Source organism: Canis lupus, chromosome 2 (genome assembly GCF_003254725.2).
Source record: "Canis lupus dingo isolate Sandy chromosome 2, ASM325472v2, whole genome shotgun sequence".
NCBI classification, from domain to species: domain Eukaryota; kingdom Metazoa; phylum Chordata; class Mammalia; order Carnivora; family Canidae; genus Canis; species Canis lupus.
In genome coordinates this window covers 72,630,727-72,842,853 of record NC_064244.1, presented here as the reverse complement: position 1 = coordinate 72,842,853, position 212,127 = coordinate 72,630,727, and the positions used below count along the sequence as shown (strand labels likewise).

The following is a 212,127-nucleotide window of genomic DNA, read 5'->3' as shown; positions in this document are numbered from 1 at the left end:
AATCTGAATCTACCCTCCCACCTACCTCTACACACACACTCCTACTCCTGCCCTAAATCATTCAGTGATGTTACCTGTCATTCCCCCCATCACTCTCTCTACTCTAGACATACTGGCTTTTCTGTTCTCAAAGCACCGTGTTCCTTCCACCCCAGGGCCTTTGCACATGTTGTCCCCATCAGCCATGTATTCTTACCACCCCTCATTGCTTATGTCACTCTGTTCAGCCTGAGGGGAAGTCTTCCCTGACCACTTTTAACCCAAACTCAGTCTAGACCAGATTCATTGTTCCACATTCCTCCTGCAGCATTTCTCTCTTTGCTCACTGTCATCTCAGCCTCTGTACATATTTGTGGAGATTGCTTATTTGTTGAAACTTCTCTTCCCCTTGAGACTGTAAGCTCCACAAATGAGAACAATGTGTCTATTTTTGCTCACCATTATATCCCTAAAGCCTTGTATATTGCCTGGAACATAGCAGGCACTTTATAGGTACTTGTTGAATGATGTAATGAGCTCATGCAATCCTCCCAACAAGCTTGTGAGAATTTCACCTGAGGCCAGTGCTCTGCTCTGATCCCCTACAGCACCTGCTATCATGGCATTATAAGATGGAGAGCAATAGACTTGAAAGACAAAGTGTTCTGGAGCCATCTGATAGGGTTCAAATCCTCCCTCTGCCACTTCTCAGATGTGGGACACTGAGCAAATTCTTTAATTTCTGTCCTTCGTTTTCCTCTTCTGTAGAATGTCAGTAATAATAGTACCTGTCTCGTGGAGTGGTTGTAAGGATCAAATAAGTGAGCTTCTATAACATGCTATTATAAGGGCTTGGTGCATAACGAGTGTCTCATTAATCTTAGTTATTATTAATATTATTAACAGAAGGAGCATAGATTCTGGGAGTAGATGGATTCTGGCTTTCTGTCATATTTGCAAATCATTTCCTGTGTGGCTTTGGAGAAGTCCTGCCACACCCCTGAGCCTCGGTTTCTCCATCTGTTAAACTCGGATTTCAAAGCCTACTTCAGAGAGAGCCATCAGGAGGGTCTGATAGAATGGGACATGAAGCAAGTAGACCAGTGACCTGTGGTCCTCCCTGACAGGCTAAATTGGTCCCTGTTGGCTTTTAGACAAGAAGTTTCCTGAAGATAGGCTTCACATCTGCCTTATTTAGGGCCGTTATCCCCAGCCCCTCTGTACTTGGTAACTGTAGATGCTCAAGAAATAGTTCTTTTTTTTTTTTTTGAAAAAAGATCTTATTTATTTGAGAGAGAGACAGAGAGAGCTTGCAAGTCGAGGAAGGGGCAGAAGGAGAAGCAAACTCCCCACCGAGCAGGGAGCCTGACGTGGGACTTGATCCCAGGACCTGGGATCCTGATCTGAGCTAGAGGCAGACACTTAACCACCCAGGTTAAGTGGGTGGTTGAGCCACCCAGGCGCCCCTCAATAAATAGTTCTTTAGGGATCCCTGGGTGGCGCAGCGGTTTAGCGCCTGCCTCTGGCCCAGGGCGCGATCCTGGAAACCCGGGATCGAATCCCACGTCAGGCTCCCGGTGCATGGAGCCTGCTTCTCCCTCTGCCTATGTCTCTGCCTCTCTCTCTCTCTCTCTCTCTGTGTGACTATCATGAATAATAAAAAAAAAAAATTTAAAAAAAAAATAAATAAATAGTTCTTTACTGAAAGAGTGAATCAAGAATGGCAAGGACCATGCTTTGTTTGTCTTGTGTCCAACCTGAGACTAGTGAAATACCTAGCATCTAATTTCAACAAATGTTTGTTGACAGAATAGATTTTTTAAATGGCTATTCATTTTTGTCCCTTGGCTCATTTGAGTTTTTAAATTAAACTGAGAAAGATACTGGTTAATTTATCCTACATCTCTCTAGCCTTAGTCTTCTTATCTATAAAATGAGTCTATTAATAAAATCCACCACATAAGAGTGTTCTAAAGAGTAAACGAAGCAATGTGTATTTGGCACACAAAAAATGTTAGTTCATCATTATCCCTTTCCCTGAGCTTCGATTGCCTCATCCGTGAAATGGGCATCCACTCACTCATGTATTCATTGGTTGTTCAACAAACACAGCGCCCTTGTGCAAGGCATTGTAATTAAGACCTAGGGCAGTTTGAGAGGTGAACAAGCCACGGTCCCTGCCATGAGGAAGTGTCTGCTGTAGAACAGCATATGAATAGCAAAACCCAGTGATAAAAGAGCCATGCTATATGTGAGGTCTACAGAAGCTGGGATGAAACCTGCAGGGTTTCAGTGAGCACTCTAGGGAGACTGTAAAAGGTCACCAACTCAGTGTAGCCACCGACAAGATATCAGTCTGAAATGCAGTTGTTCTCTCTGGGCTCTGGTTTTTATAGCTGGGTCTGTGGAATGCGCCAGTTTTGTTGCAGCCCCACTTTCCACCCTGGCTCACCAGCATATGGGAGTCTGATCTGGGTGTCACAATCCCACTGAGCATCCCATTCAAAGAGGCACATCCTTCTAACACTCAGCCTTGCCTTCCTCCCCTTCCCTGGATCCTACCTTCTCAGGGGACTGAACAGTAATTCCTTTACCCTTTCAACGTAGAGCAATCTGGGGTGCCTCTAACGAATGCTGGGTTCCTGGTTCTCCAAAGACAAGCCTGCCTCTTCCTGGGGTGGGATCCAGCAAGGGGATACTTGGGCAGTGAGGACGGGAATAGGCCAGGCCAGGTACGGTATCTGGGCTCCTGCATCTCAGTGGGTCTCTGATGTTTGTAGCTGGTTCCAGGGAACTGACTCCTGCCAATCAAACTCATAAGAGATTGAAACATTTGAATTAGAATTTTATATTTAAGCTGGGTGCAACTTGTGGGAATGGGAGGGACGATTCATCTCCAGTGACCAACATATTTGCACCTGTTACCCAGAGCAGTCTTTTACTTTCAAGTGGAAGAAGTTTACATGCCAAGGGTATTTAAATATCAGGGGAGGGTCTGCCGTCTGCGGCCAGCCAGAGGTAGAAGGATGTCTGAGTCCCAGTGGCCCATCCTAGCAGGCCGCAGGGAAGAAGCAAGATTTATGAGGTGAGAGCCCGCCTGGGCGGCTTTTTCTATCCGTAAAGGCCTCCCTGCAGTATTTTCTGTCTTGTCAACGCTGCATTTCATTTTAAATTGCAGCTGAAAGCAGATATTTTCCCTCTTGCCTATTACACCTCTTAATTTGTCTCTCCCTCTGCTGTTATTTGTCTCTATAAAGTGTTTTGCATGAAAGACCCACACAGCACAATGTTGCTTTGCCCTGGGTTAGGTTTAATAGGAAAGGAAGGCACGGAGAGACTTAAGTCCGAAGAGGAAGGCGCGAGGGAGGGAGGACCTTGGGGGTAGAGACCCACACGTGTCTGGGAATATATATACTTGTGCATGTTTTGGGACCTGTTGTGGGGCAGTGGGTATGTGCGTGCACATGTCAATATTTGTACTGATGTGTATAGCAGGTGTCCGTACGCTCTGGTATAATCACTTGGTGGGCATACCTAAATTAAGCGTAAGTGTGCAAGTACTCACTCACATGCAATCTCTGAGCACGGATGTATCTATGCACAGGAGCACACTTACGAACACACACAGGCATCTAGGTACGCATGTCACATGAGGTATGTGGTCTGTACACAAGACCAGGGTTCTCTCTTCTCTGTCCTCACCTCGCATCTCCCCCCCCCCCGCCCCCCCGGCACCTTCGGGGCCCCTAGCCTGGTTTGCGGCTGTGGGAAAAGGAAGGCAGAGCAGTGGTCGGTGGGGCTCCAGTGGAAACACTGCCTTAGCCTGGTCCAACCGCAGCCGCAGGTCCGCGGCTTGGCTCCAGCCAGCCACCTCCCGGCCCGCAGCCTGCCCCAGCTGCACCACCACGGCCCCCTCCCGGGGAAGCTCTGCGGACCCCTGGGCCGGCGCGGAGGGGTGACAGAGGTTACCGAACAATGGCCAGAGCCCTTCAGGCTGGCCGAGCCTCCGGCCCCACCCGGGGGCGGCCAGGGGGGCGCTCTCGGTCGCTCCCAGGCCGGCGAACGCGGGCCGCTAACCAATGGGCGACTGCAGCCCAGCGGGGATCCCTCTCCGAGGCAGCCAATGACCTGGCTCCGCTCTGCACCCCGCCCCCGCCCACTCCGCGCAGCTGGACCAGTGGCGCCGGCGGGATGGGGGCGGGATGGGGGCAGTGCGCGGCGCCGGCCGCCGGGGGGGCGTGGCTTGGAGTCCCGTCGCCTCTGCCCACCCGCGCTCGGCTCCCGCGCTCCCTGCCCACGGACGCGGGGCCATTGGCTCGGCCGCGGCGCCGCGGCGGAGGAGGCCCGCGGGGCGCGCGCAGTGGGCGTGGCCCGAGGGCGTGGCCCGGGAGGCGGGGCCGCGGGCGCCGTCTCAGTGAAAGCCGGAGCTGCGGCGGCGGCGGCGGCGGCGTCCGGGCGGTGCGCGCGGGTGTGGGGCGCAGGCTCGGCGGCGGCGGAGGAGCCTGCGGCGGCGGCGGCGGCCCGTCTGGAGCGGCCGCCGCGAGGACGCGCGGGCTGCGGCGAGAGCGGTGCAGCCGGGGCTGCGCGCCCCGCGGGGCCGGCGGGGGCCGGGAACAGGTGATCGCAGCGGGGCGCCGAGCCCTCCCGAGTTGGCGGGGCGGGAGCCCGCACTCCCGGGCGCAGCTGCGGCCGCCCCGCCGCGGCTGGTCGCGGACGGCGTCCGGCTCCGGACCGCGGCTCGCGCATCCCTCGGCCCCCGGGGGCCCGGCAGGCGCAGAAGTGCCGGCTCCCGCGGCGGCCCCCGCTCCGCGGCCGCGCAAAGTTGTGGACGTGTCCCGGGGCCGGCCGGGCGCTGTCGCGACCCCCGCCGGTGTGCGCGCTCCGGCCGCGCCGACCCGCCCGCCCGCCCGCCGCCGCCCGGCGCCCCGAGCCCGCGCGCCCTGCAACCGCTCTTGAGGCCGAAACTTTGGGTCGAGGGGCTGCGGGGGGCTGGGCGCGGGGGCGAGGCCTCCTGGGCGGCGCGGACGGCATGTGACGGCGGCGGCCGCGGCGCGGGAAGGCGCGGGCCCCGCGGGCTCCGGCCGCTGCCGGGAGGGGCTGCGCGGCGCCGGGGCGGAGGCGGGGGCGCACGGCCGGCCGTTGTGGGCCCGGGCCCCGCCGACGCCGTTGCGCCCCCGCCTCGGCGCGGGGGACACTCGCCCCCAAGTCCCTGAACTTCAGGGGCATCCCCCGAAGCGGCCAAACTCTGCGGGACCCTCGCCGCGGCGGCGCCCGCCGACGACCTCCGCGCGCCCGAGCGCCTGCTGGCCGGGGCCTGCCCTCCGAGGGCCCCGGGGCTCGGCCGCAGCTGACCGGCCCCGGCCCCGGCCCCGGCCCCGGCCCCGGCCCCGCGCCAGGCCACGATGCTCGTCAGGAAAGTGCCTGTCTTCGTCCCGGCCTCCCCGTGGGGGCTGCGGCTGCCGCAGAAGTTCGTCTTCCTTCTCTTCCTCTCGGGCCTCGTCACCCTGTGCTTCGGGGCCCTCTTCCTGCTGCCCAACTCCTCCCGCCTCAAGCGCCTCTTCCTGGCCCCCCGGACCCAGCAGCCCGGCCTGGAGGTGGTGGCCGAAGTCGCCGGCCACCCGCGGGCGCGCGAGCCGGAGTCGCCTCCCAACCCGGCCCCCGCCGCGCCCGCCCCGGGCGACGCCGACGCCAGCAGCCAGGCCAGTCCCCGCCGCCGGAAAGCGTGGCCGCGGCGCACCCACCCCACCGGGGCTCGGGAGGCGGCCACGGCGGCCCGGAGCGGCGGCAGCGCGGCCCTCGGGCCCCAGGAGGGGGGCGTCCCGTTTAGCTTTGACTTCAGCGCGTTCCGGAGCCGCCTGCGCCACCCGGTCCTGGGGACGAGGGTGGACGAGAGCAAGGAGCCCCAGAGCCTGGTTCGGGCCCGGCGGGAGAAAATCAAGGAGGTAAGGACTCCCCCCTCCCCAAAAGGGAAAGACCCTCGGTGCTTCTCTCCGTTGCCCCGGGCCCCAGTCGCTTCTGGTTCCTGCACTGCTGCTCTAGGCCCTCCGGGCACGCTGCACCCTCCTCCCTCCTCTCAAACTTTCCACCTTCTCCGTGGGCTCCTTCCCGCTGTTGGGTTCAGTGCATCATTCCCCACCCCTGACAGATGGTAGCTGAACCACCGGATCCATTCTCCCGCACCGCACCCCCAGACCCTGGTCTTTTCGGTCAAGTCTCCGACCCAGGTGGGCTGCATGCTGTCCCTTTGTGGAGTTGCTAGGTAGGGTCCTTAATGGACACCCTCTCTGCTTGCACAGGGCCAAGGGCCACATTCTTTCTCGCTGTGTGTTCTTAGGTCCTCGCTTCCTCTGAACCCCTGTAGGGTCTGCTATCTGGAAATCCAGGATTTGGGGGCGTGGAGAGAGGGTGGTATTTGGTGTCCTGCAAGTATTTTGTCATCTAGAAGCTTGCAACCTACAAGCCAGGGGGTGTTGTGCATTCTTGCTAACTATTTCTGTTGAGGTCTGGAACAATTGTACGGGATCACATGTGATGCAGGAAAGAGTAATCAATAAGGCAGTGGTCATGTTACAGAAGCTCCGAGGTTATTGGTTTAATGAAGCAGGTCTTTGACTTGCTCCCTGTAGGGACTGTAAGGGAGGGGGTGTGTGTTTAGAAGGATCACTTTGAGTGTGGATCTTGGTCTTAGTTTAAGAAACCAAAAGCAAATGCAGCCTCACCATGGCTTGAAGACTGTTGCCAAGCGGCCACCGGTAACTAAATATTCTGCTCTACCACTGTTAGAGGTTTTTGCCCAGCAATGCAGAGGGGGCTGCAGTGACACCCTCGGGCCACGAGGGGGCTATGGGCAAGCAGTGGGCCAGGGTCTCCTCCCTAGAAATGAGAGGATGCTCGCCCCACTCCCCCGCGGACCCAGAAGGAAAGGGCTGTTTCTGTCTGGACTTTTTGGCTTGCTGCAAAGGAGTCGCAGGTCTGATTTCCAAGGGGAGGAGGCAGCAAGGGTCAGCAGCTGCCCTGCCCGGATCTACTCAGAGCCAGTGGAGAGCTTAGCTGTCCCTCTCCTTGTCTGGACTGTCCTCCATCCCAGGGTCTACCTCTGCCCCACTTCTTACCTCTGCTGATACTCAGTCCTTCTACCATAAACCCTGTTGGGAGATGCTATCTTCACTAGCAATCACAGGACATTTTGTGACGTCAAGATAGGAAGCCACAAAGATGCATCTTTGTTTTTTGTGTGTGTGCATGTGTGTGCTCTCAGTTTCCAAATTCTTGTTGAAATCTCAAAGGTTAATTAAAGGCTGGAACTTGCAGTAGCTAAGGAAGGGACATCATTTCTCCCTTTTTGGTTAAGAACTGTGTTTTTTACTACTTACCTGAACCACCCACAGCTCCCTTTCTCAAAGCTGGCTCTGGGCACATTAGCCTTTTCCGTCTTTTTATACCTAACCGGAGAGCAGTAAAGCCCAGTGGAGTTATATATAAACTACATGCATGCAATTTTTCATGAAGCGTCCAGAGCTGCCATCAGATCTTCAAAAGGATCCCCCAAACAATTAAGAATTAACTACTGTCCTCTTCAGAAGAGGTGCTTTCTGCATTTGTATCTAGATAAGTAACCTATTTCTGAAAGCTTGGGATTGGGAATCAGGGTAAGAAGGGTGGGCTGGCTAGTGGGGACTTGGTTCTGCCCCTCTATACATAGACAGGCTCCCTTGCTGGCTGAGGCCGCAGGCTGCAGCAACCTGGGGGTGGTGGGAGGTGTGGAGACTTCTGCTCTGCAGGTGGGTGTAGAATAACATGATGGGTGAAGGTCTGTGTTGGTTGCTAGATGTCTGGATCATTCAGTCTGGCATCTCTGAGCACCCCTGGTAGTAGCTGGAGGCCTGCTTGCATGTACCTGCAGTTGGTGTTCAATGAACCCTCTCTTACTATCTTGGGGACCTTAAGCTCTTCAGAATGAAGGCGGCTGAACTATATACACGATTATATTTTGAAGCCTGTTGTCTCTTTAGGTTTCTTGAGTTTGGACCCCTGCCTCTCCAAACAACCTGAAAAATGTGAGGCAGAGTTTTTGGTCTAGCTGTTAACACAGAGCTACCTTCCCTGGTGTCCTGCCTGATAAGGAATGCATAGGACTATGGCTGGAGGATGTCTTTATTTCCTTCTCATTTAAATTTCTATCTGTGCCATGCCCAGGGGTAGATCATTTTAGAAAGGTGCCTGTTTTCATAAAAGGGACTGTTGCTTCCCTCTCTGGCTTGTTTATTTCCAGACATGGATTGATTAGACCCCAGGAGCAGAGGGGGAGCTAGCATCAGATAAAAAGGGCTCTGTTCTTATAAGATGAGGTTTTTAAAGTGAAAGTAAACGTCAAGAGAGACCCAGAGAGGGTGATAAATGGGAGTGAATGAAGACTGGACACCCAGTCTCTCTAGATCAATGAAGTATATTTATAAACATTCTGGTTTGAGAGATGAACATGGGCATGAGGTCTGTGCTGATAAGGTGGGTTGAAGCGGCAGGTTTTGGTGTACAAGCATCAGGAAACAACCTATCAGTAGAACCAACTATTTTTCTTCATTCTGTAGCCTTAGAACCTTGGAGGAGGCAATGTGGTGGAAAGGGGAAAGCCGGAGACTGTGGGTTCAAGTCTCAGTTCAACGATCAACTGTCTGACTTTGAGCAAGCCACCTGCTTTCCCTCCCGGACCTTATTTTTCCTTCTGTGAAATGGAGTGAGGGAGGGGTGAATATACTGGTCACGTACATTCTTGCTTCCAGACCTGGCCCCTGAGCAGGCCAGGGACTCCTTATTGGACTTTGCCCAGCTCTGTATTCAATTTGTGAATTCCGTGAAGTCAGAGACAATGGTGTGTTGTAGTTGACAGTGGTGGTGGTATTCACTGTTGTATCCCCGGCACTTAATCAAGAGTAGATAGTCATAGAGTTGATTAAGTTAATTACGCCCATCACCTATATGGAACTTTAAAGATGGAATTGAACAATGACAGATCCTCAGGTTGGGATCATGAACAATAAAGGAGTCGGCGAGAATGTAAAACACCTTGCTAGCAGCTTTCCCTTTCAGATCTGATGATAATATAGGAAATTATTGTCATAATTGTTAATTATAGGGGACTTCACCATTGGTGGATTTCTTACAAATTCAAGTTCAACAGACCTTTCTCACTCATGACAAGAGCTTGTCAGGGTTACATCCCAGTGAAAGCATTTAAACTTTTCTGGGTTCTGCTGATGGTGGTTGGTTGTTGATCGGGGGAACCCCAGTTGTCCTTTCCAGTGAAGGGGGCTTTTATCAAAGGGAATTGGGCAGTCTGGGATAGTGAGAATATAGTACTGGAATGAGACTCACCCTGGCCCATATACAGAACATGGATTGAATTTCATCCCTGTCCGCTCTGCCCAGACCCCTATGCAGCACTGTATGTGGCAGTCCCGCTAAGAACCCAACCTGGGTTCGAGTCCTAGCCACACCATTAACTCTGACCTCAAAGAAAAAAAATCCTATCATTGGGACTGTTTTTGTGGTAAAACAAAGGGACTAACATTTAGGGGACTCTTCTCTTTCCCTCACTCCTGCCTCTTTACTGGTTTATTTATGGATCTGCCCAGGCACCTACGATAGGGTCTGATACCTAGTTGGAGCTCAGTGGCTTGAGTGAGTGCCTACAATAAAGATCTGTAAACTAACAGTTAAGGTTGCTGGTGACAGAGGCTGGCTCTTCTTCCTCAGAGTATCTGGAATTCTCAGAGTGTCAGAGGAGGGTCCATAGCAAGGTTGGGGACTCAGCAACTCCGTGACCCGAGAGGCCTTTTAGAAGTTGCAGTATTTTTCCAATTGTGAGTCTACCTTGAAGAGAGTGGGGAGGTGGCAGTCGTGAATAAAATCTTTTCATGCCTGGATAGCAGGCATTTGGAGCATGCCCGAGTCGCTCTGGAGTGCCCGAGACTTGGCAGGGAGTGCCCCAGCTCTTGCTTTCTATGCCTGCTGCGTTAAGTCTCCAGGATATTGCTGGTTATGATATGTGGCTATGTCTGAATAAGTCATCTTGGCAAATGATCTTTGCTCGCCATTAATGGGCTGGTTCGTTAGTCATGTGTGGTTTCTCTGTATATTTGATTTATCACCACTAGTGCCATGGATAGGTAGGAAAATTAAAAGGCTTTGTGTTCTTTGTAGCATGTGAATCTGAGGCTGTGAGATGTTCAGGATAATTAATATTAGGAACACCTTAGATTTAAATAGCTTTCCTTTGAAGAGCTCTAAGTTGCCGATTCATCGAAGATCTTTTTCTCCCCCTGTCCTTCAGTTTCACTCTTGTCCTGCTCTATGATACATTTAATGTGGATAGGAAGACTGGCCTGTCATAACTGAATAGGTCCCTTGGGAGACCCATACCTCCCTTGGGGAGATCCTAAGCCCAGCCACACTTCATCCTTCCTCCTTGAACTGAGTCCTGCGTGTAAAGCTTAGAACTTGTCCCCTACAGCTTAACACCTGTAGGTTGGGTAGATCTCTTTCATTTTGAGTTGTACTATCATTTTGGGGAATTAGATGCAGACATTCCAGGAGCAATTGCTTTTTGGGCCTCACATCCTTAACTCTATTGTTAGTATTAGGTCTAGAAACAGTGACTTTTAAAAGTCAGCTGTTTATTTCACACTGTAGTTAGCAGAGGGGTAAGAATATAGATTCCCCTGAGGTTTTCAGAGTGACTGATTTACATCTGAGCTCAAGAAATGCTTTTTCTCTAGCTTTCCCCGAAGACTGATCCATTACTCTACCAAAAATAAATATTGTGATATATATCAGGCATACTTTGCTTAAAGGGACTTACATCTTTTCTCTTATTGAAAAAAATAAATCAGCCTCACAAATTGGAAAGGCCCATTCAGGGAAGCAGTTTGATTATCTCAGTGGGCACCAGGTCTTGTGGGTACTGCTTCTGGTCTTCCTGTATCCTAAGTTGAGTCTGTGTTAAGGGAGATGGTGAGAGCTTTAGGAAATTCTCTCCCTGCCTTGCTTTCCATTCCCTTAGTAAGGGAATGATGGGCAAGATTCACGAGAGTGGTTGCTTCAGGTGAATTCATGGGTATTTATTATACTACTAAGGGACCAGGAGCACCTGGGTGGCTCAGTCGGTTAAATGTCCGACTCTTTATTTCAGCTTAGGTCGTGATCTCAGGGTTGTGAGATGCAGCCCCACATCAGTCTCCGCACTGGGCATGAAGCCTGCTTGGAGTTCTCTCTCTCTCTATCTCTCCCTCTCTCTCTCTCTCTCACCCACCCTCTCTCTCTCTCCCTCCCTCCCTCCCTCTCCCCTCTCCCTTTCCCTCCCTCTCCTCCTCTCTCCCTCTCTCCTCCCCCTAACCCCCAAAAAATAAAATAAAAGAGAGACCATGCATGGAGTAGGGATGAATGCCATGAATCAAAGATTATTATTATTATTATTATTCCAGTCTGTATATCTGCAGGCCAGAAAGAGTAAGCTCATTCAAAGAGCAAACCCTGGTTCTTGACTTCCAACTACTTCCCCTCCCCCACCAGGGCCAAGAACTTACACACACAAGTGTTTGCATGATTTGGAGAAAAGAAACAACAGACTTTCTTAGCTCTGTATTCTCATAGCAGATGATGACAAGACCCCAAATTTGAGATCCCTCAAAAGAATTCTGAAAGTCAAGAGTCTAAATCCCTCTTCTTTCCCCCCATTCAGCTCTAGGGGCTAGTTAATAGCTAAGGCAGCATAGTTTTGGTTCTTTTATTCTTTTATTTTTGTTTTTTTAAGTAGGCTCCACACCCAGTGTGGGGCTTGAACTCAGGACTCTGAGATCAAAAGTCACATGCTTCTCCGACTGACCCAGCCAGGTGCCCCAGTTTTGGTTCTTTTAAATGCAGAGTTGATGTGGCTGAGATCACTGGAAGTTAGTCCTGCTTTTTGGCACTTCCACCCCCAGAGGGAACAGAAGCTGTGGAGACCACAGCTATAGGCTGTGGGCTCAGTGTGTGTGTGGGGGCCCAGCTATAGGCGTTTTCTTCCCTGAAAAGGGTGTTTTCTTTTTTTTTTAATAATAAATTTATTTTTTTATTGGTGTTCAATTTGCCAACATACAGAATAACACCCAGTGCTCATCCCGTCAAGTGCCCACCTCAGTGCCCGCCACCCAGTCACCCCCCACCCCCCGCCCTCCTCCCCTTCCACCACCCCTAGTTTGTTTCCCAGAGTTAAGAGTCTTCCATGTTCTGTCTCCCTTTCTGATATTTCCCACTTATTTTTTCTCCTTTCCCCTTTATTCGAAAAGGGTGTTTTCTAAGATTTGGGCTGAGAGCTCCCCAAACTTGGCAGGCAGGCAGGCAGGCAGAATAGCTCTTACTCACAAGGAGGTCTGAGTATGTCTCTTAACTCTGCATTTTCATTAATTAAAGGCTAAAACCAGGGCAGTTGTCCACATGTTTTAGGACAATGCTGTTAGCAGTAACTTATGAGAAGAAACTTTGGCATACTGGTTAGTGTTCTCCTTAGTCGATGAGCAATAATTGTGCTTTTATCTAGTGTGCTCTGCTCTGGGTGTCAGCTGCTCCATAGGTGAACCTTACAGGCAAGTAGTTTTCACGAAATAGCAACCATTTTCAGGGGCTGAATAGTAGGAGATTTCTCTCTCCTCCTTCCACGTCCCCTCCTTCCCCTCCTGCCACCTCCCCTCCTTTTGGTGATCACCAGAAAATCCACTGTGCAGTACAGCAGTGGTTTAGCTATTATAGATCTTTGCATTTCTGCATACATTTAAGAACAAGATTGTCAGTTTCTGTGAAAAATCCTGTGAGCTGTGGAAGTTGGATTGGGTTTGCTTTGAATCTGTAAGGCCTACTGAGTTGTATAGATAAGTCTATTGGCCTCTCAATGCCTCTCCCTTGTGTTCTTGTCTTTTTTTTTTTTTTTAATTTATTTTTATTTTTTTAGCCCCTTCCCCCCGCAGCCGTTGTCTTTTTTTTTTTTTTTTACAACAATCCTGCTATACAGGAACTGCCTACTTATTTAAGTATAGTTTACATATAGAAAACACAGAGATCTTAAATATACAGTTTGCCACATTTTAACAAATGCAGAAAACCATGTAAAGCACAAATAGGTATGGGACATTTCCATCACCTCAGAAAGATCCCTCTGCTCCTTCCCAGGCATTCTCCCATCATCCACCTCCCATCTACTATTTTAGTTGATCACTAGAAATGCGTTTTGCCTATTGTTCTGGAACCTCAAAGTAGTATGAAATATGCCCTTTTGTGCAAGGCTTCTTTCACCAAGGATGTTTTTGGAGTTCATCCATTTGTATATTCATACTTCATTCCTTTTTATTGTTAAGACATATTCTGTTGCATAAATATGCTACAATATGTTTATCTATCACCTGTTGTGGACTTTTTGGTTGTTTCCAGTGTTTGGCTATTATGAGTAAAGCTGCTATAAATATTTTACAAATAAGTCTTTGTATAGACATGTTTCCATTTTACGTAAATACATGGGAGTAGAATTGCTGGTTCATAGAGTAGACATATGTTTAACTTTATAAAAAAACTGGAAACACTTTCCCCAAGTAGTTAAGGCCATTTGATACTTCCATCAGCAACGTGCAAGAATTCTGCATTTTTGTCAACACTTGCTGTTGTCCACCTTAAGTTTAGCCATTCTGTGTAACATGTAGTAATATTTCGTTTTTTCAATTTTTGATTCCCTACTAACTGTTGATATTGAACATCTTTTCATGTGTTTCTTTACTGTTTCTGTATCTTCCTTTAAGTGTCTGTTCAAATCTTATGCCCCTTTTTAATTAGTGGGGCTGTTTATATCATCTTGAATATAGAAATGCTTTATATATTCTGGATATAAGTCAGATATACATTTTTTAAATATTTGCTCCCAGTCTGTGGTTTGTCCTTGCATTTTCTTGTGGTATTATTCAAAGAGCAGAAGTTTAAAATTTTGATGGTCAGTGTTTTAATATTTTCTTTTATGGTTAGTGCTTTCTGTGTCTACTTAGAAAAAAAAAAACTTTTGCCTTCCCCATGGTCCTGAAAATACTCTCCTTTTAAATCAAGAAGCTTTATCATTTAAATTTTTACATTGAGGTCTCCCATCTACTTCAAATGAGTTTTTGTGTGTGGTGTGAGGTAGGAATAAAGAGTCATTATTTTACATTTAGTCGAGTTCCTTAGTACTTCTTGTTAAAAAGTCTTTCCTTTACCTATTGAATTGCTTTAATGCCATATTAGATTAATCAGCCAAATATATATATATATATATGGTTCTGTTTATATATATTGTTATATATATTTATATATATATTCTGTGTATATATATATGGTCCTGTTTATATATATATATGGTTCTGTTTCTGGACTCTTTTATGATTTATCTTTATGCCAATTCATACTATCTTGATGGTGTACCCTTGTAATAAGTCTTAAAAGCAGATCCTCTATCTTTGAACTTTATTTTTCAAAACTGGTTATTATAGATCCTTTGCATTTCTGCATACATTTGAGAACAAGATTGTCAGTTTCTGTGAAAAATCCTGTGAGCTGTGGGAGTTGGATTGGGTTTGCTTTGAATATGTAAGTCAAATTGGAGAGAACTTATACCTTAATGGTATTGAGTCTTTATTCCTGAATGTGGTATCTCTTTCCATTTATTTAGATTTTCTTTAATTTCTCCAAACAGTGTTTTGTAGTTTTCAATGTAGAGGACTTGAACATCTTTTAACTGTATTTCTAAATATTTTATAATTTTTATGCTGTTGTAAATGATAATCTTAAAATTTTTAAAGTTTTTATTGCTAGTACATAGAAATACAAGAGATTTTAGCATATAGACTTTATATCATGTGACCTTATTGAATTCATTTATTAATTTTTCTTAAGATTTTATTTATTTATTCATGAGAGACACAGAGAGAGGCAGAGAGAGAGGAAGAGGGAGAAGCAGGCTCCCTACAGGGAGCCCGATGTGGGACTCAATCCTGGAGTCCAGGATCATGCCCTGAGCCAAAGGCAGATGCTCAACCACTAAGCCACCCAGGTGTCCTCATTTATTAATTTTTTTTGTAGACTCTTTAGGACCTGTTAGGTATGTAGTCATGTTGTGTTTAAGTCAAGACAGTTTTACTTCTTCCTTTCCAGTGTTTATGCTTTTTATTTCTTTGTCTTCCTTCATTGCACTGCCTAAGACTTCTAGTTCAAGGTTAAATAGAAGTGGTGAGAACTGATATCTTTGTGCTTGATCTCAAGGGCGGAGCATTCGGTCTTTTACATTAAGTATGATGTTAGGTGTAGGTGTTGGTAGATGCTTTTTATCAGGTTGAAGTTACCTTCCATTCCTATTTGCTGAGAATTTTTACCAGAAATAGGATTGAATTTTGTCAGATACTTTTTCTGCATCCGTGGGGATGATGATATTATTTTTCTAATACTGTTAATATGGTGAATTGTATTTTATTTTAAACTTGCATTTTATTTTCTAGTATTTTGTTAATAATTTTTGCATCTGTGTTCATGAGGTATGTTGGTGTGTAGTTTTCTTATAAGGGCTTTGTCTGGTTATTGGTACAGCATTATATTACTTAATAAAATGAACCGAAATGTTCTATTTTCTGAACAAGTTTGTGGAACACTACTATTATGCCTTCTTAAGTGTTTCATAGAATTCACCAAAGCCATCTAGGCTTGGAGGGTTTGTGTGTGTGTGTGTGTGTGTGTGTGAGAGAGAGAGAGAGAGAAGGGGGGAAGGGGGAGGGAAGTTTTAAATTATTAGTTCAATTACAGATATAGGGCTATTCAGAATTTCTGTTTCTTGTGTTGGTTTTGTCAGTTTTGCTTTCAAGAAATTTATCTATTTCATCCGAGTTGTAGAATTTATTGAAATAAAATTGTTCCTAGGATTCTGACTTTCTCTTTAACATTTGTAGGACCTGTAGTGGTGCTCCCTCTTTCATTCCTGATATCAGTAGTTGCTTTTTCTGTTTCATTCTTAAAAATAGTTTTGCTAGGGGAGGCGCCTGTGTGGCTTAGTGGATTAAGTGTCTGCCTTTGGCTCAGGTTCTGATTCTGGGATTGAGCCCTGCATCGGGCTCCCTGCTCAGTGGGGAATCTGTCTTCCCTTTCCCTCTGTCCTGCCAAACCCCGGCACTTGTGCTTTCTCTCTCTTTCTTTTTTTTTAAAAAATATTTTATTTATTTATTCATGAGAGACACAGAGAGAGAGAGGCAAAGACAGGCAGAGGGAGAAGCAGGCTCCATGCAGGGAGCCCGATGTGGGACTCGATCCCAGGTCTTCAGGATCACACCCTGGGCTGAAGTCGGTGCTAAACCACTGAGCCACCCAGGCTGCCCTCTTTCTCTCTTTCAAATAAATAAATAAAATCATTGAAAAAATGGTTTAGTTAATATTTTATCAATTTTACTGATCTTTTCCTGGAACTAACTTTTGGGCTTTTTAAAAAATATATATTAAAATTGTTTTTTTAGGGGATCCCTGGGTGGCTCAGTGGTTTAGCCCCTGCCTTTGGCCTAGGGCGCGATCTTGGAGTCCCGGGATCAAGTCCCGCGTCGGGCTCCTGGCATGGAGCCTGCTTCTCCCTCCTCCTGTGTCTCTGCCCCTCTCTCTCTCTCTATGTCTATCATAAATAATAAATAAAAAAATAAATAAATATTAAAAAAAGAATTAAAATTGTTTTTTTATATTTACAGTTGTCTTTATTTCCTTCCTTCTGTTTATTTTGCACTGAATTAACTATCTTATAATTTCTTCAGCTAGTCTGACAGTCTTATGTCTACTTACCCTCTTTCAGTCTTCATTCTGTTGTTCTGTCGTAGTTTGCTTCCACATATATCAGAAATCTCATAATACCTTAGTAATTTTTTTGCTTCAGTTTTCTTTTTCCTTTTTAAAAGATTTTATTTATTTATTCATGAGAGACACAGAGAGACAGAGACATAGAGACACAGGCAGAGGGAGAAGCAGGCTCCATGCAGGGAGCCCGAAGTGGAAGTCGATCCTAGGACCCCAGGATCACGCCCTGGGCGGAAGGCAGGTGCTAAACCACTGAGCCACCCAGGGATCCCCCTTCAGTCAGTTTTCTTAAATAAATTAATAGAGTCTTTTAAATCATGCACATACTTACCATTTATAGTGTTTTTCATTCCTTCTTGCATGTCTGAGTTTCTTCTGGTACCATTTCACCTTCAGCCTGAAAAATCATTCTTAATATTTCTTGTAGTGTAGGTTTGCTGATCACAAATTCTCACAGCTTTAGTCTCTATTTTGCCTTCATTTTAAAAGGATATTTTGGGGGCAGCCCCAGTGGCTTAGCAGTTTAGCGCTGCCTTCAGCCCAGGGTGTGATCCTGGAGTCCCGAGATCGAGTCCTATGTCGGGCTCCCTGCACGGAGCCTGCTTCTCCTTCTGCCTGTGTCTCTGCCTCTCTCTCTCTCTCTCTCTAATAAATAAATAAAATCTTTTAAAAAAATAAAAGGATATTTTTGCTGGATATAAAATTTTAAGTGGACTTTTATTTCTCCTTAATGAAAGACCCATTGTCTTGTAGCTTTCATTGTTTCTTTTTTTTTTTTTTTGCTTTCATTGTTTCTGATGAAAGGTTAGAGTATATTCCTCTGTGTATGTCTTTCTCTTCCTTTTGCATGCTACTAAGATGTTATCTTTCTTTTTAAAAAAAGACCCCTCTTTTTTTTTTAAGATTTTGTTTATTTATTCATAGAGACACACACACACACACACACAGAGAGAGAGAGAGAGAGAGACAGAGACAGAGACACAGGCAGAGGGAGAAGCAGGCTCCATGCAGGAAGACCGAGGCGGGACTCGATCCCAGGTCTCCAGGATCACACCCCAGGCTGCAGGGCTAAACCGCTGTGCCACCGGGGCTGCCCAGATGTTATCTTTCATTTTCAGCAATTTAACTATGATGTGCCTAGATATGGATGTCATTGTTATTTTTCTTAGGGTTTGTTAAGCTTCTTGTGTCTGTGGGTTGATATTTTTTCATCAGGTTTGGAAAATTTGGGGCTCATATTTCTTCAGTATTTTTTTCTGCCCCAATCTTTTGGGGAAGTTTCTTTTAGAACTCCAGTTATATATGAGTTAGATTGCTTGCTATTTTTTTTTTACAGGTCATTGAACCTCTTCATTTTCTTTTCAGTCTTTCTCTCTGTGCTTTGATATAGTTTATATGAACATATCCTCAAGTTTGCTGAGCTTTTCTGTAGTGTCCAATCAGTTGTTAAGCCTACCTAGTAAATTTTTTGTTTTGGGTATTTTTTTTACTTCTAGAATTTCCATCTGGACCTTTTCCATTGTTTTTGTTTCTGTGATATTTCCCATCTTTTCATTTATTGTTTCCATATTTTTCTTTAAATTGTAAGGCATATTTATAATAGTTCTTCAAAAGGTCTTTTTTGCTATTTCCAAAATCTTTGTTATCTTTGGGCCTTTATTTATTGACTGTTTTATCTCCCAGTTCACATTTTTTTAACATCTTCATGTATCTACTCATTTTTTAAAATTCTGTACTAAACATTGTGAATCTTACTTTTTTAAGATTCTTGCTTCCTCTGCTTTTATGCAGTTTTTCTTCTCTCTGTTAAGCTGTCATTTCTTGTAGCTGTCAGGATATCTGCACTGGCTGCTTTATTTTCTGCTCTTCCTATTTTGTGATTTTCTTACCTGTACTTGACCAGGAAACCATTCAATCTGGCTTCTGTAAATTAGCATTATATGTAAGGTACAAATGAACCACTTTGAGTAGGTTTCTAAAGACTCCTGAACCAAGTGTGTGAACTCTAATATACATATTTTAGTGTAGTTTAGATATTTAAAGATTCTTATTTATTTTTTGTAATTGTCATAGGGTACATGAAACATAATTTTGTATTGGATCTATATTCTAAGTAAAGACCACAATTCTCAAAGGGCTCCTGATTTTTGGTTGATATGATCTTCAATTATTTGTGCATTTTTTGCTCCTCTCTTTTCAGATGTTAGAAGAAATATTTGTCAGTATCTGCAGGGTTCAAGCAGCTTCCATTTGTGTCACTTTCTTCCAGGATTTTTAACCTGTTAAATATTTTCTCTGGGCTCCTTACCTTAAGTCTAATGACTAATTTTTAAACCTTATTTTATAAATGCTCACGTTAAAAACAAAACTGTTCACACAGACCACATTACTGAATTGCTAATCAGAATAAAGCTAAATACACATGGTTGAAGGATTTCCGAGGTGCATTCTGTGAGATCTGACCTCTTACTCCCTCTTATTCAAGAAAGCTCAATGTGGAATAAGGATAGTACCTATGGCAAAGGCTACTTTTAACTTTATCTCCTTTGGAATGAGTGGGGCATTGAATAAAAGTCACAAATCACTTATTTAAGATCCCTCTCCTCCATTTTCACTCCTGGAGTGAGCTTTTCAGAGGTTAAGCGTAAACTTTGCCAAGTAAATGCTGATCTCCTGGGAAGACATTTCAGCACCATTTTTGTTTTTTCTGTACTTGTGTTCTTGACCTGAATCAGCAAATCTTTCTCCTTTCCAGCTCTCCCAGAAGCCATTCTCCATGTCTATCACATACCTTACAGAGCTCTGGAGTAGTCTTGGTTTTTAATTACAAGAATCAGTGGGGGAAGGAAGACTGGTTTCTTGGTTTCAGAACTGGACCTTTTAGAGAGCACTCTGTAAAATGTAACCAGCACTGATATTTTGCAGTATAAGGAGACCCTTTATAGAGAAAGCTTCATCTTTAGCACGAAAAATCTGTCTAGAGACTTCGCTAGTGGTTTCAGATACAGGTCTTCTTGGATGTATAATTATGTGTAAGGGACAGAGACTTCACATTGATGTGCTTTCAGAGGTGGTATTGTAGAATAACTGCCTTATCATCATGCTAGGAGGTCTGTCTGGTTATTGATCCTTGAGCAGCTAAGAATGGTACCAGAGTAGTATCAGCCCAGATGGGGCTGAGGGTGACAAACAATATTAGATATTTCCTGTGATGAGGCACTGAATTAAAGTGTAATAAGATTCTCTGTGCTCTGAGTAAAGTGCTCTTAAATTTGGCACCAGTGGGAGCAGAATTCCAGGTTGCCAACCCTGGTATTTGAAGTCTTTGTGCATGTTATAAAAAGGTTTTCTGACACTCTGGCCTCTGTACCACCTACTGGCATCTAAATCCCCAGGGAGAATCTCCAGGGGGTCTGTTTTGGAGGGGAGTGGGTTAGGGCTGAGATGATTCCCACCTCCTCCTGGAGAGATGAGATAAAAAAACTCCTGTGTGTGGTATTTTTAGTAGAGCCCTAGCATCCCATTAAGAGTTTAGCTGATCCCCAGCACAGCCTGTGGCATACGGGGCATGGACTATAATCCCATTTTATAGCTGAGAGAATGGAGACACTGAAAAGGCAATCACCACCTCTAGACCCTGCCAGTTTAAACACTGATACATGGTATAAACCTCCTCTCCTGCCACTTTGGTTGACATTCATTCTATTACATCATTTAAAGGCTTGTGGGTGATAATTTAGAGGAAGATCTTTCACTTTGGGGTGGAATAAAGTAGAAATTGTCAGTCTTGGTAGGTATCAAAAGAATTGGCCTGGTGAATCTTTAGAACAGGGATTCTAACCTTTATTATAGTCTGGAATCCCATCAGGGATTTTAGTAAATACTGACATCCAAGTTCCTCCTCCAGAGAGTTTGATTTAATTGGCCTGGGTGGGGTGTAGCCTGAGCATTGGGATTTTTAAAAACTTCCAGGTGGTTCTAACGTGCAGCCATGCTTTAGAACACACCTATGACAATTTTGTCTTCATGTAGGCTGTGTCTCCTTTCTGGCTTTATTTCCCTTTTACCCACATATGGAAGAGGTTGGAAATTTTCTATATTTATGCAGTCTTAGGCCAGGATTGGATAAGGGAAGAATGAGCTGGAGAAACGACTCAATTAAAACTGAGTTTTCCAGGGTGAGGAGCATATACTGTTAACATGACCAAGAGAAGCCATGAATTTATTAAAACTTTAAGGAAAAGCATTGAAAACACCAACTATCTATTTAGCTGCAGTTATATACTGAAGCCTATATGAGCTGAAAGAAAGGCAAAGATGAAGCTCTGGCTTGAAGGAATTTTATAGTGTAATATTGTCACGTGTCTGAATCACCTCCCACCATAGATAGATGCATAGAAGGAGGGAAACATTGCCTAGCTGCATAATATTTGCCCATCCCTCCAAAATCCTTTTTGGGGAAGCAGGTAGGGCATAAACATCTGGTATGAAAATATGTGCTTGTCCAGAAGTAGATTTCCCAAAAGACTACCACCCTCCTGCAAACAGCTGCTCTGCTGCTTGCCAGTTAACAGCAACCTTTTCACATTGCTATTTGAGCCTTAAAATCAAGTATCAGATGCTTAGGAAAAAGAAGGTATCGAAGGAGTGAAAAGCTGAACCAGCCCCCAGTGTTCAGACTCCCAGCAGCCGGGTCTGCAGTTCCGGACCATTGCTGCTCTGCCAGGTGCTAGATGTGACTTAACCTGAGAATTGCTGTCCTGGGTTATCAGATCAGCTCTACTCAGGCCTCCTCTGGTGGAAGCTGCACAAGGTGAGAATAGCTACAAATCAGTGTGAGCGTCCTCCCAGTGGCTTCCTGACAGTCCTCTTGAGAGCTCTGTTTCCATGCAAGAAACCTTAGAATTCTCCACCTGTGCCAGATTGCCCTCTTTCTTCAATCTGTCCCAACTATTTCTAGCAAATTCTTTGGCTGAAGCAGCATATAAAGCAAGTCCTATTTGTCCCAAACTTATTTCATTCCAGCTTCCAGGGGTGGGCATTTGAGCATAGGAGCATTAATGGAGACACAGACTTCAGAGAAGACATTTCCTTCTGTTGTTAGATCTTATATTAAACCATGCTTACTCAGAGGCCTCTGGCTGCAGGAAGTGGTGACGGGGATGGAACTTGGCAGATGGCTGTGGCTGCGGCTTCGCGGAGGCCTGTGTGGGGACATGATTGTTTGTATATTGGTTTTCATTTATGTATTGGTCTTATTTTCATCTTCTGAGGTACCCAGATGCTATGGTGATAGATTGGTTGGAAACGACTCATTTGTCAGGGTTCCGTGGGGGACGTAGGTTTCCTTCTCGTGTGCGGTGGAGTCTAAAATGTTTAATTAGATGCTGAGGCATTTTTGCACAGGTCCATCTCTGCCAGTTCTCCTGGGTGAATGCCATTCCTAGGTTGGAGAGGGACTGGGCATTTCAGGGCCCGACCTCCCCTCCTCTCTTGATGCAATTCTCAATCCTCCCTTTTTATTAGCTGCTAGGTTTTTCCCCCCATATCTTTTTTGTTCTAGAAACTGCCTTTATGTGACTGCCAGAATTTGCAGAGCTGATTCGTGTTGGAAATCTAGTTGTCAAACAGGTCCAACCCAGACTTTATGAAATAATGTAGTTGAACTGATATGCAGTGAGAGGAATATTAACTACCTGCTGCTGATCTGTTTTGTTCAGTGCAACTCTTTCAGAGAACTTACCTTGTTCTTACCACACGCCAGGCAGTGCCTAGGATGCTGAGGGTGCAGAGATGCAGCTCTACCCTCAGGAGTAGAGCATCTAGCAGGGATGCAGTGGATGTGTATACAGTTGTAGCACCATGGAGGTGCCCAAGTAAAAGGGGTGAACAAAGGACTGGGGAGTCCCATTAATTTGACATCAGCTTGGGGGAAAGGACAGCATTTCAGGCAAATGTGGAGAATACCAGGAGTAGTGGGCTTGTGGGATAGCAGGCTGCTCCACATGCTGGATCTGGGGAGGGGTCAGAGGTGTGGATGTAGGAGGTGAAATTTGGAATACCCAAAGTTTCTATCGAGGGTAGATGGGGATGTAGGAGACAGTGAGAAAACCTGGGAGGGGAGAGGAGTTGAACTTCAGGCATGATAAAATGATAGGCTTGTGAATTAAGAGGTGGACACACCCAGTAGGTGGTTGGAAATATGAGTGTGGGACTGGGGGTGATGGCACAGGAGATGCCGATGTAGAAGTCACAGTGTGGCATGACAGGGGTTGAAAGCTGGAGTGCAAAGCCATTCAAGGAAAACTTCAGGAGCACCAGTGTTGAAGAAACCGAGATTTGGGGAGAAGGTAGAGTCGGTGGCAGAGGGACCAAGAGAGCCACATCCAGCCTCCTTTTTCCAGCTGGTTCTCTGCCACACCTGCCTGCCCACCAAGCCCTGGGAGCTGCTCCCAGGCTCAGGCAGGCTTGCTGCGCCGTGTCCTCTCCTGAGGGGCCTGCCCTTCGTTTCCTCTTCTCCTCACCCCTGCCACCCCTTCTGTGGCACCCCTGCCCAGCCACAGAGCATTGACTTCACTGGCCACAGATGCTTCAGTTGGCCTTCCTTGGTGGCATCAAGGATTAGAGTCTGTTTGTCCCCTTTGTTTTCCTGATGGTTTATCAGGACTCACCTTCAGACCTCTGCTAGGAGCTGGGTGCTCTGCGTGGACTCTTCTGGCCTGGTGCTGAGCGACCTTAGCCTTGTAGCTTACTCCTTGTCTCAGCAGAGCATGTAGACCCATTCCTCTACCTCCTTTCTGGAAATAGGGTGTGTGCACCTGAAGATTCTCAGGCCAGCTCATCAGTATGAGGAGGCCACGTGTGGAGGGAGAAGGCATAGTTTAATCTTCATTGCTGTCCAGGAAAGGAAGATACTGGAATAGTGAAGACATATTTTGTCTTTTCCCACTGCCCACAAGCAGGCAGTGGCCAAAGAGATACCAGCACATTCTTCTCAGCCTGTGGCTAGAACCCTCCACTTCAGGGGAAGGATTCTCTTGAAACCAAGCCACTGACCATAGAATGGTGAGGATCCCTAATGGGACTGCCTTCTCTCACCCTGGACACCCTTCAGGATTTTCTTATGAAATGTGAACTGCAGAAGCTGCCCTGCTTTCTGGCCCCAGCTCAGGATTGAAAACAGGCTCCTCAGCTGGACTGTGTCTAGAAGAAATCCTGGAGGCTCTTGTGCCAGAGCAGTCCCTGCCTTGAGACAATGAGGTAGTCTCAGCTTTTTCTATCTTGCCAGGATTGCTCTAAGTTTTCCTGTAGTGGTATGAACATCTTGAAGTAGGAATATTTGGGTCCGTTTGTTCCCCTGGGATAACAGGTGATACGTGGCCAGTGCTAGTCCATTCCAGTTTATCATTGCAGGACTGAGATGCCTGTGGTGTCTCTCCCCTGTGTCCCTGTATTTTCAACAACAGCCTGTGTTGGGTTGCTCAGTCTCCTCAGGGAGGAGACAAAAGCTTAAATGAGTTCTTGTTCTTTCATCCCTGCTTGTTCTTACAGGGTTTATTGATGTTGGCAGAGGACCTTGGAGCAGCCCCACCAGCTATGTTGAAAAGCATCCAACTTCCTGACTCTGTACATCTGTGCAGTGCCACCCCCCTATTGGGCCTGGACCTTCTGCCCCAAGCCAGCACCCCATTCCAGTCCCACAGCCAGCTCTGGAGACTACAAAGCCTTAGATTAGCAAGGCTACAGAGGTGCCTGGGTGGTACCATGGAACTGCACAGATGGTTATGAGGTGACTTTAAAAAAAATTGTGGGTAAAATACACATAACATAAAACATTGTTTTAATCACATTAAACGCTACAATTCGGTAGCATGAAGTACATTCACAATGTTACGTGATTATCACCACTGGCTAGTTCCAGAAGTTTTTCATCACTCCCAAGTGGAAACTCTAAACCCTTTGAGCAGCCCTTCCCCATTTCCTCCCCAACCTCAGTCCCTGGAAACCATTAACCTGCTTTCTGTCTGTACGGATTTTTCTATTCAGGATAGTTTATGTAAGTGTAATCATACACTGTGCAGCCTTATGATGTCAGGGTTCATCCATGTGGTGGCATGCATCCGTTTCATTTCTTTTATTCGTTTCTGAATAATCTTTCCTCGTATGAGCACACCGTATTTTGTTTATCCATTCACCTGTCGATGGACATTGAGATAATTCTGCCTTTTGGCTCTTATGCTATGAACCTCTGTGTACATGTTTTTGGGGTGAACTTAGGTCTTCAGATCTTTTGGGTACATACCTAGGAGTAGAATTCCTGGGTCACATGATAATTCTATGTTTAATGTACTGAGGAACTTCCACAAACTTACACTGTGGCTATACCGTCTTATGTTCTTGTCGGCAGTGTGAGGGGAGGGAGTGATTTTTGGAGCCCAGTGTGCCAGCCCCGCTGGCATAAACCAAAAATGTTATGTGGGGTGAGCTTCAGTGCAGAGCAGTTGGGACCAGTGGCATCAGGAGGGAGCAGGGAAGGGACGCAGGGCCTGGGGAACTTGGACATAGTTCATAGCATACCTGGGTAGTTTAGGGGCCAACCTTCAGGGGTGGTCCAGCCTCTCTAGTTTGGTGGCAGTGTGTGACAGGAAGTGCAAGGGGCAGTGACTTGGGCAGGGAAGGGCCCCGTGGTCAGCTTGGGAGGGCTGATCTGGGTCGTGTTTGTGGGTGTGAGATGTTAGACACTGAGCCTGGGATGGTGGCAGAGGATGGCCTCACCCTGGAGAATCTGGTTAGTGATCTAGGCCTAGCCCATGGATCAGGGGTAGGAGTGTGTGATGGGGGATGGGGGCATTTCACTGGGTTCCAGTGTGGAGGGACCAGGTTTTACTCTAAAGCAATGCCCCTTTCCTGAGGCAGAGGCAGCTGGTTGCCCTCTGGTTGGGGTTAGTTCTGAATCAAACATGTGAGATGACAGGAGGTCAAAAGTATCCTTGAAAATCTCTCATAGCCAAGACCCTGGCCCTTGGAAGCTCACAAGCCAAAATTTAGCTTCTTTTATTTGCTCTCCAGTGGTGGCTTCTCTTTCCTAGGGGCAGTGGAGGTCAAAGTCTAGTTTGCTTGAGAAAAGAGTAATACGGAAAATAAAGAGATTGGAGGTGGCAGATAGGTAGAACCAAATATTTGTGAGTTAAATGTATATATGATGCAATGCCCGGGCCTTCTGGCTGCTGTACTGATTGGCTTAGGACCGAGTAGGTGTGGTGGGACTGGGGAGGACCGGAAAAGACAATAGCAGCCTCTGGGTTGGGGCAGGTGCCACGGGGCTGTCCTTTTACCCCTTACTGTGCCAGCCTTTGGGAAGTCCAGGGGCCAGGCCACCACAAACCTACAGCAACCCAGCTCAGCACAGACAGGGTTAAGGTGGCCCCTTCACCATACCCAAGCTCTGGGAGCCCAGATTGCATGTTGCAGAGGCCTCTTTTGGCATATAAGGGCCAAGTCAGTGCCACCTTAAAAACAGCGTTATGATTTATCAGTGTTACAGTTTCCTAGCGATGCTTCTACATTCACTGCCTCCTGGAAGCATCTGGTAATCGGGAAGCTTATTCCCAGTTTACAGATTGAGGCTTAGAAAAAGAATGGCTTTCAGAGTTCCATGATTAGTAAGAGGCAGAACTAGGACACACACCTGGGACTTCTGGCTGGAGATTCAGCATTCTTTTTCTTGTGTTCCACTTCTTGAGGGGAACGATCTGATATTGGTGCTCATCTTTTCCAACGTGCTCTTTGTTAGAACAGATGATAGTCTTGGGGTCACGAGGTGCTGAGAACCTGGGAAAGGATCAGGGTCATGTCTGTTTCTTATACACATAGCTTTCTTTCTCCCCAGGCTCTGGTCAGACGTGAGATAGATCTGTTTTTTCCGTCTTTGCCAAGGCCATCTTGGCCCCCGGCTGTGCCCCCATCTGCCTGAGCCCCTTTCTGGGCAGCAGCCTCCCAAAGAGACAGCCCTCAGCTCAAGTCAGCTGAGATTTTTGGGTCGAGCTTCAATTCTGATGAGGCAGAGAGTTAGCATCTCCTGCTGCAGCCCCAGCTTTCAGCAAATGGTAAACTCTTCTTGAGGGCAACATTCAATTATGAAAATCTATTTCTCTTGCCACATTCAAAAAGTCTCCTAATGTGCCTTTGTGCACATACAAATTTAGTGACACATCACTAAATGTGTATGAGGTTGCCATGGAAATGTCTCTCTTCTAACATGGCATTCCAAGAGCAAAGAGAAGGGAAGTTTTCTTTGTAAAGAGAAGCAGAGCAGAACTTGGCTAATTGTCATCACATGAATCCCCAAACTGTCATTCTTCCCTGACTACCTGTCTCCTACTTCCTGTCAACAACCTAATGCTGGAAGCCAAATCAGCACGCTGCATTTCCTCAGGAATTCCACAAGCGTTAACCTCTATGCCAGGCACATCCCAGGAAGGGTGCCAGGACTCCTGATTGGAGTTTTCACCTAGCTTAGAAAGTGCACCTTCCTGGACCGTCTAGCACATGCCATTCAAGAGCACTCAAGTCTCAGAGGAGCTCTTGGCACCAGTTTCTTTGTAGAACGTGCAGGCTGAGTGGGTCTACGTTTTCCACCAGAGTCCTGAGCTTCGGTTTTTGTCTTTGTGACAAATGTACCATATGACAGCATGCAGAGCGTGCTAGTACTAAGGTACCTTTTGAATGTCAGAAATCCAAATATTTTCCTAGTACTGATGTGAATCCACAGAGTGAGGGAAAGATAGAGAAGAAGCCTAAGACCCTAAGTCTGATGGAATGTCTTCCTGTCTCTGCCTCATCTTGCCCTGTTTTAATCTCTGTCCTGTAGTCTTTCTTCATCGATCCTGTCTATGAACAAAGAAGTCATTGTATTTCTGGACTTTGCTGGCAATTTCTGAGGTTATCCTTGATCTATATTGACTGGCCCTTTGACTAGGTCATGGGGTTCACTGGCTTTCCCAGTTTTGGAGCTGGAGAGCTATTCTTATTGGTTCTGAAGTTGAAACTGATGGGTCTTTTTGCTACTGTAGTTCACCAGTGGCAAGCTCTAAGTGGAGACCTGCATACTAGGAACCTGTCATTTCTATTCTCAGTAGCTCTGGGTTTCTCTGCAGGGTTCTTTGGCCTGTGAGGCTTTGCTATCATTTCACAGGTAAGATTTTCAGGGCTCTGAGGCCAGTTCACCAGTATGCATGTTTCTGTTCCTGGCATTGAACATACATGTGGCTCTTGGGCTAGAGGCTCCCAGAATGCTGGACTGAGAACCCAAGAAGTCCCCCTTGGGTTCTAAGAGCCTGCTTGTTGCCCTTCTCCAGCTGTCTTGCATCTGATAGAAACATCTGGTTCCTGTCCAAAATAGTAAGGTGAACTGCAGAGGTTGAACATATTCCAGCCTTGTTGCTTTTATTTATTTATTTTTAAAGATTTAATTTATTTAATTATGAGAGACACAGAGAGAGAGAGAGGCAGAGACACAGGCAGAAAGAGAAGCAGGCTCCATGCAAGGAGCCCAACGTGGGACTCTATCCGGGTCTCCAGAATCACGCCCTGGGCTGAAGGCAGCGCTAAACTGCTGAGCCACCCGGGCTGCCCCAGCCTTATTGCTTTTAATGTTGAAAATCCTAGGATGCCCCATCTTGCTCATGGCTGTACCAGCTCCCAAAAGACCTTTTGCTACTAGCAAGCCAAGTTGCCAAAGTGGTGGGATAGAACCAGTTTCTGACTTAGAAAGCTGAGGGTATGGATGCTACCAACCCCCAAGCACTCAAATCTGCATTCCTGATGAGAGCCTATTGTGTCTCTACTTACCTTGGGTGTGAAGCAGGTTTTTCCTGCCATGAGACAGATTGTTCTTCTTGCTTTTATAAATGAGGTTCTCAGCCTTGTTTCTTACCCAGCATTTATTTCTCCTGCTGTCAAGGGTTGGATGAAGAGTCCGTTGGCTCCTTGCTGACCATGACCTTGTTAATCATATGTAAGCCTGAACCAAGAGCTGAGGGGGATCCAGCCAGAAACTCTGTAGGAGTTCAGAGCCTTTTGTTACCAAGTCAGTGCCCAGTGCTTGTGCGGGGACCTCTAAGAAACCTGTCTACCTCTGCAGGCAACCACTGCTCCAGGCTACTTCTGTAGTTGCTTCTGAGCTTGTTCTGAGCCTATTTTGGGGTCTGTTTTGGGAGCTCATGATCTCCTCCTAGAGAGACCAGGTCAGACATTGCCTGCTTAACCCTGTGGCTTAACCAAATCTCCCCTCCAGCAAGGGACAGGAACTTTTAACAGTAGAAGACTCTATTTGGGGCAATATAGAAGTTATCTCTGACATTGAATATTCCAAACTTTCCTTCTGCCATTTTAGACTCTGATAAATCTGCCATACTTGAATGTGTAAATGTCTGTTAGGAGAGCTCACTGCCCCTTTTTGCTCTTGGCATATGCAAGTAAATATCAATTTAGTTCTTATAGAAGAAAACTAAGGAGACTTGGTTGTTTCCCTAATCCACAAACCCTGTAATTCTCACCTGGAAAATCTGGCTCTCCTATTTCAAATCAGTTCTAATGGCAAAGGCTAAAGGGAAGATTTATTGCTCTTATCCAAGCTTATTTCTAAACTTCTTTTACAACTTGTTCTTTTAGTAAATAAGAACCCCCTCAGAAGAGAACTGGAGGTGATTAGATTAGGGGAAAGGGAGAAAGTGATGATGACCACGGGAAGCGTTGAGGAGGGAAGCTTGGTTCTGGGCACTCAGAGTAGAGTCCACCAACTAATGAGCAAACATGCTAGAAATCAGCGATGCCAAGAACCAGGGGCCTGGCCACTGCTGAGTCTTCTAGAGTGTCCCAGAGGAAAGCACAGACTAGCCCTTGCGAGACACATCCATTGGTAACTGGGCCCAGCTGGCCAGAAGGACAAACTGCCAAGGTGGAGAGGTGACAGGGTTCTTGGTTTTTCCAGGCCTAGACCTTGAGCACGCTTGACTATTCAGCTGTACTTTAAGCTTCTCTCCAAGCTCATGCCTTCCTGGGGCCAGCAGGGTTGCTCCAGGCTGCTTGTTGCCCTACAAATCGTCTGAGTTGGACAGATTCCTATGTCTGTTCTGCCTTGTCACTTGTGAGCAGCCTCCCAATGGGTGGAAAGGGCAGTGCGTGCCCAGCACTGTGGACAATGCTCCCGAAGGCAGTGCCTGACCCTTCTGTGTCCGTGGGGCTGTGACCCAGGGCAAAATTCCGTATCTTCAAGTAAGATGCTCTCAGCAAGGAGAGGCTACCGTGTGTTCTCTGGCTCTCGTCCCTGAGTAGGTTGCCCAGAATTAGCACACTCACCCTTTAACCACAGGCTGATCCTTCTGGTGTGGTAGAGTGCACTCTAATTCACCCTTGCTGGGGTCTGAGGTCAGCTGTCAGTGAAAGAGAGATGTTCCTTGGGGGAAAATCTGTGTATTGGGAGCAATATCCAGTTTATTTCAGGCGTTTCCTCAGGCTACTAGATTGTGGGATTTAGAAAAGCAGTGAAGTCCTGTTTCATCTGAGACATGTTAGCACTGTGGTCCCCCATCAGTGCTGGGGTAGGTCCTGAGGGGGAGGAAGACACTGCTGCCTGCCTGCTTGTGGCCTGAGACTGGCCTGAGCAGGCATTGCTGAGTAGTTTGGGGACCTGGAGGGTGCACCCTGCTTCCCGGCAATGGCTACCCAAACCCAAGTGCTTCATCTTTCCAATTTGGCCCTTTAGCAGCTCCTGAAGCCTGAGTCTGAGTGGCTGACCCCAGGGCCTCCAGGCGCTTCCCAAGGACACTGGTGGACACTCTTCCGCCCACAGAGCCAAGGAGTCTTCGCTCCACATGTCAGGGCTGAAAGGCCTGTGTGGCCCCTGGCAAGAGGTTTGGGCAGTGCCAAGGACTCCTGCCGCAGGACAGCTGCTGCCTTCCTGGTGGCTGTTGGGAAACAAATGGCTTCTCTAAGTGACACTGGGACTCTTGCAAGTACTACTTGCTGCCAAAGAAGTCTGTTCAGTGTGGCGCGCTCTCCTGGGAAGTGAGACTCTGCTAATGTGTTCTCAAGTTCTGTTCCAGCTGGCGTCCGCCTTTCCTGCCCCACAGGCTGGAAGGCCCCCAGCACCCGCGCCGGCACGGGCCTGGATTGCCGGCAGCACTTGGCGGGTGGCCGTTCAGCAAAGACAGGAGCTGCTGCCTGCCTTGAGCCGTGCCATCTTTGCCCCTGCCTTGGTGGGTCTCATGAGCCAGGGCCAGAGCCTCATGAGGCGCTGCCATGAAGCAGAGCTTGGGCGTGTCCTCCCATAGATATGCAAGGGCCACAGGACACATCAAGGAAGTCATTTAACTGCTGCCTCAGTTTCTTTGTCCTCATGAGTGTTCATGCCCTTGAGGTTGGAATGTGCATAAAGTGCTTAGCTTAGCAGAGTGCCTGGCACATAGTAGGTGTTTAATCAATATTACCTTCCATTGTAACTTCTCTGCTGAGATCCCTGAAAATTTCCCAGCGCTGCTGGTTATGACCTAACTCTCTAAGAGGCCTATTTAGGAAACCTTATTCTTTGCGTGTTGATGTGACTACTGTCTTTCCTTTAAATGCCTTCTAATCAATGTCCTGTCCCCTGCCCTGGATGCAGTCTTCTGTCTTCTAAGGTGGGAGCTCTACAGATGCCCTAATTTTTCTGAACTCTCTTGCACCCAACAGCTATCAGAGTGTCCTGGGCTAGGGGCCATGTTGGAGGGGGTATTGGTGCTAAACTGCTTTCCCTAGAACTAGGCGCTCTGACTGGCCTATTTCCCTTAAGTCTGGCTCCAGTAGGAAATTTGCTGAGTGGCCCAGCTCTTGCTTGGGGGCCAAGGGATGAGGTGTATCTGGGAGGACAGTGTAGGGATTGCCCCTGAAACTCGCTATCTTATCTATTTTAGTTGTTCTCAACTGGGGTGATTGTACCACATGCTACCCCAAGCCCCAACCACAGGTGACATTTGGCAATGTCTGGAGATATTTTTGATTGTCACAACTAAGGATGGCTTTGCAGTGGGTAGAGGCCAGGGATATTGCAAAACATTGACAATGCACAGGACAGTCCCCCGTTATCCACTTTGGGCTGGATAATGAAGAATTATTAATGAAGGGCCACAGGACACACATAATGAGAATTATCCAGCCCAAAGTGTCAGTAGTGCTGAGGTTGAGAAACCCTGCTCGATTCTCAGCTGGATGAGGAGACAAAAATTGTAGGGAGCAGCCTCACTCAGATCAGCCTGAATCCTTTATCGTTTCCTGTCCGCCAGCCCGAGAACCTAGGATCATTTATCTCTTATTGATGTGCTGTGCAACTGTGGACACATTAGCCCCTCTGAACCTTAGTTTTCATTCCTTGTGCTCAGGGATACTAGAGATTGCCTTTCCAGATGAGGACCTATCTAAGACTTCCAGGTCTAATGCAGAGATTGTTATCTTAAGGGATCCCAAGCTGTGTCATACTGATTCATGAGGCACCTGATTCCTTCCAGAGGGTAAGGCTTTGTAAAAAGAAAATGACTCTGACTTTTATTTTGGGGGGACCATTGAGCTGGATCTAGACTCTGCATTAAGGAAGTTCTGTCCCATGGGGTGGGTGGATACTCACTCCCAAGTTCTCCCAAGTCCCAGGACCTAACCACTGCTGCAGCAGCTTTTCTCGCCTCTAAATAATTGTCCTTTCTTTATGCGTAGCAAGCTTTTAATCTGTGTGTGGCTGCATTGGGAAGCCTGACTTTATGGCAGATGCTGTGGAACGTAATCTGCTCACGTTTAGGCTGTAAATTTTCTGTGGTTCCAAAGTGCTGCGGAGTTCACCAGAACACATGCTGTCCTCTGATAATTGAAGTGGCTTAAAACAAAACCAGGCCTTATTGGTTTGAAATAAACCGTCTTGTTGAGCTACGCTATTTTAAAAAGAAAACAAAGCTTAAAGCATATCTTTCTGATTGAGGGCTCCAACCTCCTTCATCGCCAGAGGTCATGGGTTAAGGAATTAATTCACTCTGTGATCTTGGGCAAGTTCTGTAACTTCTCTGGTCTGAGTTTCATCTATAAAATGTGGGGCCCAAACTAGATCCCCAGGTCTCCCTCCTACTGCACCCTCGCGCTCAGCTCCTGTGTTTCGTGGAACATAGGGAGGGAACCTAATGCTGCTCTTCCAGGGCAAATACCACTCCTGAAAGGTGTGGGCAAGCTGAGGAAATGACCCTATCCTCCCCTCCATAATTAAGTTCTCGGATCCTCTCAAAATACCAAATGACTAGTTTTACTCGGAGCTGACTGCTAATCATAGTTAAAATCTCTTTTCTTGACTTCAAGGGAGTGAGCTGAGTTTGACAAATACAAATGGAAAACTATGCTCTGGCTCTTTCCCCTGACCCTTGGGAACAGAAGATGATCAATGTATGGGGCAGAGCATCGCTGGTTAAAAAGTGGTCTTTTCTTCTTCTCACATCCTTTTTCAACTCCTGGGTTTGTCTCCTTGGGTCTGTTGTCGGCCTCAGATCAGGAGTACTGACTTCCAAGTCTGTCAGTTGAAATCTTTGCCTTTTTATTTTTATCTTATATTTTTTTAAGATTTTATTTATTTTGTAAGAGACACAGAGAGAGACATAGGCAGAGGGAGAAGCAGGCTTCTTTTGGGGAGCCCAGTGTAGGATTTGATCCCAGGACCCCGGGATCATGCCCTGAGCCAAAGGCAGACACTCAGCCACTGAGCCACCCAGGCGTCCCTAAATCTTTGCCTTTTTAAAACCCTCTGGAAAATGCCAGTTTTCTATCAGGGATTTGTGCTAGTGGTTAATAGGACAATGTAAAGACATTCACTCTTAACCTGAAATCTCAATTTCTCCTATTGCAGTTTGACTTAAAAACAAACACAACAAAACTTATCCTTGAGCCTGTGGTGTGACTACCATGTGCGTTTCCTTTAAATGCCTTCTGATCAGGTGTCCTATCCCCTACCCTGGAGCTGGAGGTAGGAGAGCAAGCCTGGGGCCTAGACTGGGGGTCCTCCTGAGTGGCTTCATCTTCCCGAGGGGACAGGGTGGTGGGGTGTGTCTCCAAAGAATCGTCTGCAAAGCTGATGTGGGTCTTAGGTAGGGATCATCATGTCCTTCTAAAAGATATCATTTCATAATATAGCCACAGGTATGTTTGGCACCTTTTCTGGGTCTAGAGACTCGCCAGTTTAAGATTGCTTCTTCAAAGTGTTAGCTGAAATACTTACCCAGTATTATAGGGTCAGCTTCGTATTTGGAATAAATAAACCTGAGTGTTGAATTTTTTCTGGGTCTCTGCTCTCTGCAGGTGATTCCATGTATATTTCTCTGCTGAATGTCAGGCTGTGCTTCTGTCTGCTTAATTGTAGTGGTTCCTTTGAAGGTGCTGCTAGAAGTGGAAAATGGAAGTAGAAGACACTTGTTTGGTCATGCCCATGCTGATGTCTTGCTCTTCAGATTCATTGATCAGGAAAGAGTCAAAGAGCAGGTAGAGAGAGGGGGATCGAGAAGCCAACTTGGGTCTTAACCAAGCAGAGGAAAGGTCTTGTGCATGGATCCAGATGGACAGTGGATCCCAGGGCCCTCACTCAGCCTTCTAAGTGAAAGCCTGGCATGGTCCTGGGTATCATGACCTAGCTGGACAGTTCTGTGTCCTGAAAGCCTGGCATGGTCCTGGGTATCATTACTTAGCTGGACAGTTCTGTGTCCTTTTCTACGAGTGAGGGACCATTCAGACGGAGAAGGCCACCCTCCACATGTACCTTTTTCCAGAGGTTGGGGAGAAGGAGGAGCAGTGGTTCTCAGGGCAGGGGTCAGGATGGGTGGGGGGCTGCTCAGAGCATAGGAACAAAGTGATGAAGCAAGGCCCCAAGGCTTGACGAGGTGGCACCTTCCGTTTTTGGTTGGAGGTGCTTACCTTCCTGTGAATCATCCATACACAAAGAAATTTATGGTCTTCATTATTCTTCAGCAAGAAATAATTTCCTACTCATCTGTCAGCTTAAGGCTAAGGGCCTTACATTCCCGGTGCTGAGAATATAGTAGCTCGTTGTACATCTGTTCTATTTATGTCCCATTCGGGGACTTGGGGGCTGCCCTTTGACAAACACACAGAAAAGAAGTTGATGTAGTAAAAGCCATAGAAAAACAAGGCGGGACCAGGGAGCTTGGTAACCTTCTTATTGTTACTCGTGGGGGCTTTGGCCTCAGTAAGTTATCACCGGCTACCACTGCCTTTTATACATCATCCTTACTAGAATAAAAATACCCATATAACTTGCATGAAGAACCATCCATCCTGTAGTGTGATCAGGGAAATGAGCTCTAGGCTGTGGATAACCATGGAGCCTGACCCACCAACTGGACATCTGCCCGCTTTGAGGGCTCACCCTCTTAGGGAGCATTTATAGCTAGGCCCCTGCTGTGTTCCTCCCTGTTCTCTGTGCCCACTTCCCGGTCCCGCAGGCCTTGAATGGTCTAAGTGAGACCATACCCCTGCTCTCTAAGAACACCTGGTCTCCCTCTGGGTGGCCTGGTAAGTGTTAGACATCTAAAGCCACAACTCAGTGACTAGTACCAGAGTGTATGTGTGAGGGGAGGGCTACCTTTCCTTAGGTGACTCATCTTCACGATGGTTCTAGGGAATAGAGGTAATAGTTCTCCTTGTGTTACAGTTGAGGAAGCTGAGGCCCAGGGGTGTGAAGCCACATGCCCAGAGTTACACAGTCAGGAAGTGACAGAGCCAGAATGTGAATCTAGATTGGGACCCTTGGTTACCCCATCCTGCCCTTAATCATAGGATGCACAAACTATAGGCTGTAAGGGCTGCATGAGTGGGGAGGGGCCCCTGCTGGAGGTTTCATGGAACTGAAGGAGATTGGCCTAGGGGATGGAGTGAGCCCAGTAGAGACACCTGCTGCTCCTCCAGACCTGCCTCTGAAAGTTCTTCCTCTTCTGAGATCCCTCCCATCGACTCAGCCCATTACAGCTTCTGTAGCCCATTCTCTTTCTCTCCTTTGATCTTTGAAATCATTCTCACAGTTGCCGTCTTTCCTGGATGAGGAACCCGAGGCCCACAAGAAGGGCTTGTGCAAGATGGTGTGGTAAACAGAAGAGTTAGCAGGACTTGGGGTCCTGGGTTGTGCTCTCTACTTTCTGTGCCAGCACCAGCCCTGCCCTTCCCACATGCCAGTGTCCCTAGGGAAGGATGCTGGGCTGGGCCCTCTGAGTCCCTCCCCAGACCCTTGCAGCCCCTCTTTTCCCTGGCTCACCCCCAGTCTACCCATTCCATCAGACTGAATCTCTACAGACTGTAAGAAGTGGAGAGGAGCCATACTGCTTCCAACGTCACCTACAGTCTGCATCTTCCAGGCTTGGCCAGCAGCATCACCGACCATGCTGACCCTGTCTGCCTCTCCCTTGCATGCATTGTTCCTGAGCCCACTGTCCAGGGGAGAAATGTCAGGAAGAGCAGGAGGCCATTGTAAGGCCCAGGGTGCTCACTCCCAGCACCTGACAAAGGACTTGAGCTGTGAAGTCGCTCACTTGTCTGGATGGTCCCTGGTTTCATTACAGCCGCTACCAGCTAGAGCTCAGATGTGATTCAGGAAGTTGGGGTGGAGGTGGGGGGTTCTTATTGTCTTAGCCTTCAAAGTCAGGATCATTTTGTTCCAGAGCCCTTGTCTTCTGTGACCTTCCCCACTCCCCAAGCCCCAGGGAGTCAACAAAGCTTATGGTTCTACTTCTTCAGCACTCCCAGCCCTGCCCTCCCACCCCTGCCTCAGACATAGAATTACCTGTCCTCTGGCTGACCTGCCAGAGCTTCTGCTTGATCCTCAGGCCACAGTTTTCTATAATCGGCACTTCACTATCTAAAAAGCAGAGTACCAGCTACATCTTTTTTGAGCTCTCCAAGAGGCGGCACCCTTCCCTCTGAGGAAGTGAGTAGGCCTGGGGTAGGGCTGCAGCATACTTTTTAGAAACCCTAAATCCAGAGGGATTAGCAGGTCCAAAGTATAATTCAAAAGAATTTTTTTATGACAAAACTGACATGTTATATAAACATGATAGCAGAGTCTTGGGTAAGTCTATTGCAGCTAAATCTCCTATGATCCCAAAGCAGGGTTTGGTCTTTCTGTAGGATGTATTCAGTGATGTGCCAGAGATGAATCAAGGGAGCCATTGTTAAATTTTCAGAAATTTTGGGAGCTAATTGTTAAAAACATCCATTACTTAAAATTAATTATATAAATTTACAATCAAAGTATATTAACAAAAGTAGCCAATTTTCAAATTCCTCACTTCCTAATTAATTTACATTATTTATCCATCTTGAGGTTATATGGATCTACTCTATCTGTATGTGATGGTGCTTTGCTGCACATCTCTTCCTAGTATCATGTTGGTAGCTTGAAATAGGCCGTGGTAGAAATGTTCATGCCACAGAAACTAGCAAAAACTGTAAATCAGGACTTGATTTATTGTTCTGATGATTGTCTAGACTTAGGAAAGTGGTGGAGAAAATTTTAATAATGCAGAGTAAACTTAATGTGTATCATTTTAAGTAGCACAAAGGATTGAAAATAACAGTTTTCCAGTTTTCAAAAACTGCCACCAAATTCAACAAAGAATCTGCTGCTGTCATTGACAAACAAATGGAATTCTGGTCTGTTTTTTGTTACTTCATTTTTGTCTTACTTTTAAAGGTAAATGAAAATACCAGCCAGAGCTCCTGTGGGAATGACACATTTGCCACATTGTACACCATTGTAAAGCTCTGCCTCATGTCCTGTGTATTTTGCCACCTGCCTGCCTTTGACGGGCATGTCCAAGTTCCCTTTCATTCACTGGTTCATTTAGCAAATAAATATTGAGTGCACACCATGCGCCAGAAGTGAACAAAACAGACAAACAAAATAAATGTCAACTCAATAGTATGCATTTTCAAACTCTTCCCTGCTTTGAGGCACAAGTTCCCCATCCTCTGTGTCCTGATCTTCCCCATGGAGGGTGAGCTCTGCCTTTTTAACCTTTCACTGATGGGGATGAGCCTCAGCTCCAGGACAGAGTGTGAGGAGAGTCATGTGTGAACAGCTTGGAACTTGAATGAGGGCCCAGGATTGGATACTGAAGTAGCTTTGTGGGAGAAAGCCAATAAGAGGGAAGCAAAATCCATTTCTTAAGTGTTTGTGAAATGGGATGTATCCTCCAAGTTGGATGCTTTTTTAGCTATTGTCTGTGCTGTGGGCTTGAAGGAGATCTCAGATTAGACCTGTGTACCTGAAAGGTCTGAAAAATATTTAATATAAAAACACAGGATAGCCTGCTGATTCACTCATCTGTTTGTTCAGCAAATACATGTACTACCCAGTGCCAGGTGCAAACTCAGTGAGCTGTCGTGCCAGATGATCCATGGTCTTTCCCCTTGAGGATTTTCAAACTTGTGGGGCAGTTTATAATCCAGATTGCTGGCCAGTGAACATAGAAACCTTGCCCATCTCTCTGAAATCAGGCCCCCACAGAGAGCCATTCTCTTTCTCTGTTCCCCCCCTACTTAGCATTGATCTTAGTTTGTAATGATATATCTCTGTTTGATGTCTTTCTTACAAGAATGTCAGCCCCAGGAGGGCAGGGACCCAGCTCTGTCTTGCTCACAGGGCCTGGCATAAGTAGGTGCTTGGGAGAAACTTGATGAGTAAGTGGATGAAGGGAGGAACAAGCATAGAGGAGGGAGATTGGTGTGGGGGAGGGAGGAAGAGAGGCTTGAGCTGGAAGGATGCAGCCTTCCTTCTTTGACTCTAGGCAGGTGAAGCCAAGCCCTTGCATTTTCCAAGACCTTACCCAAACATCACCTCCGTTGCATAGCCTATCCTTACCCCTTCTCTGAGGGTGGATTTTGGTGATAGAACACAGCAGTTTGCATTGTAGCTTTTCTGTGATCCTTAACCTGTATTGAGTCACAGACCCCTATGCTTATCTGATAAAAAGCATAAACCCTCCCCCCAACAGAATAATGTGAATGGTATGTGCAGACATGCACAAAAAAAGCTTTATGTATAGTTTCAAGGGGTTCATAGATTCCAATTCCATCCATAAACCCCAACTCAAGAACCTGCTTTAAAAAATTATTTGCCGGGCAGCCCCGGTGGTGCAGCGGTTTAGTGCCACCTGCAGCCCTGGATGTGATCCTGGAGACCCTGGATCGAGTCCCACGTCAGGCTCTCTGCATGGAGCCTGCTTCTCCCTCTGCCTGTGTCTCTATCTCTCATTCTCTCTCTGTGTCTCTATGAATAAATAAATACAATCTTTAAAAAAAAATAAAAAATTATTTGCCATAGTAGACACTTACCCTATTCCTTTGAGCCCCCATTATCTAGTATGGTTCTTAGCATAGAGACTGTACTTGATGTGGAATATTGTGTAGGTGAATGGTTATGTTAAAAAGTATCCTGATTTGCCATGGCCTGTTTAGAGTTGAACTAATAATTCCATTGAAGGCCTCAGCGGGAGAAGGGTCAGCTTGAGCAGAGAATGGTAGCACTCTCAACACCATTGCTCTGTCCTGGCCCTATGAATGTGGTTCTGTCCACACCTGGAAGCCCACCAACTCTGTAAAACCATTTTCCAAATAAAAACTTAGAACATGGTGTCTGACACATTGTCTGATAATGGGACAGAATATTTGAAATTGGGTCTGTCTCAGAGAATCAGAGATGGTGTGATTCTAAAGGAACATAACCTAATCCTGAGGCTGATTGGATTGTTCTTGGAGCTTCTTTAACCCACGGAAAGGGATGGTCAGGGACTAGGCTGCACTCCCCATAGAGTCTAAGTTAGTCTTCCAGTTCTGGGTAGAGGGGCCCCACGTGGCAGGCTATCCTCCACATTCTTCTCCTTAGTCAACTGTGTTAAGTAACTAGGTGATCCCTAGTGTTGCCTCTAAATGCTGCCCATATTCTGCTCATTATTGTCTCCCTCCACCCACCTATCCACCCACCCACCTACCCGTATACAAAAAGTGGTGTGAATCCCTGGCCTTTAAAATGTTCAGCTCTAGAGGCTTATTTATTTGTTTTTTTTGCTTCTGTTTTGATCCCTATTTTTCACATTAGGGCGTTTGACAATGTTGATTTTTAGACACCAGAATATTTCAAAACCATGGGAAAAAAAACCCTACAGTACTAACATTTGCTTGGAAAACAGTTGTCAAGGAAATGGATTTTACAAAAACACTTCCTCCCAGGAGAGCTCTCTCTTTCCATGTATCCCCACATTGAACATTATTCTCTCATGCAATAGTGGTAGGCAAAGGTACCATTGGCAGGTAATTTGTCTAGCCAACATCTAATTATGAATTAAAGCCCTTGCTGGCAAGTTCTCAGGTCGGCAGCCGATGGTGGACGAAGTTCAAGTTCAGTTTATAGAGCATCTGAAACGTTCTTGGACTTACAGGAATGACGGAAGATTTCTTGGCTCTGGCTATAGACTTGGGAATAGGATTCTGTAAACCCTATTAGCAGACAATGGAAGTACCTGATAGATGGAGCTGAAATTGCAAAACGTGGTTCGATTAAAAGAAAAGGTGAAGGCTCATGGGGCAGGGGCTGTGACTCAAGGCACTCACATAAGGAGATACTTATCTCATGATTAGAGTGCTGGCAGCCCAGGCACCAGCCAGCGGTTCTTTGAGAATCCATCACTGTTAGACATGCCAACATATGTATGTACTGCTCAGTTGTGATCAGACCCCACAAGCAAGGCTGGCGGATTTCATTATCACTTGTAAGAACTTAGTGAAGAAAGTTCTGGCCTGGTTAGAGTTATGGCCACCAACAATGGCAGGTGGTTAATTAACAGACTTCGCCCATTCCATGGATGCGTAGGGTCCACATGTAGACCAGAGGACAGTTGCTCACAAAGAGGCAGAGAGATGGCCGTGTTTCCTTATTCCCATTGTGTTAGAATCTATTGTACTTGGAGTAATCTTTAATTATAAAAGCTATTACTATGGGATTGATTATCAATGTTATTCATTTCTGTCACGTTGCCTGGTAACATCCCTTTGTGCCCAAGACACACGTTTCTGTAGTTACAGGTTGAAGAAGTGAAACCTTCCTCTTTCTTAGCCACTTTGCCATCACCATATTATAAAAAGCTATTTTGAGAGATAGTGGAGCCCAGTATCTGGCAAGAAAAAATGGACCTGGTCTGATGACAGCCTGGATCTTCGAAAAGACTCCATTTTAACCGGAGTAGTTCTTTATGATGCAGTGTTCCTCAGTAGCAAGACAGAAAAACATTTCTAAACAGTTAACTGCATTCTGTTCTCCTCTTTCAGATAACGTTCTGTCCCATTACAGACCAATCTCTACTGCGGGACCCATTTTGCACATCCCTATGGACTGTGTGAGATGTGAGATGTTGTGAATCTTTAAGTTTTTGATGATTTCCAACCCAAGAAATGATCACTGATGGAGAAAATAGGGCATTAGATGTTGCAGGTAGTCTGTTTGCACCTCTGTGAAGTCAGGCTATCTCCATCACCCTGCTGGTTTTGAAAATGCCCCATTAGGGGGAGAAACAGTGGCAGAGTTATCACCAGAAGTACTCAAAATCCTTCTCCCTAAAGGTCACACTGGTGGGATTTTCAGATAACACTTGGCATTGCTATTTTTTTTTTTTTTTTAAGTGGGAAAGCAGCTGTTCTGGGCTTGGGGAGAGGTCATGTGTTGGGTTTCAGATCTCCAGTTAAGGCTGTAACCCCACAAAAGTGGTTATCGCTTAAAGATAATTACATTCCACGTTGTTTCTGCTAAACTCTTGAGATGGACTGATTGGCATATTTAAATCTCATCTCCCAGGCATTTGCTAATTATCATAGCCTCGTGAAAAAAAACCTAATCAAATAGCTGTTTAGAGATGCTTTGCATTTTAAAATTTTTCTGGGTTTATCAAGAGAGAAAATGTGCCTCTGATTTCCTCTGGTTCTTTCCCTGACCTCAAGAGGGTTTAAACTCTTAATGGCTTAAATAGCCACAGCTAATCACTCAAAAAGCATTTTTGCACTGATGTTCTCTCTTTTGCATCACTTCCATCCCTGGCCCGCTTCTGTCTTCCTGTCCTCGAATGAAGCTTTCTCACTTAGCGACTTCTATCTGTGAGGGGGCCCTTGGATTCCAAATAATGAAGCTCATCCTTGTAATTCATTTTAAGCAGTACCAACCAGGCCCAGAGTCAGATCTGAGAGTGAACAGTTAAATCTTTCTCAGGTGCACAAATAGAACATCAAGTCCACAGTGAAAATAAGAGGAATTTCTTCCTCTTGCCTGGAAAGAGACACAAAAAGAGCAGCTTCTCGGCCAGCAGGTTGAGTAGAAGCCACCCTCCTTAGAAAAGGCACCCAAGACTTGTTATTTTATTAATAGCAGCTGCAGAAGACCCCTCCCCCGCCCTACGCCCCCACTCCCACCCCACCCCTGCCTCTGTCTGCTGAACTGATACCGTTTTATGCAACGCTTTTTTCTTTTTTTCCCAGCCACTGGGCTCAGAATTGGGAAAACATGATAGTTTTTCCTTTTTTACAGAATACATGGCTGTCAGTGACAGAAATCTCACCAAGGCCTTTCTTTTGTAGGGAATGTCTGAAAGGGCCTGTCTTTGAGATTTATGAAAGAGCTCAGTGAGCCACCATCACCCAGAGTTGCACCTCCAAAGCAAATACAGGGAAGAGGAATTTTGTGAAGGTTTCATCAAATCACCTGTCACGGGCCATCAGTCTGCTTGTCTTCCTCCTGTGAAAGGGTCTGTTTTGCCTGCTCTGCAGGAGCTACCACCTTCGGGCAGCAGGTTTACAGGCCCCAGCAGGAAGTCCAGATCGGGAGGCAGCTTAGGCAAGAGAAAATCCTGCTCCTGTTAGAAGCCAGAGCAGCAGAGCAGGGCAGGTGCATCCAGTTATTTGGTATGTGTGGATTTAAGGGCAGAGAAAGCTACAAATCCAGCTAGCTGAAGGCCTATGGTGAGCTTTGATTCTGATCGTTCAAACAATTCAAGAATTTGTGGAACTCAAAGATCTGCGTTTTCTCTCTCAATCCTAGTCTGTCCCATTAGCTCATCAAAATTAGCATGTTTTTGGTTTTCTTAGTTAATTCTTTGGTATTCTATTTCAGGGTTTTGAAATCAAATTGCTTGAAATCAAATCACTGTATCCCGTGTGATTAGGTTATCTTTTATAATAGGACTGCAATAATCCTTTCAAGAACACAGCATTTCAGATCTGCGCTGTCAAGGAAAATGTCCTGTGTCCTATGAATTTCAGTCTTGTAGGAGTGAGAAAACACCACCAACCCCCTTATTATGCATCCAGAAGTACCACCCAACGTCATCCATCATCACAGACCTAGAGAAATGAAAAGAAAACCTATGTTGAGCTGTCTGATTAATGCACACTCAGAGAGCTTATGGGGTGGCAGCTACTTGGCTTGGTAGGATGAATGAGCTCCAAGACCTGAGTCATCTTCTACTGTGTTTATAAGGTTGAGCAGGTCTGTTTACTGCTTTGGAATTCTGTCTCCTGGGCTGAGCAGGTAACCTTATCAGTAGGTTTTACAAGCCTTTCTTAGCCAAATATGTACTTTGGAATCTGCTGATGGAGACCTAGGAGGAATAAAGAGAAAAGTCAAGTGCATTTCTCAGGCTACACATGGAAAACAGGAGAAGCTTTGTTTTTCAGATAGTAATTAAGATCTCAGCTCAGTTACCATCTTGGGAGGCTTCCTCTGTCCTCCCTGCCCTTTCAGTCACCCTCTCTTCCCTCCCCTTCTTGGTTTTTTCATAGTCTTTAGTGCCATTTAGAACTACCCAGCTTGTTTGTTTCTCTCTTATTGTCTATTTCCCCACATGGGGGTATGAGCCATCATGGAAGGAACACAGAGGACATAGTAGTGGCTCTATACATATTTTCTGAGTGGTGTCAGGAGAGGGGAGGTTGAGGAAAGAACAGGAAGAGGCAAAGGTTGGAATCAGACCTGGGTTTGACCAATAACTATGGAACCTCAGTTTCCTGTCTATCAAATGGGCATAATACCTGCTTCCCAGAGTAGCCATGGAGGATTAAATGAGATAAAGCATATGATAATATCCAGTGCAGAGACTGGTATGTGGAAGTGCATAGTAAATACTGGCTCACTCTCCAGGCCTTGATTGAAACCATTTTATTGGACAGGAAACAAGGCTCTTCACTGTCTGTGTCTAGTGGTTCTCCTTCTTGAGTCTAGGATTGGGATCTCCAAGGAGAACAGTACTGATCCTCTATGGGCTCCAAGGAGAATCACCTGAGAATGTAGGCAGTTCCATGTGGTTCTACATGGATGAGTTAAGGAGAGGGCCCCAGGGATTCTATACCCAAAGCTTGTCCTCAAGTGGGGCATCAACAACTAGAAAACAAGACTCCTGTCCTCATGGAGCTTTTGTTGTCCTCAGATGTGGGCCTGCCTCTGAACCCCAAAGTTCCTGCAATAGGTCACTTGGACTCCTTGCTGTCACTGAGGTGCCACTAGCAGTCTTTACAAAGTGGTTATCAAGGCCAAACCTCCAGATTTCAGATAGTGTCACCTTCCCAGGAGACCTGGTGATGGGATTACTTCTCTGCCTGCTCCACTCAAGATCTGTGCAGTTCTCACTTCAGCATTTTCCTTAAATCTGTTTTTCTTTCTTTTTACAAAACTCTTAACATTTAGGCAAAAGAACTGGTTCTGCCTCTTTCATGTTTCCAGAGGCTCTAGCCTCTGCTGGAGCAGCTTTAAAGCAGGTCATCCATTTCTTCTAGCAGCCTGAGCCTTCAGGAACTGGGAATGTGAATGTTTCTTGTTTTCAAAGAGAAACAGACCTTAGGATGGGCTATTCAGCCCAGGCATGAGGCAGCAGGCTGGTCCTCGTTTTGATTCTCTATATGCCACATGCCGTCCAGAGGTGCTGGGTTGATGTTTTGTTCATTCACTCATTAGACAGTGGAGCAGCCTGGTGAGATGGAAGGGACACACGGTCTTTTGAATCAGCCAGGCCCCACTTCAAACACCACCTCTGCCACTCTACATAGTCCCAGATGCTGGGAAAAGGAAACGTTGATCTCATCTGGAAGGGTTGTTGGGTGGGAAGCGGTGTGCTGTTTGGTTAACAGTGCAGGCTTCTGGGTTGTCCTGTTGCATCCACGGCCTGGCTCTGCCAGTGTTTGTTCTGTGTCCTTAGGCAAGTTAGCTAACTCCCAGGACTTATCCTGTAAAGTAGGGTTAATAATGATAGCCCACCTTGCAGGGTTGGTATCGGATGAAATGCTCGTGAAGGACCTAGCCCAGTGCTTAGCACACAGTAAACGCTCAGCACATGTCCGTTACTGGATAACAGAGGTAACGCATACAGCCATTATTATTACTGACATGCTGTTTGACTTCCTCTGTTTGGCCAGCCTCTGTGCTGGGTGTTGAGGATGTTTTGATGAATAGGTCACAGAGCTTAAGGGCAGGGGAGACAGACTTGAAAGAAATTGTGACCCTGCTGAATTGTTAAGTATTGTCATTGAAGGGTAACAAAGGACTGAAGGAGAATAGTGAATTCCAGAATGCTGGAAGAACCTATCTATGCTCCAGAATATCAGAAGTCCTTATTGCAGAAAAAGGGCTATGGTAAAGTGGAAAACGCATTTGGAGATTTGGCGGTTTGCTCATTCAGTTTTTTCAGTGGGAAATGCAAAGGCCCTGAGGTAGTGATTAGTTTCCTATACAGTACCAAATCACACAAACTCAGGGACTTGAAACAATACAAATTTATTTGCTTATAGTTTGGAGGTCAGAAGTTCAAAATGTGTCTCATTGGGTTAAAACCAAAGTGTTGATCAGGCTACAGTCCTTTCTGGAGGCTCTGGGGGAGAATCCGCCCCCTTGCCTTTTCCAGCTTCCAGGAGGCACCTAAATTCTGTGGCTTGTGGCATCTTCTGCTGTCTTCAAAGCCAGCAAAGGCCAGTAGAGTCTTTTTCATATTTCACTGCTTGGACAGTGACTCTCCTAGCTCCCTCCTTTAATTCTGAGGACCCTTGTGAGTACGTTAACCCACCTGGATAATCCAGGCTAATCTCCCCATCTCAAGGTCAGCTGATCAGCAATTTTAGTTTCATCGGAACCCTTGATTCCATTCTATCACACATACTCAGGCTCTGGGGACTAGGACATGGTACCTCTGGAGGCCATTATCTGCCTACCCGAGGCAGGAAAGGGCTGTATGCATCTGAATATTATCCAGAGGCCCCTGTGGCAGACACACAGAGATTGAGAAGGGGTCTGAGGAGAGGCCAGAGCAGGCCTTTCAGGCATGGAGCCTTGAGAGACTCTCCAAGGCACTTACCCAGAAGAGTGGCATTTAATGGTTTACATTTGTAAAGGATCAGCTCCAGCAGTTGGAGAAAGGTTCGGGGAAGTGGGGCAAGAGAGGAAGCAGGGAGACTGGCTGACATTCAGTGACAGTGGACTGGGAAGAGAGGTGGGGAAGGAGGTGAATTACAGGTGTGTGTCAGAGATGTCAGCGACAAACTTACCGGACGGACGTGCGGTGTGGGGAAGACGACTCTGCACTTTCAGGAGGACGGGGGTCCCGCTTCCTGATGGTAGGAAAATGATGCACGTGGAACCCACAGCAGGCAATCACAAGTGCTCATGCTTACCAGGAGTTTTCTCTGTGCCAGGCACTATGCTGAGTGCCTCGTGTCGTAATTAACTCTTGGGGCACCCATGCAAGGCAGTGATGCAATTGAGGACTCCATTCTATGAGAAGCGGTGGAGTACTGTGGCCAAGAGCACAGATGGCCTGGGTTTGAAACCTAGCTCTGCCATTGACTTGCTGTGACACTTGGTCATGTGCCTCAGTTTCCTTAGAATGGGAGCAATGATACACTAAGATTAGCATGAAGATTAAATGAATTGACATATACATGAATCACTGGTGACTCATGGAAAACATTGGATAAGCATAACAGTATCATTTTTAAACAGATGAGATCATCGAGGCACAGAGAGGTTAAGTACCTTGTCTAAGGACACACAGCTTTGGGGAGAGCTGGGATCCAAAGCCAGGCTCTTAGCTCCTGTACCTTGCTACCTCCTCGAAAGTGCCTTTCAGAGCCGTGGTGAAAACTGCACATGCTAAGATATACAAAAGCCCTCCTCATTGCCTGGCACATGGCATATGTTCCATAAATGTATGTATGCAGAAGTGCAGTTTCTTTCTTTGTAAAGTGGGGGTGATGACACCCACCCTGCCTCGCTCACAGGTGACTGTAAGGCTCAGATGAAGAAGGGAACGCACTTTGGAGATAGCAGAACCACCTGCGTATAGGAGGGTGGTTTTATGCTAAAATCCTTCAGAGGGCCTTGAAAAATTTCCCTCTGGAAGTTCACTCACAGATGAGCTGAGATCTTCCTTGTTGTCATTCATCTCTGTTCTCCATGCCCCATCTCCCTGTCCCTCCCCACCATACCCAGCTTCTGACAGAATAGGGAAGTGGGGAGGAGCCTTCATTTTTCAGGCCGAGAGCCAATCTCAGTGCAGTGGCAGAGCTCAGATTCGCTTGTGATCTTATCCATCAGCTCCTTTTGTCCGACTGCTGACTCTATACCAAGATCATAAAGGTATCTCGTAAGAAGGTGTCTTGCCCATTCTTGCTATCCCTTGTGGCCTCCCAGTTGGAGCTCTTCCCTTGTTGGGCCTTTGGTAAATCCTTGCTGGGTCAAAGCCACTGGGCAGTCAACGTTCCTGTCTCGGCATTGCCTTTTCTGCACGGTCTTTATGACATGAGCAGCCCAGGGAGCTCCCCCTGTGTTGTCATCATCCTTAGACATTTCTTCAACATGTATTTACAGAGGGCCTCTATGTGCGGGCCACTCTGCTAGGGGCTAGGGAGCTATAGTGAGCAATGGAGCCTGTGTTCTGGTGGAAAGAAATAGATGCAAATTAATCACTCATACAATTAATGTAAAAGTCTGACTTTGATGATCTTTTATAATAGGGGAATCTGACTTGGTCCAGTAGGCTAGGATACCCTAGGACTGAGATCTAAAAGATGAGTGGAATTTGCTATGCATAAAGAAGAGAGTGGCCCAAGGACAGGTGCTGTCGTGTGCAAAGACCCTGTGGCAGGAAGAGGTGTGATTCTTTGAGGAACTGAGAGGGGAAGCAGGTATGGCTAGGCCAGTGATAGGGAGGATAAGCTGAGGCTGGAGGCCTGAGTGGGTGGGACTCCACAGGGCTTGATGGGCCTTATTGAGTTTGATCGTTATACCTGATAGACGTGTTCTAAGTGTGTGTTGGGGGTGGGGTAGAGATAGGAGTATATTTGCATTTTGAATGATCAACCTGGCTGCAGAGTGGACAATGGTGTAGGAGGCAAGAGAGAACTCCTATAGGCCAGTTGGGAGCCACTTCAGGAATCCCATGGAGAGATGAGGAGTAGTTTGGTTTAGAGTGGTGGTGCAGGGAAAAAAGAATGGAGGGATATTTAGTAGGTAAATTAATAGGGTAGTGATGAGCACTTTTTTTATTGAGCACATATTTAGCTGCTGTGCTAAACACTTTACATAGGTTATCTTATTTACTCTCAGGGTTATTATAAGGATTAAATATTCCTGTCCTTATTTTATAGATGAGGAAACTGAGGCCCAGAGAGGTTAAGGTACTCACTCAAGGCCCCATAGCCATTCAGTAGCAGAGCCCTGTAGCAACTTCTCAAACTTTAATGTGCAATTGGATCACCTGGGGATCTTGTTAAAATGCTGGTTCTGATTCAGCAAGTCTGGGGTAGAGCCCAGGATGCTGCATTCCTAACATGCTCCGTGGGTAAGCCCAGCTTCTGGTCCCTGGACCACACTTTGAGCAGCAAGAGTTTGTCTGCTTCCAGGGCCCACACTGTCAACCATGGTGCCTTAGAACAGCTACAGATGAGGTAGGATTTCCGAGACTGCTCAGGTTTGCATCCCCATGGGCAGGATGTGGGAGAGTTGTCTGGACCTCAGATAGGTGGGGAGTGATACCACATTTTCATTTCCTACATTTGCCTTTCAAAATCTCAAACCCAAAAGTGAAAGGGTTGGAGGCAGCAACTCCCCTTCTATTCCCCACTCCACTCCTTGATCCCTCCACCCCTTAGCACAACCAAATCCCACCTATATCCAGCTTCTGAACTAGACCAGAGGCTGTGTGTATTCGTGGATGTCTCATTAACAGTCCCCAATCAGATCATGCTGTGGGGCTCTGATAGATGGGGATAGATTGAGGAATCCAGTATGGATGGTTTTTAGGGACCAAGCTGTCAGCTGTTTGCCTGGACTGTGCTGGAAGGGAAGGAAAAAAAAAATCAACCCAGCATTCTCATCTCCTTATTTGTGTGGGTCATTAGATCCCAGGATCATTAGAGACCAAATCCTTTCCCACTCAGCCCCTGCCGATGGGGCCAGGTGTCACTGCTGGGAGTCGCCAATAAGGCTGAGAGTCATGGTGTGAGAGCACTTGTCTTTAATGACTGGGAAAATCCATTTCCCTTCTTGGCAGCCTTGAGAAGTTGTGACGACGGTTCTGGGTCACTGCCAGGCCTGATCGTTTGTGTGTGGGTTTTCTTTAAAAATGGGAATGTCACACCATTTCAGTGATTACTCCATCCTCCTCTGTTGCCCCCCGAAAGAACTTTCTAACACAAACTTTCTCTTAGTTTTCTACTCTAGAGGCAGACTGCCAGTTACTCCCATTTCCTCCCGTCCTCAAATACATCCTTTCTCTCTTGGGTCCATTGTTCTGGGGCTCTTGAGCCAGGCTGGGCATCTATGGGTAATAGATTTCAGTCACTTTTCTCAGGAGAGAATTCTAGAGCTCTGAGACAGGTAGAAAGAACATCTTAAACAAAATAATAATGTCTATTCCAGACTAGTAAATATTTTTCATTTTAAGATTTCATGTCATTATAATTTGTTCAGGTGGACAAGAATGTCTTTTGTCTGAGAAGGAACTGAAGGGATGTCTTAGAATTCAGCTCCCATTGCTCTGCCTGTGTCTCTCTATCATTGGAGCTTTGTTTTCTGCCTTTGCAGGACTCAGCGAAAGGAAGGCTTTGTGGTCTATTGTTAGGTGTTCTTTGAATTTATAAATCACAGGCTGCTGGAAGGGAGGGGCTTCTAGAGACCATCTAGAGCTGCCTTCTGTCTCCAGCACGGACACGCACACATGCACACGCAAACGATGACTGCCTGTTGTGTATTTCTGGAACCCAGTGGGGGCAGAGGTATAATTTCTCTTGGTATTTAGTTCTCGTGTCTCTTGATTCTTATAGTCACGTTCTTAAGGCCATCCCAAATTCCTCTTGCCATGGCTCAGGCTGTCTCTGCTCCAGTCAGCTATGTCACTGTCCTGACCCCCTTTCTTGGAGACAGGACCATCCCTGTGCTGTTAACTTCTGTGTCCTGACCATGGCAAATCACTTCCCCAGTCTGAGCCTCACGTAGTTCTTATAAAATGTGGCTTCGGGAACAGATAATGTCTTTGGCACTCAGATTCTTTCTGTTGGATGCTGAGATTCTGGCTATGTGTTTCTATTTATCTTGTTTTTCTTGCTGGTTGGCCTTCTCTCTGACTCCCAGCTGTAAAGGCCTTCTCTTTGTCAAACCTGGCTCCATCCGATCCAACCCATGGCCAATCACCCAAGCACTCCCTTTTGACTTAGGAGTAGCATCATATCATTCCTCCCTTATGTTTTTCATTCTAACAACCTTTAATTTCCACATTATAAAAATTTCTAGATACTATTATAGAAAACCCAGAAAATATAAATCTATTAGTAGAAAAAATAACAATCACTAAGCTTCTCACTATCAGAAATAACCACTGTCAGCATTTTGGTGTATTTCCTTCCCATTCTTTTTTTTTTTTTTTCTTCTTCTTCTTTAAAATACTCATAGATGGCCCAGTAAGTTTCACACTATAATTTGGCGCCCTGATTTTTCACTTAATATTATACAAGTAGGATTTTTGTATGTCACTGTGCATTTGGAAACAGTTTTTAAAATCTGTTTAATACTTTACATTTCCTACTTTATTGAGCTCTTGCATGATTATTGCTAAATGAGAATAATGGCCTATCCTGTCAAGCCCACTGAACTACCCAAATCAAATGAGATAAAGTGTGCAAAGAGCCACACAAATATAAATGACTGTTATTTAGTTTTATTTCATCCAAGTGAACTACATTACTGTATTGTCACACACAGACTTGTTATATATTTTTCACCGAGTTTTGCATATTGATGGGCAAAATGAGCTGTCTGGATTTATTCTTTAAAAGGGAACATCTACATATTAATAACTTTTAATTTTTTCCCAGCAATTTCTTAGAGGCTCTGGCCTAAATAACTTAGTTGAAGTGTAGAAAAAGAAGTGTGCACAGAGATGTTCATTATGGAATTATTTACAATAGCCACAAAGTAGAAATCACTGAAATGTCGGATTATATGGTAGGAAGGTTAAGTAAATGATGCTGGACTTACTTGCTAGGCTATGTATAACTGTTGAAAATATTGTTTGCAAAGCCTTTGTAATGAAATGGAAAATGTTTATGTCACCCTTCCTGAAAGAAGCAGAGATGAATGGAAAAAGAATGGAAAGAAAGACATCGAAATGGGAGTGTTGGTTATAGTATTTAAATAATGGGTGGTGGCTTGCTTTCTCCATTTCTACAATGTGCATGTGTATGTTGAATACGTTAAAAGATAGATCAACTTTATTTTTAAAACTATTTTAAAGTCATGTGCAGAAGGAGGGAGATAGGGGGCACAGAACAGAGCTTGAGGGAGAGGAGTGATCTAGATGTGGGAGACTGGACAGGGGGCTGAGACCTGGACTGAGCTGGACTTCTGGGAAATGCTCAGAACCACAAAAGGGGACTTTATTTTTGGAGCAGAAAGAACAGAGTAAGGATGGGCACCTCATTTAAACATGGTAATGTAATTATAAAAGGAGAAACCAAAATTGCTAGCTCCTCATTTGCTCCATCTTTGGACAGAGCTGGCAGGACAGGCCCGGAGAGGGTGCCATGAGCACCCAGCAGGGCCTTTGTGGGAACTGTGGCCCAAGGACCTGCAGGGAGACCGGCACATTCTGATATAATTTATAAAAGTTAAAGGAAACAGAATTCTGTAATATAGACATTTGGGTGAAAGGGCATCAACTTCCAACAAAGTTTCCTTCTGGACTTTTTAACTTTTTTTTAAAAGTAGGCTCTGTGCCCAATGTGGGGCTTGAACTCACAACCCTGCAAACAAGCATCTATGAACTGAGCCAGCTGGGTAACCCCTCAATGGATTTAAAGAAATAATAAATTTAGATTTGTAGAAAAGTTACAAAAATCTAACAAAGATTTCATATTTACCCCTCACTTGGAGTCCTCCAATATTAACATTTTACCTTTTGCTTTTTTTTCCTCTCGCCACATACACACAGTTTTCTGAACCATTTGAGAGGAAGTTGCAAACATAATGCCCCTAACCGTTAAATATTTCATTGTGTATTTCCAAAACCTTAGTGCCATTTTCCTATATAACCACAGTAAAACCATTAAGAGAGAAAATTCACACTGATGTAACACTACCATCTGATTCCTACACTCCATTCAAATTTTGTCAGTTGTCTTGACAGTGGTCTTCATAGAAATAATAATAATCGTTGTTATTTCTGCTCCAGGATCACACTCAAGTTTATGGATGGCATTTAGTTCACATCTCTCTAGTCTCCTTCGATCCTACTCAGTCTTTCCTTTTCTTTCACAAACATTGATGTTTTTGAAGAGTGAAGACCATTTACATTGTACATGGTCCCCTGATTTCAGTTTGTGTGATCCTTCCTCATGATTCGGTTTAGGTTTGTGTTTTTGGCAGGAATATCACCGAAATGAAGGCATGCCCTGGTGTGTCATATCCACTGGTAAATGACACCTTTTTGTCTCTACTAATAGTTTTTTTAAGTATAAATAACTTTATTGAGATACAATTCATGTATCATAAAATACACCTTTTTTGAAAGTGTTAAAATTCAGTGGTTTTTAATATATCCACAGAGTTGTGCAGTCCTCATCATCAATTATAAAACATTTTCATCAGGACACCTGAGTGGCTTAGGGATTGAACATCTGCCTTCAGCTCAGATGGTGATTCCAGAGTCCTGGAATCGAGTTCTGCATCAGGCTCTCCACAGGGACTCTGCTTCTCCCTCTGCCTGTGTCTCTGCTTCTCTCTCTGTGTCTCTCTTGAATAAATAAATAAAATCTTTAAAAAAATTTTTTTTTCATCATCCCAAAAAGGTTTCATTCCCCACGTTGTCTTCTCCCAAGTCCCTGGTAACTACTAACCTACTTTCTGTTGGCATGGATTTGGCTGTTCTGGGCATTTCATAGAAATAGGATCCTATACTCTGTGGCCTTTTGTGCCTGGCCTCCAAGGTTCTTCCATGCTGTAGTTGTGTCAGTACTTCATTGTTTTTTATGGCTGAGTAATATTCCATGGCATATATATGGTCTAACGTTTTGTTGATTCATTTGTCAGTCAATGAACTTTCGGGCTGTTTTTCACTTTTCTGCTATTGTAAAGAGTGTTGCTGTGTGTATTTGTGTACAAGTTTTTGTGTGGACTTACATTTTTTATTTTCTAGGAGATGTGTCAGGGGGACCCCTAGGTTCAGTGATTCACCAGGAGGGCTCAAAAGACTCAGCACTGAGTCCTACCTCTAGCTGTGATTTTTTTTTATTGTAGCAAAAGGACACAGAGAAAAATCAGCAAAGGGAAAAAGTACATGCAGGGAAGCCCAAAGGAAACCAGGCAAAGCTTCCCAGAGTCCTCTCCCAGCGGGATCACACAGGGTATGCTGAATTCTTCTAGCACTGAGTTATGACAACACATGTGAGGTGTTATTTATCAGGGAAGCTCGTTAGAGACTCAGGGCCTGAGGTTTTTACTGGGGGCTGGTCACATAGGTACCATTTTAGCACATACAAAAATTCTAGACTCCCAGAAGGAAAGCCAGGTATTCAGCATCAGAGATTGTACATTCTAAGGACAGGAAACCACCCTCACCAGTTAGAGGATGGTGAGAATACTCATGAAATCCTCATTCCTAGACATCAGCTGAGGATCAGTCTGGCAAGCAGGCTTTTCTAGGAATGGAAGCCTTCGGCCAGCTGTTAGTTCTTTTCTGGACAGGTCCACACCTAGGAGTGGAGTTGCTGGGTCACACGGTAACTCTCTATTTAACTTTTTTTGCCAAACTGTTTTTCCAAAGCAACTGCACCATTTTCATTCCCACCAACAGTGTATGAGGGTTCTAGTTCCTCCTCATTATGGCCAACATTTATTATTGTCCATCTTTTTGATTATAGCCTCCTAAGGCCCTGATAGGGTTTTAAGTTAGTGATTTGCAAGCATTTAGAACAAAAAATTATGATTTGTAGGAACCAAAATGGGTTCTCTAAGAGCAAATCGTGCCGGTCTAACCCCTGATTTTCCTTTTAAAAAAATGCAGCAATTAATTATTTTCTGTACTAGCTATGCTGGGGGAATGTTTCTGTGTTTCAGCCCTGTCCTTCACAGGGCTGAGACAACATCTTTGTGTACAAAAATGGAGACATGGGGGTTGTATTGATTGGTAGGTTCCTCACTTGCTGACAGATGACACTCAAAGAAAGATGCAACATCCAGGAGAAAGGCCCCTGCTGTGGTTTCCCCAGTGCTGTTCTCAGCCCCCCTGCTCAATGTTTCTGTCCAAAACTCGGTGGGGGGAGACACAGATGGCAGTCCTATCAAGTTTGCAGATTACCCAAAGCAGGCAGATGCACGCATGTTGAATGATAAGATGTGGTTCCAGAAAGATCCTGACAGCACAGAATGGTAGGCAGAGTCCTACAAGATAAAATTATCAGGGACAAATGGCAAGTCCACGCCCACAGGATCTGGTCCAGATGTAACCAGGGAGAGTCTGCACTTTGGTTTCTGCTCATTAACAAAAGTATAGCAAACCATAACAAATGGGCAACAAGCCTCGGGGCACCCTGGAAAAACATTATGATTTGGACTGATTAAGGAAGAACTTTGTGAAACTATAGTCAGGGACGCCTGGGTGGCTTAGCAGTTGGGCATCTGCCTTCGGCCCAGGGCGTGATCCTGGAGACCCGGGATCGAGTCCCACGTCGGGCTCCCTGCATGGAGCCTGCTTCTCCCTCTTCCTGTGTCTCTGCCTGCCTCTCTCTCTGTGTCTCAAATAAATAAATAAATAAATAAATAAATAAATAAATAAATAAATAAAATCTTTAAAAAGAAAAAAAAGAAACTATAGTCAAATGAGCTCTGCCTGGTAAAGTGGTGAGCACCCCATTTCTGCAGGTGTTCAAAGAGGCATTAGTTAATCTTTTATTAAGGAACTTGTGTGGGGCAGGAGGTAGTCTAGATGACCTTTGAGGTCTTAGACCTGCCTAACATGAAGCCAAGGACAGTCTATCTCTAAAGCCCAGTCCAGGGGTCAGCCAAGGCATGTATTACCAGCTCCAGAGTGAGGTAGTCTTTCTGTGGTTCATCCTCTTCTTGTGTCCCTCACAGTCCTGTGTGTTCATGAGGACGCTTGGTTATCTACTTGAGACACACACTTGCCCTCTTCTGAGTGCCTCTGGTGTTTAGAAGCCCCTCCCTTCTGACATGACCTATCTTACCCATGACATCTGTGGTCCACCAGTCTGCCAACCATGCGTTAAGCTCTACAGTGGTTTTCTTAATTCTTATTGGTCATTCAGCAAATATTTAGTGAGCCCCTATTGTGTGCCAGTCCCTGGATGAGTTGCGATGAGTCTTGCAGCAACGACTAGGAGTTTTGGGGGGACTGTATAAAAGCTTGACTGCAGGCTGCTGTAGGCCATAGCATCAGGAATGTGGGGAAAGAGTAGGGGCCTGACTTAGGCATGACTGGGGAGGAGGCTTCCTCCAAAAGTGCTGTTTCAACCGGGATGTGAAGGAAGATAAACATTTGGCAGGGAAATAGAAGGTGGGGCCGGGGTAGCGTTCCCACTGTGGCTGTAGCCCAAACCATAGCTGAGCACAGGACAAGACCCTGGGTCGGTGCTTGCTTGGGGTGCTCTAGGAAGAGAAGTAAAGACTGCCTGGCTGGGCGTCTTTTCCTGTCCCCTGCTAATCCAGTGCCCAGGTTGAGCCACTTGTGACCCCAGATGGAAGACACCAGTGTATCTTTGTACATGTTGTGTGTATGAGAGGGAGAGAGAGAAAGCAGAGAGTGGGCTGAGATCCATGCTTGGTTGCCTTCTGAATCTCATCCCCAGTGGCATAGGGATGATTTGTGCCTTCGCTCCTATCCACTGATGTGGGGTGACTGAGATAACGGGCCTTGTTCCAAATGTCTCCACATCCCTGCAGTGGCAGCTCCTCTGGGAACATGCAGATACCTATGATTCTCCTAATTACTCTGGTACACCCACTCCTCTCTCTCTCTTTCTCTCTCTCTCTATTCTCTTAAGCAGGAGGGGTTTTGAGGGGAGGGTGTCATCCTCCCCATCCAGACCTCTGCTCCTGCTTTCCTGTTGTCATTTTTGTTTTACCAGCCTCCTGCTACCCTCTGCTTCCTCAGCTCACACCGACTTAACTGAGGAGGCCTCCAGATAAGAGAGACTGAGGGAGGAGGCCAGTCTCCCTTAAGCAGTCGTACCCAGCAATTAGTTTCTGTTATTGCCAATTCAGGATAAGTAGAAAATAACAGGAATGGAACCAGGACTCAAAGCGCTTGCCAAGTGCTTGGCATGCATTACCATGACATTTGCATGTGTGTCACATGGGAAGCCATATATCAGGCTGGGCACGAGGATAGGGTCAGTCAGCCTGGGAGTTGAAAGAGGTGGATTCCAGCCCTGCCGGCTGTGCCACCCTGACCACTTCCATCTCTGAGCCTCAGTATGAACATCTATGAAACGGAGAGGTGCTGTGGGATCATTCTGCTATTTCACGGGAAGTGTGGGCCATAGACTAGTCACATCTGCTCTCCTGGCCTGTGTATTTGGGCCACAGCAGCAAACACAGAAATTATGGTCCAGATGCGTCTGGAAGAGACCACTTCTAAGCCTTGGCACCTGGAATGGCAGAGCATGGAGGATGAGGGTGGAGACGTCCAGAAAGAGGAAGCTGAGGCAGGAAGGTAGGCTGGGAGATAGAAGGAGAAAAGTAGAAAAGTACAGCATCTGGAGGTGAGGTGAGAAATAGAAATAAACACATGGACCAGACTTGTGGCTCTCAGGGGTGGCCTGTGGACCAGCAGCATATGGGAACTCGTTAGAAAAGCAAATTCTTGGGCCCACCCCAGACCTGCTGAATCAGAAACTCAAGGATGGGGCCTACAGAGCTCTCTAGGTGATGCTCGCAAAGTTTGAGAATTAAGGATGGTTGGGAGGAGAGGTGGTGGCTGTGGCTTGGGGCACCAGATGGGGATTTTAGCAGCTCAGGAGGGCAGAGGACTAGTGTTCGGTGATCACGTGCCATGGCAGGTCAGAAACTGGGCATTTCCCAACTACTTTCTTTCATGAAAACCTTTCAGGATTAGAGATTAAGTCTTTCAGCAAAACAGCACTTGTTATTCCCATTTCAAAAAGAAGCCCACTGAGGCGCAGAGATGTTTGGTCACTTGCTAGAGTCAAAGCAGAGGTAAAATGAGAACCCAGACAGTCTGGCCTCAGAAGCCTGAGTTCTTTGTACCACACCAGCTGCCTCCCCACACACTGGGCTCTCATCTGTGCCTCTGCTTCCTGCCCCGGCTTCTTCCTCTGCCCTGCTGTCAGCCATATAGAGGCAAAGCAGCCAGCCATATAGAGGCAAAAAAGCAGCACCATAAAGACAAATAAGGGAGAGCCTGGGGGACAGAGAAGCAGAGCTGAGGATACACTGTCAGCTTGTATTCCAAGGTGCTTGAACAATGTTCCCTAGGGAATGACATGGTTACCTTAATGAGTAAGAACTCATGTCCAGACTGGGTGACAAAGTTGATATTCATTGCCCCCTACACATGCCAAGCCCTGTACTGGTTGCTGTAGGGGAAACTGAGGCATGTATAGAGGCTGGCTTCAAGGCGCTTATGGTTCCCAGCCAGGGAAACAAAAACAGTAAGTGACCAGCTCGAGTGCTAGGGAGCTCAGGATGGCAAGAGTGAGTCAAGCCAAGTGTTAGAAAAGTTCATAGAGCCTTATGGTGACTTTAGGGGGCAGAACAAAGGCTTTGGGGACAGACCTAAGGCTTCGGAACCACAAGGCATGGGTTTGGTTCCCAGCATTCTCACTGACTCTAGGTAACCTTGGACAAGTTACCTGATGTCTTTGCCTTGTAGGACGGAGTCAACGGTTGCTAGCTCAGGGGATTGCTTTATTAGATTATACCAGGCATCACTCAGTAAGTTGTTTCCTTCCTTTCAGAGAATCCCTGTAGGGCTGGAGCAAAGCAGGAAGGCTTCATGGAAGAAGTGGCTTTTCACTTTGGCACTGAAGGATGGCTAGAATATATTTAATGTTTTCTGTGTCTTCTCTAAGGAATCTGTGGGAAGACTCTGGGCTACTGGGGTCATCTGAGGAGAATGGCCTTCCAGGCAGCCGTGACTATGAATAGAACTATGTGAAAGGAAATCATCTTCTTCAGTTTGGAAGATTATTTTTTTTAAAGATTTTATTTATTTATTCATGAGAGACACAGAGACAGAGAGAAAGAGGTAGAGACACAGGCAGAGGGAGAAGCAGGCTCCATGCAGGGAGCCCGATATGGGACTCGATCCTGGGACTCCAGGATCATACTAAACTGCTGAGCAGCCCAGGGATCCCACGAAGATTACTTTTTAAGTGTGGTTTCAAATCCTGTTGCAGAGGGCAAAGCCAGGTGGTCAGAGTACATGGTTGGGAATTGCCATGCTCAGGTTCTGTTTCCTGCTTTTTCTTGCAGATGATGCAGTTCGCCTGGCAGAGCTACAAGCTTTACGCAATGGGGAAAAATGAGCTCCGGCCACTCACAAGAGACGGCTACGAGGGCAACATGTTTGGTGAGTCCCCCTGGTGGCTGAGTGGAATTCAGTTTGGGCTGTTGTGCCCTGCAGCCCCCCCACTCCCCACCCCCCCTATTTCCCCAGACCCAGTGGCTTCTGAGTCTGAGCTCCTTCTGGGCTGCTCAGGCTTTCGAGCCTTCTAGATTTGGGGGAAGCCAACACGCTTCCCTCTCACTTTACACTCTTTGTATGCACTTAGCATCTGTGTTTTAGAGCAAACACACTTGGACATGTGACTGGAGATGGTAAGGAACAGAGACCTGCTTCCAAGGAGCAGGTTTGGTGCTCTAAAGGACACAGAGGACTGGATTTAAATCCACTCCCCCAGGTGTAGCTGTAAGATGATCTTGGGTGGTCTCGTAGAGAAACAGAACATGTTTCTGATGAGGTGGGTGCATGCACTGCCTTTAGGGTCCTGCAGGTGCATCTTGCACGCTCACCTCATAGACGGACAGTACTGTCGCACGTCAGGGAGTAGCACAGGTGTGGCCTCGTGTCAGTAGCTTGCATGTGACCTTCAGCCTCACTAGCTCGTGTCTCTTCCCTCTTCAGCCACGGGTTCTCCTAATTCCGGAAAGCCTCTCTCAGCTGGAGAGTCTGCAGAGTGCCTTCTTGTGGGCACGGCCTCACATTCCAAATTTAACACCCTTCCAAGTCGCCAGCTCTCCTCTCTGCAGGCCTTTCTCCAGAAAAGATGCTGGAGGCGGCCTGGCTTGCTGCTTCCCTGAGAGACCAGAGCTATCCAGGGCTGGCGACAGAAATTCACCCACTGTGTTCCTCACTCCTGAGGTCCAGAACCAAAGAACCAAGTCAGATGAAAAGCCCTAGGAAAATCTTGAAGGCAGGTTAAAGGGATCCCATGTGTATGATCTTAAGAGAAGTGCCTACGTTATGGGAAGAGGAACACAGAGAACCTGCCTTCTTCCCTCTAACCAATCTGCATCACATTCTTTCTGGATGTGTGAGAATTCACTCCCGGGGGTGGGGGGGGGCAGTGTGTGATAGAGAGAGAGAGTTTGGGAAGCTTCTTTCATTTTTCTGATTATCACAGGAATGTAGGGGAAAAGAAAAAGTATCAAAAAGTGGAAAGCAGGGACACCTGGGTGGCTCAGTGGTTGGGCGACTGCCTTCGGCTTGGGTCGTGATCCTGAGATCTGGGATCGAGTCCCGCATCGGGCTCCCTGCGAGGAGCCTGCTTCTCCCTCTGCCTGTGTCTCTGCCTCTGTGTGTGTGTGTCTCATGAATAGATAAATCTTTGTTAAAAAAATGGAAAACAGACAAAAAATAACTCATTCTGCCACATAGATGCAGCCTCTCTTAGCATCTTAGTTCATTTCTTTCCAATCTTCTCTTTGCTTTTTTCTTCTATATACAATTTTATGTCCTGTCTCTCTCTCTCTTTCTCTCCCTCCCTCCTTTTGGCTTAATGTTACATCATAAGTGTTTCCCTAACTTATCCAAATTTTGTCATAAAGAATGTTTTTAATGGTTGCAATTATTGCATGGATGTGCCATAATTCATTTAACCATTCTGCTAATGTTGGACAGAAGTCGTTTCTAATTTTTTGCTATTAAAGATAATTCACCAGTTGTCATCTTTGTGCATAAAATGTTGTCTTAGGATAGATTCCTAGGAGGACTCCTGAATCAGAAGGGAGGAAGACAGATGTTTCTTTAACCTCGGATATGAAATGTGTGGATTTCTGTTCAGGGGCCTGGCTGTCTCCCCTGCCTTGGAACTCAGACCTTCCCCCAACATCCCACATCAGCCCTGGGGAAAAGGGGCCAGTGTGGGTCTCACCACAGTTGTTGGAGCTTTGGTGACTAGTGTAAATCCAGGATGGAGCCATGGAGGCTTTCCCTCTCCTTCCCTCTAACAAATATTCAGGGAATTGGTGGGAGTGGGGGAGGCTAATTTCTGAAACTACACAGCATGGGCATAGCTGTTGCTCAGACCATCCACAGGGACAGAGGAAGTACCATGGGAACACTGTAGGTAGGATTGAGCTAAGCCAAGTCCCATTGTGCAAAATTCCTCAGGGCTGTCATTTGCACCTCAACTCTCAGTGCCTTTTCAATCACCAGCCCTGATGGAGAGTGGGCAGCTAGAATGGCGGAAAGTAAGTTGGTCCTTGAGTCAAAAGACCTGGGCGCAAGTCCTCACTCTGTCCTGAGGTACCTGTGTGGCCAGGTTTGAGTCACATAGTGTCTCAGGTCCCCTCTGCTCATTTGTCCTTCATACTGGACTGCTGTGAGAGCAAATATGAACATTCAAAGGGCCAAGTCTGTGTGAGTGCTTTGCCATTTACAGAATAATACATGCAGTCAGCAGTTGCCCTGGCGAGCCCATGGGAGGTCCTGAGGTCCCTTGGGTGTCTGTCTCCCAGAGCAGCCAATCCCCTGGATGCCTGTCTCCCAGAGCAGCCACTCCCCTGGGTGCCCATCGATCCAGTGCCTGCAATAGTCCCCACAGCGAAGCAGTTGCTTTCCTCTGGAGCTAGCAAAGAGGTCGCAGTGGGTGGCTGGCCCCTGGGAAAGGAGGGTGTGCAGCGAGAGCTGGTCTTGGTTTATTCTTTCATTCAACAAATGCTTTTGTACCACTTCTTGGTTGTATGACCTTAGGCAAGTTATTTCTCTATGAGCCTGAGTTTTTCTGCACAGTGGTACTAATGAAAACATCAGACCCCAACCCAGAACCTGCCTGACACAAAGAACCTGCTTAATAGGTAGTATCTCTGACTGTAATTACCACAAATTTGTCTCAGGAGACAGAGGCTTATGGGAATGCACCCAGAGAAGGAGGTTCTAGTTTGGGGTGGATCTATGAGAGGCTTTGAAGCCAGACTATTCCCAAAAATAGAAGAAGGTGAATTGGCCTAAGTTAGAATGCTTGTCACCCTACCACTTCTTTTTCTGGACTCGTGTGGGCTGCTAGATGGCATCGTTGCTGGGCTCTGGCCACTGCCATCTTCAGTGACTTTACTGTAAACTGAGCCCTGCCAGGAAGGTCAGGTGACAGGAGTGCCCACCCTGCCCCACCTGGCTGAGCTGTTTGGACATGGGCTCTTGCAGTCCCCCTCTTGGGCCTGCAGGGCCAAGAGGGCTGTATACCAGGAAAAGTAATGAGTTCACACCAGTGCCTGTCTTTGCAGTGACATCAGATGCTGAGTCGGTCTCCTGTGCAGCATTTCACCAAATCGAGTTCCCCTCCCAGCTGCCCATACTCCCCTTCCCTGAATCTGTTCTCACTCAGAGCAAGACTGCTGAGTGAGGTGTCTCTCAAGCCAGCTTTTGTATCCTTAGCAATTCAGTGTCAAAGTGGCTTCCTTTTTACTAACATCCGGCTCAGCAGGTCATGTCAGAAAATGTTCCCAAGACCCCAGTGCTGTGAGCAAGGACACAGCCTGCTCCTTGCCTTGTGGCCCAGGCCATGGCAGATATCTGCCTATTTCCCCTTCCTCTAAGAGGTCACTCAAATGTCCCTGTTAGTGTCCAGCCAGGTGGTGGAAAGAGTGTGGCTTTGGATCTCAGCAGGCCTGAATAGAACCTCTGTGTTGCCACTTAGCTGTGTGGCCTCAGACTGCGGAGTGGGACAGAGTCCCTGGCCTCTTGGGGCCTTGGTGATAACTGGAGATGGACAGAGGCCTAGCCCTGAGTCCGGCTCAGAGCAGGCACTCGATGGTAGTGTTCTGATTGCTAATAAGTCACAGAGGTAAGTCTGCCACTTGAAGAACCCATTCGGGGAGGGGAGGGAGAGGAACCAGCTGCTATGCAGCAGCCGGCAATGCCACAAAGCACAGTGGCTCAGTGTACAAAGGCCTTCCTTACCTGTAAAAAGGACTGCTGCTATGATTTGGGAGGATATTAAATAAGCTAGCATGGGCTCGGGGCCAGAGAGGTTGCATTTGCATGCTGCTGTGCCACTTATTAGCTTTGTGACCTTGGGTAAGTTTCTTAACCTTTCTGGACCTCTGTCCCAGCTGTAAAGTTGACACAACAATACTACCCACTCACAGGATTGTTTTGAGAATGAAAGGAGTTAAGACATGAGAAGCACTCATATTCATGTCTGGCATTCTTCAGGTCAGCTGCTATGAGGATGACATAAGGCTCTTAGGACAGTGTGTGCTGCTCCCATTTTGACTGGAGCATATCCGAGACCTTAGACCCAGGGATCCATGTGAGGGCTCCAGGGCTTCCTAAACCCTGATCCCTCCTGCCCTGTTTCCCCAGCCCTTGAGTGCCCATGGCAGAGATCGTGGCTGAGCAGCCCACTGGCAGGCAGTGTCAGGTTCACTTCTTCATTTAAGCAGCTTACAGAGAAATTTTTAACAGGGAAGAGACAGGGGAAGGTTAAGGTTCAAGGCCATGGAATAAATCAGCCTCCTGCCAGGATGAGAGTTTCTGGACAGTAGTAAGTGACACCTTGCACTGGTGCCAGCTGCCAGCCTTGAGGCGCTTAACGAGCATTAATCCTCCCAAGAAGTCAGAGTGAGCCATGATAACTTCATCTTCCCTTGGCAGCTGGGAACATCAGCATGGGCACAGAGTCTTGGGAGGGTGCCACCAGAGAGGCCTCTTCGAAGGCAAGTCCCACTCCTTCATCTGAGTTGGGGGAATCCAAGCTGGTACATCTTCTCCCTTACCCTGACGGAAGCTGAGGAGGACATGTACTTTATGGCCAGGGTCTGCAGCCACCCATCTCCAGGCATCAGTAGTTAGTGGACATTGGTTGAGTATTCAGGGCTTGGAAAAAAGATGCAGATGTTCCTCTTTTCTCCCAGCATAGGAAAATGTCTTATCCTTTCCGGAGAACCTGAAAACACAGAATTGCAAAACATGCCATCGGCCGTCAGCATGATGAGCTGAGGGAACTGGGGACTTGAGAACTACACCTGCCTGAGTTTGAATCCTGGCTCTGCCACTTACTAGTCATGTAACCGTAGGCAAGTTTCTTAATCTCTGTACCTCAGTTTCTCCATCTGTACAATGAAGATAATACTTACTTCCCCCAGCAGTGGTGGAGATTAGATGAAGTCCATGTGCAGCACGTGGCCGTGTGCCTACACGTCCCTGCCAATGCACACTCGTTAACCCTCAGCTGCTTCCATAATTTTTCTATTTGTTAAAAAGTACTTGTGAAAATCATTATATTCGGAAGAAAGAAACAGTGTCTGGCACATAACACGTAGTAGGCTCTCAGTAAATATGTTGGAATGAATGAATCGCCCACTGCTGTCTCTGCCTGCCCTGTTTTCCCTTCTCCCCTTGTCCTTGGTTTGGCTGGGAAAGGGCTGGATCCTGCTTTGCTCTCTCTTCCTCTTATTCTCTTCAGCTGCCTTGACCTCGTCCTCTGTCACAAGTGCATTTAGAATCAGCAGACTAACCCCATCAGAGCAACCGTCCTGCTTGGTCAGCAGATTTGTTTCTTGGGCCTCTTCTCCATGGAGCATGGAGGCACTCGCATGGCCAAGAGCAATGTCCACCTGCTCGTAGCCGGCTCAGGATGACCGTGAGAGCCCCAAATTGGATTCCACCTCTGCCTTGTGAATCCCCGATAGAACTGCCAACCAAATCCCCATTTCGAGGGATGATTTATGGCTTTGGGTGAGTTAAGAGGCAAAATGAACACTACATGATTTTCAGATCACAGGCTGGGAATGTTTGGCCTTGGCAGAGAAAAAAAATCATCTTTGCCTTGTAACAGAGCAAATATGATGTTGAAGAGGGAATAAATCCAGGTCCCAAGATGTCACTTTTACAATTGCTTTTTGGTGTGTGACTTAGTAGTACCTTCTGCAAAATGTTCACAGTCTCCCACACACACACCCCAGTCTTACTGGATCTTTTTGTGGGGGGTGAGAGTTACTCTACCAGTATGGCTGCCTAGGGAACTGCACACTTTGCCAGAGAGACAGTTTGCAAAAACCACCTGCTTCTGCAGTTTTCCACAGAACTCCATGTTTCCACGAATCTCTGAGGTTGTTTCTGGGAGGCAGCATTTTGACTTTAGAGGTAGGCCTGGATTCAAGTCCTCCGCATTTACCAACTGAATGAAATTGGGCAAGTCACAAAATTCTCTGAACCTCAGTTTACTCACCTATGGAGGTGGCGGCCGGGTTAGGTCGCCCCAGTACCCTGCCTGGCATGCACGCACACCCTCCCTGGTCCCCTATCCTCTTCCCCTGCTGTTGGGTAACAGAACACGTTGACTTCTCTGGCTGAAAAATACTATATCCGCTTTTATGAGTTCATTTTTTTTTTCTGAAAAACCAAAACACCCAGTATCCATAATTCTTGGAAAATCATTATCAGGCCGTGTTGCTCACTGATTTTTCGCAGGCTGTGGTGCACATTCCTGACCCAGGCTTTGAGTTTGTTTTGAGAAAGAGCTGTCATCTGCGTCGGAAGTGGTGATGTTGCAATTCCTTGCATAGAACAGGTCAGGCGTAAGGGCAGCAAGCAAACCTTCCGGGTAGTCACATGTTTTGGGAGCCGTGGCTGCTCCATCCGGAGGCTGGGGGCTGTCAGAGTGCAGAGGAAATGGATCAGAAGCACCGGTCACTGGCAGATGGGCTTTTAGCACAAGGAGGGTAATGGGATGAAAGTATTAACCCCACACATGAAGGGTAGGCACAACGGACAGTTGCTGGTCAGATGCTGCGGTTCTGTTGGGGGGGGGGGGGGGATGTCTCCCTGTGGCCTTGAATGACACATCCATGATTTCACAGGTCCCTCCTAAAGACCAGAAAGTCCCTCAGGCCACACTGGGTAATTATCGAAGCAAAGCGCTCACCTCTGAATTAGCCTGCTGGCTTTCCACTCTCCCATGCAGCTGACCATTCGGGGCATGGTGCTCTGCACTCTCCTCCACCAAAAGATTTTTTTTTTCCTAAGCACTTTCTCATTAAGATGCATCTTGGCCGTTTTCTTTTTCTTATTGTTTAAAAGGCTTCCCACCAGCACAGAGCATAATTTATTTCTCTAAAAAATATAGTAGCAGGTTGTTGTAAAAAGAAAACTCAAGGTCAGGGAGCCTTGAGTCCCTGTCCCTGCCCTGGCGCCAGCAGCCGTGTGAGCCGGCGGGCGGCCTCCTTTGGGGCTCCTCGGGTCTTCAGTACAAAGACGCCCAGCCCCTCTCTGATTCCTGGTTGGTTACTAGGCTGATTTCTTTTTTCTTTTTCTTTTTCTTTCTTTTTTTTTTTTTTTTTTTTCTGCCTCTGAGAGGCTATTTGGGCTGTGCTGGTTCTCTTGAAATCTGAAATTTTAGTAGCAAGTCTTGTTCCTGTCAGGGAGAAGTGAGTCAGGGTATCTATTCCCAGAGCAAGTTGCTGGATGCCTAAGATGATTCATATTGAAAGTGACATTCCCTCCTGGAGGCGGGGTGTTCCCACCCACTTTCCAAAGACCTTGCCTTCCTTGGAAACAAGGCTGAGCCCACAGCAGACAGCCAGCCCCCTTTTCTTCACACCGCATTGATGGCAAGCACTTGCCAAATTTCCCAACAAACTCACTGACAAATAGGTATGTGAATTCGCAGAAATCTCAGACTGTCGGTGCCAGTTGGATTCTTTGAAACCATCTGGTCCGATGTCTGGAGGATGGGGAAGGAGGCATGCAGAGGGACACAGACTCTCACAGAGGCCTGACAGCCAGGACTTGAGCCCTGGTCTTTTTACTTGAGCCTCTGCCTTTTTTTAAAATTACTTTGTAAACATTGACCCGTAACTTCTACCTTAAATGCAGTAGAAGGCACAAATGTTAAGTGCACATCCTAATGAATTTTACTTACGGGTGCAGCCTGTAACTACTCCGCAGATCAAGGTGGGTGGCGTTTCCTGTAAGCCACAAGGTCCCCTCCGGCCACTCCCAGTCAGTAGCCTACCCCCCCACCCCCAAAGGGCCGCCACTATTCTGACTTCTATCATCTTAGATTAGTTTTGTCTGCTTTAAGATTTCACACCAGACTATATATACTCTTTTATGGTTTTGCTGCTTTTCACTCATAATTATATCATAAAGAGCAGTTCATTCCTTTTCAAGTTTATCTACCCATTCTACTGTTGTTGGACATTGTTGTTGCCGGTTTGTGGCAACTGCAAGCAAACCCCAAACCCATTGGCTGTCAGTCTCTCCAACTCTCCCTCCCCTGCCAACCCAAGGCAACCACTTATCTCCTTTTTGTCCCTACAGAGATTTGCCTATTCTGGACGTTTCATATGAAGGAGATCATATATAATACCTGTTTTTTTTGTGATTGACTTCTTTCATCAGGACTAATTTTTCAAGGTTCATCCTCACGGTGGCTTGAACTTGTACCTCATTTCCCCGGGAAGTATTGCCAAATAATATCCCATCATGTGAAAATACCACATTTATTTATCCTTTAAGCAGTTAATGGACATTTGGATTGTGTGGATTTTGTGTTTTTGTTTTTGTTTTCTTGCTGTTCCAAATAATGCTTCTATGAACATTCATGTGCAAGTTTTTGGGTGGATGTGGGTTTTCATTTCTCTTGGGTATTTGTCTAGCAGTGGACTTGCTGGGTCACATGACTCTATGTGTCAACTTCTGAAGAACTGCCAGACTGTTTTCCACAGTGGCTGCACCATTTTACATTCCCATCAGGAGTATTTGAGGGTTATAAACACTTTTTGTACATGCTTTTTGGTGGAAACAAGCAGTCACTTATGTTGGGATCGACCCAGGATTTGAATTGCTGGGTCATACGGTATTAGTATGTTGAGCTTTAGTTGGATGCTGCCAGTTTTGCAACATGGATAAACCAATTGGTCTTCTTGCAGTATGCTGAATTATTGCCTCCTATTGAATGATACTTCCCTCTTAATCCAGACGCCCCACCCCTTGTTCAAAGCCCGAGCTTCCCAGGCATGTGCTCCCTGGAGCTGAGCTGCCCTGCACTGCCTGCTTGGCTCTGGTGTGGAAAGGTCTCTCTTCTTCCTGCCTTAACCTAGAGGTGAATTGGGGCTCCTAGGCTGCCTGCCTCAAGTGTTCCTTGTAGCAGAAGGAGTAGTTAGCAGAGTCTTCCTTCACCATCCCCTCCCCACACTGTCTCCCAGTGCCATTGGGTGACCTCTCCACTCCCCATACCACCCCAGCTGTAATGCATAGGTCCAAAATGGTGTGAACTAGACCGTCTTTAGTTCAGTTACTATATATCAGGAAGGGGGTCGAAATAAAGAAAGTATTGACCTGGGGTCAGAAGACTTGGATTCTCCAAATCCTGGCTCTACCAACTCACCCGGCAGGGGTCACATTTCTTTTCTGAGCCTCAGTTTTCTCTCCTGTGGAATGGGGAGATTGACATCTTCTCATAAGATTGTTACTGGGATCATATGAGACCACTTCTTTATCTATTCATTATTGTTCAGTGCCCATAGTGTGCTAGACACTCTCCTAGACATGGAGGGGAAACAGCAGGAAGCAAGACAGAGAGATACCCGTGTAGATCTCCCAGGCTTTGAGGTCCACACTCACGCCAAGGGCTCTTTAATTCATTCTTGGAGGGATGGGTTTCAAAAAGCCTTCCTGGAGGAGGTGGCCTCTACCCTGAGACTAGAAGCATGAAGGAAGAAGCATAAGAGAGGGGTCATGCACACAGAAACACAAGTACAACAGCCTAGAGGGGAGGTCACATGAGGCCCTGCCCCTGGAGGTCTAAAAGATTTTTGGTGTGGCTAGAGCAGGTGGGGGTATGGTAAGAGACCATATGCAAACAGTGTTGGCATAAAACGGGGTCCTATGAATGTAGCTTCCCCGTGTTTTCTCCCCATTCTGAGCTTCAGAACCAGGAGACCTGACTTCTGATGGCTTCTCAGCCACCAGTCTGCTCTGTGACCTAGGCGAGACCTATTCTCTCTCAGAGCTCATTTCCCATCCTACAGTGTGGGCGTCTGGCATGTGGACTCTCCTGTTACTTCAAGGTCCTAAAATAGCAGGTGATTTGACTACTTTTGGGTGTGTTTGACCCTGGCTGATGGAAGTCTGGTGTGGCCAAGTGGGCAGTGGGCTCAGAGGTGCGGCTCTGGTCACAAGTGGGGACCCAGGACTGACCGCTTCTCTGGGCCGGAGGAGCCAAGACTTCACTTCCCCACCATCTCCCCACCCCCTTCATCCTCCTCCAACCCCCCGGGGCCTCTCAGGCAGATCAGTTCCCCTCTGCACACACTGGCTGCTCTCCCCAGGCATGAGAACCGCTCAGGGATCAATAGGAATTGTTGAAAACTTCTGAAGAGAACGTGAAGGAGGACAAAGAAACCCGGAAGTGTGTTGTCAGCACAATTTAGGGCTAATGCTCAAGTTTGTTTTCCTTTTCATCAAATCTGAAAGGCAGTTTGAAATCCACTGCTCTTGTTTTGTTTTTTAATGACTGGATAAAAGCACAATTGCATTTTCTCCCCCAATAACTTTGAATTCTGGGAATAGACCATGTGGGGATAATTGCTGTTGTCTAATCCTGCCGATGGCCAAGCAAATGATTAGGACAGGGAGGAAGGGAGCCACCATGGCGGAGGCCCTCTGCCTGCTTCTTACCCAGCCAGCAGGGCTCGGCTCCCCAAATAACACTTCCTGAAATAGCAGTTGCCCAGAAATGCATCTGGATGTTGTTTTGCAACAAGTAATGGATAGTGCTGTTGGGGACATGGAGAGTTTGAGTTATTTAAGTTTTAATTCAATTCTGCAACTTTGTATTGAGTACCTACTGTGTGCCAGGCTCCCAGCTGGGTATGGAGCAGGGAAGAGGGTGCAAAATGAGCAAGATGCCATGAGCTCATTGGAGAGAAGACAAAGGCGATCTGCCTGTGCTGCCAGGCAGAGCACGTGCCTAAGTGACACTGCTGCAAGAGAGAACAACGGTACCCAAGAAGAGCTGCTGAGCAAGTTCCAGGAACTCTTCTAAAAGTTCCCATAAAGTTCCCCACATTTCATTGCTGACAATCCACAAAGATGGTGCATCCAAGAGGAGAAGTATGGGAGGGGGCAGATGCTTGGGTGCCAGGGTTGCTCAGGGGGTAGATTTTGCCAAAAATCAGTGAAATCTCTGTTACAGGTGGAGAAACAGCACGAGCCAGGCCTAGGAGGTCATGCTGGGTAGAGCGTTAGTACTTTGACAGAGGCAGGAGCAATTGGTGATGTGGGAGGAAGCACATTTGGAGGGAAGAGACCTAGTCCTGGCCTCCAGTACCCAGCCAGGTGCTCAAAATGCCCCCATACAGGGCTGACTTCTTCATTAGACATAGTGCCTACAACTCACACAAGTATTGTAATTTTCCTTTAAAATCAGAAGACAAAAATGAATATAATAATGAATCCAGCCTGGGTTATATTCATTTTTATACAAATGCAATTGTGAAAGATCATTTTTAACATATATATTTTTACAGAGGTAGGTCCCACAAAAGTGTAATGCTACCCTGCTTCTGTGTCCTTTGCTGGTGGGAGGGAGGGAGGGAGGTCTGAAAGTCTGCTACCACCTGACTTGGTGGGAAGGATTCCTTCCTTCTTGTTGCGAAAATTGGCACAGAAACAACTCAGGTTCTTTGTCTCCGTTAGTATGGGGCAAGGAGGGCGGATCTGCCCACCTGCTTGTGCAGCTACCTTCTCGTGAGTTTCATTTATTCCCCTCGGTACCTCTTTGATGAAGTAGGTGTTGTGCTGACGAGCAAACTGAGACTTCGAGAGAAGTAACTTGTCCAAGCCTGCAAAGAGCCAGAGCGGCAGTTCAAACCCAGGCTTGTCTACCTCCAGAGCCTGCACGTCTGGTTTCCTCTGCCTCTGAAACTGTGAACCCCCCACCAGCCAGGATCTCCCACATAACTTGCCTTGTGCATCCCTGGTATGGCACAGAACCCCACGGTACTTTTGCGGTATCCAGAGGTAATGGTGAATGTCAAAGAAGGGTCCATGTGTGTTCATTGGTTAGAAGGGGGCTGTGACATTCTTCCCTTGACACTGCTGAACCTTTGTCCATTCCATCCCTCTTACTTATCTTCCCCAAATCAAGGAGGGTAAAATCCCAGACACCCCAGATGAGGCTATTACCCAACACTCACCGGAGTCTAAAATGGTGTCACAGGGGCTGGACTGGGAAAAGCTGCCTCTCCTGTTATTGCCCACATCCAGCAGTGGGGTCGTTCCTGCCACTGGCAGCATGGCTCTATCTAAAGGGCCTTGAACTTCACAGACATCAACCCTGCCCAGACCAGGGTGTATGTACAAAAGCAGGTCCCTTGGCAAATGAGATATATCCTCTGGGCTCCTCCCAGCTCCAGAGGTCAGTTTGCAAAGCTGAGACCATTCCCCAGAAACATCCCAGGGCCTGCAGCTCAATCTAGGAGCTGGAGAGGAAGCAAAACCCCTGAGGCAGGATCCTGGTGACTTGAGGCAGGTTTGCCAACCAGATAGGAACACAGGGCTTTGGCTCCATTTCCTAGCTGTGTGACCTTGGGCAAGTCAATTAACATCTCTGTGCCGCAGTTTCCTCTCCTAGGAAAACAGGAATAATAGTACCTATTTCATAGAGTGGTTGTGAGAATTCAATTAATATATGTGAAGGGCTCAGAGTAGCACCAATAAATAGTAATGGCTGCCATCATTATCATCATCATCATCTTTACCATCGGTATTGTCAAAGCTGTCCAGGGAAGTAATAATTGTCTCTGTGACCTTGGGCAATGCATTTTTCCTACCCCTCCCTGGGATATAGTCTCACTATCTGTGAAATGGGTAGCTTGGGCCAATTTATGGCTCTTAAGCCAGGGAAGACATCACAACCAGCTACCGGACATTAGCAAACATGGATTTCCAGGTTCCATCCCCAGAAATTCTGGTTCGGTAGAGTCTGTTGCTGGCTCAGGGATCTGTTTTTTAAAACAGAATCTGTCGGTGGTTCTGATGCACAGCCTGAGTTAGGAACCACAGGATCCTGCTGGGCCCAAAGTCTGTCATTCCTGAAGTGATTGGTCCTTCACCCATAGCCCAGGTGATGCCCTTGGCAAAGGTGAGCCCCCGTGGGTGCTGAGTCTGCCGTGGACTTGGGCTCCCACACTATCAGATGGGGTAAGCCACCTGTTCAACAGGACAGCTGTGGGGGCCTGGGCCACTGTGTGAGTGAGTCCAGCATGTCTAGGGGGTCTTCATTCAGCAGATGTTTGATGAACATGGCATTTGCAAATGGCGGGCAGAGCAATTGTGTAAAGAGGGTACCTTCCAGCCATGTGGGACCTGGGTACTAATCCTACCCTCAGGTAACATGGGATGGTCTTGGTGTAACTCTCCTGCATTGCCTGGGAGAGGATTTTGGATGCTTTTGATAAGAATGCCTCAAAGGAACTTTATTATCACAAATGGCCCATCTTCTTGGACGCCGGTGGGCCCTACATGTCCCCTTTCCCTGCTGGAGCTCATTGTAATGCCCAGCCCACCTGCAGCCCCCACCTGGCACGCTGACCTTGCTCCTTACCCTTCAGCATATCCCCACTCCCTTCTCTGGTGGTAGGACCCAGCCAGGAACGTAGGAAATCTCGGCCCCTCAGTCCCTCCGTCCCTCCCGCAGCTGAGCGGCACCACGGCCTCTGTATCAGCCATCCCCTTTACCTTCCTTCCTGCCTCCAGTCTCCCATGATCCTTAGTGCGGTAAATTGGATTCCTGCTTTTCTCTTTGAAGAACACGCTCTGCAGTAGAAACCGCTCCTGAAGGCACTGACCCTTACGTCTGGTGCCTGCACCGGCCACTCACAGTACAGGCGCCGGAAGTGGGTGGGCAGATAGATCAGTCTGACTCCCGTCCTGGAGCCCCATCCCAGGGCAGCAGGGCTGTGCAGCCCCTGGTGTGGGGGGCAGAGGCCAGCTGGCCTCTGGGCACAAGCTTGCTGAAGAATCTCAGTAGTTATTATAGCTTACACATTCAACGACTTCAATTTGGCATATGTCTTGAGGTGCTGGGTAAGCATCTTGTCAACCAGCACAGCTGACGAAGTTATGACATGAAGAATGGTTAGACTTTGCAGTTTTCCCCGACCTCCAGCTGATCCTGTGAAAATGTCCCTCCTCCTTCCAGTAAGATGATTTGTGCCCCAAATTTCCTCATCTCAGCGGGAAGGGTCTCTTGGCAAGGCAGAGTAGAAATTTGTTGTCATTCTGATACCCTGATTTTGTGTTCCCTGAGAGGAAGGCACGTTTCCTGTCTGCTTTGTTGCTGACCGTCAGGGTTGCTGCCCCACAGGATGGAGTGATGGGGAGGGATGGCTGGAGACACTTCCATGTTTTAAGATTTTATTTATTTATTCATGAGAGACACAGAGAGAGGCAGAGACACAGGCAGAGGGAGAAGCAGGCTCCCTACAAGAAGCCCGATGTGGGACTTGATCCCAGGACCTCAGAATCATGACCTGAGCCTAAGTCAGAGGCTCAACCACTGAGCCACCCAGGCGTCCGGAGATACTTTCATTTTTAAGCTACTGTTCTCAGACACTAAACCTTGAAACGTGGAATTTTCCCTTTTCTTAAGGCTGCCATTCTAGGTGTCTCTTCTTAGCTAGAAAGTGATGAAGTTGGAACAAATCCCTTTATCCATATTGGAATTATCTGAGTGTGAAAATCCTTTTCTACCCTTACGGTTACTCATCTATTTTTTCCTTTTTCCTTTTTTTTTTTTTTTTTTGAAAAACGATAAATGTAATACATGCCCATTATAGAGAAATGAAGAATTACAAGTTAAGAACCCGAAAATAAAGTTCCTGAAGTCCCGCCACCCAGACATTCTAGTTTCATGGGTCTCTTCAGATACGTTCCCGTGAAAAGGAATATATATAAATATGTATTTTTACATAAATAGTATCATATGATAAACACTGGCTTGTGATGTTTTTTCACTTAGTATTTTGTGATCACATTTTCAGGCTGTTAAACACTAAACAGACATGTATATTGCCATATTTAATGGCTAGCTACGTGCTATTCTGTTGTATGGATGGACTATATATGTGTGTATTCACACACATATGCATTTATATATGTAAATGCATACATACACACATATACATTTTATTTTTTTTCTTATTCCTCTTACCAAACATTTAGGTTATTTCTGAGTTTTTGTCATTCTAAGCACTGGTAAAATAAGTTTCCTGATTCAGCTTGCTAATCTTTACATACATGTCCTAATGTTAGGGTGAGATTTTAGAACAGGACTAGCTAATATGTTCAACCATTTACCACATGCCACTCTGAGCACTTTACATGTATTATTTATTGAAATCTAGAAATTATTCTGTACAGAAACATTCTCATTTTACAGATGAGGACACTGAGGCCAAGAGAGGTTATATCCCTTGGTCAGGATCACGCAGCAGGCAAATCACAGAGCCAAGATTAGAAGCCAAGCTCTCTGACTCCAGAAGTTTCTGATACAAAATATTAGATCTGTTCAGCCTACCACTCTGTGATGTAAAACTGCCTGTCCCCTATTTCTTTCCCCCAAGCTCTGTGACCACCTTGCCTGAGGCCTGGCCTCTCGGAGTTTCCTCACACCCACAGTCACATGATAGGAACAGGAAAAGAAGGATTGGTGGTGCCACTGTGACCTAGATGTGGTTCTCAGTCCCTGGGAAATGCCTTGTAGAGAACCATCCAGGGCCAGTTGAAGGAACTTAGAGGCCCATGTTAGGGAAGAAGGGAGTATCTCTGCACAACTCTGCAAGCATGGCCAGCCTGGGGACTTGGCTCTGCTGAGCCAGCTGTCCTGGGAGGGCCTCGGCTCTTCCTAGAGCAGGTTCCTCACAGGAGCTGGGCTCTGGCTGAGGGGAGTCCTCACAGACCACTCTGGGACAGTTAAGCACATGAAAGGAAGTCTAAGCCCTCGGCAGGAAGTATACTAGGAAAAGAAGGGTGTGAGTAAGAGGCAGATTCCAGGCTGGGGGCCTTGGAGGTTTGCTGCTAGACTGAACAAGTCCAAGGCCAGAGCCCAGAAGATGAAACCAGTTTTGGAGAACTCACCAGTGAGCACTAGGACAGCCTTATGGCCCTGAGGTGAGACCAGGGTACTCTTCTCATGACCTTCACTTTGCCTGACCCATCCCTTTGAGGATAACCAAATTCTAGCTGCCTCAGACCCTGAGGCTTGCCCTGGAGCTGGGGCATGGAGTGTAGCTGGTCCTGGCAAATGGGCAAATCAAGGCACAGCATCTCCAAGCAGCAGAGGTTGAAGGATTCCCACCTTGGCTGTCTTGCAAGGCAAGTGTGTCTTGGCCTGGCAGAAGAGCCTGACAGGGAAGGCTTGCCCTCCACCCCCTGCAGCCCAGCTAGCTCTTCTTGATTTATCCATAGATTGAGCTTGATGATCTAGACTCATATTCATTCAAATAATCACATGAGTTATTTCTGCAATTTAGGTCTTCGAATAAGTGTACTTGGTTGCTGAATATGTGATCAGCCACAGATTTCTCATTCTTTAAAACCCAAGGAGCGGAAATGCCAATATAGAAAAGCTATCATACAACGGCAGAGATTTCCAAAGCACGAAAATCAGGCTGCTCAAAGCTCTGGCCCCTGAATCTCCCATCCCGCTGCCACTGGGCCCATCAGTGTTCTTGCAGAGCTCAAATTGGGGGGCTTTATCTGTAAAACCCCTGGGGGGATGACAATCAATGGATAATCTGCTCACATTCTTTTTACTTAACCAGAGAATTGGTTTGCCTCTGAAGTAACATTATCTAGAGGAGAAAATGCGTTTGAGGTCTTCAAAAGGGTATAGGTCAACTGGGAAAAGCCACCGCAGGCTTTTGAAGTTGCAAAGGTCAGTGTATGCTCTGGCTGCCCAGGCTCTGCTATATAACCTTTAACAGGTTCACCTCTTCCTCCTCCTCCTCATCAGCACAGCCGTCCCCTCAGAGCCCCTGGAACATGGAAACAGTCACTGGACAGGACTTACCATTCATTCCTTCTTTCACTTGTTTATTCAACAAGCCATTGTTGAACTCCTGCAGAGTTCCAAATACTGGATTAGACACGGAGATTTCAGAGAGAAGGCAGACCTGGGCCCTGCTTATAATCTCATGGGGAAGACAGGTGCAAACAGTTAAAATGCAGGTGTGGGGAAACCAAGGGGGGGCGGGGAGGAGAAAGGAGGTGCCTCCAGGCCCTGCCCTAGTGCCCCCAGTGTGGGCTCTGGCCCCCGTTCCCCATCCACAAATGACTGGACAGACCGGTCAGAACTCTTGAAGTGGCTTGGAGGAGAGGCCATTCTTGTTCCTTTCTCTGTGAACCACCCAGAAGCTGCAAACTGTCATGGGCCAGAGCTCAGTTGATGGAACAGGAGTCCCCGGAAGTGGTGACAGGTACACTGTGCACCTCAGTTGGGTTCTTCCTGTTGCCCTGGGGCTGGTAACACTAACTTGCACCCCAAAGCACAGAGGGGTGAAAGTTCTCCAGCCAAAATAAGTATTTGGGGACAGAATCCAAGAGTGTGGCCTAGGATAATATGACATACTAGAGTCATGATTCCAGGGCAGCCTTGCGTCTTTCTAGAATGACAATCTCATCTTATTTGACCTCAAAACTTACATGGTTTATTAAAACAACAACAACAACAACAACTACACAAAGCACTGGAATGACACAAGTGACTCATGGTGGCCCTTTTGACAAGCTAGTGCAAAGTCCCTGGTGCTGCCCAGCCTCAGATAGCACTAGCCCCCCATCTGAGAGCTGCTTTCAGGAGCCAGTGCCTAAATCATGCAGTATTATATCCTACTGCTTTGTTGTCACTCACCAGACTGAGACCCCAATAAACTCTTTCTAGGTCTCTACCGGCTATTGTGGGAAATCCAAAACATGGGTTTGAATTTTGCTTTGCCATTTGTTATTATCATCACATTGGGCAAGCCACTCAGCTTCCTTGGATTTGTTTCCTCACCTGTAAAATGGCCATTGTACCATTTCACCTCGTTGTGGGGAGAGGACACACAAAAGCTCGCACCACACCTTGTTTATGAGATGATACGAGATACAGTGTGGAAAGAGCACTGGATAAGTCAGGCCAGAAGCCTGTGTGAACCTACGCAAGGAATTCACCTCTCAAACCTCAGTGGACTATTTCCTAAGTCTGGCCAGACTCAAAGGATTAGGGTTAGAAGGATTAAATAAGAGGAACCATATGACAGTATTTTTTAAATACAAAATATGGGACAACTGCATATGTGATCTTAGAACCTGAGGCCGTGGGAGTTCCATCTCAAGTCAGTAGTACCAACGGGCCACTATCTTGGAAAGTATCTGAGTAAGTCCCCGGTGAATTTCATATTCAGCTCCAGATGGGGCTAAAGTATTTGCCTTTTCCTCGGCCTGGTAGAGTGGGCATCTATCGATCTGCACAGCTGAAACAGCCAGTGACCACTGGACTGAGTGACCCCAGGGCACGAAGCAAGGGAGGACTGGCCTGGACAGATGATCATCTTGTCTTCACCAAATGGCACCTGCCTTCGTCGGTTGGGGCTGCTGTAACAAAAATACCACAGACCGGATAGCTTAAAGAGCAAACCATTTATTTCTCACAGTTCTGGAGGCTGGGAAGTCCAAGATTAAAGTACCAGCAGATTCATTGTCTACTTAATGATTGGCGTCCTGGTTCATAAAGAGCTGTCTGCTCTCTGGGTCCTCACACGGTAGAAGGGGCGAGAGCTCTAGGGGCCCCTTTCTAAGGGCACTAATCCCATTCATGAGGGGTCCACCCTCATGACCTAATCACTTTCCAAAGGCCTCACCTCCAAATAACGTCACATTGGGAGTTAAGATTTCAACATAAGAAATTTGGGAGAACACAAATACTCAGTCCATTGATATACCCTTTAATAGGGAAAGTACTCTAGGCTTCCATGTGCCAGGGTGGGAACAGGCTTTCCCACTTGAGAAACAAATGTCCCTATAGCTTTGGTTATTCTAAGCTGGTGAGGCTTGGATGGTAAGTGACACTTCCTGCTCTTGAAGAGCAGGAACACCTAGGGACCTGATGAAGCCTTTAGAGGCTGTGACCAGAGACCAGACAAGCTGGTTGAGTTTAGAAAAGTCCAGTAGGACCATCTACTTACATTGCAGTCATTTTAGCAGCTGTGCCAGGGTCTCAATGCCAGCATATAGCAAGTCCTCAGTAAAGTCTATAGAAGCAGTGAATGAGTCCTAGAGAAAGTAACACTGCAGGATCACACTACTGCTCTAAAGGCTCACAGATATTTCTTGTCCACTCCATCTCTAAAATCCATGGGTATAAACCACAGCTCTATAAGGCCTCTTCAGTTGTGTTCATCAGTCAGACACAGTTGCTTTCCCTGCCCTCTTGGTTACAACAAATGTCCTTTCAAGTGTAAGAGCCTGGGATCTGGTGAGGGGGTAGAGGGTGGAGGAGATGGTGCATGAGAGTTCTAGTTGCTCCACATCTTTACCAACGCTTAATATTATCAGTCTTTTACATTTTAGCCCCTCTAGAAGAGGGATGGGGACACTGTCCTCTTTGGACCTCTTGAAATTTATGTATTTATTAATTCTGCACTTTTGTTCAATCTCCACTCTAGGGTAAGCACTAGAGAGAACAGAGATGAGTGATCATGGTCTATGTTCCCACAGGCTTGCATCAGACAGCTGGGGTGACTCCTTCCCCCCCACCATTCCCCAGCTTTATTAACCTGGGGCAAATCTGTCCCACTAAGTCTTGGTTTCCTCAACTATAAGATGGGGTTGGCACTTGCAATGAGGAATGTCATAGGCCTGGTCTACACAGGTACTCAACAGATGTTAACACTGCCTGTTATTTTTCATTCCTTCTGCCTGCTGGCTGACAAATGCTAGCAGGCACCAAAGGTTTAAGAACAATTTGTGAGACGAGAACTTAATAATAATAGCTAACATTTATTGAACATTTACCGTGTGTCAAATGCGGTTCTAAGTGCCTTTCAGAGATTACTTTTAATATTTAAAATCTTATTGATTCCTGTAATTTTTTGCAAATTGAGAAAAGGCCCTTGTAGTTTGGTTTTCATGGGAGAGCATGTGGTTACAATGCATGCACAGGAACCCAGTGGGTTTCTAGGAGCATGATGCTAGAACCTCAAAGGTAGCAAGCCAGGATCTAATAGCTGCTTTGCCTCTACATGGGTGCTGATGACTTTCATGTACCTGCTCCTACCCTTTGTTCAGATCCTGAAGGTTAATGACTTAGAAAGATATGGCTTCTTGAAGAAAGATCAGTGTTCAGTAGAGTTGCAAGACCCTGGGTGAGTGGTTCCCATACTTGGATTCTTGTCCCTGAGAGATGGGGTTTTAGGGAAGATCTCTCCTTTCTCTGGGCCTCCTTTCTACTGCTGTTTAATGAGCAATCCCACAACTGAGTGATTTAAAACAAAAACCATTTATTATTTCTCATGTGTCTGTAGTCATCTGGTAGGTCACCTGGGGGCCAGTTGGTCTAGGATGGCCTTGATTGGAAGACCTAGCTTTGTTGCATGTGGACCCAGACTTCTCATGGTACAGACAAGGGTCTGAAAGAACAGGTGGAAGCATGTATATCCTCTTAAGACCCTGGCTCAGAACTGGCACACTCGTATTTTCTTCACATTCTGTTGGTCAACCAAGTTAAAAGCCCAGCCTAGATACAAGGGCTGAGGAAATAGACTCCATCTGTTGATGGGAGCAGCTGCTAAGTCACCATGCTAAAGGTATAGGTCCAGGGAAGGGTGGAGAATCAGGAGTGCTTTTGAAATGCACCATACTCAGATCCCTTCCTGCACAACACTCCTGGGTCACTGTGAGGGGAAAAAAGGTAGGATTCCCATCATCTCAGGCCCAGGCTAGATGCACCTTTCCTGGATTTGGGATAAATTGACCAGGCACCCAGTCATTGTTGGTACAGAGCTCAGATCTAAATGGACAGAATTAGAGACATGTTTTTACTCAGCTACTCTTTCTGCATTTCTTGAGCATGACCTATGTGCCAGCTGCTGAGCTAAGCCCTGAGGATGTAGACTAGCTCCTGCTTTCAAGACACCCTCAGGCCTTTAGCATAACAGACACATAAAGCATTATGATGCAGCAGACATAAGTGTTTATGGAGTCGCAGAGAAGGCACCCCTGGACTTGTTTTTAACATAGAACCAGAGAGCTCCCTACAGTTTGGACTTCCTTCAGCCTAATTCTGAGGCAGATCCCTGGGTCTCTTTTTAGACTATATCCAGAGCAGGAGCCCTTAGGGCCCAACAGTTCCATTTAAACTCCATGACTCTGGAGTTAGCACTAACCAAACCGCTCCAGCACCGGGCAGCCAGGAGATGGAAAAATAGAACAAGGTGTCCAGAGCCTGCATGTGAATTTGATTAGTCTCCTCCTGTGCTCGAGGACTGTCTCTGTCTGCTATTTGCAGCCTCAAACCAAGGCTACAGGTTACTCAGCACTTGCAAGCAATTGGGACTTCAGAGGGAGTTCTATAAACCTTTGTGTTTCCCAGAACCCCTCCTCAAATATACACCCAGTTGGCATTTTTCCTTAAATATCACTCATTTTTAAAAGGGGGGCAGGGCGGGTAATGTTGGTGGTCCTGAAATAGATCACACTTAAAAATGCAGAGTAGCAGAGAGTCCATTCAAATTATTTTCTTAATAGAATTCTTCAGAGAGAGGAAGTGATGGGGGAACATAATCACTTCTTTTGTCGTTGGAGCAAAATCTAAGGACTGCAATCCATTTGTCTGCAAATGTGTCTCTTCAGTACAAATTGCAGCAAGCAATCCATTCCCAGGGTAAATGGTCTTTAATTAAAGTCAGTCAGTCGTCTCGGGTGGTTGGGGGGGAAAGAGGGTTGTTTGAAACCCAAACCAATATAAATCTCCTTCCCCTTAAAAATAAAAAAGAATATATTTTTAAAATTACTTCCCCCCCTCCCCCGATTTGATAATTAGGGAAAAGTTTTGTTGATAAGTAGAACTGTTCTGGCTCTACTCATGAGTAAAAATTTTGATAGTAAGGCCTAAGAAAAGCAGTATAAGAATTTCTGTAGCAATCCTGGTTAAAACACGTCCTCAAGCATTGATTTTTTGTAGCTGAAGTGCATTATGTGTTTTGCATGAGCTTTTGAAAGCTTAGATAAATGAGGTGGCTCAGAAAGCAGATAAAAAAAATGGAAGGAAATTATACTGATCCAAAAGAAGATAAATGTCCACTAATTCCCAGATTAACATTTTAGACTCCTGTGTTTTTATAGGGGAATTTTTACAATGCTGATAACGTGAGGTTGGTTTACAGTGTCACATACCAGGTAGAATCAACAAGGCCTTGTTTGAGTTCTGAGAGTCAGCTACACTCAAAAGGAAGTAGAGTTAGTTCCACAACCTGGTGGTGCCCTGGTACCCATATTAGAACACAACACTATTCCCAAGATGATGTATTTTAAGGGTGACATTGACCCTCAGAGTCAACTGTGTTAGTATGGACTCTCTGAGTTGCAAAAAACAAAGACTCAAGCCCATTTGGTTTAAGCCTAAAGGAATTTACTAGATCACTTTATTGAAATCACTAAGATTGGGCTTCAGGCAGAGCTTGATCCAGGCATCAGATGAGGTCAATAAGACTTGGTTTCTCTTTCTCTGTCGTGTGATCTACTTTCTCTCAGTTGGCTCAACTTGGCTCTTCCTTGATGATACCAATTTGGCTACAGCTACTTTAGCTTCCATCCACCCAATTTGTGCACAGCATAAAAGTGTCATTTTCTTAATTGTTTCAGTCAAAATCCCAAGATTAGCTCTGATAAGCTCTAGTTGGGCCCAGGGCTCTGTCTGTCCCTACCTTATGCTTATTTCCAGAGAAGTGAAAGGTGTGGATTGGCTGAGGTCTGGATCATATGCTCATCCCCATTGCTCAGGGTCTGGACAGTCCCACCCCAAGAAGGACCTGGACTAGGAGTGAGGGAAGAGAGGAAGTAGCCAGAAGGAGATTTTTTTTTAAGATTATTTATTTATTTATTCATATGAGAGAGAGAGAGAGAGAGAGAGGCAGAGACACAGGCAGAGGGAGAAGCAGGCTCCATGCAGGGAGCCTGACGTGGGACTCGATCCTGGGTCTCCAGTATCAGGCCCTGGGCTGAAGGCAGCGCTAGACTGTTGAGTGACCTGGGCTGCCCCCAGAAGGAGATAAAAGAAAGAATGCGTGGATACTGACCTTTGAAACCTCAGGCTTCTGCTACATCAGCTTTTGATTCTTTCCGTCCACAAATACCTGAGATCCCACAGCACATCTTCTGGAGATAGGTACAAGGGTTCCATGGTGAACAGGAGGGCCCACGCCCTGCCCGCTGAAAACAAGCTCAATCTGTCTGATGTATGTTAGTTAACTTAGGCTGCTGTCAAAACATACCATAGACTGGTGGCTTCAACAACAGAAATTTATTTCTTGCAGTTCTGGAGTCTAGAAGTCCTAGATCAAGATGCCAGCAACATGAGCTTCACTCTGACACCTCTTCTCTTGGCTTGTAGGCTGCTGCCGTCACGCTGTGTGCTGACATCTCACATGATTTCTTTGTGTATATGTCAGGGGAGAGAGGCAGAAGGACAGCGTGCTCTCTGGCATCTCTTGTTATCAGGACGCTAATCACATTAGAGGGTCCCACCTTCATGACCTTGTAACTCTAATTATCTCCCAAAGGCCTCATCTCCAAATGCCATCATTTAGGGGTTAGGGTTTCAACATATGAATTTTGGGGAGACACAGACGTTCAGTCTATAACATCATCCTGGAACTTGAATCATGGTCTTCTAGCCAACTTGATGTTTTCCCGAGCACCTGCTGTGTGCCAGCCCTGGAAACAGAAAGATGAGGAGCACCAGGGCCCTGCCCCCCAAGCAGTGTAGGATTGGTCTACTCATGGTGTCTGGGGGAGTCTATAGCACCAGAAGAAGAGCACTTCGCTGTTATGCCTTTGCTCATTTTATTACTTAGAATGGGATTCTATTGGAGCTAAAAGAAAACCTAAAATAGCAGTGACTTAAACAGAATTGAATTACTTCTCTCCTACAAGTCTGGATAGTCGTCTAGAACTGGTATAGTAGCTCCACTCTCTCACAGGAACTCCAGTTCATCCCTTCCTCCCCACTGGTGCCTCTTCCTTGTGATCCAGGGTAGCTGCTTGGACTCTAGTCATCATGTCCACATCCCAGTAAGCAGGAAGGAAAAACAAGGAAGAGAAGGAATGTTGCCACCCTTCATACATATTCTCCAGGAGTTGCACCCACCATTCCCACTTATATCCCTTTGTGCACGCATGCCTGCATGTCGCAAGCAGCCAGGGAGGTTGAAGACCAAGTGTTTATTCTCACAGCCCCGTGCTCAGCCAAAGCTGTGGCTTCTGTTTCTCTGGAAATCAAGGAACAATGGACATTAGGGAGCAGCTAACAGACTCAGCCACACTTCCTTCTGCACAGGGGTCCCTGCTCTTTCTTCTGGATGTCTCTCAAATGTATTTTTAAAAAACCAAGCTTACATACCACCTCCTCTAGGAGGTCTCCTTGGTTTTAACCCCAATTAAATAGTTCTATCCTTTTATTCCCCCCCCACTTACTAATTATAATGAGGGATAATTTCACACAATAAAATGTACCCATTGTAAGCATACAGTTGAGTGCATTTACAGATGCTTTTAATCACCGCCAACATCAAGATACAGAACATTTTTTACCTCTTAAAGTTCCCTCATGCCCCATCGCAGTTCTTATTTCCTTAACTTCTGGCTCAGGCAATCACTGATCTGCTTGCTGTCAATATAGATTAGTTTGAACCTTCTGGAGTTTCTTACAAGTAAAACCATAATATAATATTAAATATAAAATGAACATAAACTCTTGTGTCTTGCTTTTTCACTTAACATGATGTTTTTGAGGTTCATCCACATTGTTGTATCTGTCAGTAGTTTGCTCCTTTTTATTGTTCAATCATGTTCCACTGTGTAGGTGTCCCACAGTTGGTTTATCCAGTCACCAGCTGGTGGACATTTGGATTGTTTCCAGTTTGGAGCTATTACAAATACTGCTTTGTAGCTTCGTGTACTGGTGGTTGTGCAGATGTATATTTTCATTTCTCTTGTGTATAATATACTCAGGAAAAGAACTGCTGGGCATTCGATGAAGTACATGTTCAACTTTGTAAGGAACTGCCAGACTCTCTCAAAGTAGCTATACTATTTTCCATCCCACCAGTTCTAGTCGTTCCACATCCTTGTCAACACTTGGTATTGTCAGCCTTTAAAAAAAAATGTTAGCTATTCTGGTGGAGATGTATTGATATCTCATTGTTGCTTTTTTTTTTTAAAAAAAAAAGACTTTATTTACTTATTCATAGGGATGCAGAGAGAGAGAGGCAGAGACACAGGCAGAGGGAGAAGCAGGCTCCATGCAGGGATCAGGCCCTGGGCACTAAACTGCTGCACCACCAGGGCTGCCCTTATTGTTGCTTTATTTACACATACACATCTCTCTCTCTCTCTCTCTCTCTCTCTCTCTCTCTCCATTATCTATTTCTTTTATTACAGAATATTAACAAAACATTGATTGTTCAGTGTTTAACATTGTCATAGCTGATCCTGATACAGTGTGGGTTCTTTCTCTTTCCTACGTAACTGTTTTCTCTGCAGTTTGTAATTGTCCCACCTGTTTGCTGCTTAGTTTGTCACAGTTATCACCCCATGTCCACCTTCTCCCTACTATGTGGATTCCTCTCAGCATGTTCAAGTGCATTAGGTATGGCACTGATTTCTTCCTCTTGAAGAAGTCCCCCCCCGAGCCTCCAACCTGCTCCATTCTGGAGACTTGACTCTCAGTCCTGCTGTACAGCGGCTCTATCTCCTGCTTTCTGTCTCTCTCTCTTTCTCTCTCTCTCTGGGGATCTTTTGGCCTCTCCTGTTCTTATTTTTTTAATAGTTAATGTTGACATATAGTCACATGCCATAAAAGTCACCCATTTTTTAGGTGACATTCAGTGAATTTCATTATATTTACAGAGCTGTATAAACAGTACCACAATCTAATTTTACATTTTCAACACCGAAAAAGAAACCTTGTGCCTATTCCCACCCTCAGCCACAGTCCCTGTCTCTGTACAGTGGCCTTTTTTGGACATTTCATAAAAATGGAACCATACAATCTTTGGTCTTTTGCATCTTCTTTCACTGAGCATAATGTTTTCAAGGTTCATCTGTGTTGGACCATGCATCACTTTCTATTTATTGCTGAATAATATTTCATGAAGGATATAGTGCATTTTAAATATGCATTAATCAGCTGATGGACATTTGGGTTGTTTCCATCTTTTGGCTGCTATGAATAATGCTGCTGTGAACCTTCATGTACAAATTTTTGTGTCAATGAATGTTTTTATTTATTTGAATGTGTGTGCCTCAGAGTGGAATTGCTGGGTCATTTGAGGCCTCTTTGTTGAACTTTTTGAGAAACTGCCAAATTGTTTTCTAAGGAACCTGCTCTATTTTACGTTGCCACCAGCAGTGTATGAGGGTTCTGATTTCTCCACTCCCTGACCAACACCTGTTACGGTCTGTCATCCTTTTTATAATAGCGATCCTAGTAGGTATGAAGTGATCTCATAGTGGTTTGGATTTGCATTCCCTTAACACCTAATATTGTTGGGCATCCTTTTGTGTGCTTATTGATCATTTGTATATCTTCTTTGGAGAGATACATATTCAAATCCTTTGCCCATATTTTAACTGAGTAATTTATCTTTTTATTGTTGAGTTGTAAGAGTTCTTTCTATATTCCAGATACCAGTCCTTTTTGGATATAGTTTGCAAATATTTCCTTCCATTTTTTAGGTTGTCTTTCACTTTCTTGGTGGTATATTTTTCTTTTCTTTTTAAGATTTTATTTATTTATTTGAGAGAGAGAGACAGTCTGAGATAGCAAGAGAGAGAGACAGCATGACTGAGGAAGAGCGGAAGAACCAGGCTCAGCAGGGAGCCCAACGAGGGCTAGATCCCAGGACCCTGGGATCATGATCTGAGCCAAAGGCAGATGTTTAACCCACTGAACCACCCAGGTGCTCCTTTGACTTTTGTTTTCAACAAAAGTTTTAAATTGATTGTAGTCCAAGTTACCTGTTTTTTCTTTGGTTACTTGGACTTTTGAGATGTCATATCTAAGAAACCATTGCTTAACCCAAGGTCACGAACTCCTGTGTTCTTCTAAAAGTGTTTCATATTAGCCCTCATTTTAGAACTGTGATCTATTTTGAGTTGCTTTATGTGTATGGTGTGAGGTAGGAGTCCAACTTCATTCTTTTATGTGTGGATATTGTCCCAGCACTACTTTTTGAAAAGACTATTCTTTCTCTATTGAGTGGTGTTAGCATCCTTGTCGAAAGGCAGTTGACCATAATGTAAGATTTTATTTCCGGATGTCAGCTCTATTCCATTGATCTCTATACCTGTCCTTATGCCATTATCACACTGTCTTGATTATTACAACTTTGTAGTTTTTAAAACAGGAAATGGGAGTCTTCCAACCTTGTTCTTGTTCAAGATTGTTTGGGCTGGTGTTCAGCTTTTCCTTGTAAGAGTGCTTGTACTTCTATATGAGTTTTAACATCTGCTTGTCAACTTCTACAAAAAAAAAAAAGCAAACTGAGATTTTGATAGGAGTTACATTGAATTGATTTGGGGAGTATTGCCATTTGATATTACTAAAGTCTTCTAATTCACAAATCTGAAACATCTTTCCACTTATTTAGATTGTCTTTAATTTCTTTCAGCAGTGTTTTCCAGATTTTAGTGTATAGGTCTTGAAATTCTTTTTTTTTTTTTAAGATTTTATTTATTTATTCATGAGAGACACACACACACAGAGAGGCAAAGACACAGGCAGAGGGAGAAGCAGGCTCCATGCAGGAAGCCCGACGTGGGACTCGATCCCAGGACTCCAGGACCACGCCCTGGGAGGAAGGCAGGCGCCAAACCGCTGAGCCACCCAGGGATCCCCTTGAAATTCTTTTATTAAATGTATACCTAATATCTTATTCTTTTCGGTACCATTTTAAGTGGAATCATTTTCTTAATTTTCATTGCTATTTTATAAAAATACATTTGATTTTTGTATATTGATATATTTTACAGCGTTGCTTACCTGGTTTATTCCTTTGCTTACTGCTTGGGAGAAATGCTCTCCATCTCTAAATCAGAAATGATCTCTCTGATAGATGTACCCCCCAGGCACAGGCTGGGACCATAGATCACAGGCAACCGACTTAATCTGCTTATTTAATTATTTAGGATTTTAAAATTGCTTAGGATTTTTTTTAAAGATTTGTTTATTTATTTGGGCGGAGCAGAGGGAGATGGAGAGACAGTCCCAAGCACTCCTTGATGAGTGCAGAGCCTAATACAGGGCTTGATCTCGCCACCCCAAGACCTCCACCTGAGCCAAAACCAAGAGTTAACTGCCTGCACCACCCAGGTGCCCCAGTTCCTTAGGATTTCTTACATGTAAGATTAGTCCTCTGCACACAGATAGTTTTACTTATTCCTTTCCAATGTGGATGCCTTTTGTTTCTCTCCCTTGCCTAACTGCCCTGTCTAGAATTTTCACTACAATGTTAAGTAGTCTTTGTTCTTGATCCTGGAGATGGGGGGCTTTCACCCTTTCACTGCTAAGTATGTTGTTATCTGTGAGTCCTTCTTGCTTTAAAACCTCAATTTAAAAAAAAAAAACAATTTTCTGGATCCCTTGTCTTTATCTTTCTTGGTTTACCCCATCCAGTAGTTTCCTGGACAAGAGTGCATTGGGGAGAATTGAGAGGGTAAAATATTTGAAACTTTTTTTTTAAATTTATTTATGATAGTCACACAGAGAGAGAGAGAGAGAGGCAGAGACACAGGCAGAGGGAGCAGCAGGCTCCATGCACTGGGAGCCCGACGTGGGACTCGATCCCAGGTCTCCAGGATCGTGCCCTGGGCCAAAGGCAGGCACCAAACCGCTGCGCCACCCAGGGATCCCAAAATATTTGAAACTTTTAAAATTAGAAAATGACTCCATTCTCTACTCTCGTGCTTAATTGCTAAGGGGCTAAGTAAAGAATTGCAAGATGAAAGTCATTTTCACTCAGAATTTTGAAATGGGTTCCTTGTTTCTGTCTCCTAGCACTCCTGATAAGTCTAATGTCAATGTCATTCTGACACCTGATCATGTTTTGAAATTTCATGATGACATGTCTTGGTGTGAATCTCTTTTTAGCCATTATGCTGGGAAATCAGTGGACCTTCTCAGTATGCAAACCATATCCTTTGGTTCTGGGACGTTTTCTTGAACTATTTCTTTGATTATTTTCTTCTCTCCATTTTCTCCATTTCTGAAATTCCTGTAATTTCGATGTTAGGCTTCCTGAGTTGGTCCTCTAAACTTATTTTTCTTCTATTTTCTGTCTTTTTCCCCCTTTCACCACTTAAAAAACTTTTTTTAGTTTTACCCTGGGAAATTTCCTCAAGTTTATATTCCAGCTCTTCTATTGGCTTTTTAGTTCTATTGTCAAACTGTGTATTAATTCCAAGAATTCTGTTTTATTTTGTGAATGTTCTACTTTGAATATACCTTTCTTATCTCATGGATGCAACCTGTCTCTATGAGGATATTATTCTGTGTAGTTTCCTTCCTCCTGCAGAGCCTCTGTGTCCCCTAAATTTACTTTTCCTATTTGCTTATATATGTATGTACATCCAGCTCACATATTAGTTTTTCCACAAATGTTTGGGGATCCCTTGTTGTGTGCTCATGTTAAGTGTGGGGAGGAAAACAAGATGGTTGAAGCTCCAGTGTGGTGACTGGGCTTTATTGGCCAATGACTCATTGTAGGGTGATCTGACAGGGGACCTCTTGATATAGGTTCTTGCTTTCTAGAGCTAGTCAGACTCTGCAGAGGGGTGTTTCTATTCACCTACCTAGAGGGTGGACTCCTAGTTCTAGCTTGTTGAGAGTCATGTGGGTAAGAGGGCTAAGGAACAGTGGGATAGTCCAGAAACCTTCACCTAACCTCATGCTCTCAGGAAGGGGCTCTGTGCCTCTTCCAGGTATCACACAGTCCCAGGACCTCTGTCCTACTCCCTCTCATGATTCAAGCTCTAGTTTTGCTGGAGTGAGAAGGGGATATGTTCTTGGCTATGGGGAGGCTAGGGGTCTTACTGCCTTTAAGCTGACTTTAAACAAATCCTCCTGTTATTTCACTTCCAGAGATGCCTGATGTCACCAATTCCAGAGCCATTGGGGTTGTTGATATAGACCTGGTGCTTGTTTGCTTTCAGCATCATGGCTTAGCTTCTGCTTTCTTGGCTTTGCTAAGTCAGTGTTATGCATCTCTCTCCTTTCCAGCTGCCAGAACTTTGTTGCGGTTGTCTTTTTCTCTCTTTGCTTTGTCCTTGTGGATTGATACCTTTAAAACATTCTCACACTGTTGTTTTAGTGGAGTTTCATAGGAGAAATAGAGGTTAATGCATTTACCTAGCCTATTGTCTTTAACCACAATCTCTTGCACTGCTAATTGTGTGGTCCGCTGAGCCTCAGCATCATCAACTGTATCAGTTATGTATTGCCACAGTGATGCTGCCTAACAAACTTGGACAGACCTCACTGGCATGCAACAAAAAGTGTTTATTTAGCATGAGGGTCCTCAGGGTTCAGCTGCTTCTGGCTGAGCCAGCTCAGTGACTGCTGATCTTAATGGGCTCACCCTCATGTCTGGGGGCAGCTGAGTGTGGTCTAGGAGAACTTTGACTGGGACAACTAGGCAACTCAGCTCTGTTCCATTTGTCTTCCGTTTTCAGCAGGCTACTCCAGGAATGGTCTCATGGCAATGGCCAAGGGGCAAGAAAGCAAGAGAAAACACGCAAATACTTCTTCAAGCCTCTACTCACATCACGTTTGCTGTCATTGGTTAAAGCTAGTTGCATAGCTGAGGCCAGAGTAAAAGGACAGGGTCAGACACTCAGAGAGGCAAAGGGTGCTAACACAACATGGAATGAGGAACTGGGGCCATTGGTGAAGCCTCTCTGCCATGGTTGTCTAGGCCTGGCTCTGGAGCAGAGTGCCCCTACTGTTGAGTTTTCTACTAAACCCAGAGTACATTGCCTAAACTGGGAACCTGGGGTCCTGCCACCCTGATCTGTATTCAGTTGACAGAGTCATTCCTTTGCTTACTACTTGGGAGATAGGCTCTCCATCTCTAAAACAATCAGAAATTATCTCTCCGATAGAGAGATGTACTCCCCAGGCATAGGCTGGGGCTGTAGATCACAGGCAACCGATTTAATCTGCTTAATTATTTGATTCAATCAGAAGTTGGCTTAATTATTTTCTTGCTTCTCACCTCTTTTTAATCCATTCTAGAAACTGATTATGTCTTTAACACCAACCCAGAGATAAGTGTTTCAATTGGGAAATGTAATTAGCCAAGGAAAATGAACATGGGCACTGCCTTTTGTCAAAGTACTATTAAAGCCTAACTCTGGTCAATACCAATGTGGTGTGAAGACAGAGAGCACAGTTTGCACCTTTTGTGACCAGAGAGGGGAGGCCCACAGGAGGTAAGGAATTAGTCATCTTGGCATCTCAGTAAAAGAGGCTCATTCATTCATTCATTCATTCATTCATGAGGCATTTCTAGGCCAGTCCTGGGCTGCTGCTAGAGATGCACAGGTGAGCTGGTGGTGTCCCTTGCCCCAAAATAGTCTACAGGGAAGGATCTACACATAATTGTGATGTGCAAAGTGTAGGGAGCACAAAGGAGCTCCTGATTCTACCTCTGGAACTTCATAGAGCCAGTAACATTGAGCTGGACTTCCTGGGCAGGAAGGACTAAAACGGCATTGTAGGTGGAAGGCACAGCATATGCAAGGGTATGGCAGTGTGAGAGCTCAGGAGGACATGCAGAGGCAACTAGAGCAAGGTCACCAAGGGCCTCATAGGCTGTGCTAAGGCATCCGAGAGCACAGGTGTGTGGGGTGTCCTTGGGTCATTTCACTTTTCAGTTCCTCTCTCCCTGCTAGGAGTACTAGGATTCTCCTAAAGTGTTTGTTTTAATAGAAATTTTAAAATACATGACTTTTGAGGGAGACTGAATAATCTGAAACCTGAGGGATGGATTCAGGGCAATTGAGAACCACAGATGTGCATTACCTAGAACTTAAGATAGGAGGGCAGGGGAAGGGAAGGAATTCTCAGGCAGACGGTCCAGCCTGGGCAAAGGCTTGGTGGTATGGCACATTGAATTGTATGACTGCAGCATGAAATGGAAACGTGGGTAATGAGCAACCCAGGTAGGCAGGACCAGGTCCACCAAGGGCTATTTATTTATTTATTTATTTATTTTCAGAAAAACACCTAGTTTTATTTCTTTTTTTCTTTTTTTTAAATTTAAATTCAGTTTGCCAATATATAGTATAACACCCAGTGCTCATCACATCACGTGCCCTCCTTAATGCCTGTCATCCAGTTACCCTCCTCTCACCCTCCTCCCCTTTTGCAACCCTTGTTTCCCAGAGTTAGGAGTCTTTCATAGTTTGTCTTCCTCTCTAATTTTTCCCCAGTTAGAGGCCAACTGCTTGGCCTAAGCACCTACAATGGGAAGACTGCAGACATGGGAGCCTTCCTAATGCTGCTTGGGCTGTAACTGTTGCTTCAGGGCCCCTCCTAATAAGTCTTCACTTTTTCAAAAGCTCTAAGTGTTCAGATCAGTGGTCACTGGTTTCCTTGGCTCTCTGCCCGAGATCAAAGCATGTCTGGAATGTGGTAAGGTGGAGAGGTTACCTGGAGAAAGGGAGGGAGGACCCTCTGCTACCAGGGCCAAGAAGAGGCTGAGTCACCACACCTGCACCCACCTGGTTCCTCTTTACCTTAACCCTCAGCTGTCCTTAGAGAAGAAAATCCAGCTGAGGAAGACCGCAAGCTAACAGAAGTTCCCAGGCTGCACCTCACTGTGGGGCACCCACCTGCTATCTACCACCCTGTCTGCTCTGTACGCACTTGTGTGTGTAACAGAATGGGTACAATTCTCTATCCTGCTCTGTCACTTGATAGGACCTCACAGCCTCTTTCCCTGCCTTCCCCAGGTGGAACCCTTCTTCCTGGGGAAACAACTAGTGTAGGGTAAGAGTGCTGACACTGTGGTTCCAGCTGATGTGCTGTGTGACCTTGGACAAGTTGCTCAACCTCGCTAAGCCTCAGCCTTGTCATCTGGCAGTGGAGAGAACATAACCTCCTCAGCCGTGGAGCTGAATAAAATGTTCTGTTTAGCACTCAGCATGCAGGACATAACGAACAGGTGGCTGTGGCTATGGCGGGGGCTGCAAGACCCAGCTCACATTGCTGCCCAGTGGACTGAGTAGCCTTGCATGCCAGTTGTTAATCTCCATGGGCCTGTTTCCTCCTCAGGGAAATCAGGGTGATGGCACCCCGTGGGGTGGAAGGATCAAGCAGGTGCATTGCTGTGTGTGAAGAGTTTGAAAATGAATGCTTTTGTCCCTGTCATCTCTTTTCTGTCTCTCCGTGGAGCCTAATCCAGGGCATAGAGGGGTTTTACTCTGTTAGATGATTTGAGAGCTCCTCGAAGCCCCCAGCCAGAGCCAGCAAATGGGCCTTGGTGAGAACACAGGAGGTGGAGATGGTCTGGTCTGCACCCACCTACCCTAGAAACAGGCAGCAGGGCCCCTGCCCCAGGCTGTGCAAGCGGAGGCCCCCTCAGCTAAAGGACATGCAATAACCAAGGTCCTGCTAAAATTGGGGATGGCCAGATCCAGCTCATCATATCACATATTACTCAGGCCTTTCTCCTGTCGTCTGTGGGTCTCAGCATCAGTCTGGTCTGGGAGTACGGGACTGCTTAGGAGGAGCGGGATAGACAGGGAGCCTTAGCAACCGATGCGGGCTTCTATCCGGAGCCTTGGGTCCCAGCCAGACTGGCTGGCAGAACTTTCAGCCACACAAGGTTCTCAGATCTTCAAAGGCAGCAAGCATGTGTCCTGAGCACAGAGCCTGGCAGGAAGACACCAGAGCAGGAGACTGGGGGCTGTGTGGAGACATGACAGGGTTTTGATAACAGTGTCTACCTGACATGTCTGAAAAATCAGGCGTGCATCTTCTTGGCAGGGCATGCAATTTCCTGCTAATGAGTTGTGAGAGGCTGGAACAAGTCATCAGAAGGCTGGGCTGACTTCTTCCCAGGGGGGCTGCCAGGAGATGGAAGCCAGGCTCCAGCCCTCTCCCCTGGGGCGCTCGGCTATTTGGGGATCATCTCTGGTGCAGGACAGAACTAAAACCTAGTGGACCTTGACCCCTTCCCTAGAGCTTCCCCAAACCCCTGGCTACATTTCTTCTGCTTCAGCAGGGTCTGTGCAAAGTCCCCTCTCCTTCAGGCTCTTGGAGAGACAGAAGCCAATAACACCAGCAATGAGGGGCACCTCTGTAGTACTTCCCTGCTTGCAAAGCAGCACTCACATTTTTTTGTCCTATTGGACCTTCGTAATAATCTACATGGAAGAAACTGAGGCTCAGAGAAGCAAAATAACGTGTCCAAGATCATTCCATTTAGTGTGTATATTTATTTAAGGTAATGCTAGCTGCTGTAATAAATAAACACAGAGAGCTCAATGGATTGAGACAAGAGGCATTTATTTCTTGCTCATGTAAAGTCAAATTGATGGAAGGAGGAAGGGGCTCTGTTCCTCAGGATCACATAGGGTCCCAAGGTGATGGAGGCTCTGTCACCTTCAGGTTGTTACTCCCAAGGTTACCTTGGCCACGGAGCATCCCACAGCTGGATGAGGCAGCCTCAGAGTGGTGTATGTAATTTTTGCCCACATTCCATTGGCCAGAACTTGGTCATACAGCCCCACCTAAATGCAGAAGGGTGGGACATACAATTTCCTACTAAGCAGCAGTTTCCCCATGGTGGCTCTGCACCAGTGAAGGGGAGTGTGATCTTTGCTGGGTCTAGGACACAGTGTTTTCCTGGAACAGAGGTTGGGAACACTGGATCAGAGTTTGATGGGAGAGTGGTCACATAGAGGTCAGCAAGTGCCCAACATGGATCAAGACTGGAAGAAGACACAGGATGTCCCTGACCCTGCAAGGAGCCTGGACTGCACTGTCCCAGCCTTTTCCACTGCCTCCCCATGGCCCTTCAGTTAGCTTCTAATCCACACAGTTGCCAAGGGCCTGCCCTGCTGACACACCTCTGTGGCTCCCCACAGCCCTCTCAAAAGAGTCCAGGCCCTTTGGTCTGGCATTCACAGGCCCCCACAGGAAGGCTCCACGTTAGCTTACAGCGTTTTCCTCTCCACACCCCCCCACCACCATGCTGTGCTCCCCCCGACCAGCCTCTTACTATGGGGCCTTTTCACATCCTCTGCCCTCTGCCTGAGTGTCTTTCCTCCAGTTTTTCACCCTGCAGATTTCTACTCATCCTTCCTGATCCAAATCAAAGGTTGTCTAGGAGGCCCCATTCAGCAGAGTGAGCTAGCTGCTTAGCCAGCTTTCACTAACGGTTTACTGTGTGCCAGGCACTGTATAAAAGGCTTTATAGGAATTAACTCGTTCACAGCCTGCCAAGCCCCTGAGACGGGCATCCCATTGTATGGACGAGGAGTCTCCGAGAGAGACAGGAACTTGTGTGAGGTCACGCAGCCAGTAAGTGGCAGGCAGATTCCAAAGCCAGGTACATGTGCTCACAGCTGACACAACCACTGGCTAAACTCCTGCCTTTTATTAGCACCTGTCACAATATACCATCATTGTTCATTTACTTAATAGTTGGCCATGAATCTGCTGTCTTTCTGAGAAAGCGGCTGCAGACATCCTGCTGGCCCTAGTCATGGCCCATCCATTCTGGAATCTCCCTCACCACCATCCCCACCACCACCATGCCAAAGTCTGGGTGGCGATTTTCTCTCAAATAAATCCCTCGCCCTCCACTGAGAAGCAGAACCAGAAATTCCTCAAGTTATTGTCTGTCATAATCCCCTCCCTGCTTGCCTGTCAGTTTTTGAAAGTTAACCTGAAACCATTTGAAAATGATCTGAGAGACATAGACCAGCCTTCTCTTTGCATGATTAACTACGATGGCTTTTTAATGATTTGAGCTGTGCCTTCTGCGGTTTGACAAAAATGGATTACCATATATTTCTGAAAACCATGCCGCTGAAATCAGATTTTTTCCATTTTCTCGGTCATTCTCACAAACCTTTGCTGAAAATGACAAATACTCCAGGCTTTAATTGTTCAGTCGCACAAGGGTGGCACCTCCCGAGTTCCGAGAACTGCTCTCTTCGAGGAAAGCCTTGAAAGGCTCCTGGGGTTCGATCTTTAGGAAATTGAACTATGTGTTTTCTCTGAAGCAGGGAGAGCTGTCTTCTGGGCTTGGCGTATTTGCTGCATTTGTGAATTGCTTTGGCCCCAAGATCCAAAACAGAGGCAGTTTTTACGCAGGGCTGTCACACCAGGCATGCAGAGTAGGTGGGTGTGGGCAGAGGTGAGGGGCCTCTCCCTACTCAGCCGTGCACAGACCTTCCCCCTCCTGCTCCCCCTTTCTGCCAGGCTCTATGCCTTATCCAAGTTGCCCACACCTTCAGACCGGGGTATTATCAGTCCCTTTTGACAGATGTAGACTCACGGCCCAGAGAGGTTAAGTGACTTGGTTATGGCCACACAGCTGGTAATATAGGAGCCAAGCCTCAAACATTTTGACCGGAAACCTGTGCTTTTTCCGTTATCACTACTGCCTCTAAAAACACCAAATTCCATCAAATGAAGGGTGACTCACAGGCACCCCCTACAGCCCATTTATATTTAAAGAAAAAAAACCTCTGCCTGTATACCCACTAATGCCCATCTCTCTAGTGATGTGTGTTATCTGACATTATCCCCATTTCACAGATGAGGATGTTGAGGCTCATGTGGGTGAAGTAGCTAACCAGAGGTCACACAGCTAGGAATAGCCAGGTAAGATTTGACTCTATACCTGCCTAACTCCAAAATAATTTCCTCACCCATCCTTTGTAGGAAATAAAAATCTGTGCCCCTCACCTCATTAGGTGGTTAACATTAGATAAGTCTGGCAGGGGGAAGCCTGCATTACTTTTTGTGTAAAATGTGTACAGTATCTTTTCAGTTAAGGAAAGGGGGTGGTGTGGCTTCTGTTAGATTCTAGAAGGAGCCTATGGAACGAAGAAAGGGAAGGTGCCTGGTCAATAGAGTGGGGCGAGTCGGTCCCCTCCTCTTCCCTGGATGCTGGGAGTGAATCAGGTGGGCCCATCAAAGGCTCGAGGGGGAGAGGGTCACCTGGTCAGGCCTCTGGTCATGCTCACTCTGGCTCCTTCTCAGTTCTCCAGGTTAACTCAGTCCATATTTACACAGAACATCCTGAGTGCCCAGCATTATACTGGACTCTTTGATGACTCCTATGGTGAATATGGTCAGGATCTCTGCCTTCTGGGGCTTCGGCCTGTCAGAGAGACAGACAAACACAGATCCTCCTGTGAGTCAGCCTGGGGTAGCTGATTAGTGGTGAGACCCATAATGGGGCAGGGAGAAAGCGTCACCCCTAGAGGGACCTGAGAAGGCTTCATGGAGAAAAGGGTGCCAGGCTGATCTGTGTCAGGGCAGGCCTCCCGCAGGGAGAGGCACCCAGCTCTTCACACATGGGCAATGCCTAGCACCTCTGGGGCATCGCTCCAGCCCACAGGCGAGGAGGGGGACTGGGAGTCTTAACACTAATGGGCACCTCCCTGGGATCCTCTCAGACCCTCTGAGTCTAGCCTGGGTGGCACAGCAATGCAGTGCAGAGTCTCCAAAGCAGACGGCCTGAGTTGAACCCTGATTCCACCCTTCATCATCCTCTGGAAATTCTCATGACAACTCGAAACGTTGGTTTCCCCATCTGTGGAAGGGGGACATGAACTGTGCCTTCCTTGTAGGGTGGTTGGAGGCTTTAAAGAGGTGCTGCCTGCGGGTGCTCAGCAGCAGGGTGTCCGCCTCTACACGGGCTGATAGCTGTTACTTTGTCTCTGCTGGGGCCCATGTGGGCAGCTGTGAGTCCAGCATTTTACACGCACTGTGTGATCACTCACCCTTGGGATGGTTCTGCACAGTAGAGTTATTGTTGCTGCTGTTGTACAGATGAGGAAACTGAGGCAGCCAGTAAGTGTAGCTCCAGGCTCAACCCTTCTTCTAGCCCATTCCCTGCCAGCTCAGCCATCCCAGCAAGTGGAGGATGCTGCCCTGGAGCTTAGCTCCGTACGTACCAGGCTCTCCCAGCACTGCCTCTACCACGTGTCTATTTCTTGGGGTGAATAGGGCCTCTTTGATTTCCTTTCGTTTCCCTTTTCTAAAAATCATCCTTCATCTTGTTATCGGAGCTACGCATCTGCGTCTCTTGGCTCTGGTCCCCAGGATGTGTTTGCCACAATCAATGCATAGCTCTGTGTGGCCACGATATATATCCAAGATGGCATTGTGACCCTGTGCCTCTGGGCCTGGGAGGACAGCTGGGGGCTCCCCTGATGGGGCTGACATGAGGCCACTGGCTGACATTGCCCTGCACTCAGGGTTAATTCTTCTTGTTCCTGGACTGGTGAACAGCTGCCCCCCAGCTTGGGGGCATCGCCAGCGGCCCTCCGACGGTCTCAGAGCATGAGCCCAGGTGCTCCCTGCCATTCTGCTACCCACCCACAAGTGACTAGTGGGTGCTCGCTAACCAAGAGGGATCCCCGCTGGGTCGCCCTCCCAGCCACTCTGCACACAGCAGCCAGAGGATCAGGTCCCTAAGCCATCCAGGCCTCTTCCTGAGTCCCCGGGTCTGTGTAGCCTGGCCCCACCCCCTCGCTCCCACTACTGCCCTTCTTCCTCACTGCATGTGACCTCTCCTCTGCTCCACAAACATGTCAAGACTTCCCCCACCTGCCGCTGTTCTCTTTGCTGTGCATTCTACTTCTCATGCCCCACCCCCTCTTTTGTCCTGTGCTTCCTTCAGGCCTCAGCTCAAATGCCACCCCTGTTCTGGCCTCAGATCCTGTCCTCTCTTCCTTTATCACAGACATTACTTTGTAACTGGATGTTGTCTGTGTGACACCTGGTTGGTGCAATCCTCCCCCACCAGACCTGCAGCTCTCTGAGCATGGGGATCAGGACTGTGTGCTCCCCACTGTGCTTCCCTACCAGGCACATCCTGAGCATTCAGAAATGTGGTTTGGGGTGAATAAATAAATCCTGAGCGAGCACCTTAATTCCTTGAAGCCTTGATCTTCATCTGTAAAGGAGGGACAGTAACAGAGTTGTCACGAGGTTTAAAAAAAGATGTTTATGAAACGTATAGCACGATGCCTGACATGAAGCGAGCGCTTGGCCAGTGCTAGCTGCAGTTATTTCTGTTTACCTCTGATGAGGAAAGGGTTGTGGTTGGCATCTAGGAGAACTCCACATTGCACAAGCAAACCTTAGTGGAGGGCCAGCCCTTGGCCAAGACCTCAGGGTGTCATGGGATTGGTCTCTGCCCCCCAGTGCCTCACACCACACAGGAGCAGCTTCTGATGAGGGCCACTGACTATCAGGAAGGCTTCCTAACCTGGGAATGAGGCCATAGGAAGATGGCATCCATTTCTTCAGCAAATTTGGAGGTGCCATGGCTCTGTGGGGCCTGGTCCAGCTTAGATTAACCAGGCTTAAATTCAGCCCCAAAGATACTCACCACCCAGGGTTGGACTTGAGAAAAGGACACAGATGACACAGATTACCATAATGAAAGTGGAAAGAAATTCTTTTAATAAAAGAGTTCAGAGGAGCACAACCCCAGGTCCAGATGGGGGGAAATCAGGGATGCCTTCATGGGGGCAACAGCATTCTCTCTAGAACTTAAAGTAGACATTGGATTCAGAAATGTGTAGAGACATCTGGGGTAAGAGGAGGCGTTCCAAGCAGAGATAACAGCTTGAGTAATGGGCTGGAAACCTAGAAAGAAGGGACCACAGAGAATCAGTAGTCTAGCTGGAATGTGGAGAACATAAAAAGACTAGTAAGAAATCGGGCTGGAAGGGCACTGGATCACTGGCCTCTTCCAAAATAATGCTGTGGACAATGGTGGCAGATAACAATGAGCATTTTTTTAAAAAGATTTTATTTAATTATTCATGAGAGAGAGAGAGAGAGAGAGAGGCAGGAGACACAGGCAGAGGGAGAAGCAGGCTCCATGCAGGGAGCCCGACACGGGACTCAATCCCGGGTGTCCAGGATCAGGCCCTGGGCTGAAGGCGGCACTAAACCACTGAGCCACCCAGGCTGCCCAAGCATTTATTTCTTATTCATGCGGTTGCAGATAGGCTGGAGTTCATTTTCTCTAGGCTGTGCTCAGCTGGATCCAGTCCGCTCTCCCTGTCTCTCACTGTTCTTGGACTAGCGGCTGTTTGAGATTTGTTCTTCTCACAGTGAAAGGTGGGCGCACAGGAGGGCAAGCCCAACCATGCAGGCTTATTTCAAACCCCCATTCAAGTCATGTCCGCTAATCCATTGGCAAGTTTCACAGGCAAGCCTAAAATCACGGCACAGTTTAATTCCCCACCCATCATGAAACCAAAGCAAATTACTTGGACATGACCAAGGTTGATGGTCTGGGGATGTTTGCTTCTCCCATGGAGGTAGAGGGAGGAGGGTACTGCGTAATCCTCTTACAGGTAAAAGCCAGGTAGAAGCCAATTTATGGAGGGACTCAGGAGCTGCGCAGGGCTGCAGCTGGACTTTAATATCTCCAGGGGTGAGCACCAGAAGACTCTGGCTTTTCTTTCCCTGCTCAGTGAGGTAAGAAGTGTGTTGAGAATGCCACAGCCTGCCCTGCTCCATCCTGCCTTCCTGAGGGCTCATGCCTCCTGCCTGCCTGGCACGAAAGCCATGCTATTCTTTCCTCAGGGCCAAAGAGGCCAAGGGTCTGCAAGGGGTCTTAGCTTTGCCAGCCCGGTATGGCCTCCTCTGCATTGAGCACCTAAGGGATGGTGTGCTGGGTCTATCAAATTCCCTTGTATACATTTGTCTGAATTGGCCACACCTTTCTAAAAAGAAAACCTTATCATTCCATTTTTCTGAGGTCAAGTCAGTTTCCCAAGATCACACAGCTGGGAAGGGACTAAGCTAGGATTAGAACCAAGCCTACGTCGCATGGTCTGGAAGGTGGTGCCTGGTTACAGCTCTGCCCTGAGCAGCTCAGCCACTGTGTGACTTTGGAAGTATCATCGTAGGACCCTGGACTCCAATTCCTCCATTGCCTTTTCTTCTCTCAGAGACATTCTGAGTTAAAAAGCAATTCCAAATTTGATCCCCAGCACTGTCTGAGGAAGTTTTAAAATACACATTTCTCAGTCAGACAGCACTCTCAGCTCTGACTTAAAAACAAATACAACCTTAACATTTTTAAAACATGCCCTGTTTTCCAATGGGGAGTCCTGTCCAGGAGAGCATTTCAGTGACTGTGTCTGGTCATTGGTCACATTGAGCCTCATTCAGCGGTCGGCCACAGCAAACATTCTCCAGTTAGCTCTGGCAGCAAAGCGTGGCATCTGTTTGCAAAGGCTGGAGGAAGCCATTAGTTCCACCAGGGCTGTGACATTTGCCACCACCCATTTTGTCCCTGCAACAGTGTTTTCCTTGGATAGCTGGCCACTGTGGTGTAGAGTGTGTTTTTTCCAAGGCCGAAGGCCTTGTCAGGTGTTTGGGATCTCCAGGAAAGTGCTTTCAGCATTTCCACCAGCCATTCATTCATTCACACCTTCTCTGTGCCTGGGCTGCAGATGGATGCCAAGGCCTCTGGGAGAAGTCAGGTCCGGCCACCACCCCTGGGATGCAGAGGCACTTGCTATGTGGTGGGAGCAGTATTGCGACCAAGGCACCTGCAGTGGAACGGGGCAGGCTGTCATAGGAGGAACAGTCAGGTCTGCTTGGTGGTTCAGAAATTCTTTTATTTTATTTTATTTTATTTTATTTTATTTTATTTTATTTTATTTTATTTTATTTATTTTTTCAGAAATTCTTTTTTTTAAAAAAAAGATTTTATTCATGAGAGACAGAGAGAGAGAGAGGCAGAGACATAGGCAGAGGGAGAAGCAGGCTCCCCATGGGAAGCCCAATGTAGGGCTTGATCCTGGGACTCTGGGATCACGCCCTCAACTAAAGGCAGATGCTCAATCACTGAGCCATCCAGGCATCCTGGGGTTCAGGAATTCTTAAAGCGAAGACAGGAGGCTCAAGCCAAGGCCAGGACAAAAGCGTAGGTGTTCACCAAACCAGTTTGGAAAGGGAAGGTATACCATGCATAGGGACCCGTGTCAGCAGTCACCCTGGGGAGCTACTAGTGACCTCCTCTGGATAGAGCATCACATGCATGGGGAGCAGCAGAGCAGCTGGAGAGGCTGCCAAGGCCTGGCCCACAGGCACCCAGCACCCCGTGCCCAGTGATCTGAATGTGACTGGGGCAATAGCACGGTCAGATCTGATCATCTTTTATTGAAGCACCTCTAGTAAGAGCATTCTGTTGAGTGCCAGGAATAGTTCCTAAAAAATATCCTTAGTCTCTTAAGAGGCTCTAAGAAACCTTTGCCTGGAAACACACATCCTCTGAACACAACTTCATGTGATCAGGAAATAGCCATCATGGGAAGATTCAAGAAAAATATTACTGGAGGGAAGAAAAAAAAAAAAACCTGTCCCAGACCTGAAAGAAATGCAGAGGTCCTATCCCTAAAAGGATTTCATGCGCCCAGAAGATCTCACCATACAAGATGGTGCGGTTTTAAACAATGTGCTTTGGGGTAGTGGGGGCATCACTGCAATCATCCTAGAAACCCCCATGACGGAACATTCCAGTTGCTACTCCTGCGTAACAAATTACTCCAAAACTTGGTGGCTTAAAACAATTACCTTACTATGCTCACAGATTCAGGGGGTCAGGAACTCAAACAGGGCACAATGAGGGCAGCTTATCACTTTACCACCATGTCTGCGCCCTCAGCTGTAAAGGCTCGAAGAGTAACTTGATGGCTGGAACCACCTGAAAGCTTTTTAATTCACCTGTGTGGGGCTGACGCTGGCTGTTGGCTGGGGGCTCAGAGGGGCTGGCGGTCAGAAACCTTACACGTGGCCTCTCCGTGTATTTTCTCTCTGGCTGCCTGGCGCTTCCTCACAGTTTGGTGGCTGGCTCCAGGTGCCAGCGTTCCAAGGGACAGGAACTGGAAACTGGCGGTGTCTTAAGGTCTGGGCCTAGAAACTAGCGCATCATCCCTTCTGGTTTATTCTGTTGGACAAAGGTCCAACCAGATTGAAGGAGAGGAGCCGTGGGAGGAGTCCCTCTCCTGGGGTGGGATACACTGTGTCAGCAGAGTCTGGGAAGTAAGAGCAGCCACCCTGGTTTCTTTGGAAGCTGAGAAAGAAACACTTGCGTTGTTTCTTTACAGATTAAGAAAAGTCTCTGTGGATTATGTCATCAAATTAAATGCAACCGCCTGAGTATGGCTCTGGGGATACTGTGGTAATAGGCTATGTTTTGGGTGATTTTTTTTTCCTTCTAAATGTTCTTCCTGGAGCTTATGTTGGCCAGCCTGACCCATTTCTCTTTGCTAATGTAACCTTACATAAAAACCTCATCATACGGCAGAGTCAAGAGAGGGGTTACAAACCCAGGCAGCCCCAGGGGAGGAGGTGACAGGAGCTGGGGTCCAGTCTTTAGTAGAAACTGACCCACGCATGACAAATAGCTTCACACAGGACCGTGGTGCACATGCAGTCAGCCACCGTGGCTGATCTGGCCTCAGCCTGGTGACAGGCTCTCCTCTGTCTACTGGCATGAGCCCCTGGAACAGACAGCTAACCTGCCTTGAGTGTGGTCACCACAGACACCTGCTTGGTGGGCTCAGTCTGTTGAACCCAACACATTTACCTTTAACACTTCTGGGTGCCAGACCGTAGCTAGGCCCTGGGAACTGTGAATGAGCCACAACTCGCTCCAAACCCTCCCCACCCAGGGTAAAGGACCTTTTATTCACAAATGCTGGAAAGTGTTCAAGGCAGGAAAGGACAGCAGTGAACAAAACAGGACTCTCCCCTCCAGAAGCCTATGCTCCTTTAGGAGAAAACAGTAACAAGGAAATAGGTCCACATATAATGTCTTGAGATAAAGGTCCTGAGGAGGATAAAGAGGTGAGGGAGAAGCAATGGAGGGAGTGATGGAAACTGCTGAGGCCTAACACAGAGCAGACTTGGAGGGCTCTAGGAGCAGTACACGATAGGAGTGGGGGTGGGGGGGTGGAGACAAAGCTGAGTGGAAGCCAGGGCCAGATCACAGGGTCTCTGAGTCCCATGGGAGCCATGGGAGGGCTTTGAGCAGAGGGGTGGCATGTGAGGACTGGCATTTTCACAGGATCCTTCTGGCTGCCACATTGAGGACAGACAGGTGGAGGTGTGGGTGGGGAGTGCAAGGGTAGAAGCCCAGGAGCCAGTTAGGAGGCTCTTGGAATAAATCCAAGAGAAGAAGGTGGCTGGACCAAGGTGGGAGCACAGAGGTGAGAAGTGGGTGGAGTCTAGACCAGGATTCGCTGTAGGATGGGACATGGGGAGGTGAAATGCAGAGGCAAGGACACCACTCTTGTTAGGAGGGCTTGGCATTAACTTCTGTGGTTGAACAGATTTGGGCAAGCAGGTTAAATGTGAACCACCTGTGACCTCCCAGTGGCAATACAAGCAGGGGCTACGTGAGAGGGGAGGCTGGGAGTTGGCATCTGGGAGCCCCGGTAGTGAGTCACTGAGGGAATGGAGAGGACAGAGAAGAGGAGAGACCCAACCACAGAGCCTTTCCAGAGAGATCTGGAGAACAGGAGGAAGCCGCAGAGGAGCCTGGGAAGGCCTAGTGGCAGGGGTAGAAGGAAAGACAAGAGGAAGAGTGGCATCCTGAAGACCAGTGTCGGCTCAGAGTGCACGCGATGCCCGGGAGAGTGAGGGTGGCCGTCAGAGACAGAACAGCCTGGTGGCTAGTCTGATGCAGACCAGAGCCCTGCTCTTACAGAGGGACGGAGACGTGTAGACTGACAGTCTACACAGTGGTGAGGGAAGTGGGGCAGCACTTGTCCTGGAGATGGGGGTGCACAGAATAGGGGCCTACGGCGTGGGCCCTAGAGGAGCTGGTGAAGTTTTCTCAGGAGAGGAGGGTCAAGGGAGGGCAGAAAGAACCTCATGTAGACCACAGTGGTGGTGATGAGAGTTGCTTCCTGAGCAAGGTGGCACCAAGCGGGTTTTAGATTGCCCCGGGAGGAGGAGGGAGGGGGACGCAGTTCCTAGCAGTCCACAGAAGAGTCACAGAAATTGGGGCATCTAAAGCGGCCACAGGGAATGTGAGTGGCCCACTTGGGCTGGGGGCTCTGGCCTTCAGGGCTGTTTGGAGATGAGGTACAGGGAGGCAGTGGGAACCTTTGACCTCAAGGAGCTCACAGTTTGTTAGAAGGTGAGCAAAAGCCCACCATGCAGGCAGAGCAGGAGTGATAGGTGCATGATTGGGAGCTCCCTCCGCGGAGGAGGTTGGCTGGGTGCAATCAGGGAAGGCTGCCAGTGAGAGGCAGACCTTTGAGAACCTGTGGGCTTTGAGTATGCCCAGATGCACATAACAGTTTTTTTGACAGAGGAGAGCACAGACACAAAGGTATGAATGCAGGAGCATGCAGCACGTGTCCAGGAAGCATAGCCTGATGGGAGATGAGATTAGCCAGGTCTTTTGGCGTCAGACCCAGAAGCTTCACCCCTTCCCTTGTTGCATGGGTACTTGGAAACCATTGCAGCTTCCTGAGCTGAGGAGGGACACAGTTGGATCTGGTTTTAGGAAGACAGGTTAGGCAAGAGTGTGCAGGGTAAATTTGAGGGGAAGGGCAGGCGTCCCAGAGGCAGGAAGACCCTTTGAGAGGTGAGATGCACACCCGGATCAGGGGCGTTGATGGCTCAGCAGCAGACACAGGTGGGACCCAGTGACACTTCCGTTAAGTTGGGCCAAAGGTCTCATGCCACACTGCCAGTGTGGGAGGGGCCATTGATGCAAGAGCTCCCTAGGGCCTTGGTGACCCCAGAAGGCTTGCGGAGGGGCTGCCCAGGGCCAGTTGGGGGCAAGGAGGGCCACGCTTCTGTGTGTTGGGGTAAGCTAACATGTACCCAGCATCAGCACCAGCTTCTTCCTATCCACTGCCCCATGTAGCCCCCCCTGCAGCCTTATGAAGTAGGTCCTGCTGTCATCCCCATTTTGAAGATGAGGAGCATGAGACTCTGAAAGATACAGTGACTTGCCTTGGCACACAACTAATACGTGACGGAACCAGAACTTAAACCCACATCTCCCTGACCTAGGCCAGTGATTCAAAGTAGGTTACGGGACCCCAGAACTAAGAACAGTGAACTGATTTAGCAGGCACTTGCTCTGTGCCAGGCACATACAGGGGTCTTTGTCAGAAAGGCCGGGCACGTCTGTGATGCGTTTATCCCAGCTCAGGGACCTGCACTGGCTCCCCAGGACCTAACCCAGTGGTCTTACCTCACTTTACAGATGAGAACTTTGACGCTTAGAGCAAATACGTTGCTGGCTCAAGCTGGGGTTTGAACCCAGGGTTGTGTTCTGTAACACACCTCACTGCCTCCTGCCCCGCAGGAAGGGCGGGGGCGGTCCTTGTGCACAGTGAGGGTTCAAAGCTGGAGGTGGGAGAGTGAAGCCAACCTGGAAGCTGCCTCAGGGCCAAGCTGGCTGCTTGACTTTTTGTCCCCCTTTGGGTCTGTGAGTACAGATCCTGTGCCTGTTCACTGAAGAAGGGTGTGTGTGTGTGTGTGTGTGTGTGTGTGTGTGTGTGTCCATCCGTGTGTCCACGTGTCCCCCGCCCCAGGCTGGCTGCAGGTGCAGATAGAGTTCAGTTCAGGATCGGGCCTTCTCTCTCGGTCAGCCTGGCCCCTGGGCAACCTCTGGCCTGAAATGAAAGGCTTTCCAATAAGTGCCTTGCTGGCCGGCTGCCCAGCTGCGTGGTTGCGGGGGCCGGGGTGAGGGACCAACCGAGGAGCGAGGAGCGATGGAGGAACCCGAGAGCAGGGCGGAACCCTGCCAAGAAATCCCTCAGTGCGCGGCTTCTCAGCGGTGCCTCGGAGGCATCTGGGGAGGAGAGCTGGTCGCCAGGAGCCCTGGCTGCCCTCCTGGGCCAGCCTAGGCCCTGGGGCCTCCGGGCTCAGGCTCAGCCCAGGGAAGAAGGGTGCGTGGGGTGAAAACACCAGGCAGCCGAGGGCGGGATTCGGAAATCAGATACTCTGGGCCATGTCTCCCTTGGCCTTGGGCTTCTCTTCAAGCCTTCACTGGTCACAGCAGCCTCCTGCCCCTTGCAGGTGGGGCAGGGTTAGCAATCAGATCCGACTGTTTTGACAGGGCATTGAGAGAACTTGGGTTCTTCTCCTTTGGTCTAATCCTGGGCACGTCCCAACCCCTCTCTGGGGGTCCTCTATGAAATTTAGGGGCAAGGCAATGGGATCTTAAAAATCCCCTCGGGGACACCTGGGTGGCTCAGTGGTTGAGTGTCTGCCTTTGGCTCAGGTCGTGATCCCAGGGTCCTGGGATCAAGTCCTGCATCAGGTTCCCTGTCCCTGCAGGGAGCCTGCTTCTCCCTCTGCCTATGTCTCTAGTTCTCTCTGTGTCTCTCATGAATAAATAAATAAAATCTTTAAAAAAAAAATCCCTCCAGGCCCTTAAAACATCAAGTGTGAGGCCTTGTTTATAGGCGTCAGAGCCAAGAAGACAGACACCAGGTGGGCACACGGTGGCCAGGTGCATCTCAGCATCTATGCATCTATGACACATCAGTGTTTCTGTGCCTCACTACCTGTTTACCTCACAGGAAAGCCTTCCCATTCAGCCTTTGGCCCGCACAGGGGAAGCAGCCAGCATAAACCAGGAAAGATCAACTGTGTTTGGCTTTGAGTGTTTTCCTACCAAATCCTTCAGTGAAGGAGAGGTTGACATTCTGGAAATTCACTTCAGCCTCAATACTGAAACCATCCTGGGATGCCTGACTCTGGATTGGGATGTCCCTGCTTCTGGAAGTGGATTCTAAAACCTCCAGCCTTATGGGGCACCTAGGTGGCTCTGTCAGTGAAGCATCTGCCATCAGCTCAGGTCATGATCTCAGGGTCCTGGGATCCAGCCCTGCATCAGGCTCCCTGTTCAGCCTCTGCTTCTCCCCTCCATTTGTACATGCATTCTCTTTCTCTCTTTTTCAAATAAATAAATAAAAACTTGAAAAATAAAACCTCCAGCCTTATCCTTCTCCCATTTCTCCTGATTTCACTCCTATCATTTTTCCAGGCCATGCCCTTTATCAGACCTTGCCTAGCATAGAGAGGCAAGTTTGAGTTTTGGGAGTCTTTGCCTGCAAAGTCAACACAAGCAGCAGTAAGGAAAGCACTAATTAAGGAGATTAGATGCTAACTCTGAATGAAAGGGGTACCTACAAAGCCCAAGCTTATGCTTCAGACCCTAGAGGGGCTCAGCACTATTAGCAAGCTCCAGAGCTCTGCTGGGGGAAGGTGGAGGCTGTGGTTCTCACTGCTTTTTGAGCCTCTGCAAGGAGGACACTGAAGAAACAATCAGTTCTCTTAAGCTACATGCTGGTGTCTAAAGGAAATTGCTGCTACCTATAGTTTTAAGGAGTTGATGTAAGGTGGCTACCTCTTCCAGGAAGCTCTCCTGATAGCTCCCAGGCACATCTCTTTCTCCCTCCTTTCCGCCTTCACCGTATTTTGCACTCAGGCCCTGGTTGTGCCACATGGAGAGGCCTTCCTCATCACTCTCCTGCCCAGCCCACGTTGTGGAAAGCTGTGATATTTTGCATCATTATCTCAGCCCTTATTCCCAGGGCAAGAGTCTAAGGCCCTGTGGAGGGGCCGGGTCTCTTAACTCATGCTTTCTGTACTCACCATCCCAGAGCGGCCACAAAATCTTAGCTTTGTGCCTTTATTTGGTTTCTTTGCCCAAACTTTTTTTTCTTTTTCTTTTCTTTTTTTTTCAAATAGAAATACATTTCTGGTTATAAAAATAATCCATAAGCTGAAGAAATCAAAAAGCACCTATAATCCCAGCACTTGGAGATAACCATTGAATCACATCCTGCCAGACTTAGTTCTGTGCAAGCTCATCGACATTTGGCATACGATAAAGAAATTATATTGTGCTTTTTCCTCTTTTTTTGCAACCTACATTTTCTCACTTAACAGATCCCAATAAGCACAGGTCTACCTCACCTGCATGGATGACTGCATAGTGTCCTATTTTATGTTTGAGCCACATTTTATATAATTAACCCCCTACTGTTGGATTTAGAGATTTTCCCCCAACTTTTCTCCATTATACACAGTACTACAATAAATCCCTTCCTGGATAAATATTTGTGAACATCTTTTTTTTTTTTTTTTTTTTTTTGGTCTTAGAATAAAATAATGGAATTGAAAAGTCAGAGGACTGGCATATTTATTAAGATTTTGTAAACCAAATGCCAGTTCACTCTCTCCCCAGTGTCACAGAAAAGTGGTGGGTGCCTGGCTGGCAAGGATGGTTGACTTGCTGGCAGATGTGAGTGGACTAAGGCCTGGGAAGTGGTTTGGCCTGTGAACTCGGTGTCCCAGCCAGCTGCCCACTGTCTGCTGCCCTGAGGAGGAAGCAGCCCAGGGCGGGTGGAAAGAGGGATGCTTGCCCCTGGACTCCCCTTTGAAGACTGGTGGCCCTCGGGTCTCCCTGGATTGTCCCTGGGTCATCCTTGGCCTGCCAGCTTGCCCAGGCCTTTACAGGGGGCCTAGGGAATGGTGGCTTGTGTGGCTGGGGATGGAAAGGACAGGAACGAGCCTGGGTCATGCCTTCAATCTCTGTGCCTACAGGAGGCCTCAGTGGGGCAACCATCATTGACTCCCTTGACACCCTCTACCTCATGGAGCTGCAGGAGGAGTTCCAGGAGGCCAAGGCCTGGGTTGAAGAGAACTTCCACCTGAATGTGGTGAGTCAGAGACCCTTGGGTTGTTAGAGCCAAAAGGGGCCTGGAAGGTGAGTGGGCAGCTCCACCCTATCACTTCTGAGACTCTGGCCCCACGCTGCACAGCAGAGCAGTCCTGGAACTGGGGCTCTGTGCACTCTGCGTAGTCCCCTCTGCCGAGGCCAGCCTCAAGGTAGGGGATCACTCCAACCCCGGGCCAGCCCATGAGTATTTATCAGCCTGTTCTCCCCTGGGAGGAAAGACAGCCAGCGATCCCTCCTCCCCCTCCCTGCGGTGCCAGGCGCCTAGGAGGTCCCTTCGAGGGCTGAATCTGTCACACAGAACAGGTACAGCAGAGGAAGTAAATGTAGAGGGGAGGAGTGGCTTATCTGCTCAGAGCTGCTCTAACCTGGAGCCCCCACCCCACCCTCGGCTGCCCTCTAGAGATAGGTAGGAGGATGGGGAGCATCGGGACGACAGTGACAAGGACAATGCCTAATTCACAGGCTAGTTGTGAGGATTAACTACCGTGGAGGGTTATAACAAGCATTATAACACTATCAGGTCTGATACGGATGTAAGGTGGTATCCTCCTCCTCATCAACACCATTGTTTTGAGGCATGTTAGGCCTGGTAGTCTGTGTGAGGAAGCTTAGAATCCTTCCGTTTCCTGCCATATTGAATGAGAGAAAGACCAAGGTGGGAGAAGGAAGGGGTGTCTTCACAGGCCCACCTTGCCTCTGTGCAGATGTAGATAGAGAATGAGCATCTGGCAGCTACTGTGGTTCCAGGAGCTGGCAGGTCCAGGGGAGCCTGGGGACATTCGAGCAGGAGCAGGCTGTGGCAGGTTAGGGAGGGTCCTTGGAAGAAAGCAAGATGGGATCACATCCCCTCTTTGGCCCTTGGCTTTCTCATCTGGAAAATGGAATGATGACCTCGCCAAGCACTGTAGGCTACAAGAATGAACAGCTTTGCGGTGCTCTGTCAGTGGAAAGGCTCTGCCACTTGAAGGGACGGTCGTTGTGGTCAGGAATAAAAGACTGTGATGTGGGGATCGCTGGGCGCAGGAGAAGTAATCGCAGACACCTTTAGGAAGCCGCACAGGGTGCCAGGGAGGGCGGGGCTGGGTGCTGGGCCAGCATCTCACCTGTACCCCTCAGCGCCTCACAGCCGCCCTGTTCAGGATGAAGAGCCTCGGGCAGACAAAAGCTAGAGATCTTGCCTGAAGTCCCAAAGCCAAGTAAGAGGCCAAGGTGGGATTTTAACCTAGATCTGGTCCTTGGAGTGATGGCTCAACACCACTGATTTGCAGTCCAGACCTAAGAAAGAAAACCCTGATTAAGGCAAGTGTGGACTTGTCCTAAGGGCTGCAGAGCTGAGGCTGAGGATTGCTGGTTACCTGCAAATGTCTGCCTGGCATCCCTCCATCTCAGCCTCAGCTTTGTCCTGTTTGCCCCAGAACCTCCTCAGAGAACCTTCCCTTTGCCCTGTCATGTCACCCCAAGGAAGGGCCCCCCCCCTACTGCTAAGCCAGGAAGTTCCCTCAGGAAGGGGAGGTGGCCGGCTTAGAGAGTTTGCCTCCCCTCAGGCTAAGCTTCAGCCAGCGGCTCCCCACCAAGTTCTTGAGCTCCTTGGAGAGCAGCCAGGCATAACTTTGCTCCCATGGCCTCGGGCAAGGGCTAGGGAAGGAAGCCAAACCCAGCGTTTATTTGTAATGCTGTCAACGTGCTGTAGTGGCCTGCCAAGCAGGTGCTGATCCCTCTCAACTTCTGCTCTGAAAACCAGCACCCAGCATATCCGGGCCTGCTAGGCAAGGCCCTGGAGCTCAGCACCCAGCACCAGTGTGGCCAGATCATCGGGGTAGGGGGCTGTGGCTGGAGTGACCTGTCTCAAGGGCCTAGCTGTCCCTGGGAGCCTTGCAGGCTTCTCACAAGTGTCCTCTCACCCTACCCTCACCCTCCTCTTTCCTGCCACCCTGCAGAGTGGAGAAGCATCCTTGTTTGAGGTGAACATCCGGTACATCGGAGGACTCCTCTCAGCCTTCTACCTGACTGGAGAAGAGGTAAGTTGGCCCTGTGAGGACCCTGAACCCTTCAGGTGTGAGGCGGCAACCCCACTCCCTCATTTCACCAGTGAGGAACAGGGATTCAAGGGGATTTGCTCCAGGGCTACCCATGTCCACCCAGCCTCCACGGTGCCACCTGCAGGCTCTTCCTCATCTTCAGTCTGCTGCTTCCATTCTGCTGCCCAGGTGAGCCCCACTGGCTCCCACAGTTGGTAGTAAATTCTCTAAGGACGACCACTAGTCTCTTCCTACAGAAGAGACTTGCACAGCCACCCAGCAAGCTGTGGGCTGAGCACGGGCTTGTAGAGCTGCTGGACTGGTTTTTGCAGATGTTGCTTTTCAGAATTGATAAAGCCAAGACCATTGTTTCGTGATTTCCACCCCTGGGGGCCCTTGGCCTTGTCCTGCTCCACAGCCACCCCACTGCTGCCTGCCTGGCCCAGCCACCAGCCTTCACTGCTCCAGGTAGGAGCACTGGTCTCAAGGGGCAACAGGGAGAAGGGGCAGCCACTGCTGGTCACGTGTGCGAAGTGCAAGGGACTCCGGCCCCAGGCAAGCTGTGTTGGCTTCCAGCAGGAGGGCTGAAAAGTGTGAGGAGGGCAGAGCCCTGGGCATGGAGTCAGAAAACCTGCGTCTTACCCACACCACCCCTGCCTCGGACCTTGAGCTAGGCCTCTCCCACTCCTGGGCCTTGCTTCCTTCCCCACCATGGGGATGGGCTCACAGAGCTCTTGGGAAATGGGATGGGAGGGATGAGGTTTGATGCTGAGCTGACCAGCTCCAAAGCCCATATTCTCCATGCTGCAAGAAAATTTTGAAGACCACAGAACTCTGCAGAAATGAGAGGCTCTTCATCGCATAGTCCACCCCCATGAACGTGCAACACAGCCCAAGTATTTGGGTGTGAAGTTGACCAGGTCCCCAGGACATGGGTCCTCCCTCAGTTGTGTTCCCCATTATCCAGAGGGCCACGCTGCTCAGCACAACCGCTGCTCTAGGGCTAGACACCTTGGCTTTGGCCCTTTCCCTTCCCTGTACCTCTCCCTGCTCTGCCCACCCAGAGAAAAACCCCTGCTAACTCCCAGCGCTTGTTGTCTGAGGAGGTCATTTCTGCTCCCCTGCAGTTTAAGGCTGCAGCTGCAGGGGTTCAGAACAACAGGAGTATGCTCTCCCTCCCCAGCCGCTTCGGGCCTCTCCAGCAGCCTCCTCTCTTCAACAGAGATTACCACTTGTGGCAATTTGTCCCCAAATAATTGTAGTTGGGAGCCCTTGGCTTTGAGCCACATAATGCCTGAATTTCATTTGAAAACCCTAGGACATGGAGCAGAAAAAGGCACCCTGTTGGTTTGAGTACTTAGCCAGCCTCCCTGCCACTCCTGGCCATGGGAGGTGGACACAAGTTGTGGGGGTGGGGGAGGGAGTCGTGCAGCTGTGGGCTCACAGGAGGTCTATCTGGGGGCCAGCAACTAAGGGAGGAGCTGGCGCCCTTCAGCCCTGATGCTTGACCCCCATTTCTCCCTCCTCTGAGGCTATCTGTGATTCTGAGAACTTGTTTGAGGCCTCGGCTATCTAGTGATCTAGTCTGGCTGGGTCTGAGGACCCAAAGGAAGGGAGGGCCCCCAGGGTGGCCCTTGGCTTCATGCAGGATAGAAATCAAACGTGAGCCAAGAGGAAGTGAGAGCAGAGTTTGTTGAAGACATAGAGTGCAGGTACATACAGAGCATCTGGGAGACTCGGAAAGGAAAAGGAAAATAAGCCTCTTCTTTGCTCGGGAGCTGAGTGTTCTATTGAGGATTGTGGTCTGATGTACATGTTCTCTCAGGCATCTGGGAGCTGGTTAGAACAAGGACGAGGGTCCAGGGGCCCTGCATAAGTCACTTATTCCTTGGAGCCAGGGAGCCATGGCATTGAGATGTCTAGTGTCAGTATCTAGAATACACACAGGGTAGCCTCACCTGGTCATTCTTGCGCAGTCATTCCTTAGATGGTATCTCTTATGCTAGAAGACTCCAAAGGAATCATTGAGTCCTTGATCCTTACAAGGAGGGCTACATCATGTATACCATAAGGTGTGTAAAGCAGGGTGCAGGTGCTAGCAGGGATAGAGACAGGAAGAGGAGCCTAAAAAGCATCCTTCATGGGTCACTTCAGTTTCCCAATATCACCAGAAGGATCATCATTCTGACTCTCTAGGAAAGAGACTGGACAATGGGGCATGGACAGGAGCACCTGGGATTTAGAAATCCTTCACAAAGCCCAGGGAGCCCCACAAAGCTCCGAATCCCTGAGCAGACAAGCCCAACTCTGTCCTCCAGCCCCTGCTGATCCCTCTCTGTCGCTAGCACCTCTGCAGGGCAGAGGCCATACCCCATGGGCTCTGTCTCATTGGTCCCAAACACCCCCATATGGTGGGATCTTCACCTACTAGCAGGTGCGGGAATTGAGACTTAGAAGGAACTTGCCCAGGGCGCAGTCCCTGAAGGCTGGGTTGGGTCCCCAGGGCTCAGCCACACTGGACCAAGGCCTCCCCCTTTTCTGTCCTCCATCTCACACACTGGGTGCCTGTGGACTAGGTCTTAGGATTCTTCAAATTTCCTACAAATGTTTGTGGAATGGTGCCTGAGACCCCAAGCCCCTTCCTGGGCCAGGCGTTTCTTTGCTGCAGAGGGAACCTATGGGAGGAGACTCCCCCGCTGGGTAGGCCATTCCTACAAATCGCCCATGAGAATGGCAGGCGTGATGACAGACACCAGGTGACCTTTGCATAGCTCTTCACAGTTTATGTAGCACATTCACTCATACATCCTCTTACCTGATTTCTAGAAGAACCCTGTGAAGCATCCAGGGCACATGCACAGTTCCATTGTGTAGATGAAGGTCAGAGACCGTATGTAGCTCACATGAGGTTGCAAAGTGGGAAGATTTGAACCTGGGCCCTCACTCCCAACCCAGAGGACTTAACACTCTACAAAATATAATTCTTGCTAAGTTTCTCTCACCTTGGTTCTGGAACCTCTGGGCCCCTGACTGTTGCTTACCATGGCTGTAGCCACATCTCTGTTGGAAAGGCAGTTTGGTATCACTTAATAGCCCCACAACCTTGGGCAGATTGCTTCTCTGGGACTCAGTTGTATCCTCCTCAAAGTGGTCAACACCTTGCCCACACACACTGTTGCAGGGATTGAAGGTCCTATAGATAAGACACCTGGCACAGTGATACGCTGTGATTTATAATAAGTAATATATATTTGGTCTTCATCCCATTTCTGGCAGACCTCCTAAAACCCTGGGAATTTCCTAAGCGCTGAGAGCAATAAATGTGTCTTTTGTTATGGTAATTGGGTGACTTGGACCCCACCTGAGGATACAGGCTGGTTGCCAGGAGAACCAACCACAAGGTGAGAGGGTAGTTATTTTCAGTTCCACCACCCTGACTTCCAGGGATGGGAGAGGGACTGTGTTGAATCAGGAGTCAATTGGCTGTGGTTTAATTAGTCATACCCATGTAATGAAGCCTCCATAAAACCCCAAAAGGAACTGGGCCACAGAGCTTCCAGGGTGGCAGAGCACCAGAAGATGTGGGGAAAGCGCCATACCTGGAGAAAGCATGGAAGCTCCTCCGTGCCCCTTGCCACATACCTCGCTTTAGGCATCTCTTCCGTCTGGCTGTTGCTGAGCTATATCCTTTTAATTTTTTTTTTTTTTGCTATATCCTTTTATAATAAACCTGTAATCCAGTAAGTAATATGTTCCTGAGTTCTGTGAACCACTCTAGCAAATTAAACCCACAGAGGGGTTTGTGAGAACCTCTGATTTATAGACCATTGATCAGAAGCCCAGGTAACCAGCCAGACTCAGGACTGGTGTTTGAAGTGGGAGAGGGGAGGGACTGTGGCCGTCTTGTAGGACTGAATCCTCAAAACTGTGGAATCTGATGCTATCTCCAGGAAGATAGCGTCAGAACTGAGTTGAATTATAGGGCACCCAGCTGGTGTCTGGCGAATTGCTCGGTGGCATAGGGAAACTCTCCCACACACACACACACATAGTGGAATTGGGTTCAGAATCTGTTCCACACCTACTCATTTCCAAGAGAATAAGTAGGACTTATATTCTTCTGTTCCTGGTGATACCACTCTTGTCCACACATACTCATTCAGCATCCTTCCTGGTGTGGTTGAAACCCTGCAGGGCCCGCCAGCAGGAGGGCTTTCCAAGGGTAGAGACATGGACATTCCTAAGAGCCTTGAAGAAGATTTAGCTAGGAGTCCTCAGGGCAGAGGGCAGCAGGTCAGCTGCCTGGATCCTCAGCACTGGGTTCAGGTGCCAGGGGTTTCCTCTGCGCCTCTGCACTCAGCCTCCTCTGAGTCAAGTGACAGTATCAGGAGCTTCAAATAAGGGCCCTTTGTTGTTGCTAAGCCAGTGGCTCTGGGGCAAGGCTTTGGAATCTGGCTTCTAGACAAGCTCCTGCAGGGCCTCAGATGCAGGTGGCCCCCGGGCCCACTTCTGGGACAGTGGACACTGTCCTCTTCTCTCCTCCATCCCTGCCAGGCCCCAGGTGTGGTTCTTCCCATCTCACTCCCTCCCCTCTTGGGCAAGAACCACAGCTGCCCTCAGAGGCCTCGCAGCCCCATCCCAGGTGGTACAGGGAAGCCCTCCCTGCTGCAGTCCCTCCACGGCTGCCTTGGCAGTTCACTGCACATCTCGGGGCCAGGGGACTCAAGAAGACTTTGTTTGGCAGCACTCGGGAGGTCAGCAAACTGGCTCCCCCCCCCCCCCCCCCCCCCCCCCCCCCCCCCCCCCCCCGTGAGCTCGGAAGTGAAAGGAAATGTGTGTTGTTTGACCTGGAGCAGTTGCTAAGGAACTTATATCTCATGTTTTAAACAATAAATAATATTTACTCTGAGGGGGCAGCCCTGATGGCTTAGTGGTTTAGCGCCGCCTTCGGCCCAGGGCATGATCCTGGAGGCCCTGGGATCGAGTCCCATGTCAGGCTCTCTGCATGGAGCCTGCTTCTCCCTCTGCCTGTGTCTTGGCCTCTCTCTATTTCTAATAAATAAATAAAATCTTAAAAAAAAAAATATATATATATATATATATTTACTGTGGGTTTGCTTTTATTATAAAAATAGCACAGAGAGACAAGCCAAATGCAGAAAACAAAATTCCTCCATAAGCCTACTCCACACCCCTAGGAGAGCATTGTTAATATTTTGCTGTATTTACTTCCCAACCTTTCCTCACACATCCAGTGTGCATATAATTTTTACTAAAGTTGATTGCACTATATCAAAATATATTTTTCTTTTAACAAACTACAAACCCTTTCTTTGCTATTAGTCTTCTACATCATTCCAGTGGCTGCATGGTATTGTGTTGCATGAATAATCCTAATTTAATCACTTCCCTATTGTTTGATATTTAAAATATCTCTGTTTTTCCACTGTTACAAACAACACTGGAATAAATAGCCATAAAGTTAAATTTTTACATCCTTGATGACTTATTTCCTTAGAATAGATTCCTAAGAGGGAAACCACAGCGTCAGAAGGTCACAGGTGCTTTTGTTTTTTGTTTTTTGTTTTTTTTAATAATAAATTTATTTTTTATTGGTGTTCAATTTGCCAACATACAGAATAACACCCAGTGCTCATCCCGTCAAGTGCCCACCTCAGTGCCCGCCACCCAGTCACCCCCACCCCCCCCGCCCTCCTCCCCTTCCACCACCCCTAGTTCGTTTCCCAGAGTTAGGAGTCTTCCATGTTCTGTCTCCCTTTCTGATATTTCCTACCCATTTCTTCTCCCTTCCCTTATATTCCCTTTCACTATTATTTATATTCCCAAATGAATGAGACCATATAATGTTTGTCCTTCTCCAATTGACTTACTTCACTCAGCATAATACCCTCCAGTTCCATCCACGTTGAAGCAAATGGTGGGTATTTGTCATTTCTAATGGCTGAGGAATATTCCATTGTATACATAAACCACATCTTCTTTATCCATTCATCTTTCGATGGACACCGAGGCTCCTTCCACAGTTTGGCTATTGTGGACATTGCTGCTAGAAACATCGGGGTGCAGGTGTCCCGGCGTTTCACTGCATCTGTATCTTTGGGGTAAATCCCAGCAGTGCAATTGCTGGGTCGTAGGGCAGGTCTATTTTTAACTCTTTGAGGAACCTCCACACAGCCGTTCAAAATCTTTGGGATACAGCAAAAGCAGTCCTGAGGGGGAAATACATCGCAATACAAGCATCCATCCAAAAACTGGAAAGAAATCAAACACAGGTGCTTTTGAATTAGAACAGGGCCCCTGGGTGGCTCAGTGGTTGAGCGTCTGCCTTTGACTTAGATTCTGGGATCGAGTTCCGTATTAAGCTCCCCACAGGGAGCCTGCTTCTCCCTCTACCTGTGTCTCTGCCTCTTCTCTGTGTCTCTCATGAATAAATAAATAAAATCTTAAAAAAAAAAAAAAGAGAGAGAGAGAGAGAGAGAGAGAATTAGAACAGTGTGGGGGAGTCAGAGCTTTCCACAGGGCCCTGAGGCCTGGGGCCTCCTTATGGCTCCTTGGCCATCAAGTTAGGAGTTTAACCATTCACCTTCTCTGCTCACTCCCATCTGTAAAATGGGTTGGTGGGTAGATTAAGAATGTCAAGGGAGAAAGGCCCTTCCTCTGGTTTTGCACATGGGGTAGCAGTGCTTTGCTGAGAAGCACACAGAAGCAGCCAAGCCGAGAGAGAAGGACTAGAACCGGGGGCCAGGCAGGGCTCCCAGTCCAGTGATCTTCCCACTCTGTCAAGTGTGCTTCCACATGCCCCGCCTGTGGCATCCTGGTCCTGTGGTGTGGGTAGGCACCAGCCGTTGGTGATCACTGCCCTGGCTGCTTCATCCTACCGGTGGCCATCCCAAAGCACAACTAGAATCATGGAGCCTTCGTCATAGTCCTGACACTGTCATTTGGGCTCTACAGCTATTACCTAATTGTCATCCCTCCTCCCAGCAGCCTCTGAAGGAGGCAGTATTGGTCTTATTTTTTGAGTGAGAAGGGCATGACGCTCAGAGGAGGTGCCTCGGCTAAGGCCACGTCTCCAGGAATGTCTAGAGTCCAGAACCTGACGCAGCACCCCTTCCCTCTTTAGGCCCACAGCTCCTGGGTTACCCCTAGCAGGAGCAGCTTGGAGCAGGGATGGTGCCCACCCGGGCTGGTTCATGATGCCCTGTGCTGCTTCCTTTACAGGTGTTCCGAGTAAAGGCCATCAAGCTGGGAGAGAAACTCCTACCAGCCTTCAACACCCCCACGGGAATCCCAAAAGGTGTTGTAAACTTCAAAAGGTAGGACATCTTCTGCTTTCCCACTTGTGGCTTTGGCTGCATCTGTGGAAATTGAGGCACAGGGAGAGGACAGGACCTGCCTTGGGAATCAAAGCAAGCCAGTGGCACAGTGGAGACTAGCCTTAGCCTCGGGCTCTCGAGGGCTGATGTTTGTCACCAAACAAACATCAGCTTGGGATTCATAAGGCCTGATCTTTCCTAGGTGAGAAGTGATCGTCCCCCAATGCTGCCTTGACTCACAGCCCTACAGGTGTGCCCAGCTAGGGTCAGGAGCCAGTAGGTACATCACAACCTCCCACCATGACAAGGTACCCCAAGCTGCTAGGAGGTCTCAAGACCCTGAACAGAGGGACCACTGGGCTGGGTCTCCAGAACCCAGTATCAGAACCCAGAGGAGCTTCTGGGGGCATCTAGCCCACGGAGGCTTGGACTCCAAGGAGAAAAGGCCTTGGCCAAGGTCACGTAAGCCAGTAACTGACCATTCCAGGACACAAATCCAGAACTTGCAACTGTTTTTAATAATACTTATTGGAATATTCCCCTCTTTAAAAATAGTAAATTCTTACTGCAGAAAATGTGGATTATATCAAAAGTGTTAGATAAGATCAGAGAACTCCCATGTGGTTCCACAAATCAAAGAAACCATGGACTGGCAATGCTTCTTTCTACTGGCTTGGTTTTAAAACATTGATTCTTATTGGCTCCTTCCATGGTTTTGCTTCCTCATCTACAGCTTAATTCAGTGTATGAACTGGAGACTTTCTGGGTAGTCACTAAGTCACAGAATGTCAGAGTGGAAGGGACCCTGGGAGATGCAATGAGAGAAGCATGGATCTGGGGCTGCCACTGAATCCAGCTCCAAAGCCTGTGGGGGCTTCCCTGCCCCCGGCGTGGCTGCACTTCCCTGTTGTGGGAATAGGAGTGTGTTTGTATCCACTCATTTTCCAGATGCGGCGATTGAGACCCAGAGAGGGGAAGGGATGGGGTCAAGTCAAGAGAACTAATGGCCAGCCAGCTTTTCGATCTCTGAATCTTTATAAAGCATGAGTCTTGCTCCTGGGGACCCTCAATGCCCCATTGTCTTGCCTTTCCTCACTCTGTTCTTCCTCTGGTCGCCTTCCTCAGACGGCTTCCCTGGTCGGCAAAGGCCAGCTCACCTGCCACCTGTGCCGTCAAGCCAGAAGCGTTTTAGCCTCTCCCGGCCTGCAGGTACTTCATCTGCTTCCTTATGGCCTCGTCATGTGCCTCTTCATGGTCCCTGCTGGCCTGGGAGCTTCTGGATGACAGGATCCATGTCCAGTTCTTTGCTCATTCCTTCATAAATAACCGTGCTAGGTACTGTGTGCAGGATAAAGGATTAACAATGACTCTGTGCCTACCCCTTACTGAGCAATTCTATGGCCCTGGCATTGTGCTAAGGGTTTCCATACATTGCCTCACCAAGTATTCCTCACAGCAGACCCTTTGAGGGTAGATATTTATATTATCCCCTTTATTCAAACAGAGTCTTGGAGAGATGAAGTAACTTGCCCAAAGCCTTATAGCTAATAGGTAACCAGGGCTAAGATTTAAACCAGTTTTGTTACAGATTGAAAGCTCTGCTCTTAATGCCTGCCTGGCCCTCCCTCAGACAGGAACCCTGCTGCCCCAGTGCCCATGAGGCTCTCCGACACCCCCAAGTCTGGGAGCAAGGCTGCAATATTTCCCTCTTACCAGACTTCTCTGTTCATCTCCTAAAGTGATGTCTTATGTCAGGATTCTCGATCCAACAGTAGCTCCTGCAAGCTGCCTGGCAGGGAGGCAGGGGCCCCGGGCTCTGGTCCAGTGCCTCAGTTTCTCTCTGTCCTGGGGTGGGTCGGCCTGCCCTGCTGGGGGCCTCGCAGGGGAGAGGGGATTTGCCGAGTCAGCCACTTCCCTTACAGTCTCTGTGCTCGGAGAGCATTCCTAGGGTGTGGCCTCACACAAATCTCACCAGAGGCCACAGACAGGCCCCCAGGGCCAATCAAATCCATTCTCGGTGCCAGGGTTGACTTCTCAGAGCCGGACATTTGGACCTCTGCTCAGATTCCTCTCCCACAAACACTGATCCTGGAGAAACACAGCCAGCCATCACAGAGCCGAGACACACACGCACATCTTTGTGGCTCTCTCACCCAGGGCTGGTTTCTCGGGCCTCACTGCCTGGAGTCTAGGATAGGACCTTGGCTCATCCTTCCCCACTCTGTGCAGGGCACTGCCCACCCCCAAGGCCTGCAAGCACAGCCCTGGCTGCCTGCCCTGTCCCTGTCCCTCAGAGCCTAGACTGGATGCGACACAGATCCTGACATTTCTGATTAAGAAAATGCATTTATTTTTAGGCTATTTGCATACTGCCAGTGCTGTATACATATGTATGTATATGCATATTTCCTGGCAACACCTCCCTTTCATTTTCTGGGTAAGAGAGTCTGTTGCTAAAAAACACCACCCTGTTCCACCCAGGGGAATATCAGGGATGTTTGTGGCCCCAGTGGCTCTGCATTTGCTCTTTGGAGAGGGCCTGCTGCTCGGAGCTGGGCCACACACCTCTGCTGCCCCTGCTCCCGGCAGGGCTCCCTGTGGGCAGCTCTAAGAGGAAGGGCCAGACTGGGTCCCAGCGGGAGGGCTAGATAACTAGGCCCTGCCCCAAAGTGAGTGTGACTGCTCCTCCTGTCTGGGAGGCAGAGGCAGGGACAGCTGTGACCTGTGACCTGGGGGGACCACTGAATCTGAGAGAGTGGCAGTGGCCAATCCAAGGATTAATCTCTCACACACGCAGCCTCACACATGCCTACACACCTGATTACCACCCACTCAAATCAGGCTGAGATACACATGTTGGCCTGAGTCACACACTTGCAGCCACACACACACAAGTGACAACAGGCCGCAGATCCAATCGCAGGCCTAAAAGACTGGGAGGGGGGCAGAGGGCAGAGCTTCCATGAGCCCACTGCCTCACAGGGCTGATCAAAAGACCTCCTGGTCTCTGGATGCTGCCCAGAACAGATGCGTTTGGGACACAAAGTACCTAAGATTTGGATTCAGATTCAGTTCTACCAGTTCCATCACTTGCTGTGTGACCTCGGAGAAGTGTCTCCCCTCTCTGAGTCTGAGCATCTTCACCTGTGAAATTAGAATCATGGTATCTACCTCCGGAGTTGGACGTGAAGATAAAATAAGATACTACAGCTGTCTGGCACCCATCAGGAGCTCAATAACTCAAACGATAATTTTAATACACTATAAATACATGATTTAGATTGCATAATTGCATAATGTTAAAAATGACAGTTATTACATGCCTAATTTATACCTCACGATAGCCCTGGGAGGTGTGGGTACAGTTATTTAACAGGTGAGGAAACAGGGCTAGAGAGATCAGCTGACCTGCTCGAAGTTGCCCAGCCGGGCTGCTGCGGGAGCCAGCATCTGAAGATGGGCAGGAGAGGGAAGGTGCCCGCCCACTGCCAGCGTCTGCCCAGCGCTGGTCTGCCTGTCTGCCAGGCTGGCTCCACTGCAGGAAGCCCACTCGGGAGGGAGGGAAGAGGAAGGAGAGGCTCATGTGGGGGAAAACGAGAGCAAAAGACTCTCTGAGCAAGACTCAGGTGGGTGAATGGTGGCTGTTTTGACCTTGAATTGCTATGAGGGCAGGAAGCATCCATTATTCAGGAAACCCTCCACGGGTACCCACGGCTCCCACTGAGATAGCCGGAGAGAGAAGTCTCTCTTGGCTTGGGGGTTGCGGGGGGGGGGGGGGGGGAAGAGGGACAGAGAAGGGGACACCTTCACTTTCCCTCTGGGGGGATGTGGGGCGATCTGGGTGGAAGACCGTTAGGGGATGTGCAGAGCCCAGTCTGAATCCGGCCTCCACCACCTCCTGGCTCCGACCTTCCAATAACTTCCCTCCCTGAGCCTCAGTTTCCTCTTTGTATATTGGAATGAATGATGCTTTACCTGTGGGCTTTAAATGAAGTCAAGATGCAAACAGCTTGACCCAATGCCTGGTATCTGAGTGGCTCAAAAAACAGAAGCCGTTTTATTTATTATCTAGGAGCCAAGTCTCCTCTCTGCCCATCTCTCCCCACCTGCCCATGCCCCTCAAGTCAGGGAAATACCCAAAAAGGTGGAGAAAGGAAGAAGGGCCCAGTGGTTATCTCTGTTTATTGAGGCCACTTGCTCCATAAGATCTAAAACTTGATTCCTCCCATCTATTTCTAGAAGTTGAGACTGATGAGTTTGACGTTAGAAACTTTATTCAGGCCAGATAATGGAGCTGAGAGAGGAGAGGGGTAGCCTCAGGAGAGCCCCAACCCGCCCCAAGGAAAGAGGTGCCCCTCAGATGGCAAACCGTGACCTCCCTGACCTGCCTTCGCCCACGCCTGCCTCCCTTGGTCCTGTCCCCAGCAGATGGACAGACAGAAGCCAGTTCCTAGGGAGGCAGAGCTATCCCAGCAGGGAAGGGGAGGGGCTTCCCAGTTGCCAGGGCAGAGCCAGCCCCCTCAGCCTGCTCCTTAAAGCCCTTACAGATAGAGGGGGCCACTCCACCCTGCTCTGCCCCTACCTTGTCCCCCTGGTTGTCCTAAATGTCCCACAGGAAAGATCATCATGATACACATGAGGAGACTGAGGCACGGGGAGAGGAAGCATCTAGCCCAAGGCTACCTCTGTTCTGCACTTTTCTCTTCCCTCTTCATCCCACAAAAGCCCTAGGAACAGAGACCAAGACCATTCACTCTTGCCCAGTTTAATGATGCATGAACTTAGGTGCAGAAGGTGGGGATGGTGTGCCCCGGGCCTCTCAAACTTGATCCTGGCCCCCTGGCTACAGAGATTGAAGTAAAAACACCTGAAAAGGCAGCATCCTTGCTTATTATTATGTAATTAAAAGAGAGGCAGACCACGCAGTGGTTAGCACAAGCCCTGGCATGAGGCCAGCCTTGAGTCCCAGCTGCTCCACGTGCTGTGTGATGGCGAGTGGGTGGCGTCACCACCCCAGGCCTTGTTTTCCTCATCTGTGAGAGGGGCAGATAGGAGGACAACCTGCGACCCCACCTCTGTGCTCTTCCTCCTTGGAAGCACCCAGTACCTGGAAGCAGGACTGAGCCTCTCCAGTGAGGATCGGTCTGAGATGTTCATGAGACATTCATGATTGACAGCTGAGAAGCCCTTTTCTCCGAGAGGCCCTGTATCTTTTATTCCTAAACCTTGAGCTTCCCAGGGGTCCAGCAGCTCCAGACCTATGGTCATACCAGAGCCACCTGCCTGTCAGGTGTGGGTTCCACAGAATTCCAGGAGGGGCCACTGTGGGTCTTTGGGCAGCACTGACAGTGTGGGGAGAGGGAAAGGCCAGGTGGGGTCCCCACCTTTCATCTGCCTCCATTCGGACCCCCCACAGCAGTTTACCCTCCACACGCAGCACCATTGACTGTGAAGCAGAAAGTGTTCTGTGGGGTCTTTGAGGTCCCTGTGCGTTGGTGATATTCCCTGTAAATTTAGCCTAACTTGAGTGCTGGGTCTTGGTCACCAAGGCAGCTCTGCCGTCATCCTTGAGTCCACACATCTCACAGGGGCTGCTTGGTGATAGAAACAAAGAATAGTGTGGGTGGACAGGCCTGGGTTTAAGTCACCCTCAGCAAGTCACTTCACTGCCCTCAGTGTCCTCATCAGCAAAATGGGGCTATTAGCAGTGCTGCCTCCCTATTAACAGGGAGGAGTAAGGGAGATCAGAAGCCACAGCTCCCAGGACAGGGCCTGGCACGTTATAGTGTGTGCTCCCCCCACTAAGCAGCCCCCCCAGCAGGCAGGTGATGGGGTGCTTTTGTCTTTCCACAGTGGCTCCAACAGGAGCTGGGGCTGGGCCATGGCAGGGAGCAGCAGCATCCTGGCTGAGTTTGGATCCCTGCACTTGGAGTTCTTACACCTCACCGAGCTCTCTGGCAACCAGGTCTTCGCAGAAAAGGCAAGTGCTCTCCCTGAATCCCCCACCCCCAAACAGCTCCTCCCTCTTCTGCCCACTGAGAGCGCCAGGGGGGGAAGTGGGGTCCCCCATCAGCAGAGGGGGGCCTCCAGCCACCACTGATACAGCCAGTAGCTGCTTGTGGAAGCCCTGAGAGTGCCTGAAGCCAGGTGGCAAGGAAGGTGAGCACAGGGAATAATCGGGGTCCTACCAGGGCAGGGAGGAGATGAGACTGCCAGCGAGAGGTTTTCGGAGGTTTTCACCGGCGGGTGTCAGCTCAGTGGCAACCACGCATATGTGAAATCTGGAGAGAGTGCAAGAACCGAAATCCAGGCACCAGCTAGCTCGTATTGGCAGGAATTGGCCACCAGGTGCAAAAGTCCCCTTTCCAGAGACAGTTAACTTTTTCATGTGAGATCGGCTGCCTTTTCCTTCCAGATGCCCGCCTAGCTCATGTTGTCAGCAGGCTGGCAAAGCGATTTCACTCTACAGCAGAGGCACACGTCTGTCCTTCCTCATTGTTACGGAGCTGGCTAAGGCCGCGAGGGGTGCCGAGAGCTAGCATCCAGGCTGTCCGCCAGCCTGAACGCTGCCCGCTCTGCACCTCTGTGAAGCCCTTCAGAAGAAGCAGCTCCTCCACATTACAGCCCTTGGCAGTCCCACTGTCTGGAGCTGTCTCCCAGGGTCTAACCCGAAACCCAAGGAAGGGAAGGGTACACACACCCCTCTCAGATGGCGCCCAGGCTCCATCAGCAAGTGTTCCTTCCTGAGTCCTGCCTAGGGAGATGAAATCCTCCCTCTTAGAAGAACCCTTTGTAGGCCTCCCGTTCCCAAAGCCCAAACGTTTTCTGAACGTTAGACTCGTGGGGTGCCCAGGGAGCCGGAAGATTCACACCTCCACCCAGCAGCTCCCAGTCTTGTGTCCACCAGCCAACCTCAAAGTGTGCCTTTAGGAAACTTACCTCTGGGCTGTGCCCAGGCCCGGGAATCTGCATTTATAACAAGCACCCATACGCTTTTTGATGCCAGATTTAAGAGCACTGCTTTTTTTTTTAATTAATTAATTTATTTATTTATTCACAAGAGACGCAGAGAGAGAGAGGCAGAGACACAGGCAGAGGGAGAAGCATGCAGGGACCCTGGTGTGGGACTTGATCCCAGGACCCCAGGATCACGCCCTGGGCCCAAGGCAGGTGCCAAACCTCTGAGCCACCAAGGTATCCCAAGAGCACTGCTTATTCAGTGTGGGAATCCCCCTGAGCATTCTTGGGAAGCTCAAGAAGAGCTCTTCAGTCCCTTGATCACTTCTCTGTGTTGGGGTTCTCTACCCCCCTTAAATAGGCTGTCATGTCAGACCTGCCTTCAGAAGCTTTCCCTTGTACGGGGAGGACTCTGGCATCCTGTGACACCCCACCTTGAAAGTTTGTGGAATAAGTTCAGTCCCTTTTCCTGATAGGTCTTATTTCCTCCAAGCCCTCCCGCCCCCATGCTCTTGAGTCAAACTCCTCTGGGAAGGTTGTGACTGGCTGACATGGAGTGGGACAGGGAGCTCCTCTAGTCCCTGGCTAGTCTGGACAAAGTAGCTACCCCTGCCTGAGCACCTGCTATGCATTGTATCTCTAACCATCCCTCCAAACCCTGAGGTGGGTCTTCCTCTTATCCACATTTTACAGAGGAGGAAACTGAGACTCTGTCCTGGGTCATCCAGCTGGTAAGTGATAAAGTGAGGATTCAAGCCCAGGACTCTCTGACTCTGAAGCCCACGTTCTTCAAGACGAGATTAGTATAGCAGGCTTCAGGCTTTTCCCCTCAAGTCCATCTGCCTGTCTTTCTCTCAGTGTGTCTCTGCATTTACATTCTCCGGCTATTTTCATCCCCCAGTCATGCCTCCCACAGAGGTGATTATTGGCAGTCAACAAATTGGCCCAAATTCTAGAAGCACCCGTACCCTCCAGGGGAGCTAATTTAGCCTGCTTCACTGCTCACCACCAGGATAGTCGAGAATAACTCAGGTACAAGCACATTCCTGTCCCCTATAATGGACTCTGTTAACATAAATGGATATGAAATCTCATGTGGTAAAGCAAAGTGCTGTCCCCTGGAAAGAAAGGTCTGACAGCTAAAAAGGCTGCTCTCCCTGCCTCTAGCCTTGTAGATAAATCTACAAGCATGATATAGTACCATCCCCGAGGGCCTCTCTGTTCTGGTGGATTCTGTGCTGGAAGGATTTCATGTACTGCCAGAGAGCAGACCCCAAGGGATAAAATGCCTTCCCGCTTCTCGTCCTTTGTAGCCTCAAAGGTTGCAAATCTAGCATCTTCTTGCTCCAGCCGGGGCAGCCTCTGCTATGTGTTACTGTGAGGTCCCTGCCCTGTCTGACCTGTGTTGGACACAAGGGCTACTCTGTGTAGTCAGCCAAGACCTATCTCATGTCTTGGCTCTGGTGCTTATGAGCTGCATGACCAGGGGCAAGCCGCTGAAACTCTGAGATTCGGGTTTGTCACCTGTTACACAGAGATAATACCACATGGGTTGTTCTAAGGGTCGGAGGTGATGTATGTAATGGGTCTGGCTTGGGAGGTCCGAGAAAAGTTAACAACTGTTACTGTTGTTGTTAACACCCTGAGGTGCGTATGAGGGCAGGGGGTGTCGAGGAGCCCAGGCCTTTCCTCTGGAATGGTTCCAAAGGTGTCCAATACAATAAAATATTCCAAGGCTGAACCCTATGAAATTGCCAGTATTGACCATTTCTGACCTGTTGTTTTTTTTTTTAAAGATTTTATTTATTTATGCATGAGAGACACAGAGACAGGGAGAGAGGGGCAGAGAGGCAGAGGGAGAAGCAGGCTCCATGCAGGAAACCGGATGTGGGACTCGATCCTGGGACTGCAGGATCATGCCTTGAGCCAAAGGCAGATGCTCAACCACTGAGCCACCCAGGTGTCCCCTGGCAGTTTGACCAAGCAATTACAAATGAGCTACTGTTGCTTATAGGAACCAACACCCTCAGAAAAGGTCCATCCCCCAAAGCAATGCACAGTGAGGAAGGGCTGAAGCAAGAGGGACATGGGGGCCTAGCAGGTCCCCAGACAGAGTGGTCAGTGCAGAGGTGGTGGCCAGCAACCCTGCCCCATTCCCACGGAAGGCCGTGTCCAGCCATGTCCCATGCCTCTCATGCCACCTCCAGGCCAGGGCCTGCTGTTGGTAATGCAGCTCTCCCTCCTGCCTCGTCTAAGTGGTTTCCTCTTGGATCCAAACACACTACCTCCATTGGCGGTGGCTGAGAGTCGCTGGCTTCTTCCAGAAAGTGAAGGTGCATCTGGTGTCCATTTCTTGGCAGGTCAGGAACATCCGAAAGGTCCTCAGGAAGATCAACAAGCCCTTCGGCCTCTACCCCAACTTCCTCAGCCCAGTGAGCGGGAACTGGATGCAACGTGAGTATAGAGATGCTACCCCCCAGCCAGCCTGATTGCCACCAGCCTCCCGTGCCAGGCACCTGGCCGAGTGAGGAGGGACACGTTTATCAGAGCCGCAGGCCAGTGAGGCATCTGCCCCATGCCCCAGGGCACCACCCATCCTGCCAGGCATTGTGGGGAGCGAGCCTTCACTGTCATTGTGTTGTGTGTGCTATTGTGTGACATGTGTGGTGGCAGCCACCCGCCCTCTGCATCCCCTGCACACTCCGCATCTCCAGGCTTCCATCTCTTAGGGCACCACTGAAGTCTCTCTGGTCACCCCCAAACTTGTGGAGGCGTTGCACATAGAACCATCTGCCTACTCCAGAAGTGGCCCCAAGAAAGACTGTGCATCCTCTCCCAGCCCCCAACCTGGTGCTCCACCTCCAATTTTAATCCTTTTTTTTTTTTTTTAATAAGCACAGCCTGACTATATAGCAGTACAAAAATCATGAATTTACTGCTGTATCTTACACCTACCAGGACTGGTCCTGGGATTCCTGCTGTACTCTGTTCAGAAGCTTGTGCCTCAACCAGATGGGTGAGGGTCAGCCATGGAGCCTCATTTACAGCCCCCAGCTCTACCCACCGAAACAGAATGGGGTTTGGGGGGATGTGCAGCCTGGAGGGTGTTGAAAAGCCTCCCACGACCCTGGGATTGCTCCTCCCACGACCCTGGGATTGCTCCTCCACCAAGATTGCTCCTGATCATGCGGTCACAGCACAAATTGGTGGTGACAAGTTCCTTGGGCCCTGCCTTTAGAGGCTTCCCAGAGAGCCCCCATCCCCACCCCCCACCCCCACTACTTTTGCTGAAACAAGGACCCCACTCCCTTTCCACTGCCTCCAGCCCTAGTTGTTACAACATCAGCAAGGGCTCAGGAGCAAAGTACTTGAAACTAATTACTGCATGGCTGCGGGAAATTCACTTTCTCTGAGCCTTGGTTTCATCTCCTGCAAATGGGAGAAGAGCTTGTGATATCTGTTTTGTGCACCATGGAGGAATGTGGGAAAATAGAAGCTGCAGGAAACGGACTTTAGTTCCATCTTCCAGAGATGATATGTGTTGTGCCAAAAGGTAACGGGTGGCCATCAGTAAAAGTATGCAGGCAGGGCCCGGAGGTCTGGCCAGCCTGCGGGGACACAGGGGAGAAACTGCAGAGGCCTCATTCTTGCAACCCTGGGCCTCTGTGATTGCAGGTCCAGAAGGCCCAGAAAATGTGACCCAGGAATCTTCCCCAATGATGACCTCACCCCCCAAGTGGCCTCCTGCAAAAACCACTTAGAGAAATACAAAATATTTTTAACCAAAACACATTGCCAAATCCAAAAGTGCAGGGAGGAAATGAAGGTTTGAATTACAGATTATGACCACAGGAAGACAGTTCAATAACCGTTACTGGTTCTATTTGCAAGGCCTGACTGGGTAAAGAGCTAAACTACCCACTGCTGGCCTGAGCTGCTCCAGGACAGCTCAGCAGAAGCCCACCGAGAGGGAGAAGGCATGGTTCCCCGGTCTGAACAGCTACCTGGGGAAATTCCAGGGATTCCCCTGCCGAGAAGCATAACTTGCAGGCGGCGCCAGGAGTTGCCGGGCTGGGCAAAGTTGGTCACATACAGAAAATTGTTTCATGTTAGTAAAATATGAATCTGAGGCCTGCTGAAGAACAGAGGGAAGTCTAGAGGGCCCAGCTTATCCGGGCGCCCGCCTGCCTTCCCCCCTGGCTCTGGCAGCCCTACTCATCTCAGGCTCTCTGTGATTTCACCCAGGTTTTTTGGTAATTGTGTATTTTTCCAACAGACGATTACATTTCCAACTTGCGTAAGCTAAGTGTGCTCGCCTTCGTTTCTCTCCTTGAATCCTCTGGGTAGCCCATGGATAACCACAGAAACTGCAGCTTGGGGAGGAGGAGTTGGAGCTGTGTCCTAGTTCCAGGCCCTGCTCTGGCTTCTCCCCACTCCTGCTGGAAGCTGAGCTGCAGGATAACCCTGGGGGGGTGGGGGGTGGGCAGGCTGGCGGCAGGGCACTAGGACTTCACAGCCAGGACGAGTCTAGCAGACTCCTGTTGGCACCAAGTGCAGACAAGATCCGTCCTCGCAGAGCCAGTTAGAGCTCAGAGAGCTGCCTGCCCTTCAGCTTGGGCCCGGAGTGGCCTGTCTGCCTGGTCAGCTGTCTGAATCCCACACTTTGCTCAGCAGGAGGGCGCAGCAAGTCCAGGGTCTCCCCAGTGGGGACAGCAGTGTGAGCTGCCTGTCAGCCCCAGCGTGGCAACCTCCATCTGGTTCATGCTCCTTTCCTACCGGCCAGCTCCCCAGCTTGTATGGTGACCACCTCTTGCTGCCAAGTGTGACGACAGTATTGACGTGCTCAGGAAGCAGCAAGGCCCATCTCTGCTCAGGCTCGTGGACACCAATTCACGTTCTTCTTTTGCATTTTATCGACCAAAAGATGGAGGCCCAGAGGTGAAAATGGCTTCTCCTAATCTCATGGCAGATCTGGGTCTTCCGAGTCCCACTCTGGGCTCTCCATGTACCATGCAGCGCTGGAGTTGGACACCAGGGACATACACTAGCTAGAAAGCAGTGGGACCTCCAAATGAGACTTGTTCACTTTGATCGAGGCCCCTGGGACACTTTGCATATATCCCAAAGGAGATACCATGTCTCAAACCCCTATGGAACCCCTGGGGGCCTGGCTCCCCAATGCTGCACATACCTGCCCCTTGGTGCCCTCAGCCACACTACAATTACATGATGAAGTCCAAACTCTGTGGCTTGGCATTCGAGGTCCTTCCCAGCACAGCTCAAACCGACCTTCCTTTCTTTCATTCAGGACTTACTGGATGTCCATCCTATGCCATATAGTCACCAGGCGTAAAATGTGAATCTTATGTGGCCCCTCCTCATAAAGAGCCCACAGCCTGGTGGGGGAGGTGGACTCAGAAGTAGAGACTTATCACACAATTTGGGGAGCTGCCAGGGGCAAAGCACACTACCCAGCAATGGAAGGATGGGCTACCACGGAGCACTCCCCACATGAGGCACCACAGGGCCTTATCTCACTCCTTGGGGTCACCCTGTAGGGAAGGACTGTGAGCAGGTTTCTGAGAACACAGAAAAGCCTTTCTGGAAAGATGCCTGAGCTGGGGTAGCAGTGAGGAAGTGGTAGCCATGCAAGGAGGGGAAGGGGTATTCCTGGTGGAGGGGTCACCACAGGGGAGAGATAATGTGGGGAGCCAGGGGGCTAGGAGTGTCGAGTGGTGGGGGGAGCAGTGACAGGAGGCAGGCCTGGAAGAGTATGGAGAGGACAGTGCCTCTGGCTGTGTGCCTTTGTGCCTCTTCTGTGGGCTGGGAGCTGTGGAAAGGCCCTACACAGAGGCTGACCTGGTTTGACTTCCAGCTTCCCCCAACCCCTGCTCGGCACAGACCTTCTGTTCCGTCAACATGCTGGGCCAAGCCTGCCCCTGAGCCTCCCTTGGTGGTGTGTCCCAAGCTGTAGCCTCCGTGTAGCCAAGGGTGGTCAGGGATGTGCTGTGCTAGTGAGTCCCTCTTCACGCAGTAAGGTCCAGCCCACACTGACCCCCCTCCCATTCCTCCCCAAGGCTCAGGATTTCCCTGATCTGTTCCAGTTTTTGCAAATCCTGACCCTTGCGGGGACATGATTTGTTTATGGGGCTGGAGGGAGCCAGGAAGGCTGGTGTACTCTGGGTATTCCTCTCAGCCCTCTTTCCTGGTCCCCACCTGTCTTTACCCTCTGAGTTTTGGTCCCTTTCTCTTCACACTCATCCTCTCTATCTCTGGGCATAGAAGAAGCGTGTTTCCATGCTCTGGTTGCCTGTAAAGCTGCAGAAAGCGAGGGCTCCGCCACCTTGGTGGCCTTGGAGGAACTATGTAGGCTCCCCCAGGGTTTTCCCACCCAGGAAAGGGGTTGGCAGTGCTTACCTGGCAGGGTTCTTGGGAGATTGTTATAGGTAGTACAGTAAAGCTCCTGGCCCACAGTAGACTCTGGAGAAATGATAGCTTTTGATGGATTCTTTTCCTTTCTCTCTTCCCTCCACCCCCCATCCACCTTCCCTCCTCCTCTTTTCCTCTCCCCACTTTCTCCAGAGGAGCTGGAAATACCCTCCCCATCACCCCCACCCCACCTGAATCTGCCTCCCCATTTTCCTTCCTGTCTCCTGCTGAAGCATATCTTAACGGGGAACTGAAGTTTGCTCTTGGTTTTATCTATTAAATGCCTTTACATTTCGCTGTTGTTAATTTTTAAAGCATGTGAGTGGAGCGTTTTCTGTGTCTTGCTTCACTGGTTCAGTGTTCCTGGTTGACCCATCTTTCTCCCAGGATAGCCCTGGGTGGAGTCAGCCAGTCCTGCTCAGAGGGCAACTTGAGGTAGATGCCACCGGGGCAAAGAGGGGCTCCTCAGACCCAAGTCTTCCCTCCCCCCACCCCTGGGAAACTCCATTTATCCCAATCTGCTCAACTGAAGCTCAGTGTTTCCAAGTGGCTTTGTATTCTGACTAAATTAAGACTCTCGTTCCTCCTTTCCGTGGCCTTTTATGAACCTGCCTGGCATTAATTACCATGTTTGTCACCGGGTAATAAAAATCTCTGAACTCCCTGCCACCAGATTATCTTTTTAAAGAAATGCAACTCATTTACAGTTAATAACCAGAGGCCCTGCCGTCCTTGGCCTGCAAAAGCGACGTGATTTATACACCCGAGTGAGCCCGTGCGCCTGTGTGCCAGATGATCGTGCTCAGGATGGCCCTGGGTTCCCCAAGTCTCAGGCTGGGTCTTCCTTTCTACCCCTGTTCCTTCAGGGCTCAAAGGCTGCTGGTCAGAGGCTTGCTCCCCACCCACACATGGCCCTGGGGGACCATTGAGGCCAGTGGACGAGACTCGCCACCCGGGTGTCCCCTTGGTGAGGCCCTCATAGCAGCCTCAGCAGTTGGAAATAATGCTCCTGTCCTCTCTCCTCACAGACCACGTCTCAGTTGGAGGACTTGGGGACAGTTTTTATGAATATTTGATCAAATCCTGGTTGATGTCAGCCAAGACAGATGTGGAAGCTAAAGAGATGTACTACGAAGCCTTGGAGGTAAGACAGGCATCTCATTCTTCATGGGCGGTTGGTCATTCACCATCGGGCACAGATCCCTGAGTGCCAAGGGCTTCCCACCCCTCCCCTGTGGTGAGCTGGCCAGAAAAACAAGGTGGTCTCCTCCCCAGCCAGGTGCTTTGCACACCCAGCTTGTGACTCTTCTCAAATGCCTTGAAATTAGGGCCGTGTTAGCATCCTCGTTTTACAGATGCAAAACCCACACTCAAGGAGGTAAAGCCATTTGTCCGAGGTCTCACAGGAAGCAGTCTGATTCAGAAATCGTGGTGTCTGGGCTTCCGTGAGTGTGTCAGAGCCCAGAACACAGCCAGACACTGGCCTGGGAGCCCACAGATGAGGCTGCCAAAGCAAGACCCTCAGCCATCTTCCTGCAGAACCAGAGGTGATGTAATTGGCATGTCCAGGTGGGGAGGGGCCTCCCTCAGCGGAGCATCCAGTTCTGCTCCTTCTCTTTATGTGGATGGAAACCAAGGCCCAGAGAGGGGAAGGCACTTGCTCAAAGCCACACAGCACAGAGCTGGAGCCAGATCCAGATCTTCTAACCCTGTCCCCGTGTCCCCTCACTGTCCCTCACCACTGCTGGTCTGTATCCAGGGTGTGAACTGAACAAAGGATGGTAGGCTGAGATGAGTCTCTCCAAAGAAAGGGGGACTTTAGGATGGAAGAAGAAGTTGGTTGGCCCAAGCTATGGAAAAGGGGGCTATGGAATCCCAGCAGCCCTTCAGTAGATACTTCTGAGCCCAACTAAGGAAAGGGCACTGGGTAGGCTCTTAGCCTCAGTTTCCCCATAAAGTAAGTCAAACAGTTTGTATCTGCTCTGCTACCACCATGGTCTGAGGTCATGTGCCCCCTAAACCTGACTTCTTGCTCCCATCGCCTTTTACATTGGTTCTTCCTCCACACAGCAGTCAGAAGAACTGGAAATTCATGTTCCTACCTCACGGCTCCCCATCATACTTAGAATAAGCTAGACTCCTCACCTTTGCCCACCTGATGGAGACCTACCAATCACCTTGAACTCTTTCCCCTTTACTTTCAGCTCTGGTCCCCAGTCTTCCTCAGACATACCAGATTCATTCCCACCTCAGGGCTTTTGTACTTGCTGTCCTCTCTACTTAGAATAGCATTCAAATGGTGGGTCCCATTTGTTGGTCAAGCCAAATGCCACGGAAACTGGCCTTTCACAGTCTCTCTCTGTCACATACTATAGACTTACTCTTCTTCGCCTTCATATGCACTTGTTTACTTGTTCATTGTCTGCCTTCCCCAAAAAGAATGTGAGTTATTGAGAAGCAAGGAGCTTGTCTAGTCATTCACCCTGTCTGCCTCACTCCTAAAACTGTGCTTACTACATAGGAAGTATACAATATTTTGTGAACAAATGAACATACAATTGCTGAAGGGATAGGTGGGTGGATGGATAGATGAATGGATGGGTAGGTGAGTGGATGGATGGATGGATGAGTGGATGGGTGGATCAGTGGGTGGATGGATGGGTGGTTGCATAGAGAGATGGGTGGGTGGATATGTGGGTAGAAGGATGGATGGGTAGGTAGGTGGAGGATAGATGGGCGGATAGGTAGATAGGCAGGTGAAAGGATGGATAGGTGAAAGGATAGATGGATAAGTGGATGGGTGGATGTTATAGAGGGATGCGTAGGTGGATGTGTGAGTGGAAGGATGGATAGGTAGGTAGGTAGAGGATGGATGAGTAGATAGAAGGATGGACAGGTGGGTGGATATGGTAGATGGATAGATGGGTGGATGTGGGTGGAAGGATGGATGGGGAGGTAGGTAGAGGGATAGATGAGTAGATAGGTAGATAGGTAGGTGGAAGGATGGACAGGATGGATGGGTATGGGTATGGATAGATGAATGAATGAACTCTACCCTCTGACTGCATGAATCTGGCCGGGAATGGTCATGCCCAAGGGAAGCACATTGAAACAGGCCTCCACAGCCATGGACCTTTTAAACTGTGGACGTGGGGATGAGTTTTCCCCACCTAGCTCTCCAGCACCAGGACCTTGGTCATGAAACAGCTGCTGGGACTCTAGTCCTATCTCAGTCTGAGTCTTAGCCCCGGCTTCGGCTTTGGCTGAGCTTAGACCACAGCCAGTGTCTGCTGTCAGAGGATCAGTGTTCTGCCTGCATGGGATATGCTGCCTGGAAAGGCCTTTCTGCACTTTCTGCCATTCCTTGCAGGGTAAACATGAAGTTAGCAGGCAGCCTGGTTCCTTGCCCTCAGGGCACACAGTGGTTGAGGCTTCAAGGGAAGAAATGGCCATGAATTATTTAAGCAAACTGGAAGCTTTATGGAAACTACTTGATTGAACAGGAGAGAACTTGGCTTTGCTCCCCTCATTTGATATCCCCAGCGAATAGCCTGGAGTGTCTCTGACCCTGGGTAAAGACTGGGCCTCTGGCAAGTTTAGAGCTTTGAAGAATATTCTGGTAATTCTCAACCTTGTCCACACGTTAAAAATCACTGGGAGGAGCTGTAAAATCCCATTGCTCAGGCTGCACCCTAACAAGGATACATCAGAACCTCTGGGCAGGGGCCCAAGAAACAGCCTTGAAAGCTGCCCCAGGGGGTTAGTTGCTGTCCAGCAGAGAGTGGGTGAGGATGATTCAGACAAGCTGACCAGGCACAGCCCTGAGGGCTACGGGAAAGCATCTGTCACTGTGGCCTCCTCCAGGCCAAGTGTACAGACTGCCTTGTCTTACTTAGCCCCATCTTAAAGGTGAGAACCTGAGGTCACATGGCAGCCAGGGTGCAAACACAGATCTGACTAACTCCAGATCCAGTGCTCCTGCCACCTGCAAAGGAACCTGGCTTGCCTGAAATCCCTCTGGGGAGTGGACAGATGGGATCCTCTCCAGGAAGCAAAGGATGCCAGAGTCTTTGAATAAAACCTCACGGCTATCCCAGGAGTTATTCCCATTTTACAGATGAGGAGAGGGAGTCTTCAGAAAAGTGAAATAATTTGCCCAGAATCACCCAACTCTCACATTGCAGAGCTGGGATTCAAGCCCAGTTCTCTGTATTCTCCCTCAGTTCTGCTTGCCTCCTGTACCATTTAAACCTAACCAGTCAGTGGCCAGCCTGTGCCATCTTGTGTGTTGCTTAGAGTTTTAGAAAGCCTTGTTTTTTTAAATCTTTGTACCTATCTGCTTATCTCAGTTTATCCTCACAGAGAGATGGTCATTTCCTCTTTACCATGATTACTTTGCTTGGGGTTAACTCAAAATGGAAATAACCTATGGGTGCCAGTCTTGAAGGGGCAGTTTCTGTGCTACCACATGAGGCTTCATGGACTCTCCCCCAGGTGTCGACAAAGGGTGACTGAACCAGATCTCTGCACCCTAGACTAGCCTGCCACCCCTCCTCCACACCCTCATGGACCGAGCTCTGCCTAGGAGCCTGGGCCCTGCGCAGAGCAGAGCCAACCCAGTAGTGGGCAGCTGCCCAGACCCCCCAGAGCTCCTCCCGCCATGGTGCAGGTGCCCTGGCATGTCACATCATCAGAGCTTCCCCATCTGCTGCTCAGAGACTGTCCTGCAGCCAGCCCACCAGCCGGGACCTTTCAGGAGGGGGAAAGGAACAAACAGATCCAAGAGCCAGTATTGTTTGAGCACCATCTGTATGCCTGCCCCTGGCTGGAGATTGGTGGTGGTGGCCTCTGCTGTCACAAGGCACTCAGAGTCCTGGAAGAGAGACAGAGTTGCCCCAGAACACACACACATATGGATGCACAAAGTGGGGACAGCACCGTGTAGAAAGATAAGAGGGGAGGCGAGTACAGGGGCAGCAGTGGCTCGGTCTGGGGCAGCACATTGTGGAGGATGGAGTAGCAGAGTTGAGGTGGAACATGTTTCTTTCAAAATACTAACCCCAAATCATAATTCCCACATGTATTTGATTTTGTTGGGAATCTCTACAAACAGGTGAGCTCCCCAAGGCAGGACCCAGGCTGTGTGTCTTCAGGGGCTTCATCCCCTGCACCAAACCACCGACGGGGCACAGAGGAGGCACTCCTAGCATACTCGAATACTCACAGGGAGGAGGAAGGTGTGAGTGAAAAAGAGGCCTGGAGCAGGGGACAGACTGGAGAGGAACTGGAATATATTGCCAACACACACTGAGGACTCTCTCCCCCAGCAAGTGTGCTGAGCTCTACACACACATCCCCTTGAGCCTCACAATCCTGTGAGGTGGTTTATGCTCACATCCCCATTTCATACATTTATTTGGCAATTGAGGCACAGAGAGCATATAGAACTTGCCCAAAGTCACACAGCTTGGAACGGACAGAGGTGGGATTTGAACTCAAGGAATCTGCTCCTGGGCACCCTGCCTGTGGTATCAGGTTAAACTTTAGGCCCATTATTTACAGAGAACAGAGACCCCTAGAGAATAGGTGGGAGGGGCAAGAATGCAGGAAGATACCGGCCAGGGCCCCAGAGGCCCAGCCCTGGACCAGCATCCACAGGCACTGCCGTTACCTCTGTCTCCAGGGCTCCCAGGGACTAACGGCAGGGAGTGGGGGGCACCATGGCCTGACACCTGCATCCCCCAGCCTCCTTGGAGTCTTTACCAGCAGTATCATCTCCCACGGAAGTTGAGGATAGGGGTTCTCAAAGCCCCTTGGCACCAGGAGGAGCAGCTGTCAGGTACTAGAGGAGCAGCCTGGGTATCTGGGGATCCTCGTCTTAATCCCAGCATGGCTGGGTAACCTGGGATGAGCCCCTCGACCCCTTTGTCTGTAGAGGACATTAGAGCCATGTGCTTGGCTTGTTGTGGTCATTAAACTAGGTGTATGATAAGGGCTTGCAGAGAGCAGCCCTTAACTTTCTGTAGGTCCTTTTTGAGAATCAGATAAAATATATGGACCCTCTTCCCATGAAAATGCACATACACAAAAATGTCACATACAATTTGAGTGGCCTCAGGACCCCCTGGAACCCATCCACAGGCCAACTGGGCTTCAGGTTAAGATTCCCTAACAGAGGATATAGTGGAGGATGGTAAGAATTTTTAAAGATTTTTTAAAATCTTTGTACATAGGAGATTTAAAAGTTTAAGAGAAGCGCCTGGCTGGCTCAGTTGGTAGAGCATGTAACTCTTGATCTCAGGGTTGTGAGTTTGAGCCCCACACCGGGTGTAGAAATGACTTTAAAATAATTTTTTTAAAAGTCTAAATGAGAGACTCATTCTGGGGAGTTGTCTTGTGTCCAGGCCCCCAGCAGGCACCAGGCTTCAGCCAGGTGAGTGGCTAAACCTCCTAAAGGCCCCATCAGGGGCCACCGCCAACTGCCGGCCGAGGTCAAGGACCTCCTTCGCCTGGGATGGAGGGCTCAGCAGAGCTGCGTTCACTGCCGTCTGCAAAATGTTCATTTTTCCGTCCTCTCCCCCTCCCTTCTCTGTCCCCCTTCCTACGCCCCTTCTCCCTGCCCAACTCCCACCTTGCTCCCAGGCAATAGAGACCTACTTGCTGAATGTCTCTCCTGGGGGGCTGACCTACATTGCTGAGTGGCGAGGGGGGATTCTGGACCACAAGATGGGGCACCTGGCCTGTTTCTCTGGGGGCATGATCGCCCTCGGCGCTGAGGATGCCAAGGAAGAAAAGAGGGCCCACTACCGAGAGCTCGCAGCCCAGATCACCAAGACGTGCCACGAGTCGTACGCCCGCTCAGGTAACCCTGCAGGGGGAAGGGGCAGCAAGAGACACTGAGGCTAGACACCAGGAAGAACCAGAAAAACCAGCGGAGCGGCAGTGAGTGAAGGGAACACACAATCTTAGGGCGGTCTCACCTTGGGAGTTATGTAGAATTTGTATGAGGGACGTCCTGTCTATGCACTGAGACTGTACCCTAAGTTAAAAGGAAAACAGGGGTGATGTATTAAGCATCTGTGCCAAGTGTTGTTCAGCACTGGATGTGCATCATCACCGAACCGCACAACACAGATAAACTGAGGCCCAGAGAGGACTTGCCAAGGTCCTATGTGAGGGGCACAGAGCAGAGGGTCCTCCAGGCTTCCTGAGCCTAGCAGATTCCTTCGCCCTGAGCCCTTACCCCTGAATGTACCTCTGCCTTTCCTCCCCAGCACCCCTCCATTTAGGGGGTCTTACCACCTCTGGCCCCACCCTGTTTATCCCCCTCTTTGACCACCAGACCACCAGAAAGTTCAAGAGCTTCTTGACCATCCCCACCTAACAGCCATCACAGACTTATCAAATGCTAGATTCAGAAGTCATGTTGTAGAACAAGAGCCCAGCTCCCGGTCTTACATATGGGGAAACTGAGTCAGTCCAGAACAGGAAAGTGACTTCGCCAAAGTCACATTGTGCATGATGAGTAGCTAAGCCAGGGCTAGAACCCAGGTCTTCTGATGCCCAGCTCCTCCTTGTGCATTGCCTCTCTAAACAATGCCCGTCAAAAAAATCCATCCCCCAGGGCCCTGAGAGGTGTCCACTGCTCTAATTTAATCCCAGTCTTGGTTGGAGGAGAGGACCTAAAATTTGCCATAAATATTCCTGGCTCAAGTGCCACTCTACCACTCACCAGCAGGATGGCCTGCGTTTTCTCATCAGTTCAACGGGATAAATAACACAGGTCTCCCAGATGAGATACCGGGTCCCCTAGAAAGCACATTGCTGGCCGCCTTCAGCCCCAGCATGGAAGGCATGTGTTAGCTCGAAATGTGTCTGTGGACCCCCCACCCCCCCCAGGCAAGTCCAGATCTCCCAGAGCTGTTTTCATGAAGCCAGAGATTCTCAATGGGTCCTTACAATGGGTCTGCAATTCCCTTCAAAGAGCCGGGGCCGTAAACAAATAGGAAATCTCAGGAATAATCAAAAGCTCACTATTTGTCTGGGACAATCAACCCAGACCATAAAAGACATCCACTTAATAGAGCATACTGTTCCAGCCACCCTGTCCGTCCAGGGACAGCCACAGCGGGCGCCCGTGCCTCCACCCTGTCAGCCGCTTGGCAAAATGACTCTTAGCTAGCAGCCAGGAGCAGCTGCAAGCATCTGAGAAATCGAAGAGGTCAGGGTCTGGCTAATTGGGTTTCTATGTAGAGCTCTCCATGGAAGAGTGGGATGTCCTGCAAAGCTCCAGTCCTCTTGAGAAAAAACAACCCAGGGCCTCCCAGGGTCCTGACCTGATGGGAAGAGGAAGGCACACCTAGGACCAGAGCCGGGCACTCTGCTGACCCAGACAGGGGGTGCAGGCACTAAGATGGAGGAGGATCTGACCCATCTAGCCTCATCTTGGGGTCTTAGAGTCTTGGACCCAGAAGGGAAAGAGCAAGAGCACAGTCTAGGGAGAGGGCATCAGATGGATCCAGGGTCACATCCCAGCTCAGTCATAGCTCGCTGTGTTACCTTGGACAAATTACTTAGCCTCTCTGACCCTCAGTTTCCATATGCCTGAGAGGGACAATAACATCTACCTTTAGCAAAACAAACAAACCACATTTTTTAAGGATCAAAATAATGTATCTAAAGCACACAGCACAGTCCTTGAAATCAGAGGTGGTGGCCATTGCAGCAGTTATAATTATGATCCTCCAGAAAATAGGAATGGCTACCAAACTGTCCAAAAACAAACAAACCAAACAGTGACAGAAACAAAACGCAGACCTCATCAAGCCCTCTTTATCTAGCTGCTTCTGCCTGAATATGTGCCTTCTGGGCATTTCTTCCTTGTTTCCACCTCAGCAGCGTCCCAGCCTGTCAGCTCTGGAAGGTTCTTAGTTCTCAGAAAGGGGTCTGTTTGCATATCAGCACGTCAAAGGATCTGATGAGACTATTTCACTTTATTTGACCTACTGTTCCCCAAAAGTACTTAAATCTGAAATCCTTTCTTGGCTGGTTAACATCTTACAGAGCTAATGTCTTCAAAGCACAGTTGGGGAACATCACCCAAAACTTTTTCTCTCCAGATTGCTGGATAGCTCATTGGGACTCTCAGATTCTAAAACTGCAAAATGTTTGAGGCCTCAGGGGTCTTGCTTTGGCCTGCCTAGGCCAAGCGGGGAACTGTGCATTTGCCAGGCTCAGCCCTATCATGCAGTGTAGGCAGGGCCCAGCCTGTACCAGTCACCCTGCCAGTGGTTGCAGGCCACTGAGATCACTCCTGAGGCAGCTGGATCCTGAAAAGCAGGAGGTGGCAGGTCTGACCCAGGCCCTCTGGTTGGTCCTCCCCACAGATACCAAACTGGGGCCCGAGGCCTTCTGGTTTAACTCCGGCAGAGAGGCAGTGGCCACACAGCTGAGCGAGAGCTACTATATCCTGCGGCCCGAGGTGGTGGAGAGCTACATGTACCTGTGGCGACAGACCCACAACCCCATCTACAGGGAGTGGGGCTGGGAAGTGGTGATGGTGAGTGGGCCGGTTGGGGCGGGAGGGGGGTGGTTGACTGGGTGACCAGTGCCCCGAGAATTCAGTCAGGATCCAGCACCCCCTAGCTCGAGCACGGAGAAGAAGGTCAAACCAGGTCCGCATCTGGCTAAGGTCCTGAGTGCGAAGGGTCAAGGTGCGGTTGCAGAGCCAAGAGTCCCCGGCTGGGCAAAAGCAGGCCAGGAACTTGTGAAGGGGGTTCCGTGCGCCCACAGCCTTTGGGGCCCAGGCTCCAGGGCCAGCACGCTTAGATGGCTAGGGGCAGGGCGGCAGCCAGAGGGGCCCAGCGCACACGTGGTCACTGCTGTCTGACCCTGAGGCCTGAGAAGATGGCTTTAGATTCCTCCCCTCAGACAAGAATGGGCTACCAGGCCAGCAGATCACCACCTTCCTCTGCCCAAAGCCAGCCCCGCCCTGGGCAGCTCCCCCTCTTTCTCTGGGCTCTGCTCCCCAACACCCATGTCTCTTCCACTAGCCTGCTTGTCCCCAACCACCCAGCAGAAGACCTCCTGGCCCTCTTTGGGGTAGGTGTCAAAGGCAGGTATGGAGAGCCCAGAAGGATGTCTCTTGATGGAGGCTAAGCCTTCTCTGTGCCCCCCTCTTCCCAGCTTCCCTGAGGGCCCACTGCTCTCAGAGGCACAGACTGTCCTAGGGAGAACCACGCCCAGAGCGTCATAGGCAGGGAGGGCACAGGGCGCCGCTCGGGTTCACCTACCTGGTTCATTGGCCAGAATCGGCCTGCTTTCCTGAAGGCCCTGGCTCTTGACCAGTGAAAGCCAAGTGTTTTGTGCTCCTGGGCCCAGCCCACAGGCCCTCAGTGGGTTCAAACTGCTTTATATACAAAAGGCAGACAGCCTGTGGCCTCCCGCGACCAGGGACCGTATCTCCACAGGGAATCCCCGGGGTGTGCTAAGCCCAGTCCCCGAGTCCCGGCCCTCCGCTGCCTTCCTCTGTCCACCTCTGTGGGTGAGTCCGTTAGAGCAGCCTCATTACCCGAAGGGCAGAAACAACACCCCCCAAGTTCAGAGACCAGGAGAAGAGCTGGAGCAGGCAGCCAGTGGGCTTAGGTCGTCAGCCCTGGGAGCAGGGTGGCTGAGCCCTGAAAAATAATTTGGCTTTCCACTGCCACAAATGCCTGGGGTCCCCGCAGAGCGGTCCGGGGCCTGCCCATCCAGGACCTGGGCACACACGAGTCTTGGGGCAGGACCTCTCCTCTCCCTGCACCAAAGCTGCTCCCTTTTCTTCAGGCCTTGGAGAAATACTGTCGAACGGAAGCTGGTTTCTCTGGAATCCAAGACGTGTACAGTAGCATCCCCAACCACGACAACAAGCAGCAGACTTTCTTTCTCGCGGAGACACTAAAGTGAGTTGGGGCTTGGCTAGTGTTCTTTCCAGAGGGAAACTGGGACTTTCTTAGGGATGGAGGGAGGAGGAGGGTGAGGCGTGGGGTCAGCAGTCCCTCCCTTTACCAACAAATTCTGCCCTCACAGAGGGTGCCCACGAGGGGTGGGGGGCGCCTGGGATCCCGGGTTACTCCCCCAAGGTGCACCGCCTCAGGGGGCTGTCTGGACAGCACTCCGCCTGCAAGGACTAGCAGCATGCTAAGTCCACTTCTGTAGCCGGTCTCCTCGGGTCCCTTGGTTCTCTGCTGTAAAATGGGGAGAACAACAGTGATGGGGGTCACTGGGGTAGGCCTTCCCTCTACCGGCTTGCTGTGGCACTGTTCCCTCGCTTTTTGGGGGTGGAAGTCAGCCGCCCCATTTCCTTGCTGTTCCCCAAAGCAGCCCCCTTGGTGGTTAACCCTTTACTGTGGATTGGAACGGTCTGTTCCTGCGGCTTGGGAAGTTGGAGCTCTGGAGTCCCAGCTCCCTGGTCATTTTAGCGCATGAACATCTACGTGACTGTAGAGTCTCCTGGGGGGCACATCAGGGAGCAGTCCAAGAGTTTGGACTGGTGCAGTACTCAGGCCACTGTGAAAAGAAGGAAGAATCTAGGCCCTAAGGGGGGGCCTGCAGGCCTCTCGCACAGGTGGGGAGGGTACCTGAGTGAAGCCAGATGGGTATGCGGTAACCGAGTGAGGGCAGGGGCAGAGCCAGTGCTAAACTGGGTCTGAAAAAAATAAAATAAACCGGGTCCATTGGCCCCAAATCTCAGTGCTCTCCCCAGCATCCACAGCTCCTTCCCTGGGACCAGCCCTGCAAGTACACTTGGGATCTCAAACCTCCCTGCAGCCTTCAGCACAGCCCATGGCAGAGGCCTCTGAGGTTTGTCGTTGACCAGAGTTCCCCAGAGCACTGACAGCTCTGTCTTGCTTCCCTCCCTGCCCCGGGGGCACAGGTATCTCTATCTTCTGTTCTCTGAAGATGACATGCTCTCCCTGGAAGACTGGGTGTTCAACACAGAGGCCCACCCCCTCCCCGTGAACCACTCGGACAGCTCCAGCAGGGCTGGGGGCTGACCCTGACCCGTCTCCCTGCCGCACCGGGGCCCCGAGGGCTGCCTTGCCTTTTCAGGATGCGGGACTATTCTCAAAGGGATTGGGAACATAGGCCCCATTCCAGGCAGACCCAGGGCAGATGTGTCGGACGAGCAACTTCTTTTCCTCTGTGAGGAGACAGGACTTGGAGACGCAGCGATGTCACCCCAGGCCCAGACTTTCCTTTCTATGGAGAATTTCTATGAAACCCACTCCCTTGCCATTCCAGGGCCCAGTGAATGAAGGTTTGCATATTGTCCCCATGCCTTTGATTCACTTCCTCTCATTCGGGGAGTGTTTGTTTTGCTTGATTTTGCCTTTTCTCTGCAGTTGTGTTTTATCACAAATTATAAATATAGTTTCAAAATCGTGTGCTTTTGAAAGCAGCAGCATCTTGATAAACTAAACCTTAAGGTGTTTGCACACTCAAACCTTGACCCCATTTTCTATATTTTAAATACCTTTTACCCAACATTTACTATACGTTCAACTATGTGGCATTACCTTATAATTTGAGGAGGCATTCCCTTTTGATTTGGGCCTAAGTGTTAACAAATCACTAGTGCTATTTTCATTATTGTAATGGAAAAATCTGTAAACTTACAATAAAAGAGTTTATTGAATAAGAAATACGATTGGGCTCATTGCACATCAGTGACTCCTGGGAAAAGCATGGTCATGTTATCATCAGAAAAAAGAATCAACCAGCAGTTGATTTAACATACAATTTAGTAAAGACTCCCACTTCTATTGCCTTCCCTTAAATTGGTCTTAAAAATTCAGAAAGGGTGAAGCCAATCCTTTAAATGGAATTGGATGTTTATACTTAGGTCAAGGCTTGGAAGAGGCGCAGGGAGGGCCAGCAACTTGCCTGTGGTCACGCAGCCAGCAGACACAGAGGTGAGCCCAGCCCCCACAGTTTGCTCACTCCCCCAGTCGTGTGTCCATCTGTTCACATTCAGCAGATAGTGGTGAGTGCCCAGACACTGGGTGAGATGCCAGGGACGCAGCTGTGAGTGAAACAGTCATAAGCCCTGCCCTCAGGGAGCGTAGAGTCAAGTGGGGGAAAGACCATAAAGTAAACCGACAGATAAGTTACACGACTGCCAGTTGTACGAAATGCTACAAAGAAGATGTGAGGCCGAGACACTGTTGGCCAGGACCCACCTTAGGGCATCGAAGAGAGCCTCTCTGAGCAGCTGACTTTCAAGCTGAGGCCTAGAAGATAAGAAGGAGCAGCGGGAGGTGTATCCCACAAACCTTCTCTCCCCAGTGACATCATCTGCTCCCCCCACCCACCCTGAGGCCCAAAACCTTGAAGCCATTATGCAGAGCAGGGTGTCCAGGCAAGAGCGAAGGGAGAGCGTTTCTTCCCCTTTGCAACTCGTCCATACAGCTGACCACACAGGATCATTCTGAGCCCTCCCTCGTGCTCGGTTGCCTCAATTTGGCTGTTAGAAACTTGAGTAGCCCCTGGGGTATTGGAGCCCTAGGCCAAGTGACCTGGCTTTCAGGCCCCTCAGTGGGACCCTGGATAGGTCACCTCACCTCTCAGGTCACTCTTCCATCACAGAGGCAGGAACCTCCACCTCTCAGGGTTGCTGTAAAAATAAGTAGGATCCACTCATGCCCTGGCAGTGTGGGAAGTACTTCTTCCTCGTTCTGGAGAGGCAGAAGCTTCTAGCATCTTCTTAAGCAGTAGTCAGGGCTATGGATGAGCTGTCCCCAAGGCAGGAACCCTGGTGTTTGGTGAATAAGTCCCGGTCTGAACCCAGGAAATCACTTTTGTCTGGCATCAGGATAGTGTAGTTCTGGAGACCCGCCTGTGCCCCTTTTTTAAAAAACCAAAACGGAAAAACCCACTGTACGAGCATTGTGGAGAGGTTAGAGATCTTCATGCTAAGCAGAAAGAAAAACCATCCACCATCCTACCCTCCAGAATGAATACGGTTATATTTTCTTCTAGATCTTTTTCTATGAATGTACAGAATATATTTTGCAAACATGGTATCATTCTATGCATACTGTTTTACTATAATCTGCTTTTGCTCTTAACCATATATTGTGAAGATCTTTCCATGTCAACAAATACAAGTTTATCACTGTACCTGGCTGTGGAGTATTCCATCGTGTGCTGTATCATGCTTTTGGGATCTAAGCCCCTATTTCTGGGCATTTGGGTTTGTGAGAGTTTGGGCTCTTGGGCACAAATAGTAGAAGCCAACTCTGTGTACCTTAAGCGAAAAAGAAAAATTACAGAAAAAGGAAAGAGAAAAGAAAAAAAATCTTGAAATGCCTTGCGGTGACTCATGGGATCTCAGGAGAGTGAACAGTCAGATCGCAAGAAGGACTAGGAAGAGGATGTGGCCAGGAATCCAAGCTGCAAGACCCAAGGGGCCAGTGTCCCCAGGACTTCATCAGGACAGGTGAATTCCAACGTTCCCAGATCCTACTGTCCCCTTCAAAGAAGTGGGCTTCCTATTGGCCTAGCTGGGTCATGTGCTCCCACGGGTGGGCAGGGCGTCTTGCCTGACACACCAGCCAGGACCCCCCTCCCCATCCGCCTCCCCCCCCCCCCCCCCCCCCCCGCCGCGATGCCCGGTGGGCTGTTCCCCAGAGAAGAAAATGAGGTTTGCTACCCAAATCATGAAGCCACGCGCTGGTGAAGGCAAATCAGCAGGACTGTTCGCAGCTTCTGCTTTGATTTTTTTTTTCCCCAGTATTATAAAGAGTTATGAAAGCATATTTGACCAGTCCTCTTTCCTGTCTCACTGGCTCCTCAGTCAACCCTGGAACCTGTCTCCATGGCAGAGCCGCTTGGCAGCTCCCCCAGGCCCCAGGCTCCCCCACAGGCCGTGTTGCTGTCCCCGCCCCCCTCCGGCCACCAGCGTTCTGTCTTCTGCATTATCGCTGGGGGCAAGTTGTAAAAATGAATATTTTAAAACTCATCCTCCAGGAGGGCCGTTGCAGGTGGAGAAATCTCATCCTTTTGGCAACCTAACTCCATTCCGGGGATAAAAATAAGACCCAGCCTGAGAGGAGAGAGACATTAAGGGATGAGTCAGCCACGGGGAAGGGGGAGCCACAGACCCGGTTCTGGAAACAGACCTGGCAGCAGACCCCCCCCTCCCCAGCTGGGGGTCAGCCTGCTGCCCGGCTCTTTGGAAGACCCGTCGTCGATGGAACCACCTTTTGCACCTGTTTTCTTCAGGGCTCACCGCTGGTTCCTGCCCAGAAAGCTTCATTAGCACCTGGCTCCGGGCGGGCGCGGAGTCCTACAGAGCACCACAGCCCTGAGAAGCAGGACCTACAGCCCTTCTCCAGTTGCTTCCTTTTAAACGACTGTGTTTGTTTAGATGCTTTGTACATCATTGTGTCCCTGGCAATTTGCAAAGTTCAAAAACCAGATGCACTGGGGCGCCTGGGTGGCTCAGTCGCTGAAGAGTCTGCCTTTAGCTCAGGCCGTGATCCCAGGGACCTGGGATCGAGCCCCCGGGTCAGGCTCCCTGCTCATCAGGAGTCTGCTTCTCCCTCTCCCTCTGTGTACACACTCACTCTCTCTCTCTCTCTCTCTCTCCTTCAAATAAATAAAATCTTTAAAAAAAAATGCACTGGAAAAAAAAGCAAAAACAGAAAATCTGATTTGAAGGCAGCATCCTTGAGACCCAGGCTAGGAATCTCAGTTCTGCCTCCTTTGCTTTGGGGAGGGGACCTCTTCAAGGTTTGGGTAGGTGGGTAGACGGGGAAGGGCCAGCTCCTCCCAGCTACCCCACTGGGGCTCTGTCCTTGGAAATATGCTCATTGATTAAGGGGCACGGAGACCTCTGCCCTCTGTGACTAAAGCTTAATCATATGCTAGTGGCGGGGTGGGGGGGCTGCTGATGCTCTTTTTTTTGTATCTAAAAATATCTGTTTGGTTCCCTATATTTGGAACAATATTTTGATCCTGTTCCTCCTGCCTCTTAAGACAGAGCTTTTCGAACTTGAATGTGCACCTGAATCACCTGGGGATCTCGTTAAAATGCAGATTCATATTCAGCAGGTCAGGCGCGAGCCCAAGATACTGCGCTTCTAACAAGCTCCCAAGAGATGCCGGTGCTGCCGGGCCTCAGACCACACTGAGTAGCAAGGCTTCAGCTAACGGCCACTCCTTTGGTGTCTGCCCTCTATTTGCATCCACGGAGGGGCGCCTCAGCAGTATGGTCGTTAAGCACCTGACCCTTGGTTTCAGCTCAGGTCACGATCTCAGGGTTGTGAGATGGAGCACCCGGCAGGCTCTGTGCTCAGCGTGGAGTCTGCTTGAGATTCTCTCCCTCTCCCGCTGCCCCTCCTCTGCTCTCTCTCTCTGTCAAATAAGTCTTTTTTTTTTTTTTTTAAATGTATTTGCATCCATGGAGTTGTAACCTCCCCAGAGTGGAGGGACTCAGGTGTTGGCCTGGCATCTAGTGGTACCCTGACGGCAGAGGAAGCTCTGTCGCCCGCATCACCGGCCCCCCTGCCCCTCCAGCACAGTCTGGACAAGACAGGAGCAGGCTTGCTGCGGGCTGAGAGCAACGCTGTCCGGTAGAACTTTCCATGGTGATGGAAATAGTCTTCCTCCGTGCTGTCCAATAGGGTGGCCACAGGTGGATATTGAGCACTTCAAATGTGGCGAGTGCAACTGAGGAACTAAATCTAAAATTTTATTTTCATCTTAATTACATTTAAACGGCCATGTGTGGTTACTGGGCGCCAGGTTTGGACAGTTCAGTCCTAGGATCTAGAAAGCCAGTCCTCTGCTCACTGACTCCCTGCCCCACTGGCCCCTCCACCACCTCCCTGCAGCATTACAAATATCATCTTAGAACAAAAGATATTGTGTGGGGAGGCGAGGGTTCCCTTGAACATTCCTGGTTATTTTTATACTCATTCCAGCCTCTGCTTTCCACAACAGTCTCTGGTTTTGTTTTGTTCTCAGCCACTGTGTATCTGTGGATCTGCAGGCATTGGGTCAAGTGGAAGATAAGAAAGACAGGACACCAGAGGGCAAACCGTGGACCTGCCCTTTCCCTGGGCTGTGTGACCTTGGGCAAGCCCCTTAATGTCTCCGAGCCTCCGCCTGTCTCTGTGGAAAGGGAGGGTGATTTGGGGGTTAATTGAGCTCCCCAGTGTAGTAACTCAATACATACAGTAATGGTTGTGACTGCTATTATGTGAACGTTCTCTGTAAACTAGAAAAAGCTGCTGTCAAAAATTCTTCTTTTTAAACAAAACGCTCTGAAACTCAGAGGAAACTACATCAACCAGGCCCAGGAGACAACCCAAGATCTCAAAGCAATAAATCTGCTGCTTTTCACATTGAGCAAGCATTTTGCCCTTAGCCCTGAATCTATGAAACTGGGAAACTGGAGTGAGGATCCAGGGGCTTCCTGGGGCTGGCCTGGTTGGTGGTGGTGGCGGGGATGGGATGGGGTTGCTGCTCAGGCAGGGGCAGAGGGCTGAAGGAACATGCTGGGAGTTTGTCCAGATCTTAGCAGAGGCCCCCTGCTTGCCAGGGCAGGAGGTGAGGGGTGGCGATGGGGGAGACCCCGTTGGTCTTTCCTCTTGAGGACATCCCTGGGGAAAGGTTCCTTCAACTTCGGAAGAGAGGCATGGCAGGTGACCCTCCTGCCCTGACCCTAAGGAGCCCCTTGCCACCACGCACTGGTCCCTTGGGAGCTCCCCTGAGACCCCGGGCGGGTGGTTCTGCTTTGGCCCACAGAATGATCCAGGACGGGGCAACCATTAGATCCGTGGTTCTCAGAGGATGGAAGCCAGGTCCGAGGCACCAGCAGCACCTGGGAGCTTGGTAGAAATGCAAGTTCTCAGAGCCCCCCTCCGCAGACCCTCACAGGTTATGGGGCTCCTTGCTGCCTAGGCCACCATTCCAGAACTCTCTAGGCTTTGTAATTCCACATGTGGCCATTAACCATCTCTGCCGGGCAATGGGCAAGGTGCTGTAACCGTAAGCTTAGACAAGACAGAGACAAGGTCTCTGCCCCCGGGGAGGAGGGGGCTTCCAGGCCAGTGGCGGGGGTGGGGGGTGGGCGGTAGCACAGAAGTAATATGGGTGCAGACGGAGGTAAGTGCTGGGGGGCCACAGGCAGGGAACATATGAGAGTGATGGGGGGTGGCCCCCGGGGAGCGGACCTGTGGGACAGACCATTCCAGGCAGTGGGAACAGCAGGTGCAAAGGCTCAGAGGTAGGAGGACGCACTGGCGGCCCTGAGAGCCATGGGTCGGAGCAAGTCGGATGGACCGGCCTCCATCCTGCAGGGCCTAGAGGGCCAGGGGCAGAGTCTGATTTTAATCTGAGCAGCAAGAAGCTAGGAAGAGGCTAAAGCAGGGCCACGAGATGACCTACTTTGCATTTTTGGAAGTTTTCTCTGCCTTCTGAGGGGCGAGGCCTCAGATTCATCTTCCCTTCACATGGGTCCCAGCGGAGACCATTCTCAGGTTCCTAAGCAGAAGCTTCTGAAACTGTCCCCCCGGAGTGCCAGAGAGGCAAGGGCCTCCTGCCATGTGTTTCCATGGCGCTCTGGACTCTTCCATGGGGAGGACATGGGAGACTTCAAGGCCCCGGAGCCTCTCCCTTGACCCTTGTTCCGGCAGCTTCCACTCCCCCGTGTTTCCTCACTCTCGCCAAGCACGTCCAGCTGTGCTTTTGAAAATTGAAGCTGCTTCCTCAGATGGCCCTTCTCCTTCGCTAGCGTGTGTGGAACCGAGGCTGTTTTCTGGCTCCGGGGCCTTCTCTTTTCTCCTTGGAATCTTCTGGATCTGTGGCAGGCAGGATGCCAGTGAGTGCTGGATGAGCAGTTCCAGCCAGGAGATGGCCTTCCATGGAGTGTCCTGCACAGGCCTGGCTCTCCCTGTGGCCCCTGGTTGCACCCCCTCCCCTCTGCCGTGTCACCTTTCCGGCACTGGCCGTAGAGCAAGTGACTTCACACGTTCTCCCAGCATGAGGCACCCCCACCTACAGTCACCATGTGGCCTTGGCCCCTTCCCTGTCCAAAGCTCCCCTGATCCCCCAGGGGGCCACCCTGAGTGCCACCACCCTCTGTGGCTTTGAGGATCCCGTCTACACTCCCCAGGGAAGACCTCTGACCTGTTCCCTGACGTACCAGCTTCCCTCAGTGAAATCTCTCTAGGACCCTTCCTGCTGAAGAACAAACAAGTCCAACCTTCTAATCTCACCATCTTCCAGAGGTCAGGAGCTGTCTGTCTGCCTCCTCTCTTTCATCTTTGTCTCCACATCCTTGATCTTTCTTTTAAGGAAACCTTTCCTTCCTCCAGCTCAATCGCTGTGTCTTCCTTCATTTGACTATTTTTTCCCCATGGCTCCAATGTTTTAAATTAGTCCCATTTTTCCTTGAGCCTCTCTAAATGAACCCCCCTTTTTTTTTGAAGATTTTATTTATTCATTTGAGAAAGAAAGAGAGCGTGCACCCAAGCACAAGTGGTGGGGGGTGGCTACAGGGGGACCGAGAGGGACAAGCAGACTGCTTGCCCTCCTTGCCGACGGGAGCCCCACATGGGGCTCAATCCCACAACCCTGAGATCATGACCTGAGCTGAAATCGAGTGGTCACTCAGCAGACTAAGACCCAGGTGGCCCCAAATGAACCCTTTTGTTTTTTAAAGATCTTCGCTGTGGGGCACCTGGTGGCTTAGTTGGTTGAGCCTCCAACTCTTGGTTTCAGAACCCAAATCGGGTTCCTCACTTTGCTCAGGGTCTGCTTGGGACTCTCTCTCCCCGCTGCACTCGCGCTCTCTCTCTCTCTCTCTCTCTCTCTCTCTCTCTGTCAAATAAATAAATCTAAAAAAATAAAGACATAAAAATAAAAAACTTTTTTTTTAAGTAGGCTCCACACCCCACATGGAGCCCAAAGCAGGGCTTGAATTCAACGGCCCTGAGATCAAGACCTGAGCCGAGATCAAGAGTCTGACGCTTACCCCAGGTGCCCCTTAAGAAAACTTTTTGACTGAAGTATGGTGTAGACACAGTCACATGTGTAAAGGTCACTAATGTGTCATGTGTACAGCTTCTGGAATGTTCACCTATGTACACATTCGTGCAGCCTCCCCGCCATCAAGATAGAGGCCAGTCCTAGTACCCAGAGAGCTCCCTCCTGCTGTCTACCAATACCTGCCGCCCGTGCTGGCCTCTTCCACCACCCACTGGTTTCAGGCATGTGGCCTTTGAATTCCCTTAGTCTTCAGATTATAGACCTTCCACTGAATTTTCTACCTCAAATCCATGAGACAACTTATAACAACTTGTGTCCTATATACTAAGGGCTCCTATGTTTCTCTGTCTGGTCATTATAAAGCCCTCTTCTACCCCTTTGTGGGTGAAGTGTGCAAGTAAGCACCTAGAGGCACCCTGAGACGTGCCCTTCCCATGGCAGGTGACCAGCTCCCCCCAGCTCCCCCAAAACTCTGCTGCTTTTCAAACAGGGCAGCCCCCAGCCTCGGGGCCCCTCAGTTCCAGCAGACCAGGAGCTTGATCGCCCCGACCCCTGTTCTGTCCGTGGCCCTGGCCACAGTGCAGAGCGGACAAGAGGAGCAGAGTTCGGGGCGGTTGACTCAGCACCATCTTCTGTGCCCCACACTAACCATTTGAAGGCCCCCAAATGTCCAACACATTTTTTTGTGGCTTGCATGAAACGCAGCTGTCTTTGCATTTGAGAGCCTCAGCCTCCAGTCCTGAATGAGCAACAGGACTGGAGGAAGGGTGTTCTTAGAATACGGAAAAACTCTTCTGGATTTGGCATTCAGTGCCCAGCACTCCAAAACTCCCACCCACCCAGAGAGACTCAGCCAGTACTCGTACCAGCCTGGTGATTCTCGACCCGGGCTGTGCATCAGAACCGCTGGGCTGCCAAGGACTCCAGTGGCAGCCGGGCCAGACCACCCAGAGCCCCTGTGTCCACGCGCTGTGAACACAGCCACCCGTGTGGACAGAGCCCTGGGGGCCTTTCGTGACCCCAGGGAATAAATCTCCCTGCCTGGACAGGATGAGAGCCTAGCCAACGACTGTCGTGACCCCCACAATTAATCTCTTTTCATCAGCCCTGTGCCTGTGAATCCAGCCAAAGCCCCTCAGCACTCAGAGGCACGGCCACATCTGTGGCCACATACCAGCCGCCGAGGCCACGCAAACCAAAGGCCTCTTTTCTCTCCCTCAATGATCTCATTGAATCCTGTGGCTTTAGTGTCATTTATAGGCTGGTGACTCGCGAGTTTATGGTCCCTATAGCTCACAGCTGCAGACTCCTGCACACACCGCCTCCCCGACACTGCGCTCCACGTGGCGGCTCGGGGTCATGTCCACACGGCAGCCTGGGCCTCCCAGGCTTTCCCACCTCGGGAACCGCACCACCGTCGCCCCAACTCGTGCTGTGGGCCACCCGGCCCGGGGCCCCCCAACGTCTTTGGGCTGCAAGACTGACGCAGCCTCCTCACTCCCTCCGTCTGCTCCTGCTCCCCTCAGCCTGGTCTTGACCCAGAAACCAGAAAGCTCTTAAAAAAAAAAGTCTCAACTTCATGGGGACATAATTTATATCCTATAAAGTTCAACCATTTAGAGTGTACAGTTCATGTTTTCATATTATATGCACAGGTTTGTACTAATCATCATTTAATTTTAGAACATTTATACCCCAAAAAGAAGCCTTGTGCCCATTAGCAGACACTCCCGACCCCCACTGCAGTCCCAGGCAACCACTAATCTACTTTCTGTCTGCAGATCGGCCTTCCCGGACCTTCCATATAAGCGGAATCCTACAATGTATGTGCGGTCTTGGTGTCCGGCTTCTTCCTCGCAGCGCTTCGTTCCTTTTTATTGTCAAAAAACATCCATTGTGCAGATCTGCCACATTTTGTTTATCCATTCATCAGAGGAAATTTGGGTTGTCTCTCCTTTTTGGCTATTAGAAAGGTCTTGCTAAAGACAAATCCGGGGGCGCCTGGGTGGCTGTTGGGTGTCTGCCTTCTGCTCAGGTCATGATCCCGGGGTCCTGGGATCGAGCCCCACGTGGAGCCCCACATCAGGCTCCCTGCTCATCGGGGAGTCTGCTTCTCCCTCTGCCTATGTCTCTGCCTCCCACTCATGCTTGCTCACTCTCTCAAATGAATGAAATCTTGAAAAATAAAATAAAGACAAATCAGGTAACTACACTGGGATTAAAAGGCTTAATTAAAAAATGATAAAAGTGGGGATCCCTGGGTGGCTCAGCGGTTTGGCGCCTGCCTTTGGCCCAGGGCGTGATCCTGGAGTCCCGGGATGGAGTCCCACGTCAGGCTCCTGGCATGGAGCCTGCTTCTCCCTCTGCCTGTGTCCCTCTCTCTCTGTCTCTCTCTCTCTCTCTCTCTCTCTGTCTATCATGAATAAATAAATAAAACCTTTAAAAAAATGATAAAAGTAAAAACAAGTGACATGTCACTCCCCTGCTTAAAACCCATACGATGGGTGCCCATCATATCTAACCGCAGCTTGTTGCCACGGCCCACAAGGGCCCTGGAGACGGGGCCCAGCTGTCAGCAGCCCTCCCTGCGTCACTGCACACAGCCCGCCCTGCCCTCATCGGGTGTCCCCAACATACCCAGTCTGCTTCCACCCCAGGATCTCTGCACTTGCACCTCTGCCTGGAACGTGCTCCCTTCTGCTCCTCAGGAGCTGGCCTCTTCTCTCCATTCGGGCTGCAGGGGAGAAACCATTACCTCCTTGGGCTGCCTGCCCCCAGCCTGCACCACTCTGTGCCACCTCGTCTCACCCCTTCACAGTTACCACCATCCAAAATTATCTCCTCTGTGTATTATCACCTCTCTCCTCCTGCTGGAATATTTAGCTCCAAAAGAGGAAGTGCCTCGCCTGACTCCACTCCTCTGTTCCAGGAGCCTAGGCAAGTTCCCGGCACACAGTAGGTCCTCAGCTTGTTAAGGGGCCCACGTGGCCCAGGCAGGCAAAGCTACTCCTATAGCAGCACCAGAAGCATCCTTTTGCTCCCAAACTGAATGCTGGTCCTGTCATTGTCCACCAACACGTTAGGGGTTGGGTTTAGAGCAAATACCCCCCCCCCCGCCCGCCGGCCTGCCCAGGTTCCTAGAGATAGAGGAGAAACACAAAACCCCGCACCAGATGGCTTTCCTCCTCCTGGAACCCCAGCTCATCATCCTCCTGGAGCTGGAGGAGGAAACCCTAATCTGATCTCCCTGGAGAACAGCACAGGCCCCTCTGCAGGGAGACAGCAGGCTGAAGCAGAGAAGGTGCTACTGGAGGGCAGGCAGGGGTGTTGGGGGGGGGGGGAAGATGGGAGAGAAGGAGAGAGGGAGAGAGAGAACAGGCCAGGTGGGAGGCAGTGACCCAGGCCCCGAAGGAGCGCCTGGGGTGTCGGCACCAATCCCCACGGTGCAGGGGGGCAAGTGTGGAAGCCAAAGCTCCTCTGCCTCAGGGACAGAGCAGGGAGGGGAAGGACTCTCCCTCAGCAGTCAAGTCTGATGGGCGCCTCTGTGGCTGAACGTCCCCCTCCAGGCACGCCAGGTCACTCTGTCGTCTTGAGGACAGAGTCCAAGCTTCTCACCAGTTGCTCAGAGTGCCAGCCTGTCCTTCCTGCTTCCTCTCCCTTCACACTACCTTGGGGTCCCCCCGCCACTAAAATCCTCATAATGCCATAGACTTGCATTGATTTTCATGCTATCAGGCCTCTGCCTTTGGTCTTCTTGCCCCTGGAATGATCTTCCCCTGGTGCTCTGACTGGTGACCTCCTGAACTCAGGCCTGGCTAGACTTTCACTCTGTGAAGTCTCTTCTGGCCCCTCTCGATAGTCACAGGGACCCTCCTCTGCATACATCCCTCTGTCTCAGGTCACTTACATCCGGGGACGGGTGTCACAGTATCCACTGACTTGTCTAGAAGAGCAGAGATGCTGTTTTTCTTCTCTGGTGGATCCCCTATGCCCAGAACCAAGCACAGAAGACCCACCATAAATATTTGTTGAGTGAGCGTAGGAATGATTTCCCTGCTAACCTGGGAGCTCCTCAAGGACATGGCCAACATGCCACTTATTTTGATGCACTTACCATTTGCTGCTACCCCCAAATACTACCCTTGCTCAGAGTCAGGGCCCAGAGATAAGGTACTAAAAACCCCTTGCAGGGCCACCACTGAGCAGAGCTATCCTGCTGGCTCAGTTTCTCAAGGGCTTGCCTTGCCCAAGTCCTTGGTTTGGAGACAAAGTTCCACCAGTGGGACACCTAGTCCTGCTCCATGGCCAAAGCCCAGAGCTGTCTTCCCAGACCTGGGTCCCAAGACTGATCCTTTTCCCAGAGGCTCACTGGCCTAAGTCAAGTGTTAGAAACCCACTCCTCCTCTAGCGCCCTCCCAACCCCAGCAGCCCATGTCCCCAGCCCTGGGCCACAGAGACCAGTGGGGGTATCTGTGTCTTTAACAAAAACCAAGTGTAATAAATAAAATCATTCTGGCAAAGAAAACTTCCCTCATTTATTTTCCAGGGGCCTTGACTCATCAATCTTCCCCTCCTAACCTGCTTTGTGCTCTGTTAACTTTGCTTCCTGATAGAGCAGAATTTGGTTTTCTAATAGCATCTGTCATACGCAGGGTGTCCCCAAACATTAGCGGTAATGAGTTGGAAGTAGCACAGTTGGAAGCCTTCAGAAGCCAACAGCAGATGTCAGGTCCTCAGTGGGTCCCCCAAGGCTCTGGGGCCAGAGCACTGGGCAAAAGCTAGGTCCAGAGCCCGCCAGTCTCGATCCCTGGGAGTCGCTCATCTGGAAGATGCTGGAGTGCCTACCATGTGTCAGGTCCTCTGTGGGCTCCGGGAAGTTGGGGCCCTGCCCACAGGGTGCTGTCATGGCTGGTTATCCATGAAGCGCAGAAGTGGGGATGGAAGGAAGTCCTCACCCCCAAGCAGCCAGCTGGGCCAGTCCCTGGGAGGCAGCAGGGCATGAGATGTGGACTCAGACAGACCTGGGTGGTAAGCTCCGGCCCCTTAATTTAAAAACGAGGCAAACGATGCTCACCTCACGGGATTGCTCGAGAACAAATAAGAGCATAAAGCACCCAACACGGGGTCCAGGCCATGGTGGTGCCCGACACCTGCTGAGCCCCTCCAACACCTCGGACCGCAGGTGCACACGGGCCAGGGTTGGCGGTGACCTCCCCGGAGGGGCGGCTGCTCCCTGGGGGCCGGGGCTGCGCTCTAGTGCCCCCTCCTGGCAGAGGCAGGGCCGCCCCCAGCTCCCGGGGACCTTCAGACGATGGAGGCGGCCCCGGGGGAACCAAGGCCTCCGGACGCAGGAACCAAAGGTAGTGACAGACCCCAAGTATTTATTTCTCCAAACTCCACGCGCTCCGATCGCCGCGGTCGTCCTCCAGGCACGCCACGAGCTGTTCCCTGCAAGACTCGCTCCTGCGGCCGAGCCGGTGCCGGGGTGGGTCCCGCACCGCGTCCCCCGCCGGGGCCTCGCCGCCGCCTCACCCGAGGCCGAGCAATTCCGCCGGCAGCTCAGGCTCCGGGGTCGCTGGCCCGGGCGGCCGGGGGGGGGGGGGGGGGGGGGGGGAGGAGGGAGGGGGGGGGAGGAGGGAGGGGAGGGGGAGGAGGGAGGGGAGGGGGGCAGGTCCCGCCCGGCAGGCGGCGGAGCAGCGAGGCCTCGGGTTCGGCGCCTGCAGACGCGGAGGCGGCGCGGGGGGGGGGGGGGGGGGCGGGCCTCGCTCTCGTCGGCCGCCCGAGGGCACCGGGAGGCCCCCGAAGGCGCACGCGGGGCGGACGCGCGGCAGGGCCGGGGGGCGGGCGGCCCGGAGTCCCCCCCCCCCCCCCCCGCCTCGCTGGGCGCCCGCGGACGCCGCCGAGCCCGCCCCGCCCCGCCCCGCCCCGCCCCGCCGCCGCCGCCATGGGCCGGGCCCTGCACAGCGAGCGCCCGCCGCCCGGCCCCGGCCCCGGCCCCGACCCCCGCCCCCGCCCCGGCCCCGCCGCGCCGCCGCCCGCACCCCGCCGCGCCCGCGCCCTGGCGCTGCTCGGGGCCCTGCTGGCCGCCGCCGCCGCCGCCGCCGCCGCCCGGGCCTACGCGCAGCACAGCCAGGCCCAGGCCGCCGCACGCCAGGTCCGGCCCGCGGGGAAGGGCGGGCGCGGGGACAGCCGGGGGCCTGGGCTCTGGGGGTCGGGGCGGCGGGGGGGCTCGGAGGGGCTCGGAGGGGCTCGGAGGTGGGGGGCTGGGGGGGCTCGGAGGGGCGGGGGCTGGGGGGGCTCGGAGGGGCGGGGGCTGGGGGGGCTCGGAGGTGGGGGCTGGGGGGGCTCGGAGGGGGCGGGGGCTGGGGGGGCTCGGAGGTGGGGGGCTGGGGGGGCTCGGAGGGGCGGGGGCTGGGGGGGCTCGGAGGGGGCGGGGGCTGGGGGGGCTCGGAGGTGGGGGCTGGGGGGGCTCGGAGGGGCGGGGGCTGGGGGGGCTCGGAGGGGGCAGGGGACTGTGGGGGCTCGGAGGGGGCAGGGGACTGTGGGGGCTGGGGGGTCTCGGAGGGGGCGGGGGAGAGGGCGGGGGGAGGGGGCTCGGAGGGGGCAGGGGAGGAGGCGGGGGGCGGGGCAGGGGAGGGGCTGGGAGGAAGGAGGAAGGGGAGGGGGAGGCACAGGTTGCGGGTAGAGGCGGGATGGATGGTCTGGACGAGTGGGCCGGGGAGGGTGACAGGAAAGGGAGGGAAAGGGGCGGGGGGTGGCAGGTCCGCTGCAGGGAGTGCGAGGCAGGGCCTGGGGCAGACGGAGGGGCGGTCCAGACGGTCCAGACGGGTGACTTGGACCCTGGGACTGAAGCTGGGACGGGGGGAGGGCCTGGTGGTGGCCCCCGGGAGTGTGCCGGGACAGTGCTGAGGGGACAGGAGAGGACACAGGGGAAAGAATGTGAAATGGGGATGGGACCAGATAGTCCCACGTCGGACAGCCTTGGGGTAGTGGACAGTGGACAAAGGAGCAGAGTGAAGCAGGGACCAGCAGGGACAGGCCTGGGGCTCTGGGATGATGCAGAGGTGACATTTGGATGGGTGGACCAAGTGTTGTGAGAACTCAGGAAGAAGGTGGTGGGAGCTGCCCCCTCCACCTGTTTGGGACCCCAGCTGGCATCCAAATGGTGCTCCATGGAGTCCTTTCCTCCCAAGCAGGAGTCAGCGCTGAAGGCCCTGGGGACAGAAGGCCTCTTTCTCTTTTCCTCCTTGGACACAGACCGGGATATGTACATCAGCCCCGAGGAGTTCAAGCCCATTGCTGAGAAGCTGACAGGTACCAGGAGAGGCTGGGGTCCGGAGAGGGGGGCACCCCAGGCATGGCCCCTAGCTTCTCAGCCACTGTGTCTGCCCTGAGCAGGAGGGCCACCTGGAGAGGGAGATGGGGGTTCCTGGCAGCCCTGGGGCTTTGACCCTTTCTAGCTGGCAGTTTGGGTGAGCTGCTCTGGCACCACCACCTGCACATGTTCTCAAGTTCTCAAGTGCAAATACTAGGTGACATTCCCTGACCGCCCCTAGACATGATTTTAAGCACTTCATGTGAGTCATCTCTTTAATCTTCACGGTGTCCTGTGAAATAGCCGCAGTCATAATTCTCCTGTTTATAGTTTGGGAAACTGAGGCACAGGGAGGAGCAGAACTAGGATTAGAACTCGGGCCATCTGGCTCCAGATCCTGCACCAGTTCACAGGTTTGAGGATTGGAGAGTATCTGCAGAGTGACCAGTATACAGTAGCTGATCAGTAGACAGGAGCTCTTACTAGTATTACTAATTAGTAAATTCTGCGTAGGTGTTATCAGATTCCTAGCCCATCCTGGTGATCCATTTTTACCTAGTTGTAATCAGTGATTTTTTTCTTATAAAGATGAGATGCTGAGCTATTCTAATGAATTATTAAATGCTTCTCTCACTGTCTCACCACCACCCCAGTCTCTGTCGATTTCTCTCCAACTTTTTTTTTTCTCTCTCTCCAACTTCTTGTGACATTTCTTGAACTTGGGATCTTGTTATCAAAATTGCCAGGTGTAAGTAGGTCAATAGATGGGAAAGGCAAAGAAGAGATGCCAGCTGCTCTCAGGTGAGTGAGCACCAGAGCACAGTGATGGGCTTTCCGTGTCTCAGGCTGGGTCGGGTAGGTCGACCACTTGCTGGCCCATGACCACAGTCCCTGCCAGAGGAGGAGGGTCAGATGAAAAATGTGAATTTGCTGGAGCAGATGTGGGTCAGTGCCTCTCAGTGGCAGTCAGTTCTGCCGTGAAAGCAGATGGATAGGTAAACAGGTTGGCCTCGTGTGGATTTGCTTTGACCTCTTATTCCGCAGACACTTCTCTGAGCATCCACACGGCCGCCTCCTTGTCCTCTTTTATGGACAGAGAGAGTGAGTTCCCTCATAATGACTTGTTGGACAAGCTTGCTGGGCTTGAGGGCACTTTTAATTTTTTCACATAAATTTTTTTCTCCATCAGGGGAAGATATCCCCCCCACCCCCCCCTTACCACTTAGGCCACTAGGAGTGCAAAACTGTTTTGGGAAAACAAAACATAAAATAAAATAGAGCCCAAAACATCAAATCTATGCAGGAAACAGGAACAGTATGTCTAGTTGGTACAGTTATGAGTGTTTAATTTTCTTTATACCATAAAAGATTTACGAATTGTCTGTCATGAGTTACTTATAAGTCAGGAAATAAAACTTTTTTATGAAAAAAACTAAAAGGCCATAACAGGCTGGACACTGTTATTAATAGTTATCTGTGATAAGAGCAAAATAATCGAAAAAGCAAGGCAGACTCATAAGCTTGCGCATTCCAATTGTTCCCTTCCTCTGAGGTTTGCAGATTGCTCTTTGGAAAGTTTTGCTGCATTGGCTTACAAATGCAGAAATAACTGTGATCCTTCAGAACAGGGCTTTAATCAGGGGCGTCCCGATTAAAAGGGCAGCTTCCTGACTCTGGCCCCTTAGGATTACTCAGTGGGTATGTGTAGTTTAAAAAGGCATCCCAGGGATCCTTGGGTGGCTCAGCGGTTTAGCGCCCACCTTCCCCCCAGGGCGTGATCCTGGAGTCCCGGGATCAAGAGTTGGGCTCCCTGCATGGAGCCTGCTTCTCCCTCTGCCTGTGTCTCTGCCTCTCTCTCTCTCTCTCTCTGTGTGTGTGTGTCTCTCACGAATAAATAATAAATAAATAAATAAATAAATAAATAAATAAATAAATAAATAGGCATCCCAAATGAATCTGACCGATTCCCATTGAAGAATTGCTCCAAATGCTTCCAGTTGGCCTGTCAGTTCGCCAGCAGATGCCACACGTCATCTCTGTCCCACGAACCTGCCCAGGGACAGAGGCATGACGAGCCCTGCCACTGCCTCACTCCTTGGAGGGCCCCTCCCTTCCGTCAGTCGCCCCTCTTGAAATAGGCTTCATTTCTCCCTACAAATTCGTCGTGACTCCCTCCACACTGAAAGGTCTCAGTCCTGGCCTACCTCCGGCAGGAAAAGACCTGAGAAATCAAGTTTGGCCACTGGCACTCCAGCCCCTCCTTGCACAGCTGGGGAAACAGGGCTACCCCAAAAATCAGGGACAAGCGAGTCTCCTCTCTTCCAAACTGGCGTTCTTGAGGGCATTGCAATCTATCTCAGAGCTTATGACCCCGAAGGTGTCAAAAATGGTTCTGTTTCTCGCTTTCATTCCTTGTTCTGAGTGACTCTCTGACAAGCATTCATTTCTTCACGACGCCCCCCTGACAGGGACACGCAGGGCAGCACGGTCTCGATTTCCCACATAGGAAAACCAGAGGGGCTGAGTGATTTGCCCCAGATCATCTAGGAAAGGGGACTGACTTCAGCCTGGAGCTGGGCTGACCAGGCCCAGCCAGTGCATTCCTTCTCCGAGCCCCAGACAGCAGCTTCTCTCTGGTGCTGGGACCCCGGCCACTGGGAGAGGCGGCTGCGTGCCCAGATGCTGCCTTTGGCGGGCCCTGCACCAAGTTCATCTCCGACTGAGCTCACAGAACCAAGGGAAGTGGGACAACCAGCCAGCCTGGCCTGGTGGGAAGAGCACAGGGTGGAGTCAGAAGAATTTAGTCTGAGCCCTAGCTCTGTGGCTCCCTGATCCTGAATCATCCAGTACTAGTCACACAGTTGAAGTTATCACAGGTTCACTCCACCAGACCTGGTGCTAACACTACGTGGATTCTCTCATCCAATCCTCATAACAAGCCACTGGCCAAACATCACACAGCTGATGAGGAGTGGGATTTGAATCCAGGTCATTGGGGTCCTGAGCCTTTAAGGGAACGGAATCCCTGAAATCACAGTGCCCTCGGAAGAGGGTCATGGTTGATCGTGGGTTTAGAGTAAAACAAGCCTGGGTTTGAATCCTGATTCCCTCACTACCTAGCTGTGTGACCTTCGGGCAGTGACTGCACCTCTCTGAGCCTCCACTTTCTTATGCGTAAAATGGAACTGGTAAAAATGTTACTACCTGCCTCTCAGGACTACTGTGAAACTAAAATGTGATACTTATTGGTTGCTACTTAGGTAATTGTTTTTTTGTTTTGTTTTGTTTTGTTTTGTTTTGTTTTACTTAGGTAATTGTTAACTGTTACTCCAGCTGTAGCCTGGCTCCCTTAAATCACCTTCCAGTAGGGGGGAAGGGGGGAAGATGGGGGGTGGACTTTCTCAGAGAAGAGAGGCCCTGCAGCCTGAGGGCAGGCCCCCTCTCCAGCAACTGTGTCTCCTAGGGTCAACTCCTGCGGCCAGCTATGAAGAGGAGGAGCTGCCCCTTGACCCCAGTGAGGAGACGCTCACCATAGAAGCCCGATTCCAGCCTCTGATCCCAGAGTCTATGACCAAGAGCAAAGATGGGTTCCTGGGGGTGAGTCTGAATGGGGGGCAGTGGTGGCTGCCCACGGGTGGGACCACAGATACATGACTGTCTGTGCTTACTCGCCTCCTGAGAATAGGTCTGTGCTGTTTACCTTTCCTTTTTTCCTTCCTTCCTTCATCAGCTGCCCTCTGTGCCCCCAGGGTGCCAGGCCCTGAGGGGTCCAGAAGCGAGTGTGATGCTGACCCTGTTGCCGAGGACACAGTCTGGTGCAGGAGGGATAAGCATGAGCCCCTAACCCAGATGGGATCTGGGCTGGCTTCCTGGAGGCAGTGCCATCTGATAGAGACAGGAGGAGGAGGGGGCTCAGCCAGGGGAGGCAGGGCTAGAAGGACCTGGTCAGAGGAGGCAATACGTGCCCGGGAGCCAGTGGTGAGGCAGGTGCCTCACGTAGGCTCATTACCCTCTGCAAGTCAGTTTTATTCCCCAGGGTGTGAGTTTCTCGAGGGCAAGGCCTGTGACTCATACCTCTGTGCTTCCTCAGGCCCCTGGCACCTGACAGGTGCTCTGCTGAACTCTGATCAACCAGATCTGAGGGGCAGGGGGTCATTGGTGGGGGGAAGGCACCTGACAAATGCTATCCTGAGCCGCCTCACCCTGGCCTGAGGCCCCGTGGCCCAAGTCTCCAGCCTGTCCTGGCACCGAGGCATTGCACAGCCTGTCTGCCCTTCCCGCCCTCCTTCCTCAGCTCACGCTGTTCCAGCTCCTCCAGATGTCCAGGCTTTCTTCCAGCCGTGAGCCTTCTCATACGCTGTTCCCTCTGCCAGAAGCAACTTTTCCTCTTGGCCCGGCCCGTACCTACTTGGCCTTTCCATCTCCCCTAAGTGCCACCTCAGCATGAACAAAGGTCTGGAGGCTGGAAGTGCCAGGCCAGTCGTGAGGCCAGAGCGCTGGTGCAGCTGGACCCAGAGCACGTGGGACACAGGCAGGGGCGTCCCAGTCAAAGGGGCTGGAAGGGAAGTCGCCAGACTACAGAGGGCCTCGGTCTCCTGACTTTGGCCTTCCTGCTGCAGCGGCAAATTACCAGAGCGGATTCTAAATGGGAGGGTTCCCTCGTCAGATGCTTGGGGGCTGGGGAGAAACGGGAGACAAGAAGACCAGTTCTCGGGAGGGACGAGGACGTAGGCCAGGGAGGCGGTGTGATGGAGAGGAAGGACGGCCTAGAGGATGCCGGGAAAGGAAGGAAGACAGGCCATGGCTACTAGTGGAAGGAGTGGGGAGGGACTCAGGCTTCTGGATGGTGACCAAGTGTGGGGTGGGCCACTCGCCCCATGGGGCCCAGAGTGGGGAATGGGTCTGCTGAGGAGCAAATGAGGTCAGTCTGGACACACTGAGATCGCGGCGCCAGAGGATGTCCCGAGAGACAGTCCAGGAAGTGAGTTGGAAACAGGTTTGGCCTTCCACACACGACCTGGATAGGGAAGGTGGGCAGTGACAGCAGGTGGTTGCAGTTGTCTGAATAGACGAGTCCCCCACTAAAGCAGTGAGAACCCCGCGGGACTGGCGGGGTGCTAGGGCCCAGCTGCACTTATAGGGAGGATGGGTCAGGACAGCGCCCCACAGAGCGCAGGCTCCCCTTCGAGGGGGGCTCCCTGCAGGGGCTGCCAGCCTGTGGGCAGGACCTGGCAGGCAGGTGGCTCAGGCTGGCCCAGCACAGCCGGCCCTGCACCGTCAGCCCTGTTGGGGGGTAGCTCTGAGAACCTCCCTCCTCCCAGTGCGCCTGGTCCCCCCACCACTGGGGAGGGTAGGTAGAGAGGGAACCTGATGCTATTCAAGAGCACCCCTGAAGGTGCCAGGCCCTTGCTCTCCTGGTGGCTGGGCCCCCTGCCTGTGGTGCAGGGGGGCAGGGAGCAGCTGCTGAAGGTGAAGCTTTTTACCAGAGGCCGTGCCCCGGGTCCTGGCTCCGTGCTCCACATGTGCAGACAGACAGGCCTACACAGTCTCACCCTCATCCGTATCAGCTCACCAGACAGAGAGGGTGCCCTACAGACCAGGAAACAGCTGAGGGACGCCAGGCAGGCCAGGTCCCCACCAGCAAGGTCCAGGCTACCCTAGAAGTGGGTGCTCTCTAGGGATGACCTTCCTTCTCCTCTGAGGTCACATCCTGCTCTTTACCCCAGAAATTTCCCCCAAGAGGTGGTTACCACTTTTCTCCTCAGATTTTTCCCCAAACCCTCAGTTCCCTCAGTAGGACATTAGCCCCAGGAGGAGACTTGGAGAGAAGTCTAAGGAGAAGGAAGGCTGGTGGAGGGGGTGGCAGGTGGTGGCACTCAGGGCTGCTGGATGGCGTGAAGGAGGGAGGCAGGACCAGGCGCCCATGAGGCCTGGAACCGTGCGAGTGGGCTTGACCAGGGAGGGAAGTGGCAGGCAGAGCCCTGCTCAGAGCCCCCCACACCGTGTCAGCCTGGGCTGGGCCTGAGTGGGCCAAGGGGGCGCTGCTTCTTGGGCTGGGGGCTGGGGCGGTGACGTGCACCTTGGCTCTAGTGATATAGTGCCAGGCCTGTGGCCATCACCGGACAGAAGCACCCCTGGATCTTTCTTCTCCCTTAGCTTGTGGGCTGGCTCGGGGCTCAAGGGAGACCTGCATCCACCCACAGAATGGGGCCCCCCACGTGGTTCTCAGCACCCTAGAGTTTCGGCCTTCCCCTGCCCAGGTCTCCCGCCTGGCCCTGTCCGGCCTCCGCAACTGGACCACCGCAGCCGTGCCAAGCGCAGTGTTTGCTGCCCGCCACTTCCGGCCCTTCCTCCCGCTGCGGGGCCAAGTGGCGCTGGGAGAGCCCTGGTGGATCATCCCCAGCGAACTGAGCGTCTTCACCGGCTATTTGTCCAACAACCGCTTCTACCCGCCACCGCCCAAGGGCAAAGAGGTGAGGGCTGCCCCTGGTGAGCCCTGGGGCCCCAGCACGGCCCCCCGGTGTCTGCTCTGCACCCGGACCCCCAGGGCCAGGCACCCACCTGCTCTCCTGCCTGCCTCTGCCCACCCCCTCTCCGGCCCCGGGCCTGCAGGCCCAGAACAGCTCTCCCAGGGGGCCGGGACCCAACAGGCCAGCTCGGGTCTTCACTGACCTCCCCCGCCCCAGGTCATCATCCACCGGCTCCTGAGCATGTTCCACCCTCGGCCCTTCGTGAAGACCCGCTTTGCCCCTCAGGGGGCCGTTGCCTGCCTGACGGCCATCAGCGACTTCTACTACACTGTGATGTTCCGGTACGTACTCCTCAGAGCCCCCCCACCGGGCCTCTCAGCGCCGGGGACCCCAGGGAAGCATGGAAGGGCACAGCACCGTGAGGCCAGGGCCTTCCTGGAAGCCCCCAGTGCTACCACGTACCACCCCCTGGTCTTGGGCAAGCAACGTTGGCTATCTGGGCCTCAGTTTCCTCATCTGTGGGTGGGGTGGTGGTGACTTCCTCCTGGGAGCAAGGGGAGCATGGAACATGCTTAGCGTGAGGATGGTGGCTGTGACTGTTACCCACCCGGAGGGGGGCGTGTGAGAGCTGTGAACCAGGTCACACACACCCTGTGGAGGCTGTGAGGGCTCAGAGGAAGGTTGGCCAGGCAAGGCCTCTGGAGAAAGCCATGTGTGAACCAGGCCCTGGGGACAGGCAGTGCTCTGAGGGCCTCGCAGCTTCTCCTTGCCCCATGTTCTCCTTCCTCCCCTTGCCCAGCCCGTCGTCCTCAGCACGAGAGTCTGGCCAAGGGTTCCCCAGCTTTGGCATGAAAGCAGCAGGGTGGGCCATGGCTCAGCAGGGGGCTGCTCCCAGCCTGGCTGCCTTCCCCCCAGGATCCATGCCGAGTTCCAGCTGAGCGAGCCGCCTGACTTCCCCTTCTGGTTCTCACCTGGCCAGTTCACCGGCCACATCATCCTCTCCAAAGACGCCACTCACATCCGAGACTTCCGGCTCTTCGTGCCCAACCACAGGTGGGAGCCTTGGCCCCAGCCCGGCCCTGCACCCCAGTCCACCCTCTAGCTCCAGAAGCTCAGGCGCAGGAGCCCAAAGGCCCCTTCTCTCTGCCCTGCCTTTAATCCCCAGAGCCACTTCTCTTGGGAGGGACCTGGAGCTGACCCAGGAGGAGGCCGCCTGAGGTCAGCACAGGTGGGTCTGTTCATCATCTGGCAACCGTGTCCCAGCTGGCCTGGACTGCCAGCTCTGTGCCAGGGACCCGGTGCAGCAGCCACCAGACCCTCCCCAGAGCTGGAGCCTTACACCCTCGTACTGCTGACAGACCACCCACAGACCCATAGCCACAGCCTGCACCTGTCACCCAAGGGGAGGGCTGGTAGGTGGGGAGGCACCAGGCTGGTCTGGGTCCAAGAAGCCTTCCCAGAAGAAGAGACATATATGCAGAGACCTGAGGGGTTAGGAGGGTTAGCCAGGCAAAGGGAGCAGCACATGGAAAGTCCAGCAGACCCTTCCCTGCCACCATAGGCCCTGAGCGGCAGAGGGAAGGGGCCTTTCGGGAGGGCTCCATGCCAGCCGCCTGGCTGCGTGCCCAACCTGCTCAGCGTCAGCCTCTTGTCAGGGGAACAGGGGACCTAGAAGGCCTGGCTTCACGTCTTTCCAGATTCCTCCCTCATAGCAAGTGGTTGCATAGTGGGTCTGAGTGACCCAGGACAGGGACAGGGACAGACCTTGGCTGGGAGCTGGGAGTCCCATAGTTAAGTCTCCACTGTGGCACCTCTGAGCTGCGTGGCTGTGGACAAGGCCTTGGCCGTCTCTGAGCCTCAGTTTCCTCATCAGCTGGTTGGGAGGATGACTCCTGAGCACCAGGGAAGGGATGGTTGGGTTAGCCTGGGGAGAGAAAGTTGCTCCCAGGAACAGGAGTGGTTTCCTCTCCCTCTCCCTAGCAAGCAGGTGCCGCCCACGCCCCTCACCCCTGCACAGGCTCAGCCCATGACACATCTGCCTCCACCCCAGGGATGGAGGAGGGGTTCCTGGATGGCAAACAGGGCAGGGGCAAACGACCAACCCCAGGACCAGCTGCTCCTGAGCCTGTGTCTCAGGACCTGGCCACCCTCCTCACCCCGCCCAAGGTGCTTAGTTGCCGGTCCTGGGGCGCCCTCGTGTGGCCGATCTGCAGATGGCACCTGGTGGGGCCCCACTCCCTGCCTGAGAGGGAGCAGGGGCCAGGCTTTCTTTCACTCCTGCCCCTCTCTGTGTCTTGGGGGAGGCACTGATGATCTTTCTGCCTCAAAGAACCGTGGGAAGCGCATAAGACACGGATGTAAAGCCCTGTATGAACCGTAAAGGGCTGGGTCAGTGGAGCGTGATGTGGTTGCAGTGACTTCCGAAGAGGCAGCCCAGGGACAGAAAAGGGCCCAGGCTCTGCAGTCAGAATCCCCGTGGCCCCAGGACCTTGGGTTCACCTTGCCACGCCTCGGTGTTCTCATATGTAAAATGGGGAGGTTGTGCGCCCTCAGAGAGAAAGTTTGACCTGGGCCTGGGTGATGGGGGTGTTTTGCCCTGATCACCGCCTCCCTGTCCCCAGGTCTCTGAATGTGGACATGGAGTGGCTGTACGGGGCCAGCGAGAGCAGCAACATGGAGGTGGACATTGGCTACATCCCCCAGGTGAGCACACGAGTGGTCCTTACCCAGGTCTGGAAGCAGGATTTGGCGGTGGGGCAAAGAGCCTCAGGCAGGCCAGGGTGAAGGACAGAGCTCCTGGTGAGCTGGGGCCAACTGTCCCCGAAGCCAGATTCTGGAAAAACACCTGATCCTGCACAGAAAACCCAACAGCTGCCATTGGCCCTCAGAGTGCTTCCTGTGGTAGAAGGAGCCCTGGTTGGACACTGGCTCTGTCCCAGACTCACTGCAGCCTTGACCAGGCCCTGCCCTTTCTTGGGCCTCAGTTTCTCTACCTTTGCAATGGGTGGGGTACCTTTGAGGGTCTCTTAAGGGTTCTTGCCCATCTCTGAGACACCCTCACTGATATCCCCCACTGACCCCTGGCCCAGATGGAGCTGGAGGCCACAGGCCCGTCGGTGCCCTCCATGATCCTGGATGAGGACGGCAACATGATCGACAGCCGCCCACCCTCGGGGGAGCCCCTCCAGTTTGTGTTTGAGGAGATCAAGTGGCAGCAGGAGCTGAGCTGGGAGGAGGCTGCCCGGCGCCTGGAGGTGGCCATGTACCCCTTCAAGAAGGTGGGGCCGGGGGAACAGTGGGTGGGCGCTAGACTCCAGGCTGGGTACAGGGCTTGCTGCTGAGGCCACCTCCCTGCAGGCCTGGCCCGCAACAGTGGGGCCTCTCTTGTGCCATTCAGAACTTGGCAGGAGGCATGCTCTGGCCCAGCAATACCCTTTCTTGTACGTGCACACACACACACACACACACAGCACAAACACACACAGCACAAACACACACATCACACACAGCCCCTGAATAGGACCCTAGCCGCACCCAGTAGCTTCTCTCTGTCTCCCCTTCACCCCAGGTCACCTATCTGCCATTCACCGAGGCCTTCGACCAAGCCAAGGCCAAGAACAAGCTGGTGCACTCAATTCTGCTGTGGGGGGCCCTGGATGACCAGTCCTGCTGAGGTGAGGGAGACCCCGCCAGGCTGAGAGGATAGGGGGAGACATCACACCTCGTAGGGTGCAGGAGGCCCTGAGGCCAACAGGACTGTCCTGTTGGAGCACAGGGGGCTTAGGAGAGTTCTGTGCTGAACTCAGAAGAAGCTGCTGTTCACAGCAGGAAGAGTCCAGCTCAGTCATTTTCAGTGTGGAGACCTCGGCTAAGTGACTTCCCTCCCTGAGCCTTGGTGTTCTCGACAGTGGAGGAGGGGTAACATAATTCCCTCCCAGATCTGTGAAAATGGTGGTAAAAGTGCCTGTGCTTGTGAAGTGTTGCACACAGCTCAGAGAGAAAACAGTGCCAGGGGCCAGCCACACATTCGCTTATTCAGAAGATTCCCCCAAAGATTTTGGGTGTCTGACAACAGATACAAAGATGAGTACAACAGTGCGCCTGCCCTCATCCAGTCAATCAGCAAACATCGCGCCGTAGGCCAGGTGCTGGGGGTCTTCTAAGTCAGAAGTCAGTCCCAAGGATGGGATGTGGTCCCATCCTTGGGGAGCACAGCGTGTGTAGAAGGACAAATGTGGTGAGTGTCACACAGGGCAAGGTCCAGGGTGGCACAGACTCTGTAACTGGGGGCTCAGGGAAGGCTTCTCAGAGATAGTGACTGGAGGCTGAGACTTTGAAGGAGGAGTAGAAGCTCATCAGGTGACAGGAGGAGAGGTGTTTTAGGTAGAAAAATCTGTGCAAAGGCCCTGGGCTCCAGAATTTAGTGGCTTTAAGGGGCTGTCATTGTCCCTGGCCGAGGGTCCCTGGGCCGAGGCCGTCGTTTGTCTGTCTCCCCACCCGACCCCAGCCCGGCCCCATCTCAGCCTAGGACCCCAGTACATCACGATTGTAATTACAGCCCCCCTCCATTCAGCACCTACTCTGTGGCAGGCTCCTTGAATCTTATCCTACTGGCGCGCACAGACCGTGCGGCCGCCCAGGAGGCTTATTGCCGATAGAAGACCCAGTAAGACATGTGGGGGTGCCTCTCACCCTTCCGGCCTTGCTGTTCCCTGAACAGGTTCAGGGCGGACTCTCCGGGAGACCGTCCTGGAAAGTTCGCCCATCCTCGCCCTCCTCAACGAGAGCTTCATCAGCACTTGGTCCCTGGTGAGGGAGCTAGAAGACCTGCAGGTGAGTGGCAGGTGGGAGGGAAGAGCCCCATGGGAGCCCAGGGGACGGGGGAGCCGGAGGCTGAGGCAGCGGGTGTGCCACCTGTCCCCACAGAACAGCCAGGAGAACCCAGCCCACAAGAAGCTAGCCGGCCTGCACCTGGAGAAGTACAGCTTCCCCGTGGAGATGATGATTTGTCTGCCCAACGGCACTGTGGTAGGCAGCCCCCAGCCCCTGCACCCACCTGGGCCCAGCAGGCAGCGTGGGGCACCGCATAGAGACCTCATCGAGCTTCAGGGCTGGCTCCACGACTTCCTGCCACTCTCCCAGCCAGTCTGAGCCTCAGCTGTCCCCATCTCTAAAATAGCAACTGTCATACCCACCCTGCTGGCCTCACACGGGCTGGCACTCTCTCCCACTAGAAGGGGGACCCCAACAGCATTTTGGGGACTGGGCAGCAGTGAGCACAAGCTAGTAGCAGAACGGACAGGAACGTGGCCTGGAAGGGAATGCTCTCCCTGGACCGCTGTGGCCAGCTCAGGGATGGAAGGAGGAAGGAGGGGCCAGGCCTTGTGGCAAAGTAGAGGGGACCAGGGGCACCCGGCCAAGCCAGGGTGCAGGACCCTACCTCTCCCCAGGGGGGGCCCCTATGAGCACTCACACACGTTCTCTCAGGGCCTTGCACAGTTTTGGGAGATGGAAAAATCACAAGGGCTGATTTTACAAACAAGGAAACCGAGGCTCAAAATAGGCCAGAGACTTGGGGAAAGTTGCACCATTAAGAAGTGCAACTGGTTTTGAAGCCGGGCCCACCGGTGAGCCCGTCTCATGCCCCTGACCCTTCCTGTCCCCAGGGACAGTTCATATGGGACTGAAGGCCAGGAAGGGTAGTCGGCTTCCCCAGGCTCTTGAGTGGGGGGGGTGGGCACGGAAGGGGGGGGCAGAGCTGAGGGGGGCCAGGGAGAGGGCCACCGGTGCCCTGGCGCTCAGCACAGCGGAGCCGGCCCTGGCGGGGCCCTGGCATAGGGAGCGGGGCGGACAGAACTTGGCCTGGGAACTGCGCTGTCCCACTCGGCCATTTGTTTCTTGGCCCGTGTCCTGGGCACCTGCCCTTAAGGAGCTGAGCGGCCTGCGGGGTGGCATGGGGTAGGTGGGCGTCACGGCGGAGGGGAGTGTGGAGTTCAAGGGTCACGGGAACAGAGAAGAGGGGCTGGGGGAGTGGGGCGAGGGGGGAGGCGTTGGGTTCTCGCCAGTGGGTGAGGCGCAGAGGAGCTCTGCAGGCAGAGGGCCCTGGGTGCCCAGAGGCGGGAGACGGGAAGAGCCGGGCCCTGGGCCGGGTTCTGTCCCGCCTGTCTGCCATCTGCCTCGAGCGAGGACAGTCTGAGGCCCAAGTTGGCCCCTTGCCCCAAGAGAGCAGGAGCAGACAGGCCGCGCAGGGGCCCACCGCTCTCCTCACCCAGCCCCTCTCCCAGGTCCACCACATCAACGCCAACTACTTCTTGGATATCACCTCCATGAAGCCCGAGGATGTTGAGAACAACGTCTTCAGCTTCTCGTCCACCTTCGAAGACCCGTCCACGGCCACCTACATGCAGTTCCTGAAGGAGGGCCTTCGGCGTGGCCTGCCCCTCCTCCAGGACTAGTGTCCCGTCCCTGAGAGGCCAGGCTCGAGGTGGGGGGCTGGAGGAAGGGCCCCCAGTGCCGAGCACCGACCCCTCACGCGCAGAGCCAGCAGTTCTCATACCCCTGCCACTCCCAGGCTGCCTGTGCGATCTGAGGGCAATGAAGGGTAGCCCCCTACTTTGCCTTGGTGATGGGAGGACTACCCACATGGTTCTGGAAGCTGCTCAGGACACCAGAAACGGGGCCTCAGGTCATCTCCCTGGACCTCACTCACTCAGGCACACAGTTCAGGTACCTGTGGGGTGAAGGTCAGTAGGGAGTGGTGCTAGGAAGACAGGGCCACCTCTCTCTCCTTACATTTACCCCCTCCCAAAAGAAACATCAAGAAACCCTGGACTAGGGGCTAAGGAGGAGTTGCCAGGGAAGCACTCTTGTTCAGAGCCTTCTTCCTGGCTGCCCTCTTCTGCCTGTTGTCCCCAGTGGGGTCAGCTTCAGCTGGAGACCGCCTTCTGGAGGCTCAGGGCAAAACCCTCCTTCAGGAGAGTTCCCTGTACCTAGGACCTCGGCTCCCCAGACCACTCAATCCAGCCGAACAGTAGGAGCCAGCACCTGTTTCGGGACTTGCTGGAGGCCAGCTGCCTGGAGAGGTTCACTGTGAAGTAGGCTTCTGCTCTTAGCAAGAGAGTTCACCGAGGGGTTCCTGAGGCCCAGGGCCAAGGCACCCCCACCACCTACCCCACCAAGGGTCACAGGACTAGTAGAGCCAGCCTCCTGCCCCTCAGACCCACAGAAGTGTAGCTCAGCCAAAGAACACAGCCTCCCCCAGAGCCAGGGCTGGCCCAGCTGTCAGGGCAGCCCAGACCAGCTTGCCCACCCCCCGAGTGGCTATTGGCCCTCCTTGGCCTCCCTGAAGGCCTTGATCTACGTCCTCAGCCCTGACCACAGCCACAGCCAGTCTTTTTTTTATACATGCAGAACAGTGTTTTTATGTGAAGTTTCTCACAGTTTGTAGGTATTTTTGATAACCCTGACACTGAGGAGAAAGAAGGGGCAGTGTCTTCCCGCAGCAGCAGCCCCATGATGGCTGGATCTGAAATCCTAGATGGGTCCAGCTTGATGTCTTTGCAGCTGCACCTACGGGAAGAAATATTCCTCTCTTTTCTTCCAGCTTTTTAAAAAAGGTCAGTGTACCCCCAACCCTATCCTTGTCTTCCACTCAGGCCCATGAGAGATCCTTGGGCCTTCATGAAAGCCTTGGAGCCAAGCCTGCTCCCCAAGGCCTGCCCCACAGGGGCTCTCTCTTAAACCTGGGAGGGGAAGGCAGACCTTTCCTCAGACACACTCCCAGGCCTCCCACCCTGAGTTCTCCTGCCTGCCACTGAAGTATCCATACTGAGCCTTTTCTATCTGGGGCACTCTGTTAACATTACTTGTATTTTCTCATTTAAACCTCACAACAAACCTGTGAGGCAGATAATTGTTCCCATTTTGCGGATGAAGAAACTGAGTCTCAGGGAAGTGAAGGGACGTGCCCAAGGTCACTAAGTGGCAGAGTTGATTTTGGAGTGTTTTGGTTTGCACTGCACCCCCAGCACCCTCCCCTGCCCATTTTAACTGAGGTGAAAAAAGAAAGCCTTTCAGACCAAAATGCCTCACTCCCCTCTGATCTCCAGACCAAATGAGGCTCCAGCCAGCAAGCTCAGCCAAGTTCATGTCCTTCTGGGAGGCTGTGCTTCCACTCCCCTTACTGGAGGGAGGGCACGTAGGTCTGTCTCTGCGCTTCCAGGCATGGGTGGCCACAGCCAATCCCATGAGCCACACGGAGGCAGCAGACACTCTGCTTCGATGCCCAGCAGGCTCTTCCCCTCGTGCAGGTCCAGGAGGGCCCGCCCCACAGTGAGCAGTCCTTGTCCCTTGTAAGGCACTGATTGCTTTGGCTTTCTCATCTTCATCTCCTACCTTTTCCTGTCCCCCACTGTGCCCTGAAGCTCATGGTGGGGGAGGGCCTCCAGGCCCCTCCTGCTACCCATCTGTACTCCCCTCCCCTCCCCACACGTCCTATAATAAAATTGGAGAGACTAGGATGGTTCTCAGTGCCTTTCCTTTGAGCGGGTTATGGGTCAGTTCTATCCTTGGTCTGACTCCTCTGTGGAATTGGCTCGGCACATGGGCAAGGGAGCATGGCTGGAAAGTCTTGGGGACTATCTTTTCTGTCACTAGAGGGCTTGAGTGACATTCTTTTTCCTTTTTTTTTTTTTTTTTTTAGGATTTTATTTATTTATTCATGAGAGACACAGGCAGAGGGAGAAGCAGGCTCCATGCAGGGAGCCTGGTGTGGGACTTGACCTCAGATCCCAGGATCACCTGCTGAGCCACCCAGGTGTCCCTTAAGTGGCATTCTTAAAGAACTTTGTGATAGACCTAGTAGTAGAACTTACTACTGTTTTTAGAATGGTGAGAAAGATTCTGAAGTTCATTACCCAATGTCTTAGAGGCAGAGCCTAAGACAGGCATTAGGGATTTTTTTTTTTTTTTTTTTGGAGGGAATACACTTCAGGGAAAACCTGTATAAGGAGGAGTGAAGAAGGGATGCCTAGCTGGCACAGGTGGAGGAGCATGTGGCTTGATCGCAGGGTTGTGAGTTCAAGCCCCATGTTGGGTGTAAAGATTTAAAAAAAAAAAAAGATTATTTTTTTAAGTAGCCTTTAAAATTAAAAAAAAAAAAAGATGACGAAGAATGGGGAAAGGAAAGATGCTAAGCAGGGATAGGATCTGGGTGGACAACTCTGAGGTCTCTGGCCAGGACAGCTATGTAACTTGCAGGATCCATCCAGTGCAAAATGAAAACTGTAGTGCCCCTTGTTTTATATTTATACATATATATACATATATGTAGAATAAGAATATAAATAATATAGTTTCAAGAGGGCAACAGTAGAGCATGCAAGCAAGAGGCCCTGTGTGACTGCCCACAACTGTCCCCCGTGAAGCCAGCCTGTCCCTGGCCGCTAGGACTTGCAGGCTCTGAGACAGAAGAACCGCAGCCTGGGAGCAGGCACAGCTGTTTGCTGAGGTCAGAGGAGGGCACGTGACCCAGGCCTGGATGCCATGGAGACCAGGACGAGGACCCGGCCGTGAGGGTTTAAGCAAGAAGAGGGAGCGGGTGAGGGGCGTCCGGAAGGAGAGCGGGTCCCTTTCCCAATGCCCCTGGGCTCTTGCCTGCCAGCCTATCTCACCGAATCTGCCCTGTGCGTGTGGGATACGCAGAAGACAGCTACTACGGTAGGAGTCCGAGGAGAAAGATGGCCAGGAGGCTGTGGAGGGCCTTGGCTGGGAAGCACGAAGTGTGAGGAGCGGAGCGGGGCGAGATGAGGCAAGGCCAGGGGTCGGTCCGGGGGCCTGCAACGCCAGGGCGGCCGTTCTCCAGTGGACAGCAGGCGCCACACCATTTGGGGCGCGGGCGACGTGGCCAAACGTCGGCCGCTAGAGGTGGGATCAGGACTACCCAGGGACAGCGGCAACGAGGCGCAGACCCGCGGCGATGCGGCCCAGACGGCCGCGGGATCTCCAGGCGCCGTCGACTTTTCCCAGAGGCCGGGCCAGCGCGGGCGTGGCCGCGGGTGGGCGTGGCCGCGGTGGGCGTGGCCCCTCCTCGGGTCCGCCCGTGAGGCCGCCCCGCCCCGACCGAGGCCGCCTCCCGAGGGCGCGCGGGGCCACTGCCCTGTGCGCAGCCGCCAAGGATCGCTTCCGGGGGCGGGTCAGCGGAAGTGAGGGCGGTTGAGGCTGGGCTGCCCGCTGCGGTAGGAGGGGCCGTGAGGTGAGTCCCGGAGCCCAGTCTGAGGTGAGACTAGGTCCGAGTGCCGCTTCGGAGGCGGGAGTGCGGTCTGCCCGCCCGACTGTCGACGCGGCCTAGCGCAAGGCGCTGTGCGGAGCTCGCGGCTCCTCTTCCCGCGCCAGTTCTCGCGGGAGCCGGTGTTGTCCGCCTCGCCCGGCTGAGGGTGGGAGGACTCGGTGCCCGGGGGTAGCTGCTCGCCGGAGTTCCCGGCCTCGGTGGCCGCGCGACAGCGGAGGCTTCTCGTTGCCGCTGCACTCCGCGGCCCGCCGGGCCACTGCGGCCGCCTCGCTCCTTCTGGGACCAGCGCCCGGGCCTGCGGGTCCAAGGGCCGCCGGTGCCGGCGGCGAGGACTTGGCCGACCTTGGCCCCGTGGGGTCGGGCCGTTCCGGGGGAGGGGAGGCGTGTCCCGGGCAAGGTCCCCGCAGCGGCTCCCCCAGTGCGGCCCACGCAGGCTGTCGCTCGCCAAGTTCCACCGAGCGCCGCGGCCTCGACGGGGCGCCTGGCCCGGAGGGATGAGCGCAGGCCCTGCTCTGGAGGAGCCCCGAGTCTCCTGCGGGAGAGCGTGTGTGCACAGGCCATGACGGCGGTCTGGAAAGGGGCGTCGTGGGCGCGCAGGGCTGATGAGAACCAGCCTGCATTGCCAGCGGACTGGGGGAAGTCTAGCCCAGGACCCTTGGGGCGGGGAGGGGGGTGAAGGCCCAACCGGAGTTCTCGGTTCGTGCTCCGGTGCTGCGCCTTGGGAAGCCTTTGCCCTGCGACAGGCAGCAGATACGGGGCTCTGATTACCATTGTGAGGGCTCAGAAGGAAACGTGGGGCGCTGGGGGAGAGGGGCGGTAAGGACCTGACTGTGGGAACGCAGAGGTGATGAGCTTGTGAAGAAGGTGCTGGTGTTTGAGGCAGAGAGGATAGTGTGGATGGGGGCGGAGAGGCGGTCCGCTCGGCTGAAGGGCTGAGGGGCACGGGGAGCCGGGAGGTGCGCTGTCCAGCGGTGCGGGGGGCCTTGGAGTTTGGTCTAGTGAGGTGGGGCTGATTGTGGAGAGCCCTGCAGGCCATTCCGGGTCTAGATGGTACTCTGTGGGCTGCAGCGAGCCGTGGGGGTGTTAAACACAGGAGCAGTGTGTCCTAGAAAGACGGCTCTGGCTGTTGTTAGGCCTAAATGAGTCTTTGGGGGGAAGTCTGGAGGAGAGGAAGTGGCTGTAGTGTCCAGAGTGAGAAACAGAAGTTCTGTGGAGCTTGTGGCGGCACCGACATTCAGCCCAGAGCCTGGCACACAGAGGGACTTCGATAAAAGCCTTGAACTGCAGGGAGTTGAGCCCACGCAGACGGCAGCACAATTTAAACCAGACTTAAAGTGCTTTCTACTAGCATGACCACTAGTGACCTTAGACACTTCCTCTCTCCAGCTTCTTTTCCTTTGTATAGGGAAGTGAGTGATAACTCCTCTCCCTCAGGTGAGAGAGAAATCCTGCAGGAGTTTTCAGTCCGTCCCGTTCAGAACCTGCCCTTGGCTCCCCAGTGACTTCTCCCCTGAGCATTCCCAGCCCGTATGACTTGAACCTCAGTTTACCTTTCTCTCTTCCTCTTTACACCCCTCTCACTTCCCGTCTGGGACCTGTACGATTGTTGCTGTTTTCCATCCTTTCCTACCCCTTTAAACTCGCCGTGAGGCCTTGGGGTCAGGGGCCTGTACCCACCTGGCCACCTGCTTAGATGTACCTTTCTTAAGCAATGATATTCAGTCTTTACTAGAATTCTGTATTCAAGTCCTATTTCTCTTCCATATTGTGAGTTCCTTGAGAGCATCCTTCCATAGCCCCTGCAGTACCCAGCTCAGGGCCTGGCACAGAGTAGGTATTGTTACATTTGATGAACAAGAGAATGAGTTCATTGATTGCATCTGCTCACCAGACGAGAGCAGCTGTGAAGAATCCAATCAGGAGTTCATTAAGCACTTTAAAATCCCCTAGTTCACTGAATGATCCTTAAGGTAATCTAGGAAGGGAGCTCTTGTCCTCTTTTTACATATGGAAAAACCAACATTCAGAAAAGTTATGGGACTTGCCTAAGGCTATAAGAGCAGTAGACGGCTAAGCAGGATAAAATTTTTTGGCTCTTTTCCCTGTAGCCCAGTAGAGTGAGACTGACAAGAACTGGCTGTTTATTCTCCTATTGTCTACTTTACATTTCCCCTTTGCCAGGACCCAGTAGTGCTAGGCTGGGTGGCATATGCTGGGCTTTCACACCCTATCTTCAACAATGAATGCTAGATTTGAATGGTACCAACAATTTGGCTTTTAGACTACCAAGAGAGTTCTATTTACATCTCTACAAGTAATGCCTCAGGAAACCTAAGGAATCAGGAAGCTCCCATAGTTTGCCAAGCTCATGCCACAGGTCTGAAACAGAACCTTCAAGGGTCTGAATTTGGAGCCGTTGCTGGGTGAGGACAGCCTCTTGGGCTGTTTTTCTCCTCTGTGAAACATCAAAGAAACCTTGGTATTAGTCATGGCTCTGCAGGACCTGGTTTTTGTGGCGCTTGAGTGGTGGCCATTGAGTCTCCACTGTGGGGGTTGTTTCACAGGAAAAGAAATCTGGTGTTCCTTAAGATGGCCTGATATGAAGGAGTCACGCCTCCAGCCTCCTCAAGCCCCCGGAGCTGCCCTGTGGCTGCCTTGTCCTTCAAGTGCAGGAGCCGGTTGAAATGTCAGGAATGGAAGCCAATGTGGTAAGGGCACAGGCTGTGGTGGGGGAAGGGTTGAATACTGGGCCTACTGAAGTTCTGTAGGACATTCTGAGACTCTCCAGTTAATTATTCCTTTCCCCTGGGATGACCCTTCCACATAATCCCCACCACTCGCTCCCCAACAGGCAAAACCAACTATAGTCTTGGGGGCAGTTAAGCAGTCATTGTGTTTCTGCTTTTCTGTGCAGAGGGAAGGGTGGGAAACTTGTATGATTCCTATACTTAACTAATTCCTCATGCCTTTACTGGATCCTCCCAACATTTACCATGCGTTGGCAGCAGCAGATGTCCCCATAAGTGGTTGGCAACTGGGGAACCTGGGAACTCACACTGAGACTGGACCTCCACACCATACCCTGTCCCTGGGATTGGGGACTTCAGTTTCCCTGCTAAAGGGATCGAGGGGAGCATGGAATAGTAGTTGGGACTCCTTGTTTCTCTCCTTTTAGACCATCCCAATCTGGCAAAACAAGCCACATGGGGCTGCTCGCAGTGTAGTGAGAAGAATTGGGACTAACCTGCCCCTGAAGCCATGTCCCCGGGCATCCTTTGAGGTAAGTATACTGGAAGGGTAGGGTGTAGAGGCTCAGAGGCTATGTGAATATGGTGCTGCATCTGTGCCCAGACTACCTGGTGTTGCTGAGGCTGATTGCTTTCCTGATCACTTTTTCATTTTGTCAGGAAACATATATTACGTGCATATTGTGGATACTGGTCATTGTGCCTTCCTGATTGAACACAAAACTATGACCACAACAGTCAGACTTCAATCTGTTCATAAATGAATAAGGTTGCATCTTTGATGCCACTTCTAAGTGACTAAGATTTCATCGGACTCCTGCAAGTCAGTTTATCAGAGTAGGCCAAAGGCTCTTGCTGAGCCAGATTCCCAGAGTAGCTGTGTCTGTGCCCTGAGGTCTTTGCCTGCAACCCTGGCAGGTCTCCATGTGGGACATTGATTGAGTCCTGTGTGACTCTGAGTTGAACTCTACTTTTCTTACCACCCCTAAGACTGGATCACTTGGCAGCCTATTTTTATGTTTCCCTGAGGCCATTACTTCGATCCTTTTCTTTCTGGCCAAGTCTAGCCACTCCTTTACTAGACTTCTTAAGGCTTACCTCTGTGTCTAGGGGCCTTTAGCACCCACTCTGCTGCAGATTCTTGCCTGGCGAATGTCTATCAGAATCCGGCCCCATTCTTCTGCAGTAGAAAGCTAAGTAGCATTTATTAGCCCCAGCTACCTCCCTCTGAGAACTAATGGTTAAGAACCAGCTCTAGGCTAGATGTTTAAGGTATGTATGTTTGGGAACTGGGACACAAGTACTTCAGCTTTCTGCCTACACAGTGGAAACAAATATATGCCTGAAAAGACATGGACCCAGGTAAAAACAGAAATGAAGTATCAAATGCTTAGTTGTGAAGTTGTAGGAATTCATTCTGGAGTCAAAAGTGGTATCAGAATTGGTATTAGAGTCAGGGATGGAGTTGGAAGTGTTGTAGTGTGGGGTGGCTGTCCTGTGACCTAGATTGCCAGTTATCCATAATTGCCTAAAGGGCATGGGCAAGATGTGGTCCTAGCCATCTCAAACATCAAAAAAAGAGGGAAGCACAGCTAGGGAGTGTGAGAGACTCAATGGATGTTGTCCCCACACTTGGCCTCTTCAGTCCTTTGACCAGATGCTGCTGGGCAGGAACTGATCAAGAGCACAGAGCAGGAGTATGCAGGAGTACTATTAGTAATACTAGCTAACTTTACTGAGCACATGCTGTGTGTCAGGCACTGTGCTAAATACTTTATATGTGTTCATTTATTTAATTGTCCATAGTGGAGCAGCACTCTGGAAAGGAAAACAAATGGAAGCTTCCCCAAAATGGCCATTTTAGCAATAACTTCTGGGTCAGTAGAAGCCCTTTCTTATGTAACCTTGGACCGTCACATTGCTCCTGTGAGACCCAGGTTCTCTATCTGAAAGCGAGAGCTCTCAACTCCTGGTCAATTTAACTCATGTATAGATGGGTTTTTGAGAATTTGTCCCTGGATTTCTGTTGTAAATTAATTCCCTTAATAAAGAGAATCTTAAAAAAAAATAAATAAATAAAAAAAATAAAGAGAATCTTGATGACTTAAATTTACCCATACAAAAATATTTAAAAATAAGTTATGAAAAGTGAAAAAGAAAGGAAAATGCATATAATCAGAGTCCTGACACAAAATAATGTTTTGGTTTAGTTTTTTGTTTTTTTACTTTCTTATAATCATAGCATGATTGAATCCTCCTAATCTTTCATTTAACATAAAGTCAGTCAGCCTTGTCTGTTCCCTGGTTATTGTTCATCTGGGTTGAGGAGCTATTTTAAGGAATCCTCTTATTTTGATATCATTTCTTTTTATTTAAATTCAAATATTCGTATTACCAAGTTCACTTAAAACAGTGTTGCTATAGCAGTGTAGATCCCAATTAGCTATGGAGGTGTTGTAAAGAACTGGCCAAGAGAAACTTCTTATTAATGTCCTTATACCTGTATTCTCATAGCTGGAGAGAGCAAGATGCGCTTAGTGGCTATCTCTGTTGAAAGGTAACTCTCCCCAATCCCACTGAAGACTCCTTTGCTCCAGCCAGGAGTTAGTAAATGTTAGTAAGAAGCCCAATAGTAAATATTTTAGTGTGGGGGTCATAACTACTCTTTTAATTACTCACTTCTGCAGTTGCAGCTTAAAAAATACCACAGATGATACATAAATGATTGGTGTGACTATCTGATAAAACTTTACATATAAAAATAGGTCCCAACCCTGCTCTAGGCCACCATGTTTTGCATGAAAGATATTAACGGCCTTACAACTGGTCTCTTCACCCTCTCATGCATGTTCCACACAGCAGCCAGAGTAATCTTTCAAAATCTGAGTCTTACTTAAAATCTTCTAGTGGCTCATTATTGGTCTTAGAATCAAAGTTTTTAACAAATCACCCTTGACACCCAGCTCCATCCAGATGTGAACTATTTGTAATCCCACAAACTCTTTCCTTTTTCCATCCAAGAACTGTCTTCTCCCCTCTCTAGGAAGCCTTTCTGATTGATACCCAGGGCTGGATTAGGTGCCCCTCCCATGATGTCAAGAATGTTTTTTGATGAATTTTGCTTCCCTGTAGACCCTGCCCAACATCTCTGATCTGTGTCTGAGGGATGTACCCCCAGTCCCTACTCTGGCTGACATCGCCTGGATTGCTGCAGATGAAGAGGAGACATATGCCCGGGTCAGGTAGCTAAGGCAGTAGCTGGTCTGCTGGGGAATGGGGGGAGCTTCTTCCAGATGAGGTGGCAGGCAACAGGGAGAGTGCTTATGAGGGGCTGCGAGGGCAACAGGAACAAAAGCTGTGGGCTCTTCAGTGGGAACAGAACCTGGCTATGTTACTCCTGTACAAATGGGTGAAGGAATTTTAGAAGGGATGCAGTGGCTGGCTCTCTCTGACATGCTTGTCTTTTTTCTGGTCCAGGAGTGACACCCGGCCCCTGAGGCATACCTGGAAGCCCAGCCCTCTGATTGTCATGCAGCGTAATGCCTCAGTGCCCAACCTCCGAGGGTCCGAGGAGAGGCTCCTGGCCTTAAAGAAGCCAGCCCTACCAGCCCTAAGCCGTACCACGGAGCTGCAAGATGAGCTGAGCCACTTACGTAGCCAGATTGCTAAAATAGTGGCAGCTGATGCAGGTAGGAGCCCCCAAATCAGGGCCAGAATTCAGCATACTCTTCCTTTCCCCCTGGCTTTTGGTACAGGATAAGGGTAGGGAAATCAAGGACCGTGGTTCAGGGGGGACACAGGCCCAGGGCTCAGGCTATTCTGAGGACTGGCTAACCTGTAATACTCCTTGGATGGTTTCCATCAGCCATTCTGGGTTGACTGGATTGATTAGGAACAAAATCTTCGCTTAACCTGTGACACCCCACCCCCCAACCCCGCAAATTACCTCCCTTGGCCACAAAAACCAATACCCTCTTCAATTGGTCTTTAAGATCACATCTTCCATGAGCCCTCAAGCAACTTCCCTTTTCAGTGAGAAATAAGCATTCCCCACCATTAAGAGAGATACCTCTTTAAGCTTTCTTCTTATCTCTCTATCTTCCCTTTCCTTGTTCTCCCAGAGACCACCTGTCTGTCTGGAGTTAAGGCAGAACTACTGGAAATGGATGGGAGTTTGCCTTGACCTAGTGAGTGCATGAAACACCAACAGGTGGATCTCTCCCAAGCTGCCCAGGGTTTATCATCCTACTCCTTCCATCCATCCTCACTTTTTTGAGGTGACTCCTTGTCACCTTAAAGTCCTAGCTCCCAAACCTTACTTGTTGGTAGAACACATGAAAATTACATAGTGTTCTTTGTAATCTTCATATATTTAATTCCCTCAAATGGCAGCTTTATAGAGGAATTATATTTGAATTTTTCATTTATATATTGGCTACATTTTTGTCATCCAAGAGACAAGCATGAAACTTGAAAATCTTTTGTTTTGGAAATTCTTAAGATTTGAGAAACTAGGAGGACCATTCTGTTAGATAGCAGCAGTCAAAAGCACTAGCCCAATTAGAGAAAAGGACACATTGGATCTGTCACTGTTGCTTTAGTAGAAATAGGACTGTCACTCCACAGCCCACTGCAGAATGGGAGCTTTTAGAAGCTTAAGCCTTTATGGGGTGGATTTTTCTGCCCTCTCAGAACACTGGAAGAGCTCAGTGCTGCCCTTACATCTTTAGATTCTGAGAGGGGAGGGTAGTGGAGGAACCCTCCACTGGCTCACAGATAGCATCCTGGGCTTTCCCAGAATGTCATGGCATCAAGCCTAGGAAATGAATGTTTGATAGACACTGCTTGTGGGAAGAAGATATTACTGCTGTATTCTAGCCCCAATGTCCACCCATGCCTATTGTTTTCTCTTTCAGCTTCGGCTTCATTAACGCCAGATTTCTTATCTCCAGGAAGTTCAAATGTCTCTTCTCCCTTACCTTGTTTTGGATCCTCATTCCACTCTACAACTTCCTTTGTCATTAGTGACATCACCGAGGAGACTGAGGTAGAGGTCCCTGAGCTTCCATCAGTCCCCCTGCTTTGTTCTGCCAGCCCTGAATGTTGCAAACCAGAACACAAGGCTACCTGCAGCTCATCTGAAGAGGATGACTGTGTCTCTCTGTCCAAGGCCAGCAGCTTTGCAGATATGATGGGGATCTTGAAGGACTTTCACCGGATGAAACAGAGCCAAGATCTGTAAGTATGTGATAAGGAGCTCTGGTGTCTTGTTTTACTATTTAAGTCACCTGCGGCCAATGGTCTAGTAGAAAGAATTTACAAAGTAAAGTCCTCCGTAGTAGTTGTGTATTACTCCATTCACAGAGCTTACTTGCTTAATAACACCTGGGATTCCCGTTTGAGGAAAGCAACATTTTATATTTGGTTGAGGTTGTCTAACTTTTTACATGAAGGCTCATCTGATCCAAACTTCTGTTACCACTTATACTACTGGTGGTAGTCCTTATACTACTGGTGACAAGTATCCCCATGCCCATGCCACACCCTGCAAAATGAGGTTACATAATAATTATTTTAGTATCTCAAACTGGTAGACTTTTTTCTTTTATGGAAAATTTTATAGTTTCTGCTTTAAGGTACAGTGGTCCCTTATGCAAAACACTGCAAATTCAGGCATTTGAGACTGTAACCCTGGCTGTCCATCAGAATTGCTAAACTTTGTTATAAATACACTTTAAGCTTACTAAAGCAGAATCCCCAATGTGTGGACCTTTGTGTCTGGGGATTTTTTCTCCTTTCTTAATGAAAAAATGAGAAAGTAGCCCCATCAGCAAAGATTCAGAAATGTGACAGATTGATCTTGTGTCTACCAGTAAGAATGTATGTAAGTTCACTAGAATTTAAGGCACCTATTTTCCAGCTATGTAGGACATCTTTTATGATGTGTTAGGGAACTCAAACCCACCCCAATCTAGAGTTGGTTTTATTCCCATGGCTCCCCTGTGATGTGAACATTTTACTATGAATTCTAGATCTCTTATAAAAACCTTAGGGAAAAAATCTTAACAGAGATAAGTAATCTGCCCAATAAAGAGTTCAAAGTAATGGTCATAAAAATGCTCACCAAACTGGGGAGAACAGATGCACAAAAAATTCAACAAAAAGATGGAAAATACACTGAAGAAGTCACAGAGCTGATGAACACAGTAACTGAACTGAAAAATACACTAGAGGGGTTCAGGGCAAACTAGATGAAACAGAAGGGATAAGTGAACTCAAAGACAAGGCAGTAGAATTCCCCCAATCTGAGCACCAAGGAGAAAAAAGAATGAGGAAAAAACCCCATAAAGATAGCTTAAGGAACTTCTAGGACAAGATCAAACGGACTATAATGTTCTCATTATAGGGTTCCCAGAAGAGAAAGAAAGGTACAGAAATCTAATTTGAAAATAGAATGGCTGAGGGGCAACCTGGGTGATTCAACCAGTTAAGTGTCTGCCTATGGCTCAGGTCACAATAGGACTGGGCCCTGTGTCAGGCTCTCTGCTGTGCAGGGAGCCTGCTTCTCCCTCTGCCCTTCCCCCCACTGTGTGCACGCTCTGTCTCCCAATAAATAAAATATTTTAAGAGAAAAAGAAAATAGAATGGCTGAAAACGTCCCTAGTGTGGGGAAGGAATCCAGATCCCTTCCAACCAAAGTTATTCAGAATTAAAGAGTTTTCAAGACAAGCAAAAGCCAGGAGTTTATCACCACTAAATTAGTCTTACAAGAAATGTTAAAATGACCTCTTTAAGCTGAAAAGAGTGTTAGCCAGTAATAGGAACACCTATCAAAGAGTAAATCTCACTGGAAAGGTAAATATAATAAAAATAGTGGATTCATCACTTACTGTTATGGTTAAAAAGGCAAAACTAGTAAAAATAACTGATTACAATAATTACGGGATACACAAGATAAAAAGATGTAAAATGTGACATCAAAAACATGGTTGGGGTAAAAATAATGAGCTTTACAATGTGATGAAACAAGTTGGCAACAATTTTATCAACTTAAGCCTAAACTTAACTACAAAACAAAACCCTTTAATAAATACACAAAAGAGTAAAAGGAATATAAGCATACCATTAGAGAATATTATCAAACCACAAAGGAAGAGAGCAAGGTAAGAAAGGAACAGAGAACTACAGAAATAGCCAGAAAACAATTAACAAAATGGCAATAAGTATATACTTATCCATAATTCTAATTTTTTTTAAAAGATTTATTTATTTATTCATTCAGAGAGAGCGAGAGAGAGGCAGAGACACAGACAGAGGGAGAAACAGGCTCCATGCAGGCCCGATGTGGGACTCGATCCTGGGTCTCCAGGATCACACCCCGGGCTGCAGGCGGCGCTAAACCGCTGCGCCACCAGGGCTGCCCCATAATTCTACTTTAAATGTAAATGGACTAAATACTCCAAAAGAGTGGCTAAGTGGCTAAATGAATTAAAAAACAAAACCTATATGCTGCCTACAAGAGACTCCCTTAGATGGAAGAACACAAACAATGCAAAGGGATAGAAAGAATATTCCATATAAATAGAAACCAAAAGAAAGTTGGGGTAGCTATACTTATATCAGAAAAAAGTTAACTTCAATCAACAATGATTATAACAAAAAAAAATAACAAAAAAAAAACAATGATTATAACAAGACAAAGAGCATTATATAATGATAAACGGGTCAATCCAACAAGAGCATGTAACATTTGTAAACACCTAGGAATATATAAAGCAAATATTAACAGATATAAAGGGAGAAAAGCCATATAAGAGGTGACTTTAATACAGCACTTGTATCAATGGATCATCCAGATAGAAAAGGAAACACTGGCTTTAAATGACATGTTAAATTGGGTAGATTTAACAGATATATACAGAACATTTCTTCCAAAACCAAGAGAATATACATTCTCAAGTGCACATGGAACTTTAACAGGATAGATCATATGGTAATCCACAAAATAAGTGTGAATAAATTTAAGAAGACTGAAAGCTATCAGGCATCTTTTCCAACTACAATGATATGAAACTACAAATCAGTTACACAAAACCAGAAAATTCACAAATATGTGGAGATTAAACAACATCTACTGAACAACCTGGGGAGGGCGATCAAAGCAGAAACCAAAGAAAGATAAATACCTTGACACAATCAAAATGGAAATATACCAAAATTTTTGAGATGCAAGAAAAGCAGTTCTAATAGGGAAGTTCATAGCAGTAAGTGCTGGTTTCAAGAAGCAAAATTCCCAAGTAACACAACTTTACACCTTAAGGAACTAGAAAAAGAGTAACTGAAACCCAAAGTTAGAAGGAAGGAAATAAAGATTCAAGCAGAAATAAATGAAATAAAGACCGAAAAGCAATAAAAAGGATGAAAGAGATGAAAAGATAAAATTGACAAACCTCTAGCTAGAATCACCAAAAAAAAGAGGACTCAAAAATGAAATAGATGACAATTAGTACCACAAATCAAAGAGTAAGATACTACTATAAAAATTTTGTTAAAAAATTATACACCAACAAATGGGACAACCTAAAAGAAATGGATAAATTCCTAGAAACAATCTACCAAGATTGAATCATAAGGAAATAGAAAATCTGAACAGACCAATTACTAGTAAGATTAAATCAGTAATCAAAAGTCTCCCAATAAACAAAAATCCAGGACCAGATATATGGCTTCATTGGGTGAATTCTACCCAACATTTGTTGAAAGAATGCCAGTGCTTCTCAAACACTTCCAAAAGAATACCACTATTCCTCAAACTCTTTGAAAAAAAAACAAAAAGAGGGGACTCTTTCAAAACTCATTTTACAAGACCAGTATTATCCTTACACCAAAATACAAAGACACCAGAAGAAAATAAAATTATAGGCCAATATCCCTGATGTACATGCAAAAATCCTCAACAAAATATTAGCAAACTGAATCCCACAGTACTTAAAAGGATCATACACCATGATCAAGTGGGGTTTATTCAAGGAATGTGAGGATAGTCCAACATCTGCAAATCCATGTGATGCTACATTAATAAAGTATAAAAGTCCTATGTTCTTCTCAATAGAGCAGATAGCTCAATAGATACAGAAAAAGCATTCAACAAAATTCAACATCCATTTGTGATAAAAACTTTCAACAAAGCAGGTAAAGGAGGAGCAGAGCATACCTCAACAAAGTAAAGGCCAGATATGACAAGCCCACAGCTAATATCACACTCAGTGGTAAAAGCTGAAAACTTTTCCTCTAAGATCAGGAACAAGAAAAAAATGCCCACTTGCCACTTAGTTAATATAATATTGGAAGTCCTAACCCCAGCAATTAGCCAAAAAAACAAAAAACAAAAAAAAGAAAGAAAAAGAAAAGGCATCCCAATAGGAAAGGAAAAAGTAAAACTGTCACATTTGCAGATTACATGTTATTATACAGAAAACTCAAGACTCAAAAAAAATTTAGAATAAATGAATTCAGTAATGCTGCAGGATGCAAAATTTTTTTAAGTAAAAATCTGTTGTGTTTCTATATACTAATGACAATCAGAGAAATCAACAATCCCATTTAAATTGCATCAAAAGAATAGAATACCTAGGATTAAATTCAATCAAGGAAGTGAAAGTATACTAAAAACTATAAGACATCAAGGAAAGAAACAAATATTCCATGTTCATGGATTATAAGAATAATTAAAATACCCATACTATCCAAAGGAATCCACAGATTCAATGCCATTGTATCAAAAGTCCAGTGGCATTCTTTACAGAACTAAAAGAACCTTAAAATTTGTATGGTATCCCAAAGACCACAAATAGCCAAAGCAATCCTGAGAAAGAAGAACAAAACTGAAGACATCACACTCGCTGGTTTCAAACTCTGTTACAAAACTATAATAATTAAAACTATGGTATTGGCATAAAAACAAATCAATGGAGCAAAACAGAGCCCAGAAATAAACCCACACATATATAGTTAGTTTATAATAAAGGACCCAGGAACATACTGTAGGGAAAAGACAGCCTCTTCCACAAATGATGCTGGGAAAACTGGATAGTCACATACAAATGAATGAAACTCAACCACTACCTTACACCATCAAAAATTAATTCAAAATGCATTGAATAGGGGTACCTCCTGGGTGACTCAGTTGGTTAAGCGTCTGACTCTTGATTTCAGCTCAAGTCATGAACTCAGGGTTTTGAGATTAGGTATGGAACCTGCTTAAGATCTGAAAACAGGGATCCCTGGGTGGCGCAGCAGTTTAGCGCCTGCCTTTGGCCCAGGGCGCCATCCTGGAGACCCGGGATCGAATCCCACGTCGGACTCCCGGTGCACGGAGCCTGCTTCTCCCTCTGCCTGTGTCTCTGCCTCTCTCTCTCTCTCTCTGTGTGTGTGACTATCATAAATAAGTAAAAAATAAATAAAATGACTCCTCTTTAAAAAAAAAAAAAAGATCTGAAAACAAAAACATTAACTTGAGAGGATATACATACCCCATATTCAACTGCAGCATTATTTGTAAAGCTAAGATATGGAAAGAACTAAGTGTCCAGTGAATGAATGGATAAAGAAACTGTGGTATATATACAGAATGGAACATTATTCAGCCATGAAGACTGAAATCTTGCCACTTGCCTCTCCCCCCACCTCTAAAAACAGGCAGAGTGGGGGGGGTGGCACCTGGGTGCCTCAGTGGATGAAGCATCCCAACACTTGATTTTGGCCCAGGTCATAATCTCAGGGTTATGAGATGAGCCCTGTGCTGAGCATGAAGCCTGCCTAAAGGATCTCTTTCCCTCTGTCCCTCCTCCATCTCTTAAAAAAAAAAAAAAATCTTGCTATTTGAACAATATAATGTCTCAAGGGCATTATGCTAAGTGAAATAAACCAGAGAACGAAAACTGTAAGAAGACTTATATGTGAATCTAAATTTAAAACAAAAAAACAAGTGTGTAGATACAAGGAACAGATTGGTGCTTGCCAGAGGCTGGGGGTGGGGATGGGAGAAATAGATGAAGGGTGTCAAAAGATTAAAAAAAAAAAATTCCTTTTATTAAAAAAAAAAAAAAAGATTGTACCTATCGTTGACAATAATTATACACTTAGAAATTTGTTAAGAGGGTAAAACGTTGTGTTTTTTCTAATTGAAAACATCGCAGAATTCCCCTGAGCAAACAAACAGGGTTGTAGGAAATCCTCAACATGCCTTTTCTCCAGTAATAATAAAGGTCAGAATAGCCATGTCCACAGTTACTTCCCCTGGTGACCTGGGGAAATGCTCAGAAAAGACAGCACACCAAAATATGGGAGCAGAAGCTTAGCCACCAGAGGTCAGCTCTAACAGGTTGATAGTCTTTTCCTTTGCCCACATTTTACTGCCATTTCAGGAAATAGTAAAGCATTCTAATTAAGAAACTAGCTAACTTGTTTTGGACTCTGGATTTGCTACTTAACTGGCTGAGTACCCTAGTGACTTTGGCAAATTATAGAACCCTTCTGTTTCAGTTTCCTCATCTGAAAAAGGTGGTAATAGCACTGACTTTATAATTGTGAGAATTAAATGAGATAGTGTATTCAAAGACACAAAACACTACCAAAGACAGAGCAGGTATTTAATATTTTATTTTGTCTCTAGGAACAGGAGTTTATTGAAAGAGGAAGACCCTGCTGTCCTGATCTCTGAAGTCCTAAGGAGGAAGTTTGCTCTGAAGGAAGAAGATATTAATAGAAAAGGAAACTGACAGAACTCAGCTCTGCAAATTCAGTCTCATGCTCCTGGAATTCCTTCAATAGCTGCCTTCCTCACCAGAGACCTGGCTGCCTCTCAGTTAGAAATCTTTTGCAACAGTCTTACTGAAAGCTGGAGCTTGGACTGAAAGAGAAGAGTTGGATCACGCTTCCTTTGCTTCAAACCTTAGCAAAAGCTAAGGCCTGTTTTGCACCAAGACTCTTGTTACAGGTAAATGTATAGTTAGTTGGAATGTCTCAGTCTAAATGGTGAGACAGAAGTTTGGTTTTTCCTTGCCTCTATGTGAAAATAGGTCCTAAATGAATGGCTTACTTCACTGCATTAGACCCCATAACTGGTCTCACGGACACTCTGTGCCCAGCTGTCACTCTCAGCAGCTTCCTTGCAGCAGAGCAGGGCTGAGGGGTAAGGGGCTATAAATGTATGTGTTGACAGGGCAGGGAGAATCTTATGCTGCTCCATCATAAACTGACACCAGTGCCCAACAATCACCCTCTCCCTCTTCCCTCTCCCTAGATGTAGAGGTCGGACCTCTGGACCAGCTGACACTTGGGCTGCTGCTGGGAGGCCTGGGCTGTTTTTTTCTTAAATATATTTTGTAATACTGTACAACCAAATCTACTCTCCCAGGCCCTGGGGCCTCATGGGTTCCACTGATAGAACACACCTTCTCTTCCATGGACTTGACTTTAAGCCCAGTAGGAAAGAGAAATGGGAAGGAGAAACAGCACCATCCTTCTTCCAGGCCCTTGACCGCCCCTTTTGCATTGGGCCAAGGTTTGTACCTACCACACCATGCATGACTCAGACGCCCTCAGGTCCCTTTCTTTACGGTATGTATCCTGTGTGTGTTTGGGTTGAAGCATTACCTGATATTAAATGGAAGGATATGGAGAGATGCTGCATGTGCTGTTTGTCTCTGAGTTGTGACTACCTGGTATCTCTCATGAGTATAGGATTCTGTTAATTTTAAGGTATGTGAACTTTCATAAACAGGTTCCTGGCTTCCCCTCTTTCCTTATAAACTCCTGCCTAATAATATAAAACTTCCATAGGGAGCCTCTTGTCCTCTTCTGTAGGGATTTTACCCTAAACTCTTAAGGAATTCCATCTTATAACCTACATACTTGCCCCATAGAGGCTGTTTAAGCCTCATAAGGTAGCACACCTGCAACATGGGAACCTGCCACTTGGTAGATAACGTCTTGAATAGAACACAGGTGTTGAGATGGGACCTATGGCAATGACAACATATAACTATTAAAAAGTTGCTTTTTCAGAAATAAAATGGTAATATTTTAATTACCATCAGAGTCAGCTTTGTAAATAGCCATTTATTTGGGTTCATAGTTTTACAAAGGAGTTCTCTTATACTTTATAGAAGAGTGGTATTATCACATCTAGATTGTTAGGCAGCACAGGCTTTTTTTTTTAGGGAGATGTTTAAACATAGAGTATAAGACTTTAAAATGTAAAGTCCTCACAAAAATAAAATAACAGTTTTTAAAAACCTACCATTGTAGCACCCTGGGTGGCTCAGTCAGTTAGACATCCAACTTGATCTCATGTCACGAGTTCAAGCCCTACATTGGGCTCCACACTGGGCATGGAGCCTACTTCAAAAACAAAAACCCCTACCATCATTCTACTTTCTACTTATTTCTTTATCCTACCTGCCCCCATACACCTGGCCCCAGGAGATTTTGCCTTATCACTCAAAAAGGTGTCCAGAATAACAGTTCCAAGGTTGAGTAGGTAACAGCCAGAGATTAAAACACACATCCATAAGAAGCAACATTCCAGACAGGCATCTGAAAGGGCAAAGAGTGGCTTAACCAACATAATTTCCCTCCAACTGTCTCTTTAGTGAAGGGATAAGTACCTCCCCTAGCTCCTCAGTGCTCATTAGAACAGCCTTGTCCAAGTTTACCAGCAACCTCTTCCTCAGGGAGAGATACAATGCCAACCCATACTTTCTCAACAAGTGGCACCACCTGCTTTATTTACACAAAGAAAATGCTTAGTAATAACCTCATCCCTTGTCTCTCCCACCCCCCAAAATTTCCCTATGGCTCTCTCATTTCTTTTAGAACCAAACCATTTTAAAGACATTTAGATTTGGTGCCTGATAACTTGATTACCTTCAGAGTCCTGGGTAAAGAGCAAATCAGGCTGGAGATTTAACTGAGTGGGCTTCTCCTGGCACTGAGCCCAAGAGCTGTTAAGAAACTGCCCTAAGCCCCGATCCTGGTTGTTAGTTATATCTCGGAAAGGAGCTCTAGACTTGTGGGCAATGACCCGCTGGCCCTGAGAATCCTCAGTGAAAAGCTGACTCCAGGAGTCCTTGTCATTCTTTTCACTGTCCCAGGAAAACACAGAGACGGGATAAGGGCTTTGTTTCCCAGAATCTGTGTCTTCTCCATTCCAGGAATCCCTGTAGTTTTGAAAGAGGATGGGGGTTTGGGTGGTTTCTTTGGCAGACACCTTTTCTAATTTGGTCTTGTCCAATAGCTGAAGGCCCTTGCCCCCAGGTGGTTGAACATGTCTCTGCACATCCTGATAGTTCTTTTTATTAGATCCATGAAGCCATTCCCTTTTCCAGGAAGGGTCTTTCTCTCCTTCCTTTTGGTCCAGCAAGTGAGAATGTTCCAAGTTCTGAGCGAGGGAACAAGAGAATGAGGCTTTATTCTTCCCAGCACAGACTAAGGTATCAGGCTGGGGCAAAGACAGCGCAGTCAAAAATGCAGTTCCCATTCTGTGGTGGCCAGAAGCCTGGAGGGACCGAGAAGAAAGTTCAGCTTCCTGGGTATCTGCAGGGGTTGAAGTGGCTAATGGGGGTGCCATGCAATCATCCTCCAAGCCCTGGATCAGATGATCTAGATGGGTTGCATCTTTCTTAGATTCTTTGTTGGTCTGACTCTCTGTATGAGATGAAACTCTCCTCTGGTCACCACCATTTGTCTTTCCTAGTAAGACAGATGTGAATAATTATTCTGCAGGAAATCTCTACCTTAAGCAGGATTTAGCTGGCTTTTTCTGAAATTAGTATCAGCTACTGTCACTACCTAGCACAGGGGCCTTAGACTTGTCACACACCTTTGTAGCTGATCTTACTTTTTTTATTTTTTTTATTTTTTTTTTTTATTTGAGAGAGAAAAGAGAGAGCATGGTGGGGGGGCGGGGTGGAGAACCAGACTCCCCCACTGGGCAGGGAGCCCCATGTTGGGCTCAATCCCAGGACCCAGAGATCATGACCTGAGCTGAAGGCAAACCAGATGCTTAACTGACTGAGCCACTCAGACATCCCATGATCTTCCTGCTTTCACTTTCTACTTTCTCCAGAATGATCCTTCTAAAACACAGACCTTGTACTGCGCTACTCAAATATACGGATGCTTCTAATGACCTAATAAAGTCAAACATGGTAGGTATACTCAAACCACAGCCTACTTTTCTCAGCTGTGTTTTCATTTATGGGGTCTGATTAACAGGGCACATCAGTTTTGTGTTTTGTTTTTTATTTAATATGGTTTCTGTTAAATAGTGGTCCTGGCCCAATATAGATTCCTGGATATTATCCTTTTTGAGAAGTAAGCACAATACAATTTTTGTAAGGTTACTAAGATCACACTAACCAGCCAACTCTAAAAAACCCTCTATTGACAGTCCAAAGAACATTAGATCCTCCACTCTGCAAACATTGCCTGGGGAAGGGAATAAAGACAATTAGATGCTAAGTCAACTAGCTAGAAAGACAATATTAAGAAACAACTACTAGTGTCCAACCTGTCCACTTTATCAGACATGGAATGGATCCTCTTCTACCTTAAGGATGAATAATAATGTGAATTTCCCACTTCCCCCTCAAATCTAATTACAAGATCTAATTACAAAGCTGAATGATTTCCTTTTTCCCTCTCCAACAAGAATTATCCTACAAAAAGTGTTTTGTGAAAGATTTCTCAACTTTGCCTAAGAATTCAATACATTATAGAATATACTAGAATTCTGAAATTACAAGGGGTGCTTGAGTGGCTTGGTTGGTTACACATCCAACTCTTGATCTCAGGTCTTGATCTTGAGTTGAGAATTCAAGCCCCATATTGGGCTCCATGGTGGACATGGAGCCTATTAAAAAAAACAACAATAACAATCAAAAGTGTCCCTGCAAAAAATCTGCCCTTGTTACTTAAAGCAAAAGGGTGCTTACTTTAAGTTTCTATTTGGGGCAGTGGGAGTAAATTTTGAAGATTTATGCAAAGCAATCCTGGGAATCGCATCAAGAGGTAGAGCTCTTCACTCAAAACCCTCCAACTGGCAGACACCCTAGTCTGTAAGCCCCAGCCTGCTCTGAGGCAGCTCATCCCCTGAAAAGGGACATGTAAAAGAACTGCCAAAGGATGACGAGACACAAGCCAACTTTATGCGAACCTTTCTAAGAAAAAAAAAATCTTTGAACTCTAATTTGAGAAGCATTATACAGAAATACGTTATCAAGTAATCCTATATAGACTGCTCATTATGGCCAATCCAAGACATTTATCTAACTACTAATGGCAGGTCAGCTCCCCTGTACCCCCTAACTCCCCAAGCATACTTTCTCCTCACTGCTCTGTCAGGGAATACAAATATTTAATATTAGACTGAGCACACAGAATTAGAAAATGTTGGTAAAAGCATGTATATATTGTTTTGGAGAAGAGGATGTTCTGTTGTTTGATATCCTCTTCTAATAAGTTAGCTAAGTTTAACTGGTGTCACACTTCTCATAAATTTTCCAGCATGGAAAAATGCACACACTCCCTTTTGCTCCCTGGATATTCCCAGGCGGGTCATCATACCTGGCTGCAAGGTGAAGAAGGAAGCAATGCTGGTCTGCCGAATGCCTGTAGGTGGAATTCTTTGAGTTAAAGAAATCTTAGCCTTTTTCTCTCCAGAAAAGAGTTTTAGCATTTGGGTGCTTGGCTTCATTAAATGTGTCTGAGAAGGGGGAGAAAAAGAATAATAGAACCTGTTAATATCAAAACAACTGCCAAACAGAAGAGATTCAATATACCTGCGACCCTCATGGAACCGCACTAGACCCTTTGGATTCCACTCCTATACTACTCTCTGGGTAGTTTTTGCTGTACATCATCATCTACCATTTCCTGCCACAATGATGATGTTTGTTTTTCTCAGGAAATCACATATTCCAACTATAGCACAATCTTTCTGCTTCCCCACAGAAATAAGTCACGCTGACTAAAGAAACAAGATTTGTTGGAGTGATTCCAGGGATGATACTCTCTTACATTTAAAGAGAACTAATGATTCTACATCTGCATTTGACACATTTTTAGTGGTTTTCAAATAGTCACATATGGTTAAAAGCATGGCTCACACAGCTTGGGTTCCAATCAATCCCAATTCTGCCACTGCTACTTATTGTGTGACCCTCACAAGTTGCTTAATCTAGGTCTCATTCTCAGGTGTGAAACGGGGACAGTAAAGTATCTATCACATAGGGCTTTATGAGGATTTGGTGAGTTAATTCACATAAAAGGTTTATACAGTTCCTGAGATTCAATACTAATTGGTTATTAGGAAGAAGTTATTATTGCTCTTAGGAAGAAGAGCAGAGAAACAACAGTCTTATATACTCATAGCCCATTTATACTTCGTAGTATGAATTCGTACCAGAAAAGGTTTGGGAAGTAAGTTTTGTCGACTATAAATATAACCTAATCTTTATTTAGTGTGATTTGTTTTTATTTCCACTTACTTGTTATGGAATGCCTGAGAAGTAACCCTGAGAACAGGGTAATTTATATTCAATTCAGTTTATGTGAGAGCCAAAGAAGAAATGAGATTTGCCAGTATTCATGCTGCAAGTTGGAGATAGGTCTGAAACTTGAACTCAGATTATTAATTCTAGCCCAAAGTTGATATCATTTTTACATTGGAAATTAAAATGTACCTTAAGTGGATAAAAAAAGAAAAATCCTTGGTATAAAACTCATTCTTTGATTTGCAGTACTTGTGTGGAACTTTTCCCTCAATCATGCAAAACTAGAAAACTGGGTAAAATACATGGAACAACTGGTATTAGACGGTGGACAACAGGAAATGCATTAGATTGTGAGCTCTGAAAGAAGGAAAACAAATGAGGTGAGCCCTATGATGACTCTAGCTTTCTGCCTGGAATCACTTGACAGACCAAAATATACGGACAAAGTACTCAGGCACTGTACTCTGGATTAAATGAATACATTGAGATTGGAATTTGGAGAAACTGAGGTTGCCACTTCTCTCAAGTTGTGAAGTCCATATTCCCTCACCTTGAACTTGGGAAGAATTTTGTGACTGTCCAACCCATAAAGTGTGATTAGAAGTAACATTACACGGTTTCCAAAACTAGGTCATAAAAATGCCATGTACTCTTGTCTTGCTTTCTTGAGATGCTCATTCTTAGAACCTGGCCACCATGCCATGAGGAAGCCCAAGCAGGCACATGAATCTCTAAATTTTATAAGAGACACATCCTAGATATGTGAAACTACAAGGGTATACGAGTAGCTGCGTTCCCCTGCTAGAACCTCCAAACAAGCTCTCAAGGCCAGCAAATATTTTAGCACCTATATGCTAGGTGCTTGGAATATACTAATGAACAAAACAGATTGTTTTTGCCCTGGTAAAGCTTACAGCTTAAGGGAAAAGACAGACTAATAATAGTTATTTAAATGACTACAAGAATACTAGTCCTACAACACAAATACAAAGGATTCTAAGAGAATATTATGAAAAATTATATGCCAATAATCAGGACAACCTCGAAAGAAATGAATAAATTCCTAAAAACAGATAACCTCCCAAAACTGAATCCGAAGAAATAGAAAATTTGAACAAACTAAGAGCAGTAAAACTGAATTGGTAATCAAAAGTTCCCAACAAACAGAAGTCCAGGACGAGACAGCTTCCCAGGTGAATTCTACCAAACACTTAAAAAAAAGAGCTCGTATCTACTCTTCTCAAACTATTACCAAAAACAGAAGAAGGAAATTTCCAAATTCATTCTATGAAGCCAGCATTACCCTGATATCAAAGCCAGATCAAGATATTACAAAAATAGAGAACTACGGGCCAGTATCTCTGATGAAGGCAAAAATCCTCAACAAAATATTAGCAAACCCAATCAACAATACATTTAAAAAAACAATACATTAAAAAAAAAATCACTCACCACAATCAAGTGGGATTTATCCCTGGGATGCAAGGGTGGTTCAATATTCACAAATCAATCGACATATCTATCACATCAATAAGAGGATAAAAACTAAATGATCATTTCAGTAAATGCGAAAAAAGCATTTGACAAAATACATTATCTATTCAAAAACCCTCAACAAAGTAGGTTTAGAGAGAACATACTTCAACAGAATAAATCACAACTGACATCATACTCAATGGTGAAAAAAAATGAGAGCTTTTCCCCTATGGTCAGGAATAAGAGAAAGATGTCCACTCTCACCACTTCTATTCAACATAGTATTGGAAGTCCTAGCCACAGCAATCAGACAAGAAAAATGAATACAAAACATCCAAATTGGCAAGGAAGAAGTAAAACTTTCACTATTTGCAGATGACAAGATACTATATATAGAAAACCCTAAAGACTCCACCAAAAAACTAAAACTGATAAATTAATTCAATAAAGTTAAAGGATACAAAAATCAGTGTACAGAAACCCACTGCATTTCTATATACTAATAATGAAACAGCAGAAAGAGAACTTAAGAAAACAATCCCATTTATAATTGCACCAAAATAAAATATCTAGGAATAAACTTAGCCAAGGAGATGAAAGACATGTACTCTGAAAACTATAAAACTCTAATGAAAGAAATCGAAGACAACACAAGCAAATGAAAAGATATTCTGTGCTCATGGACTGAAAGAACAAATATTGTCAAAATGTCCCTACTACCCAAAGCAATCTATAAATTAAATGCAATCTCTATCAAAATACAAAACAGTATTTTTCCATAGAACTAGAATAAACAATCCTAAAATTTGTACAGAACCACAAAGGAAAAAAAAAAAAAAAAAACCAAAAAAAAACAAAAAAAAAAAGAACCACAAAGGAGGGATCCCTGGGTGGCGCAGCGGTTTGGCGCCTGCCTTTGGCTCGGGGCGCGATCATGGAGGCCTGGGATCGAATCCCACGTCGGGCTCCCTGCGTGGAGCCTGCTTCTCCCTCTGCCTGTGTCTCTGCCTCTCTGTCTCTCTCTGTGTAACTATCATGAATAAATAAATTTAAAAAATCTTAAAAAAAAAAATAAAAAGAACCACAAAGGATTCTGAATAGCCAAAGCAATCTTGAAAAAGAAAAACAGAGCTGAAGTATCAAAATTCCAGATTTCAAATACTACAAAGTTGTAGTAATCAAAACAGTATGAAAAAAAAAAAAAAACAGTATGGTACTGGTATAAAAACAGATACACAGGTCAACTGAACAAAATAGAAAACTCAGAAATAAATATGCCAATTAATCAATAAAAGAGGCAAGACTATGCAATGGGAAGAAGTGTCTTCAATAAATGGTGTTGGGAAAACTAGACAGCTACATTCAGAAGAATGAAACCAGACCACTTAATTATACCATACACACACACACAAAAAAACCCTCAAAATTGATTAAGGACAAGGCACCTTGGTGGGTCAGTCAGTTAAGTGTCTGCCTTCAGCTCAAGTCATGATCCCAGGGTCCAGAAATCAAGATGAGTTGTTGGACTCCCTGCTCTGCAGGGAGTCTGCTTCTCCCTCTGCTCCACGCCTCCCCCCACCCAGCTTGTACTCTCTCTTAGGCTTCTGAGGTTCCATACTCATCTCTTCCCACTTCTCCAAATAGCCCATCCTCCTCAGTCTCTCAAAGAAAACCTTTTCCAGTCAGTCACTATCATGCCTTATCAAGTCACACTAAAAGGATGATATTACCTAATAAGGATGCCCTAAGGAAGACTGTTTAAGAAGTCTGACCAAGAAAAACTGTCAGGATTCCCATCATCTCCAACAACATAAATCAGCTTTGCTGAATGAATAGAAATAAAGCATTCATCCAAAACTTGCCTCAAACTCTCCAAACCTGCGAAACAAATGACACACTAACCTAGTTCAGAACTTCATAAACTCTTGCCCAGTCCTAGACTAATACAATAGTCTCTTAACTGGTCAGGCCCCCACTCAATACCTTTCAATCAGTCCCACACCCACACTAATATCTAGATTAACCTCCCTCTAGCACAACTGAGAGCACACCATCTTGCTCAAAATGTCAGTAGTTTCTCTACTACCTTATAAAGTACTGACTCTCAGACTACACACAACAGTACAATTCCAGTTTACCCTTTTCTCCATTACCAAAACCTCTTCATGTATACTATAGCATAATATCCACATTCCAGTCCCTATTATGGCCTCTACCTTCCTCATTTCTGTGCCTCACACAGAAGGGCCTTTTTCACACACAAGTCTGAAATGCTACATTTACTTCAGCTAAGCCCCAACCATTCCTGATTCGCACAGAGTGATCTCTTCCTTTTCTAAATTTGACATTTATCACTTGGTATTTCAAGACTTATTAACAAAATCCTGGCATCAACATTTGATTCACATACTTTTTATCCTGTCCTCCACAGAACTAGCTTAATACACATAATACTCAACTCAATAAATATTTTAGGAAGAAGGTAGATACACAGGAAGGACACAGTCTGGTTAAAAAACATATGTGTGTGTGTGTGTGTATATATATATATACTCATATTTTCAACATTAACAAAGCTCTCAGGAAACATTAACGCTTTTCCAGTACTCTGATCAAAGTGAAGATGAGCTCCTGTCACTGTAATTGATGTCACACATAAGGTCCAGAGCACAGATGAGATGAGTGGTATACCCACTGAAAATTGAAGGCTTTCTTCCCAAAGTACTCTAACAATACTAAATTTATTGCAAGAATATTCTCTAGAACCGCTTGGCACTGATTTTTCATCCAAACCTAATGAAAACTCAAGAGGAATAGGAGAAAAAAGCAATTCCTTTTAACTATCAGAATTTTTTTTTTTTTTAAGATTGTATTTATTCATGAAAGACATGGAGGGAGAGAGAGAGGCAGAGACATAGGCAGAGAGAGAAGCAGGCTCTATGCAGGGAGCCCGATGTGGGACTTGATCCCGGAACTCCGGGATCACGCCCTGAACCAAAGGCAAATAGATGCTCAATCGCTAAGCCACCCAGGTGTCCCAAATATCACAACTCCTAATCTGGAGACCAGATAGGTCTACATCCATTACCATTTCATTAGTAAGTCTTATAAAAGGGTATTTCTTGCTAATTTTTCTTAAAGGATGTCACACATGTCAAAGATCACGTACAGTGTTTTCAGACATTTGCCATCAGTTTTGCCCTAACAAGATTATGTATTAAAGATCTGTTTAGGGGATCCCTGGGTGGCGCAGCGGTTTGGCGCCTGCCTTTGGCCCAGGGCGCGATCCTGGAGATCCGGGATCGAGTCCCACATCGGGCTTCCGGTGCATGGAGCCTGCTTCTCCCTCTGCCTGTGTCTCTGCCTCTCTCTCTCTCTCTCTGTGACTATCATAAATAAATAAATAAATAAAATTAAAAAAATATTAAAAAAAAATAAATAAATAAAGATCTGTTTAAACCTCCCAATTTTAACTACTCCAATACAGCAATAGCTAAATGTGACCCTCTCAATAGAAAGGTAATGGTCCCATGCAAGAAAGAAGAGCTCACTTACACTGGAAAGTAGAAGCCTCAAATAAAATGCAATGGAATAGAAACCTCTACTCTGGAGCAAATCCCCAAGTACCCCTGGAGGGTGTCAACTTTATGAAAAGTAGTACTGTCTGTGTGTGCACATACACACAATATATAGTTGACCCTTGAACAATGTTAGGGTCACCACCTCCACGCATAGTTGAAAATCCGCATATAACTTCTGACTCCCCAAAACCTTAACTATTAATAGCCTACTGTTGACCAAAAGCCTTGTTGATAACACATATTTCGATAAACACATACTTTGTACATTATATGTATTCTTACAATAAAGCTAGAGAAAATATTAAGAAAATCATAAGGAAGAGAAAATATGTTTACAGTACTTAACTGTATTTACCAGAAAAAATCCACATAAGTGGACCCACGCATTTCAAACTCGTTTTGTTCAAGGCTCAACTATACACACAATTGGCCTATATTATATCTATTCTCTCAATTTCAAAACAAGAGCTATTTTTTACTCTTTCTCTACTAATCGTCTACTTACTCCGGTCCCAATTTCTGGCTCCGAAATGTAAATGGAACTAAAGGAAAAATGCAAAGGTCCTTTTAAAAAGGAGATACTAAGGGATGCAAATAACTGGACTAAAGTCACAGTTTAAAAATGTATTTAAGGGGGGATCCCTGGGTGGCGCAGCAGTTTGGCGCCTGCCTTTGGCCCAGGTGTGATCCTGGAGACCCGGGATCGAATCCCACATCGGGCTCCCGGTGCATGGAGCCTGCTTCTCCCTCTGCCTGTGTCTCAGCCTCTCTCTCTCTCTCTCTCTCTCTGTGTGTGACTATCATAAAAAAAATAAATAAAAAACAAATTTAAAAAATAAATAAATAAATGAATGAATGAATGAATGAATGAATAAAAATGTATTTAAGGGGCACCCGTCTGGCTCAGTCACTGGAGCTTACAACTCTTGCTCTCAGGATTGTGAGTTTAAGTGCTGGGTGTAGAGATTACTTAAAAATAAAATCTTAGGGCAGCCCGGGTGGCTCCGCGGTTTACCGCTGCCTTCAGCCCAGGGATTTATCCTGGAGACCCAGGATCAGGTCCCAGGTCGGGCTCCTTGCATGGAGCCTGCTTCTCCCTCTGCCTGTGTCTCTACCTCTCTGTCTCTCATGAATGAATGAATGAATGAATGAATGAATGAATGAATGAATATCTTTAAAAAAAAAAAAAAAAGAGGGGATCCCTGGGTGGCTCAGTGGTTTGGCGCCTGCCTTTGGCCCGGAGCATGATCCTTGGAGTCCCGGGATCGAGTCCCACGTCGGGCTCCCTGTATGGAGCCTGCTTCTCCCTCTGCTTGTGTCTCTGCCTCTCTCTGTCTCTCATGAATAAATAAATATTTAAAAAAATAAAATTAAATTAAAATTAAAAAAAAGAAACTATTTAATATTGACTATCTTTCCATGTGTGTATCTGAATAGACCTATAACAAGTAAAGAGATTAACAATTTGGAAACTTCCTACAAAGTAAAGTCGACTGTGTACCACCTGAAGAGGCTAAGAATTTTCAAAACCAGCAAGCCTAGGCTCCTTTTTTGTTTACCAGTTTTCATTTAGCTTCTCTCTCTCCTCTGGCACTTTGCTATAACCAGCAAGAAGAAACCAGGTAGCACCTTCAACACTGCCTAGAAATCTCCCTAGCTACATCACATCACCCAGTTCCTTAGGTACATTTTCTACCTTCCACCTTACTACAGCCAACAATAGTTATAGTAATCTTCTGTCACTACATAACAAGGATCCCCTTTCCTCTAGTTTCCAGTAAGATTATCTCACTTTCCTTTAAACTCTCATCCACTGCCTCCTCAAAGACCATCCTAGCTCTAGAAATAGTTTCCTAAAAGATCTTCAAGTGGGGCACCTGGGTGGCTCAGTTGGTTAAGGGGCTGGGCTGCCTTTGGAGCAGGCCATGATCTCAGGGTCCTGGGATCGAGCCCCATATCAGGCTCCCTGCTCAGTGGGGAATCTGCTTTTCCTCCTTCCTCTGCTGCTCCCCTGCTTGTGCTCTCTCACTCGCACTCGCTTTCAAATAAATATATAAAATCTTAGGGCGGAGGGGCTCTTCACACTTTCACTAGCACTTTCTTTAGAGTCCTTCCAGCTGCCATTGCCCCATTCTAAAGCCACTTCCCCATTTTAGGTTTATGTTAGGTAGCACTCCATAGCCAAAACCAAAATCTGTATTAGCTCAACTGCTGCATTAATAAATTGCCACAAAATTTAGCAACTTTAAACAACATTTATTATCTCACAACTTCTATGCATCAGGAACTTTAGAGCAGCCTATCTGCGTGGTTCTGGCAGTCTCATTAGGTTGCATTTAAGGCATCAACCAAGGTGCAATATATACTTTCAAGGTGGCACACTCATTCAATGGTTAGCAAACACAGTAAGGTTCCTCACCACATGAATGTCTCCATAGAGCTGCTTGCATGTCTGCACAACAGGACAGCTGACTTCCCCTAAAGAGAGAATGAGGCTAAAGCTGCAATGCTGTTTATGACCTAACCTTGGAATTCTAAGATTAACACTTCATCACATTCTATTCATTAGAGTCACTAAATGCTAAGAACGGCCCACACTCCTGGGGATGGGGAGACTTAGCATCCATCTTTTAAAGAGAGGTGTAGCAACAAATTTGTGGACATATTTTAAAACCACCACCCCTCCACCCATAATAAAATGTTCCTCTAAACACACAGAACTTCCTTATGCCTCTAAAGGCACTTATAGTCTAAGAGTTATTTGGGTACCTATCATATCCCATGCTGCCAGAGTTAGAACTATCTTATTCATTATTCACCTTTTTATCATTTGAAGACACCTTACACATTATGAAAAAAACCACACTGGACCAAGCTACACTTACTCTGATGTGATCTGAAGCAAATCTACGAACTTCAATTTCTCCATCTGCAAAATTGAGCTAATCTCACCTCCCTCACAAAGCTACTGAGAAAGTTAAGTGAATAATAAATGTAAAAAGTTTTATAAACCATAAGCCACTAAAGATCATACTGATGAACATTTGTTAAGTTACATTTACAGACCCTTATATCAGTCTTACAGTACTGATCCTAACAGGATCCTAAACTAAATTGCATTACAAACTGAAAAAGAAATAGAAATTATTTTTGAGTTATAATGATATTTTAAATATAATTTTGTTGCTAAGTACACACTTTTTTTTTCAAGATTTATTTATTTGAGGGAGGGGGCAGAGGGAGAGAGAAAGAATCTCAAGCAGACTGCTGAGCAAGGAGTCCAATGTGGGGCTTGATCTCACAACCCTGAGATCATGACCTGAGCCGAAACCAAGAGGCCCAACCAACTGAACCACCCAAGTACCCATGTTAAGTACATGCTTTAACTGCCATTTTACTAGAGGTCTTTTCCAGTCCATCTTTGCTCTAAAAAGCTCTAAGTCCTCCCACTTATCTTCTCATCAGAGTGAGAAAGACAGAATAAGCAACTATGACCACATTTAAAAGGTTTTCTGAAAGCAAAGCTCAGTTGGACTAATTCATTCACTCATTCAATAAATTTGTACTGAGTACCTACCATGTGCCACTGTTTGAAGGCCTGCCTAATGGAACTTTCATTCCAGTAGGGGAACACCATAAATGAACAAGTAAATATACAGTCTGTAGTACACCTGATAGTAAAAGGGCTATGGAGAAAAATAAAGCAAGACTAAGGTGTTAGGGACTATAGGGGGTAGGGGATAAAAGAAAGGCTATTTTATGGTGGTTAAGAAATGGACTCAGTGATAAGTTCACATCTGAACAAATGAAAGAGCAGAGCCATGTGGCAATTTTAATCCCTATGTATTAGAAGGTGTACAAAGGTCCCTGCAGAAGTGTACTTGGCTTAAAGACTAGCAAGAAGGCCAGTATGACAAGAGCAGAGTGAGGGAGAGAGAAGAGTAGTAGATGAGGTCTAAAATGTATGACAGGGCCAACATACATGGGCAAATTGTGCCTTGCAGGCCTCAGAGATTCTGTTTTTTTACCAGAAGATAGGAAACCACTAGACAGTTTTAAAGTTAACAGTGAGCAAAGGGTCACTCTCATTCTGGGTCAGGCAACAGTGGCAGAAGAAGTAGGAAATTATGAGATTCTGAACACATGTGAAGGCATAGTCCAAAATGCTGATGGACTGAATGTTGGTGAAGGTGCAGAATGTCACGGTGGCATTCATTATTCTGCCAAGGCTATCAGAAACCATTCATGACTCAGCCAAGATTTCTGTTATCTTCTTATTTCTGTCCCCTTCTTAGTTAGTCCCACTTCTCTGCTACATATATTTCAAGGGTTAGAAACTAAATTGCATTACAAGTGAAAACAAAATAGAAATTATTTTTGAGTTATAATGATATTTTAGGGCAGCCTGGGTGGTTCAGTGGCTTAGCACCACCTTCAGTCCCGGGTGTGGTCCTGGAGACCCAGGATCGAGTCCCACGTCAGGCTCTCTGCATGGAATGGAGCCTGCTTCTTCCTCTGCCTGTGTCTGTGCCTCTGTGTGTGTGTGTGTGTGCCTCTCATGAATAAATAAATAAAATTAAATAAATAAATATAATACAATACAATACACCTGGGAGACAGCAAACATACAAAACACATACTAAACCTTTTTACCTCTTTATTGTGTAGAAAAACATCTCAGAAATATTTCTCAATGTTTTAAAAGAGGTAGCAAAGTTAAAATACAAAATTTGAAAATCATTTAAACTAAAATGGCCTTTTTAAAAACTCATACTAAAACTCATGTCTCACATGGGAAGTTCTCCATCATATATTTAGTGAAAGGTGAATAATACAATATGCTCGAGATAATCTCATCTATGGGGGAAATAAATATATTTATACACATAGAAAATGTCTCAAAGCATACCAAATTGTTAAAAGTAGCTACTACCAGTGAAGCCTTCTGTTTTTTTACTTAGTATAATTCTATACTGATTTTTTTTTTTAAACAAACATATATTTCTCTCCTACTAAAAAAGCTGAAATGAAAATAAATAGAGTATCCTCCATACCAAGGCCTAGGTAATGAGGCCAAGCTTGCCATGCCTCTGTGGTACCAAGAGAGAAGCAAACTCACTCAAACATAAGCATCTATTTTCCAGCTAGACTACGAACCACCTCATTACTCACCTCAAAATAGCACAGTTCTATTTAGGATCAAGTGGGAAGGGGCATATTTTCTAAAACACTGGCCACTAGCAACTGCCTATTAATGACTAACATTAAAACTCAAAACATATGTGTGCCTACTTGATACCTACTTTAGGAAAAGGCAGGTTTCTACATTCTGTGAAAGAGAGTCTTCAGTATTCTGATCTGGGCTGAATGCCTTAAAAAGTTAACCAATTTTTAACAAAGTTAAAAAAAATTTTTTAAGATTTATTTATTCATTTTAGAGAAAGCATGAGTGGGAGGAGCAGAGGGAGAGGGAGATAGAATCTCAAGCAGATACCACTGGGAGCGAGGGGCACCTGGGTGGCTCAGTCAGTTAATCATCTTTGACTCAGGTTATGATCCTGGGGTCTTAAGATGGAGCCCTGAAATAGTCTCCTTGCTGGGGGAGGGGGGGTGCTGTTTCTCCCTCTGCCCCTCTCCCCAACTTGTGTTCTCTCTCCCTCTTCAATTAATAAAATCTTAAAAAAAAAAAAAAAGCAAGAAAAAGAGTTCTTTGTGGATGCATATGAAATGATACATAAGAACCAATAAGTGAGAAAAAGCAAGTTGCAGAACAATGTAGAAAATGCTACTATTTATAAGAATAGATACTGTTTGCTTGTACATAACTATCCTTGGAAGAATGCCCAAGAAAGTTGTGGCCTCTGAGATGGGCCAAGGAAGGTTAAAAGCATCAGGGAGGGCAGCCCGGGTAGTTCAGCGGTTTGGTGCCACCTTCAGTCCAGGGCCTGATCCTGGAGACTGGGGATCGTGTCCCGCATCAGGGTCCCTGGGTGAAGCCTGCTTCTCCCTCTGCCTGTGTCTCTGCCTCTCTCTCTTTCTCTCTGTCTCTCATGAATAAATAAAATCTTTAAAATAAATAAAAGCATTAGGGAGATATTTTGCTGCCTATCACTGACATACATTTTAAATTATGTACCAGATGAATGTATCTACCCCAAAACATTTTTAAGTAAAAAAAAATAAAAAATAAAAAATAAAAAAATTGGGGGACACCCGCATAGCTCAGTCGGTTAATGGCTGGCTGCCTTTGGCTCAGGTCATGATCCCAATGTCCTGGGATAGAGCCCCACAATGGGCTCCTTGCTGTGGGCAGTGATGGGCCTGCTTTCCCCCTCTCTCTGCCCTCTCCTTGCTTATGTTTGCTCTGTCAAATAAAAACATAATTTTTTTTTTAAAGGAACAGGTGGTTCATTTGCTTTTTCCCAAAAAATGACTTTAGTTGTAAGATGCTTTTTAATAGCCCTCAATTACTTTGTGCAGGAGGTTGTAGCCACTGTAGGAGAGCAAAATTTTCCACCCCAAAATGTGTCTGTTTGGCATATGTATTATTTTAGGCTGATCATTTTTTTAAAATATTTTATTTATTTATTAGAAACAGAGAGAGAGCACGGCAGAGACACAGGCAGAGGGAGAAGCAAACTCCATGCAGGGAGCCTGACGTGGGACTCGATTCCAGTCCTCCAGGATCACGCCTTGGGCTGAAGGCGGCACTAAACCGCTAAGCCATTGGGGTTGCCCTAGGCTGATCATTTTTAAGGAACACAAGGCTCAAGAACAACTGGTGACTTTCCCCCAACTACCTAAAAAAATTTAGAGGATCTGTTTCAGGAAGGGAGCTACCACCACCGACAGCTATGCAACTAGGGTTGCATTTCTCTACATTAATAATGAGCTATCAAAAAGAAAAATTAACGGGAACCCTGGGTGGCGTAGCGGTTTAGCGCCTGCCTTTGGCCCAGGGCGCGATCTTGGAGCCCCGGGATCGAATCCCACGTCGGGCTCCCGGTGCATGGAGCCTGCTTCTCCCTCTGCCTGTGTCTCTGCCTCTCTCTCTCTCTCTGTGTGACTATCATAAATAAATTAAAAAAAAATAAATCTCTTTACATAAAACAGTATTTAAAAAAAAGAAAAAAGAAAAATTAAGAATTTAATTTATTAAAGAATAATCCCATTTACAGCTGCATCAAAAAGAATAAAAGAAAAATTAAGAAAATAATCCCATTTACAGCTGCATCAAAAAGAATAAAATACCTAGTAATGAAAGAGGTGAAAGACCTTTCCTATAAAGACTGTAGGAAATGGATGAAAGAAATTGAAGATGATACAAATAAATGGGAAGATACTTTGTGCTCATGGACTGGAAGAATTAATATAGTTAAAACATCCATACTAGCCAAAGCAATCTACAAATTCAGTACAGTCCATCAAAATACCATTTTTTGCAAAACTAGAACAAAATTATCCTAAAATTTGTATGGAACCCCATATAGGCAAAGCAATGTTGAGAAAGATCAAAGCTTTACGTAAGTATCATGCTCCCTGATTTGGAACTATACTTATACAAAGCAATAATAATCAAAACAGTATGGTACTAACACAAAGACAGACTCATACATAAATAGAACAGAACTGAGGGCCCATAAATGAACCCACACATATATGGTCAATTAATCTACTACAAAGGAGGCAAGAATATACAATGGGGAAGACAGTCTTGTCTCTTCAATAAATGATTCTGGGAAAACTGGACAAACTACATGCAAAAGAATGAAACTATCTTATACCATATATAAAAATAAATTCAAAATGGATTAAAGACTTGAATGTTAAAACCTGAAGCCATAAAACTCTTAGAAGATAGAAGATGGGCAGTAAGCTCTTTGACATCAGTCTTAGCAGTATTTCTTTGAATCAATCTCCTCAGGCAAGGGCAACAAAAGTTAAAATAACAAATAGGATTACATTAAACATTTGGGGAATATAAATAATAGTGAAAGGGAATATAAGGGAAGGGAGAAGAAATGTGTGGGAAATATCAGAAAGGGAGACAGAATGTAAAGACTGCTAACTCTGGGAAACGAACTAGGGGTGGTAGAAGGGGAGGAGGGCGGGGGGTGGGAGTGAATCGGTGACGGGCACTGGGGGTTATTCTGTATGTTAGTAAATTGAACACCAATAAAAAATAAATTTAAAAAAAAAAGGATTAAACTAAAAACTTTTTGCAGAGCAAAGGAAACCATCAACAAAACAGAAAGACAACCTATTGAATGGGAGAAGATATTTGAAAATCACACATCTGATAAAGGGTTAACATCCAAAATATATAAATATAAAAAAAAAATTTAAAAATGGGCAGAGGACTTGACTTATTTCCAGAGACAACACCCAGATGGCCAACTCAGACATGAAAAGGTGCTCAACATCACTATCCATCAGGAAAATGCAAATCAAAGCCACAATGAGATATTACCCCACACCTTTTAGAATGGCTATCAACAAAAAGACAAAAATAACAAGTGTTGGAGAGGATGTGGAGAAAAGGGAACCCTCATGAACTAGCTGGGAAATGTAAATTGGTGCAACTATGGAAAACAATATGGAAGATCCTCAAAAAATTAAAAATACCATATGATCCAGTAATTCCACTTCCGGATATTTATCTGAAGAGAATGAAAACACCAAATGGAAGAGATATATATGCCCCTATTTACAAGAGGCAAGATATGGACACGACCCAAGTGTCCATCAATAGAGGGACGGGTAAAGAAGATGTGGTAAATATATCCAGTGAAATATTACACAGCCATAAAGCACGAAGTCTTGCCATTCTTGACGGCATGGATGCACCTAGTAGGTATTAGGCTAAGTGAGATAAGTCATTCGGAAAAAGACAATGTATGACATCACCTGTATGTGGAAAATCTAAATAACAAATCGAAACAGAAACAGACTCTCAGGTATAGGAAACAAACTGTTGGGGGCGGGGGGAGGGGCTGGGGAGGAGAAGAAACAGGTGAAGAGGATTAAGAGGCACAAACTTCCAGTTAGAAAATAAATCATGGGTAAAGACTCCTAACTCTGGGAAACGAACTAGGGGTGGTGGGAGGGGAGGAGGGCGGGGGGTGGGGGTGAGTGGGTGACGGGCACTGAGGGGGACACTTGACGGGATGAGCACTGGGTGTTATTCTGTATGTTGGTAAATTGAACACCAATAAAAAATTAATTTATTAAAAAAAAAAAAGAAAAGAAGTCATGGGGAGGCTAAGTACCGCCTAGGGAATATAGTCAATAATATTACCGTAACTTTGTATGGTGACCATGGCAACCACAGTGGATCATTTCTTAATGTTTAAAAATATCAAATCACTATGACGTAAGACTGAAATTAACAAGATACCGAATGTCCAGTATTGTCCGTTAAAAAACAAACAAAAACAACATGTCCTCAGGGCAAATTCTTTCTCCGTCCTCTCCCCACACCCGGGAGCCTAGTGTCCCGTCTCATCCTCACCCGGCCACAGCGCGCCGGCCTTCCGCCCCCGGGCCTCTCCGCTCTTCCCAAACCCCATTTCTCACCCCTCTGCAAGCTCCAGCCCCCCTCGCCTCAGAATTCCCCACGCCGCTCCTTTCTCCCCCGCGACCGGACCTCCAGCACCGGCCTTCTCACGCCTCCAGGCCCCAACCCCTCCGGCGACACCCTCTCACGCCCGCGGCCCACCTGCACTCTCCGCCTCTTCAGGGCCGCCGCGTCCAGCCACACGCCACAGGCCTCCTCCTCGGGGCCCCTCCGCCTCATGGCCGCTGCCGCGTCCCGGCCGACAGCTCCCCGGCTCCCGCTCCCGCCGCCTCACAGAAGGGCTGTAACGGCCTCCGCCGACGTTCGGATCTCGCGCCAACGCCGGGGGCGGGGCTACGCGGCGGCCCGCGACGCAGGCCCCGCCCCCGGCCCCGCCCCCGCCCCGCCCCCTGTCTCCGCGCCCCGCCCCACGCGCTCGGCTCCTCCGGGGAGCACCTTTCGTGTCCCCAGGTCTTCACGTTCCCAGAGGTTCCGGAGTTACTTACCGCGCCGAGGCTGTGTGAACGTGCTCGCGGCGATGCACAAGGAACATGCATTTCTTTTCGCTAAGTTAGTTGCACTTTCTTGTAAACAGAACTACCCCGGGCTCAGGGTTTTCCAGTCTCGCGGCTGCATCCTTACAGCCATCCCAAAAGGGCGGAGCCAGGGTCACCAGCACTAACCGTGCACTGGAGTTCGTGAATTACTTTTGAAATTCAAAAACAAAAAAAACAAAAACAAAAAAACCAAAGCATGCCTATAAAACATACAAAGGAGAGGATTTAGAAACCATTACAAAAGGGGCACCTGGGTGGCTCAGCCAGTTAAGTGCCTGCCTTCTGTGAGGGGGTGGTGTCTGTCAGGATCTCAAGGTCCTGGGATCAAGCCCCACATTCTCCTCTCTCTGCTCAGTGGGGAGTCTGCTTCTCCCTCTCCCGCTCCCCCTGCTTGTGCTCTCTCACTCTGTTAAATAAAATCTTCTTTAAAAAATAAAAAATAAGAGATGCCTGGGTGGCTCAGCGCCTTCGGCTCAGGACATGATCCCGGAGTGCCACCTGGAGTCCCACATCCATCTCCCTGCACGGAGCCCGCTTCTCCCTCTGCCTATGTCTCTCTCTCTCTCTCTCTGTATGTCTCTCATGAATAAATTTTAAAGATCTTTAAAATAAATAATAATAGGTTAA

General features: G+C 48.5%; 4 protein-coding genes and 2 long non-coding RNA genes across 17 annotated transcripts; 3 read left to right on the top strand and 3 right to left on the bottom strand.

Moving 5' to 3' along the window:
- Positions 1 to 5,336: 5,336 nt before the first annotated feature.
- MAN1C1 (mannosidase alpha class 1C member 1) lies at positions 5,337 to 153,775 on the top strand. Of its 4 annotated transcripts, none has more exons than XM_025448363.3 (13): positions 5,337 to 5,921; positions 58,937 to 59,033; positions 109,039 to 109,154; positions 111,112 to 111,192; positions 118,435 to 118,529; positions 124,383 to 124,509; positions 127,847 to 127,940; positions 132,944 to 133,059; positions 138,558 to 138,777; positions 141,302 to 141,474; positions 142,740 to 142,855; positions 144,799 to 144,868; positions 148,926 to 148,988. In XM_025448363.3, exons 1-13 carry the CDS (start codon positions 5,382 to 5,384, stop codon positions 148,971 to 148,973), a joined length of 1,893 nt encoding a protein of 630 aa, XP_025304148.1. In that variant the 5' UTR covers positions 5,337 to 5,381; the 3' UTR covers positions 148,974 to 148,988. The 4 variants fall into 4 exon arrangements, with proteins under 4 accessions (XP_025304148.1, XP_025304146.1, XP_025304149.1 ...); XM_025448364.3 differs by lacking the exon at positions 148,926 to 148,988 and adding an exon at positions 153,734 to 153,775 and having other exon boundaries at positions 5,338 to 5,921; XM_025448361.3 differs by lacking the exon at positions 148,926 to 148,988 and having other exon boundaries at positions 144,799 to 146,075.
- Positions 63,055 to 73,229, bottom strand: LOC125754335 (uncharacterized). The gene is made up of 2 exons (XR_007408289.1): positions 72,654 to 73,229; positions 63,055 to 63,852 (listed from the first exon to the last, which is right to left on the bottom strand). It is a non-coding gene; the product is annotated as an uncharacterized LOC125754335 (long non-coding RNA).
- LOC112660501 (uncharacterized) lies at positions 153,529 to 156,690 on the bottom strand. The gene is made up of 3 exons (XR_007408288.1): positions 156,531 to 156,690; positions 155,860 to 155,937; positions 153,529 to 154,686 (listed from the first exon to the last, which is right to left on the bottom strand). It is a non-coding gene; the product is annotated as an uncharacterized LOC112660501 (long non-coding RNA).
- Positions 156,481 to 174,256, top strand: SELENON (selenoprotein N). Of its 4 annotated transcripts, none has more exons than XM_035714015.2 (12): positions 156,481 to 157,312; positions 159,149 to 159,266; positions 162,731 to 162,864; positions 165,528 to 165,740; positions 165,954 to 166,078; positions 166,653 to 166,790; positions 168,359 to 168,440; positions 168,827 to 169,015; positions 169,306 to 169,411; positions 170,458 to 170,570; positions 170,664 to 170,765; positions 172,022 to 174,256. In XM_035714015.2, the coding sequence occupies exons 1-12, from the start codon at positions 156,890 to 156,892 to the stop codon at positions 172,190 to 172,192; spliced, it is 1,914 nt and encodes a 637-aa protein (XP_035569908.2). In that variant the 5' UTR covers positions 156,481 to 156,889; the 3' UTR covers positions 172,193 to 174,256. The 4 variants fall into 4 exon arrangements, with proteins under 4 accessions (XP_035569908.2, XP_048961743.1, XP_035569909.2 ...); XM_035714016.2 differs by having other exon boundaries at positions 157,249 to 157,437; XM_049105785.1 differs by lacking the exon at positions 156,481 to 157,312 and adding an exon at positions 157,878 to 158,106.
- Positions 174,257 to 175,301: 1,045 nt separating this feature from the next.
- On the top strand, positions 175,302 to 191,456 carry MTFR1L (mitochondrial fission regulator 1 like). Of its 5 annotated transcripts, none has more exons than XM_025448042.3 (7): positions 175,302 to 175,454; positions 178,590 to 178,733; positions 179,201 to 179,305; positions 181,905 to 182,014; positions 182,250 to 182,461; positions 183,689 to 184,010; positions 190,447 to 191,456. In XM_025448042.3, exons 2-7 carry the CDS (start codon positions 178,710 to 178,712, stop codon positions 190,550 to 190,552), a joined length of 879 nt encoding a protein of 292 aa, XP_025303827.1. In that variant the 5' UTR covers positions 175,302 to 175,454; positions 178,590 to 178,709; the 3' UTR covers positions 190,553 to 191,456. The 5 variants fall into 5 exon arrangements, with proteins under 5 accessions (XP_025303827.1, XP_025303825.1, XP_025303826.1 ...); XM_025448040.3 differs by lacking the exon at positions 175,302 to 175,454 and adding an exon at positions 175,835 to 175,989; XM_025448041.3 differs by lacking the exon at positions 175,302 to 175,454 and adding an exon at positions 175,889 to 176,013.
- Positions 191,457 to 191,879: 423 nt separating this feature from the next.
- LOC112660499 (aurora kinase A and ninein interacting protein) lies at positions 191,880 to 211,265 on the bottom strand. Of its 2 annotated transcripts, none has more exons than XM_025448039.3 (3): positions 211,106 to 211,265; positions 195,402 to 195,540; positions 191,880 to 193,526 (listed from the first exon to the last, which is right to left on the bottom strand). In XM_025448039.3, exons 1-3 carry the CDS (start codon positions 211,181 to 211,183, stop codon positions 192,673 to 192,675), a joined length of 1,071 nt encoding a protein of 356 aa, XP_025303824.1. In that variant the 5' UTR covers positions 211,184 to 211,265; the 3' UTR covers positions 191,880 to 192,672. The 2 variants fall into 2 exon arrangements, with proteins under 2 accessions (XP_025303824.1, XP_035569911.1); XM_035714018.2 differs by lacking the exon at positions 211,106 to 211,265 and adding an exon at positions 196,325 to 196,348.
- Positions 211,266 to 212,127: the final 862 nt, after the last annotated feature.

Bases quoted from the DNA above. Each gene is read 5' to 3' on its own strand.
- LOC112660499 (XM_025448039.3), bottom strand. From the start codon at position 211,183: ATGAGGCGGAGGGGCCCCGAGGAGGAGGCCTGTGGCGTGTGGCTGGAC. The intron at 195,541-211,105 runs GTGGGCCGCGGG...CCCCCTTCTCAG, and splicing joins TGAAGAGGCGGAGAGTGCAG to ACACATTTAATGAAGCCAAG. The intron at 193,527-195,401 runs GTATGATGACCC...CTGTCTTACTAG, and splicing joins CTTCTTCACCTTGCAGCCAG to GAAAGACAAATGGTGGTGAC.
- SELENON (XM_049105786.1), top strand. From the start codon at position 156,890: ATGGAAGGAAGTCCTCACCCCCAAGCAGCCAGCTGGGCCAGTCCCTGG. The intron at 159,267-162,730 runs GTACCAGGAGAG...TGTGTCTCCTAG, and splicing joins CATTGCTGAGAAGCTGACAG to GGTCAACTCCTGCGGCCAGC. The intron at 166,079-166,652 runs GTACGTACTCCT...CCTTCCCCCCAG, and splicing joins TACTACACTGTGATGTTCCG to GATCCATGCCGAGTTCCAGC.
- MTFR1L (XM_025448042.3), top strand. From the start codon at position 178,710: ATGTCAGGAATGGAAGCCAATGTG. The intron at 179,306-181,904 runs GTAAGTATACTG...GCTTCCCTGTAG, and splicing joins GTCCCCGGGCATCCTTTGAG to ACCCTGCCCAACATCTCTGA. The intron at 182,015-182,249 runs GTAGCTAAGGCA...TTTCTGGTCCAG, and splicing joins GAGACATATGCCCGGGTCAG to GAGTGACACCCGGCCCCTGA.
- MAN1C1 (XM_025448361.3), top strand. From the start codon at position 5,382: ATGCTCGTCAGGAAAGTGCCTGTCTTCGTCCCGGCCTCCCCGTGGGGG. The intron at 111,193-118,434 runs GTAAGTTGGCCC...CTTCCTTTACAG, and splicing joins TCTACCTGACTGGAGAAGAG to GTGTTCCGAGTAAAGGCCAT. The intron at 138,778-141,301 runs GTAACCCTGCAG...TCCTCCCCACAG, and splicing joins CGAGTCGTACGCCCGCTCAG to ATACCAAACTGGGGCCCGAG.